We start from the raw sequence: 244586 nt of genomic DNA, 5'->3' as shown, positions 1-244586 counted from the left end.
CTCAGCAGGCATCCATGTGGAAATAGGTGGGCAGTTGGCTATGAGCCTGGGATTCTGGAAAGGAGTAGGCTGGGGACACCGCCACTAATGCTCACTCGGGCAAAAATGCACGTACAAGCCCAGCACTCACATGGGCTCAGCCTTATCCAGCCTCTCAATACGTGTTCACAGATAGGCACCTTCGCACGTGCACCAGTAGCCGTACCCTCACCAGCCAAAGTCACAGCGACCCCTACCGTACAGGTGGATACACAGGCATTCTTCCATGCTACAGGCACAAGCAGGTATCTCAGCAAAGATGACAGCATCCACAAGACCTCTGAACCAGGGGATCCTTGCACAGTTTCAAAAATAATAATAGCTGAGGCAGTTTGAAAACATGGCTCCAGAATTCGTTGTTCCTTCCCTTGAAATGAAAGTGGGCTTGTGACTGGTTTGATCAGTAGCCTGCAGAGTGACACTGTGTAATTTCTGAGGCTGGGTCACTGGAACACTGGTGCCTGGATCCCTGAGCCTTCATGTCAGAAGTCCGATTACGCTGAGACCCTCCTGGTATTCGTGGCCTAGTGGCATCCTCTTCTCTTCTAGATGTTACTAGAAGTATCACTTAGCAACTTACTTCTAATGAATAGAAGACGGCAAATGTGGTGGATGTCATTTTCGGATTAGGTTATAAATGATGGTGATTTCTGTGTTGTTCAGTTTTGAGATCTCTCACTTGTTTTCTCTGATGTAGCCTTTGAGCTGCCATGTTTTGAGCTTCCCAATGGAGAGGCCCACATGGCGAAGCTATTGAATCACATAGCTAATGCCTCCAGGCAATAGCCAGTGAGGGACTAAAGCCCTTAGATCAACAGCCCCTAAGGAGCTAAATCTGGCCAACAAGCTTGTGGTGAGCTTGGACGTGAATCTTCCCTCAGCCTAGCCTGGAGGTGACTCTAGTCCTGGCTGACATCTTGATTTCAACCTTGCAAGATTCTAAGCTCTTGCTCAGAGCTAGAATTTAGCTATGCTAAATTCTTTATCCTAGAAGACATGAGATAATAAATGTTTGTTTCTTTAAGCCACTAAATTTGGGGGATAATTTGTTACACAGTGATAAATAACTAATACACATTTCATTATTGTTAATTATCTTGATTAGAAAAAGGAGATGGATCATCTCCAGGAGAAAGTAGGGATTAGGTTATATCTACATGGACACTGGGAGGCTTATCACCCTTGGCCTTGAATCTCTCCTCTGACCCTTGCACAGTTAACCATCAGAAGCTGAGAAATTGGTGAGGATGGTATCTAACTTTAATTTAATGTGATCTTAAGGGACTGAAAAGGCCTTTGCAAAGATTAGAGAGCAAGAGAAATCTGGCATGGTTTACTCCATCTTGCCTCTAACCTCACCGGCTACCTGTCTTTGCTTATTTCTGGGTATGGCCAAGCCAACCATGAGAGGAGTTTAGTTTATATTTTAACTTTGAAGCAAGGATGATAATAATCACTCCCTAAAACTAACCCCCTCCTTGCTCAAGGACTGAAGCCACCTTTGTAAAATTAATGAAAATCCATGAGGTTAGGATTATGGGATGGGCCTGAATTATGCTAAAATGCAGGTGTAGTTTTGATAATTCCTTACTGCTCAGGAGTCATGTGGCCAGAGGTCACAAGATTTGTAATTTCCCCAATTGCTCCTGTAGATAACATCACTATTGTAGAACCTAAGATTCATCTTCTGAGATGTTTTTCATACTTTCACATCCTGGCAACCAACTGACCTTACCTGGACTAAAGATTCATGGCTCAACTGGTCCTGTGGTCCCCATCTAGAGGCAGACTCAGTGCACGGGGCTGTTTTCCATATCTTGATGATTTCACCCCCCAACCAATCAGCAGCACCCATTCCCTAGACCCCTGCCCACCAAAGTATTTATAAAAACCCTGGCTTCTGAAGTTTTCAGAAAGACTGATTTGAGTAATAACTCCACCTAGCCCACTTGGCTAGCTCTGCATTAATAAAACTCTTTCTCTACTGCAATACTGCAGTCTCGGTGAACCGGTTTTGTCTGTGCAGCGAGCAGGAAGAACCCATTCGGCAATTATAGGACTTTGCTGAAAAGCCCTTCTCACCAATGTCTGTCTCTTAAGTGTTGTGAACCTCTCACTCACTATTTTAAAAGCCTATTCATTAGCTTGGGATCCATCATGGAAAAAGGAGTTTCTCTGATTTAAAAAAAAAATTCCCTTAAAAAGCCACTTTAATAAACTTCCTTTTATAGATAGCCTCAGAACCCAAGTTGATTTCTTGGGGAGTGACACAGAATTTAGATAAAATACAGGATGCCCAGTTAAATGTGAATTTCAGATAAACATGGGACATACTTTTACTACAGAATTATTTGATGTCTATCTGAAATTCACGTTTAACTGGGCATACTATTTGTTGTTGTTTTTGCTAAATCTGGCAACCTTACCAGACATTGTTTTGGACTAAGCTCCTGCGCTAGTCCCCAACAGAACAGACTGAAAATCAAAATGGAGTCACCCATGCTAGAGTTTCAGGTCACTGAACCTAAGCTAAGTTGTTATCTGACCTTTCCAGAAATCAGGAGAGAGACAAGCAGCCAGCTTAAATCTTCAATCAGCATGATGATGAAGTTCCCTCTGCTTTCATCCTTACACAAAACAGGTAGCCTGAAGTAACCTGATGTTAACCAGTTATTTTTCCATTGCTCTAAAGTAACTAATATACTTTTTGTTCTTTGTTTCTGCTTTCTTCAGTCCTTCTCTGTCTTTATAAAGCCAACCTCTGCTTCTCAGCTTACTGGAACATTTATTCTATTTGATGAAACAAGTGTTGCCCAATTTCAGAATTGCAAATAAAGCCAACTGAGATCTTTAAACCTGTGATTTTGTCTTTCGACACAGCTAATGAGGAACAGACCACGAACAACTACACTTCCCTGGGACTGTCGGGATGGATCAGAAGAGACAGGATGAAGACAGCAAGACCCAGAAGGAGGCTTCAGCTGTGAATCATGTAGCAGGGCATGGAGCTTAAACTCAGCTGTCAGCAACCCTGAAGTTTAGCAGGAGTGAGGAGGGGAAGGCACAATGGAGGGTTGGATTAGGGCTGAGAAAGGGAGTATAACTTGCACATTTAGAGTTTGTTTTGTAAGTGGATTCTGCTTTGAGATTTTATTTTGTATTTTTTGCGATGGAGTCTCACTATGTTGCCCAGGCTGGAGTGCAGTGGCTATTCACAGGCATGAGGATAGTGCCCTATAGCCTCTAACTCCTGACTCAAGTGATCCTCCTGCCTCAGTCTTTTGAGTAGCTAAGACTATAGGCATGTGCAACCATGAAATTGTCCTCATAGGGTTAACGAGAATTGCATGCTGGGTTCTGGGCAGAAGTATAGTTATAATTAAGCATTAATTTGGCTGCCCTTTGGCCCACTTCCTTGTAACTGAAAGTCATGTGGCACTAGATACTGCCATTTGCATCCCCATTGTTCCTATAGATAGGATTTCTGACCTTAGCATCATAAGGCTTTTTGTTTAGGAATTGCTTAAGATGTTCTTCAGATCCTGAATTCCAGTGGACTGGCAGACACCAACCAGTTTGAAGATCCCCACAGAGGAACTGAATCAGCCTAAGAACGAAATTTCTTTATCTCCCTGTCCTGTGACTTCACTCTGCATTCTTCAACCAAACAACAATCCCTACACCTCAGCCCACTCCAAAACCCTTAAAATCCCAAGCCTCAAACTCCTCCAGGAGGTGGATTTGAGGTTTCCTTCTGTCTCCTCATTCAGCTGCCCTAAGATTTTTTTTTAACTCTTTCTCTGCCGCAACTGTCTGTATTGGTGTATTGACTTGCCCTGCTTCAAGCAACGGACCTGTTATAGTCACAACCACACCCAGCTTACTTGGAGATCTTTTTTCTTTTTCTTTTCTTTTTTTTTTTTTTGAGACAAAGTCTTGCTCTGTCACCTAGGCTGCAGCGCAGTGGCACGATCTTGGCTCACTGCAGCCTCTGCCTCCCAGGTTCAAGAGATTCTCGTGCCTCAACCTCCCAAGTAGCTGGGATTACAGGTGCCTGCCACCACGCCTGGCTAATTTTTGTATTTTTAGTAGAGACTGGGTTTCACTATGTTGCAGTCTGGTCTTGGATTCCTGGCCTCAAGTGATCTGCCCACCTCAGCCTCCCAAAGTGCTGGGATTACAGGTGTGAGCCACCATACCCGGCCACTGTGAGATCTTAATTACTGTTTTTCTCTGTCTTCTCATTTACCATTTATAACCCCCTTCCAACCCTCTCTATATCTCTTCTTTGCATATTTCTATCTGTTGTACTTATCACCATCTGATACACTGTATATCTTTTGTTAAAGACAAAAACAAAAATGGAGCTCTTTATTAAAATAGCAATATATGGCATATTAAAGAACATCATATGTTAAAAATAATACATATTTGGAACAAAACTCAAAAGTCTAGTTACATTTTGGTATCTTTCTAGATAAGCAGTTGTTTTTTTCTTCATTTCTTCATATATGTGTATATATATATAAGCTTTATTGAACTATTAAAAGAAAAACTTTGGACAAATTAAATTTAACAGAGTTTAATTGAGCAGAGGATAATTTGTGAATTGGGCAGCCCCCTGAACCAGAATAGGTGTTACCACATGGTTGGAGAGGATTTATGGACAGAAAAAGGAAAGTGACATAGAGAAAACGGAAGTGAGGTACAGAAACAATTGGATTGGTTACAGCTTGGCATTTGTCCTATTTGAACACAGTTTGAACAGTTGGCCACCATTGATTGGCCAAAACTTGGTGACTGGTGCAAGGGTAAGTTGTAGTCTGTTTACACATCTAGTTAGGTGATAGTTCATCATGTACAGGGAAACCTTTAGGCTGAACTAGAAATAGGTAAGGAGGCAGCTTTAGGCTAAACTTAATTTAACAGAAGCACAGTTGGCATATGATAAGCTGCTCATACTTAAAGTGTATAGTTTGACAAATTTTCACACATTTACACCTGTGAAACCATCATGTGAAACCATCATCACAATTAAGATTAGGAACGTATCTATTATCCTTAACACATTATATCTCTCATTTATTTGTTTACTCTGTCTTCTCCCTTAAAATGAAGCTCTATGAGTGGGATTTTTTTGTTTGTTTTGTTTTTTGGAGACAAGATCTCTCCCTGTTGCCCAGATTGGAGTACAGTAGAGCAATCACAGCTCACTGCAGCTCTGACCGCCCCAAGCCCAAGTGATCCTCTCACCTCAGCCTCCCAAGTAGCTCGGACTATAGGCGTGTGCTACCACAGTGAGCTAATTTTTTTGTGTTTTCTGTAGAAATGGGGCTTTGCCACATTGCCTGGTCTGGTCTCAAATTCCAGGACTCAAGTGATCCACTTGCCTCAGCCTCCCAAAATGCTGGGATTACAGGCATGAGTCATCACACCTGGCCAGGAATTTTTTTTTTAATCTCCCTTTTTCTCTTCTGTATCCCAGTGTTTTGGTTCAGGATAAACACCTAGAATTACACCTAGCACATACTAGTTGCTAAATCGTAATTGTTGAAGGATTTTACCTTCCTCTTGTTCACCCAAGCAGCCAGCTTACAAGACTGCCTGTTTTTTGTTCCCCAAACTCTAACCTTAAAAAGAACTTAGATTAGAGGCTGCAAATTCATATGCCTACAGGGCCCACTGAGGTGTTATAAGTGAGGGAAGTAAGCCAGGCATAAGGCAGTGAGGAGTTGTGAGGACTGTGGCAAGCTGAAGGCTGTACATTCAGGGCAGAAGTCAGCAGACTACAACCAGCTGACTGTTTTGTCTATAAAGTTTTATTCGAACACAGTCATGCCTGTGCATTTCCATATTGTCCATGGTTGCCTTTGCACTACAACAGCAAAGTTGAGTAGTTGTAACAGACATGATGGTATGGCCCACAATGCTTTAAATATTTACTATCTGGCCTTTACAGAAAAAGTTTGACAACCACAGGTCGAGACTATCAGGGGGCCAGATGCGGTGGATCATACCTGTAATCCTAGCACTTTGGGAGGCCGAGGTGGGCAGATCGCTTTGAGCTCAGGGATTCGAGACCAGCCTGAGCAACATGGCAAAACCCTGTCTCTATAAAAAATATACAAAAATGAGCCGGGCATGGTGGCTTGTGCCTGGGATCCCGGCTACTCAGGGGGCTGAGGCTGAAGGATCACTTGAGCCAAGAAGTGGAGGTTGCAGTGTACTGAGATTGTACCACTGCACTCCAGCCTGGGTGATAGAGAGAAACCCTGCCCCCACCCCCACCCTTGCCAAAAAAATAAAGGACCAACAGGGGCAGCTGGGTGGAGCTCAGCAGGCTGGCTAGGTAGGAATGTGGGCCCGATGCTAACATTTTTCATTATAGGAAATGTGAACTTTCCTGATTTTTTTTTTAATGAAGCAGGAGATATTATGTTTTAAAAACAAGGTGTTAGCAACCTGGACACAACCCAAACGTCACCAGAATCCATATCAAGTTAACTGGCTAGAACACAGACAAACTCAACAAAGCTTCGTTCGTGTCCCATGTCCTACATCCTGCCCAGAGTAGCAGAGCACCTCTAAACCTGACTCAGGCATTGGAAAGGCTGATGTTGGGCCAGACAGATTCCATTTGCCCCACGGTATTCGTCATGGTTAACTGTTGCCACAAAATTGCTACACAACAAAGAAACAGAACAACAACAAAATATTCCCACAAAACCTCAGGGGCATAGAAAAATATGTATTTATTTCCCAGGATCTGTGCTCTTCTCTCCCATGTCTGCTATTTGGCTGATTCTCTCGTTTGTCTGCAAATCGTCTCTGCTCCACATCTCTCATCCTGGCAGTCAGGATGCTTTCAGTTGCAAGTGACAGAGACCTAACTCAAAGCAGCTTAAGAAAAAAATATATTTATTGGTTAACATATATTTTAAAATTCTGCTTCTGGCATGGCCGGATCCAGGGTTAAATGATTTCATCAGATCTCTGTAATTCTCTGCTTCTTCTATTTGGGGTTCCCTCTCAGGCAGGTTTACTGGGTAGCCCCAGACTCACATCCTCACAGTTTATTTTCCTAGGTATAAAGAGAGCTTCTCTTTTCAAAGAGCTCTCTCCAAAGTCTCAGAATTGAGTCTCATTGGCCAGGCTGGGAGCTGGTGGAGTATGCTAATGAGTCAGTTCTGATTCACATGGAAGAGGAGTGGTTTACTTATTCAATTACTTCATGAATAATTAATGAGATTCATGAACAATTAATTTCATGAATGAATAAATTCATTAATTCTTACATTTAATTATTAATTCAACAGGTATATATTGAGTATTTATTATGCTGATAACTTTTCTAAGTGCTGGGAACAGAGAAAGATCAAAACAGAGAAAAACTCTCGTCTCCATGGAGCTTACATTCAATAAAGGGAGACAGATGACAGATTTTACATTTTTTACATATTTTACAATATGTAAAATATAATACAATACAAGATAAATATGTAAAATGTATAAGGTACCAGATAATGATAAACAGTATGGAGAAAAATAAAGCAGGGAAAGAGGATCAAAGTTGCAAGAGGAATGGCAGTGTGCCAATTCCTAATCAGGTGGTTTGGGAAGTCCTCTATGAGAAGGTGACACTTGGGTAACGACCTGAATGAGGTGAGAGAATGGGCAGAAGGATACCTGTGGGACCAGCATTCCAAGCAGAGGAAACAGCACGCGCCAGAGCCCTGAGGCAGGAGTGTGTCTGAGGAAGAGCAGGGAGGCCAGGATGGCTAGAGCAGAACGAGGGGGAGAGAGATAGGAGAGGAGGGCAGAGGTAACGAGCGACGGGCAGGGCTTTTGGGGACTTCTGCAAGACTATGTGACCCAGGCTTTCTGTCTCCTAGTGCATTGCTCCTTGCTCCTCTCCAAACAGCCTTTTCTCTATATGACTTTCTCCTTTGACTCCTTCTTTCACCCCTGGGGCTCAAGGATGGTGACAGCTCCACGGTTACCCTCTCTGGGGTGCTGCACTATCCCTTCCCTTCTGGTTCCCAAATACTAGGCTTGAACCATCGCAAACAGTCCTTTATCCCTGCTCTGCCTGCTCCACTGTCACTGAACGCTACTCAGCTGACTTGAAACAATCACAGATTTGTCCCCTAAGTAGTGCCTTAGTTTGTAAAACGTTCACGTGATTGATCAAATTTGAGTTCCATAAGAACTCATGAGTCCTGTATAATTAATCAGAGGAAGCCTCCCCCGTGTCCCGTGTTTTGATCATTTTCTCTGTTTTGATCATTTCTCTGTTCCCAGCACTTAGATAAGTGAGGAAACTGAGTCTCGGAAAGGATAAACCAGGTTTCTCAACCTCAGCACTATTGACATTTTGGACTGAATGACTGTTGTAGGAAGATGCTCTGTGTGCTGTAGGATGTTTAGCAGCATCGCTGGCTTCTTCGCACTAGATGGCAGCACACTCCCTGCTCCTCGCATTGCCAAATATTCCCTGGGAGGAAAAATCTCTTCTGTTTGAGAACCACTGGGTTAAACGGATGCATGTAGCATAATGGTTATGGATATAAGCATAGGTACTGCATGAAATTTATTGGAAGTGTCTTTAAAGCCAGCCAGAATGCAGTCATGATTGATAGCGCTCCAGCAGCCATTTTGTGCCATGAGACCTTGAGAGTAGAAACTGAACCCAGCAGAGCAACCCCACAGCAGCAATCTGGGTTGCTAACTCCATGATGTACCACTTCAGGCCTGGCCCCACTGTCTCTGTACTGCAAAGATAAACTGCTAGATTTTTTGAGTCACTGCTATTGTGAGTCTTTCTGTTATTCACAAATGAACCAAATCATTTCTAGTATGTTTTAATAGTAATGGGATAAAGATGTAGTTTTTAAAAATCATCATTAAAAATATATTATCCCACTACCCTCATATAAAGGGAAATCTAATGTTCTGGAGCTGGATTCTAGGAGTAGGGTGGATGGAGGAGGCTGAAATTTCTCCTAGTCACTTCTTGTTTTTTTTACCCTGTACTCTTGCCTAATTCCCTATTACTGCTCGTCTTCATTCCTGTAATAGTTGTCCCATTTTTCTTACAACTTTGGAATCGTGCACAAGGCAATGTATGTGGTTATAATTATTGGAGGTTTCCAGTGATGGAGGCTTGTTACCACCCAGAACAGTGCCGAAATCTTCTTTTAATTTAAAATTCAACATTACAACATTACAATTCTAAACATGTATCATCTTCTTCCCACAACAGGAAATTCTGGCCTCCTGACCTGTAGTGAGCATCTCGGACTTTTGCCTGCCTGACATTCATTATCCCTTCTCCTGGTAAGACCACTCAGATTTTCCTTTGGGGAGCCACACCTCCTCCAGTCTCCATGTGAATTCCAATGGGGCTGGCCCCACCTCCCCTTTCCACATGACCAGATCTGGCCAATCAGTCTTTTCCATTGCCTTGTCTACAGTGGTGTGTTCAGAAACAGTTATGTGACCCAAGGCAGATCAATGAAAATTGATCCTGGATTTTTGCTAGAACTGTTGGGGGAAAATAGTGTAGCAGGCAAAATAACAATCCACAAAGACGTTCCTATTCTCATCTCTGGAAACTGTGAATATATTAGGCCACATGGCAAAGGGGAATTCAGGTTGCAGATGGAATTAAAGTTGTTAGGCTGGGTGCGGTGGTGGCTCATGCCTATAATCCCAGCACTTTGGGAGGCCGAGGTGGGTGGATCACTTGAGGTCAGGAGTTCAAGACCACCCTGGCCAACATGGCGAAACCCCGTCTCTACTAAAAATACAAAAATTAGCTAGGCATGGTGGCACACATCTGTAATCTCAGCTACTCGGGAGGCTGGGGCAGGAGAATTTTTTGAATCTGGGAGGCGGAGGTTGCAGTGAACAGAGATCAGGCCACTGCACTCCAGGCTGGGTGGCAGAGTAAGTTAAGACTTCATCTCAAAAAAATAAAGTTGCTAGCCAGCAGATTTTGGAAAGATTATCCTGGATTAGCTGGGTGGGCCTAGTGTAATCACAAGGATCCTTAAAAGTAGAAGAAGGAGGCAGGAGAGACAGCTGGGGAGACAGCAGCCTGAGAAGGTGATATGGTTTGGATGTGTGTTCCCTCCAAATCTCATGTTGAAATATGACCCCTAATGTTGCAGGAGGGGCCTAATGGGAAGTATTTGGGTCATGGGGGCAGATCTCTCATGAATGGCTTGGTGCCTTCTGCATGTTCATGAGTGAGTTCTTGCTCTATTAGTCCATGTGAGATCTGGTTGTTCAAAGAGCCTGGCACCTCCTCCCTTCTCTCTTGCTCCCTTTCTCACCATGTGGCACGTCTGCTCCCCTTTCACCTTCTGCCATGATTGCAAGCTTCCTGAGGCCTCACCAGAAGCAGATGCAGTGTTGTGCCTCTTCTACAGCCTGCAGAACCATGAGCCAAAATAAACCTCTTTTCTTTATAAATCACCCAGCCTCAGGTATTCTTTATAGCAACACAGAGTGTCCTCACACAGAAGGACTTGACCAGATGTTGCTGGCCTTGAAGACAGAGAAAGGAGGCCATCAGACAAGGAATGTGGGCAGCTTTTAGAAACTAGAAAAGCAGGTAAACAGATTCTCTCCCTAAAGCCCCCAGAAAGGAACACAGCCCTGCTGACAGCCCAATTTCACCCCAGTGAGACCCATTTCAGACTTCTAATCTCTAGAACTGTAAGATAATAAATGTCATTTAAGGCCGGGCATGGTGGCTCATGCCTGTAATCCCAACACTTTGGGAGGACAAGGGGGGCAGATTGCTTGAGTCCGGGAGTTTGAGACCTGGCCAACAGGGCGAAACCCAATCTCTACTAAAAATACAAAACATTAGCAGGGCATGGTGGCTCACACCTGTAGTCCTATAGTCCCAGCTACTCGGGAGGTTTCAGCAGAAGGATTGCTTGAGACTGTCGGGGGGAGTTGAAGCTGCAGTGAGCCCTGATCGTGCCACTGCACTCCAGCCTGGGTGACAGAGTGAGATCCTATCTCAAAAAAAAAAAAAAAAAAAAAATGTCATTTAAGCTACTAAGTGTGTGGCAATTTGTTACAGCAGCAATGAGAAACCAATGCAGAAGGGTCTGTTCTTTCTGCTGGGGTTGCTGGGCTGGTTGATGTGGAGCTCAGCATGAGAAAGGGAGCACTCCTGGAGATAAAGCCATTGAAGATGAAAGCAATGTTGAGAGGCAGCCAGATACATCGTGTGAGCCCCTGGGTCCAGCTGCATCTAAAATAAATTTCTTTTTGTGGTTAAGCTTGTTTCTGTCATTTGCAGCCACCATGGCGATGAATAATGCAAAATGCATCCCCACTGGGCAGTCACTGGCAGTGCTATGCTCAGTCCCCTGGATGCCTTGCCCTTCACTGCACATGGCTGACAGTCAAGCTGGCATCTGCATTTGGGCTCTCTGCCCCTGCTCTGCTGCTCTGTGGCAGGCCAGGAGCACAGAGAAAGTAACATCTCTTGGGAGCAACCCTCAGTCAACGACTGCTGTCTAAGTACCCAGCTCCCTTGCCCCTTGGGTCTGAGGCCTGAGTCATCTACACTGGCTTCTGTTCCCCAGTGGGATTCAGCTCTAGTTGCCCAGAGTGGAAATGGGCTCACCTTTCACTGGCTGCCTTCCTGTCCTTACCTCACTTGTCTCCTGGTGTTTCTTGAGATTACAGTTGTCTAGGAGTTGGAGACCAGCCTGGGCAACATAGTGAGACCCCCATCTTTATAAAAAATACAAAAATTAGCTAGGTGTGGTGGCTCATGCCTGAAGTCTTAGCTACTCAGGAGGCTGAGGCCAGAGAATCGCTTGAGACCAGGAGGTTGGAGGCTGCAGTGAGCTGAGATCATGCCACTGCACTCCAGCCTGGGTGACAGAGTGAGACCCGATTTCTTAAAAAAGGAAAAAAAAAAAAAAAAAAAAAGCAGAGACCAAGGAGAAGGGGAAGTTTCACGGGAGATGAGTTTGGAAGAGGATGCAGGGATCTTATGCAGGGCCTCCTGGGCTGAATTAAGGATTGGATCTTTATCCTAAGTGCAGTGGGGAGCCATTGAAAGGCTTTAAATTGAGTTTCCTGCCACAGAAGCCAGAACTAGTCTGACCATAGCAAGCCTGGGTCTCTTAAATATGTTTTCATGAAGATTTCTAAGGCAGGGGCTCAGATGAATTTGGTAACCATAGAGACAACTATGTGGACACGAACAATTATGATAATGAAGCCACAAACTTGGGAAACTGGGAGTTATAAATAGAATTGGTTCTGGGTAGGCTTTGAGTAGTCTGGGCTGATGAAAGGTGCTAGAAACCACATTATGCCAACATAAAGGGTCTTATGTTTGAAAAAGCGACCTGCCTCGTGTATGAATGAAACCTAAGGACTGCAGAGCCCCAGGCATTGGTGTCATAGCAACCCTCAGACCAAAGGGCTTCTCTTTGGTATTTCAAACAGGGCCCCAGTGACTAGGGGGTGGAGGGAAGGAAAATGAACAAATGAAGAGTGTCTGCTATCCACCAGGCACCCTTATGTTGAACATCTTGGTTTAATTTTTATAAGCACTTGCCAAAGTAGAACTAATTATCCCCATTCTGAAGATGATTAAACGGAAATTCAGAAAAACGATGTTGGTGGGCGTCACAGTGTGCCAGCCATTTGCGGCTGCCTTTCCAATAGCTATGCCCAGCTCCCTTGCTCGTTGCTTATAGAACACATCTCCATCTTCAAAGGCTGAAGATGCCAGATCCTCACTTTTCCAGCTTCCTTTGTAGCTAAGCCAAAGGCACATGGGCCAACGGTGACCAATGTGCTTTTCGGGAAGTGTGATGGGGAGAGAAGAGGCTCCAGCAAAGGATTTTCTCCCAAATAAAGAAAACTATACAGGAGGTACTGCCCCTCTTCTTGAACCAAATGTTTTTGTGCCTTCAGATAATGTGTGGAACTTTGATAGCCATCTTGAGATCATAAGGTGACAAGGATAAGGACCAAAACAACATGCTGAGGCTGGTGGAAAAGAATGAAAAGACCCCATGTCCTTGGTATCTAATGACAGCTGGGACCTTCCACCTCTTGAAATTATTTATTTATTTATTTACTTATTTATTTATTTATTGAGATGGAGTTTTGCTCTTGTTGCGCAGGCTGGAGTGCAATGGTGTGATCTTGGCTCACTGCAACTTCTGCCTCCTGGGTTCAAGTGATTCTCCTGCCTCAGCCTCTGGAGTAGCTGGGACTACAGGCGCATGCCACTATGCTCGGCAAATTTTTTTGCATTTTTAGTAGAGACAGGGTTTAGCTATGTTGGCCTGGCTGGTCTCGAACTCCTTACCTCAGGTGATCCACTTGCCTCAGCCTCCCAAAGTGCTGGGATTACAGGCGTGAGCCACTGCACCCAGCCACACCTCTTGAAATTTTGGGAGATAATAAATGAACTTATTGTTTATGCCAATTAAGCTAATTAGTTGACTGATGTTACTTGCAGTTTAAAATATCAAAACCATTGCAGTCTATTAATTGTCCCTCAATATCATTCTTCCCCTACTTCCTTTTAGTAATAATCACCCAGGGTTTTAGCTGAGTTCGTGTCGGCCCTGCTAAAGAATACATTTCCTAGCTTCCTTTGCATCTTCCATGTGACTAAGTTCTAGCCAATAGGATGAGAGTGGAAGTGACATGTGCAACTTCGGGCCAAGTTCTTAGCCGGTTGATCTCTTTTTCCCGGTTGTCATCACCCTTTTTGCTGAGTGGAGAGGGCAACAAGTGGAGTAGACTCAGAGGAGGAAGCAATAAGTTGAGAATAACAGATCTGGATGTATCATAAGCAAGAAATAAATCTCTCTCATATTTAAGCCACTATTTGTAGGTTACTTTGTTATAGCAGTTTATTTTGTTTCGTAGCTAATTAATACAGTAACCACAACACACCTCCACTCTGGTGGTACAAGTCAGGGTTCTTGTTGCAAGCCACACAAGGATGGGGCAAAGGAGAGGCTTCTGTAGTGGGAGGTGGTTTCTGTGTTCCCCAAGACACCACACAATGGGAAGCCCCTTCCCCCACAAGGAGCAGTGGTTGGATACTGGGGGTCCAGTTTTAATTGTCATCATACTAAACACTCCATAATAATAATAGCTTCCATTTCAAAGTGCGTATCATGTGCTCAGCACGGTTCTATGTGTTTTACATCATTACTCATTTAATCATCACAAAAACCCTACAAGATGAATATTATCTACAATCTTCTTTTACAGATGAGGAAACTAAAGCACAGAGAGGTTAAATAACTCACTCTTCCTCAAACATGTCAAGCACACTTCCTCTCTGGGGCCTCTCCTGTCCGGAAAGATCTTTCCCCAGGAATCCATTCACAGGGCTCAAATGTCACCTTTTCGTTGACACCTTCTCAACCACTTTATTTAAAATTAGGCCTGGCATGGTAGCTCACATGTGTAATCCCAGAAGTTTGGGAGGGAGGCCGAGGCAAGAGGATCACTTGAAGCCGGGAGTTCATAACCAGCCTGCACTACATAGGGAGACCCCGTCTCTATAAAAAATGATAACAATTGGCTGGGAGTGGTGGCACATGCCTGTGGTCCCAGCTACTCAGAAGGCTAAGGTAGGAGGATTGATTGCTTGCGCCCCAGCAGGTTGCATCACTGCACTGCAGCCTGGGCAACAGAGCAAGACCCTGTCTCAATAAAAATAAAAATAAAAAATAAAATAAAATAAAATGCATCACTCCCTCCCACCCCCACTCTACTACCCATAGGGTAACCATATATTGTATCATCCAAACTAGAATGCTTTTGAGAGTAAAAAGGGGACACTAGGCTGGGCGCAGTGGCTCACGCCTGTAATCCCAGCACTTTGGGAGGCCGAGGCAGGTGGATCACTTGAGGTCAGGAGTTCGACACCAACCTATCCAACACGGTGAAACCCTACCTCTACTAAAAATACAAAAAAATTAGTTGGGCATGGTGGCATACACCTATAGTGCCAGCTACTCGGGAGGCTGAGGCCTGAGAATCACTTGAACCTGGGAGGTTGAGGTTACAGTGAGCCAAGATCATGCCACTGCACTCCAGCCTGGGCAACAGGGTGAGACTCCATCTCAAAAAAAAGGCGGGGACACTAATAATAGTTATGCCAGGGCAACAGGCAAAAACTGGGGCTGTCCCTGGCAAGCCCAGATGCACGTTATCCTTCCCATCCCCCTTCCTGCTTGATTTATCTCCTGCTAGCCCCTGTCAAAGACACATTTTCCTTATTTGTTTATTGCTGGTTTCCACCCACTAGAATGTAAACTCCATGAGGGCAGTAATAATTATTCTCTATTTTGTTTACAGCTATGTCCCCAGGGCCTAGCACAGTACCTGGCCTATAGTAGTCACTCAATAAATATTTATTAAATTAATTAGTGAATAAATCACTGAATGGGCATCTGGTGCTGATGGGTGGGAAGTGAAGAAGAGGCCATAGGTTCTCTTTCAGGCTCAGAAAGGGCTAAAAAGTAGACGTCTCCCTCCCCTTTACTGCTTGGCTGTTCTACCCAGAGCTCAGCTGCATATTTTGCAGCCAGAGGTCAAGGCCTCAAATGGCCATGCTTGATGTAGTCACCCCAGGCTCACAGCACCTCTCCTCCAGCAAGAAAAATCCTTTGGGACCAGGCCACTGTCCTTGTTCTTTCAGCTCCCAGCCTGTCCCAAGTGCCAACTTGCTCTAGCCATGTGGAGCTGCTGGTCCTTGTCCAACCCAACCCTACCCTGTGTCTGTTCTCGCTGCCTGGAACCTGAGCACCCTCCCTCTCCACCCCTTGACTGAGCGTTCCAGCACCTGAGAATCTCAATGAAGATGAAGATATGGGAAAATGAGACATGAATTTGACTGAAGCATAAATAGGCACAAAACTTTGGGAGGGTAGTTTGGCTGAGGAGTCGAGTTTCAAAGTGCTTGTCACCTACAACCCAGCAATATCACTTGTAGAAAGATGTCCTCAGAAACATTCATGTGTGCAAAGATGGCTGGATAAGCCTGCTCACTGCAGCACTGTTTATAAGAGACAACAAGACAAAAAAAAAAAAAAAAAGAAACAAAACTGGAGAAGTAACATTGTTAAAATGTTCTACAGATTCCATGTAATTCTTATCAATATTCCAATGACATTTTTGTAGAAATAAAAAATTCTAAAATTTATATAGAATCATAATAGACTCCATATAGTCAAAGCAATCTTGAGCAAAAAGAACAAAGCTGGAGGCATCATATTGCCTGACTTCAAAATATACTACAAAGTTATAGTAATCAAAACAGCATGTCACTGGCATAAAAACAGGCACATAGACCAATGAAACAGAATAGAGAGCCCAGAAATAAATCCACACACTATAGTCAATTGAGTTTCATCAAACACGCCAAGAACACATAATGGAGAAAGGACAGTCTTTTCTATAAATGGTGTTGGGACAACTGGATATTCATGTGAAAGAATTTAGACTCTTATCTTACATCATATGCAAAAATCAACTCAAAATGGATTAGACTTAAATGTAAGAGCCAAAACTATAAAACTCTTATAAGAAAACAGGGACAAAATGTCATGGCATTGGTCTGAGCAATGATTTTTTGTGTAGGACTCTCAAAACACAGGCAGCAAAAGTGAAAATAGACAAATGGAATTGCATCAAACTAAAACGTTTCTGCACAGTCAAAAAAAGAGAAAAAGAAAGAGTGAAAAGACAAACTACAGAATGGGAAAAATTTTTGCAAACCATACATCTGATAAGGGGTTAATATCCAAATATATAAGGAATCCAATCCAAGAGTAAGAAAGGACAAAACCTGAATTAAAAGTGGGCAAAAGATTCAAAGAAATCTTTCTCAAAAGAAGACATAAAAATGGACAACGGGTATATTAAAAAAATGCTCAACATCACTAATCATCAGAGAAATGCAAATTAACCCCACAATGAGATATCACCTCTGACCTGTTAGAATCGCTATTATAAAACATAAGAAAGATAATAAGTGTTGGCAAGGATGTGGAGAAAAGGGAACTGTTGCACCCTGTTGATAGGAATGTAAATTAGTACAGACATTATGGAAAACAGTATGGAGGTTCTTCAAAAAATTAAAAATAGAACTACCTTATGATCCAGCAACCCTACTACTGGGTACATATCCAAAGGAAACAAAATCAGTATATTGAAGAGATGTCTGCAGTCCCATGTTAATTGCAGCATCATTCACAATTCTCAATCTGAGTGTTCATCAATAAATGAATGGATAAAAATATGATACATTTATATACACAATGGGATACTATTCAGCCTTTAAAAAGAATGGAATGCTGTCATTTACAGCAACATGGATGGAACAGGAGGATATTGTGTTAAATGAAATAAGCCAGGCACAGAAAGACAAATATCCCATGATCTCACTTATATGAGGAAGGTAAGAAAAGTTGAACTCATACAAGCAGAGTAGAATGGTGGTTACCAGGCGCTGGGGTAGGGGGAGGGAGATTGGGAGGATTTTGAGATGTTGGTCAAAGGATACAAAATTTCAGTTAGATAGGAGGAAACATTCATGAAATCTATTGCACAACATGGTGACTATAGATAATAACAATGTGTTGTATTCTTGAAAAATGCTAAGATAATAGATTTTAATTGTCCTCACCCCCAAAATGATCAGTATGTTAGGTAACGTTAACTAGCTGGATTTGGATTTAGCCATTCCACAATGTATACATATTTCAAAACACGTTACTTACGATAAACACGCACAATTTTTAATTTTCCTTATGTACGTCTTCATCTGGCTGTTCATTTTTATTGTTTATACTTTTTTTTTTTCATTTTAAAATTTATTTTGAGATACAGTCTCTGTCACCCAGGCCAAAGAACAGTGGCACAATCATGGCTCACTGCAGCCTTGAACTTCTGGGCTCAAGTGATCCTCCCACCTCAGTCTCCAAAGTAGCTGGGACTACACCCAGCTTATTTTTTTTTTAAGTTTTTTTTGTAGAGACAGGGTTTTGCTATGTTGCCCAGGCTGGACTTGAACTCTTGGCCTCAGACAATCTTCCTGCCTCGGCCTCCCATAGTGCTAGGATTACAGAAGCAACAGCTCATTTTGTTATTTATTTTTTGAGATGGGGTCTTGCTCTGCCACCCAGGCTGAAGTGCAATGGCACGACTTTAGGTCACTGCAACCTCCAAATCCTGGGCTCAAACGATCCTCCCAACTCAGCCTCCTAAGTAGCTGGGACTACAGTCATGTGCTACCATGCCTGGCTAGTTTGTATTCTTTTTTTTTAATTGTATTTGTTGATCATTCTTAGGTGTTTCTCGGAGAGGGGGATGTGGCAGGGTCATAGGATAATAGTGGAGAGAAGGTCAGCAGATAAACACGTGAACAAAGGTCTCTGGTTTTCCTAGGCAGAGGTCCCTGCGGCCTTCCGCAGTGTTTGTGTCCCTGGGTACTTGAGATTAGGGAGTGGTGATGACTCTTAACGAGCATGCTGCCTTCAAGCATCTGTTTAACAAAGCATATCTTGCACCGCTCTTAATCCATTTAACCCTGAGTTGACACAGCACAGGGGTTGGGGGTAAGGTTATAGATTAACAGCATCCCAAGGCAGAAGAATTTCTTCTTAGTACAGAACAAAATGGAGTCTCCTATGTCTACTTCTTAATACACAGACACAGTAACAATCTGATCTCTCTTTCTTTTCCCATTTCCCCCTTTTCTTTTCGACAAAACTGCCATCGTCATCATGGCCCGTTCTCGATGGTCGCTGTCTCTTCGGAGCTGTTGGGTACACCTCCCAGACGGGGTGGCCGGGCAGAGGCGCTCCTCACTTCCCCGACGGGGCCGCCCGGGCAGAGGCGCTCCTCGCTTCCCAGACGGGGCCGCCCGGGCAGAGGCGCTCCTCAGTTCCTCCCAGACCGGGTGGCAGCCAGGCAGAGGCGCTCCTCACCTCCCAGACGGGGCGGCCGGGCAGAGGCGCTCCTCACCTCCCAGACGGGGCGGCCGGGCAGAGGCGCTCCCCACCTCCCAGACGGGGCGGCCGGGCAGAGGCACTCCTCACTTTCCAGACAGGGCGGCCGGGCAGAGGCGCTCCTCACCTCCCAGACAGGGCGACCGGGCAGAGGCGCTCCCCACTTCCCAGACGGGGCGGCTGCTGGGCAGAGGCGCTCCTCACTTCCCAGACGGGGCGGCCGGGCAGAGACGCTCCCCACTTCCCAGACGGGGCGGCTGCTGGGCAGAGGCGCTCCTCACTTCCCAGACCGGGCGGCCGGGCAGAGACGCTCCTCACCTCCCAGACCGGGTGGCGGCCGGGCAGAGGCGCTCCTCACAGCCCAGACGATGGGCGGCCGGGCAGAGACGCTCCTCACCTCCTAGACCGGGTGGCGGCAGGGCAGAGGCGCTCCTCACTTCGCAGATGGGGTGGCCAGGCAGAGGGGCTCCTCACATCCCAGACGATGGGCGGCCAGGCAGAGACGCTCCTCACCTCCCAGACGGGGTGGCGACCGGGCAGAGGCTGTAATCTTAGCACTTTGGGAGGCCAAGGCAGGCGGCCGGGAGGTGGAGGTTGTAGCGATCCGAGATCACGCCAGTGCACTCCAGCCTGCAATCCCAGGCACTCGGCGGGCTGAGGCAGGAGAATCACGGGAGCCCGAGGCAGAGAGGTTGCAGCGAGCGGAGATCAAGGCAGTACAGTCCAGCCTTGGCAACAGAGGGAGAAGAAAAGAAAAGAAAAGAAAGAAAGAAAGAAGGAAAGAAAGAAAGAAGGAAGGAAAGAAGGGAGGGAGGGAAGGAAGGAAGGAAGCCTTTTATACTATTTTTTATAATAAACTGGCAATAGTAAGTAAAGTGTTTTCCTGAAAAACAAACTGGAAACAACTGTTTAGCAACAAGAAACTGCCTGACCAGGTAGAAGGACATGGTAGTTCTGTATGTATTGATATGGAATATAGTCAGAGATAAATTGTTTAGGAAAGTGAAAAGCAAGTTGCAAAAGAACCCACAGTATGATGTCATTTATGTTGTTAAAAACGCCACAATGATGTGTGTGTGCACACTGAATAAAAGAAAATTCTGGAAAGAAGCTAACGGCCAGCAGTGTCACAAAGGGGATAGGTAGTTTATTTATGTGTGTGTGCAAAGTTTCGTATTGTAAGAATTTGCTACAGCCTGTGTTATTAGCTTTATAATGAAATAGAAACTGAAAAAGTTTAATTATTCTCAATTCAGTTTAGGTTCTGTCTGTGGAAAACTTTCCTGGATTCCCCAGCCCCCACTCCCCGCCCCATCTTACCACCCCCTCTGCCATCTCTGAGTCTCAATTTTCTTTTCTGTAAGGATTTTCATCATTTAACCTTATTTCTTCTGAATGCACTAAATGGTAGTTATCCTAGCACTTACGAGGATGTCGGAAACATGGTTCATTGTCTGACCCTTCCGACTCTGACTAGTTTGAGTACATTTTGGGGGGAATGTAGGAGTCAGGGGAAGAGGAGTTCCAAAAAGAGACTACTAGAGGGTGCAGCTGTCCAGGAAGAGACTCCTGGAGAGAGCAAAGAGCGTCCGACGTTTTTCTCGAGAGGCGCCGAAGTTTTCCGGAAAGAGACGACCAACTGAGAAGTGGGCCCCCCCCAAAGCCGGCTGCGAAAGCCACCGAAGATTTCCGGAGAGCCAACGAGTCGGCAAGAGCCACTTACCGAGAGTTGCCGAACGTGTACGGAGATAGCCGAATAGGTGGAAGGCGGGGCCACAAGAGCGCTTCCCGCAGGGAACCTAAGGCTTCAGAGAGCCGAAAGGTTGGGAGGCGTAACCACTTACAGGCCGGAAGTGTCCGGGGTGGACGCATTCGGGTAGCCGAAGAAGGCCCAGGATTTCCGAAGCGAGCCGAAGCATCGCGACAGTTTTCAGCGATAGCTGATCGGTCGGAGCTGTTGCGCGGAACACAGTCATGGCGGCGGCCAGAGCTAGTACGTTGGACGATGGCGAGGAGCCCTCGCCGGAGGCTGAGGCTCTGGCCGCGGCCCGGGAGCGGAGCAGCCGCTTCTTGAGCGGCCTGGAGCTGGTGAAGCAGGGTGCCGAGGCGCGCGTGTTCCGTGGCCGCTTCCAGGGCCGCGCGGCGGTGATCAAGCACCGCTTCCCCAAGGGCTACCGGCACCCGGCGCTGGAGGCGCGGCTTGGCCGGCGGCGGACGGTGCAGGAGGCCCGGGCGCTTCTCCGCTGCCGCCGCGCTGGTAAGGTGGGCCCGGGTCCCGGCGTGGGCGGCCCCGAGGCTCTGGGGCCTGTGCGGGTGAGGGACTCTCCTGCGCTCCGAGCCTTGATTTGCCTCAGTTTCTCCTTCTGTGCCTTCTGCCGTGGCCGGCCTTTCGGAAATGTTATTCTTTCATCCCTTTCTTCATTCGTTAAGTCTTAAGAAACCACGTGGCCATGCAGCGTAAAGCTTTTGTCCTGGGGCCGTTCTGCCTGGTTCAAATCTGGGCTCTGTCATTATTGCTTAACGTTGTACGTGTTTAACTTCCCTGAGCCTTGGTTTCCCCATTTGACTTGTTTCAATTTTCGATCATTATCTTTCCATTTATTAGTTTTAAGAAACATGTAATTACAAGTACTTGCCCCACTGGAGCCAGGCTCTCTGGGTTGAAATACTAACTGCTGCTTATGTAGCCTTTCAACGAGTTATTTAGCCTCTCAGCCTCGGTTTTCTCACCTGTAAAATGGGAGACATAGTAGCAGTATCCATGTCATAGGGATGTTGTGACCATTAGAGGAGGTATGTGTGCCATGTATTATGTTCGAATGTGTGCCTGGCACATAGTGCTCAATAAATGCTGGATTTCATTAAATTGCCAATTTTTTCATTAACCATCATTGTGCGCTAGCACCATAAACCTTGTCCTCAGATGAGAAAGTGACACTCAGAGAGAAGTAACTTGCCCAAGGTTACACGGCCACTAAGTGGCCGATCCAGGCCCTCAGCTCTGTATGCCTCTGACTCAGAAGCACTGGCTTTTTACTTTTACGCTTCTTGCCTTTCTTTCTTTTATCAGTATTTTTTAGGTACCTGTGGGTACCAGGACATTGTTAAGTGCTGGGAGATCTGGGTGGAGGATATTCAGTAGCCAGCAAGCAGACACATTGCTGCCCTTTCAGAGACTTAAGATTTCATGAAGTTATTTGTGTGTTCATATTTCTGTTTTCAGCCTCTTATGATCTGTTTCGTTAAGCAGAGATTGTATTATAGCTGGCTTGTTTATTGCTGTATCCCCATTGATAACCTCTCTTAGTTTCTGGAAAAGTGTACTGAGCCTGGTTGACTTTCAGTAAAGATTCATTGAGTTTATTGGAGCTATTGTTCCTTGTATAGTAGCAGAAACTGAGGCTTAGGAAGTTCATGTAATTTTTTAAGATTAGATTAGACAACTAATAAGAAAAGGAGTTGGTATTTGAACCCTGTTCACTCTGACTACAAAGATGAACCTCGAAGCCAGCACACTGCTTGGCCTCCTGTTTGTGTCCTCATCAGTAGAAACTGCTCTGACTGGGCTGTGCCTTGCTCTTTGTTTTTATTTTTTGAGACAGTGTCTTACTTTGTCACCCAGGCTGGAGTGGTGCAGTGGCACAATCTTGGCTCACTGCAACCTCCGCTGCCTGAGTTCAAGCTATTCTCCTGCCTCAGCCTCCCAAGTAGCTGGGACTACGGGCGCACACCACCACGGCCGGCTAATTTTTGTATTTTTAGTAGAGATGGGGTTTCACCCTGTTGGCCAGGCTGGTCTGGAACTTCTGACCTCAAGTGATCCGCCCGCCTCCGCCTCCCAAAGTGCTGGGATTACAGGCACGAGCCACCACACCCGGCCTTTGTTTTGTTTGTTTTTTAGAGAGTGAGTGTGACAACTGAAGTTCAGTGAGAAAGGGTGGTTTGGAAGGGAGGAGGAAGCTATGGCCTCAGTTTAGCTGCGGGGTGTTCCCAGGCATAGTCCTGCAGGGGGCGTGAGCAGAGGAATATTCCAGATGAGTTCAGTTGTACCATTTCCTGTAGCATTCCTAAATCGTCCTGAAATAAGTAGATACAGATGGAAAAACTGGCTTAATCTTTGAAAATTAAGTTTATCCATTAAAAAAAAAATCCAACCCAATAACCACTTATGTCTTGATTTCAGGAATATCTGCCCCAGTTGTCTTTTTTGTGGACTATGCTTCCAACTGCTTATATATGGAAGAAATTGAAGGCTCAGTGACTGTTCGAGATTATATTCAGTCCACTATGGAGACTGAAAAAACTCCCCAAGGTCTCTCCAACTTAGCCAAGACAATGGGGCAGGTTTTGGCTCGAATGCACGATGAAGACCTCATTCATGGTGATCTCACCACCTCCAACATGCTCCTGAAACCCCCCCTGGAACAGCTGAACATTGTGCTCATAGACTTTGGGCTGAGTTTCGTTTCAGCACTTCCAGAGGATAAGGGAGTAGACCTCTATGTCCTGGAGAAGGCCTTCCTCAGTACCCATCCCAACACTGAAACTATGTTTGAAGCCTTTCTGAAGAGCTACTCCACCTCCTCCAAAAAGGCCAGGCCAGTGCTAAAAAAATTAGATGAAGTGCGCCTGAGAGGAAGAAAGAGGTCCATGGTTGGGTAGAAGAATGTGTATGACAACCACACACAGTGAAGCTCTTTTTTCAAAGTAAATTTGAAGAAATGCTACAAGTATGAGATGAGATCTAAGTAAAGGTGTTAAGATATTTTTAAGTGGCATGTGATCGTGCCTGTGGTGTCATTATCATCTGCACTTCACTCAAGAGCTTACTATGTGTCTTAAGTTGTGTTCTAGGCAGAATTGGGTATTTAAAGTAAATCGAGCACCGGCTTCTCCCAGATTGTGACATGTATATCTCAGATACATGGGTGTGGCATCGAACCACATAATGAGAACATTATTCTCTTTTTAGTCCTTGTGAGACAAGGATGAAGTCTCAGTTGCTGATACTCACTGAGCTTACTGGCCCTCTAACCCAGTGTTTTTTTGTTGTTGTTGTTGTGTACATGATATATTAATTTTGAAACCAGTTTAATGGGATACAACCAGCATTTTTAAAAATGAAATAGAATTACAGCATAGAAAATATCAGTGTATTGTTTTATGAAACTTTCACATGTATATATAGACCAAGAATATGTACTGAGTTTTGATGTCAAATATATGTCTCTTTCAGGGTCATGATCAAAAAATGAAAAATCTGCTTAACTCCAATTTCTCTTTTAAAAAAGCAGACTTACAGCTTTCAGGCAACTGAAATTCAAGTTAACATTGTTTTTATTTTTATTGCTTTATATTTTTGTGGTTACCTTCTAAGACAAGGGATTGATACAAAGTTCCTTTTAAGTTTATACCGGTAAACAAACTGAGTTGATTTCTATCACAGGCAGTAAGTAGGTAGAGCAAAAATGGTGAAGTGACTTGTGAAGACTGAAATTTGATGAAGTCTGGTTTAAGGCACAGGTAAACTGAGTGTGGATGCAAAAGTACCAGGAGCTAGCTTTTAACCTTGCCCAGCCTCAATTTCTTTTCTTAGAAGAAGCTATGTGTGGGTGGGAAGGGAAGAGAGGGATAATAAAATACCCTTCTTCCTTGTAAACTCCAATCAACAAACATATTTTGAGTGCCTTTTATGTTCCTTGGCACCCTGTTGGGTATTGGGTACAATGGTGAGCCAGACAGACACAGTGCCTGTCCTTTTGTAAGAATATTTATTTTTATAAAAAAGTATAAATTATACAGTGGGATGTTTTGATATACATTATGAAATGATTGCTACAGCCGAGCTAATCAACACCCATCACCTCACATAGTTACTGTCTTGTTTCTTAATATGGACATTTACAGCTATGAATTTCCCTCTGCACACTGCTTTCATCACACACTCTCAGTATTGGTATTTTGTGTTTTTGTTTACATTCATCTCAAAGTATTTTCTAATTTCCCTTGTGATTTCTTCTTTGACCCCTTGATTGTTTAGAAATCTGTTAATTTCCACACGTTTGTAAATGTTCCAATTTTTCTTTTGTTATTCCTAGCTTCATTCCATTGTGTTCAGAGGTGATACAGTCAGTGCCTGTTCTTATGAAGCAAACATTCTATAATAGTAGGACCAGTACCTTGTCTGTTTCATTCACCACAGTCAGCATGCCCCAAGTGCCCAGCATGGGGTGGATGGCCAGGAATGAGTGAAAACTTCTCTTCCTGGGTAGTTGTGACTAGTAGAGAGGAAAAATAATATAATTGTCTGCTTACTGCATGTCAGGCATTGGGCTAGGAATTTTTATATTGGATCTAAAATAACTCTTAAGTTACGCATTATCCCCATTTTATAGATGGAGAAACTGGCCCCAAAAGGTGGGAACTTGTCCAAGACGTCACAGGTAGCAAGAGGTACTTTTACCTGGCTCCAAATCTGTGTTCTTTCCACTGACAAATGAGATATGGGATATGGTGCATCTTTGCAGCACTATAATAAGTATTGGCGTATAACATTATTTTCAAGGAACTCCAAGGGCCACAGGAGCTGACAGGTTTTTCAGTTAATATTCCCAGCATGAATGAGATGCCTCATTCCTCAGTTTCCTCACATGTACTATAAGGCTAGTACCTACTTTGTTGAGGTATGGTTGGCTTGTGTGCATTGTCAACAAATCCCTAGTTGATAGGGTTTGGCTGTGTCCGCACCCAAATCTCATCTTGAATTGTTCCCGTAATCCCCACGTGACATGGGAGGGACCCAGTGGGAGGTAATTTAATCCTGGGGGCGGCTACCTCTGTGCTGTTCTTGTGATAGTGAGTGAGTTCTCACGAGATCTGATGGTTTTATAAGGGGCTTTTCCCTCTTTTGTTCGGCACTTCCTGCTGCCACGTGAAGAAGGATGTGTTTGTTTCCCCATCTGCCATGATTGTAAGTTTTCTGAGGCATCCCCAGCCATGCTGAACTGTGAGTTATTAAACTTTTCCTTTATAAATTACCAGGTCTCGAGTATGTCTTTATTAGCAGTGTGAGAACGGGCTAATACACTAGTACTCACTATGTGCCAGGCACTGGAGATCTAATAGAGGGGAACATGAAGATTACTTTCCTGGGGAACATAAGACAGTTTCAGACAGTGATGAGTGAAGATGTGAAGGAAAACCAGAAACACGGGAGATGAAGAGTATATCCCAGGCAGGCTGTGGCATGCGAAGTTGGTGAAGAAACATCCCTGACAGCAAGGCTGGTGTGGCCGGCATCAGTGAGCAAGGAGGAGGAGCAGAACATGAGATGGGAGAGGCAGGGCCAATCCTACAGGGCCATGTTACAAGGTTGGGTTTTGTTCTTAATGGGACTCAGGGTTTTTAACGGGGTGATACCTGATCGTTTTGAAAGGGTTGCATTGGTTGCTGGCAGAAAACCATAGAGGGCGAGAGTGGAAGCAAGAAACCTGGAAGTGAGAAGGTGACCGAAACCAGCTGGTCCAGTGAAAACAGTAGCCAGGGTGGAAGCTGTGGCGAGCATGCTCCAACTGCTTGGCACAGGACCTGGCAGCCACTGAGGCAGGGAACGCGGTGGAGAAGCAGGCTTGTCTGGGGTAACACCCGAGGTTCGTTGTCTCATGGTCACGGAGATCAAGGACAGGGACCCACAAAGAGTGAGGTGAAGAATAGAAATTTAATAGTTGAAAGAAAGAGAATAGCTCTCTGCTACAAGGGGGGTCCTGGAAAAATGGGTTGCTGGATCTGTGGTGAAATGCAGGGAGTTTTATAGATGAGCTGGTGAGGAGGTGCTGTCTGATCTACATAGGGTGTGAAAACAGGTTGGACCCAGGTGTGCCATTGGCATAGGGTATGAATCTCTGGGCACCCCCACCCCAGTCTTTTATTATGCAGGCGAGTTCTCTGCCTGAGCTGTGCCATGTTGCCCATTTCTTTATTACTGTACACGTGGTAAAAGAAAAGGGAAGATGGAGCCTCTGTGTTGGACATGCCTGCCCCCAGGTAGCCCTTTTCTATTGGCACAGCTATCAGCATTCGCCCGTGCAAGCTTCCAGCTTCCTTATCTATGTTTGCAGCTGGATTTTTCAGGCTGCTCTTTGTTAGAAAAGAAATTATTTCTGGGGCTGCTTTTTTGTTAGAAGGGAAATTCCGCCGAGGACTCTTTTGCCCTCAATATCTGCCTAAATAATTTCTACCTCCGGTATCAGTGGCCAGTAGCAGTGGGGGTAGCTGCAGCTGTCAGGAAGCAGTAATGATCTTTGCAAGTGTCAAGAGGGAGAGTGGCAGATATTGGAGACTGGAGAAACGTCACAAATGCCTCCAGGAGAATTGTCCATCTGCACACTTAGCTCTTGGCCCACAGTGGGAAATAAAGGGTTAACAAATGTTCCTAGGTGAACAGTGGATTCCTTCCCTAGTTGCTCTCACAGAGGGCTAAGGAACCCTCTGCACTTTCAGATCCCTTGACATCCACTGGGGAGCTGCAGGTGCTTTGCAGTGCTGAGCCAACACACTAGCAGTTTTGTGTGAATCTCCAGCTGAAGCAACCAGATGAGGATTATAATCTCCATTTTATGGTGGAGGAAACACTCGGCAATAGGAAATATCATGTCCTAGGGCCACAATAAGTGACAGAGCTGGGATTCAGACCCATGCTTTTAACAACAGCAGCTGACTTTATATTATAGAGTTACGTTCTTTGCATGCATTAACCCATTTTACAGAAGAAGCAAATGAGAAAGAAATTAAGGCCTGCCCCAGGCCACTCAGTGAATGGCAGAACCAGGGAAATGTGATATGATACTGAGATGCGACCAACATTTGACACAGGCCCAGATTCCTGGAACATTTAAAAGTGCTTTTGTGGCCAGTCCATGGGGCCAAGAGAGGTAGTTCCAGAGTAGAGTTGCTTTAAAGCTGGCGTAGTGAGTGTTCCAAACAAGCTGTGTTCTTACTGTTGGATGAGCTGAGCTGACCACGCCCATACCACGTGCTGCCTTAGGGGTTTGGAACACCTACCTTAGTGAAGGCACGCAGGGCATAATCTCTGATTTAACTGCAAGAGTCCACCATGTTCCTGACCCTGGTTCCAATAAAACTTTATTTACACATCAGACAGTCAGCCTGTGGGCGATAGTTTGCCAATTTGATTTTTAAAACCATCCCATTAAGGTATTTGTCGGATTATTGAGTTTTTGGGTGCCGCCTTAAATTTGTGCCTCACTTGCTTCACCCTAGTCCTAACCCAACTGTCACTGACTGCCAGAACCCTGATGGAGGAGCCCATGTTCTTACAAGGGTCTGCACCTGCTATGGTTTGAATGTGTTCCCCAAATTTCATGTGTTGGAAACTGAATGCCCAACTTAGCAGTATTGAAAGATGGGGCCTTTAAGAGGTGATTGGATCCTGAGGCCTCTGCCCTCATGAATTGATTAATCCACGTGTGGACTAATAGATTAATGGGTTATTATGAGAGCGGGACTGGTGGCTTTATAAGAGGAAGAGAGACCTGAACTAGCACGCCCAGCCCCCTTGTCACATGATGCCATGTGCCACTTCAGGTCTCTGTAGAGTCCCCACCTTCAAGAAGGCTGTGCCCCCACCAGATGTGCCCCCTCGACCTTGTATTCCTCCATAACAGTAAGAAATAAACTCCTTTTCTTTATACATTACCCAGTTTCAAGTATTCTGTTAAAAGCAATAGAAAACAAACGAATGCAGCCTGAACCTCTTGGAGAACTAGGAGTCTTCCCTTGCGCCCTTTAATTCTAGGCACCGCAATTTCAATGAACTGTGCACTTTTCTGCCACCAGGGGTCGTAAGTTACTGTCATTCTTGGTGCGAACAGGTAAAGAAACCTCCCTTCACTTTCTCTCTTCTCTTCCTCCTCCCTCCTCCCTCCTCCCTCCTTCCCCTCTTTCTTCCTCCCTTTCTTTTCTCCCCTTCTCCTTCCTCTACTTCCATCTTTTCTTCCCAAGTCCCTGCCTCCTTTCCTTCCCTCTCTCCCTCCCTCCTTTCCTTGAACGTGTTCATTTATTCACTCAACGCCACTTTAGCTGAGCACCTATGTGTGGCAGGCACTGTGCTAATTATGCACCATGTAATGAGCGAGACAGACGTGAGGATGTCTAGTTCCTTCCAGTCTTAACGTTTTCATCCATTCTCTCTTCACTCACTCCTTCACTGGGTACTTACTGAGCACATGGGCTGTGTCTGGCTCTTCTGAAGAAGCTGCAGGGATGAAAAGGTCCAGCCATGGCCTGGGGGGCCCTTGTCCTGGCCCCTTCCGTTCTTCCTTACCCAGCAGCCCAGGGGACCCTTTTAAAGCCAGAACATGCCACTTCTGTATTCACAAATGTGCTGGCTTCCCAGCCCATGTCTCCTTGTTTACCAGGTACATGGCCTAGGATCCCCTGCTTGTACCTCTCTAAGCCTCAGTGTCCTCATCTGTAAAATGGACTCACAATGGTGCTGCATGGTGGAGTTGCTGCGACTATTGTCACTGGTCAGGATCCCCAGGAAGCAGACTCAGATACAGTTGAGCTGCCCTTGGGATCAACATCCACAGCATGGAGGACACAGGAGCGGGCAGAGGGAGAACTGGAGCTGAGACCCAGCAGCAGCTTCAGTCAATCCTGCGGGAGCTCTGCAGCTGAAATGGCTCTTCAGAGATGTCACAAGATGGCCTGAGATGGCCAGGACTTTGCAATCTCACATTATGCAGTCGTTGGGGGGTCACCCCTGGAAGGGACACGAGCTCTGGCAAGGCCACTCTCTGCCTACTGTGAGGCGATCCCTGGAGGAGCTGACCACAGGAGCTGACTGCTGACCACTCTCCCTGCCTCTGGGGCAATCAGTCCTTCCTTAAGGGATCTGGGTCGCACATCCATGTCCACCACAAGCATCCATATAAGGAGGTGCGTGGAGCACTTGGAGCACTACCACAGTGCATGGCACATGGTGACAATAAGCAATATCATTATCGTGATGTCATTTAGGTGGCTACTATTTTTAGAGAAGCAAACAGGTGATTATGATACAGCTCCATTTGTTCCCCTTACAAGCTAAGGGTAGACAAGACGCACTTTCCCACCTTGCCAGGCTGCCATTCCAAAGCTTCTGAATCAAAGGTCTGAGACTGGCCTGAGAATCTGCATTGCTAACAAGTTCCCAGGTGATGCTGAGGCTGCTGTTCTGAAAACTCCTACCTGAAGGAAAATCAAAGTATGTCATCAAAAAAATAGGAAATGGATGCTGAGAGGGCAAGAAACAAAATACCATCTGCCATATCCATTTTACAGATGGGGGAGTAGAGGCTCAGAGGTGCTAAGCAACTTTCCCAGAGTCATCAGCCTGTAAACGGTAGAAATTGTGCCAGGCATTATTGCCTACCAAAAGTCACCCTCTTTTTTTTTTTTTTTTTTTTTTGAGACAGAGTCTCACTCTGTCACTCAGGCTGCAGTGTAGTAGTGTGATCTCGGTTCATCGCAACCTCCACCTCCCAGGTTCAAGCAATTCTCCCACCTCAGCCTCCCCAGTAGCTGGGATTACAGGTGCCCACAACCATGCCCAGCTAATTTTTGAATTTTTAGTAGAGACGGGGATATCACCATATTGGCCAAGCTGGTCTCGAAGTCCTGACCTCAAATGATCCACCTGCCTTGGCCTCCCAAAATGCTGGGATTACAGGCGTAAGCCCATCCCCCACCCCGCCTTTTTTTTTTTTTTTTGAGATGGAGTCTCGCTCTGTCACCCAGGCTAGAGTGCAGTGGCATGATCTCGGCTCGCTGCAAGCTTCACCTCCTGGGTTCATGCCATTCTCTTGCCTTAGCCTTTCAAGTAGCTGGGACTATAGGCGCCCGCCACCACGCCCAGCGAATTTTTGTATTTTTTAGTAGAGACGGGGTTTCACCGTATTAGCCAGGATGGTCTCAATTTTTGTATTTTTTTAGTAGAGACAGGATTTCAACATGTTGGCCAGGCTAGTCTCGAACTCCTGACCTCAAGTGATCTGCCTGCCTCGGCCTCCCAAAGTGCTGGGATTATAGGCATGAGCCACGGCACCCAGCCTACCCTCCTTATTCCTTTTGGACAGAACCCCAATTAGTCTAGATATTTTTAGGCGAAGATAGCTTCATCTCAGGAAAGGTCAGATTGGTTCCTGATTAGGAATGGGCCTGTGTATTAGGCCTTTTGCATTGCTGTAAAGAGACACCTGAGGCTGGGTAACTTATAGGGAAAAGAGGCTTAATTGGCTCACGGTTCTGCAGGCTGTACAAGCATGGCTCCAGCATCTGCTTCTGGTGAGGGCCTCAGGAAGCTTCCGATCATGGTGGAAGGCAAAGGGGGAGCAGGCAGTGTCGCATGGTGAAAGCAGGAACAAGAGAGAGAAGGGGAGGAGCCAGGCTCCTTTAAACAACCGGCTCTCTTGTGAACGAACAGAGCCAGGGATCACTCAGAGATTACCACAGAGAGGGCACCAAGCCATTCACGAGGGATCTGCCCCCATGATCCAGTACCTCCCACCAGCCCCACCTCCTACGCTGGAGGTCACATTTCAACCTGAGATTTGGAGCGGACAAACCTCCAAACCGTATCAGCATGTGACCCTTTTCTGGCCAATAAGATACAAGAGCAAATCTGGGAACATTGCTTCTGTGGAAGATTTTGCTTCTCCTAGAAGGTGAGGAGATGTAAGAATTCTCTCCCTGCTCTGACACCAGCACATCCCCATCAACAATGTCTGCTTTTCAATGCAATGGCAATAACCGGAGGTTCAGCAGCCATCTGGAGACCATGAGGCCACCCCTGATGGTAAAGAGTCAATGAGAGGAAGATGATGAGGTAGAGGGATGGGCAGCGTGTGAGTCTGTTCCTAGTGACCTCAGACCTCACTTTCTGGACTTATTACTGGCACAGGTAAACATCTCCAAAGCTGAAGCTACTGTAAATCAGATTTTCCATCACTTGAAGCCAAAAGCATTCCTAACCAACACAGATACAGACCCCAGGCCCCCAAAGCCGTACTTGTTCATAGCATCTTGCTGCCTTTCACCATCAGGTTGGAGCCTCTCTCTTTAGATCAAAGTGAAGGAGACAGACTAACTCCAGCCCCTTCTTACCAAGGCCTGGGAGGTGAGAACCCGACACTGAGACCCAGCCTACTCAAGGCCTGGCCAAAGTCTGCCACCAACTCCCTCTGTGAGCTTGGGGAAAATTCTAGACTTCCCTGGGCCTCAGTTTCTCCACCTGTAAAGTGGAAGATTTGATCTAGATCCAGTGGGTTGCTGTAACTGTAGGCAGTTTTCTTGGGTTCACATAATGTTTGCTTTTTAGTTGCCAATGTTAAACAATTTCATATGCCAGTGTTAAACAATTTCAAACATACATATGGATGGTTTCATATGTAAAAATCTAGACATCTGGCTTCTCTGGAAACATCTTCAGGAGATCTTGCCACACGGAGACCCTGTTCTAACACCTCTTCTTTTAGAGGGGACTGTGCTTTCCAATTTGCCCCAGTCTCACTGCTTCCTATTGCTCTTTGGCTCTGAGTCACTGTTTATCATCACACTGTTCCCGTTGTTCTTCTTATAGAGGTAAGAGGAGAGTGAGATATGTCTTACTCCTCTTGTTACTTGTCCATGAGAGCATTTGAATTTGCAACCTTTAGATAAGATGGCATGTATCTTCCCCAGGGCCTCACAGGCATCCTAAAACTCAACAGGTCCCAAAACAAACCCTGGTTTCACCCATAGTCTCTGCCCCCATCACAAGCTTCCCATCTTAGTAAATGGCAGCCCCAGGAATCCAGAACTTCACCCCAAACCTGTGGGCTCTCTTTGACTCCCATCTTTCACCAGCTCCCCTCGCCCCCATTAAACCCAGCAAAAGATCCTGCCAGCTTTACTTTCAAAATATAATTAAAAGATTGGGAGAGTGGCTACCCTTGGGGGAGGGGCAGTGATTTGGAGGGGGCTTCCAGGGACTTCTAGGGGGATGGACAAGTTCTATTTCTTGAGCTTGATGCTGGTTATGTGGGTGGATTGGGTTTGTAAAATTTCATGAAACTGCAGGCATGTTTATATGTGTACTTTTCAGTATTTATGTTGTACTTCAATAAAAAGCTGTGAGGCCAGGTGGTGGCTTGTGCCTGTAATGCCAACACTTTGGAAGGCCGAGGTGGGCGGATCACCCGAGGTCAGGAGTTCAAGTCCAGTCTGGCCAACATGGCGAAACCCTGTCTCTACTAAAAACACAAAAATTAGCCGGGCATGATGGCGGGCGCCTGTAATCCCAGCTACTTGGGAGGCTGAGACAGAATCGCTTGAACCCAGGAGGTGGAGGTTGCAGTGAGCCGAGATGGCCACTGCACTCCAGCCTGGACATGGTGAGACTCTGTCTCAAAAAAAAAAAAAAAAAAGCTGATGAACTTGGAACTACTCTCTGTTCCCCCTCCTGGCCACCCTGGCGTAGGCCATGTGATCTTTTGCCTGAACCCCTGCAGTTGCCTCTCATGGTTCTCCCCACTTCTGCCCTCGTCCCCACTGTTTCCACGCAGCCCAGGAATTCTATTAAATCTCATTTCAGATCTGCCAGGCAAGGTGGTGCGTGCCTGTAGTCCCAGCGACTGGGGAGGTGAGGCGGGAAGGATCTCTTGAGCCCAGGAGTTCAAGGCTGCAGTGAGCTGTGATTGCACCACTGCACTCCAGCCTGGATGACACAGTTTAGTTTTAGTTAAAAACAAAATTAAACAAACTAAAAAAAAAAAAAAAAAAGAAAGAAAGAAAAAGAAAAAAAAAAAAAAGGGGCCGGGCGTGGTTGCTCGTGCCTGTAATCTTAACACTTTGGGAGGCCGAGGCGGGCGGATTGCCTGAGCTCAGGAGTTCGAGACCAGCCTGGGCAACACGGTGAAACCTTGTCTCTACTGAAAAAAAAAAAATTAGCTGGGCGTGGCAGCATGCGTCTGTAGTCCCAGCTACTCGGGAGGCTGAGGCAGGAGAATTGCTTGAACCTGGGAGGCAGAGGTTGCAGTGAGACGAGATTGCGCCACTGCACTCTAGCCTGGGTGACAGAGTGAGACTCCATCTCCTAAAAAAAAAAAAAAAAAAGAAAAGAAAAGAAAAGAAAAAAAGGAAAAGCACTCCACTTCCCCCCACCAACCCCAGCACTCCCCATTCTGACTCCTCTGCTGTTCCTCTCCCCGCTATTCCTCTGGGTCAGCCACACTGGGCTCCTTGCTGTTCTTCCAACATGCCAGCCTTGCACACATCTCAGGGCCTTCACAGCAGCTGTTCCCTTTCCCTGAAACACTTTTCCCACTGATCGACACATGGCTGCCTCCCTCATTTCCTTCAGGTCTCCACCAAATGCCACTTTGTCTGGGAAGCCCCATCGACTGCCCAGCTTCATTCCTGTCAAGCGCATCATGGCCCCCCACAGCCTCTGTTCACTTGCTCATTTGTTTGCTGTCTGTGGCCCCCTCTAGAACTGGGGCTCTGGGCAGGGAGCTCTGTTTGGTTCACTGCTCTAGCCCTAGTTTCTACCATGGTGCCTGGGATTTAGTAGGTGCTCTTTAGGTATTTTGAATTGAATTGAATTCTCTCTTCCAAACCTAGGCTGCTTGTTGGAAAGAAAATCAAAGATCCATGTGAGCCTTCCTCTGATTCCTCCCACTCCCCCAAACACACACACACACACACACACACGCACACACGCACACACGCGCGCGCACTCCCCACCTACCCACTGTCTCCCCTGCTGGAGGCAAAACAGAGCATGGTCCTGGTCTGAGGTTTGGAACAAAAAACAGAACACTGGGGGTCTGCTGCCGATCAAAGGCCTCTCCGTGTTTGTAAACCTTGAGTCTCTGCCCGGGATGGAGGTGGCCAGGGGATGGCCCAGAACCCAGGGTTAGTCAACGATCCAGGCCAGGAAGGCCCAGGCCTGCCCCCTTCCCCATAGTGAGGAAAGGCCCCACAAGGCCAAACTGTTTGACTTCCCCCTCCAGGGGAAAGAAGGGGGAACTAATCCCCACTCCAGTCCGAGGGCTCTCTGCTGGGACCTGCATCAAAGCCAATATTGTTCTTGGAGCTGCAGAGACCTCAAACAAAATGTCACACTGAGAGATGTTGACGGGGTATGGGGGTCAGGGTGCGGAGGTGGAGGGGAGGGGAACCGAAAGTCCCTTCTGTGGAGGGAAGAATGGAATTTGGTGCCAAGATTCCCCTCATACTCTCTCCCACTGCCTACCTTATTTTTCTTCATAGCACTAAGTTCCACGTGACATGCTGTGTATTTCACACATGTATCTTATCACAGAGCTACTAAAATGAAAACTGTAAGAACAAAACCGGTGTCTGATTTGATCACTGTTGTATCCCCAGCACCCAGAATGATGCCTGGTATACAATAGGTGCTCAATTAATCCTTGTTGAATGAACAATAGTCATGATTTTGACTGATATTCCTAACAATAAGACCCAATGATGTACAGCGTGTTTCATCCTTCGGTATTTATTGCTCCTCTCCATGTTCCAGGCACTGGGAGTGTGGCAGGGGGCAATTGGGACTCCCTTGTTCCCCTGGAGTTTAACCTAGTGGTAAACACTTTCAGACGACGAATCATGCTATGGAGGAATAACTTGGGGATTTTGTACAGGGTGAGTGACGTGGAGGAAGGCTGTGTTTCGTTAGATCAGGAGGTTGGGGGTGGGGAACCTCTGAGGAGTTGACATTTGAGCTGAGGACTGAGTAGAAGGAACCAGTCATGGTGATGGTGGCGGGAGCTTGGGGAGGGTGCACAGAGAGATCCAGGCAGACTGAGCATTTGTAAAAGCAGAGAACTTGCTATGCTCAAGGAGCAGAAAGAAGGCTGCAAAGAGGACAGTCCCCAGCAATGAAAGGGAATGGGGGGAGGGTTGAAGGACCAGGCAGGACCTGATCGTTCATGTAAATGCCTAGCACTGTGCTTGGCACACAGCAAACCTCCATAACTGGGCTGATGACTATTGTTAATATATTTATTCATACCTCACATAGTGTGTTATTTCCCAATTAGAAATCATACTTCCCTGTAATTAGGGGTTGATAGGTACCTGGTCCTGTGCCAAACGAATAAACGGGAACAGCACTTAGAACAGTGCCTGGCTTTTCATTCTCTGAGACTTATCATGAACCTATGATGTAGTTGTTTTTATTATCTACATTTTCCACAAGGCCATGGAGGCTCAGAGGGGTGATATGAGCCCACCAGGCGCACAGTTTCAGTGTTAAACATCTGCTGCTTGACACACTACCCCCCAAACTTAAACAATAATCATGCAATAATACATCATGATTTTGTGGGGCAAGAATTAGAGTGGGGCTCAGCTAGGTGATTCTTCTGTTCTCCGTGGCATCGAGGAATGCACTCAGGGTCACTCAGCCATCAGATGAGCTCATCTGGAGGGCCTAAGACAGCTTCACTCATGTGTCTTGTGCCTTGATGGGGCTGGCTGGAAGTCTGGGCTCAGCTGTCAACCAGAGCAGATACTCATGGCCTCTCCAGCATGACAGCCTCAGGGCAATAGTCCAGGTCTCCAAGGACAAGTGTTCTAGAAATCAGGCAGAAGCTGCATGGCCTTATTCATGTCCTGGAAGCCATATTGGGTCACTTCCATGGTAAGCTGTTGGTCAAAGCAGTCAGAAGCTCACCTAGGTTCATCAGGAGGGGGAATAGACCCTGCCTCCCTGTAGAAAGGGTGTCACAGGATTTGTGGCTATGTTTTATAACCACATATGGACTGGCATTTGAACTGCCTACCCCACTAGATGGGAAGCCGCATGAAGGTGGGTTGCTGCCTGCCTCATTTCATGTCAGATCCCCAGTGTCCAGCACAGTGCCTGGTACAGGTTTGAATTCAGTAAATGTTTGCTGAATGAATAAATGAATAGATGATTCCAAAATCCATATTTCTGTTGCCATGGGCTCAGCAGAGCTTGGGTATGAATGACTACTGCTTGCTGCAGCACCAGGAACACCAGGAATGCTGATAGCCCAGACTTCTGGTGAGGGGTTACCAAATGTTGGGATTTGCACATCAATTCAATTCAACCCATCTCATATTTATTTCCCACTCATGTGCCAGGCAGTAGAGAGACAGCTGTGTCTGAGCAGGCATGGCCTCTGCCTATGGGAAGCTCAAAGCCACGCTTTCCTTCTCTTCACATGAGTTGGCTTGAAGTCTGGTGGAAGGACCCCTGGACTGGGAACTGGCCATAATTCAGACCCTGACTCTCTGGGTGGTATTGGAACAGACACTGTGACCCTCTGTTTGTTGACCTGTTGAGTAGGACAGGTATATCAGATTGGATGACTACGAAAAAGCACCTCTAGCTAGTGGGAGTCATAGACATGTGTGGCTTGGATTCCCCTTCAAACTGGGACTTACTGCCCAGCCATTATTAGCTCCTTTGGGGACTGCCTCAGTTTTCAAGTAGAAGTAATGCTCTTCTCAGGGAGGCCCTCAGCTCAGAGGCTGTTTGAGTAAGATGCCGGTACAAGTATCTACCTACCTGGTGCAAGACTCCTCCAATGGGTGAGCTTTGCTCTGGGCTCTCCATTGTGCTGGCAGAGACTTTGTCATGCCTGAATGCTGCCTGGTGGCTCCCTCTGCCCAATCCTGCTTCTCCCTGTTCCTTATCCTTTTCACAGGTGTTATTCCCAATAAATCTTATGCACTCCTAACCCCCTGTTTCCTAGAGAACCCACACTGTGATTTGGTTCTACATAGGAACTCTGCTTTACTTATCTTTTTTTTTTTAAATGAGGAGTACAGACATGTACTATAACATTCAAAGGGTTGAAAAACACTGTGTTGTAGGTTGGGTTTTCAAGGATTTGGAGATGAGTGTGCAGGAAATTTATTAGGGCATGCCTTTGGGATCCACACCCATGGAAGGGAAGGGAAGGAAACAAATATAGGGTGAAAGGAGTTGTTGAGCAGAAATGCAACCTTGACAGAGGCCTTGACCAATTGCATGAGTGCTCTGAAGGGGGATGTTCCCTCAAAGTTGTCTCAAATTGGGGTGAGGAGGCTGGGAACTTGTATTCCTGCTTCAGGCAGTAACGGGATGTCAGCCACTCTGGGAAGGAAATATGACCTTGGCTAAAGTGGCACTGTTTGCTGAGGCAATTATCAAATGGGCTCATAGCCAAGGATTGACGACTGGAAGCATTCCCAGCAGATAGAGATTTTTGTTCCTAAAGGGGCACTGGGCAGTGCATTCCAACATTCATAACAGAGTATGATGTGCAAATAAGTCCTCCGCTTGCTCATGTCCCCAACGTAACAACTTCAGTCACACATAACTGAAAACATAGACACATAAGGCTCAACATATTAGGTTTTCTACTGCCTTGTAAACAAAGTACAGAGGTGGTTCCATGAATTCATGAAGGATCCCAACTCCCATCTTTCTGCTTTTCCATCCTTAGTGTGTACTTTTCATTCTCAAGGTCAGTTCATGTTGATTTCTGTATTAAATCACCTCACAACTTGCAACAACATTATTTTGTTATTTCTCATAATTCCATGATTGACTGGGCTCAGTTGGGTGGTTCTTCTGCTCCACATGGTGCAGCTGAGATCACTTAGGGGGCTGCATTTAGTGGGAGCTCTGCTGGGGCTGAGACATCCAAAATAGCTTCCTGTCTTTCAGGGCCCCTCTCTATGGAGTCTTTCATCATTTAGTAGTCTAGTCCATGCTTCTTTGTGGTGTGACATTGGCTGCCAAGAGGGAGTGTTTAAAGAAGACAAGCCCTAATGTGCAAGTGGTTATTAAGTCTTTGTTTGCATCACATTTGCTGATGTCCCATTGGCCAAAGCAAGTTACATGGCCAAGCCCAGAGTCACTGTGGGAGGGGTCTACACAAAGGTGTGAATACCAGGAGGCATGGGTCTATGGAGGCCACCAATACATCCCTTCCACTTCCTGATCAATGATGGCTGCTGGAGCTCAAGCCATGAGTCAGGAAGGAAGAAGGGAGAGGAAAGAAAAAAGGGTATGCTCTTTTAAAGACATGGTCCTAAATGTCCCACATAACAACTTCTACTCACTTCCCCTTGGCCAGATCTTAATCCTATAGATACACCAACTGTAGGGAAGCCTGAGAATTGTTTTTAAAGCTGGTCATGTATTCCAGGGAAGTGGCACTAAGGTCCAAAGGAAGCTGCATATGGGTGGTCCCTGCTACACCAGCCTCCCAAGCCTCCCAGTGCGCCTTCTAGGAGACAAGCAAGGTAACCAATTTTTTATTTATCCTTCTGCCTTGTTAAGTATGTGTGTATTTTTTTTCTTTCTTTACACACTGGCCAGTATGAAGTTTTATATGGATTTCTATACAGATACCTCTTAACTTACAATGGTGTTACCCCTCAATAAACCCATTGTAAGTTGAAAATATCCTAAGTTAAAAGGCACTTAATACTCTCAATAAATCCATTGTAAAGTTGAAAAATTCTAAGTCTCACCATCAAAAATCAGGAAATGTCTGTATAATGGTCTTAGCACAGTGCTTGGAAAACAATTTTATAAATTGTAGGCATTGCCCCTCAAAAATGGTATTTATTATTTATACAAATAGTAGTACAATAAAATTATGAGTACCTTGAGTCACATTCTCTAATTTGCCTTGGGTGTCAGTGGTCAGACCCACCCAGCTCATGTGGTCTCTTGCCAATAGCTCCCATCAACCTGAGGTTTTTCTAACTTTGCCCTAAGGTGGGCATGATGGCAGGCTTGGGAACAGTCTAGTTGAGCGTTAGCAACACAGACTTTGGAGTCAGAAGACACATCTCTGAGTTTTAGTCTCTTCCTCTGTAATGAAGGTAATCACACCCTCTGGAAGGGTGGTTGTAAAAATAAAATGAGAAAAGCTGAGGAAGCACTGAGCATAGTGTCTGGGTCATACTAAGTGCTCAGTCAATGGTATGGGATGCCTTGATGAAAGGACTTGACCTGTCTCTCTGACAGTCTTTAAAAGGAAGTTAAGTAGGGCGGGGGGTCCACGAGGGGGGTGGAACACAAGATTTCTCCTTTAGCTGAAGTGTGTCTCTGGATTTCAGGTCATGTGTTATATTCCTTCACTCAACACATACAATAACTTCTTGATCTTCTGATGACTCCAACAAGAAAAAGAGTTCAGTATTTTTGTGGGGATATGGGAGTAGCAGTGTGTATCATTGGGATTTCAGCTCTATCATGCACCAGCTGTGTGACCTGGGACAAATGTCTTAATCCCTCTGAATCTCAGTTTCCTTATCTGTCCAATGGACATACCTAGTAAGGAATGAAAATTAAAGTTGGTCAAGCCATCCATTGACTGTGGAAGTTCTTTAAGAATTCCCTTCCACAGTCTACTGAACAGTATATCTCAACAATAGGCTTAAAATATGCTGTAAACAGATGTACTGTCATCTAGACTTTGTTGCTCCATTTATAGAGCATAAGCAGCATAGATTTAGCATAATTCTTATGGGCCTTAAGATTTTCAGAATGGCAAATGAGCAAAGCTTCAACTTAGAGTTACCAGCTGCATTAGACCCTAACCAGAGGTCAACCTGATGGCTGGCATCTTCTTCCAAAAGAAGGATATTTCATCTACGTTGAAAATCTGTTGTTCAGTGTAGTCATCTTCATCAGTGACCTTAGTTTGATCTTCTGGTTAACTTGGTGTAGCTTCTACATCATCACTTGCTGTTTCACTTTGCACTTTTATGTTATGCAGATGGCTTCTTTCCTTAAACCTCATGAACTCAGCTAACTTCAAACTTTTCTTCTGCAGCTTCCTCACCTCTCTCAGTCTTCACAGAATTAAAGAGAGTTAGGGTCTTGCTCTGGATTAGGCTTTGGCTTGGGAATGTTGTGGCTGGTTTGATCTTCTATGTTAGACTACTAAAACTTTCTCCATATCAGGAATAAGGCTGTTTTGCTTTCCTGTCATCCATGTATTCATTGGAGTAGCATTTTTAATTTCCTTCCAGAACTTTTCCTTTACACTCACAAGTTGGCTAACTGTTTGGCACAAGAGGCCTAGTTTTTGGCCTGTGTTGGCTTTTGACATGCCTTCCTCACTAAGTGTAACCATTTCTAGCTTTTGATTTTAAAGTGAGAGATGTATGACTCCTTCTTTCACTTGAATACTTTGAGGTCATTGAAGGATTATTAGTTGGACTAATTTCAATAGTTTTGTGTCTCAGGGAATAGGGAGGCCTGAGGAGAGGGAGAGAGATTGGGGAACAGCCAGTCAGTGGAGCAATCAGAATACACACAATATTTATCCACTAAGTTTGCCATCTTATATGGGCACAGTTCATGGCACCTCAAAACAATTACAATAGTAACTTCAAAGATCACTGATCACAGATCACCATAACAGATATAATGATAAAAAAAAGTTTGAAATTGTGCAAGATTACCAAAATGTGACCTAGAAACATGAAGTGAGCCCATGCTGTTGGAAAAATGATGCCAAGAGAATTGCTAACTGTAGGGTTGTCACAAAAATGCAATATCTGTAAAACACAATGAGATGAGATATGCCTGTACACATTATAGTTCTCGTTTCAGATGAGGAAACTCAGTTTGAGTGAAACCTCCTGCCCAGCAACAAGCAAGTGGCCCAGCCAGAATTTGAATGTAGCTTTGTCTAACGCAGGGGTGATAGACTCACATAGGTAATGCAGATGGATTTTATAAGGATGGAATGAGTTAAGACAGGTAAAGTACTGAAAACGGAGCCTGGCAAATAGTAAGTGTGGTATATGTGCTTGCTAATATTAATATTGTTATGATGATGACTACATTTGGGCCACCAGATTGAAACCTCTGCTCTAATGCTAAATATTGTACTCTTAATCTCTTAGCTGGTTCTGGAACAGGGAATCCAACCCAGGCCCACTGGTAAAATATGCCCTGGTCCCAGCTGCCTCCACTCAGACTTTGGGGCATAGACCAGAGTTCCTTTGATGTCAATGAATCCAATTCTCTAGAAATACCTTTTCCGGTTTGGAGTACCCCATCCTCCCGTGCCCAGACCTTGATGGTCCAAAGTGCTCCCTGGAGGGCCTTTGTCCCTCCATACACTGTTGTCTGGAGCCTTTGATGAAGCCGGTTATTGGGCTGGCTCAGGATCAAGTCCCAACCTGAAAGGTCATGGGAGACAGTTTCATCATAGCTTGGAATGGGTCCATTGGGAAATAACTTGCCCTCAGTGTTTATAGGAATGGCATCAGCATGATCTGGATAGGAAGTGAGTGCCACACCCCTTCCTGGGTCTTTCTCTTGCTATCTCGTGGTCTCCTAAATTTCAGATTTTGGCCTCAAATTTTTGGAATTTTGCCAGTGCCACGTATTCCCTGCACTCCAAGTTACTTGGCATTTTTCTTTGAGTTGCTTTACATTGTAAACTTAAATAGATATAAGTTAAACGGAGAGCTTTCTAAAAAAGTTGTAGGCTTTAATAAAAAACAAAAATCACAGCCAGACGTGATGGCTCATGCCTGTGATCCCAACACTTTGAGAGGCCGAGGCAGGAGGATCGCTTGAGCCCAGGAGTTCGAGACCAGCCCGGGCAACATAGCAAGACTCTATCTCTACAAAAAATTTAAAAATTAGCCAGGCATGATGGTGTGTGCCTGTAGTTCCAGCTACTCAGGATGCTGAAGTGGGAGGATTGCTTAAGCCAGGGAAGTCAAGGCTGCAGTGAGCCGTGATCACGCGACTGCACTCCAGCCTGGGTAACAGAGTGAGACCCTGTCTCAAAGCAACAACAACAACAACAACAAAGCAACAAAACCAAAACCAAAACCAAAAATCACTCTCCTTAAGTCAAAAGTAATTATAAAAATAAACAAAATAAAAATAAAACAATATTGCCTGGCTCAGCAAGAGGCCAATGTTTCTGACTTCAAACCCTTTTCTGTCTGTTACAAAGGAAGATTTATAGGTGATGAGGTCTTAAAGGGATACTGACACCCAACTGAGACTCTCTCCACGGTATAATGAGGAGTTAAAGAAAAGTGACACAGGATAACTTTCACTTTCTGTGATTCAATGTTATTTAAATGCCCTACATGAAATTATCTGTGTTTCCTCACTAGCATTCCTTTCACACTTTGAGAAATATTCCACAATCTCATACTTGATCCCAGTACCAGTTCCTCTCTCTCATAGCCTCATCAGAGTTTCAGCAAGACCTGCCAGCTCTGCTGGCAAAGTATATCCAGAATTGAATCCTTTCCTACCACCTCTGCTGTTACTACTCTGGTCCAAGCCACCATCGTCTTAACCTGAGGTATCTTTGAAATAAAAAGCACACGCACTAGGATGGCTATCATAAAAAAGGTAAATAACAACAAGTGCTGGGAAGATGTAGAGAAACTGGAACCCTCATACACTGCTGGTGGGATTGTGAAATAGTGCAGACACCTTGGAAAACAGTTGGGCAGTTCCTCAAAAGGTTAGACATAGAGTTACCATATGACCCAGAAATTCCACTCCTAGGTATGTACCTAAGAGAAATATAAACATGTCCAAAAACTTGTACACTAAAGGTCAAGGCAGCATTATTCATAATAGCCAGAAAGTTCAAACGGTCCAAATGTGTATTAACTGATGAATGAATAATAAAGTAGGATACATCCATACAATGAAATATTATTCAGCAATAAAAAGAAATGTAGTACCAATGCGTGCTGTGACAGAGATGAATCTTGAAAGCATTATGTTAAGTCAGAGAAGCCAGACACAAAAGGACCACATATTATATGATTCCATTTAAAGGAAATGTCCAGAGTAGGCAAATCTATACAGACAGAAAGTGTCTTAGTAGTTGCCTGGGACTGGGGAGGTTGTGGGGAGATAGGGAGTGACTGTTAGTGGGCATGAGATTTCCCTTTGGGGTGATGAAAATGTTTTAAATTGATTGTAGTGATGGTTGCATTGTGAGTGTCCTGAAAAATCATTACATTACACATACTTTTTTTTTTTTTTGAGACAGTGTCTCATTCTATTGCCCAGGCTGGAGTGCAGTGATGCAAACACCACTCACTGAAGCCTTGACATCCTGGGCTCAAGTGATCCTCCTGTCTTAGCCTACCAAGTAGCTGGGACTACAGGCACACACCACCATGCCTGGCTAATTGACATATTCACTTTTAAACAGGTGAATTAAATGCTATATGAACTATATCTCAGTAACACTGACTTTAAAAAAAAAATGAAAGCAGAATATGCCACTCTGCTTAAATCTCTACAATGGCTGCCCTTGTCACTCAGTGTGAAAGTCCCTACTTGGGCTTTCAGGATCCTACTTTGAGTCCTTGCTGGCTGGCTGTGACCTTGTCTCTGCATTCCAGTTCCTTGATGATGCTAAGACCTGTCATGTTGGCTGCTGCCTCAAAGCCATTGCGTTTGGCTTCTCTTTCTTCCTGGGATGCTTCCTTTGTATACCCAGAAGTTCATTTGTTCACTTTCTTTAGGTCTTGGTTTAACTTAGGGTCCTCTTCATGGACAGCTTCCCTGACCACCTTATCTACAACAGCACCTCCAAAGCACCACTGTCAACTTCCCTTTGCTGCTTCCATGTGTTTTCTTCCCAGATTTGTCATATTTTCATCTTTTGATTATAATTCATTTTACTCATTTATTTGTTTATTGTTTGCACCTGCCATCATGTAAGTTCCATGAGGTCAGGGATTTAATTTTTTAGTCTTATTCATTAGTGTATATACAGCCTGGTATATGGTTACCATATAGCAAATATTGAATAAAACACATGATGAAAGGTATGTCTGATTAATCCCAAGTTTGCTAATGAGCAAAACCGAGTCTGGTAGGTATTCAAATATTATTAATAGTTAAGTAAACATTGACAAGGCATCTAACATAGACCATGCCCAGGCCCCAAAGCTGTTGGGTGTCAAGATTCTGTACTAACTCAGGAGGGTCGCTTCAGCCTTTAGACGTGATGTGATAAAAAGCCAGTTCACATTTCCCAGGTTTCACCAGAATCTGGCAAAGGATGAATTAGATTTTTAGGGATGGTGGTTCTCAATCCAAGCTACCCTTTAGGATCTGCTTGGAGCTTAAAAAAAATCCTGATGCCCAAGCCACACCCTAGACAATGAAATCAGACTCTCTGAGGATGGAGCATCAGCACTTTTAATGCTCCTCAGGTGATTCCAATCTGCAGCCGGGGTTGAGAACCACGTGCTAGAAGTTTAAAGAAGTGCAGGTAGCACCCTTGTTATCTGAGGGGAATGAGTATTGGGAAAGAGCCTCTTGAGTGAATACGCTCACATTGTCGACAACTCCTTTAATATTAACACTCTCAGGAATTTGGTGCATGGAGAATACTCACTGCTACTTTACTTTGTTCAATGCTCAGTATTAAAGTCATATTGCCCAAATCTAATAAACACCTATGCTAGAGTTATTACGGTGTAGTGGTTGGTTACGCATGTGGACTCTGCAGTGAAATTGCTTGGGTTTGAATCCCCACTCAATAGCTGTGTGTCCTTGGATAAGTTACTCAATTTCCCTGTAACTCAGTTTCCTCCTCTGCAAAATGGGAATATAATAGAACCTATTTCATAGGGTTAAATGTTCAATGAATTAAATCATGTAAAGCTCTTAGAATAGGACCTGAGCTGGAGTAAACACGTAGTGAATGTGGCCATTATTATTCTTGAATAAATAAGCTGGAAAGCCAACATTCCTTGCATTTGACATAGATCACAAACTTGATTAAATTCCCTTGAACAATATAAACTGCAATTACAAACCTTAGTAAAGCCCCCCAACCTTTTTTTTTTTTTTTTGAGACAGGGTCTTGATCTGTCACCCAGGCTGGAGTGTAGTGGCACAATTATAGCTCACTGTAGCCTTCACCTCCTGGGCTTAATCAATCCTCCTACTTCAGCCTCTCGAGTAGCTGAGACTACAGGCGTGCACCACCATGGCCTGCTAATTTTGTTTTTTTTTTGCACAGACAGGGCCTCACTATGTTGCCCAGGCTTGTCTCAAACTCCTGAGCTCAAACGTTCCTCCTGCTTCAGTCTCCCAAAGTGCTGAAATTACAGGTGTGAGCCACTGCACCCAGCTAAGCTGATTCTTTTTTATTTTATTTTATTTTTTAAAACAGCGATGATATCTCACTATGTTGTCCAGGCTGATATCAAATTCCTGGTCTCAAGCAATCCTACCTCAGCCTCCTAAAGTGCTGGGATTACAGGTGTGACACACCATGCCCAGCCCCCAAGCAGATTTTTTCAAATGGTTCAAGCATATTAAACAGCAGACCAAATATACACAAATTCATTGCTGATAAGACTTATAAATTCATTGCTGATAAGTCTTATAAATTCATATCTTCACACCAAGGTCAGTTACAAAAGTGCTGAACTCATATAATTTACTTTGTTTCTTATTTATATTTTCAGAACTTTGCAAGGTTCTAATTTTTACCCCTTCCTAGATACAACAACAAAGAAAAAATTCTTCATGATCATTTGGTAATCTCATCCAATTCAAAAGCAAAAGAGAGCTGTCTCAAACATGCCATGACTGTAGGAGCTGAGTTACCAACTGGCTGACTTCTGATCAGAACATTTTGGATCTTGTTGTATATTTCAAGATGATTCAGGTTCATCTTGAATGATCCAGAGTGTTTGAGCAGTGTGCTTAGTTCCTTTTTGTAATATAACTTTTCCCTGCTATAGCAGGTGCTTACTTCCTTTTTGTAATATCATTTTTGTCTGCTATATCGGGTACCCATAAGTCTCTATATTCTATTTGGAGTTTAATCTTGAAAGACTTGAGTTTTTCCCCCAAATGAAATATTCTTTGACTTTCGCATGGTAGGCAGGAAGGACCCAATGGTCCTGGTATTTTGATAGACTACAACAATGTCTGATGGCATTATTAGAAACATGTTTTTGTTACTATTTTTTTGGAAAGAGTTCCACTTCTGGTTCTAGTATAGGAAATGATAAGAGACTGTTGCTCCCAGTCTAACACCACCCCATCAAAATAGGCTTTATTAGCTATAAAATCATAGTTTTAAAAACTTCATGGAAAGCTGAGGACACAAAGAAACCTAAAGGAGCTAACCTCCAGGAGGAAATGACAAGATCATAACAGGGGAGAAGAGACTCATAGCTGCTCCAAATCCTAGCACAACTGCTGGAGAAAGAGGAGACTGCCATGGATGGGCAGGAAGAAACCAGCTAAATTTTCAATAACGTGAGAGCTTCTGTGTAGCTTATAATGGAGATAAACTCTACTCACTGAATAGGTCTGAATCTGCCCACCAAGTCTTACCATGGGATTTATCAAGTGTGGGGATATTACACCAAATCAAGTGATAAAAGGAGGGCTAAGAAGGATTCCCCTGAAAGCAAGAGGGCCTCTCTTAAGTATAAGACAGTCTCAAAAGTAGGCACAGGGGAGCAGGTCAGGAGAACAGACAGAAAACCTGAGGTAGAAGAATTGAGAGATTCCCTCCCCTCCCAGTCAAAAGACTATCAGAAGCTGATAGTGAAAAGACACCGCTACCAGTCATTCCAGACCTTCAAAATGTGTAGAACCATAGCCCTCCAAAGGCCAGATGAACAACTAGGCTGAAAAAATCCTCCCAGGTGCAGGAAATGGGGGGCAGGATTTGAGAACAAAGAGAACTCACCAATGATCAAAAAGCCCCATGGCAACTTGGCTCTACACAAGAGAGAGAACTCCTAACATTCCCAAATTGGGCAACTCTTCTGGGAAGCAAAGGCAGATTCCTAAAATCTCACCAGTGCTCAGGTCTCAGATCTGCTGAAGGAAAAGTTCTAAATCTACCCTCAAAACATTTGGAGCCAGTGATGAACTGAAACAATCTAAAACTGCACCAAAGCTGAAATCCAGCTCAACCACAGGTAAGACTGGTTAACTCCATACTACAGGTAAAACCGATTAACTCCATACTGCAGGTAAGACTGGTTAATTCCATACTCTATTAGTTTTACAGGAAAAGGAGAGTACCCCCTTCTGGAGGTAAATATTTACTTCATTCTCTACTGTTCTTTCTTACAAAAATGTCAACAATTCATTCAAAGATTAGCAAACACACAGACAATAATAAAATGTGACAGTCATTAAAGAAAAGTATTAATAGAAGCAGATTCAGATTTGGCCTAGATTCTGGAATTCCCAGAGACTTAAAAAATCTACAACAAAATTCTAAAAATGAAAGAATCTAAAGAACAACATGGATAAACAAATGGAAAACTTCAGCAGAGACCTGGAAACTATTAAAAGAACTAGTGAAAATTCTAGAGATGAAAAATACAACATTAGAAATGAAGACTTAGATCTATAAGAGACTGGGCACAACAAAGACAGGAATCAGTAAAGACGGGTAATAGAAAATGCCTGTTTGAAACACATAGAGAAGAAAAAGTGAAAAAAATAAAGAACAAAGAGTCTGAAATTTGTAAGATGATACCAAATGCTCTAACATAAATGTTACTGGAATTCTAGAAGGAAAGGAGAGACAGAATGGGGCAAAAGAGGTATTTGAAGAGATAATGACTGGAAATATACCAAAATTGATGAAAGACATCAATGCACAGATCCAAGCAGCTCAGCAAACTCCGAGTAAATAAATATAAGGGAAACACTACACCTAAATGTTTCAGTCAAACTGCTGAAAAGTGAAAGATAAAGAGATCTTACAAGTAGCCAGAATAAAAATGGAGCATTACTTACAGGGGAACAATGATATGAATGGTGGCTAATTTCTTACCAGACATTACTTACAGGGGATCAATGATATGAATGGTGGCTAATCTCTTACCAGAAACAATAGAAACTTGAACACAATGGAATGAGATCTTTAACTGCTAAAAGAAAAAAGAAATTGTCAATCTAGACTTCTATATCTGGTGAAAGTAACTTCAAAAACAAAAGCAAAAATAAAGATACTTTCAGATAAACAGAAGCTGAGAGAATTTCCTTCCAACAAGCCAGCACTATAAGAAATGGTAAAAGAAATGCTAGCACCTGACAGAGAAATTATCCTGGATCTGCAGGAAGAAGTGAAGAGATAGGGTAAATATTTGGGAAAATACAAAATACTTTTTAAAGTACATTTTTATTTATATAATTTATACATGTCTTTTAAAGACTATTGATTGTTTATAAAATTAAAACAATATATTGTGCAATTCAAACAGTGGTGTTCTGGTAAATGTTTAACAATTGGATGCTGGAAAAAAAGCCCTTATTTATAGAATTTTATTAATTTAATGGTGTAAATATTCTTGCTATGGGTGATTTCATGCTACCATCAGTTCTACAGCTGGCTCACAAATTTTCTGAAAGAGTAGCAGTCATTTCTCATAAGCTAGCATGAGTTATCTTCAGCACATACTTGGGTTTATAGAATACACAAATTTAAAAAGACAATGAAAGTACAAAGGAAGAGAAGAGGGTGGTAAATGGAATTTTTTACATTATTTCCATTATTGTAAGGCTTTCTTTCTTTCTTTCTTCTTCTTCTTCTTTTTTTTTTTTTTTTTTTTTTTTTTTTTTGAGATAGGGTCTCACTCTGTCACCCAGGCTGGAGTGCAGTACTGTGATCTCAGCTCACTGCACTCTCCACCTCCCTGGGCTCGAGCTATCCTCCCACCTCAGCCTCCCGGGTAGCTGGGACTACAGATGCCTGCTACTACGCTCGGCTAATTTTTGTATTTTTTGTAGAGATGAGGTTTCACCGTGTTGGCCAGGCTGGTCTCAAACTCCTGAACTCGAGCAACACCCTCCTTGGCCTCCCAGATTGCTGGGATTACAGGCATGAGCAACCATACTTGGCCACCATTATTGTAAGGTTCTTATATTGTTCCTAAAATAATATATCATTGTGCAAAGGTAGACTGTGATAAAGATGCATATCATAATCTCTAGAGAAACCACTAAAATAATAAAACAGAAAAAAGCTAAAAAATTAATAGAGGAAATAAAATAAAATACACCAAAATATAATCAGTTGATACAAAAGAAAGCAAGAGAGGAGGAAGAGAGGAACAAAGAACAAATAAGATAAATAGAAAACCAATAGCAAAATGAGACACTTAAATCCAACCAGATAAATAATTACATTAGATGTAAATTGATTAGACATTCCAATTAAAATATCAGAGAATGTTAGACTACATAAAAAAGCAGAGTTCATCAATACACTGTATGCAATAAATACATTGTACATATAGAAACAGGTTGACAATTAAAAAAAGTGGAAAAGATATACAATATAAACTTTGAGCATAAGAAAGCTATTGTGGCTATTTAAATATCAGATAAAGTGGACTTCAACACAAAGGGCATCTATGGTGATAAAGAGAGAGATTTTAGAATGATAGAAAGGTGAATCCACCAATAAAGACATAACAATCTTAAGTGTGTACACATTTAATAACAGAGCTTCAAAATCTATGAAGTGAAAATTGACAGAACTAAAGTAAGAAATAGACAAACCCACAATTAAATTGGAGACTTTAAGAATCTAAATTTGAAAAACACAATCAGCCAACCTGACCCAACGAATATTTTTTATCACTAAATATACTCAATCACTTTTTTAAAAAAACTTTATTTAAAATATTAGAGACAGGATCTCACTGTGTTGCCCAGGCTGGTCTCGAACTCCTGGGCTCAAGCAGTCCTCCTGCCTTGGCCTCCCAAAGTGCTGGGATTACAGGTGTAAGCCACCACACCTGGCCTCAATGCACTTCTGTTCTGGCTTTATTGAGGTATAACTATATGTAATAAAATTCACCCATTTTAAATGATCAGTTTGATGGAATTTAATAATTATATACAACTGTATTACCACCACCACAGTCAGCAGAACACATCTATCACCCTATACATTTCCTCATGCTGTTTCCAATTGATCCTGTCTTTTGACCCCCATTGCTTGGCAATCACTATATGGTTTCTATAATTGAAGTTTGCCTCTTTTAACTCTTCATATAGATATAATTATGCAGAATGTAGTTTTTTTTGTGTTCAGCTTCTTTCATATAGCATAATGGGTTTTTTTGATATTTATTTAGAGTGTTGCATGTATCAGTATTCCAAAGTAACTACCACCCAGCAGTAACAAGGACACCACCCTCCCGCAGTGTCAATGGAAGCCACATGGGGAAAGGCACTCCTACTCCTCCAGCCAGGGAGGTATCAGGAGAGGGCTGATGGGAGCTAGAACTCCCAGCACTCCCCAGCAGTAATGAACCCCCCTGAGATGGTTTTGATGTTTGTCCGGTCCAAATCTCATGTTGAAATATAATCCCCAATGTTGGAGGTGGGGCCTGGTGGGAGGTGTTTGGGTCATGGGGTTGGATCCGTGCTGTCCTTGAGATGCGAGTTCTCAGGAAATCTGGTTGTTTAAAAGTGTGTGGCACCTCCCCCCACCGCCTTGCTCCTGCTTCGCCTTCTGCCACGAGTAAAAGCTCCCCAAGGCCTCCCCAGAAGCCGAGCAGATGACAGCGCCATGTTTCATGTACAGCTTTGCAGAACGATGAGCTAATTAAACCTCTTTTCTTTATAAATTACTCAGCCTCACATATTTCTTTATAGCAATGCAAAAACGGCCTAACAACTCCCCCCACCTCAGATATTAATGGAGGATGAAGTGGGGAACTGGACTTCTACTTTCTTCCGGTAGTAATGAGGTGACATCCCCATTTCCTTTGCAAGAGCACTGAAAGAAGTCAGCAAAAACAGAAGGTTTAAATACGAGCCAAAATCTTGTAATACAGTACCCAAAATGTCCAGGTTCCAAACGAAAGTCACTTGTTGTATAAGACAAGTGGAAGGTCTCACACTGACTTTTTTTTTTTTGAGACATTGTCGAACTCTGTCAACCAGGCTGGAATGCAGTGGTGCGATCTCGGCTCACTGTAACTTCTGCCTCCCGGGTTCAAATGATTTTCGTGCCTCAGCCTCCTGAGTAGCTGGAATTACAAGCATGCCATCACACCCAGCTACTTCCTGGAGGTAGAAGCCTTATCTTACAAGCTCAGTGCCCTCTGATGATGTCCCGGATCATGATGAAAGTTTTTTTTTCAAACTTTTTCTCAAAAGCTTTTTTTGGTGGTTTGTTAGTAGAGATGAGGTTTTGCCATGTTGACCAGGCTGGTCAAACTGACTTTTGATGCTTAATATCAAGATGACACTGATGGTGTCACACTGGAAACAAACAAAAAAAGTAGAAAACCTCAGCAAAGAAACAGAAGACTTAGCAAAGTAATAGAAGATACAAAGAAGAATCAAATGAAAATTGTATAACTGAAAAATATTATACAACAGATGGGTTCAACGGCAAATGGAGATGGCAGAAGGATCAGTGAACCGGAACATGGAACAATGGAAATTACCCATTGTGAACAACAGAGAGAGAATAGACTGAAAAGGTAAATAGAGCTGCAGGGACAGGGGGAACTACAACAAAAGATCTAACATCTGTATCACTGAAATTATGCAAGGAGAGGAAAAAGAGGGTGGGACATAAAATTATTCAAAGAAATAATGGCTGAAAACTTTCCAAATTTGGCTATATATAGATACTGTATAGTGTCATATACAGTATCATATAGATACTGTATAGTGTCATATACAGTATCATATAGATACTGTATAGTGTCATATACAGTATCATATAGATACTGTATAGTGTCATATACAGTATCATATAGATACTGTATAGTGTCTGCATCATATAGATACTGTATAGTGTCTGTCATATACAGTATCATATACTGTATAGTGTCTGTCATATACAGTATCATATAGATACTGTATAGTGTCTGTCATATACAGTATCATATAGATACTGTATAGTGTCTGTCATATACAGTATCATATAGATACTGTATAGTGCCTGCGTCATATACAGTATCATATAGATACTGTATAGTGCCTGCGTCATATACAGTATCATGTAGATACTGTATAGTGCCTGCGTCATATACAGTATCATGTAGATACTGTATAGTGCCTGCGTCATATACAGTATCATGTAGATACTGTATAGTGCCTGCGTCATATACAGTATCATGTAGATACTGTATAGTGCCTGCGTCATATACAGTATCATGTAGATACTGTATAGTGCCTGCGTCATATACAGTATCATGTAGATACTGTATAGTGCCTGCGTCATATACAGTATCATGTAGATACTGTATAGTGCCTGCGTCATATACAGTATCATGTAGATACTGTATAGTGCCTGCGTCATATACAGTATCATGTAGATACTGTATAGTGCCTGCGTCATATACAGTATCATGTAGATACTGTATAGTGCCTGCGTCATATACAGTATCATGTAGATACTGTATAGTGCCTGCGTCATATACAGTATCATGTAGATACTGTATAGTGCCTGCGTCATATACAGTATCATGTAGATACTGTATAGTGCCTGCGTCATATACAGTATCATGTAGATACTGTATAGTGCCTGCGTCATATACAGTATCATGTAGATACTGTATAGTGCCTGCGTCATATACAGTATCATGTAGATACTGTATAGTGCCTGCGTCATATACAGTATCATGTAGATACTGTATAGTGCCTGCGTCATATACAGTATCATGTAGATACTGTATAGTGTCTGTATTTACAGTATAATATAGATACTGTATAGTATCTGTATTTACAGTATAATATAGATACTGTATAGTATATATTATATACCGTATAATATAGATACTGTATAGTATATATTATATACCGTATCATATAGATACTGTATAGTATCTATATTATATACCATATCATATAGATACTGTATAGTATCTATATTATATACAGTATCATATAGATACTGTATAGTATCTATATTATGTACAGTATCATATAGATACTGTATAGTATATATAGTATACATAGTATATATAGATATATATTTTATATATAGATACAAAAGAAAGCAAGACAGAAGGAAGAGAGGAACAAAGAACCAATAAGATAAATAGAAAACAAATAGCAAAATGAGACACTAAAATCCAACCAGGTAAATAATTACATTAAATGTAAATTGATTAGACACTCCAATTAAAATATCAGAGAATGTTAGACTAGATAAAAATACAGATATACTGTATACATATCTCTATATAATATATAGATACAAGAGAAAATAGTGTATATACTATATATAATATATATACAGTATATCTGTATTTTTGTATAGTATATATAATATATACTATATAAAAATATGTATTATATATATACCACACACACACACACACACACACACACACACATATATATATGTTGGCTCCCTGAGGCCTCCCCAGAAGCCGAGCAGATGCCAGCACCATGCTTCCTGTACAGCCTGCATAACCATGAGCTAATTAAACCTCTTTTGGCTTAGGTATACATATATGTATGTTTGGTATTATCTATATATATATGAATAAACATATCTATGTGTATATATGTGTGTAAATATATGTGTGTATATATACACATATATACATATATACATACATATATACACACATATATATATATATAAATCTACAGACCCAAGAAGCTGAGTGAACTCCAAATATTGCTAGGGTAAACCAAGGGAATCCACACCAAGACATATATGGCCAAACTTCTCAAAACATAAGACAAAAAAAAGAAATCTTGGAAAATATTTATTCAAGAGAAAGAGAAGTGAACCTTACCTATGGAGAAGAAATAATTCAAATGATATCAGATTTTTCACCAGAGACCATGGAGGCCAGAAAGTAGGTGCATAACATTTCTCAAGTGCTCAAAGAAAATAACAGAATTCTATATCCACCGAAAATAAGAACCAAGGGGAAATCAAGACCTTCTCAGATGTTGGAAAACTAAGAGAATTTGTTGCCTGCAGACCTGGTCTCAAAGAATAATTAAAGGAAGTTCTTGGCCAGGCATGGTGGCTCATGCCTATAATCCCAACAATTTGGGAGGCCTAGGCTGGTGGATCACCTGAGGTCAAGAGTTCGAGACCAGCCTGGCCAACATGGTGTAAACCTGTCTCTACTAAAAATACAAAAAATTAGCCGGGTGTGATGGTGGGTGCCTGTAATCCCAGCTACTCAGGAGGCTGAGGCAGGAGAATCACTTGAACCTGGAAGGCGGAGGTTGCAGTGAGCTGAGATGGTGCCATTGCACTCTAGTCTGGGCAACAAGAGCAAAACTCTATGTCAAAAAGAAAAAAAAATTATATCTGATAGTTGAAGCAAAAGTTAAAACACTGATGTGGTTCTAAATGTATGTAGAGAAAATCTTGAAAGCAGTGTTTTAAACTGGGTAAGGCAAAGGGGCATGAAGTAAGGTTTCTATGCTTCGCTGGAATTGGTAAAATGGCAATACCAATGGATTATAACTTTTAAGTTATGTACATGCAATGTAATACCTAGAGCAATTACTAAAAAAAGCCATGCAAATGAGAAAAACCAAAATGCTAAAAAAATGGACCAAGGCCCTGGATAGACATTTCTCCAAACAAGATATACAGATGGCCAATAAACACATGGAAAGATGTTCAACATCAATAATCATTAGAGAAATGCACATCAAAATCACAATGAGATACCACTTCACACCTATTAGGATGGCTATTGTTTAAAAAAATCACAGAAAATAAGTGTTGGTGAGGATGTGGTGAAACTGGAACCCTTGCACACTGTGGGAATGTGAAATAGTGCAGCCTCTGTGTAAAACAGTATGGCCATTTCTCAATAATAATTTTTAAAAAGTGCAGAATTACCTTATGATCCAGCAATTCCATTTCTGGGTGTATATCCAGAAGAACTGAAAGCAGGGACTCAGACAGATACTCTTTGTACACCCATGTTTATAGCTGCATTACTCCCAATAGCCAAAAGGTAGAAACAACCCAATGTCTATCAACAAATGAATGGATAAACACGATATGGTATATCCATACAATGGAATATTATTCAGCCTTAAAAAGGAATTATGACACATGCTACAACATGGGTGAGCCTTAAGGACACAAAGCTAATCACAAAAGGATAAATATTCCATGATACTGCTTGTATGAGCTATCCAGATTAATCAAATTTATAGAGACAGAAAGCAGAATGATGGTTTCCAGAGGCTGTGGGAGAAGAGAATGAAGTTATTTTGTAATGAATACAGTGTTTCAAAACTGTAAAACTTCTGACAAGCTTGTCCAACCTGCCTTATTTTGTTGTTGTTCTTTTTTTGTTTGTTTGTTTGTTTTAAGCTTTTAGCAGCCTGAAACCATGGTTTTTAGTTTCTGTCTCTAGTGATGAGTGGAAAAGAGGGATGAGGAAGGGGCTTTACTGGCCCAACCAGAAACAGAAACTAAGAACCCATGACTGTATTCTCTCCCTTGGACACCTCTGTGAGAACACAGCAAACTAAACATAGGAGAAACTCTTTGGGATCTAAGGCTATGCAGAGAGCTTAACCCAATAATCCAAAGGAAAAATTTGATAAATTTAACTACATCGAAATTAGAAATGTTTGCTTGGTGATATATAGTTAAGAAGCTGAAAAGACAAGCCACAGACGGGGAGAAATATTTGCAAACAACATAACTGACAAAGGACTGACATCTAGAATTTGCACAGAACTTTCAAAACTCAACTGTAAAAAACCAAATAATACAAGCAGAAAACAGGCAAATGACAGGAAAAGACAGTTCACCAAAGAGGATATAGAGATGGTAAATTGGCATGTGAAAAGATGTTAAACATCACTAGCCATTAGGGAAATATAAATTAAAACCACAATGAGCTATTAGTACATCCCTGTCAGAATGGTTAAGATAAAATAAAGTGACAACACCAAATGTTGGCAAAGATGTGGAGAAACTGGATGATTCATACATTGTTGATGGAAGTGCAAAGGAGTACAATCACTTTGGAAGACAGGTTGACAGTGTCTTAAAAAGCTAAGCATTGCAAATACTGGGCAACCCAGCAGTTGCACTCCTGTATGGTTACCTGAGAATAAACAGAAGTGAATAGAAGTGACTCACCCACCTTAAAAAAAAATAAGAATAACGGCCGGGCGTGGTGACTCACACCTGTAATCCCAGAACTTTGGGAGACCGAGGAGGGCGGATCATGAGGCCAGGAGTTCGAGACCAGCCTGGCCAAAATGGTGAAACCCCATCTCTACTAAAAATACAAAAAAAAAAAAAAAAAAAAATTAGCCGGACATGGTGGCACACACCTGTAATCCCAGCTACTCAGGAGAATTGCTTGAACCCGGGAGGCAGAGATTGCAGTGATCCGAGATCACTCCACTGCTCCCCAGCCCAGCCTGGGTTACAGAGTAAGACTACATCTCAAAAAAAAAAAAAAAAAAAAAAACCCAAAAGAAGAATAACTCATCAGCAGCAATAACTCTCATTGAGCACCTGCTCTGCCAGACACTGCGCTAATCACATGACGTGTGTTATCTCATTTAAACTTCCTAACAACCTTCTTGTCTGGTGTAGACTATTTTTAAAAATTGAACTTTTAAGTTCAGGGGTACACGTGCAGGTTTGTTGTATAGGTAAACTTGTGTCATGGGGATTTGCTGTACAGATTATTTCGTCATCCAGGTATTAAGCCTAGTGCTCATTAGTTATTTTTCCTGATCCTGTCTCCTCCCACCCTCCAGCTTCCCATAGGCTTCCGTGTCAGTTGTTCCCCTCTATGTGTCCATGTGTTCTCATCATTTAGCTCCCGCTTATAAGTGAAAACATGCAGCATTTGGTTTTCTGTTCCTGTGTTAGTTTGCTAAGGACAATGGCCTCCAGCTCCATCCATGTTCCCGCAAAAAACATGATGTCCTTCTTTTTTGTGACTGCATAGTATTCCATGGTGTAGACTATTATTATCACCACTCCACTTTCAGGCTCAGAGGCTGTTGTTCAAGGCCACGCAGTGAGTAAGTGGCAGTGCCAGGATTTGAACCCGGGTAATAGGAGTACGCGCCTTAATCCTCGCCTCGTCATCCTCAGCCATCTCACAGGCGAGTAAACAGAGGCGAGGAGAGGATAAGCCAGCTGCCCCAGGCCACATTGCTGGGAAGCCAAGATGCTGAGGCCCAAGGCCACACTGCCCTGCGGCTGGGGTCCCGTTTGCTAGTTCTAGTGCCTAACTTTCTCCAATGTTCCCGGGCCTCTTTCACCCGGTTCCAGGGGCGCAGGCACCACCCTTTTCCTCCAGGAGGAGCAGGGAGAGGGCGGGTTCCCCAGCGCAGTCCCCTCCCCGACCCTCCCCCAGGCTTTAAGCCGGCGCCGGGGCCAGGCGGGGCAGTCCCGGGCCGGCCAGTACCGCCGGGCGATCGCGCTGATGGCGGCGCTGGCGGCAGCGGCCAAGAAGGTGTGGAGCGCGCGGCGGCTGCTGGTGCTGCTGTTCACGCCGCTCGCGCTGCTGCCGGTGGTCTTCGCCCTCCCGCCCAAGGTAACGCCTCCTCCGCCTGTGCGCTCGCTCCCGGTCAGCCACAGGCGGGATCCTCTTCTCCCAAGCCTCCAAGTTGGGAGACCGCTGAGGTCCCAGTGTAGACAGGCTCCACCAGACCCCCTCGCCTTCCCTCCCTTGCACCTGCCGCGGACCGCTGTGAACGCTCCTAACGCCTCTTCCCTCTTCCCAGCTGCTCCTTAGAGCTTGAGTCCCACCCTGCCTTCTGGATCTCACTTCCATGGGAATAATTTCGTTTCGTTTCAGTGACAGGTTCTTGCCGGTCACCCAGGCTGGAGTGCGGTGGTGTGATCATAGCTCACTGCAGCCTCCAACTCCTGGACTCAAGCGATCCTCCTTCCGCAGCCTCCCTAGTGGCTAGAACTAGAGGTGCATGCCCAGCTAATTTTTTTTAATAGAGATAGGGTCTCACTATGTTGTCCAGGCTGGTCTCGAACTCCTGGACTCAAGCAATTCTCCCACCTTGGTCTCCCATATACTGGGATTACAGACGTGAACCACTGTGCCTAGCAGAATTCTTTCTTTCCTGAGCTCTAATTCTGTGCTTGGTGCTGTGTTGCACATTTCACTTGACAGTCACAATGAACACTTACTGGGTGCCAAGCTGTGTGACCTGGAGCAAGTCACTTAACCTCTCTGAACTTCAGTTTACTCATGTGTAAAAATGGGAGAAATGATAGTGCCCACCCATAGGGCAGCGATGAACATCAATGAGGCAATATATGTTAATCTCTTATATATAATCTCGTACAGAATAAATGCCCAATAAGCAGTGGCTGGTCTTTTTCTGCACCAGGTCCTTATGTGATGAGGACGGTAAGATTCATGAGTGCTTACTAGGGGTGAGGATTTTCCTTTTGTGTATCACTTTATTTAATCATTTCAACGTGTCTCAGAGGGGAAAGATTATTTGACCCATTTTCCAGGGGAGAAAACCAAGGCTCAGAGAGAGAAAGTGACTTGCTCAGAGTCACACAGCAAGTGACTGTGTGGGTATTCAGTCCCCGGCTTGTCAGAATCCAGAACCCTAGCTGTTTTCAGTCTCCCCAAGGAAGTAACCCCTATAAGATCAAAGGCCGCAGGCGGAGTTCAGGAGTCATAACTGAAATCAACACTAGTGGGGGCTGGAAGGAGATGGTACCACAGGTCCCTTTTGGGTTCTTCACCTGTGCCCAGCCCAGCCAGGGCATCATGAGAGGGCACTGGGTTTGTAAGACAAGGCTTCTACCTCCAGGAAGTTGCTTCACCATCTCTCAGTGAGATATGATATGTTCACAAAAATAAAAGTAAAGAGGAGGTATAATTTAGTCGTGCATTACCCAGCACCGATCAGCTGAGACCAGGGAGGTTCTCCTGGAGGAAGGAGCCCTCCGTGGGCACATGGAGTAAGAAGGTGACACCAGGTGGTTCCAAGGAGACCCAGGGCTAACACACAGCAGTTCATTAGTGTGGAATTATCCAAGCTATTAGACTTTCTCGACGTGGAAGAGAAAAACACAATAAATGATAGAAGAAGGATGAGGTCACCTTTGCAAAACCCAGCCCACCCCAGGCCACTTTCTGACCTGTGGATCTTAAGATCTTGGACCAATCTCCTTTCCTCTTTGGGTTTTGCTTCCCTGTAAACTGGAGCGATTACACCGCTAGCTTCTGGGATTGATGTGAGAGGTTGAGTAAGGCTTTGTGAAACACGTTTGGTGGAAGTGTGGGTGGCTAAGCCTTGACTGATTGCTGTCTGCGAGGCCATAGGCAGAGCTCTCCAGCAAGAAGAGACAAAACACAAGGTCTCTATTCTCAGTAGGGGTCCCAACAGCTTCTCTCTGCTCTGTTCTCTAGCAAGAGCATGAACCCAGGAGCAGATCCAAAGGTTATGGGGCCTGGAGCATATACTATTTGAGGGGGTCTCTTTAAGAAAATGAATACAGATTTACAAATACAAGATTCGGTACAAGGCTTGGGAGAGGCTCTGAAGCTTGAGCTTCACAAAGGATCCTCTTCCTATCTGAACTCCAACATGCACAACTGAATGAAAGGCAGGGAGAGATAACAGGGAGAGCCCCTGGGATGTAACCCCTTATGATGGTGCTAAGCCTAACGAAGAAGGTGTTTTATTGAGTGCTTAGCTCTTACCATGTGCTAGGGGCCATGCTAGGAGCTTGTCAGGCTTGTCCCATGTAACGCCCACAACAACCAGAGAGGTAGCTGTTATTTGCATCCCTATTTGACAGGTGAAGAAACGGAAGCTCAACGGGGTTAAGTGACTTGCCTAAGGTCACACAGCTGCTGCAAAGCCAGAATACAGAGTCTGTACTCCTTTGTGTGCATGTGTGTGTGTGTGTATGTGTGTGTGTGTGTATGTATGTGTCTGTGTGTATGTGTGTGTGTGTGTGTGTGTGAGAGAGAGAGATAGGGTCTTGCTCTGTCACACAGGCTGGAGTGCAGTGGCATGATCTTGGCTCACTGCAACCTCCACCTCCCAGGCTTAAGCCATCCTCCTGCCTCAGCCTCCCAAGTAGCTGGGACGACCAGCTCCTGTCACCACACCTGGCTAATTTTTATATTTTTAGTAGAGACGGGGTTTCACTATGTCACCCAGGCTGGTCTCAAACTCCTAGACTCAAGTGATCCACCAGCCTCAGCCTCCCAAAGCGCTGGGATTACAGGCAAGAGTCTGTACTTCTTTCTAACTGCTGTGCCTTACATGCTCTTCTTAGTTATAATTCAGTACAAACCACTCCTTTGTTCCCTACAGTTCCCTTGTGGGGACCCTTTATATGGCTCTAGATGTCACTGCCTCTTTAAGTGGTTGATGAACCAGGGCCTCCTCCCAGGAGGCAGGTCTGGCCCTTTGGAGGACCTTCGCCTCCCTCAAAATCTCTATTGGCATACCTGAAGCCCCCTCTCCCATATAACAATATTTATATGATTATCATTATTAGATTCTCTGACATTAAGAACAGACGTGTTTCTCAATTTCATATACAATGCGAATAAAAAGTATCCTTAGAAAACATCACCATCTTTATTGATCTAAGACACACATTTAATCCATTTCCCATTTAGAAAAAAAAAAAGTGCAGCTCACTGCCAGTGCAGTATTCTCGGTGCAAAACGGGACATGGGTTAAAGCAAGCACAGCAGGTTTGTTATGCACACGGAGCTTCAAGACAATTCTGGTCATCTTCACCAGTCACTCCCTGTGAGAGCTTCCCCAAACAGAGGCTGGTGGACTAACTTCAAAACATGCTTGCTGGGCAATTCAAGACAGGCATACTCAGTATCCACTCCAACGTCAGATTGCCCCTTCTTAGCCTCTTCCACATGGATATTCTGGCGCCACGAATGCAGGTTGTATTGTACACACGGGTCACTAACAACTTGCGAAACTGCAGATTTCACATCAGGAAAGAAGTTGGAGATGCTCGGTTATTTGTCATTTACCAGACAGTGTGGAGTAGGAGACAACCCTTCTTTGGGGCCTGGGTTTCCAGCTTGATGACATCTCCTATCCACTGCTGCTTTGCTGTTCTAGGAGTCTGTGCAGTCGAGAGGGTTGGTCCTCATGCACCTGTCTCTGGTGACTGATCAGCTTGTCTTTGGGGAGGCTGGAGTCAATCTGCAGAGCAGAGCTGGAAGGAACAATTCTTACATTATGTCCTCTGGCTCAGAAATGCTGTCAGCAGGGATGAAAAGGAGTGGGATGAGCTCTGGAATGCATGGCTGCCACTTCCAGCACCACTGGAGATCCTAGCTCTTGCTATGAAGAGTGCTGGGGGCTCAGGAAGTTGGGATGCTACCCCAGGGACTACATCAATATTGTCCAAGAATGGCCATCCTGCGAGTTAGAGGTTTGGGGAGTGATTTTAGCTAGCGGGCACAGATGGGACTGTTATTAATAAAACAGGCTTGCAAATAAGCTCCAGCCCCACTTGTTTGCAGAGAAGCCTTACCCCGTTTCCTGCCTTATGCCCCCTGAGAGCAAATTAAATGACACTGACCACATATCCAAGAGGAGTTCTTAACACTGGGGACTCACAGGTGCCTCTAAAGATGCTCTGAGAAGGAAGAGTTTGGGGATGCTCTTGGCAAGGCTGCTACAGAGTGTTGTGCAAGCTGTGCACTGCACAAGGTACTTGAGGAGGCAAGTGAGGCTGAACCAGCCTGCATTCCACATGCCAAGCTGTGCACCCTGGTGCAGAGCTGGATCCACCTGAGGAAGGGCCTTTTTTTCTAATTTGCACAAAGGTGTCACATTGTCCAACAGCAGACTTGCTCTGGGGTAGAGATCTTTGGCGGGGGATGGTAGTACACCTGTAAGGTCAGAGGCCCCCTTTCTTGCATTTGCCTAATTGTGGGCAGGTAGATGACCAGGAAGATGGTCCTTTCATTCCCAGTTTTGAGGCTTTGGAATCAGAACTGCATTCGCATTCCACATACTTGCTGGGCAAGTCATTTTGTATTTCTGGCCTTAGTTTCTTCATTTATAACAAAGCCATAATATTATACTCTTCCCCAGTTATTTTCTGGCCTCAGTGAGTTAATACATTGTGTCTGTACTATAAATTCTTAGTTTTTTATTTAATGCTGAAAATATGTTTTAGTTCTCCCATTTTGCAGATGATGAAACTGAGGCTCAGAGAAGTTAAATAATGGAGAGAACATGGGCTTTAGAGTTGAGAAGACCTGGATTTGTGTCTTGGCTCTGAAACCATGAAAGAGAGGAGCTTGGGCTGGAGACCTTGAATTTCTGAGCCTGAGTCTCATTTGTGAAGTGAGGAGGACTCACACCCTCTCGTTCTGTTACGAGAATTAGGGGAAGATACAGGAGGTGTCCAGAGCAGTGCCCAGCATATAGTGGGAGTTTATAATTACAGCAATAGCCACACATTTTCTCACATTTACAAAATGCTGTTTTACATGCATCTCAAATTTCAGCTCATTTACTCTTCACATCAGATGTAGGAAGTTCAAACAATAATTATCCCCATTTTTAGAGATGAGCAAAGTGAGGCACAGAGAGGTTAAATTCCCGAGGTCACACAGCTACTAAACACTACTTCGGTCACTCCTCCTCCTCCTCTCTTGGTCCTGGATTTTGGAAGTGAGAGTGGCCAGGAAGTGAGAGAGGGCCTTGAGTTTTCCCCAACAGAGGTTTTCCAGAAAAAAACTGCAAGTCCAGCTCTGTGGATTGAGCACCTTCTCTGGCCAGACACTGCCTGCTGATTTTACCTTCTATCATTTCATTTGAGCCTCAGGGAGCTCAGACAGGGAGTTTTCCCACATGCAGCCCAGAATGGAGTGAACCTGGTTTGGTTTCCATCATCCAAATACCACTCACATCATTTTTGCCAGAGTCCCTTACCACTCAATATTATTTACTTAATTACATTCCTGTTATTCTTTTTACATTAATGTCTTACTGCCCTCTCCTTTTAAAAAAACTTAAATGCAATGACTTTAAAAGGAGATTTTATGTGGGTATCATGTATGGAAAACCAGGATCATCATTGATGATTAGGAAAAGAAAACTAGCAATAGATAGGTAAATATTTAACGCTGATTAATACTGGGTACATACTGCCTGCTTGAAGCTGTGGGCCTGCGATCTGCCCCCTCTTTGTGGCAAGGGGAGGGATATCATCAAGTGAGGCATTAAAGACAAACTAGTACCAAACTGAGACTTTGTTTTGGAAATAATGAGAAGGAAAGAAGGATTAGAAGGGAGGTAACCTCATTGTTCCACCCAAAGTCTTCTGGAGTTGGCTTTTTATGCTTCAAGAAATATTGGACCCATAGCCTGGAAGCGTGTCTTGTCTGGGGATGCTGAGGTTGACTGACAGCCCCAGATCCTCAATTTCCTCATCTGTACATGGATGGCCTTCTTGCCACCATGAAGCTTTGTGAGCTGTTAAGTAAAGGAAATCTCTGGCATGTGGCTGGCTGAACAGTGACCCACCAAAGATGTTGGTGTCCTAATCCCCTGAACCAGTGAATGTTACTTTCTATGGAAAAAAGGGACTTTGCAGGTGTGATTAGGTAAAGGATCTTGAAACAGGGAGATTATTGTGCAGTATCCAGGTGGACCTGATGTAATCCCCAAGGGGCTTTCTGAGGGACAGGCAGGAGAAGTTGAAGTCGGAAGGTAATAGGATGATGGAAGCAGAGGGAGAAAAAGCAATGTGATGTGGGGCTGTGAGCTGAGGAATGCAGGTGACCTCCAGAAGCTGGAACAGGCAAGGCATGGATTCTCTCTCCTGGAGCTTCCAGGAGGAACCAGCCTGGCCAACACCTTGATTTTAGCCTAGTGAAAATGATTTCAGAATTCTGGCCTCCAAAACTCTAAAAGAATACATTTGTGTTTCTTAAGGCACTCCATTTGGGGTCATTTGTTACAGCAGCAAGAAAAGATGAATACATGGCAAAACCACCCCACCAGACTGGTTCTCCCAGGAGTGGCTGGGAAGTTTAGCCCCATGTCTCTCTCTGAATTTTGATGCATCAATTGCCCATAATTCCCAGATGGGTCCCATCATGTGGGCCCCGTGTTCCTGGGATGCAAACCCTGGTGTTCAGGAGAGAGCCTGGCTTGGTCAAAAAGGTTCCAGGCTTTGGATTCATTTGGATACGAATTCATCTCTGGCCTCTGCCCTGATGAGCGGTGTGATGCAGGAAGAGTGTCTTCACCTCTCTGAACCCAGTTCCCCAGCTGAAAAATGGAAATGTCCACAGTCCTTTCTTCACAGGATTTTACAATGAATAAATAAGTTCATACATGCAAAATGTGTGTCTCAGAGGACATGTAAATTTTATTTTATTTTTTGGCAATTTAACCTTTACACATGCTTTTCTGGGTGGGATCTTTGAAATTGATTTGGAAAAAAAAATGGGAGATGTTGGTAGCATTTGGTGCAAAGGACTATGTTGAAATGGTCAGTCCCGTGCCTCAGTTTTCTCATCTGGAGATTGGGTCTAATCATAGTTCAACCTCATACTGTTGTGGGGAGGAAATGGGTTCATATGTTTGAGGCACTTACTGGAGTGCTGGCTTATAGTTAGCACTCAGTAACTGTCAGCTATTAATATTACAGTTGCCATCATAACATTTCAGAACTGGTGATCATCCTAGTTTAACCCCCACAAAAAGGAAACTGAGGCCCAGAAAAGGAAGTGAATTTTCCAAAGGCTTCAGTGAGGGACAGGGTGGGGATGAGCACTTCCATCCCCCTCTCCAGGGAGAACCCTGTCTCAGGCATCGGTCATCAATGTTTTTATTTTAATTAATTAATTATTTTTGAGACAGGGTCTTTCTCTGTTGCCCAGGCTGGTGTGCAGTGGCATGATCCCGGCTCACTGCAACTTCTGCCTCCTGGGCTGAAGCGATCCTCTCACATCAGTCTCCCAAGTGGCTGGGACTACAAGCACACATCACCGTGCCTGGCTAATTTTTGTATTTTTTGTAGAGATGGAGTCATGCCACTCAACTGGTCTCAAACTCCTGGGCTCAAGCTACCCGCCCCTCTCAGCCTCCTAAAATTCTGGGATTACAGGCACGAGCAACTGTATCTGGCTTCATCAATGTTTTATGCTAAAGACATTTCATTTAATCTCTTGACGGCTAACTTCTAGATGACAGGTGAGGGGGGTCAGAGGTCAAGTTCACTTATTTCTATTCAGATCATAGCTAGCTCTCAACAAAGGTTAAGGACAGCTCATGTTTACTGCGTGTTTATTAGGAGTTCTGGTCCCCGTTTCCTTGCTGATCCCATCCTCCAACCCCACTCCACCTCTCACACCCTCTGCTCCCACCACTCTGGCTTTCTTACTCTTTAAATATCCCAAGCTTGCTCTCACCCCAGGACCTTTGCACTTGCAGCTCCCTCGTTCTGAACCTCTGTTCTCCCAGATGTCCACAAGTCTTGCTCCTTCCCTTCATTGATCTCCGTTCAGATCTTACCTCCGAAAAGGCCGTCCCTGCCTCTATCTTTAGACCCTATCTAAAATAGAAAATGAAAAATCCTTTACACTCCATTCTGCCTTATTTTTCTTCATGGTCTTTATCACTACCCGGCAATGTACTATGTATTTAATTACGTATCTGCTGGTGCATTATCTACATTAACCCCCTTCCCCCCTCCCCACCCATGGGGTATAAGCTCACAAGGGCAGGGATTTTTTATTTTTGTTGTCCTGCTCACCGTTGTATCTTTGGTGCCAGCCCAGTGCCTGGCACATAGTAGGCGCTCATAAGTATTTGTCGAATAAGTGAAAGAAAGAATGCCAGTTGTGTTGCTAAGTTCTTGGGATGCATTTTCTCATTAATCCTCACCATGACCCCAAGAAGGAGCTACTACGATTCTCTCCATTTGCCCAATGAAGAGTCCACGTGCAGACAGGAGGAGCCCCCTGCCCACATTAGGCTGGCGGATGGCGGCAGATGGTTCCCAGGCTGACTTCCAAACTCCTGCTGTCACCTATCTCCCCTGGCGCTTTGCCTTCTGCAGAAAGTTGCTGACCCTGGACACTCCGGGAATAATCAGAGGCTAATTCGAGAGCCAGGTGGGCAATCCAGGGACAGGGACAGCCTGTGACTCACCGTAAAGCTCTGGGGTCAGGCTGACAAGCTGGGAAGGCTTCTTGTCTCTGGCTGGCTTTGCGCTTGGACTGGACGTGGTGAGATGAAGAGAGGAAGGAAGGGTGCTCCTGGGGAATGGGAAGCGCAAGGGGCCAGGAGCAGGAAGAGTCCTGAGCAGGCGGAGAGGGCAAGGAGTCATCTTCCCAACTCTAGATGCGGACTTCCAGTGCACAGCGACCCAGGAGGGCAGAAACTGGCAAAAGCAACCATAGACTGAGCACCTACTGAGCGCCAGGTGTTATGCTGGGTACTTCACATGCATTGCAGCCAATGCTTAGAACATCCAGACAAGGGAGGCCTATGAGGAGGCAACCGAGGGTCAGCACAGTGCAGTGTTGTAGCCCAAGGTCCCCAGCTGGTGAGTAGAATTTAAAATGACACCCACGCTCACAGCTGTGGCCCCAGGGCCCTGTGTCATCCAGCTCCTGCCCACCTGTCCCCTTGTGTCTGTTTTAATGGTAATGGAATTTGTTTTATTCGGGTATGATAAACACACAGACACAGAAATCAGCATCATCAAAGAAGTTTTTATACTCACACGGCCCTAGAAGCAGGAGGCATACCATGCCACACAGGGCCACACAGGGGAGCAGCAGGGTCCATTGGGAGGCAGAGGGAATAAGAGGAAACATGGGCATGAGCCTTTACTGTGGGCAATATGTTCGGGCAAGGCAGGGCGGGCAGGTTTAGGATTGGCTAGTTAGTTTGAATCATTTCAGTGGCTCTGGGGCATAGGGGCTTCCCCTAGTTGTCTTGTACCTGGCTCTGGGATGATTAGGGCAGGTGGATTCATGTGAGATCCCTCAAAAAGAGGTGGTAGGGAGTATGGGGTCTCGATTAGTTGTTTCACATATGAAGGAATGCTTGCAGGCTAGTAGTTTATTCTTTCTAGGAATTTGCTAGCCCTGGGAAGGGGCAGTCCCTCCAGGGTCTCAGAGCCTCAAATACAGAAATTAGAAAATCTGATTTTACAACTTCCCATGCCCTTCTCTTTTCTCACTGTGCCCCAGCCTCATGTGCCTTCTTTTGGTTCTTCAAAGCTGCCAAGCTTGCTCCTGCCTCAGGCCCTTTGCACTTGCTTCCCTGGACCATTCTTGCCCCAGATCTTTCACAGCTGGGTGCTTCTGGTCATTTAGGTCTCGGCTCCAATGGTCCCTCCTCCTAGGAGTCCTCCTTGATTACTGCTTCTCAAGCACACCTGCCCTCTTCATCCCACAAATCATTCTCTAAAACAGCCTTCTGTTTTATTCGTTCATGGCATTCATCCTGATCTGAAATGATCATTTCTTTGTCTAGCATCTGCCTCTCCCCCTTGGCTGTGAGTGACCCAAGAGCAGGTTTATGCTTATGGTGTACTCTACGGCAGCCCTGTACCCAGAGTAGTGCCTGACACATAGTAGGTGCTCAGTAAAAAAAGTATTCATTCCATGAATTTGGATTTGAACACAAGTTCTGGTTTCAGAATCTGTACAGGGTCTAAAACCCCAGACTGCTTCCCGGTTTGCGTAACGTTTGAGTGGGAATCAGGGTTTCCAGCCCTTTCTATTTTAAGCTGGGAAGACTGAGGCCCAGAAGGGGGCTGGAGAGACTTTGCTAACCTCTCCCAGCCTAGTGGACCCAGATCCCTCATCTGTGCCCCTCCATGCTCTCCCTACCCGGTTTGACCCATTGCCCCATCCCTCAAGTGGGCACGTAGACCCGCTGACCCCAGAACAATTCCTCTGAGGTCCAGCCAACTTTCCACTTTCCCGGAGCTCCTGCCAGGTGTGTAAACAGGCTGGCGTGACTTCCAGTGATGCAGCAGGGAGCAAGATCGTGTTTCCTGACCCAACTCAACAGGACAATGCTCTCTGGACTGATGAGCAGAATTCTCTGACACCGCCAGACCTTGAAGACACGAAGTCAGCACCCTAGCTAGGGGCAGACCTGGCCCGGGCCTGGAACAAGTCAGACACGTGTGTCCAAACTGCTCTCTTCAGCTGAGATGCACCGGGGACTTGGGAAGAGCCACATGAGGTCACACCGCTTCCCGGCAAGTCATTTCCCTCCCCTGAGCCTCAATTTATTCATCTGCAAAGTGGGCATAATGATACTCACCTGCTGGGAAGGCTCAGAGGTGCTGACACACAGTAGGTGCTTAATAAAGGATTGCTGCTGTTGCTATTATCTGAAGAGAGTCCAGGCTCTCTGCTCTTTCTGTTTGTCCTTGAAATTCACATGAAGAGGGACAGCCATGGGAAGGTGCCTGTGGTGCTGGTGGGAGCACCCATAGGCAGAACACAACAGTGAGCCCCAGCTAGAAAAAGACCTTGGAGCAGAGCTGGGGAGGCCAGCAAGCCCCTGCCCTGCCGGCCAACCTGGTGAAGTCCCTTCCCCACCATTTTAGCTCTACTCTCTTGCGGGACCTTACCAGCCCTCTGCGCAGAGAGAGGACTTTGATTTCCACTGTACTCAGCTCCCCTACAGGAAAGTGACGATACCTGGGAGGCTGTAGGATGTGACTTCAGCTTTGCTGATGTCCTGGGCCACATCACTTGCCTTATTCTTGCACTCTCCTCTGTCCCCCGAGGAGACTTCAAAAAAGCCACAGCCAGCACCTCTCTAGCATCTACTAAGTGCCAGGCATGGTTCTAAGCACTCATGATATGCTTGTGAGCTTTTTATGTTCATTGTGGCTCTGTGGGCTCATGTGTTATTATCCACGTTTGCAGATGAAGAAACTGAGGCACCGAGTGGTTCTGTCACTTGCCCGAGCTCCCACAGCTGGGAAGTGGCCGCGGTAAGATTCAAACCTCACCATTCTGGCTCCAGGGTCTGTGTTCTCAGCCATGCAGTATGACCCAGAGGTGATGGACCCATTTTACAGATGAGGAAGTTGAGGCTCAGAGAGATTAAGCCATTTACCCAGCAGCATCTCATAGCCATTGACAAAGTAGTGGGGTTGGCACTTGAGCCTAGGTCTGCCTTGTTGAAAACCCACAGTCTTTTGTGGTTCAGTGGAGGCCATCAGGGAAGGGGGCGATTGTGCTGGATGGGGAAGGTGGGACATCAAGACAGGCTTCCCAGAGGACAGTGACATCATCCAGACACGGGAGTGGGAGTTTGGAAATCTCAGGGGGCTTTCTGAAGATTGGAGTTTATGGAGACAAGAACTAACACAAGTGATCAGGCAGTGGGGGGAGGAGCTTGGGTTCGGCTGCTTGGTTCTAACCCTGGCTTCTTTTTTTTTTTTTTTTTTTTTTTTGAGACAGAGTCTCGCTCTGTTGCCCAGGCTGGAGAGCAGCGGCACGATCTCAGCTCACTGCAACCTCCGCCTCCCAGATTTAAGCAATTCTCCTGCCTCAGCCTCCCGAGTAGCTGGGATTACAGGCACCCGCCACCACGCCAGGTTAATTTTTGTATTTTTAGTAGACACGGGTTTCATCATGTTGGCCAGGCTGGTCTCGAACTCTTGACCTCAGGTGATCCGCGCCCCCCTCCCCCGCCCTTAACCTCCCAAAGTGCTAGGATTACAGGCGTGGGCCACCATGCCTGGCCCCAGTCCTGGCTTTTTAACCAACTGTGTGACCTTGGGCCAGTTACTTAACCTCTTCGTGCTTCAGTTTCTTCATCTGTGAAATGGGTATGATAATAATAATAATAGACGATACTTGTAGAGAGCTAAAAAAACGTTGACTACCTTCAGGGACAAAGCACCTACTGCGTCTCAGGCCTTAGACGATATGCTTTAAATCAGTGAGTCTTCCAGCAAATTTGCTCCCAGGAGACATGTGGCAATGTCTGGAGGCAATTTTGATTCTCACAGTGAGAGTAGGGTGCTACTGGCAGCTGATGGGTAGAGGCTAGGGATGCTGCTAAACACCCTCCCATGCACAGGACAGCCCCCCACAGAGAATCCTCAGACCCCGAATGTCCGCAGTGCCAAGGCTGAGAACCCCTGCCCCAAATGCATTAGTTCCTTTGATCCCTCTGACACGCGGAGGCAGGCATGGTCCAGAGTCCCATTTTGCTGATGAGGAAACTGAGGCCTAAAGAGGGGCATGCTAGCCTGTGAGCACACAGCCTGGAGGCAGAGGGCCTGGCAGGAAGGAGAGGATTTGGAAATTCAGGGCATTCCAGGCACAAGAAAGGCACTCCTGCCCTCAGGGCCTCTCAGAGGCCAGCTCCAGGCTTCACTGGACAGAGCTGACAGCCCCTCTGTCCGCAGCAGTCAGGACAGCCGCCTTTTCCTTGCTAGGGAAATAACAAAAGAGGCCCTTGTTCGCCGCCGCCCACAGCCCCGCTTCTGCCCTGGGTTTTACCATGCCTCCTGCACCTTTCTCTCTTGACAAGCTGAAAGTGCTGGCTCTGGGGGCCTAGGGGTGAGGGGCAGAGCAAAGGAACATTCTTCCAGCTCCTCTTATTAACCAATACCTGCCCCAGCCTGTGGCCCTGCTCAGACTTCTCTGGAAAGGGCTGGAACCAGTCAGCAAAACTGCTCATGGTGCCTGAGTTGGGCATTTTATACCGTAGAGTGCCCAACCGCAGGTGTGGGCTGCTCACTGGGCAGCCAGTCCTGCTCTGCCAGTGTCTGAGACCAGAATCATGGGACATCCAGGCCTGGGGAGTCCTGCCGAGGCCCGGCTCTCACCTTTCTTTGGGGTTGATAGGGGAGACTGGGGCCTGTTCCGAGAGGACATTCTCACCCCCACTAAACCAGACATCAACCGCTTCCTGCTCCTGACTTTTTTCTTGCTATGGAACCTGTACTTCTCCAGACCCTGGCTTTCCCTTCCTGGAGAAGGAGCCTGCCTCACCTGGGGTGGTATGTCCCCCTGAATCACCTCCTGGGGGATGGAGGAGGAGAGACAGCACCATGAGAGCATGAACCCTAGCACCAGCCTTCCTGGACTCCAGCTTTGCTCTCCCACTTCCTGGCTGTGTGACCTTGGGCAAGTTACTTAGCCTCTCTGTGCCTCAGTCTCCTCCTCTGTAAAATGAAAATACTGATTGGGCCTACTTCATAGGAATGTTGTGATGATAGGTTCATATGCCCAGAGTACTTAGGGGTGTACCTGGCCCAGAACAGATGCTAGGTCAATGTTTGCTATTGTCAGTGGTAGTCGTAGTGGTATTGTTTGCCTTACAAATGAGCTCTTGGCCCTGGGGTCTGGAAGGGCATTATAGGGGATGAGGTTTGTTCTTGAATCCTCTTGACCTCCTCCCTTTACTCACTGTGTGGGTTCTTGGGTTCTCTGAGCCTCCATTTCCTCCCGTATAAAATGGAATAAAGCTCATCTCCCAGGGGCTGCTGGGAAGATTAACTGAGATAATGCTTATTCAGAGAAAAATCTCAGTGAGAGTTCCCTTGTCATTCTTATTCTTGGCCAAAATCCCGAAGTCCCAGATGCCTGAGAAGTGAGGGACTGTGAGCAGTGGAGGCGCATTGTCAAAAGGGGCTTGGAAACAGGCCGGGCCTTTCCAGCAGGGCCGGCTTCCCCCAGGACCAGCTTCCCCTTCACTTACTGGTTTCCCAACTGTGCCTCCTCCCAGGATGCCTGGGGCAGGACCAGCTGGACCCAGGTGGAGCTGGGAAGATGGTAAACAAGAGAATTGAAAATGTCAGGCCGGGCGCAGTGGCTCATGCCTGTAATCCTAGCACTTTGGGAGGCTGAGGTGGGCAGATCACGAGGTCAGGAGGTCAAGACCATCCTGGTCAACATGGTGAAATCTCGTCTCTACTAAAAATACAAAAATTAGCCGGGTGTGGTGGCGGGCGCCTGTAATCCCAGCTACTCAGGAGGCTGAGGCAGGAGAATCACTGGAACCCAGGAGGCGGAGGCTGCAGTGAGCTGAGATCGCGCCAGTGCACTCCAGCCTAGGTGACAGAGTCTGTCTCAAAAAAAAAAAAAGAAAAAACAAAATGTCAAGGGTGGGGCAGAGCCCAGGGCCCAAGAAGCAGTGGGAGCACAGAATGTGGGCTCGGATGATCCAGGACAGAGCCAAGTTTGGCCAAGAACTTCCCTGCAGGTGAAAGCCAGGCACTTCCATTGCCAGCCTCGGTTTTCTCATCTGTCCCACGGGCCCTCGGTTTTCTCATCTGTCCCACAGGCCCACCAGCCTCATGGGGCTGTGATGAGGAGCCAGGGAAACCAGGTGCTTTGTAAACCAAAAAAGTGCCCTCCAAATACTTAGAGGTTAATAGAGACCTTGTCCATCTTGTCCACCAATGCACAACAGGTGCTTAATCCACGTGTCCTGAATGATTATGGAATCAAAAGGGTTATTTCCTCAGTGTTCCCTGTGTGCCAGGTGCTACCCACAAGTGACTAATACAATCAGTCAAAAAATTTCAATTGAGTACCTGCTAGGTACCAGCTACTGTTCTAGGGGGACATGGCAGACAGTCACAGTGAACCAGACAGTCAAATCCTTTCAGCTATGCAGCTGACATTCTAGCGAGGGATAAATAAGCAAGATCTATAGTATTGTTGGCAGAAAGGGGTCCCAGTGCAGACCCCAAGAGAGGGTCCTCGGATCTTGTGCGAGTAAGGATTCGGGGTGAGTCCACAGAGTAAAGTGAATTTATTAGAGAAGTGAAAAAAGAATGGCTACTCCATAGGCAGAGCAGTGGCATGGGCTGCTCAACTGAGCATACTTGTGGTTATTTCTCAATCATCTACTAAACAAGGGGTGGATTATTCATGAGTTTTCTGGGAAATGGGTGGCAAGTTCCTGGAACTGAGGGTTCCTCCCCTTTTTAGACCATATAGGGTAACTTCTGGATGCTGCCACGGCATTGATAAACGGTCATGGCACTGGTGGGAGTGTCTTTTAGCATGCCATTGCATTAGAATTAGCATATAATGAGCAGTGAGGAAAACTAGAGGTCACTTTCCTTGCCATCTTGGTTTTGGCCAGCTTCTTTGCTGCATCCTGTTTCATGAGTTGGATCTTTGTGACCTGTATCTTGTGAAACCAGTCCTGCTGACCTCCTATCTCATTCTGTGACTTAGGCTGCCTAACCTCCTGGGAATGCAGCCCAGCAGGTCTCAGCCTCATTATCCCCAGCTCGTGTTCAAGATGGAGTCGCTCTGGTTCAAACGCCTCTGACAGTAGGTCCCATGATAACTGTTATGGAGAACAAAAGCAGGGTAGGGAGGGAGTTGGGGATGAGAGTAGTGCGATTGTAGAGTCCGGAAGGTGTCCTGGAAAAGGGAGCATTGAACACATACCGAAAGGAGGTGACATTTGAGCAAAGACCTGAAGAAGGTGAAGGAGCAAGCCCTGAGCATCTATAAAGGAAGAGCGTTCCAGGCATAGGGAACAACAAGTGCAAAAGTCCCTTTGCATGGACCAGGGTGTGCTTCTTGGCCTCGGTAGAGGGTTTCTCTTGGGTTCCCTCTCATCTAACCAGGCTGGGTCCTTTCCCTGGGCCTGCCGTGTGTGCTTCAAATTCCTTTCCCTTTGGGGCCCATATATATGTGGTACCTGGAATCATTACCTTTATCTCCAAATAATAGACCCAAAGTGGTTTACAGATCATTGGGAATAACCTTCTAACATTAAGAAGGGTGGGAGCGTGGCAAGTGTCCAAGAAACAGCAAGTGGTCTTCCTTGGTCCTCATAATAGCCTTTTCCAGGAGACTGATCCTTGGTCCCCTGGTCACAGAGAAACTAAACTGAAGAGCCCAGATGGGATTTAAAGGCTCATCCCACCCCAGTGCCTTCGGGCAGGGTTTCACTTCACCTGGACAAAGGCCTCCCATTAGCACCAGCTGCAAAGGTGTGGGAGAGGATGACAGGGTTTAAAGGGACATAGAGGGGCCCTGAGGGGAGCTTTTGGTGCACCCCACCATGCCGCTCCATGATGGGAGATGAAGGAACCAGCTGAACAGTTGGGAAGACTGAGGCAAAGAGAGAGGACGGAGCTGCCCAAGGTCACACCATGAATCAGCTTATTTTCTCAGAACAACGTGTTCTACCCTCCTCAGGCTGAGTGAGGCCACCAGGAGCTCCTGCGTCCAGGGCACACCCCCACAACCACCCTCCTGTCTGGCTCGTGAATGATTAGTGAGGCCTGGGCAGCCACAGGGTGTGAGCCTCTGCAGGAACGCTTTTAATGAATGGCTCCAAGAACTTGAACTTGTCACAACATCCACTAATGAGTCCAGGGGTCTAACAGAGTCCACTCTAGGGGAGGGGTGGGGGGCGGGGCTCAGGCATCTCCTGGGGCAAGTTGGCTGCCCTTTCTGTTTCCCCCATTGAGTCTTGTGCCCAGATGGACACAGGTGGCCCCTAGCTGCTTTCTCAGAATGTTTTGGGGCATGGGACAAGGTAAGAGGGAGCTTCGGTTGGCAACCAGAAGCAAGACTTCTGGGTGGCCTCAACTACCTCCATCTGCATCACCTCTGGATTAATCCTCCACACCTCAGTCTCTCCCTCTGGAAAGTGGGCACACGAAAATCAGTTCTGCTCACCCTCAAGACTGAATTAGCCCCCAGAGAGGATGTGAAAATGCCTATCAAGTACCTTCTGTTGAGTGCCTGTCCTTTCATTTCCTCTACTAGAACCTACCAGAGCCTGGGAAGAGCTGAAGACACAACTACTGTAAAGGGCTTTAATCAGCACCCACACATAGTAAGTGCTCAGTAAATACTGGCTGCTCCCTTCACTATAATCTTCATCACTGAGCCGTAGGGATAGGGCCCATAAGATCAGGACTAGGGCCCTGGGCTAGACCACCATGCTAGGATCGTGGCTCCATCCCTTGCTAGATGTACACACATGGGCAGAAAAGTTGCCAAACCTCTGTGTGCTTTATCATTTCTAAACAGGGTCATTGGGACACACAGGCGAGCTAATGCACCCCAAAAAGCATGGCTTGGTGCCTAAGCATAGAAAGCCCTCAATCGGTAGTTGCTTTGTTCTTCTTGTCTATGGTTTGCATTGAGGCAGAGGGCCTTGAGCAAGTCACTTGAGCTCTCAGAGCTACAATAAACCAAGCCACCCATAAACAGTAGTTGTTGCTGCCTCTCGGGGCAGTGGGTAGAGTTTAACAAGGGAATTGCAGAACAGTGCCTGGCATGTAGTAAGGGCTCAACACGTAGAGCTATCTCGGATAGCAGTGGTATGGTACTGAGGCCATGAGGGAGAGTAGCCCCAGAGGCTGGGGGAGAAATGCCCGTATTGCAGGGCTGTCAAAGCACAGCCATGTCCACCTGCCTTTTGATCTCCCCTGGGCATTCTCTGAGAATGGCCTAATATGCATCCGAAATTACGGATGGAGACAGGGAGGCTCCAAAAAGCCAATGAGTCAGCCTGAAGCTGGTGGCTTGTAAGTGGTGGAGCTGAGATTGCACCCAAGCTATGTGACTCCTAGTGGCCTTGTTCCCCTGATCCTTCACCTGCCTGATTTAACCTCCTCCTTCCAAGTGGAGGTCTCATGCCAATGTGCTTCTTGGCCTTGGCAGAGAGGGTTTCTCTTGGGTTCTGTCTCTTCTTTCCAGGTTGGGTCCTTTCCCTGGGCCTGCTGTGTGTGCTCCAAATTTCTTTCTCTTTGGGGTCCGTATATATGTGGCAACTGGAGTTGTTACCTTCAGCCCCACATGGTAGACTTGAAGTGGCTTATGGATCATTGGGATGAACCTTCTAACATAAAGATGGCAAGGAATGTAACAAAATAACAGCTGCCAGTAGTAGGTAACATTAAATATGTAAATCTCCAGATAGATACATAGGTAGATAGATAGATGATAGATAGATAGATAGATAGATAGATAGATAGATAGATAGATCTGGGTGGATAGATAAAGAGCTATCTATCTATCTATCTATCTATCAGCTATCTATTGAAAGAGAGAAAGGGAGAGAGGAAGGAAGGGAGAGACAGAGTGAGAGGAAGAAAGAGAGAGAGAGAGACAGAGATTACTCTGGGCTATACGTTGCACCCAGCCTTTTACCTACATGAACTTATTTAATCCTTCCAACAATAACTCTACGAGGTTGAAATTCTTATCATCATTATTATCATCACCCTCATTTTACAGAAAACCAAGGAACAAAGTTAAGTCATCTGCTCTGGAAGCTATAGACGCAGGATTGGAACCCAGGCACTCTGGCACTGGATGCCAAACTCATAACCCATAGGCTTCTCTGCTTCTTGGCAGCAGGTCCGGATTTCAACCCCCAGCTCCCAGCTCCCTGTCCGTGGCTCTTTCCCCTGATCCTGGCAGCTTTTTTTGTTTGTTTGTTTCTTGGGGGCTGGCCTTCTTCCAGGCAATGTCCCACCATGGTGATTCTGTGAGGCCGTCGTTCCCATATTATCCATGAGTGAACTGATGCTCGGAGTGGGGAAGTGACAGCAGTCCTGAGTGCCTGAGCCAAGATGCTTCAAACCCTATGTAGCTCCAGAGGGTCTGGCACTTTGCAGGCTCAGTCTTGGGTGACGGGATACCATGAGGTTTAAGGCTTGGCTTCTGCCTTGTTGGAGTGCAAAGTTCAGCACTTCATAGCCCCAGCCCTGGACACTCCTGAGGAGTGGGACCTTCGTAGGCAGCAGGAGGGCACTGCTGTGGGCAGCTGGCCTCAGTCCTGTCCCCAGAGTGTGGGCCAGCCAGCTCTCTGCCTGGCACGGAGTTACCAGTATCTGCCAAGAGCCTGGTCACTGCCCAGTGCCCTGACAAAAATGCCAGCTGCAGCCCAGCAGGGAGCTGGGGCAGGGGGAAGGGGACAGTGGTGGTGGAGACAGTGTCCTGAAAACTCCTGCCCCAAGGTCCTGGAGAACAGACCATTTCTCTTTCTTTCCTTTCCTACACAAAGAGGGCAAGTTGGGGGGCAGTAGGAAAAAAGTTGCCTTGTGCATGCCTGGAAATCATTCCCCAGCTCAAAAATTAACCACCTGACATGGCATTTTTTTCTCTCTCTCTCCCCACCCCGCTCTCACCCCTGCGCGTTTTGCTTGCAGGCTTTAATCCCTGTGGTCATGTATTGGCTAAGCCTGAGAAGCTGGGATTTCTTTGGTAGGGGGATTATAAGGCTTCCTATAAGAAAGCCAGACCTTGGAGAGTATGTCTGGGTTGGATGGGTGTGAGCAGGGCTGAGTTGAGGACCAAGGCTAGGACTAGGGTGGCCACATGAGGCATTTGGAGAGCAAGATTGAAGGAGGAGCTCACTCAGGGTCACACACGTGAGCCTCGCCCACATGGCAGCCCTGCTCCCAACTCCTGCTGCATGATAAAGCCCAGGGCACAATGGTCTTTCAATGAACTAAGAGAAAGCATGGCCTTAACTTGCACAGTCTACCTCTGACTCACTGTGTGACCTCAGAGAAGCCACTTTCCTTCTCGGGACAACCATTTCATCCATTGTATATACTAGAAGTTAGATTAGACCAGGGTTTCTCCACTTTGTCCAGCACTGTGGACATTGACCCTATTGGAACAAATAATTCTTTATTGTAGGGGGCTGTTCTGGACACTGCAGGATGTTTAGCAGCATCCCTGTCCTGTACTCACTACATGCCAGGAGCACCCTCCACCAGTCATGAGAATAAAACATGTCCCCTGGGGGACAAAATCACCCCCTGTCAAGAACCACTGGATTAAATGATCTCAGCTTCATTCTGACTCTCATATTTTAAGTACAATATTTTTGAAGCCCAGCTTTATGAAATTGATCTAATTGTATTATTAATAATAATGTTATTTAATACAACATAACAATATATCATATGTATTGAGCTACTGTACGTACCAATCACTGGGTCAGTGGTTACCTTGTATTAATAACCATCTCTCCAGGGGAGATGCTATGATCATATGTCTGCAGCACACAAGAAAACTGAAGGTGAAGAGAGTTAACAGGCCCAGGATCAACAGCTAGAATGTGGAAGAATTGGGTCTTGAATTCAGGCTCCTTTGATTCCAAATCCCATATTGTTTCAACTGTGCATATTTGTTGTAGAAAGATTAGAAAATACAGATATGCAAAAGAAAACAGCACTTTCTGATCACAGAATTACTAGGTGGGAGGCACTTATGGTTTAAGTTAGTAGAACAAAGACTTTTTTACTCCATTCACCTTTCTGAAGCAGTCTGAAAACAACCACAAAAGCAACAAAAGGAGAAGAAGAGCAACAAAAGGAAAGACCACAATCCCATCTCGCTAGCATACGAAGAAGAGCTGACAATGGCAGGAAACTTTGACCAAACTGCAGAGGGAAATCAAGAGTGGCGCATGCTTCTGCACATCGTGGGCAGGACGAGGAGTTCTCCTGAAGTGTTTTTGAACTCTGACACTTCCTAATACTGGGAAAGCCTGTTTTGAACTCTGACACTTCCTAATACTGGGAAAGCCTGGAGCATGCATGTGGGAGAAGGGAGAGTTCCTGAGATGTATGTGACAGTACAGCATTCAGATGAACTGATTGAGGAGGCTCCAAGACCCTTGTCAAGAAGCGGGATGTTGGAATGGCACGTGGGAGAGAGATTGTGGATAGTGATCATCTGTATGGCTGTAAAGGTTCTAGTTTTCTCTCTCGGTCAGTCAAACAGACATAAATGCTAAAGAGACACCAAAGAACTGTGACCTTCTTGGGTCTTCACATTGAGTAATGGGCTCCCCCTTGCTTAGAGGAGAGGCATGTTCTGGGTCCATGTTGGTGAGAAAGCATTCTGAGATAGTCAACAGAGCCAATGCTTAGATACCTGTGGGCCAGCCCCTTTCCCCACACTTTCCTCCAGCAAAGAACCGGTCTTAAAAGAATGACCACAATTCTGTAATGAGTAGTCAACATGAGATCTGCCAAAAAGAGAGCATGAGAAATAAAAAAGGGAAGAAACATAAAATAGAAAGGGGAAAAACAGAATAAATACTAGAAGATTTGTGTTACAAAGTGGGAGAAACTATCGGATAGATATTTTTCTGTGAAATATATTTAAAAAATTGCCTGCCTAAAACAAATCTCAAAATAAGAAACAAAAGGGCAAAGAAGAAAGATTAAGAAGCAGAAGGGGGTGAAAAATCAGCACTCAGGAAGTAAGTGGAAGAGAAAAATAAAGCTATTCTCTTATAAATGCTGTATCAGAGCAAAATGGGGCAATATTAAAAACATAATCAAAGACATGATATACAGGCTAAAAAAGATTGAACAAAATGAAGTGGAAAAGAAAAGTAAGAAAGGATGGATGAAAAACAATCAGTATGGAAGACAAAGGAAATCCAACATCAGCATAATTGGTGTTCCTGAAGAAGAAAATAAAATGGAAAACAATATTGGAATCTTTAATAGAAGAACATTTCTCCAAAATTAAAACATATGCAGGTTGAAAGAGCTTATTGTCTTCCAGAAAAAGCTTATGGACACTCATCAACACCAAGACAAATTGTGGTAACATTAGTGGACTTGAAGCTTAATTAAAAAACCTTATGGATATCCAGGCAAAAAATTCAAGTGAGCTATAAGGGGTGGGAGAAATCAGGCTGGACTCAAATTTCTGCAATAATTAAATATCTACTAATTCTCAGAGAAAGAACATGTAACCCAATAATTTTACAGATATATCACTTTTGTATTCAAAGGATGCCTTCTTTTTAAAAATATATGCATATTTGTTGTTGAAGTTTGGAAAATACAGCATATAAGAAAGAAATCCAAATTTATTCATAATTTCATCCCTAAGATAGAAATGTCAATCACACACTTCAAAATGCTTTCACAGACATTTGTCCTAATGGAATCCTCTGTGATGTAGACATCCCAATATTATTATTCCCAATTATAAGATGAACAAATTTAGGCTCAGAGTGTTCAGTGATTTGCTGCAAGAATTCAGCAGCAAAACCACCTATGCCCAGGCTTCCTGGCCCTTGGGCCTGAGTTCTCTAGAACAGCTCTGTCCTATAAAACTTTCTGTGATGATGGAGATGTTCCATATCTGCTCTGTCCAGAATGGTAGACCCTAGTCCCATGTGGTTGTTGAGCACTTGAAATGTGGCTAGTGTTACTAAGAAACTGGAATTTTAAATTTCGTTTGATTTTAATGAACTTGATCTTAAATTCCACATGTGGCCCAGGGCTCCACTGTTTAGACAGGCCAGCACTAGCGAGTTCCTTGGCATTCTTTCCCCTTCAAAGGCAGCTGACCACTTTCCATTTCAGCCATGCTCCCAACCTCATCCATATCAAGTTCACCCAGAATCTGGTCTCTGGGGTCAGCCTTGATCATTAGGACTGGGCTTCTTCCCTGTGGCACCTGTCTTCTCCAGGTGCAGACTCCGTTAGGCGTTGTTGTCAGTTCCTTCAGCCCTAGAGATTTTAGCTGAGTCCCACTGGCTTCTGACGGCAGAGGGAGTAGGCTGGGAGCTGAGCAATGTTTTACCCGAAGCTGCTACTCCTTCTTCCCTGGGCCCGCTCAGCAAGATTCTCCCTCCCAAAATGGAGCCTCTGGATGGAAACAAGTGGCAAGAAAGCAAACTGCTCACCCTGGCTTGACCCAGAAAATGAGTCTGCAAAATCAGACACCTCTCCCAACCTCTTAACTCCAGAAGTTAAAATTGAAAGGAGCAGTGCCTCGGGATCATGTGGCCCCCCACTCCTTCCTACCTGAATCTGCCCTTGAAGACCCAAGGGAAGCCTCTATTTTGCAAACACGCAGAATGAACCTCAGTGTGGCCACATGGCTGGTGTGCGTTCATGAAACAGGAGGCCCAGAGGCAGAGGTTGACCAGAGCTGCTGTTGGGTGGAGTAAAATCATGGATCCACCTGGACTCCCCTCTATGGTTCCACTATTTCGAACGGACCAGGGCTGGGAGTGATGAGATCTACTCTTAGGCTCTGCATGGTCCTGAAGACACCACACCTCCTCTCCAGACCTCAGTTTATATCTGTACAATGGGGATTTTAAAATGGAGCAGGGGTTTTCAGTACAGAGTCCAGTGATCCCTACTAATCTGTCAACATCTTGACATTACATTCAGTATTGCGTATGTGTGGGCACATATACAATATGTGGGTTTTTCATTAATTACTGCAGGGGTCCATCCTTCTACCAAGTCAAATCACTTAGATGAGAGGTCATAAATTGGTGACTATGGGTTGAATACCACCTGCAGATGTAGTTTTGTTTTTTTTTAAATTGGCCCACAGTTTCCTTTTAATGAGCCAATCTTTTAAAACTGAGATTTCACATAGAAGCAAAATTTCAAGCTTCTCTTGAAATCAGGAGGGCTGGCATCACGGGACCCACATTCCTGCATCACAACAATCAGAGGAGCTGAGCAGCAGTTGTCCTCGTGGTAGGGGGGGCCCCTGTGTTCCCCACTTCACCACAGTCCCCGCCCCTCCCTATTGCACTCATGACACTGAAGTCCAGTGCCAGCTGTAAGTTACCGTTAAGCTTGGGCACTTTTGTCTCCTGCTAAAATAATAGTTTTCTGTATCCACAGCACTATTGGAAGTGCAAATCAGACTTGAGAAAACGTGACTTTTCTTACACCAGCCCACATTACTCATTAAATTGTCCCCTGCATATGAGTTTGAAATGCCTGACTTTATAGCATTTATTCATTCTTTTAACAAATACCTGTCGAGGCACTGAGGATAGAGGCGAACAAAGACAAAAAAGGCCCTGTTTGCATGATGCTCATGGTCTGCAGGGAGGAGAGAGATAATAAGTGAATGAACAAAAAATAAACTTCAACTAGTGATAAGTGGCTCCACAAGAATGGAGCCAGATAATGTGCAGCAGACCACAATGAGCAGTGTGATCAGAGATGGACTCCCTGGAGGGGAGACCTTTGAAGTGAGGGCTGGACCACAAGGAGCCAGCCAGCCAGAGATAGAAGAGGGGGGTGGGGTCAAGAGGGCCAGGCAGAGGGAACAGCAGGTGCAAAGACCTGGATGGGCGAAAAGGCCTGGCCTGCTTGTTCTGAGAGCCCACCACTTAGCATTTTACAGGCCTCAGTGCTCTAGTCCCTGCCTCCAAGTCCCCTGGGAGATTTTTGCTCTCTGGAAGTTAGTTTTGTTCTTAAGTCCTGGAAGAGTGGGAAGGTGGGGGGATGAGGGGCAGCAGCACTTCTTACTAATTCTCCACCAGATGTCTGGCATACAGCTGGCAAATCTGAATCCATTTGCCCACAGGAAGCTCAGCTGAGGCAGGGCAGGCATTTGGGGTCACTCTGGCTCTGCTCCAGTCCCTCTCCAGCAAGGTAATAAAACACACTCTTGACCCACTTGCTGCCAAAACCCCAAGTGGGCGGAGGATTGACTTCCCAACTCCCGCCATTTCCCTTGGGTCACCTCTCCAGCTGACATGTGCTGTATCTGGAGTCATTCCTTCACAGAGGGCTGAGTCGACATCCTGACAGGAGCATCCAGAGAGAGAGGAGAAAGAGGGAGGGAGAGAAAGGGAGGGGGAGTGAGAGAGGAAGAAGAGAGAGGGAGGAGGAGAGAGAGAAAGGGATGAGGAGGGAGAGAGAGAAAGGGAGGAGAGAGAGGAAGGAAAGAGAAAAGGAGGGGGAGGGAGAGAGAGGAAGGACAGAGGGAGTGGGAGGAAGGAGGGAGGGAGAGGAGAGAAAAAGAAGGGCGGGGAGAGAGAGAGAGAGAGAATACAGCTTTGAAAGCAACCCTTGCAGCCAGAATTTAAACAACAACTTTCCTCCCATTTATGTCAAGTACAGAATGAATACATCGCACAGAAGGACTCACAGGATGTCACCTCCAAAGCAGATGTATTCTAGTGTTCACAACAACTTTTTCCATAATAGCCCCAAACTGGAAATAATCCAAATGTCCACCAGCAGGAAAATGTACAAATAAATTTCCATCTATTCACAGAATGGAATACTACTCAGCAGCAAAAAAGAATAGGCTACTGATAGACACAACTGCATGGAGGAATCTCACAGACATCATGCTGAGCAAAACAGCCAGACACACTTCAAGCTCATTCTTGTTGGTAAAATTAAAATTAAAAAACAGCCAGAGACAGAAGTACATCCTGCATGATTCCATTATATCCCAGAACAGGCAAAAACCAATCTATAGTGATAGAAATCGCAGCACTGTTTTGGAGAGGATGTGGGAATTGACCTGAAAGGGGCATGTAGGAACTTTCCGGGGAGATGTAAATGCCCTATATCTTGATTGGGATGGTGGCTATATGAATATGACTATTTGTCGGAACTTTTATTTTATGTAAATTATAGCTCAATGAGCTATTTTTTTAAAGCCGTGTTTATTTTTCTCTCCAGCTAGTGCTCTAAAATATTTTCAGTGGGGGAAGTTCTTTTCCTATTACTTGGACAAAAACCCCTGCAGACACATGCCTTTTCCTATCACTCTTGAGATGTAATTAAAATCCTCCAATTACTTTAATACACAAACATGGTCTCAATTCAGAAATTAGAATGGTCAGTTCCAGGTGATCATCAAAACGTGGAACTTGATTTGAAGTGAAATCCTTTCCCCTCCCCTTCCTGGGGGCTCTACAGGCTGGAAGCTGGGAGAGAAAGAGGAAAGAGAGATCATTGTCTCCTGAGTTCCCCTTTACGGTTTCACTTCTTCTTCCTTATCTTCTTAAGCAAGGTTTGTGACAGCCACAGTGAAAGAAGCCAGGGGGCAGGAAGAGGCAAGGAGCCTGGCAGGTGCATGACTCCTGCCCCTCAGCTTCCCTTTACAGCAGATACTTCTCTTTTGATTACAGGGTCGGGAGACTAGAGGATCTCCCCCTTCTCAGAACACTTCACAGCCCTTCCCTTGGGTTTTTTCCCCTGGCTGCTCCCCCTCTAGTTCCTGGTTTCCTATATATGGGAACTCCCTCAGGGGTCCTATATCACTTAGAAGCGGACCTCTTAGGCAGGATTTTAAAGAGGACCTGGGCTGAAATTCTCACTTCATAACAACATCTGGTCTTTAGAAATACTTGGGCTTTCCCTCCTCACATCTTTGGAATGTTGGTCCAGCTAGGATTGAGGGATAAAACACAGGGTGCTAAGTTCACTTTGAATTTCAGATGAACAAGGAGTCATTTTTGAACTATAAGTATATCCCAAATAGTGCATGGGATATACTTATGCTAAACAATTATTTGCTGCTATCCATCCTAATACTGATTGGTTATTTGGGAATAGCTTGTCTAGCTCTCCCCATCTTCCCCTTGTGTAATAGCATAATGCTATGAGCAGCTGGCCTTGTGTCTACCCAGCAGGCTGTCCACTACTTTCATCTCTGTGACTCTGGTCAGGTTACTTATTCGCTCTGTGCTTCAGTTGCATTATCTGCTAAATGGAGATAATCATGGAACCTCCTTCATAGGGCTGTTGTGACAATGACAATTAAACTGAGATAATACACAGGTACAGTTTTTTGGGCAGTGTCTGCCACATAGCAAATTCTCAGTAGGTATTGACTGTTATTAGTATTATTATGGTGATAGTGATTATTGTTGCTATTGCATGAAAAGAGGAAGAACTAGAGCCTCCAGATAGGTTATTTTCTGGAGAAAGGAGCCATAACTAAAAGGATAGGGTTCCTGTGAATGAGGAATTGGGAAGGAACAGGATGGTTATTATTAGCATGCCTTGTGGGAGACAGTGAGGCAGAGATAGGGAGTGATGGAGGGGCAGAGATGGCAAGGACAAGCCAGGAAGCTTGAGAGGGGTTCTCTTGGCCTAGGACTGAGAGAGATTTTCAGGCATGCTAGAGAATAGAGAGGATGTAGGTATTTGACAAGAACACCCATGGATTGTGCAGAAATACGTAGTGATAAAGAGAAAACTCTGGTCAGACCACCTATGTTCAAATCCTGACTGCCTCAGCAGCTATGGGCAAGTTACCTGACTTTTCCTCTCTGCCTCCGTTGTCCCATCAGTAAAACACAGCTAATAATATCTGCCTCAAAGGATTGTTGTGAAATAAAATGAGTTCATAAATGCAATTACTTGGAAATTAATTGCTTGCTAATTAATTGCCAGCAATCGTTATACTTTGAGTCCCTTAAATGTTTAGAAGAGAAGAGTTTAAAAATTAGAATTCCTGTTCAGACTATGCAGTTTGTAAGCTGCAACACTACCCTGGGACTGAATTACCTGGGACACAGCGTTATATGCATGACCCAAATCGACATCTTTTTATAATTTCCCCCAAAACAGAGGGGGAAAGTAATAGTACCTTCCTGAATCCAGGTGTGTCGGTGTATGCCTGTCATCCCAGCTACTTGGGAGGCTGAGATGGGAGGTTCACTTGAGCCCAGGAATTCAAGACCAGCCTGGGCAACATAGTGAGACCTTGGTTCAAAAAAAAAAAAAAAAATAGAAAGAAAGAGAGAAAAGAAAGGAAAAGAAAATATTGTTAGGGGCATTACATGAGTTAATACATAGAAGACGCCTGAAACTTAGAGAATACTCAAAAAATGTTGGTGGTTGTGATTGTCATTATACTGTAGTTATTCTTCTGCATAGAGATGTGGAGCTGCATAGAAAAGGAAACTCTCACCAGAGCTCCTCAGAATTGAAATTTTCCAAGTGACTGCATGTCACTGTTCTCAACCATTATATTCCATTTTTTTTTCTTTTAATGCCCTTGTCAGGATCACCCAGGTAACAGGGTTATCCTGTCCTCATAAAATGAATTGGGAAGTGTTCCCTTTTTCTCTGCTCTCTGAAAGAGTTTGTGCAAGATGGTATTATTTATTCCTTCAATGTTTGGTAGAATTACCATTGAAGCCAGAAGCGCTTGGAGCTTTTTTTGTGGGGAGGTTTTTAATGATTGATTCAGTTTCTTCAATAGACACTGAAATATTCAGCTTTTTAATTTCTTTTTCTGATAGTTGAGAAAGGTATGTTTTTATCAGGAAGTTTCTGTGGTTACTTGAAATCATCAAAGTTATTGGTAAAAAGTTGTTCAAACTATCCCTTTTGTATCCCTTTGATATTGTAAGATCTGAGTCATGTCTTTTTAAAATTCTTGTCATCTATTAAGTTCTGACCTTAGAGTGTCCCTAGCAGGGAAGCTATATTGCCTTCTTAAATTTGTAACTTTGGTGCCATTCATGAGTATCAGACACACACACACACACACACACACACACACACCCCCCACACCAATTCCTGTTGAGTTAGAGGAGCAAATTTGCAAGGATCCCCTCCTGCTCCAGAAATCTGCCCTCATATTTTAAAGTACAATAGGCAAATAAATGCTCAAGTGCCTGCTGGAAAAAGGCGAGGCTCTGACCTTAGGAATCTGCAAAAGCTTTTATTCTCTGAGATTTAGTTTAAATAGCTCTTCCTAAGAGAAGTGTTCCCTATCTTTCTTTGTCCTCTAAGTTAAGTTAATTACTTTCCCCTAGGTGTCCCTAGCTTACTGAGAACCACATGTTGGTCCCATTGTAGTTATTTGAGCCGGCATCCACCTGCCTGATCCCTAGACTCTGAGATCCTCAAGGGCAGATGTTCACTTACTCATCTCTACCTCCTGAACTTCCAGCATGGTGGCCAGCAAAGAGTCAGGGTCACAATCTATTTATTCTTTCACTCATTCCACACTCCCTGAAACCAACTCCGTCAATGTGTTGGGGACTGTGCCAAGTGCTGGGGACACAGAAATGAACAAGACAAAAGCAACGGGGTCCCTCTTTTCAGGGAACTTTCTTAGTAGTCGAGGAGACAGAGTTAGTAAATCATTTTGAATGGATGAACCTTTGCAGGTTACAATTTGGCAGCATTTACCACCCTATTTTCCATGGAGCATAAGTTGTGGAGGATTTTAAGAAATATTTCACTCTGTGGTCAAATGTATTTTGGAAACTTTGGGCTAGATAAGGTCAAATAAATATGTATACTACATGATTTGTCAGCTCTTTCAGTGTACCAATTATGAATTTTTAGCAGAGTGGTAGGGAGAACAGTTCCTGAAAAACTTATTTGGTTTTAGAACCATTTCTTGGGAAGATATCATGTGACCTTGGATGTGATGTGCTGGGAAGTTCCACATACAGATTGCTTAAGACCTCCTGGGTTGCCCCTAGCAGCTGACTCAGCTGCCAGTTATTCTGTCCATGCAGAATGTACTCAATGCATTTTTCTGGATTTGGAGCCACAACTTTTTTTTATTCCAGAACCATCTATAAGATGAGAGGACTTCAAAGAGTTCATGAAAAAATGGAATTAAAAGACAAAAATAAAAATACAAAGTTTGTTTCTCAACATAAGCTCCATCAAGTTATAGGCACTTTTGTAATGATGATACCAGCTATTTAATCCATCCTTAAGGAACTAAGAGTCTGGGGAATTTAATCATGTCAATGTCATCTTTTTTTACATTATTAACTGAAGAAAAATGGGTGCCCTTTAAAGATTTTTTAAAGATTAGGAACAAAAAGAAGTCAGAAGAAGCGAAATCAGGACCATAAGACAGATGCCTAATGATTTCCCATTAAAACTCTCACAAAACTGTCCTTGTTTGATGAGAGGAAGGAGCAGGAGCATTGCTGTGGTGAAGGACTCTCTGGGGAAGCTTTTCCTAGCATTTTTCTGCTAAAGCTTTGGCTAACCCTAATAAAACTCTCATAATGAGCAGATGTTATTGTTCTTTGGCCCTCCAGAAAGTCAACAACGAAAATGCCTTGAGCATCCCCCCAAAAATGTTGCCATGACCTTTGCTCTTGATCAGTTCGCTTTTGCTTTGACCGGACCACTTCCAACTCTTGATGGCCATTGCCTTGATTGTGCTTTGTCTTCAGGATTGTACTGGCAAAGCCATGTTTCATCTCCTGTTACAATTCTTAGAAGAAATACTTCAGGATCTTGATCCTATTTGTTTAAAATTTCCATTGACAGTTCTACTCTTGTCTACAGCTGATCTCGGTGCAGCGGTCTTGGTACCCATCAAGTGGAAAGTTTGCCCAGCTTTAACTTTCCAGTCAGAATTGTGTATGCTGAACCAGTTGAGATGCCTGTGGTGTTGGCTATTGTTTCTGCTGTTAATTGTTGATCCCTTTCAATGAGGGCATGAACAAGATTAATTTTTTTTCCTTGCAGATCCACGTGGATGCTCTGCCACTGCAGGCCTCATCTTCAACATAGTCTCATCCCTTCTAAAACAAATTATCCATTTGTAAACTAGAATTTCTTTGGGGCATTGTCCCCATAAACTGTTCATAAAGTGTCAATTATTTCATTATTCTTCCATCCAAACTTCGCCATCAATTTGATATTTGTTTTTGCTTCAATTTTAGCAGAATTCATGTTGCTCTGATAGGGGGTGTTTTCGAACTATCCTTTTTAGTGCCTCAAACTAGATTCTGTTCAGACATGTGATAATAAGTTAGTATGAGTTTATTTTGGTGCAAAAATTTGAAATCCATGCATAGTTTTTAAATAATACATATTTTTTCACGAGCTTTTTGAAGATCCCTTGTCTTAACTTCTCTGTGCCTCAATTTTCTCATTTGCTAAATGTAAATGAAAATAATACTAATGTTCCTTTCCTAAGGTTGTTTAATGAACAAATAGATATAACATACTTACAACAGTCCCAGGCACATAGTAACATTCAATAAATGTTAGCTCTTATTTTTTCCGTCACTGTGTGACAGAGATATTCTGAATTTTGCAATAGCAAGGATGAAAGCACACACATTAAGTTTTATTAAAATGTCAGATATTATTTATTGTAAGAAGGATGGAGAAGGTGAGTGTTTTAGTCAGGAGTCTGAGTTGCAAATGACAGAAACTTGAATCACAGAGACATTAAGTCACCTATCCAAGGTCACAAAAGTCATGGTGTAGTCAAGCTATAGTTCAAATCCAGGAAGTCTTGCAACAAGCCCATGTTCTTAACCGCTGTGCTGTTCTGCTCTTCTGTGAACTGAGTGCTATGAGAGCATAGATATTGGAACTGACCAGGACTTTAGGGTGGGGGTCACAGGATAAAAATGGCCTTTACAAGATGAGTCAAAATTCACTAGATGAAGAAGCAGAAGAATGTTCCTGGCAAAAGGAAAAGCATGTGCAAAGGCCCAGAGAATGACAAGCAGTGTAGACTGCGAGAGAACTGTGTCCAAGAGAACAGAGAAAGTGGGGAATGTGGGAAGCCTGTACTGGGACACACTGATAAGCTTTGAATGCCATGACTGTGAGTCTGGGGGCCATGGGGAGCCAAAGGAGGTGTTTGAGCAGGGGAGTGACATAATCTGAAGTGCATTTTAGAAGTATTCCTTTGACTGCTTGTGTGGAGGATTCATGAAGACAAGTGCAAAGGTTGAGAAATAGTCTTAGTGAAAGCTGTTGAAGTTTGACCTTAGTCAAGGGCAGTGCAGATGGAGGGGAGAGACCTAAACACTCAGGCTCTAATGACAGAGCTTGGACTGTCTTGTATCAGATCATGCCTGGGACCTCTCTCAACTGGGTTTGGCTCAGATAACCCCAAATCCAGCTGGAGGACATGAACCTTTTTTTGACTTAAATACAAAAGAGGCTTCTAGCATAGGCAAGAAGGCAGTCCCTCTCCTTCTCTGTGCCAAACACCTCTCAAATCCTAGCTCAGAAAGATATCACCCTCTCTGAGAAGCCTTCTGTCTTAGATTGGGTCTTCAGAAGGACCCTGAGACAACAATTTGACTTCAAGGAATTTGGGGGCAGTGGAGAAGGGAAACAGTGAAGAGCATGGAAGAAATACAAGTGTGTCAATGAAGAGGTAACTACCAGCAGCAGGGACTCAGCCTTACTGGGGACTTCTGGGAAATGGTATTCAACATGCCTCAGTTATCCCACTGAAAGGCAACTGAAGTTCGTGGCTAGGAGCTACTCCTGGAGTGTTATTTCTTGGCAGTCTTGGCCAAGTGTGCTTCTAAAGTCAGAGAAATCTGAAGACGTCACTGGTGTGAACAGGAATGGTGGGCACTGAAGGGAGAGACGGAGGACTGTCTTAGTCCATTTGGGCTACTATAACAAAATACCTTAGACTGGGTGATATTTAAACAATAGAAATATGTTGCTTACAGTTCTGGGGGCTGTGAAGTTCAAGATCAAGGCACTGGCAGATTCGGTGCCTGGTGGGGCCTTGCTCTTTGCTTTAAAGACAGTGCCTTATTGCTGTGTCCTCACATGGCAGAAGGAAGGCTCTTACGCCCCTTTTGTGAGGAAACGAATCCTATTAGTGAGGGCAGAGCCCTTATGACCTAATGATCTCCCAAAGTCCCTGCCTCTTATTACCACTACAATGGGGATGAGGATTCCATGTATGAATCTGGGGGGACAGAAACACTGAGACCATAGCAAGGAGGTGCTGAGGTGTCTGCCCTTCTCAGACCCCACTGGCTGACACAGCTCCCTTTCACCTTTGCTCCATAGCTCACTGTCTTAAACTCTGTTTTAGCCCTTGTCTCTCTGGGAGGTGAATGATTTGTCTTCATGTCTGTCTCCTTGAGCAGTGGAAGCAGATGAACCAGGGATGGGCTAGGTGCCAAACCTTGAATGCCAAGTAGAGGGGTGGACTACAGTCTAGGAATCTAGGACCAGGGATGAGCTAGGCACCAAACCTTGAACGCCAAGTAGAGGGATGGACTGCAGTCTAGGAATCTAGGATCAGGGATGGGCTGGGCACCAAACCTTGAACGCCAAGTAGAGTGGTAGACTACAGTCTAGGGGTCTAGGTGTCTCATAATAGACCTAAGATGAAAGTGAAACATCTTATAGTCATATCATTTTCAAAACGCAAAGATGAGGATTGTCTGAAGGGGTCCAAGAGTTCATTTATGGTATGTCTGGACTTCTGTGGGAATTTGAGACTATAATCTCCACCGAGGACTCATATTTACAAATTGGGATACCTGTTGGTCTGGCGAGTGGTACACAGAACAGGATACATGGGGCATTCCTTCTTGGGTCAGCAGGAAGATTTGATAGAAAGTAATTGTATATTTTTAAAAAGCATGAATTCATTGTGGAGCAGGATACCAAGCATGGGTGGCAGAAAGTCAATTTTGCAGCAGACTGTGATGCAGATTTCCTGGCCCGGGGGGTGATACATGGATGTTCTTCTGCCGGAGGCCCACAGTGGTGTGCTGCAGCCAGCTTATGCTGGCTTGGGAAATGTGATTGTCAAATTTTTAGGAATTCTAATAGCCAGTTATTAAATACAGACCTTAATACATACACACACACACACACACACACACACACACACACAAGTTTTTCAGAGAGCCAATTGTTCAACATTTACCAACACACATCCATTGTTTGAGGGATGTTTGGCAGAAAGAGCCTGGGAAGGTGATTTGGGTTTGAGAAGCACTGTAGTTTTTTTTTGTTGTTTGGTTTTTAGAGACCAGGTTTCACTATGCTGCCCAGGCTGGACTTGAACTCCTGGCCTCAAGCAATCATCTTTCCTAAGCCTCCCAAGTACCTGGGACTACAGGCACCTGACTAAGAACTGTTTATTGATTGGTGTGGCCAGATTTGCTTGTTAAAAATTTAGAGACTATGTCTTAGTCATTTTGCTTGTACCAGCTTCCAGCCCAGGACATAGCATGTGGTCAGGAATAAAGTTTGCTAAATGGATGGATGAACGAATGATAGCTTGGATCAAGCTTTTTCTCTAAGTTGTAGAAGCATGTATTCATGATTCAACAGATATTTTGAGTGCCTGCAATGTGCCAGGAACTGTTCTTGGCACTGGGAACACAATCTCTGCCCTCCTAGAGCTTGCATTCTAATAGAGGAGAAAACATATAAAGATATAAAATCTGCTTTCGGGTGGTAACTGGTTACATAAAAGAACATCAAGCTGGATAAGGGGCTGGAGACAGGGTTTCATGCTGCTTTTGTACTGGGAGCCAAGACTCAAGAGGAGAGGTGGCTCCATTTCTCCAAAGTTGTGTGTCTTCAGGAGGGCCCCTTTGGCTCTCTGAGCTGTGGAAACCGATTGTTCCCAGCTGATATTCAGGTTCCCAGCCTAAGAAGGCTGAGGTGGCCTTGGCCAAGTCTGAAGCCTTGGGTACACTGGCTCCCCAGGCGGTTACTAAAGCTCTGTAGGCAGAATGTTGGGATTCCAGGAGCTTCTCTAAACAGGGTGCTGTTTATTGTGCCACTGCTTCCTCACATCCTTGTTTGCTGTGCTGTATACCTGGGACGGGCCTGCCCTCTATCTCTGTGGAATTCTAGGATGATGCCCTTTGGCTCCAAGCACACATTGAGGCTTTTCCAACAAAAGGATCTCAGCTTCTTGTTGGGGGAGCTTTGGGGTTCTGGAAACAGCTCTGACATCCACCTGCTGACTCACTCTTCCCCTCTCTGGTCACAGTCTCCGCATCTGTAGAGCCAGGGAAATGATAGGGACTTGGTGATGATCTGATGATCTGCCATTGAATCCCCAAATCGGGGAGGTTTAGGGGCTGCCAGGATAGGTGGAAGGGAGGGAGAGAACAGAGAAGCCCATTGACAGCTGTTTATCTCACTTCTCCAGAAGAGTGCCTTTTTTTCTGATTTTTACATTCAAAGTTTGTCTGTTTTATATATTGAGATTCAACATACAATTTTGCTTGAACAAAGGGCTGGGGGTTATAAGTATTTATGGACTCTGCTCTTGTGATTCTTAAAGATATCTTACCTCTGAGATGCAGGATCTGCCTGATTTGAGAAACTGAAAAGATGATGACAAATCAAAACTTAGAGAATTTTTCGTTGTGGAGTTTGATTATGTATTATTCTTTTTGCTTTCAACCTTTAGTGTGTGTGTTCAATAACCTGGGTTCTTGGGATATTCATTCCAAGTTGAGTTAATTTGTTTTACAGTTGTTCTTCTCTGGCCCCCAGGAAATAAATTTTAGGTATCCTGAAGGATAACTTTGTATTAACTGTGGCAGCTTATTTAATTTTTTCTCTAAAACAATGTATCTTAAGTCAATAGGAAAATAGGATGTGCTGTACAGAAATTCTCCCAGCGGGAAACTTTTTGCACATCTATAAATTTCATGAGTGAATGTGAGCACTGATAGAAAAGCTAAGGGACTTGGGAATCTAGACATTTTCCAATGTAGGGTGTGTTAAGCAGAGTCTCAGGATGTGTTTTTCAAGGTATGGAAACTGGTGACAGTGTGTTTCCCCCATCTCAGTAAATGACAACCCCACCTTCCCACTGCTGAGACCAACAACTTGGAATTGCCCTTGGTTTCTCTCTTTGCCTCACATATCACAACAGATCTATCAGCCAAGCTGTCAGACGTGATCTCGGAAATAGATCGAGAATTCAACTACTTGTCACTACCTACAACTGCCGGCAATGGGCCCTAGTGGCCGGTGTCTTTTGCCTGGATTGTTGTCACAGCTGTCTGATGGGTCTCCGTGGTCCCTCCCTGGCCTCCCTGTAAGATGGATTAACTAATCATAGCATCCCCCACGTAACCTGATACCTGTCCTGTTTTGCTGAAGATATGTTCCACGAGGGTGGCTCTTAGGATGGTGCTCTGTTTGATGTCCTATGGACATGGAATAAAGTTAACAAAACTTACTATAAGTAGGAAGTAAGAGCCATAAGATGGCTCCAGACAAGACCAAATCCAAGAAAAAGTTCATGTTTCCTAGAATATGCAAGATCGTTGCCTTGAAAGGACATAAGAAAGCAAGGGCAGGGCAGGAATAGTTTCATTCCAACAGTGATCATGTGAATAATAGGACATTAAGTATTATGAATCCTGTGGGACACGGATGTATCAGATGTGAAGTCATTGTCATTATCACTCTCATTATGAGAACAGGTGTGTAGTTTGACAGGTTTTGACAAATGTGCACACCAATGTAGCTACCACTCCAATCTAGGTATAGAACATTGCCATCAGCCCAAAAGTTTCCTCTGTGCTCCTCTGCAACCCCTACCTATGCCCCCACAACATAGACCTTCCACCCTAGCCCTGGCAATCACTGATTAGACTTAAATTACTTTGTCTGCCTTTCATTGGTTCTAATATTTACCTGAGAACAGCAGCAGGGCACTTGTATGAAGGTCTGGCTATGGAGGTAGATTGCCTTGCTCTACCCTGGTCTGCACAGCCATTACCTTGCTAACAACCTCCTTGCACCTCTGTTTCCTAATCCATCAAATGAGGATAATAATCATACCTACGTCACTAGGATTTTGTTAGGAATAAATAGCACCTGGTACTTAATAGCCCAACAGATGTCAGCTATTGTTATTGTTTATGGAGTATGCATTATGTGTTGGGCATTGTGCTAAGTACCGTGTAAGGATGTGGCACTTGCTCCCTGTCCCCCCTCCATACCCCAACTGGTGCTCACCATTTCTGCACACACCAGTAGCTTCTTACTGCCTCTGAGATGGTCTGCGGGAGCGTATCCCCTGGCTGCAGGAGCATGCTCAGTCTGCACATAAGGATGCCGGAAGTGCTGAAAGTTAATGCTCCCAGTATCAGCCCTCAACCAATGATGGCCAGGAGTTGGCAGATAAATGCTCCAACTTCCTTGCCTCCAGTTGAGACAACCCTAAGGTATGATTTGCCCTGTCCCCCAGGGTTCCCCTTCATAATTGAGCTTCAGGTGTCCATAGTGGTAACCTTCTCATGGGACATACACTGAAGCATGGTCTGCCCTGTCCCCATCAGAATTGAGATCCAGGTGTCCAAAGTGGTAACCTTCTCATGGGACACTCTCTGGATTGGCTTCCTTCTGTTTCACTTCCCCACTGTCCTTCCAGATCCTCTATCAAGTAAACTATTTTCATTCTCATCTTTATCTCTAAGACAACAATGTATTTCATTTCATTCTCAAACAGTCCTATGAGGTGAACCAGAATAGCTTCCTCATTTTATAACTGAGCAAAATGAGGTTTAGAAAGGTGACGCCACCTGCTTTAAGTCAACGCCTTAGGCACACACCTGCTCCACTGCTGCCCTGAGAACAAGCCAGGGCAGGCCTGCTGCAGGACTCCTTCCCCCTCTGCCCCCAGCCCGGGCCTCCTTCCCCCTCTGCCCTGAGCCCTGGGCCTCCTTCCCCTTCTGCCCCGAGCCCCGCTGACCCTCTGAGCATGCATCTCCTCCTGCAGGAAGGCCGCTGCTTGTTTGTCATCCTGCTCATGGCGGTGTACTGGTGCACGGAGGCCCTGCCGCTCTCAGTGACGGCGCTGCTGCCCATCGTCCTCTTCCCCTTCATGGGCATCTTGCCCTCCAACAAGGTCTGCCCCCAGTACTTCCTCGACACCAACTTCCTCTTCCTCAGTGGCCTGATCATGGCCAGCGCCATTGAGGAGTGGAACCTGCACCGGCGAATCGCCCTCAAGATTCTGATGCTTGTTGGAGTCCAGCCGGCCAGGTAAGAACAGGTAATGGTTCCAGCCCTACAGCGGAGAGGCAGAGGGACCACACCTCTGGAGCCTATACCTGCTCTTCTTGGTTTACTTGTCCAGGCCAAGAAACTCATCGGTTCCCACCATTTATTTATTTATTTATTTATTTTTTTTTTTATATTTATTTCTCAACTATTTAGCAAGCACCCGCTGCATGTTAGACACAGCACTAGGCCCATCATGGGCAGCTGTTCTCAAAGGTGCAGAAGAATCACCTGGGAACATGAGATGCTGACCCCCAGGCCCCACCCCCAGAGATTCCAGTCCCATAGTTTTGGAGGGGGCCACACTGACAGTTTGACCCCGACTGCTCAGGGCTGAATCCCAGATGACCTGCTCTGTCTGCCTGTGAAATAGTGATGTAGTGGCACCCACCTCATAGAGTTTAGTGAGGATTAGATGCGTGAATGCAGGTAAATCCCCTAGACCTGAGCAGGCAATGCTGGCTGTTAGCATTCTTGTTTGCTATTTACCTGCCTAGGTGATGAAGATCAGGTGGGAGTTGAAGGTGGGAGGATGCAGAGGATGTGGGAAGATGGGCTTGAAGGGAAAGAGAGGCAGGGTCACAATCCTAGAGAGCCTCAGGCCCTCTGGCTAGGATTTGGACTTTTATTCTTAGAGGATTGGGTGGCCTTTAAAATAGGGGTGTTATTTTCATCTTATTTTTTGTCTATAAACCCCTTTGGCAATTTGGTGAATCTTAAGGATCTTCCCAGAATAATGTTTTTAAATGCATAAAGCACAACAGAGTTTGAAACAACAACTACAGCAAAATGCAATTGTCTAATTTTTTTTTTTTGAACACAGACACCTGTGCCCTGGTACAGGTAGGTACGGTTTTATTAACACAGCAAATGGCAAGACCGAGTGATAGGCCTAATCACACCCATAATGTTGAGCAGTTTTGAGTGTCGATGATATTTCAAGATGTCTGCAGTGATTCTAATGTCATATAAAAATATCAGGGATCTTGCCGGGCGCAGTGGCTCATGCCTGTAATCCCGCACTTTGGGAGGCTGAGGCAGGTGGATCGCTTGAGGCCAGGAGTTCAAGACCAGCCTGGCTAACATGGTAAAACCCCTGTCTCTACCAAAAATACAAAAAATTCGCTGGGCGTGGTGGTGCATGCCTGTGATCCCAGCTACTCAGAAAGCTGAGGTGGGCGGATCGCTTGACCCCAGGAGGCGGATGTTGCAGTGAGCCAAGATCACGCCACTCACTGTACTCCAACCTCGTAACAGTGAGACCCTGTCTCAAAAAAAAAAAAAAAAAAAAAAAAGAAAAGAAAAGAGAGAGAGAAAGAAGGAAAAGAAAAGACAGAAAAAAGAGAGAGAAAGAAAGAAAGAGAAAATGTCAGGGATTTTTTTTGGGTGACAGAGCCTCAGGCACTGCTCATACACCTGAACTTTGTTGCCTGTTTATCACTGAAGGAAATGCTTAATTTGATTAGATGTTAGCAAAATGAAGATACACATTTTCTCCCAATCCAGTTCTGAATTATATCCATACACTTATAGTTATAAATCTGTGCTTTAAAGGGTTCTAAGCTGAGGAATGACGTGGCCAGATTTGCATTTTATTTCAAATATATCTCATTTCCTTCAGATTTGCATTTTTTAAAGATTCCTCTTAGCTGCCTTGTAGAGATCAGACAGGAGGGTACGGGCATGAAAAGCTGATACATCCCAGTTAGAAGGCCATTTAGAATGTCCCGACAAGAGACAGTAGCAGCTTGGACTAGGAGGTGGCAGTGGAGATGAACAGATTGGATAGATTTGAGAGTAATTTGGGTGATAAAATTGACACAGGGGAGGGCGTAGGAAAAGAAGGTTCTGGATGACTCCTAGGTTTCTAGCATCATCTCTGTGCCAACCGCTCTGCTAGGCTCTGTAGCTGTGCCTCTTCCTGGAGGAGCTGCCAGTCCTGTGGGACAGACTCCATCTATGGAACTGATTCCAATGCCAAGTGGACTTTGATCTCCAAGGGGCACATCATGGTGTGAGAGCCCACATGAGAGGTAGGGAGATAGGGGGAAACTTCCTGGAGGAGGTCACATTTGAGCTTGACTTTGAATAATGAGTAGGGCTGCTCTTAAACATATTCTAAAGTTACAATAATTAAAACAGTAAGATACAAGTCTAGAAACAGATTTTTGAAACAGAATAAATCTAAAGGAAACCCAAATCCAAAGGAAGGACTATCCAATAAATGGTGAGAGTTGGGATAATTGGTTTCTTCTATTAAAAAATTTACATCTTACTTTGTACTATGCATCTAAGTAAATTCCAGGTGGATTCAGAGTTCAATATAAAGAGAAAAAATCCTGATACTTAGATTCTGTTGGTGGGAATGGACCAAGCAAAGGCAGGTAGGCAGGGGAGCAAAGGCGTTGGGTGCGGGTGAGAAGTTCAGCAGAGTCTCAGCAGGGGGTAGCTGGTAAGAGGAGGGGAAAAGGGGGAGGAAGCTGAGAAGGCCATGAGGGAAAGATAGTGGAGTGTCTTGGTGCCCCAGCAACTTTATTCTGAAATGGGTATCATTGAGGATTTGGGGGCAAGAAAGAGAAAACGTCAGGCTTGGGATGTCTTTATAACCTGGGTACCTGTGGACAGTTCACTTAAACAAATTGAACCACAGTTTTCTTAGATCTAAAATAAACCTGGTGAGTGGATTTGGTTTCTGCTTTGAGTCTCAAGTTTCCATCTGTAAAATGGATGGATTGTATTCCTCAGGGATGGCAAACTGGGACCAGAGGATCTCCTGGGCCCTGGGCTCTCGATTTGCCTCTAATGCCATCTGCTCTGCAGGCTCATCCTGGGGATGATGGTGACCACCTCGTTCTTGTCCATGTGGCTGAGCAACACCGCCTCCACCGCCATGATGCTTCCCATTGCCAACGCCATCCTGAAAAGTCTCTTTGGCCAGAAGGAGGTTCGAAAGGACCCCAGCCAGGAGAGTGAAGAGAACACAGGTGAGGCTGTGCTAAGGGATTGGGGCCAAATCCACCAGGATTTGGAAGTGGGAATGGGATGTCCAAAGGATGTTAGGGAAGACCAAGGGCATGCACACTTATTGAGCACCTACTATGTGTCAGGTGTTTTAATTATGACAATGACTGATAATTAGATAAGAAATCATGGTACCTTGGTTGTTTAAAATTTGCATTTATTAAGCACATACTGTATACTGAGCAGTGAGTTGAACTCTTTACATACATTATCTTCCTTAACTCTCAAAACAGCTCTATGAAGTAAGTACTATAATTAAACCTTGTTTTACAGCATTCAAAGAGATGCTCAGCATCACCGGTACTCAGAGAAATGCAAATTGAAACAATAACATTTTAATCAATGAGACAGGCAGAAATAAAGCTGGGGAATCCCCATGTCGACAGGACTAGAGGCCACAGGAACTTTCGTGCACTGCTAGAAAGAGTGTGGACTGGGTCAGAGTTTCTTAAGGATCTTGTGCAAGGATTTAATCACATTAAATGTGTTTATACTCTGTAACCCAGCAGTTTTGCTCCCAGACACCAAAGGAATTCTCCCATAGGTCCAGGAGGGAACACACATAGTGATATTCACTGTAGTGCTCTCTGTGGTGTGGGGAGTTGGTGGCCACGTGGGCTTTATCGCTAGTACAGGCAAAGGCAAATATGGTGGGTACATGCCATTGAGCATTATGCTCCTTTTAAAAGAGAGAAGAATTAGTGAACCGCATACTTCTATAAATGGATCTCATAGAGCAGTTATGATTGGGGGTAAAAACCAGAATGAGATCTAGAATACAACCTCAATATGTAAGCTGAAAATACACATGAATGACAAAACATTTTGTAAGAAATGTATGATGAAAAGCTACACGTTAAACATATCAGAATGGTTGCTATGGAAAGGGTGAGAGTGGGAAACGCAGAGAGAAAGGACTAAAAAGACCCAATCAATTATAGAAAAGAGAGGCTTTGTGCAGTAAATAGTGATAACGTATTATGAACAGAGGGATTTGATTCCCTCAATCCTCTGAAATTATGTTCTTAATAAAACAAAACATACACAGCCATTGTATTTTTAGGTGACTACATACAGTCTCCAAGAGGGAAATGATTTTCCCAAATCACATAGTGAAGTTAAAGAAGTCCAGGATCAATTCAGAGGCACAATGACGTCATGACTTTTCACTGGCAACTCTGGTTTCCCTGGTCTTATGGTTGCAAAGTGGCTGCCACATCATGTCACTTTAAAATGTCTTACTTTTAATTTACATAACTGTATTTTAAAAGGAAGATTTGAATTGATACATATGTGGGCAGAAATGGCTAGTTTAACCCCGGCATCGATTCTTCCTTTGTTCTTTTAGGAATAGAACCCAATACTTTCCTCTCTGAGGAAAGGCTGAAACTTCAAGCTCCCCTTGTGATAAGACTTGGTCAGATGACTGAGTCTGGTCAATGGAATATGAGTGGAAATGATGTGTGCAACTTCCGGGTTCTGTCCTTCCTGCCGGGTGGAATGTGAATATGATGGCACCTGGGACCCAAAGACAGGAGCCACATCTTGAGAGATAGATGGCAGATCTGCCCCTGTGGCTTTGGATCATTTACCTCAGTGAACACAACAAGCATTATCCATGAAACCATAGGTTTTGTGTGCTAGTTCTAGTTTTTAAAATATGAATTAAGTTAAATATGTATCTGTTAAAACTTAAATGTTAATCCATGTACCATCTAAGTTAATCTCACTGACAGTCACATGAGTATTTCCCTGTCATACACTAAGGGAGTCCTGCTTATTTTATTTTCCCGGCAGCCCTGAACACTAGAAATGATTATATGTACTTTACAGATGAAGTTTGGAGAGGTGAGATGATGTGTTGAGGATCATAGCATTGGCAAAGTGGCAGAGTCAGCTCTACGCAAGGGCAGAGTCTTCCATGAGGAAGGGAAGAGAAGCTTTATAGCATGGATTAACAAACTTTGTCTATAAATGACCAAATAGTAAATACTGCAGGCTTTGTGGGCCACTCTGTTGCAACTACTCAACGCTGCCCTTGCAGTGAGAAAGCAGCCACAGATAAAACAAACGAGCAGGCATGGCAGTGTGCCAAAAAAATTGTATTTATGGGTGCTGAAATTAAAATTTCATATAATTTTCGTATCAGAAAATATTCTTCTATAGATGTTTTTCAACCATTTCAAAATGTAAAAGCCATTCCTAGTTGGCAGGCCACACAAAACCAGGCGGCGGGCTGGATTGGGGCTGCATATTGTAGGTCGCTGACCCCTGCTGTACAATATTGGCTTTCTTGATTTTCAAACTGTTTCCCTTAAGAGAACTGCCTGATGGTCACCCTGGGGTGGCAGCAAGCACCTGGGACTCTGCCCTTTTCCCCATTTCAACCCTAGTTAGACTCACTTTATTCATTTTGTACACTGGGCTTCTAAGCAATAATAACCAATGTTTACTGTGCACTTAGTTTATGCACAGACTCTTAGGTGGACCTCGTATCTGAATGAGACGGAGCAAGCATCGACCTCATTTAGAGAAATGGAAATTAAAAAGAGTCCTCCCACCCCCCGTTACGCAGTTTCCAAACCGTAGCTCTGGTATTTTGAATCTAGGCTGGCTGACTTCAGAGCCTACATTCTCAGGCTCCATTATTCTGCCTCCCACATGAGACTTTTTCCAAAGTGGCCAAGCAAATGATTGAAAGCCAAGTCCCTCATTGTGAGAATGAAAAATCTGAGACTCAGGAAGCGGAAAGGACTTGCCCAAGGCCACACACAGTGGTGGCCATGCATTGAAGTCCAGAGTCTTTTCCTATGCTGCAGGATGTCAAGAGGGAGGGGACCCTGGGGGTTGGGATAGATACCTACCTTTACAGGCTGTGGGATCAGGGAGGAGCAGGAATTGGTTAATGATCAGCTTCTAAGACCTAAAACAAGGCTAATTCCAGTACAAAGAGAGCTATTCCCTTTCATCCAGTTCTGAGCTTCGACCAGGTGGCAGGAGGCGAGGACAGGGGTGGAGGGAGTAGAGATTCTGCCAGTGGGCTAGGAGAGGCACAAGGAAGTTCCTAGGAGCTATAGGTTCATGAGGGACATCTGTAGCACCAGCAGCAACCATAATCATAATGTGAGCTGAGCTCTCATTTTCTGAGTAACCACCACATGCCGGATCCCATGCTAATTTTTTTATACTCATTAGCTCATCTGATCTTCATAATTGTACTAGGAGGTAATGATGCCCATTTTATAGATGAGGAAACTGAGGCTCAGAGAAGCAAAATGATTTGCCCAAAGTAACACGGTGATTTGCTGAGCTCTGTCTGAATCCAGAATCTGTGCTTATGAGCACCTTGCCATGGTGCCTGGTACAGAGGCAGAACCTAGGGCAGGGTGGGGCTATCTGGATAAGACCCCAGAGGTCCTCAGACTTGGAGGGCAGCGCTGTTGTCTTTCTCCAGTTCCTTTACCCAGTTCTGTGCCCTGCACTGGCTGGGGGACCCAGGGGCCATGTGAGCGATGGCTTCGCCAGTGTCCCTCTGCATGCACGTTCTCATTAGGTCCTCCACCACAGCCCTGTGGGGGGCACTATTAGCATGCCTGATTTACAGATGAGGAAACTGAAGCTCGCAGCCATGATGGGCCCAATGTTCCTTGGCCAGTAAGGGGCCCACCTGCATTTTGTTTTTGTTTTTTAGAGACAGAGTCTTCCTCTGTCTCCTAGGCTGGAGTGCAGTGGTGCAATCAGCTTGCTGCAGCCTCAAACTCCCGGGCCCAAGCGATCCTCTAGCCTCGGCCTCCCAAAGCACTGGGCTTACAGGTGTGAGCCACCACGTCTGGCCCTCCACCTGGCTTTTGAATCTAAACTCTTTCCCCTCCTTTTCTCTGTCCATAGAAAGCTAGCTTGCTGTCTACATCTTTATTTTATAGGAAGGCCCAGGATGCCACCCTTCACAACACAAGGGTCTTTAATGTTGAGCGAAGCGTTGTGCTCATCCATATGCTAACCAACCTTCTGCAACTTTCCTCATCTATAAAACAAGGACACTGCCTCTTACGTGAGAAACGAGAGCCAGGTACATAGGAAGTGGTTAATATATGGCAGTTGTATTAAAAACTACCTATGAGACTTCCAGGCATTGGAGGCACAGGTAATAAGACCCTCTATCTCGATCCACCTTGGTGTTTCCCCTCCTACTTGAGTGGGATTGATTTGCTTCCTGGTTTATAATCTGTCTCCTTCATAGACTCCAAGCTCCGTGAAGGGCCTGTCAGTCTTTCTCATTGTTGTGAATCTTCATTGGTGCAGTCTTGTGCACCTAAGACACTGTTGGTACATAGTAGATGTTCAATAAATGTGTGGAATTAATGAATACACAAATAGACCATTGAACTAACTGTTCTATGCCTCAGTTTCCTCAAACCTAAAATGGGGATAATAATCCTTACTACCTAGGCTGACATGAGTGCTAAATGAGTAAATGGACATAAACCTGCTTAACTTAGGGGCTTTTGACCTTCCCTGGAGTGCTGTTTACCTAATTTGACACAAGAACTCTTTCCTGAGGGCCCTCTTCGTGTCAAATTTTAAGAACATCTTAGTCATACCAGGGAGGCTAGACTAGAGTTATCAGTTTCACGTCAGACCTGCTAAAGTGCCAGGTGGGTGCCTTGGAGATGGACCGAGGTTCAGGGGATGGGAGATCCAAAGTTCTGGGTATAATCCTGACTCTGCCACTGACCCATTGGGTCCCCTTGATCCCAACTTTAGCCCACCTCTGTGGGCCTCAGTTTCCCCAGTTGTAAAGAGGAAGGTAATAAACTTTGCATAGCTCTCTAAGGCTGCTTGGAGACAGCTGTAAGATTATAGATGTGAAAGTTCTCAGTCCCCTAGCCTGACACAAACTCAAGGATTGGTATGATGTGAATAAGACCTTACAGAAGCATCAAGCTTCTAATCAACTGGCAATTTCTGGACCCAGAGAAGTCTCTCTGGGGACTTTGCCCCGCTGGTCTGTTTCTATGTGGTCTCTTGGGACACTGAGGTCACAGGAAGCACAGGGGTGGATCCTGTGTAAATGCCTAAGAGCTCCGCTCAGCACCAGGTTTTCCAGTTTCATCTTCATGACTTTATCATCATCATCATCATCAGAAAATAATGTCTGGTATTAACTTTTCTTAATTACCAATCTCCATAAGGAAAAAGCAAAACTCCCTCCTTCCTGATCTTATATGATAAAGCTAATTACTGTTTAGAGTTCTGTGTGTACGAATACCCTTCACTGCCTTATTTATAGCACATACACTCTCTTATCAGAGCTCTTCAACTCAGATGCAGAGCAAACGGGGCCAGCCGAGGGCTGTGGCAAACTGGTGAGCTCAGTTTCCCTATCTGTAACCTCAGACAAGTTGCTGTCCACCTTGGCTGCATAAAGGAATCACCTGCACAGCGCCCGGGTGGGAAGAGGGTAGAGTGAGCTAGCGATGGTGGGGACTGGGGGTCACCAAGTCAGAGTTCTTACTGTCTGGCCATCCCCTGGGGAGCAACTTTGCCCCCAACCTTAGTGTGCTATTAATAGTCCCTCGCTTCCTACTTCAGTGCCCTGGACCCTGGCCTCGTGCATGGCATGTGGACCTGTTCCCAGCACTCGTGCTCAGGGGCCCTCATCCCTATGGCCCAGGGCAGCTGGTTTAACTTTCACCTTCAGGTCCCTGCAGGGAGTCAACAGGGCCAGCTCCAGGCACGGGAAAAATGACACAGCCAGCCACCATGGAATCCTGTTCCCTCATGGTACCAACGGTGTACCACGAGAGCAGCCCGTGGTGGGGAAGGGACTTCCCCAAACCACGGGGCGAGACAAGGAATGTCCATATGGCTGTGTATGTGGCCTGACTTCCATGGGAAGGAAAATCCCATGTAAAAAAGAAAAAAAATCAAACTTTTTTTTGTGTCTTGCTTGGGTTCCTTGAAGAGTGTCAATGGCCTTCACCAAAGACCCCAGGAATACACTAGTAATGAAACAAGCTGAGTTATCATTTACTGCAACAGTGAGGGGGCGGGGCACACATGCCGTGAGCTACCCTGATTATTTCAGGAAGGGGGTGTTAAAAGGAACCCAGGACAGGATCTGGGCTGGAGGTTGGGCACTGAGAGAGACCAGAGGCAATTCTGAGCTGGGTAAGGAAGGAGCAGTCACTCATTTAGCAAGACAGGGGGATGCTGGGATTTTGAGGGTGACACAGCCACCTTGCCCTTAGACAAGGTTATGGAGAATGAAGTGACCTGGCTCTGAGTGTCAGAATCATTCCCTACGCTCTGTTTTCTTCTTTCTCTATGGTAACCCATATTTACTGAACATTTGCTAGTACTCAGCTTCCTGTTAAATTCTTTCTGTCTTTTTTTTTTTTTTTTTTTGAGATGGCGTCTTGCTCTGTCACCCAGGATGGAGTGCAGTGACATGATCACGGCTCACTGCAGCCTTGACCTCCCTAGCTCAAGCAATCCTCCCACCTCAGCCTCTCAAGAGCTGGGACTACCCGGCTCTGTTGAAGTCTTTGTATCAATATTGACAAACCATGGCCCTCCACATCCAGCCTACTGCTTGTTTTTCATACAGCCTGGGAGCTAAGAATAGTTTTCATATTTTTAAGTGGTTGAAATAAATCAAAAGAAGAAAAATATTTTGTGACGTGAAAAATTACATGATATTCAAATTTCAGCCCAGGCGTAGTAGTTCACTTCAGTAATCCCAGCACTTTGGGAGGCCAAGGTGAGAGGATCGCTTGAGCCCCAGAGTTAGAGACCAGTCTGGGCAACATAGCAAGACCTCCTTTTTTACAAAACAAAACAAAACAAAAACAACAATTAGCTGGGCATGGTGGCACATGCTTGTGGTCCCAGCTACTTGAGAGGCTGAGGTGGGAGGATCACTTGAGCCCGGGATGTTGAGGCCGTTGTGAGCTGTGATCGTGCCACTGCCCTCCAGCCTGGGCAACAGAGTGAGACCCTGTTTCAAAAAAAAAATTTTTTTTGATGTCCCCCAAATAAAAGTTTAGCCACACTCAAGCATTGATGTGTTGTCTGTGGCTGATTTTCTGCTCCTATGGCAGAGATGTTGTTATAATAGAGACCTCATGGCCCCCCAAAACCTAAAATGTTTACTATCTGGCTTTTTTTTTTTTAAAGCATGTATCAGTACTTTATTTTTATTACAAATAATCCTCCATTGTGTGAATATATCACATTTTATTCATCTATTCATTTTTTGATGGACATTTGAGTTGTTTCCACTTTTTGGCTTTTACAGAAGTTTGCTGATCCCTTCTTTTAATAGGTTAACTCTTTTTTTTTTTTTTTTTTTTTTTTGTTGAGACGGAGTTTTGCTCTTGTTGCCCAGGCTGGAGTGGTGTGCAATGGTGCTATCTCGGCTCACCGTAACCTCCACCTTGCGAGTTCAAGCAATTCTCCTGCCTCAGCCTCCCGAGTAGCTGGGATTATGGGCATCCTAGTAGAGACAGGGTTTCTCCATGTTGGTCAGGCTGGTCTCAAACTCCCGAACTCAGGTGATCCGCCCACCTCGGCTTCCCAAACTGCTGGGATTACAGGCGTGAGTCACCACACCCAGCAGTAGATTAACTCTTTAATCCTCTTGACAATCCTAGAATGGTTACTTCCATTTTATGAATTAAAGAACTGAGGTATAGGGAGATTAAGGGATATGCCCTAACCAGGGTTTCTCAACTTCATTACCAATGACATTTGGGTGGGATAATTCTTTGCTGGGGTGGGCTGACCTGTGTATTGCAGGATGTTTAGCAGCATTTCTGGTCTCTAACTAATAGACGCCAGTAGTACTTTGCCCTTCCACCCAAGCTGTGATAACCGAAAATGCCCCCAGACATTGCCCAACATCCCTTGAGTACAGAATTGGCCCTTGCTGGGAACCACTGACCTAAAGTCACATAGTAAGTGATGGAGCTAGGATTTGAACCCAAGGCTGATGTGTTTGGCCACCAGCCACACACCCAACTCCCAGAAGTGAGTTATTTTACTCTTGGTGGTGGTTCCAGCTGCAGGAACATTTTATTCATTCTAATTTTCTTTTATCCAAAACACTGTCAAAGGCTGCTGGGGAGTCTGGTCTATCAAGCAGAGGAATAACTTGATTATTTTTGTGTGTTTGTTTTAAGAGACAAGGTCTTTCTCTGTTGCCCAAGGTAGAGTGCAGTGGCATGATCATACCTCACTGCAGCCTCCAACTCCTGGGCACAACTGATCCTCCACCTCAGCCTCTGGAGTAGTTGGGACTACAGGCATGCACCACCACACCCAGCTAATTTTTTGGAGAATGTTTTTTAGAGATGGGGTCTCACTATCTGGCTCAGGATGGTTTCAAACTCTGGGCTCAAGCAATCCTCCTGCCTCAGCCTCCTGTGTAGCTGGGATTATAGGCATGAACCACCACACTCGACCAGAGAAATAACTTTAAAAACAAAGTTAGCTCCTGTCCTGAGCCTCCTCTGCTCAAATGCTACCCTAGTTCCTACCTGACTCAGAGGAGAAGCCATAATCCTTCCTGTGAGCTCTGAGATCCCTGCATGATCCCACCCACTTCCTACCACCTCCACCCCCTGCCACTTCTCTTACTTTGCCTCCTCTTACTCTTCTCCTCCCTCTGGCCCCTGCAGCTCCACTGGCCTCCCCTCTGCTTCCTGGGTGTGCTCCCACCCCAGGGCCTTTGCACCTGCTCTTTCTTGCCCCAGATGTTTGCATGGCTTACCCCTCACCTTCAGGTCTTGGTTCAAAGTCAAATTTTCCTTCCCTATCAGACTTTCTTTGAGCCTTGAAGAAGGTGTCTCACCCTAGGATGCCTGGCTCCTTCCCTGCCTTGTTCTTTTGCATGGCATGCATCTTCATTTGACATACTGCGTATGTTACTTAGTCGTGTGTGGTCTGTCTCCCCCACCAGAAGATCAGCTCCACGAGGACATGGACTTTCATTTTTGTCACTCAGCACCAGGTACATGACAGGTGCTCCATAGTAATTTGCTGATGGATCAATTGGCTAGGGTTCATGTGCCCCAGTTTTGGCTCTGGGTTCCAAGTTGCACCAAGCTCTTATCTCAAAAGAACTGAAACACATCCACCACTTATTACTCTCAGAGTCTGTATGGTTACCAGCCAAATCCAGCCACCATCATCTTAGCTGGAAAATGCAACAGATCCAGAACTGGACTCTCAGTTTCCATTTTCGCCCCTTCCCCTACGTCCATTCTCTCAGACCAGGCCCAGAGTTGTTTGCAAAATGTAAATCATATCGTCTTGGGCATTAAATCCTGCAGGGGGTCCCCATCCCTGATTTAGTTCCCGTTGGCCTTTGCCCACTCCGTCCCCACCCCCCATCTCCCCTAGGCCTTTCCTATACACCTCTTTCCCAGGACATGGGCTTCCCCAGTTCTTCATCTCAGCCAAGCACCTCCTTACTGCCGGGCCTTTGCACTTGCTGTTCTTGTTTCCTTGCACCCTCTTCCCAGGGCTCTTCATAGGATGGATTCCATTTTATCGTTGAGGTCTCAGATCTGAGGCCATCAGCACACAGTGTCTTCTCTGTTGAACAGAGAGCCCACCTACTCCCCTCTCCGCTTTCCAGTCACATTGCCCAGTTCTATTTCCTCCATACATTTGTCCCTACCTAAAATTTTCTTTATTCATTTATTTCCTGTCTCCCCTTCTAGAGTATGACCTCCATGGAAGCCAGGGGCCTTGTTCTATATTGTTCACAGAGTACCCTGAGAACATAGTCAATAGCACATAGTAGGTGCTCAATAAATACTTTTTGGATGAATGAATGAATGGACAATTGGGGTCGTCCAACCCATTGATGACTCATTACCATTCATAGCTGGCCTTTCACAGCTTTGGCAATGGCTGCTCAGGTAAGCCTAGGCTTGAGTTATGGGTTGTCAAGCAGCCCTGCAGCTAAACCCCTGCCAACAGGCCTGGGCATGTCTTCACATATGGATGGTAGGACAGGAGGATAGAATGCTGAATGACTTTTCTTTTTCCTTTCCTTTCCTTTCCTTTCCTTTCGTCCTTCCTTCCTTCCTTTCCTTCCTTTCCTTCCTTTCTCTTTCTCTTTCTTCCTTTCTTTCTTTCTTTCTTTCTTTCTTTTTCTTTCCCTCCTTTCCTTTTCCTTTCCTTTCCTTCCTTCCTCCGTCTCTCTCTCCCTCCCTCCCTCCCCCCTCTCCCTCCCTCCCTCCCACTCTTTCCCTTCCTTTCTCTCCCTCCCTCCCTCTCTTCCTCTCTCTCTCTGTCTTTGTCTTTTGATTCAGTGAATAGTATAGGATCCTTGGCAAAGAAAGCATTCTTGACTGACTTCACGAGATTTGGGACACTCCTGTTCCATTCGCTACATTACACTAAAGACATCATGCTCTTTCCTCCTAGCTGCTGTGCGGAGAAATGGCCTACACACTGTGCCCACGGAGATGCAGTTTCTCGCCAGCACAGAAGCGTAAGTTATTGGTGAAATTCATAGAGGAGCCAGTGCTTGATTCAAGGAGACGATGAACAAGAATTCAATGCTGCAAACCATTTTCCTCCCATCCCTGAATTTTTCTCCAAACGACCTAACGCCTAAGTTTCCACCATTCATCTCTGTGGCTTAAACATTAACCTCAACAGCCTCCTTTTAAAAAAATGCAGACATGGAAAGGGTAGGGCAGTACTTTAAATCCCTAAAGATCTGGTGAGGTTGAGGATCACAGGTACTTTCCTCTTGAAAGAAGAGACCCAGAAGAGCAAGACAGCACAAACTGCATGACAGTCAAGGAGGAGAGGGGTGCAGGCAGGGTTAACAGTCCACACAGACAAAAAAAAATACCTTATAAAACAATAACAGCCCTTCACCCTACATGACTTTCAAAGTGTCTTCACATCAATGTTGAAATCGCATTTAGTCTAGAGTATCCTTTGCATTATGGCAGTGTAGTTAAGATCATGGGATTTGGAGTCACAAACACCTGACTTGGAACTCTGGCTCTGCTCCATACTGGCTGTGTGAGATAATGAGATAATGTAGATAGAGCAGGTTGGCTGGACCTTACACGTCCAGATGTTAGCACTTGTTATTATGGCATTGTGATCTGAATTTAACAGTGATGACACAACAGGGAGCCAAGCAATCTGCTCAAGGCAGTGCTGGGTATTGATCCGGTCTATTTCATTCATTTGCTAATATTTATTGGGAGCTTACGATGAGCCAGGCACTATTCTAGGGATGGAGATACAGCAAGGAACAGACAGAAAGCCCAGCCCTTATGGGCTTACATTCTATTGGCAAGAAGCAGATAAGTGAATGTAATTCATGGTGTGTTGGGTGGTTGGTAAGCTTCAGAGGGAGATCAAAGCAGGAAAGAGGGTGGGGGAGGCAAGCCGGTAAGTGGGAAGGGGCAGTTTGAATATGGGTGATCAAGGAAGTCCTCATAAGAAGATCCTGCTTGCGCAAATCTCTGCAAGAGGTGGGGAGTGGTGGGGGTATCCATGGGAAGAGTGTTCTCAGCATGTGGACCAGCATGTGCAAAGCTCCTGAGAGGTCAAAGAGCAGCCAGGAAGCCAGTGTGGCTGGAGCCGAGTGAATGAGTGGGCACATGGTAGGAGGTGGGGTCTGAGAGCTGGCTTGGGTGGGGAGAGAGTGATGGTGGAGGACAAAGCACATGGGACCTCATGAGCCATGGATATAACCTTGACTTTGAATGAGATGGGAGCTGATGGAAGTTTTAGCAGGAGAGGGGCATTACCTTATGCCTGTGTCATCCCACAGCCTGTGCTCCCTCTTGGCACCATGTTTGGGGGCTTTGAGTCCAACTTTGAGACGTGAGTTCTGTGATTGGTCCAGCCACTCACGACTGTGTGGCCTGGAAATATGCTTTAAACATCTGCCTGTGCAGTGCTTGCACTGGGTCTGTTGCAAAACCCAGTCCTCACCCTCTAGAAGCCTACATCTGTTGGATGCAAACCCCTTCCCTACTCTGGGCCTCAGTTTCCTCACCTGAACAAAAAAGTGGTTGCTCTAGATAAACTCTAGGGCCCTTTCTGCTTTTTCTCTTTTTGATACTCGGGATGGTTGGGGTCCCCAGGTCTGAGGGAGGCCACAGTTCTGGACCAGGCCTGCCACTCCTAAGAAGTCAGACCGTGATGGTAGTTTCCATCTGCTTCTGGTCTTTGCCTTCCTGTCATACTGGAAATCAGCTACTCAGACCCCAGCTCATGTCCACATTGCCCTCTGGGGAAGGAGTCTCTTATGTAGTGATTCAGGCCAGAGGGTATTTGAATTATCTTTCCTTCTTTAAGTAAATATTTTTTCATTTTAATTTCCACTTTAATTTAAAAAAATTGATTTGTTACAAAGAACACTTTTTTAAAAATCTTAATTTATCTTTTTTTCAGATTCATTGAAGTATAATTGACAAATAAAAATTATATATATTTAAGATATACAATGTAATGTTTTGATATATGGGCACATTGTGAAATGACTACCACAATCAAGCTCATTAACATATCTATCAGTGCTACAGCAATTCTCAATTTCATTCACTTAGGAACAATTTACAATTGCATATGTCAAAAAATACTCTTAAAATAAAAGATAAATGCATTTAGCATCTCACTTCCAGAGGCAGATTATAACAGTTAAATGAATACCATTCTAGACTATTTCTTGACAGACAGCTGTATACATAAATGCATTTTTACCGCGATGGCTCATGCCTGTAATCCCAGTACTTTGGGAGGCCAAGGCGGGCAGATTACCTGAGGTCAGGAGTACAAGACCAGCCAGGCCAACATGGTAAAACCCTGTCTCTACTAAAAATACAAAAATTAGATGGGCATGGTGGTGGGCACCTATAATCTCAGTTACTCGGGAGGCTGAGGCAGGAGAATCACTTGAACCCGGGAGGCAGAGGTAGCAGTGAGCTGAGATCATGCCATTGCACTCTAGCCTGGGTGACAAGAGTGAAGCTCTGTCTCAAAAAAAAAATATAAATAAATAAATAATAAACAAAATAAAATAAAAATTGATAATGCTATATACGCTGTTTTGTAACCTGCTATTTTACTTTTTTTTCTTCATTTCAGTCTGTTTCTAAATACCTATTTTATTTAATGGAGAACAGCGGACATCATTTCATCTCAAAAATGCCAACATTATGATCTTTTAATTATGTACTTAATAATTCTTAATTTCATTATTTCCCAAAACTCTTTAACTGTATAAGGAAAACAACCCAGAAAATAAAAAAGAAAAAAAATATGTAATTCCACTCCTGGGAAAGGTGTCAAAACAACTTGCATATATTTCTAGACTTTAAATATTCTTATACTCATGAAACATAGCTATTTATTTTTATTAATTACTTATTAATTTTTTTTAGAGACAGGGTCTCACTCTGTCACCCAGGCTGGAGGGCAGTGGGGCAATCATAGCTCACTACAGCCTCAAACTTTTGGGCTCAATCAACCCTCCTGTCTCAGCCTCCCAAGTAGCTGGGACTATAGGTGCATGCCACCATGCCCAGCTGATTTTTAGATTTTTTCATAGAGATGGGATCTCACTATATTGCCCAGGCTGGTCTCAAACTCCTGTCCTCAAGCAATCCTTTTGCCTTGGTCTCCCAAAGAGTTGGAGTTATAGGAGTGAGCCACCATGCCCAGCTGCAACATGAGTATTTATAAAATAAAAAACTAAATAGTACTGTGACAAGCCTTTTCACTGTAGTTTATGAATGCACAGCTTTCATCTTAGTAAGCATCCATTTAATAGCTGCATTGGTGTTCCATCCAGGAAGAGAGTCATCTTTATTATCAGCCCCTTTTTGATGGGCATTTAGACTGTTCTTCATTTTAATTATATTTAATGGCATGGTGAATTCCCTTGTACCCACACCTGAGACACTTGTCTATTTCTTTAGGGTACATTCTTAGAGTAGAACATCTGAGCTGAAGAGTTGCACCTTGTTACGGGTTTTTGATACCTGTGCCAAATTACCTTCTAGAAAGATCACTTAGCTCCCCAACTCCTGGGCAGTCTGTGGCCTGTTCTCCATGTATTCTGAATGGCTTCTCTTTGGATTTGTTTAAAGCAAAGACCACCCTGGGGAGACGGAGGTTCCACTGGATCTGCCGGCTGACTCCAGGAAGGAGGATGAATATCGTGGGAACATCTGGAAGGGCTTCCTCATCTCCATCCCCTACTCAGCCAGCATTGGGGGCACAGCCACACTCACGGGCACAGCCCCTAACCTCATCCTGCTTGGCCAGCTCAAGAGGTGAAAGCAAGAATCCCCACCGGCAGGGAGGGTTCTGCTCCTCCCCTCCTCTTCCCTCCTTCATTCAACATCCAGGGAATGTGTATTGAGGGCCTTCTCTGGGCCAGGCTCTGGGAACACAGCAATACACAAAACCCAGTGAAATCCCTGCCCTTGGGGAACTTCCATTCTGGCGGGAGAGACAGGCAATAAGTGAAAAAGCAAATGTATATAAAATATATCTGTGTGATAAGTTAGGAAAAAAGTACAGCAGGGAAAGAGGGTAGAAGTGAGGAGAGTGGGGTGCTAGTTTATGTAGGTTGGTCAAGGACACCGGTTCTCTCTGATGAGCTGACATTTGAGCAGAGACCTATAAGGGAATGAGCCATGTGAACACAGGAGGGAAAGGCATACAGTAGCTCCTACAGGGCTTGGAGGTGGAGCTGTTCCTGGGGAGGTTCAGGGACCAGCAAGAATACCAGGGAGACGAAGAGCCTGGGGCGAAGGGAGGGTGAGAAGACAAAAGGTTATAGCGGTAACTGTTGTCTAAGGACTCCAGCTTTTCCTCCAAGTGAGATGGGGGTCATTGGAAAGGTGACAGTAGAGGAGTGACCCAGCGGGAGGCATGGGTCTGTGGCTGTCATGGCCTGAGAGAAGGCTTCCAGCCATAAGCAGGGTCCCCCATTGGAGTGGGCTCTGCTGGGAGCTAAAGTCTCCCCACCCCTGGAAGTGGTCAGCAGTGACTGGGTGGCCGGTCAGGGCATGAGGATAAGAGAAAGATTCTCCAACTGCACAACTTGCCGCTCCCATTATTCTAAACCTCTGGTTTCTAAGATTTTAAAACTTTGGTATTTCAAGATCCTGTCTCTAAGACTTTTAGGTTTCAGGATTCCGAGGCAGGGTTTCTAAGATTCCTTGCAGTGGAGATGTAGCATAGGTTCATTTAATTTACATAAATGCAAATGTAAGCATTTGGCTAACAAAGGACACCAAAAAGTATTTGATATTCAACATGGCTGCAAATACTAGCTGACTTCTTAATCTGTTGCCCAACCAAAGAATTAAAAACCTGTGGGGATAAAGGGAGGCCCTGCTGATCTCCCCGAGAGAGGTTTACTATGTGTGCAACCCTCAGTAACATACGTGTGAGTAATTACAGGTATTTTCACAAGAGATTTTAGTACACCCGTGTTTGGCCACATGTGCTGATTTTAAAATCTTAACCCCTGAGTGAGATGAATTGCCAATACATTCTCAGATTCCAAAATGCTTTGATTTTAAGATTTGATGACGGAAACCAGTGATTGTCAACCATGCACTGGGAGAGGTGAAAAAAAAAAAAGAAGTCGTAGGTGTATTTCACCAATTGATGTAAGCCCACTGAGTTTTACTGCAAACCTTAGATGTCTTTTTATCTCTATCCTTTAAACAAGGCTGGCTGTGCCTTCTGGTTTTAGCTCAGTGTCAGAAAAACCAGAAGCAAAGATGGTCCTGCTTCAGGTGTGGGGAGGATCTAGGCTCAGCCCTTTAGTGTTCTGCCGAGGGGGAAGGTAGGCATTCGGTATTAGGGTTTGCCAGGACCCATCCCCAGGGCTGGACAGGAAGATGTGGGCTCTGGGGGTGGAGAGCAGAGCCTAGGTTGGGGATGGGGAGAATTGGAGGGGAGCAGTTGTTGTCAAAGCGTTTTCAGGCTTTGGAAAGTCCTACTTGGAACAAAGTAGGACTTTGTTCCAACCTGAAATGAAATTGGGGAAATTATATTTTTTATATGTCTATTTCATATTTATATTTTCTAAAATATATCTTATGTATATTTAAGTATGTAATATATATTAACATATAATATATAAAATATATAATATTAACATATATACAGTAAAAATAAATATCAAATGTAGGCTTTCAAGTAAATTACATGCAAATCTTATGCAACACAAGGGCTCAAATGTAGACTCTCTGGTGTAGGAAGAGCGGATTTAAAAGGAATGCCAGGTAATATGTGATTTTGACTCTCCGGCTGAGAACAGGAGAAGCCTGGGGAGACAGGAGAAGTGATTGCCCTGAGTGGTCCTTTGGCCCTTGTTGCCAAAATACATTTTATTGGTTTATTCTGATTATAAAATGATATTGGCACACTAAAGAACATTTGGAAAATGTAGAAAAAGAAGTTTGAAATACCTTCAATCCCACTGTCGATATTTTAACAGACTTTCTTCTAGACTTTTCTATGTCCATATATTAAATGTGTATATATTTAACGTTTTTGCAACTATGCTCTTAATACAGTTTTATAGTCTGATTTTATTATTAAAATTTTTTAGAAAACATAATTTTTAGTGACTATGTATTATCTTATTTTGGGTGTACATACTTTAATCATAAGCATTGATTGTTTTCATTTTATAATAATTATTATTTTGCTATTACAAATTATGTAACTGACCACACACTCGCTGATATTTTAATATTTTTAAAACAATATTTTTACTTTGTCTAATTATAGAGGTATACTTATTCATTATAGAAAATACAGGCAGAGGAAAAGGAGGAAATAAAAACCTCTTAGAATCCCACTATATAGAGTTTATTAATATTTTTGTTTGCTTATTTATTATATAATAACTGTTAATGTTTTCATTTATTTACTTATTTACCTAGAAATGTCCATGAGTGTCCACATACTTTGGTATACATCATTCTATAACTTACTTTTCCTCTTTTCAATCTAGCACTTATATTCCTGATCACATTTCTGGTTGTTTTTTTAAAGTTTATTTCTAGTAGTAGAATTTCTGGGTAAAAGGGTATGCACATTTTTAAGACTCTTACTGCATTTTACCAAATTCCTCTCCAGAAAAGAATATTCTGATGAACAAACATCAAGAATCTGCCTGTTTTTCCACAACTTCACCAGCACTGAGTGTTATTGCCCTTCATCCTTTCAGGCTTGATGATGTCTTAATAAAACTGAGATTGGACACCGTTCAGCAGAGAAAGAACTCATCGACATCACCATTGCCTGGACAAAATGCCCAGGGTCTTTGAGCATATGTAATAAGGAGGGCAAAGGTTTCAGCCTGCAGATGTGTTATGTTTCACTTCCACATTCATTAAAAACATTTTCATGAATTGCCAATATTTAAACATCACATAATTTCAAGTAAAACCCAAACCTGGGCTTACTGGCCCTGCACTCTTGCATGGAACCATGGGGGAGCAAATAGCAGCTGAGCCCTTTAATGAGCAGGGCTCTCTTCAATTCACCACGGCTCGGCCTGGCCTGTTTCACTCACCTGTCTGGCCTCCAGGGGGCAGAGATTTTGACTGTAGGGCACCCATTGGTCCCACTAGGTCAGAAGCCAGCAGCCTCCAAAGAAGAGGAAAAAAGGGTGTTATTAGAGTAGGTGGAAAACACTTTTCCCAAGACTTCCATGGGACCCTCTCATTCCTCCTCCCCGCTATTACTAGTACTGCCTGGTCCCCTCTCCCACTCCCAAAATGGGCATGGCTGCCCTTGGCCTGTTCTCATCTCCCGCTATTCTCCAGTTTCTTTCCGCAGTGTGACGTGGTGAATTTCGGCTCCTGGTTCATTTTCGCCTTCCCTCTTATGCTGTTGTTCCTGTTGGCAGGCTGGCTCTGGATCTCCTTTCTGTACGGGGGACTGAGCTTCAGGTACCTCTCATTTTCTTCTTGGCAGATAGAGTGGGGAAGCGGGGAATGGCCTTTCTAACCTCGGTATCTGCCTATGAAAACTGAAGATGATTGTTATTTCATGTCGTATTCTCATTTCTTTCTTTTATGTATGTATGTATGTAGGTATGTATATATGTATGTATGTATGTATGCATTTAGTTTTACAGACAGGGTCTTGCTCTGTTGCCCAGGCTGGAGTGCAGTGGCGCGATCATAGCACATTGCAGCCTCAATCTCCCAGGTTCAAGTGTTCCTCTGGCCTCAGCCTCCCAAGTAGCTGGGACTACAGGCGAGTGCCACTGTGCCTGGTTAATTTTTTTTTTTAAATTTTTTGTAGAGACAGGGTCTCACTATATTGCCCAGGCTTGTCTCAAACTTCTGGCCTCAAGCAATCCTTCTTGTCTTGGCCTCTCAAAGCTCTGGGATTATAGGTGTGAGCCACCGTGCTAGCCATATTCTCATTTCTTGACCTCCCAGGGATGTGAGGTGTGACCCACCTGCCACACCCAGACCCTCTGTTGATGTCACATATTATTAATAATTATTAATAGTATTGTCTTTAAATAAGGTAAACACTCTTGACCAGAGAAGAGGGGAGTGCACGATTTCCCATTTTATAGGGCCCTGATACAGTAGATAATTTGGGGTGGCATGAGGACAAAATACTAAATAACACCAAATCATATTATGGGAAATATGTCTTTATCAACTCTCATCACTCAGTCTACTTACATTGAGGAGAAAGTCTCAGTTGGGCGCTAAAGAAACCTTAATATCTAACATTTCCAAATCAACCTCTAAATGAAGAAAGAGCAAGCTTCAGACCCAGAGACTTGAGCCAGAAATGATATCTAGCCAAAATATAATACTGGCACTTCGTTTTCCTATATTTATTTTGGTTACTTCGATTACTTTTTAATATGGCTACGTTAATTTGGATAGGCAACACGTACATATGCTTCTCAAAAATCAAAACAACGCTAAGAGATATGCAGTGAGAACCCCTCTTCCCAACCATGGGCCTCTTCTGCCACGATATCCTCCCAAACAAGCATCCACTTTTATTGGTTTCTTGTGTAACCTTCCAGAGTTTTCTTAAGCAAATATGAGCAGACATAGATATCTTTTTCTGGTGACTGGCCTCCCTGACAGATTTTTGTTTTTTGTTTTATTTATTTACTTATTTATTTATTTATTTATTTAGACAAAGTCTCATTCTGTCACCCAGGCTGGAGTGCAGTGGCGCCATCTCGGAGTGCAACCTCCACCTCCGAGGTTCAGGCCATTCTCCTGCCTCAGCCTCCAGAGTAGCTGGGACTACAGGCTCTTGCCACCTTGCCCGACTAATTTTTTGTGCCTTTTTTTTTTTTTTTTTTTTTGGTAGAGAGAGGGGTTTACTCTGTTGGCCAGGCTGGTCTCAAACCTCAAGTGATCCACCCACCTCGGCCCCCCAAACAGCTGGGATTACAGGCATGAGCCACACATGCCCAGCTGTTTTTTTGTTTTTATTTTATTATTTTTTTCTCTTTTACCTTGCAGCTCTAGCTCAAAGGAAGCAAGCATTTTTATAAGATACATTTCCAGAAGTTGGATTTCTGGATCAGAGAATAAACACATTTTTATTTTAACAGATATTGTCAAATCATTCTTCATAAAAATTTTACGTTTCCTCTCCCATGCACAGTGTATGAGAGTGTCTGCTTCCTTGCAGCAAAGTGGATTTTTGCCAATCTGATAAGAGAAAAATAACTTGTGTTTATTTTATGAAGAGTAATTTTGGGCAACTTTTCATAGATTTGGAAGCATATGAAAAGTTTGTTCATAGGTATTTTCTTTCCTGTGAATTGTGAAACTGTGTGTTCATATTTTTATACATTTTTTTTCAAATGGGTTTTTGGTCTTGTTCTTACTAGTTTCTGGTACGCTTTATATTTTAGAAAGATGAGTGCTTATTCTACAATAGAAGCTACATTTTTTTCCTGATTTGTCTTTTGGCTTTGCTTATGGTGCTTTTCTCCCTGCAGAATTTTTTTAATTTTTTTTTCAATCTTTTTTCATATGGTTTCTGAAATTTCAATTACAGCTTAGAAAGGTTTTCCTAATACGGGACTTATAAAAGAATAATCATATGTTTTCTTCTAGTATTTTTTTTTTTTACATTTAAACCTCTGATCTATTTGGAGTTCATCCTTATGGTACAGTGTGAAGTTTGGATTCAACTTCACTTTTTTTTGTCCCAAATGGTCACCCAGTGTCCTAACACCATTTATGGACACATGACATTTTACTATTTTGATGAAGTCAAATTTATCTATCTTTGATGGCTTGTGTTTTTGACATCATATTGAAGAAACTGTTGCCTATTCCAAGGGCATGAAAATTTACCACTGCCCTTTCTTCTGAGAGTTTTATGGTTTTAACTCTAATCATATTATTCCAAGGCACATGAAAATTTACCCCTGCCTTTTCTTCTGAGAGTGTTATGGCTTTAGCTCTAACATTTAGGTCTTCAGTCCATTTTGGGTTTAATTTTGTATTTGGTGTGAGGTAGGGGTCCAGATTCATTCTTTTCCACATGGCTGTCCAGTTTTCCTAGCACCATTTGTTGAAAGGCTATTCCTTCACCCACTATTCAGTCTTGGTACCCCTGTCAAAAACCAACTGGCCATAGATGGATGGGTTTATTTCTGGGCTGTCAATTCTGTTCCATTGATCTATATGTCTGATACCATGTACTGAATAGCCCATCTTTTCCACACCAATCTGTGACAGCAACTTTATCACAGAGTAAATTCCCATTTGTGATTGAGTCTGTGTCTAGACGTTCTGTTTTGTTCCATTGATTCCTGCGTTTATTCATGTGCCTGTTTGACCCACTCATGGATTTTAAGCCTGGGAGTCATATGATCAGATTCACATTTTTAAAGATCAACCAGGCTATACGTGGGGAGAACAACTGTAGCAAAGGAAGACAGTTGCAGGGAGACCAGCCATCAGGCAGTTGCAGCCTCCCAGACAGAGAGGCTGTGGCTTGGTCAAGTGGTGGTGCTGGTTGTAGGTGAGAAGTTAGTTATACCTGCAGTGGCCACTCCTAACCTCCCACTTTCTGTTTCAGGGGCTGGAGGAAGAATAAATCTGAGATAAGAACCAATGCAGAAGATAGGGCTCGAGCTGTAATTCGGGAAGAATACCAGAACCTGGGGCCCATCAAGTATGTGGGGGTCCTTGGGTTGAGGAAAGAGCTAAGTATTAAACGCTCAGGAGAGCTTCCTCCTGGCCTGGCCTTGGGCCCATGGGGGCTGAGCTCCAGGAGAATTCCAGGACCCATGGCCTGGGAGCCTAGAGATAGAGGATGGGAGGTGGTTTACACAGTCAACCTCTTGCCGTGGTGCTGGGGTAGAAACCTGAGGACCAAAAAGCCCCTCAGAGTGTACTTACAGTGGGATCTGCTACCTTCCACCAAAAGCACCGTTTCCCTCCCGGTACACAGAATACCTGACACTATCTCAGGTGACTTCCAGGACCTTGTTTAATGCACATTTCCATGTGGTGAAAATAACAGGTTCAGTAGGCCTGTGTTCAAGGACCAGCTGTGCCACTCACGTCCCGTGTGGCTTTGGTCATGGCACTAACCCTCTCTGGGCCCTGCTCTCCAGTCTGTGAAATGGGTACATTGGGTAACTGTCTCCTCCAACTCTTGGGGATCCTCTCTTTCCACCTCCATCCACCCTCTCTCCAGGTCTGTCCCCTCTCTGTGTCTTATCCTTTCAGTGTAGACAGACTGTGTGTTTTTCTGTCTCTCTCTCTCTCTCTCTCTCTGTATGAATGCTCCTCTTTCTCTTTGCCTACTGCATTTCTGTCTGTTTCTCTTCCTCTCTGCTTTTCGGACTCTGTCTCTCACTTTCTTGATTTTCCATAGGACCCTGGTAAACTCCTGGTGATAATGAAACATGCAATTTCGGGGAGGGGGTGGCTTGAGGCTCAGGAAGGATCCTGAGGGAGCGTGGAAGTCCTAGGACAGGAATCATTTACAGTTCATTGGCACCCCTCCCCTCCCTCTGGGCACTCCCTGGGGAGTGGATGACTTCAGCTTTCGCAGAGGCAGAGCCCGGGCCCAGTCACTCCCAGTGGGCAGCTGCCTGAGCCTGTGCCTGCTGCAGTCTGCCTGAAACCCAGGGTCACCATCATGCCTGCATGTCTGTGCCACAGGTTTGCCGAACAGGCCGTTTTCATCCTTTTCTGCATGTTTGCCATCCTCCTCTTCACCCGGGACCCGAAGTTCATCCCTGGCTGGGCCAGCCTCTTCAATCCTGGGTGAGACTCTGGGGACCCACAGGGAGGAGTCCAACAGGGGGGATTCTGCGCTGGGCCACCTGGAGCTGGAGAGGCGGCAGTGCAGCTGGGGAGACACGCATGCAAGTTTCCATCTTTTGTCCCATGTGATTATTAATAGCTCCCTCTTTCACTCTCAAAAGAGTTTAGGTTTGGGTGATAAAATATGACTTCTCATGTGTTGGGAGCTCTGGATTTGGAGTCAGACTAAACTGGGTTAGAATTCTAGCTCTACCACTTACGAGCTGCGTGACTGAGCAAATCGTTCATTCATTCAATCAACATTGATTGAGAACCTATTATGTGCTAAGCTGGATGCTGGGTGCTGGGACACAGACAAAAACAAGTAGTTAGACAACAAAATAACTGCATTGCAATGAGTGCTATGAAGGAAAGACTGAGAGGGTTATGCTATAAAATAATAGAGCAGGGGCATTGACTTTGGACAGTTCTGGGAAGAGCCAAAGCTTAGGAAGACTGCAGGTGAAAGCAGTGGAGATGCACTGGGAATGTCTACTGAAGCCTGAGTCAGAACAAACATAGCATGTTTGAGAAAATGAGAAAAGCCCAGTGGGAGCGAGGCCTGGTGGGAAGGAAGGAAAGCGGGTGAGGAAGGGTAGGGGAGGGCCAGATCAGAGTGTCTTTTCGGGCATGTTATGCATTTTGATTTTTTTTTTTTTTTTTTCTGTGAGCAGTGGGCAGCCATTGGAGGATTGTAAGGCACTCAGCCTCTCTGTGCCTTAGTTTCCCAATCTGTAAAATGATATTATAATAGCACATTTTTCACTGGCTTGTTGTAAAGATAAATGAGTTAATACATGTCAAGTGATTAAAATGGCTCATAAAAAGAACTCAATAGTTGTTAGCTATATTCATTAGGAAATGGGTAATGGGGGCAAAAATATAGATGAGGAGAATAGTTAGGAGCTATAACATCATCTAGATGGCCCCTGTCTTTTCGGGCCAAATCTCGCCTGCCATTTGATTTTGAATGATTTTTACATTTTTTAAATGGCTGCAGAAAAATCAAAAGACAACGTCTTGTAATGCACGAAAATTATATGAAATTCAAATTTCAGTGTCTGCAAATAAAGTTTTATTGACACACAGCCACACCTATTCAATTACATATTGTCTATGGCTGCTTTCATACTCCAATGTCAAATGTGAGTCCAGACAAACACCATGTGGCCTGCAAAGCCAAAATACTTACTGTGTGGCTTTTTACAGGAGACATTTGCTGACCCCTGGTCTGGGGGATGGCTTGAGTGAGGGTGGTAGCAATGGCGATGCAGCAGTCAAGATATCACTCAAAGTTAAATGTGAGACTTGTGCTGGGTTAGATTGGGGGGTGTTAATGAAAGGAGTGCCTGCATGGATGGTGGTTAATTAGAGAAGAATATTTTTTAGGGGGCTGGGAATGGCTTATTCATAATTCTATTTTGGACTTGGTTTAGACTTGTCAAGCTCAATAGGCAGTTAGATATGCAAGACTGGAGCTTAGAGGAGATGTTTAGGTTGCAGACATAAATCTGGGAGTCATTGTATAAATTTGGGAGTTAAATCCATAGGAATCAATGGGCTCAGCTATGGAAAGTGTTTAAGGAGAGTATAGACCACGAGGAACCCCAGCACTTGGGAGCTGGGGAAAGGAAAATGAATTTACTAGAGAAATAGAGAGATGGTGAGTGAGGTAGAAGGAAAACTTAGAGCTATGGACCAGCAAAAGCCAAGAGAGGGGAGTGTTTTAAGAAGCGTGAGTGGGCACTGTGTCAAATTCTGGTGTGAGTGGGAACATGATTAAATAGAGATGTATCTGCTGGATTTGGTGAAATCTGATTATTTCGATTAGCCCCATCCAAGAGAGATATAATGTGAGCCACATATGTATTTTAAATTTTTTGGTAGCTATATTAAAAAAGTGAAAAATAGATGAAACTAACATGAATAATATATTTTATGTATAAATTATTAGTGAGATACTTTGCATTCTTTTTTTCATGTGAAATCTTCAAAATCTGGTGTGTGCTTTACGTTTAAAGCACATGTCAGTTTGGTCTTGCCACATTTGAAGTGCCCACTAGCCCACATATGGCTTATGGCTACCATACTGGACAGTGCACAATCCAGATATCTCACCCTCTGGGCCTCAACCTCTTCCCCGGTAAAATGGGTGACATAAATTCTGATCTCCTGAAGGTTGTTATAAGCAAGAAACAATATAATTTCATGAAGCCATGAAGCTCTCGTTGCTCTTGCCATTTTTTTATTTTTCCAAAATGTAGATGCTTTATTTTTTTCAGATGCAAAATGGGCATATAAGCATTTCAACAATACAGCAAATGTGAAAATCAGCTAAATCTCAGTCTCTAATTCTGATATGCATCTTTCCTGACTTTTAAAAAATGGCTATCTGAGAACTGATCTACATTGTGATCATGCTGTTATTGGACTGTATACATTTGTCAAGACTTGTTAAACTATACCCTTAAAATGGGTGCATTTTATTGCATGTTAATTACACCTTAACAAAACATATGCCCACTGGCTTTTAGAACCCTATTAAAAGAAGATTTTTTTTTAACAGAAATGTGATCACGTCAACATATTATTTGTAATCTGCTTTCTAATTTTGTATTGAATTTCAAAAGTTATGCATACTCATAAAAATTCAAACAATGCTGAATTGAAAAAGGAAAAGTTAGTGGCTCTTTATCCACTTTATGTCCCACTGTCCAGAGATGATTGCCATGAGCAATTTGGTGTATGACATTCCAGATATGCACACATATCTTCATACATACACACATACAAATATGTATACATATAACAAAAGACTGTAAAATATAATAATATGATCATGGACAACTTGCCATTTTGGACTTACTTCATTCTTTTTTGTAAATTTTATTTTCTTGGACTCAGATCACAAATTCATTCTTTTAAAACACTGCATAGTACTCTACAGAATGGGAGCACTTTGATTTATTTAACCAATTCCTTATTGGATTGTGTTCAATGCTTCAAATCAAAACTTTCAAAATAAAATTTACAGGGTATCTTGGTTGTATTTCTATGTCAACACATAGAGATTGACATTATCTTTTATCTTTTTTTAAACAGATGCAGTGTACTTCATAATATGAATGGAACACAATTTCTTTAAACATGTGTCTATCAAAAATCTTCTAATTTTTTTTTACTCTTATCAGTAATGAACATCATTGCACATAATCTGTGTACAAAAGTACGACTGTTTCTCAAGGTTAAATTCCTAGAAGGAGGATAACTGGATCAAAGGGTATTTACATGTAAAATTGGAAACGTGTTGTCAAATGCCCCAGGAGGTTAAACTGGTTTATTCTTTCACTAAGGGCATATGTTCCCAACACCCTCACCAGTTTTACTGTCCTTTTCAAGTCTTGCCTGTTAGCAAATGAATGGTATACCATTAGTGTTTTGATCTGCATTTCTCTGATGATAGTGATATTGACCATCTCTTCCAACTTCTTGTCTGTTTGAATACTCTCCTTTCCAAATGTGTGAGTGGAAAGAGCTTTGGTTAGCAATGAGCTCTAGACTTTGTTGAACTTGGAGCCAGAATAATCTGAGTTTCAGGCCAGGGTCTACAGAATGGGAGCACTTCAATTTATTTAACCAATTCCTTATTGAATTGTGTCCAAAGCTGCAAATAAAAACCTTAAAAATAAAATTTACAGGATATCTTGGTTGTATTTGTATGTTAATTTAACAAAATGACTTGCTCGGGGTCTGCCCTTGAACAAGTTGTTTCTGCCCTTTGACCCTCTGATTCTCCACCTGAAATGGAAAGTGCCTGCCCCGAGGGCTTAATGTGTACAAAGCTCCCCTAAAGGACACATTGTGGATGCTTGAAACGTGACAGTTAGGTTTTGAGAGGCCATGAGGCTGGGTCAATCTGGGTTCCACTGGTGTGAGTAGGCTGTATCTCAATGCAGTGAGCTGCCCATCCCAGGAGGGATTCAAGCACAAGCTGAACAAAGACAGGGCTCTTACAGGAGTCCCGGTGAGGGTGATTAATAGGGGTTCCAAGGACTCCAATATTCTGCGGCCTTCAGATTCTCCCCTCTTTGGTCGAGTCCCTCTTCATAGGGTCCTTGAGTTGGGAAGATAAGCATTTGCTTGAGCCTAAGCAGCATCTAAATGCCCCCAGGGAGCTGTGAACGAAGAGCTTTGCACCATGCTGAGTGCATTGCGGGACAGAATCCAGTGGCCCAGCCTCCAACAATGGCCCCTTCACAGCAGGCCTAATTCCCTTCCACAAATCCTCCTTTACAAATCTGCCAAACCTCAGCCCGCTGAGATGCCCAGGGTCACATGCTTTGGGGCCTTCTCATTGTAGGTTTCTTTCTGATGCCGTCACCGGCGTGGCTATTGTCACCATCTTGTTCTTCTTCCCGTCCCAAAGACCCTCTCTCAAGTGGTGGTTTGACTTCAAAGGTAAGGTGGTCAAGGCTGGGGTCTCGGTGGGCTCAGTGAGGACTGCAGCATGGAGTGTGGTCATCAAGGGCCTGGAGCCCCCCCACTGCACTAACCACGTGGTCCTTCCTGCTTCTCCTTTCACTGTCTGAGCCGTTGCCTTGTCTGGGGACTGAGGGCTGCCCCAGGTGGTAGTCCAGGACAGGGGTTAGCAACTACAGTCTTCAGACCAAATCTAGCCTGCTGTCTGTTTTTGAACAGCCTGTGAGCTAAGCACAGTTTTCAGATTTTTAAATGGTTGAAAAAAAATCGAAAGAAAAACATTTTACGACATGTGAAAGTTACATGAAATCTAAATTTCAGTGTCCATGTATCAAATTTTGCTTTCCCCTAAGGAATTTGTGGAAATTTATTTTCTTTAGTTATTTAAGTACCTACACAATAGCCTCAATTTTGCCTCTAGGCCCACAAAACAAAAAATGTTTATTTTTCTTGTCCTTTGCAGAAAAATGACCCCTTGGTCCAAAGCAGGAGTTGCACCTTGGTTGCCCAAGGAGCCACACATGGAAAACACAAGCTGGGTTTCAACTGTTTAGGAAGTGTTGGAGACTGAGGAAAAACTGCCTAAAGGCATTCAGATTCCATTTTTTAAAAATCACTGAGTACCTCTAACCAAAATGTCGTAGACTGTGGCCTTCAGATTGCCAGCTTGCGACTCCCTCCAGTGTCCAGCAGATGTCTACCAGAAGGTGACGCCAACACCTGAGGCTGCCAGCTGGGGCAGTTGGATGAGCTCCTCCGGAGTCAGGAAGTAGGGACCATAATCAAACTGTTTTCTATTGTTGAGAAAAATAGTGTCACTCAGGATAGCCCCAGCCATGGAAGAGTCAACTATTTGAGTGTGGGGAGTATAGTGTATGTGTCCTGTAGGAAGATGAGGATTTTATAAGCTCCATAAACGTTCTTTCTTTCTTCTTTTTTTTAATGGGGTCTCACTCTGTCACCCAGGCTGGGGTGCAGTAGCACCATCACAGCTCAGTGCAGTCTCGAACTCTTGGGCTCCAGTGAACCTCCCACCTCAGACTCCCAAGAAGCTGGGATTACAGGTGTGAGCCATCTTGCTTGGCTAATTAAAAAAAAAAAAAAATTGTAGCAGGCTGGGCATGGTAGCTCACACCTGTAATCCCAGCACTTTGGGAGGCTGAGGTGGGTGGATTGCTTGAGTCCAGGAGTTTGAGACCAGCCTGGCAACATGGAGAAACCCCATCTCTACAAAAAATAAAAAAATAAAAAAAATAGCTGGGCGTGGTGAGGTGTTCCTGGTAGTCCCAGCTACTTGGAAGGCTGAGGTGGGTGAATTGATTGAGCCTGGCAGGTCAAAGCTGCAGTGAGCTGTGATGGCACCCACTGCACTCCAGCCTGGGTGACGGTGTGAAACTCTGTCTCAAAAAAAAATTTTTTTTGTAGTGACAGGGGTCTCACTACGTTACCCAGGCTCGTCTTGAACTCCTAGCCTCAAGTGACCCTCCCATCTCTGCCTTCTGAAATGTTGGGACTACAGGCATGAGCTACCATGTGTGACCCATGAACAGTTCCTGTAGCATAGCTGGACCTCAGGGAGGCTGGAACTGGGTCTAAGGAGGCTTAGCTGTGGGCCTGTGTACTCTGCCGTTGAACAGGATTCAGCTTTTCTCCATCTCTGCTTCTCTTCCAGTCAGTCTTCCAACTGGCTGTTCTCATCATTCCCTCTGTACACAATTTCTTAAACTTTTCCTGGTTTCTGCTGCTTATTAGGTTTTGCACCTTTATAGTTTCTGCTTCATTTTAGTCTCTACTTTTGTTCCCTTGTAGTGTCTGAGCCCTGTGGCTTCTGCTAGCTCCACTTCCTCCCTCATGTTTTCTATTCCCTGTGGCATCGGCTCTCATACTTTCTGCTCCTTCCTAGCTTCTTCCCCCGGTGGCAGCCACTTCCTCATGGTGTCCATCTGATGCCTTGAGCCTCTGCTTCCCCGGAGCCTCTGTGTCCTCACAGTATCTGTTTCCTCCTGGCTGCTGCTTCCTCACTCAACTTCAGCCCAGTCATGACCCCTGTGTGTCATACGGCCTCTCTGTTCATTCTTTCACCTTCAGGTGTCATTTCTCTTCACCCAGTGGTCTCTGTTTCCTATTGCTGTATCTCAGAGTAAGAGTCGGGTTGGCCCAGCTTGTTCTTCTTGGGCAGATCTCCTCCCACAAGGCTACTTCACAGCCGCATAGATCCCTGGCCAGCCTATGGATCAGCTGCCCTTGGTCAGGTGCCCATCCGTGGTTCTGGCACCTGGGGGTGAACTCACAACGCCCAGGGCTTTCTCTCAGCTAGGGCCATGGGGAAGGCGCTATTGTTGCAGGGCAGGCGAGCACCCAAATTGGGGCTTAGTCTGGGAGGGTTCTTGGCTTCTTCACCCAGGAAGGAATTCCAGGGCAAGCCAGTGGTGTTAGACAGCAACTTTTATTGAAGCGGCAGTGCACAGCAGCAGCAGAGGTTCTGCTCCTTATGGAGTGGAGCTACCCTGTAGGCAGTGTGCCCACAGTAGTAGCTCAGAGGCAGTGCTGCAGTCATATTTACATGCACTTTTAATTATATGCAAATTAAGGGGTAGTTTATGCAGAAGTTTCTAGGATAAGGGTGTTCACTTTTAGGTTGTTGAGTCATTGCCATGAAAAGGGATGGTAACTTCTGGGTGTTGCCATGGCAATGGTAGACTGACATGGTACACTGGTGGGCGTGTCTTATGGAAAGCTGCTTCCGCCCAGGACTGGTTTTAGCTGGTCCTCAATTTGGTCTGGTTCCCAAGCCCCACCCCTGGAGTAAGTCCCGCCTCCTACCTCACTATGACATAGATGACTGGCATCCCAGCTCTGCTACTAATTTTCTGGGTGACCTCAGGGAAGCTCCTATATTCTCTGAGCCTTGCTTTCTCACTTAGAAAATGAGGGAGTCCCTTAGATGCCTTCCACCTCTGGCTTTTACTGGCTTTATAGATCAGAGGTTACAAACTCAACTGCCTACAAGGAGGTAACACTTATTTTATATATAATATATATATTTATATGTTTTATAAATATATAATCTATTTTTTAATATATATATACATATTTGACCTATATTTTTCTCCAGATGGAAGGTAACATTTTTATACAGCAGATTGGGTACAGGAATATGTGTCTCAAGAAACACATGGCCCTCCTTGTCAATCTTTCCTTTCCCATTTTTGAAACAGAGAGCAGTTTCCTTATTATACAAAGGGAGACAACAGCTGAGATCAGTAAGAAGTGGTGAGAGGCTGGGCACGGTGGCTCACTCCTGTAATCCCAGCACTCTGGGAGGCTGAGGTGGGTGGATCACCTGAGGTCACGAGTCTGAGAGCAGCCTGGCCAACATGGCGAAACCCTGTCTCTACTAAAAATACAAAAATTATCTGGGTGTGGTGGCACAGACCTGTAACCCTAGCTACTTGGGAGGCTGAGGCAGAAGAATTGCTTGAACCCAGGAGGTGGAGGTTGCAGTGAGCCGAGATCACGCCACTGCACTCCAGCCTGGGTGAAAGGGTAAGACTCTGTCTCAAAACAAAAAAAAAGTAGTGATGAGCACCTCAGTCTCGTGGCAAGGCAGGGTCTGTGGAAAAGTGGTGAGCCAATCCCCACTTAAATTAAAGGGGGCAGATATTACTTAGCTTCCACTGATTGTACCCATGCAGGAGAACAGAACTAGTTTAGTCAGATTTGCTGATTTTTCAAAAGAAGCCAAAAATCTAGATTTTTATGTGGAATCTCCCTGGTTTTAAATATTGGCAACACATTCAAGTTGAAAAACAAATACTATGTGGGCCAACAACAGTAGCACTAAAACACGTGTGTTGAGTCTGGTCCATGGAATGCCAATGTGTGCCCTTAGCCCAGGGGTCTTTGAACTGGAGTTTCCAGCATTGCCCAGTGGGTGGGGAGGGAACTCCATGAGCACTGCCTGTCCTTTGGCCACCAGTGACCCTGTGCAGACTTGGCTGCTGTGATACTTTCTGGTATTTAACACTGAAGACTTTTGTGGAGTCTTATATTTTGGTCAGTAAGTTTCCATAGAGAGAAAGTGACTTGTTCAAGGTCACACTGCTCATTAAAAAGAGTCAGGGCCAGGTGTGGTGGCTCACACCTCTAGTCCCAGTACTTTGGAAGGCTGAGGCGGGAGGATTGCTTGAGGTCAGGAGTTCAAGAAGAGCCTGGGCCACATAACAAGAGCCTGTATACAAAAATTTAAGAAATTAGCCTGTGTGGTGGCACACACCTGTAGTTCCAGCTACTCGGGAGGCTGAGGCAGGAAGATTGAGAAGTTCAAGGTTGCAGTGAGCTGTGATGGTGCCACTGCACTCCAGCCTGGGCAACAGAGTGAGACCCTGTCTCAAGAAAAAAAAGAAAAAGAGAGGGGGAGAGAGAGACAAAGAGACAAAGAGAAAGAGAGAGACAGGACATAGAACCCAGGCATTCAAGCCAGCCTTGATTTTCTTCTTATACTCACCCCACTATTCTTTTGTGGGTCTGAGTTGTGCTTGCATTTCTCACCCTTTGTGGTCATTCAAATATTGATTGAGTACCTACTGTGTGCTAGGCACTGTGCTTGTTGTGGAAAAGTAGTTGATGATGATGATGACGAATTCTCTTTCCTCTTTGCCAACTAGCTGTTCCTCTAGGGATCTTCGTGACTTACTCCATCACTTCATTCAGGGCTCTGTCCAAATTCCATCTCCTGAGAAACCTTCCCTCACTACACCATCTAGAAAAGCGTCCTCCTGTGTTACTCGTTATTCCTTTACCTTATTTTATTTTTCTTCATAGCACAAGAAATTTCTTGGCATTATTTGTTTACTTTTTAAGACAGGGTCTTGCTCTGTTGCCCAGGCTGGAGTGCAGCCACACGATCTCGGCTCACTGCAACTTCCGCCTCCTGGGTTCAAGCGATTCTCATGCCTCAACCTCCCAAGTAGCTGGGATTATAGGCACCCGCCACCATGCCCGGCTAATTTTTGTATTTTTAGTAGAGATGGGGTTTCACCATGTTGGCCAGGCTGGTCTTGAACTCCTGACCTCAGGTGACCCGCCCACCTTGTCCTCCCAAAGTGCTGGGATTACAGGCGTGAACCACCATGCCCGGCCAATATATTTATTTGTTTATCACCTGACTTCCCCCTGGAATATAAGTTCTCCAAGGAGACAAATTTTCTCTGTTTTGGCCGTTTCTGTATCCTGAGAGCCCAGAAGAGTGTTTGACACATGGCAGTTACTCAATATATATTTGCTAAATAAATAGCCAAGGACTGGCTGGGCATGGTGGCTCACGCCTGTAATCCCAGCACTTTGGGAGGCCGAGGCGGGCGGATCACGAGGTCAGGAGATCGAGACCATCCTGGAGAACACGGTGAAACCTCGTCTCTACTAAAAAAAAAATACAAAAAATTAGGCGGAGCTTGCAGTGAGCCGAGATCATGCCACTGCGCTCCAGCCTGGGCGACAGAGACGAGACTCCATTTCAAAAAAAATAAATAAATAAAAATAAAAAATAAATAGCCAACGACTTGCTCTGGGCAAGGCCCTGGGATGAGTCCTTTGCACAGAGGGACCGTTTCTTCTTTCCAGTAAGTCTCCGAGGGAAGTGCTGTTACCCCATTTTGCAGAAGAGGAAATCAAGGCTCAGAAAAGTAGTGACACTGGCCCAAATCACACAGTTGGGGCACAGCAGAGCCAGGATTCAAGTCTAGTTCAAAGCTTGTGCCTTTAGCTACTGCTGTAGACAGTCAGCTGGTATCAGATTGAGCTGCAGTGGGAAATCCACATAGTCAGAGATTGTGCTTATGAGAAATAGCAGCAAAGGCATGGTTGGATGGGAAAACAATAAAAACCATGGTAGCTAATGTTAACTGAGCGCTTGACATGTGACAGACAGTCTGATATGCACTCGCCATTTAATCTGCATTACATGGGACCCTGCTCAACGCCTTCTTTCTTCCCCCGTCCCATCCACCCTTACCTGCTGCATGGGGCGAGTCGCTTCATTTTTTCAGACTTCTTGTACTTCTTTAATGAAATGATATTTTATCATCTGAAGGCAGAAGGCTGGGCCACCTGCCATGTTTGGTTGCCTCATCCAGTTCTGGGCTTAAGTGTATGTTGGATTTGGCCCAAGAATCCCCTCAAAGTATATGACACCTGCACTGCATGTAGATACCATGGGCTGCATGCACCTATGGGCTGCATACACCTGTGGGCTGCATACACCTGTGGACTGATACATCTGTGGGCTGCATACACCTGTGGGCTGCATACACCTGCGGGCTTCATACATCTGTGGGCTGCATACACCTGTGGGCTTCATACATCTGTAGACTGCATACACCTGTGGGCTTCATACACCTGTGGGCTGCATACACCTGTGGGCTGCATGCACCTGTGGACTGTATACACCTGTGGGCGGTATGCAACTGTGGACTGCATACACCTGTGGGCGGTATGCACCTGTGGACTGCATATACCTGTGGGCAGTATGCACCTGTGGACTGCATACACCTGCGGGCTGCATACACTTGTGGGCTGCATACACTTGTGGACTGCATGCTTGCTGGTAGAAGGATTGTATTAAGTAGCTTTTATTATCTTTATCTCCTGACTATAAAATCTTGTTTTAGGTAAACCACTGTGTAACGTTTGGAAAAAGCTCAAAAGGAGAAGCAAAATGTCCATAACTGCTTGACCAGGAAGTGTCCTGGGAGATGGTAAACTGCCTTAAAGGAGTCAGACCCATCCTCCCTGCTTCCCTGGTCACAGCCTGCCAAGAAAAGTCCTATTTGAGGAGTGATTATCCCACAACAGGCATGAGTCTAAGTGTGTCATATACATTATTTGACAAATATTTACGGAGTAACCATCAGGTGTCAGGCACTGTTCTAGACCCTGTGGATGCAACTATCAGCTAACTGGAAATGCCTCATCTCCCTGCAGATCCATCATTGTCCTGGTTCGTGTTCACAGGGACCCCCCCCGGTTCTGTAACTGTGCCATGTGCCGGCTGAGGAAATGGGGCTCAGGGAGGCAAAGTCACTTGTCAAGGGCATGCAGTAAGCCAAGACTGAGGAGGGTCTGTCTCCAAGCCTATGCCCCCAACCCAGGGATGTCACACTACCAGCCACGTGCCAGGTCCAACCCACCACCTGCTTTTGTAAATAGAGGTTTATTTACAACCATGCCAACATGTTTAGGTATGGTTTCTGGCTGTTTTCATGCTACAATGACGGAGTAGTGACAACAGAGACTGTGTGGCCTGCAAAGCCTCAGTGATTCACTCGCTAACCCCCTACAGAAAGTTTGTTGACTCCCCCGCCCACTGTCCTCACCACTGCAGCGCTGCCACTTTCGAGGAAATAAAATCATCCCATAATTTCAGGGCTCAAAAATACCCTTTGTTTCTATTTTTCTCAATTTCCTTCCTCTTTTTCTTTCCTCTCTGTACATGTTCCAGTACAAAGAAAGCCTTTTCTTTTATAAATGAGGGTAAAAATAGCACTTGTGCCTAAGGGCTGTTAGGAGAGTTAAGTGATGTCCTGCATGTGGAGTTTCCAAAAACTCCCAAGCTGTGGGAACCATGAAAATTATTTTCACTGGGAATAGAGCAGCTCCACCTATCACGATGCCTGTGCACTCTCTCCCTAAAGCTCCAAGTCAAATGCTGGATCCACACCTTGGCTCCCTGGGGACCCCTGAGTGTCCCCAGTAAGATGGGGCTGCAGGGCTGGTGGCCTCTGCCTCAGGCTGAGGGGCCCTGAGTGTGTGCTGAATCCCTCTCTCTGCCCAGCTCCCAACACAGAGACAGAGCCCTTGCTGACCTGGAAGAAGGCCCAGGAGACAGTGCCCTGGAACATCATCCTTCTCCTGGGAGGGGGCTTCGCCATGGCCAAAGGCTGTGAGGTAAGACCCCCTGGCTCCCCTAACCAGCAGGAACAGCGGGAGGCAGGTGTGGGCGGGTCCCAGTGCTGGCTGCAGCACCAGGATCAGAGCAGGTGAGCTGCACGGGCCCTGGGGGCACAGCCAGTTTCCTCATTTGCCAAACTGAGATGATCATAGTTCATTCCTGGTGCTACAGAGAAAGAGAGGAATGAGTTATGATCTGGATCCTTAAGGAGCTCATGATGGGCGAAATATTAATATAATACTAATACTAATAATACTAGGACTCGAGGGCTCTGTGACTTCAGAGGGATAACAACATATTGTGCTCACCCAATGCCAGACACTGTTCAACATGCTTGTGGAGGCGGAAGGATGACTTAAGGCCAGGAGTCTAAGATCAGCCTGGGCGATATAGTGAGACCCTCTCTCTTTTTCTCTCTCTCTCTTTTTTTGAGACAGAGTTTCACTCTGTCACCCAGGTTGGAGTGCAGTGGTGCCAACACAGCTCACTGCAGCCTCAACCTGCCGGGCTTAATCAATTATCTCACCTCAGCCTCCCAAGTAGCTGGGACTACAGGGATGCCTCACCATGCCCAGCTAATTTTCTTTTGTACTTTTTTTGTAGAGATGGGGTTAAAAAAAATCAGCCAGGTGTGGTGGTCCTAGGCTGGAGTACAGTGGAGTCGTGATCATAATACTCTACTCCAGCCTGGGTGACAGAGCAAGACTGTCTCAAAAAAAACAAAGAAAAAGAAAAAAACATGCTTTACACATTAACTCATTTAAACCTCCCAACAAAGCTATAAGGTAGATACCATTATTATGCCCATTCTCTAGATAAAGATCTTGAGACACAGAGAGATAAAGTACCTTACCTAATGTCACACAGCTGTGGAGTCAGGATTAGAATCCCGGCAGTTTGGCTCTAGAGTCTATGCTCTAAACCAGTCTCATATAAGTCCTAGATAGTAATATTAATTACTTCATGGATGTTATTATTAATGTTATTCCAGAGGGCTTTGTGAGCTCAGAAATCAGGGCTGGGACCAGGGTGGAGCAAATGAGGCACACGGAGTGCAGTATTGCAGGGAGTGCTCACTCTCCGGGCTGTGCAAGTGCGGGTCAGCCAGCCCAGCTCAGAGGCAGTGCAATGTCAGCATCCAGCATCTGTCACCACAGATTATCTCACTGAATCGCCGCACCAGCCCTAAGAGCTGGGTAATGTTTTTATGCCTCTTTTACAGATAGGAAAACTGAGACATGAAAAATTAAGCAACTCCCTTAAATTCTTACAATTGCACTCTGCTTGGGAGCTGGGGTTCAAACTCTCCCTGATTTCAGAGTCCAGGCTGCAAATTGTTCACTCTAGAATTTTGCACATGCCAGCCATTGTTTGAAGTGCTTCGTGAATCGAATATGACTCAGTCGATCTTTATAAACACCACTGAATCAGATACTATCACTGTCTTCATTTTAAAGATGAGAAATCGGAGGCAAAAGGAGGCTAAATAGCTCGCCTACGTTTGCACAGCCAGGAGATGGTAGAGCCAGGATCTGAAGCCAAAGCTCAAGTGACTGAGCTCTGTCCCACCCCTGAACACCTTGTAAACCGAGGCATTAAAAACCACAGCCAATTAAGAGTCAATCTGAAATTAAGGTTAAGGGAAGCTGAAATTACTTCTTTTACTGCTTCTCTTATTAATTCAATTTTAATTTTCAGTTTCAAATGAAGTTACAATGTTGGACACCTGTTAACCGTGCACACTGGGCAGAAGCCCAGGCTTGGGAATCTCAGTACCTGGTCAATCTAGGCTCTACCACTCCTTGCTGGGACACGTCAGGCAGGTTTCTTAACCTCTCTGGGTTCCTATTTTTCTCATCCATAGATTGAGGCTCAAAGTTCTTACTCTACAGGGTTGTTGGAAAAAATTAAAGAATAACTGCCCAATACATATAGCCGATAAGAAGCGCTAAAAACTGCATGCACACCAGCTCATAAATCCTCATGTCATGCTTTCAGGAAGCAGACTCTGGGATGGAGATTCACAAGCAGGGGCTTCATTAGGTTGTGCCCTTGGGGTCACTGTGGAAGGGAGAGGAAGGAAGCAGGAGAGTGCAGAGGGAGAAATGCAGCTGGAGGCAGACCCAACCCCACAGGAGCACTGGAGCTGAGATGGTCTTCAGATGCAGTCTGAGTAATCAGAGATAGCCAGGCCCTTGTATCCCAGCATCCATCTGTCTGGGAACACAAGCTGCCCCGGGTGCAGGTATGACCTCAAGTGAGGCCGCTTTTGGGGTCTGAGACAGCCGACTGCACTCCCTTAGCTGGGGCAACAAGACCTCCACTGATGGGGATCTGGGTGGCACATTCAGGCTCTCTACATAGATGCTCATTTTTAAATAAAATGTTTTACTTTATTTATTAAAAAACACATAAATAACGATACAGACTTCAAAGGGAACAAAGGAATAGATGAGCAAAAGTACTGTTATTTGTCTCCATTTTAGGAATCCTGAGACCCAGAGAGGTTAAGTAACTGGTTCTGGGTAACACAGCTCATTAGTAGCAGAGCTAAAATTTGAACTCATGTCTGTCTGACTCATGCTATTGCCTCCTGCTGGGAGTGTCTTAGGGAAGGCTTCCTGAAGGAAGTGGCATGTTATCCAGATCTTGAAGAAGCTTGCAGTACGATGGAACCAGACCATCTGGATTGGAATCACAGATTTCCCACTTCTTAGGTGTATGATCTTTGTCAAGTTACTAAACCTCTCTGGGCCTCAGTTTCCTCATCTGTAAAATTGGAATCACAATGGCATCCACCTGGTAAAGTTGCCATGATTATTAAGTGAGTCAATATATGCAGAGAAATGAGAACACAGCCCAACACGGTTGGTTGTTATGGTTAGATACTGAGGAAAAGGAAAATCAAAATCAAGAATCATGTGGAGGTTCGTGGCTTGAGCATCTTGGTGGAAATGGTGCCATTTACCTCAGTGATCTGAGCCCAGCCTGGCCTAGAGGAAGGAGGCTGGATGAGATGACCCTGATCCAGAGGTTTCCCTAAGCTCCAGGGAGTGGTGTGGGAGCACTGGCGCTCAGCGGAGGCTGGGCTGCAGGACGCTGGGCATGCTGAGAGGCCACCCTGGCTCTGAGCCCAGCCCTGGGCAGCTGGCCGGAGTTTCTCTTCAACAGGGGCTTTGTGTAGTAGCTGTTCCTTTCCCCAGCCTCTGCCGTACCATCCCCTCCCCAGGCAGCCGCAGCCTGGCCCAGGAGCGACCAGAATGCTTATGGCACATCTTGGTTCCTGGCCCCTGCCCCACGGTCTCATCAGAGCACAGCCTGGCAGCCTCCTGAGGATCGGAGGTCCCTGGATGCAATCCAGGGTGAGCCTGGGTGTGTGGGCTCCCAGCGCTGGTTCTGAAGGGCAGGAAGCCTATCCTAGTGCTTACTCTGAGCCTCGGCAACTCGCTTAAGCCCACTTAGGGTCCTCACTACAGTTTTCTCCTGCCACAAAACTGTATAGTCATGACTCTGCACAGACTTAAATTCAAGTCCAAGGTTTCCCTTGGCCAACACAGAAAGCTGTATGGGACAATGTAGGTCTCAACATTGGCACCTACCTCTCTTCCCTCCTGACAGCCCTCCAGTCTCCTTGGCCCCTTCCTCAGCCACATCAGGCTCACATGCACCCCACAGCCTTTGCATCTTCCCTTTCTCTGTTGAATTTACATCCTGAGAGCTCTGAGTCCTCACTGTTCAGGTCTCAGCCCCTCAGAAATGCCCTCCCAAGCCCCCACATCTGGAATAGCCTCCCATCCCAGTCCCTCTTCCTCTCATGACCCTGCCTATTCCTATATACCACATCTACCCCGCAAATGATCCCGTGGGCATGTTTATTGATTGTGTCTCTTACTAGAATGGAAGCTCCATGAGGGCAGGCAGAGACCATGTCTGTCTTACCCACCACTGTTCTAGGCACCTAGAAGACACCGGGTGCATAATGGTGCTTAACACATCATTGTTGCTATGACCTACAAGATGGGCTGCTTTGAGAATTGCTAACATAAAGTATGGAAAGTACCCAGAAGAGTGATGATATACCCCGGGTGCTCAAACCAGGAGCCACACTCATCTTCACTATTATTATTACTGTTATTATTGCATTAACTCATTGAGGAAAGGTTGACTTACTCTGTTGCCACAACAAACTTACTTACAAATATATTGCGGTGATAGAGGTAAGGAGAAAATGTGTATTCTCCCCATTCCTCATTTTCTGCCGGAAATCTGTCATCTTTATTATTGATATAGTTTGGCTGTGTCCCCACCCAAATCTCATCCTGAATTGTGTAGTTCCCATAATCCCCACATGTCATGGGACCTGGTGGGAAGTAATTTAATCGTGGGGGCGGTTACCCTCATGCTGTTCTTGTGACAATGAGTGAGTTCTCAAGAGATCTGATGATTTTTTGTAAGGGGCTTTTCCCCCTTTTGCTCGGCACTTCTTGCTGCCGCCATGTGAAGAAGGACATGTTTGCTTCTACTTCCACCATGATTGTAAGTTTCCTAAGGCCTCCCCAGCCATGCTGAATTGTGAGTCAATTAAGCCTCTTTCCTTTATAAATTACCCACACTCGGATATGTCTTTATTAGCAGAGTGAGAATGGACTAATACAATTATTATTACCCTTATTTTATCGGACAGACAAGCTTAATGACGTGACTAAGATCCAGAGTCTGAATCTTACTAGGGTATGTCATATTATTTATTTGGGCAAATCACTGAGCTTTTTTGTGCTTCAGTTTCTTCCACCATAAAATGGAGATAATTGTACAGATAGTTCCTGACTTCACAATGATTCGACATATGATTTTTCAACTTTGCAATGGTGAAAGAGTGATATGCATTCAGTAGAAAGGGTACTTAGAATCTTGAATTTTGATCTTTTCCCAGGCTGTGATATGTGGTAGGATACTCTCTTGTAGATGCTGAACAATTATAAGGGTAAATAACAGATATTCTACAGCATATAGCATTGCCAGATGATTTTGCCCCAATGTAGGCTAACGTCAGTGTTCTGAGCACATTTAAGGTAGGCTGGGCTAAGTTATGATGTGAACAGGTAACTTAGGTATATTACATGCATTTTCCACTTCAATATTCTCAATTTGTGATGGGCTTATTGAGACATAACTCCACTGTAAGTCAAGGAGCATCTGTAGTCTGTATTCCATGAGGTTGCTATGAAGATTAAGTAATATTTACAAATTACTTAGAAGAGTGCCCAGCACAGAGTAAGCACTATATCGTGTTTGTTAAATTAAATGATAAATCATATTCAGTGCTTACTATGTAAGAGACTGTTTTGTGTGCACTTATTTAATCCTTACTGCAATCACTTAAAGAAATCAAGGAACAGAGATGTTAATTAATTTGCCCAAGGTCACACAGCTTGTAAATGGTGCAGTGGTTTGAATGTTTATACATGTGCATAAAGCCTTGTCTTTTTTCCTTCCTTTAATCAAATTCGCTGGTCTCTTTACCTAGGAATTATTATACAAAGTTGTATGCACACAGCTGAGCCCGTTATGTTTTATAAAGCCTTTTAAAAGATTTTCAAGGATATTTTGGCCACAGGAGATTTTGACTTCAAATATTGAACTTATGCCATAACAAACCTCCTTATAAGATGCTCCTCTACTGTATATCAAAGACACCAAGAAGAGAGGACCTGGTTGAAATAAGAAAACAGGAGGAAGAGGGAAACATCACTGTACCAACTCCATCTCCCCACCTCCCATCTTTGCAAGGTGGCCTTGGGTACTTCTGGTCATCTTCAAGGCCACTAAGGAACATAATTTGACAACCACTGTGCTGGGTAATTTCTGAGTTCCACCACTTCAGGCATCTTGTGACTTCACGCTACTGGTTATGGCAGGCACTAATCAAGTGCCCAGCCACTTTCCTAGGCCCTTTATAGATTCACTCCTTTTCTCCCAACAACAGGAGTCCCAGAGTGCCTGTCCCTCTGGGACAGGCACTATCATTATCCCTCGTTTACAGATAAGGAAATTTTAGCACAGAGAGGTTAAGTGACTTGCCTAGGAAGTTAAGTGACAGCTAGAAAGGATTAAGCTGGGAAGCAAACTCAGTCTGACTCCAGAGCCCCTTCTCTTCACCTTCTGGCCATGCCACCTCTGACCTTGGCTGTTGTGGGTCCCTGGAGTCCCTGGGAATACTGTGGGGCTGTGTGTTTCCAAGGAAACAAAGCTTCCAATTCCTAAGAATATGGGAAAGAGGCTGGGGCATGGTGGCTCATGCCTGTAATCCCAGCACTTTGGGAGGCCTAGGCAGGAGGATCGCTTAAGCCCAGAGGTTCAAAACCAGCCTGGGTAACGTAGTAAGACCCTGTCTCTATAAAAAAAAATCACTTAAAAAATTTTAGCCAAACATGGTGGTGTGTGCCTATAGCCTCAGCTACTCAGAACACCAAGGTGGGAGGCTTGCTTGAGCCCAGGAGATAGAGGCTGCAGTGAGCTATAATTGTGTCACTGCACTCCAGCCTGGGTGACAATGTGAGGCTCTGTCTCAAAAAAATAAATAAAATAAAATGGGAAAGGGCAGGTGAAGTCCCTTTAGAGTCCCCAGTAGAACCCTACGCAACAGGGGTTTTCCTCTCTTAGGAAGCTGCCAGACCTCCCTCCAGCGCTGGAGCTGTGCCAAGGCCTGTGTGGCTGCGGGGACGCTGGCTGGAAGCCCGGTCACTCAGAGGCCCAGCTACGGGGCAGCTCCTGGCTTCTTACTTGCCCGAGTCATTAATATTCTCTCTCTCTAGCCCCTCTCCGTTTAATTGTGCACAGAGCTGTCAGGTCAGACTCTTTGCTAGAGCTGTGGCCTATGGGAAAAACCAGAGGTCCCATTTTCTCCCTGCAGCACTCCTTGCAGCCAGGGGAGGGGCTGTGGCCTCCACGCTGCCACTTACCGTATTCCCCAGGCTAGCAGACAAACTGCAGATGTACCAGAAACGCCTTAGTTTCACGAGGACTCTTCTGGGGAAAAATATTTTTAAGCATTTATTATTCTTACATTGAAGGTAACTTTTAAGTCAAATTGTAGGGGCAAGTGTACTATTTTGTTTATGTAAAAACTGTATGCTGTATTCTATTTTTTTTTTTTTTTTGAGATGGAGTCTCGCTCACTCTGTCACCCAGGCTGGAGTGCAGTGGTGTGATCTCAGCTCACTGCAACCTCCGCTTCCCTGGTTTAAGTGATTATCCTGCTTCAGCCTCCCGGGTAGCTAGGATTACAGGCGTGCACCACCACGCCTGGCTAATTTTTGTATTTTTTTTTAGTAGAGATGGGGTTTCACCATGTTAGCCAGGCTGATCTCACACTTCTGACCTCAAGCGACCTGCCCGCCTTGGCCTCTAAAAGTGCTGGGTTACAGGCGTGAGCCACCACGCCTGGCCCTGTATGCTGTCTTCTAGAATTGATTATGAAATTTTTAAGTTCTGAGTAAGCAGGGACTTTTCTATTAAAAGTAAAAATATATATATAAAGTGTCTTTGGTATACTGGGTTGATAAAAGGGCTATGGTAGCAATACATTGGATTCTGAATGTTAACGGACTAACCCAGCTCTGCCCTAGATCAGCTCCAAAACCTACAGCTTTGTTCTAGGTCAAAGCAAACGGTAGCTTTATTGTGAGCTTGCTGCATCACAGTTGCACCAGGGGGCAGCACTGAGCATATTTTGACATCCTCAGCTTTGCCGCTTTGTGGTTATAATGATGTGTTGAGTCAGTTATTTAAGGATGCATTTGATGGTGAGAGGACAGAGGTGCGGAAGAGTATTCTAGATGTTATACACTGGTAAATAGGGTAACTATTTACCAGTCAGCAGAGAGAGCACCCAAATAATTCTGCAGCACTGACAGGCGAGTGGAGTCTCGGTGAACTTCTCTACCCGTCTCTGCCCTGGAGGACTGGAGTCAGCACCGGGCATTGCTCTTAATTTAGAGACAAGGTGACAGACTGGTGGGTCCTTTGCAGAATCACATCATCTTATGGAGGTAGATGGGTGTCTCAGGCACTACTTTTAGGGATCCTGGGCAACTCACAAAAACTTTTTCAGGCTGAAGTTCCTCCTCAGTAAAACAGGAACCAATATTTATCTTTTGGGATGGTTGGGAGGAGTCAAGGAGCTAATGCCTGCAGGTGCCTGGTCCCCTGTAAAGCCTCAATAATGGTGATTCTTATGACAATGAATAATAATGCAATGTTAATATTTGTATAATTATCATTGTAATAATTACCCTTATTACTGTATGTGTGTGTATATATATAGCTTTTGAGACAGAGTTTCTGTCGCCCAGGCTGGAGTGCAGTGGCGTGATGTTGGCTCGTTGAAACCTCTCCCTCCCAGGTTCAAGCGATTCTCGTGCCTTAGTCTCCCCAGTAGCTGGGATTACAGGCACACATGTAATTTTTGCATTTTTAGTAGAGGCGGAGTTTCGCCAGGTTGGCTGGCCTGGTCTCAAACTCCTGACCTCAAGTGATCCGCCTACCTCAGCCTCCCAAAGTGCTGGGATTACAGGCGTATAAATACCATTATTATTGATAATTACGTTGATTGTGTTGTAGTTGATGTATATCTGATACATGTTTTATATATGATATATAGTAAGTCTTGTATATATATTTCATACGTATTAATATATTATTAAATAATAATTATAAAATGAATATTTTATATAAGTAACTATTACTATTAGGGTAATTAATAACCTTCACTGGAGGGATGAGAAGTTTTACTACTGAGGGTCTGGTTTGATTTCCCTTTCCCACTTAAATCGGCGCTTAGGGGTGCTAGAACCAAATGGATTATTGGAGACCCAGGGGTTTGGGTCCCTGGCCTGTACGAGATAGAGTGGAGAGCAGTTCAAGAAGTAGAGAGGCTGCTGGCTCAGATGTGTGACCTTGGCTCGAATGTGTGACATTGGACACGTCACCTCCCCTCTGTGCACCTCAGTCTCCCCATCTGGGAAGGGGTATGGTTGTCATTGTTGTGATCTATCCTAACCCTCTCTGGGGGGTGGCAGCTGGGGATGGGCTGGGGTATGAAGGAATGCCTTTCTCTCTGCAGGAATCGGGGCTGTCTGTATGGATTGGTGGGCAGCTGCACCCCCTGGAGAGTGTGCCCCCCGCCCTGGCTGTGCTGCTTATCACTGTGGTCATTGCCTTCTTCACTGAGTTTGCCAGCAACACGGCCACCATCATCATCTTCCTGCCGGTCCTGGCAGAGCTGGTGAGGGTCCTTCTGGGGAAGAGGGGAGCACCCCTCCCCCAACACACATTTGGAAATCTTCCCCCTACCAAGGGAGCTTCACTGGGGGCTACAGTTGCTATTACTGTCTTCCAAAATACATGAAAGTGTCAGAACCACAGTACAATTTTTTTAAATACTGGATGTTTTCCTTCAAAAAATGCATACATAGAGTAAATATTTTCAAAGTGCTCCCAATTCTCTCTTTTGGGAAAATTAACCCATGGTGACATAGAGAGTTTTCTAGAACAGGTAAATTACCAATTTTGGATTAAGAAAAGGTAGAAAATCTGAGTAAACAAATGGCCATAGGAGAAATTCTAATGGTAAGCAAAGCAGTAGCCTCCCTCTAAAGCAGGGGTTTCAACACTGTTGATAGTTGGGGCTGGATCATTCTCTGTACGGGGCTGTCCCATGTACTACAGGGTGTGTAGCGGTGTCCCTGGGCTCTGCTCACTAGAGACAAGTGGCTCCTCCCTAAATCGTGACAATCCAAATGTCTCCTAGCATTCCCAAATATCCCCTGTCAGGGGAACAAATCCTTCCCCCTACCCAGCTGATAACTACTGGGCTAAAAATCACCAGCCCCAGGCCGGGCTCTGCCGCTCATGCCTGTAATCCCAGCACTTTTGGAGGCTGAAGCAGGCAGCTTGCTTGAGCTCAGGAGTTCCAGACTAGGCTGGGCAACATGGTGAGACCCCATCTCTGCAAAAAATACAAAAAGTAGCCAGGCTTAGTGGCAGGTGCCTGGGCAACAGAGCCAGATCCTGTCTTAAAACAAAAACAAAATCACCAGCCCCAGGTGGTTTGGTGGGTGAGAGCTAGCAGATTTGCAAGGAACAGAGAGTTCCCAACTCACCCGAACTGTTCACCAGCATAGAAAAATAGACATGGCCACTCAATTTATAGCTAGCAAAACCCTGGCCCCAAAACCAGATAAGGAGAGCAAGGGAAGAGAAAGCTATAATTCAATCTCCTGTAAAAAGAAATGCAAATAGCAAAATGAAACCATGATTGAATGAAAAGAACAATATATACATGATCAGGTAGCTTTTATACTAGGAGTTTTAAAAAGGAAACTATCAATATAGTTTTATATTTAAACAGATTAAAGACCAGACCATATAATTATATTAATGTAACCCACGATGATAAAATTAAATCAATGATGCAAGTAAATGCTTTGTATGCAAACAGTGATGCCCCAGCACACATACCTGCAGCACCTTGTCTTTGGTTTCCGTTTGCTTATTTTATGCATCAATTTATCTGTGTTAGCACACAGATATACACTGTGTTATTTTTCAATGACTGTAGAATATTCCGTTATAAATGGACATTGTTGGTTTATTTAAGCAATCTCTCTGCCCAGTGGAAATATAGGTATTTCCAGACTTTGCTGTTACTCAACAATGATGCGTCACCTGAGCCTTGTCTATGTATCATTGATTACATCTAGAGAAATGCCTATAACTGAGATTCGTGGGTCAAAGAGCATGTGCGTTTAAAATGTTGTTAGAGATGAGGAAATTGCCCTCCAAAGTGGCTAATCATTTTACAGCAGCATGGGTTGCAAGTCCTCAGGGAGACCTGGTGACTGAGAGAAATGGGAGTATTATAGGGGGTATGGGGAAGGAGAGGGAGTATAGAACCCAGCCAGGTCTGTAAGGGGCAGCTTTTGCTGGAAAAGACACTTGCAAATGACACATTCTTGTAAACTTTGCTTATCATCAAAATCAAAAAACATTTTACATGCAAGGGGGTGATTTTAGAGCTTTTTGAGAAAATAAATATGCTTTGGGTTGCAAAAATTCCCCAGAAGGCCCAAAAACATCCTATTTAAGTAAAATGCCATAAAAGTGATCAGTATGAATTGCAGGCAGGAGAGGTGACAAACTGGTGGCCCACTAGCTGAGGCCAGCTCACAGGGGGGTTTGATACACACAGTCTTGGAAATTTCAAGAGCTGCCAACAGATGCTCTCATGGGCTCTCTTTCTCACTGAAATCCAGGGATGCCCCCAACAAGAGGTATCCAGAGGCCAACTCTGGGTTGAGATTGTTTGGCTGAGGGAAGGAGCAGGCAGAGGAAGTGTTTTAAAGCCCTGGTTCTCAGCGTACAGTCCTTAGACCAGCAGCACCAGGGGAACATGTCAGGAATGCAGATTCTTAGGTCCCACCCCAGACTTGCTGAATCAGCAATTCTGGGTGAGGTGGGGCCAGCCATGTGGGCTTTAACCAGCCCTCCAAGTGCTTTTCTGCACTCTCACATTGGAGAAGGAGTGTTCTAGGTACATCACCCCAGCCCATCCCTGATCAAACCACAATGTGGCCCTTGAATGTCACTAACCCTGGGAATGTTCTCTCCACCTCTCTCTCGATCTGGTTCTCTTCTTACCTGCTTGTGTCTGCTTCTGCCTGTGCATGTGTCTTTCTGACTGCCTTTCTCTCTCTGTCTCTCTAACTCTCTCTTCTCACTTGTCCCTGTTGTTCTCTGCCACTGTCTATGGACGTCTTTGTCTCTCTGTCTCTACGTCTTTGTGTCCCTCTTTCCAACTGCCTCTCTCTCTCTCTCTTGCTGTGGTCGCTCTGCGTTGGTCCCTCTCCGGGTCTGTCCCACCTTTTCCTGGCCCAGGCCATCCGCCTGAGAGTGAACCCGCTGTATCTGATGATTCCGGGCACAGTCGGCTGCTCCTTTGCCTTCATGCTCCCGGTCTCTACGCCCCCCAACTCCATCGCCTTCGCCTCTGGACACTTGCTGGTTAAAGACATGGTGAGTCTGGGCATTTCCCAGCAGAGGCCCCGGGATGTGGGTGGGCAGCAAGGGGGCGGGCAAGGCCTCTGTGCAGGACTCCTGCACCCTGACCCCACTCCCCAGTCTCTGAATAGGTCTTTCTGAGTGGGACCAGGAACATACATTTAGCAGAGACTCTGGGATGATTCTTGCACTTAGACAATCTCAGGAAACACTGCCTTAGTGACTGCTTTCCAAAATTTGCTCTAGAGGCAAGGAACTTCCCCCTCCCTCTGGACCCCTCTTCGTGCCCGGAATCTTTAGGGGAGAGAAGCAGCAGACACATCCTAGGACTCAGGGGTGGGCCTCAGTGCTCAGCCAGCTGGGAAGGAGACAGAAGCTGAGGACTGTAGCAGTGGGAGGACCCCACCAGCTTTCAGCAGGGCCCAGCCATTGGCAATATGTTCCCTCCCCCGGAAGGTCCCTGCTGAACCAGCTCCTCCCTTCCCGCTCCTGACTCCTGCAGCCTTTTCCCTCTCCACTGGCTTTGCAAATAACCCTTCCAAAGCTGTCAAAGCCAAGAAGGGCGATCTGCTTAACCAATCGCGATGCAGGCCCTCCAGGCACAAGACCCCTGCAGTACACACGGGGAGAGAGAGCGAGGCAGAAAGGGAGACACAGCAAACAGAGAAGAGAGGAGACAAAGAGACGCTCGTTAGTTTGCTCATTCATTGCAGCACTATTTACTGAGTGCATTCTATGTTCCAGCCACTGGGGGCACTGCAGAGTGGGAGAGACATCGATCTGCCTCCAAGGAGGGTGCTTTCTATTGGAGACAGACGTCAGCACGTTCAGCAGATTTTCTTAAATTATGTAAATTTCAATATTGCTAGGTGCTCAGAAGGAAATAAAACATAAGGAAGTGTAAGAGGACGGGGGAGAGGGGTGGCAGGGAAGCCCTCTCCAGGAAGGTGACATGGGAGCTGATCATGGGAAGCAGCCAGCCTCGCAAAGAAAAAGGGGAAGAGCAGTCCCAATGGAGGGCGCAGCAGGTGCAAAGGCCTGGAAGTGAGGAATAGCAGCGAGTGCTCCAGAAATTCAGGGCCAGGAGGCTGGGGTGGCTGCAGTGGAGTTGGAGAAGGATGAGGTTGGAGACACGAGGTCAGGGAACAGCAGGGACAAGACAGACTTCTATCTTATTCGAACCACAGTGGGCGCCCTCAGTAAGCAGGGCAATGATGTGATTTCACTTCTCTCTGTAGAAGATCATTTTGGCTGCTGGCTGGAGTGAATCGTTAGGGTGGGAGGGACAAGTGTGGAAGAAGGGAGGCTACTTAGAGAAAAAGACTGAGAGGGCAGCAATGCAAACAGCACAGATTTGGAGAATAAGGACAGCCAGAGAAATGGAGAGTCCCCAAGAGGTAGAGACTTGCAAGAGATGTGGAGGGGTACAAGGGGCACCCCCGGTCAGCCAGTCCCAGGCAGGGATGGGCCACCTGCAGGTTCGCTCCTGAGAGTAATGAGTTAGGTGTTAATGAAGTAGCTAACATGGGACCAGCAGGAATTTTGAGCCCTGGCAAAGGGAGACCCAATCCTCCCCCAGTTTCCCCAATGTGTCGTCCCGGCTCCCTCTAATCCTCCGAAGGTGCCGGGGCTTCCACCTCTGTGCCCTTAGAAGAGAGGCAGGACAGCACACACAGTATATCCCCCACCCGTCCATGGTAATATTTATTTAACACCTTTACTAAATCAGCTTGACATTAAAAAAAAAAAAAAAAAACTTAAATAAGAATATTCCAGAAGAAATATTTCCAGAGCATCCATCAATGGAAAACCGGTATTATTAATATATGCCATGGCCAGTAAACCTAAAAATAAATGCAAAGTGGCAAAAACAAAAGAATTAAGCTCTCCCTGATAGCAGCTGCCTGGAGAAGGTTCTGGGCCTCTCCTTGTTAAAAGGGCAACTGACAGGAGCAGAGAAGTGCTGAAGCCATGGTGGCCCCTGTGAACCCCAAAAATCTGAGACAGGGCTCAGTAAATTTAGGAAGTTTATTTTGCCTAAGTTAAGGACACACGCCCGTGGCACAGCTTCAGGAGGTCCTGACGACATGCACCCCAGGTGGTGGAGCACAGCTTGATTTTATACATTTTAGGGAGGCATGAGACATCAATCAACATATGTAAGATGAACATGGGTTTGGTCCAGAAAGGCGGGACAACTCAAAGAGGGGAGGGGGCTACCAGGTCATAGGTATATAAGAGACAAATGGTTGCATTATTTTGAGTCTCTGATGAGCCTTTCCGAAGAAGACAATCAGATATGCATTCATCTCAGTGAGCAGAGGGATGACTGAATAAAATGGGAGGCAGGTTGGCCCTAAGTAGTTCCCAGTTTGACTTTTCTCTTTAGCTTAGTGGTTTGGGGGCCCCAAGATTTATTTTCCTATCACACCCCTAAGGGAGACTTTCTCTGGGAGGAATAAACAGAAAGAGAATTAGAAAGGAAGTAACTGTCTCACCATGTGATTCAGGCTGGGCTATGTGAAGGCGGGGCAGCCGGGAGACCCAGGTGGGAAAACAGGGATTTTCAGCCCAAGGTGGACTGAATGGTCCAAGAGGCCAGCCAGGGTGGGGAGCAGATGGCACATTCTCCACCGACAGAAGAAAAATGCTTCCCAATGGACAAGGGTAGTCTTGACTAGGACTACCTGACTGGACTGGACCTGAAGTGTGTGTGTGTCTCTATATATGTGTACATATGTGTGTACATGCATGTGTGTGTGTGTGCATGCATGTGTGTATATGGGTGGGAGTTGGGGGTGTTTAGTGATCAGACAAGATTCTTTTCAAATTAGGTGACCTTGGACAAGTCAACTTCTCTAGGTCTCATTTTTCTATAAAATGGGGATTAATAAGAATAACCTTTGTAAGGTTGCTTTCTGGGTTAAACGGCATAGCCCTGTGACAACTGCATAGCACACAATGCCTGGAACCTAGAGGCCATCAATGAATGGGGACACTTGTAGCTCTTTGAGTGACAGCCTAGGGTAGTGTAAAGATTGAAGGATCCCAGGCATTGACCGACCTGGGTCTGTGTCCTGGCTCCATCACTTCCTGGCTGTGCGATCTTGGGTGAGTGACTTCCTGTCTCTGAGTCTGGATGTTTCCATCTGTATGGTGGGTCAGGTGCTGACCCCTCCCTCTGTCTGGGCTCTATTTCAGGTGCGGACAGGCCTCCTGATGAACCTGATGGGTGTCCTGCTGCTCAGTTTGGCTATGAATACCTGGGCACAGACCGTCTTCCAGCTGGGCACCTTCCCCGACTGGGCTGATATGTACTCGGTCAACGACACAGCATTGCCACCCACCTTGGCCAATGACACATTTCGGACCCTCTGAGTCCCCCTGGAGGACTCCCTTGAGGCTGAACCCTCTCAAAGGGCTGTCACCATCACCTGCTGCTAGGACACTACAAAACAATCAAATAATTCTTTTCTGTAATCCTATATGCAGCAAGCAAGGGTGACCTCCAGTGGCCCACTCAAGTCCATGAGCCATTATCTAGGATACTTTCTCTCTCTTTCATGCAGTTCAAAGCCCAGGTATCTCTCAGATCTGCTGCCTGAGAAATAAGCTCCTTTATCAGTGAGCTGTTTTATCGTTAGGATGCAAGGGAGCCCAGTTTCATCAACAGTGAGCAAATCTGGCATGGTGTTTGTCTCGTACAGTTGGGATAGGAGGCCACTCATTCCCACGGGCACAGCTAACATTATCCCCCAGTGATTACTTTCGATTACACTGAAGAGACCACCTTGTCTTTAAAGATCACTTTCCTGGGCTGCAATGTTCCAACACAGTTGTTCCAGCTGTTCACAACCAGTGTGTGATTTTGCTTAGTTGGTGCCCATTCTGCACCAATTGTTTTACCCCTGCCGATAACCAGCAGTCAGAGATTCTTTTTTAATCCTTGGAGACAGGGAAAGGGACAGATAGCTTTCCAAGGACATGAGACTGTACAAAGCCTCTTTGCTGTTTCTCTGGGCTCCTGAGCCTACCAGGGGAAGTTCTAGAAACCGCAGCTGACATCTCGACCCAAGAGATTTAGGATTCTCCTGTTTCATCTGGGTCAGTTTGGCCATAATTCTGGGGTCAGACCAGGCCTGGGTCCTGCCCTCCCATGGGGTGACTCATGACCCCTCCAGCCAGGACCCTCCTACATGTGGCCCCCAGAGGCCTCTGTGGCTGCAAGGCAGTCAGTTGCTGCTTGTCCCAGCAGGTGGCCTTGATCTCTCCACGCCCCACCTTAAGTGGTAAGCATGTTTAATGATCAAAGGCCCCATTTGTCAGGGGTGAGAGAAAAGTCAAAAGATAAATTGGGGCCTTGTAAAAGGCCACGGTAAAATGTCTCAGGCAAGCAAAAGATTGTCCCCTTCTACATATGGGTAAAACTGAGACGTCCCCATGACCCCGAGGCTGGAAGTGGTGTCTGCCCTCAAGGGTTAATCCCTCTTTTTTCCAAGCAGAAGCATTCTGGCATCCCAGTGAAGAGCGCAGGCCCTCAGGAAGTGTCTGCTGAATGGAATGGCCCAGTGTTAGCCCAGTATTGGAAAAGACACCAGCCCAGGGGCCCTGAATCGTCACACTTCCCCTTCCTAAGCCTCTGAGGGTGGAGATTTCCCTAGGAGCTCTTGGCCAGCTGGGAAGGCAGCACCCAGCTGCACTCGTTGTTGATACAGCATAAGTGAATCATGGGCATTTCCCTGAGAGCAGTGGGAGAGGCCCTCTGAGTTGGAGGTTGAGCTCCACCTCCTTTCCAAGCAAGCACTCAGTGTTGAATCACAGTTACAACCCACTGGGGCTGGTGGGAGGTGCGTTGTATGGGACTGGAAGCAAGAGGTTCATTCAAAGAGAAACTCATGGGATTTGTAACCAGATGAATCATGATTTCAAAGACTTCTGATCAAAAATACTGTGAAATAAAGAATGTTAATCAACATTGGACCTGGAGATGATTTGCCTTTCTGAACATAAGAGAGCTTCAAAGCCCCAAATTCCTGGGCTGGGGATTCCACAGAGTTGACCTCTCTGATTTTATACTGCTCTTCCCTCCCGTCTCCAGCTACATACTCAAACTCTCCTGCCTCAGGGCCTTTGCATGTGCTGTTCCCTCTGCCTAGAACACTCTGCTCGCAAATATATGTCTGGTTCGCTGACTCACTTTATTCAAGTCCCTGCTCAGGTGTCACCTTCCCTGAGAGGCTTCCCTGACCTCCTGTCTAAAATATCACCCTCATTACTCTCCACCCCCTTACTCTGCTATATTTTCTCCTTAATAGTTAGGACACTGTATAACTTATTTTCTTATTATCTTCTTCTCCCTCTAGAATATAAATTTATGAAAATACAAATGGTATTTTTTTTTTACTGCTGTAACTCCAGTTCCTAGAGCAATTTCCAGCACATAGCAAGTGTTCAGTAAATATTTGCTGCTTGAATCTGCACCAGAATTAACAAGAAAGCCATCTCTCCCTCTGATCTGGGGTCTGTTTTGTTCATTACTTTGTTCACTCCTTCTTCCATTTATTCATTCAATAAACATTTATTGGGAACCTGTCATGTTCTAGTTCATTGTCCTGCCCACATGGAACTTACACGCTGGCAGGGGAGATAGGCAATAGGAAGATAAACAAATAAATCATGTGTCATGATGCCGGCTAAGAAGAAAATGACCAAGATGTTAAACTGACTCAGAGGCTACTTTAGCCAGGGTGGACGGGGAGGACTTCTCTGAGGAGGTGGCATTAGATTGAGACCTGAAGGAGTCAGTCAGATGCTCATGGCAATGTGGGAGGAAGGGAGAAAGTGGGAGTGATGGGGAGTCTCTGGGGAGAACATTCCAGGCAGGGGGACTGCAAGCGCAGAGGTTCAGATGAGCAGATTGCTTCGCTTAGCTGGGTGCTCTGAGATGGAACTTTGTGGCATTTGGAAATCTAGAGTCTGCCTCTTCTGGCTGGTTACCAGCTCTCTCTGCAGCTTTCCTGAGAAGGCATCCTAGCTTGCTCTGACCGGCTGTTACTCAGTCCTTGAAGCCTGAAGGGCTTTGCCATTCTTAGTGAAAAAGATCTGCAGGCAGAAGGCGGCAGCACCATTACGGTATGCTCATGGCAGCATGGGAACAAGGAGATGGCAGGGCTGGTACAGAGTCATTGGAATACACCAAGGGCTCATGTCCAGAAGATATGAGGAGCACCCCAACTCAGAAAAGACAAGACAAACAAAACAAACAAAACCTTGTTTTTGTTATCTGTGGTTGCATAACAAACCATCCTCAAACTTAGAACTTTGAAACAGCAATTTCTCAGCTCACGTTTCTGCGTTTGGACAGAGCTCTGCAGGGATGGCATTGTCTCTGCCCCATGAGCTGGGAGTTTTGCTAGGGCTGGAAGGTCTGCAATGGCCGCTAACACTTCAGGGTCTCTCTTCACGTGGCTTCTCCAGGAGTCTATCCTGGACCTCTTTACATGATAGTGGCCTTCAAGAGTGACAAAAACCGAAGCTAAAAGACCTCTAAGGGCAGGATGTGGAAGTCTAAGAATGTCAATTCTGCCGAATTCTATTGGTCAAAGCAGCCCACAGGACTGGCCTGGTTCAAGGGGAAGGAAATAGACTCCAGCCCTTGATGGTAGGGGCAGCATCCACCAGGGAGGGGAGGGACAGTGGGCTGCCATGTTTGGAAGCCATTTACCATAGCCCGCAAGAGAAAAGTGGACAAAAGGTGCGAAATGTCATCCTGAAAAGAGGTATCTACATGGCCAACAGGATTATGAAGAGATACCCAAACCTACCTGTTTATAATTTGCAGGGAAATGCAAATTAAAATAAATTCAACAACATGCCAATCAGACTGGGAAAAATAAGAAAAGTGGACAATAAGTCCTGGTAGGATATAAGGAAACAGAAATCCTGTCAGCCCGGCCAGCAACTTGGCAGTAATTAGGGGTATTCATTATCTGTATTTCCTATGACTCAGAAAACTACCTCATGGGTCCTAAGGAGACAGTGTCAAAGGATATTTGTGCCACTGTTGTTTGAGGCCACCTAGGTGACCATCACCGGAGGAGTATTGAAATAAAATATAAGGGAAATACACTAAGGAAAACACAGGAACACATAGAAGTGATGAACTACAGGTACATAGGGTGACAAATTACACACAGACATATTCCAATATGAGTGTCAAACAGATATAGAGTCAAGTAGGTGGAGAAATGGAGGTGGTGATGGTAGTTGTAAAAAGGAGATGAAATAAAAGTCACTAAACAAGGAGTTCAATAAGCCACATTGGAATCCTGGCTCTATCTCTAACATGCTGTGTGACCTTGAGCAGATCTCTTTACTATTTTTTTTTTTCTTGAGACTGGATCTTGCTCTGTAGCCCAGGCTGGAGTGTGGGGTGCAATTATAGCTCACTGTAACCTTGAACTCCTGGGCTCATGTGATCCTCCCACCTTAGCCTACTGAGTAAAAAGGACTACAGGTGTGCACCACCATACCTGGCTTATTTTCTTATTTTTTTTGCGCAGACAGGGTCTTGCTATGTTGCCTAGGCTGGTCTCAAACTCGTGGCCTCAAGCAGTCCTCCTGCTTTGCCTCCCAAAGCACTGGGATTATAGGCACGAGCCACCGCACCTGGCCTACTATTTTGGATTTCGATTTTTTCATCTGAGAAATGAAAGCACATAGGTGGGGTCTCAAGAGGAAATAGAAAGCGTGCAAACTAGCTAATTTGTAGAGAGTTTAGTAAAAGGTCAAGTTACAAGGTGAGCAGAGAGTAGGGGGACCACAGGAAAAGTGTGGGACCCCAGTGCTGAGAAATCAGCGAGCAAGGAGTGGAGGAGCACCTCCCAGCCCAAGGCCTCAAGGGAGCAAGCTTCCTGATGGGATCTGGGTCCAGGGACACAGATGACTCTTGGTGACTGCAGGAAGGGGTGGGCTCTTCCTCTCCTCCATCCCTCAGCTCTCCTGCTGGGGAGTCAGGGCTCCCTAGAGAAACCAACAAACAGGGTGTGCATGTGTGTGTGTGTGTGTGTGTGTGTGTGTCTTATCAAGACAGAAGGAGAAAGATTTCTTTTAGGAATTGGCTCACACCATTGTGGAGGCTTAGCGAGTCCAAAATCTGATGGGGAGACCAGTAGGCTGGAGAGCCAAGAAAGTGCTGCAGTTGGAACCTGAAGGCTGTCTGCTGCAGAGCGTCCTCTTGCTCAGGGAGGGTCAGTCTGTTGCAATATTCAGGCCTCCCACTGACGGATGAGACCCATTCACATTCTGGAGGGTGATCCACCCTACTCAAAACCCACTTATTCAAATGTTAATCTCATCTCAAAACATACTCACAGAAACATCAAGAGTGAGGCATAACTAAATCTCTGGGCACCGTGGCCCAGCCAGGTTGACACGTGAAATTTTATGTGTTGCACCAACAGGAGCCAGAATGCAAGGGGGGCTTTGATGCAGCCCGTCCAGGTCCACCTCCCGGGTGCAGGGCAGGGAGGAGGAGCATGGGGAGGGGTCTGGAGAAACAAGCTTTGAGAAGAGTAAGGCACAAAAGGTTGACACATCAGAGCTTGCAATCTGGTGCCAGCCCTCAGCCAGGTTTTGTTTGTCCTCTCCCCAATGAGTTTGTTTTTTTATGTTTTTTTTTTTTTTTTTTTTTTTTTGAGACAGGGTCTCACTTTGTGGCCCAGGCTGGAGTGCACGGGCCTGGTGTGATCTCAGCTCACTGCAACCTCCATGTCCGAGGCTCAGGTGATCCTCCCACCTCAGCCTCTGGAGTAGCTGGAAGTGCACAACATCACCATCAGGCCCACTTAATTTTTCTATTTTTAGTAGAGTCGGGGTTTCTCCATGTTGCCCAGGCTGATCTTAGACTCCTGAGCCTCAAGTGACCCACCTTCCTCGGCCTCCCAAAGTGCTGAGATTACAAGCGTGAGCCACTGTGCCCGACCCCTGATGAATTTTAAATTATTATTTGCTAGTCATTAAAGTTCAGGAGATTTCACATAAAAATCTGGATTTCTGCTTCTCTTGGAAAGGAAAATACCAGATCTAGCAATATGAGACCCTCACTGGCATCTGGCAACAATTGTTTGGAGCTGAGTAGTTTGTGGAGGAAATCATAAGTTGGAACATGAACATTCATTAGCCTCAGTCCCCACCACTCTTTGATGTCTTACACTGGCTCTCCTCTGTCAACTCTGTCACTTTCCTGGCTTGTGAAAGCATTTGAATCTATGACCCTTGAATTGCAGGATCTGGGAGGTCCATTTCAGCATTAGCGGTCACGGGTTCTAATGGCCTAGAGCAGCACTACCCACTGACCTTTCTGTAATGATGGAAATGGTCTATAGCTGCCCTGTGCAACACAGTAGCCACTTGCTATGTGTGGCTACTGAACATTTGTAATGTGGCTAGTTCAAATTGAGATTTGTCATAAGTAGAAAATTGTAATACGAGAAAATAAATGTAAAACATCCTGTCAATTTTTTATATTATTTACATGTTAAAAGGATATTTGTGATATGTTACACTGACTAAAATATTTTATTAAAATTGATTTCCATTTTTAAAAATTCAATTTTTTAAATTTAAAAAATGTTATATATCAACTTGACTGGGCCATAGTGCCCAGATATTTGGTCAAGCATTATTCTGGATATTTCTGTGAGGGTGTTTTTAGATGAGACTAACATTTGAATCAGTGGACTTTGAGTAAGGCCACCGGAAAACTTTAAATTATGCATACGGTTCGAGTTGGTGGCTCACATACTGTTGCTATTGGATAGCACCAGCAATATAGGAAGATTTTGGCTGCTTCTCTGTATTCTCAAACTATCTGGACAGTGGCAACATTGAAGATGGCTGAAGAATTCAGTGACTCTAATATTCTATGCAGCTGGGTACAGTAGCTCACACCTGTAATCCCAGCACTTTGGGAGGCTGAGGTGGGCAGATTATTTGAGCCCAGGAGTTTGAGACCAGCCTGGGCAATATGGCAAAAGTCCATCTCTACTGAAAATAATACTCTATGGATCTCTGATTCTGATCCAAGACCAGGCTCTCCAGGAAGATCTGAAGGCTTACTTCTTCCTCTTCCTCTTCTGTCTTATGGCTCTGAATCCTCCACCCACAAATTCCCCTCAACAAAGCTGATTCTATTTTTGATGATTCAGAAGCCCCTTCCGGATGTTGTGGGCCTTGAGGTCAGGCCAGCCTTATATAGACAGAGGTAACTGCCTACATGTACCGAGAAAAGCCAAAAATATATTTTGCCTGTTCACTCCCTATGCCCCCATGCTCCCAAATCTTACATATCCCCCCAAGGCCTTCTGGAAACAAACTGCCTGGTCCTTATCCAACCAGCTCCCTAGTGCCTGTACAGAAACTGGGCAAATGCTGGTGGCTGGCTTCTAGGACTCTTTCTGTCTGACCAGCACAATGCCCTGAAGTTTGCTATGTGATGGGTTCCAGGCCAGGGTGGCCTGGAGAGCATCAGAAGTCTCAACAATCAGATGTGAGCAGACAGGTGCTCGCTGGGCAGAACTGTCATCCCAGGTAGGAGGGAACGGGGCATGAGCATTTACCTATTGCTTACTGAACACTCTATATGCATTATCTCATTGAATCCTCAAACAGTCCTTAAAATAGGTACTGTATTACCCTCATTATAGCAGAGGATGCACAACTTCAGAGAGGGACAGTGTCTTGCCCAAGGTCACACAGCACAGTAAGTGGTAAAGCTGGCATTTGAGTTCAGGTCTGCTGCCTCCAGTCCTGCACCCCTGCAGTTTGGGGGGAATAGCTAGACATCTCCTTGCAGCCAGACAGCTAACAGCAGGCCTAACTAAGGCCTCCTGCGGAAGGTGAAAATTGATGGTCCTCATGCTGGCTTTGGCCCACAGACCTGTTAAGATTGGTCTGCATGGTAGTCTTTCATTTAAAAAAAAAAAAAAAAAGCTGACATTTACATTAAAAAGAGAATGACTGGCGTCTTTAGAAAAGCTGGAAAATCTGGTCATGGTGGGCCTCATTTTCAAGGGGCTTTGACCCTCAATTGGAGATGAATAACAGCTGACCAGGCAGGAGGAAGTTGGGGGGGGGCTACACTTTGCAGCTCACTGCTATTTGCATTCATCCTGCTTTGTTCATGACCTGAGCAGAGTGGCCCCTGTGGGTACACAAGTTTGCTGCTGCTAGTCTGCCTCATGTACTTAGTTCTTTGCAGACCTGGTAGCTGGCCTAACATCCTGGAGGGGTGCACGGTCTGGGAAGTGTGTTAGGCCCTCTGAGGGTTCTGGCCACAGGTATTCCATTCAATCGCTGTGTGACTATAAGAATGTCACTTCCCCTATCCAGGCCGCAGGACATTCCCCTTCAGGCCTGGGAGTGACCCAGGCAACATGTCCTTATAAGGGAAAGTGGTTGTGCCCCTACTGGTCTATCCCACAGAGGGGGAGCCTGGGGGGCTCAGGGGATGCCTGCTGGGAGTGATGGGGTACAGAGATGCTGGAGAGGTGTCTGCATTCCAGGTAGGAACTGGCTTTCAGAACAGCCTGAAAACAGACCTGCATGGCACTAACTGCAGAGGGTGTGCATGGGGAATTTACATTATTGAGTACCTACTATTTGCAGTACCAGCTGTACTATGAAGTAATCACGAGGTCTGTGAATTATCCCCTCCACAGCAGCAGAGCCCAGTGGCTAACTGGTATACCCTGAAGCCAGCCTGCAGGTTAGAAATCATGGCAGTACCATTAACAGCTGAGTGGCGTGATTGGCGACGTAGCTCTCTGAGTCTCAGTTTTCTGAGCTGAAGAATGAAAATAACATCCTTACCATAAAGGGATGTTCAAAGTAAGGGTTCAGTGAATTTGAAGAGAAATTGTTTAGAAGAATGCCTGATACATAGTAAGTGCTCAATAAATGTCAACTGTTATTTTCATTAATGATTTTTTTTTTTTTTTGAGAGGGAGTCTTGCTCCGTGCCCAGGCTGGAGTGCAGTGACGTGATCTCAGCTCACTGCAACCTTGCCTCCTAGGTTCAAGTGATTCTCCTGCCTCAGCCTCCCAAGTATCTGGAACTACAGGTATGCACCACCACAAACCAGATAATTTTTGTATTTTTAGTAGAGACAGGGTTTCACCATGTTAGTCAGGCTGATCTCAAACTCCTGACCTCAGGTGATCCACCCCCCTCAGCCTCCCAAAGTGATGGGATTACAGATGTGAGCCACTGTGCCCAGCCTCATTAAACTTTTTTTAAGGGGAGAAAACAAGCACAGAGATATGAGGTCACCTGCCCAAGGTCTCATATTTAGGGAGGGACAGAGCTGAGATTTGAAGCGAGGTCCAAGTCAGGCTAAAGACAGGAAGGGGACTGGGGAAGGAGACCAGAGCCACTGCTCCCAGCACTTGGCAGGGGTCTGATTATCACCTGTGAGTCCCAAGAGCAGGGATCAGGCTCCCCTTGGGGCACACAACCATGGAGTGGGAGGGAAAGGGAAGCTGTATGGTTTCCCTGTGCCTCAGTTTCCTTCTCTGTAAAATGGGGCTAGTTCTATCTTCCTGCAGATTAGAGACATTGCTTGGAAAAGGCAGAGTCTTTTCCTCTTCCCACACCTTCCACCCGCTCTTGCTTGTGGGAAGAGGATGAGGCAGCTTGCCCAACCCTCTGGGAGGTGGGCCCCAAGAAGGGCGGGACAAGGCAGCCAGGAGAGCTTCATTAAAGAGTGGAAAAGCAGAAGTGACAGAGATTCCCAAGTCCCAGCGATTCCCCCACTTCCTCTCCACCTGCCACGGCTGCCAGCGACTGCCCGCCTGAAACCACTGCCATTCGGACAGCATGCCCGGCCACCCAAGAGCAGCTGAGCACCTTGTCAAGACCGGGTAGGTCTGGGGACTTTGGACACTGAGGGCTACAGGTGAGAAAACAGTCAGCCATTGGGGGTGATGGATATGAACCCAAATCTTCAGCTCTGCCATTCCTTGGCTATGTGACCTTAGGCAAATCCTCACTTCTCTGAGCCTCAGTTCCCCATCTGTGAAATGGAAGTAATAATGACATCTACGAGACTGTTGCCAGAATTGAACGAGAAAACACATGCTTAGTACTTGGCACATGCTTGGCTCAGAGTAAGCACTCACTAAACAGCAGCTAGTTTCCTTGCCGTTTTCAATACCCTGTGCAGGAATTGTCATCCAATATGACTTAGGACTGGCTTTCAATCCTTAAAATTGTTTTTATTATTAGCTATTATTCCAAAAGCTACTGTGTTCCAAATATTAATTATATAGTAGAAGGGGGTGTTTAGTTCCAAATTCAAATGACTTCGGGAGCTGGGAAGGGGATGCGCCCCTGGAAGGCCACCTGGATGTGCAGACAGACCCGTTCATTGATCAGCAGGATGCAGTCTGCAGGGCTGCTCCCCTGTCGAAGGCAGGTAGTGGACACTCAGCTCCAGCTACCTGTTGCAAAGGTGGGAGCTCTAACCCAGATCTTCTTATCTCTCAAGAAAAGCTGGAAACTCAGATTTTAATGTGAAACTTTCTTATTTCCAAATGGGGGCAGCTTACATACACACACACACACACACACACACACACGCACACAGTGGGCCACAATAAATCACATCTGCATTTGATTCAGCCTTTAGGGCTTCAAGGCTGTGACCGTCACTCCAGCCCCACAGGCCTCACTGCATCTCAACTTCCCACTGTTCTGGTTCTCCCAACTCCCTATTTCCCAATGGTCAGAGCACAGGACCTTTGCACACGCTGTTCCTTCCATCAGGGATGTCCAACTCCCTTCTTCACCCACAAACTGACACTTGTCCTTCCACCCCCAGCTGGAATGTCACCTCTTCCAGGGAGCCTTCCTGACTCCCAGGTAAAACTGGGTCACTCTCCATCTATCCCACCCCAGTCCAGGCCCAGGCGTACTATGTCCAGAATTCTTTGTTAATGAACTTAAACTCTAATGGTCTATTTAAGTCTCCTCAATTAGACTGTGAACTCCTTTAGTGGGACCAAGACTTAATTCATCTTTGTGTCCACAGGGGTCAGCACAGAGCCTGGCACAGAGGAGAATCCAGTGAAACATTTACATCGTTGACATAAGTATCGTCAGAGTAACAAGTGGTGCAGTTTTATAGGATCCTTCTTCTGTGCCAGACCCTGTGTAAAGTGCTTTATGTGCATTATTTCATTTTATTGTCCCGGAAGCCCTGTGACAAAGGTTTCTGTATTAGTCAGGACTCATTGAGTTGCAAGTGACAGATTGATCTTACACTGCCTATAGAAAAACAGACATTTCCTAGTGTGTGGTCCGGCATAGATTTTTGGCTTCAGGCATGTCTGGATCCAGGTCCTCCAGCAAGGCCACTGGGACTCTGTCTGTTTCCTAACACTGTTTTCCTTGTGTTGCCTTCATCCCAGGCCGACTCACACTACGTGGTGGTCCCCAAGGCTTGAGGCATCCTCCTACCAGCTTAGCTCTCAAGGTGACAAAGAGCAGGGTTTTTTTGTTGTTGCAGCAAAGCCCTAGGAAAAGCTCTCTTGGTCCATCTTCGGTCAGGTGCAATCCCTGAACCAGTCACCGTGGCCAGGGGATCAGAGGTACTTGGATCAACTAGACCCAGTCACGTGCTTATCCTTCAAGCTGATGATGGTGGAGCAAGTCAGCAGCTTTGCCTGTAACCAACACAGTGATAGCCTCCCCACCACCCTCCCTGCCCTTTATAACCATATTCCCATATAACCTTTCTGCCTGCTGTCACTTAAGATAATGTATGATCTCCAACCTCAAGTGGGCCTCAGTGTTGCCCAGCACATATGTTATTGCCCTAGTTTGTTTGTTCTTCCACTTTCCCGGGCAACCATTTTGTACTTTCTTCTTCCTCTTCAAGCATCCATCACCTCCTCCAGTATCTTACCTTCTCTGCTGACCTTGCTTCCTGCCAGCCTGAGCAAACAGAAGCAATCGGTCGTGCTACTCTTAATGAATAGTTTTGGACACTCACAACATGGCAGACACTATTGTAGGCACTTGGGACATACCAGTGATCAAAAGGGACAAAGTCCCTGCTCCAGTGGAGTTGACTCTAGTGGTAGGTAATAGCTGATGTGATGCTTACCATGTGCCAGAAACAAAGTGACCCCAGGAGGTGCGTGCTTTTATTGCACCATTTTACAGATGAGACGGCTGAGACACAGAGAGGTTGTGATATGTACCCAAGGTCACATAGCTGGCAAGTGATGGAGCAGGAATTTGAGCCCAGGCAGTCCAGAGGTCATGCCCTTAACATTACTCTGTTCTGCGTATATCAGAGGATACTTTTCACAGGTGCACGCACGTTGCCTGTTCATTCACCATCATCTATACCTATTTCCTCTGCTTTCCCACCTGCTATTAAGGATGAACGAACCCTGCTCCATTCTAAGACCAGCCCCACCTTGCGTGTTCTCAGTCTCACTCTCTGCCTCCACCCCTACCGGTGTCACTCCAGGGAGTCTCCCCCTTGTAAATGTCTCCCCTTTCGATGACCTCTCCCACCTGCAAACATGCTATGGATTTCCTCCCTTCACATGAATTCTCTTGGTCCAATTTCCCGTAGCTACCAGCCACTGCTTCATTTCTCTGCTGTTTTAGTGCAGAAATTACTGGAAAGAGTTGTCTATACCTGTGTTTCCTATTCTTCTCCTTCTCGTCTCTCCTAGACCCAGTCTGGTTGGGTTTTGGCCCAAAAAGCCACCGAACTGTCCCTGCCAAGGTCAACAGTGGACCTCTAAGCGGCTAATAGGAATTGCTCAGTCCTCATCGTTCTTGACCTGTTGGCCACATTTGACATACTTGATCACTCCCTTCTCCTTGAAACATTTTGTTTATTTGGCTTCCTAAGCAGCACATTGGTTTCTCAGTCTCCTTTGCTGGTTCCTCTTCATCTAAGAGCCCCTAACCTTGGAGCACCTTGAGGCATGTCCTTGGATGTCTTTCCTCCCCAGTGACACACTCTCTTGAGGAATCTCATGGTGCACATGGCTTTAGGTAGGGATATAAATTTGGGAGACATCTAATAATCAAGGACTCCCAATGTTATAACTCCAGCCTGACCTCCCCTCTGAATTCCTGACTTCTATTTCCAATCACATCGTCAAAAGCTCCACGGAATGGCTCAACTGAATCTCAAATTTAAGAGTTCTGAACTGAATTCCTCCTCTCTCCCCCTGTTTTGACCACAGAGTTCTCATCTCAGGAAATGACACCTCAGTGCTTCCAGTTGCTCAGACACAAAAGCTCCTCATCATCCTTGACTCCCCTCTTTCTCTCACACCCCACAACCAATCAACCTCTGCAAATCTTGTTGACTCTGCCAACAAAATGTGTTCAGAATCCAAGCTTTCCTTACTACTCCTCTACCATCGTTCTTAACATAGTACAAGCCCCATGGGGGTAGGGACTTCTGTTTTTTACATTCCTGTTTCTCCAATGGTTAGCACAAAGTCATTGCTTGATAAACGCTTGTTGAATTAATAAATATAAAGATGATATAATATAAAAGTCCCTCACAGGCCAACTAGTTCACCCTCCTCACCCCTAAATTATAGAGGAGACCCTGAAGTTCAGAAAGAATAGAAGGTCCAGAATCATACAGCAAGCCACCAAGACTATTAATTCAAGTGAAATTGTTTCTCTTCTTCTCTCTCGTCTTACTCATTCTCTCTCTTTCACCTGTGCTTCTCGCTCCATGACTCTTTCATTCTCTTGGACTAGTTGCCTTCACAAAACTGTAATGATGGACTCAAACAGGGCAGACTTTCATCCTCACATCCTCACATCCTCAGGTACTACATGGGAGTTGGGCTCTTCCCTGACAGTTCCAGCGAGAGTAATCCTGGGGAAGGCTCTGATTAGTTCAGCTTGTGTCACGTGGGTATACAGTGACTTACTCTGATGGATCCACCTGGGTAACTATAAGGGTGGAGTCTGTTAGCAGAGCCTGGTGATGGGTCTGTGGGGCAGGGGCAGTGGACAGACACCCACCCATCTACCTCCTGATAGAGATTCCCTTCAATTTCCTCATGTGCAGGTGGAGGTCCTGGCACTTGGGGTTCTGGAAGGCCCTTGCCCCACTTCAGGCTGCCTGGGACGCCTTCTCCCAGCCTGTTCCAGCCAGCTGTGGCCAGCTGCTGACCCAGCTCCTCCTGTGTGCCTCCCTGGCCGCTGCTGCTGCAGGTCTGGTTTATCACTGGCTGGCATCCTTGCTGCTTTATCCTCCTGGACCTTCAGCCATGGTGGCCACTGTCTGTGGCCTCCTGGTCTTCCTGAGCCTGGGTCTGGTACCCCCAGTCCGCTGCCTGTTTGCACTCAGCGTGCCCACCCTGGGTACGGAGCAGGGCCGCCGGCTGCTCCTGTCCTACAGCACTGCCACCCTGGCCATTGCTGTGGTGCCCAACGTCCTGGACAATGTGGGTGCGGCCGGGCAGGTGCTGAGGTGTGTCACCGAGGGCTCCCTGGAGAGTCTGCTCAATACCACTCACCAGCTGCATGCAGCATCCAGGGCTCTGGGCCCCACAGGCCAGGCAGGCAGCCGGGGCCTGACATTCGAGGCCCAGGACAATGGCTCTGCCTTCTACCTTCACATGCTCAGGGTCACTCAGCAGGTCCTGGAGGATTTCTCTGGCCTGGAGTCCCTGGCCCGGGCAGCAGTGCTAAGGACCCAGCGAGTGGTCACAGGGCTGTTTATGCTGGGCCTCCTGGTGGAGTCGGCATGGTACCTCCATTGCTACCTGACGGACCTGCGGTTTGACAATATCTACGCCACACAACAGCTGACCCAGCAGTTGGCACAGGCCCAGGCCACACACCTCGTGGTCCCTCCACCCACCTGGCTGCTCCAGGTGGCTCGGCTGAGGCTGTCACAGGAGGAGCTGTTGAGTTGTCTTCTAAGGCTGGGGCTGCTTGCCCTGCTCCTGGTGGCCACGGCTGTGGCGGTGGCTGCAGACCATGTAGCCTTCCTCCTGGCACAGGCAACCGTGGACTGGGCTCAGAAGTTGCCAGCTGTGCCCATCACGCTCACGGTCAAGTATGATGTAAGTGTGATGATGGGAAAAGGGAAGGGAGTCATTGTTTTGAGGGCAGGGGGAGGGTCTGTTAAACCTTTGACTTGAGATTAAATTTGACTTGCCTCCAAGAAACAGCCCTTGAATCATCTATAGGGCCCCATACCATGGGCAGAGGGACTCATCGGATACCCACAACAGCTCTAGGAAGTGGTCTCTAGTCTCACTTCCTATTGCAGTTGAGGATGCTGAAACCCAGACACCTTAAAATAACTTGCATCCAAGGTCACTCTTCACAAGCGGCAGCTTGTCCTAGCCTCATTTTCCACATTTGTACAAATTGAATCAATCCTCCTAATCCTACGAGGCTATTGTGTCTCACAATGTGGTATTGTCTTGAAGTACCTAGTAAGCTCCATGGCACATAAGAGATTATTTAATAAAGAGTGGCTGTTATTAATAGCTCACATCTGTCTATGTCGGACTGGAGGAGGACTTTGGAATGGCCTTTATCAGGAGGCATCCAACTATAGCCTTCAGGACAAATCCAATGGCTTCTTGGTTTTGTAAATAAAGCTTTTTTAGAACACAGCCATACCATTTGTCAATATATTGTCTGTGGCTGCCCTACAAAGGCAAAGTTGAGTAATTGCAACAGACACTGTATGGCCTGCAAAGCCTGAAATATTTGCTATAGTGATAGAAAATATTTACTATCGACTTATAATCGGATATATTACTGTCAGATCAAGAGTTGTGTTTTTCGATCCTTTCTTTTGCCACAGATCTTTTTATTTTTAATTTTTAGTAGTGAGGTCTCACACAAAAGTCCATTGCATAAAACATATCAAAGTGTCAAACTTTGAGCTAATAATATTAACAGCTTACATTTATCAAGTACTTATTACATATTAAGAAAGTGTTTTTCAGACTGCACAAAATCAATTTAATCAATTTAAGGAGTCATAGACAGTTTTTTTAATGAAATAGAATCAACTGGAAAATTATAAGTTTACATCTTAGGCAATAAGGGAGTGTATGGTTTTGTGAATATTTTCTTCAATTACAATACAATCTCTGCTTTGAAGGTGCTGTAAAATGCATTTCTTTTCTTTCCTTTTTTGAGACAGGGTTTCACTCTGTTGCCCAGGCCAGAATGCAGTGGTGCAGTGGTGCAATCACAGCTCACTGTAACCTTGACCTCCTGGCTCAAACGAGCCTCCCACTTCACCTACCTCTGCCTTCCAAGTAGCTGAGACTACAGGCATGCACCACCACCACCCAGTTAATTTTTAATATATTTTTTTTAGAGATGGTGTCTCACTATGTGGCCCAGGCTGGTCTCAGACTCCTGGGCTCAAGCATTCCTCTCACCTCAGCCTCCCAAAGTGTTGGGATTACAGGCATAAGCCACCATGCCTGGCCTATAAAATGCATTTCTTACCATAGGTCACAGTAAATAAAGGTGTCAGGCAATGTTCTAAGCATGTTCCCTGATTTACTCTTTGTCACCAAATCTCAGATAGTCATCAATTGCAAGTCACACCATTACTTTATGTATCCTTAGGGCAGAAAATGCTGCCAATTCAACCTTGACACAATGCTTTCTTATCATTTAGAATTTTAATTGTATTTGTATAAAATAGTTCACTTATTATTTAACATAGGTTTATTTTGCCATATCTTTCTCGTGTATACATAAAAAGAAAAACAGGGGGCTGGGCATGGTGGCTTACGCCTGTAATCCCAGCACTTTGGGAGGCCGAGGTGGGTGGATCACCTGAGGTCAGGAGTTCAAGACCAGCCTAGCCAACAACATGGTGAAACCCCATCTCTACTGAAAATACAAAAATTAGCCAGGCGTGGTGGTGTGTGCCTATAATCCCAGCTACTCAGGAGGCTGAGATGAGAGAATCACTTGAACCTTGGAGGCAAATTTTGCAGTGAATTGAGATTGCTCCACTTCGCTCCAACCTGAGCCAGCAAGACTCCAAAAAAAAAAAAAAAGAAGGAAGAAAGGAGGAAAGGAAGAAAGAAAGAAAGACAGAGAGAGAAAGAAAGAAAGGAAAGAAAGAGAGAGAAAGAAAGAAAAGAAAGAAAGAAAGGAAAGAAAGAGAGAGAAAGAAAGAAAAGAAAGAAAGAAAAAGAAAGAAAGAGAAAGAAAGAAAAGAAGAAGGAAGGAAATAGAGAGGGAGGGATGAAAGAAGGAAGGAAGGAAAGAAAGAAGAAAGAAAGGGAGAAAGAAAGAAGGAAGGAAGGGAAGAAAGGAAGGAAGGAAGAAAAAGGAAGGAAGGAGAGAGAAAGAGGGAGGGACGAAAGAAGGAAGGAAGGAAGGAAGGGAGGGAGGGGAAGTAATCTGATGGTTTTCCTAAAACATTCAGTCCGACTTTTCTGAATGACTCTGGCCGAGGAGTCAGTCTCTGAGGCTTTTCCTCCAGTATCATTCTCTGTGCCTTCCAGAGCCCCGGTGATGCCTCACCATTGTTTCCAGCATTTTCTTGCAAGCTGCGGGCCCTCACTCTGCAAGTTTTGAGGCTGGCACTCTCTGATCCTCTGGGAAAGCATAAATTGTCCAGGCCCACTCATTGCTTTCACATTATTTCATGTTTTCTGAAAGCTTTGGGAGTTTCTCCTACATTCATTTGAACCATTTGGGGTGTGGCAAGCTATCCTTCTGCACCTGGGTTAGTGCAGAATCCAACCCAGGTTGGTTCCAAAGTTCAAATGGTGAACTTCTTTATTCCCTGCCTCTCTAGATACCATTCTTCCTCACCTGGACGTACCTATGGAAACTGCAGGGCCCAATGCTTATAAGCAAGACACAGGGACCCACCTTGGCTGAGACTGACCCCTGGGTTGGCAACATGTAACCCATGTGTGGCTTTGGGCTTCCCATCTTTTTTTTTTTTTTTTTTTTTTTTTTGAGACAGAGTCTTGCTGTGTTGCCCAGTCTGGAGTGCAGCGGTGTGATCTCACTGCACCCTCCCCTCTCGGGCTTAAGCTATTCTCCTGCCTCAGCCTCCTGAGTAGCTGGGATTACAGGCACGTACCAACACACCCAGCTAATTTTTTGTATTTTTAGTAGAGACGGGATTTCACCATGTTAGCCAAGCTGGTCTCGAACTCCTGACTTCAAGTGATCCACCTGCCTCAGCCTCCCAAAATGCTGGGATTACAGGCGTGATCCACCGCGCCTGGCCACTTCCCATCTTTTAAATTAGGCTCCTCCTGGGCTCGACCCATAGAATTGTGTATATTGGTTGGAATGGGACATCTAAAGTATTCACTAACGACTCAGCAAGGAGCAAACATCCATAGACAATTTGTTTTCTCTAAAATATTCTGCTCAAAGATACGTTAGTAACATTTGTATGGTGATTTTTATTTGGCAAAAGAACCTGTTTCAGACTCCTAGTCTCATTGGGTCCTCCTCAAACCCTGGGAAACGGGTTATTTCTATAACCATTTTGCGGATGAAGGCAGGGAAAGCTGGACAAGCCTCTTCTAGAGGTGGGGAGTGGCCAGAGAGGCCCTCAGTTGACGCTGCCTTTTTCTCCTCTCCCAAGGTGGCGTACACTGTCCTAGGCTTCATCCCTTTCCTTTTCAACCAGCTGGCCCCGGAGAGCCCCTTCCTCTCGGTCCACAGCTCCTACCACTGGGAGCTCCGCCTCACCTCCGCGCGCTGCCCACTGCTACCTGCCCGGCGTCCCCGCGCAGCTGCCCCGCTGGCCGCGGGGGCCCTGCAGCTCCTGGCGGGCTCCACGGTGCTCCTGGAGGCCTACGCCCGCCGCCTGCGGCACGCCATCGCCGCTTCCTTCTTCACAGCCCAGGAGGCGAGGAGGGTCCGCCACCTGCACACCCGGCTCCAGCGAAGACACGACAGGCACCAAGGCCAGCAGCTGCCCCTGGGGGCTCCTTCCTGCGCCCCACACCCAGACTTGCCTGCAAGCCTCCGGCATGGATAGACTGCAGGCTGGATACCTTGAAGAACCGAGAGCAGTGAGGGAGAGGGAAAGAGCTTTGGAGTTGCGGAGACCTGAGTTGTAACCTTGGTCCTGTGCCGCCTCCCTGTGTGACCTTGGGTAGGTCACTTCGCCTCTCTTAGCCTCGGTTTCTACATCTGCATAACGACCGCATATTTACCATTGATGTGACCTACTTCCCACGCAGGGATGTGGTCAGCATGGAAGGAAATACTGGGCATGATAGGCCTGGATAACCGGTAAAGAACCATGCAAAGGCCAAGACAAGGAGTGCAGAAACAGCTCATGGTTCCTCCAGGCTTGTTGGCGATCAGGCTCATCTCATCTGCACCAGCTGCTCTACCTGTTAGATGGAGACTTTGCATCATGAATTTCTCGAAATGCTCCTGGAACTTTTTTATATGCCTTGAAATCCTCTAAACTCATTTATAGTAACCCACAGTTTTAATTTTATAAATAAATGTATTTATTAAATCTTAGATTATGTTATTCCTCTGCCTCAAATTCCTTCAGGGTCTTTCCATTGCCAGGATTAGATTGTCAAATTAAAATACAGGACACTCAGTTCAACTTGAATTTCAGATAAACAACAAATACTTGCTTAATTAAAAACTTAAATGAAATTTAACAGAGTTTAACTGAGCAAAGAACGTAGCCCCCAGAGGGCAGAATGGGTTCAGAGCAACTCTGCGGGGTACAACATGGTCAGATAATATTTATGGACAGAAAAAGGAAAGAGATGTACAGAAAACACACGTGAGGTACAGAAACAGCTGGATTGGTTACAGCTTGGCATTTGCCTTATTTGCACACAGTTTGAACAGTTGGCTACCTTTGGTTGAAACGCAGTGATTGGTACAGGAGTAGGTTACACTCTGTTTACACATCCGGGTAGGTTATAGTTCACTATGTATGGAGAAACCTTTAGGAAAAACTTAAAATATGTAAGGAGGTAGCCTTAGGCTAAAATTAATTTAACAATGGTGTTATTATCATCCTTCTTCTAGAGGAGAAGAAACAGATTCAGAGAGGTTAAGTATTTTGCCCAAAGTCACTCAGCCAATAAGCCGCAGAGCCAGGATTTAGACCGAAGTAGTCTAGCTGCCATGGTTTATGAACTTAACTGGTCTCTCAAATAAAAGTAAATTCCCCTTTGACAACCACACTCAAGTCAGTTTGCCTTCTTTGGCTCCACAATCATAACCAGGATTGTCAGTTGGTAAGTACTCTTCAACTATTTTTCTGTACATACGTGTGTGTAAATAGAGTACAGAAATATACAATATTGTTTGTTGAGTTTTAAATAACCTGATCCTATACATTTAGCTCTGCAAATTGTTTTTTTCATTCAACAATATGCCATGGCCCTACTTTTTATTGTTAAAGAGAATTGATATGTCATTAGTTATTTAGCAGTTACCCCATTAGTAGATGGTTAGGTGGTGTCTAGTTTTTGCTATTATAAAAAATGTTGTAATGAACATCTTTGTGCATGGCTTCTTGTTTACATCAGAAGCTTTCCTTAGAACAGATATAGAACTCCTAAATTACATGGGCTACTTTCAAGATTTTAGTTTTCAGATGTCTGTTAGTTGGTATAGTGGACAGACATCTAAAATTGCCGCCAATGATCCCCACCTCCTGGTATTCATGCCCTTGTGTGATCCCTTCTCCTTGAACGGAGCAGGACCTTGACTTTCTTCTAGCTAATCAAATGTGGCAAAGGTGATGGGATGTCATTTCTGTGATTAAGTGACATGCAATCATAATTTCCATCTTGCTAGCAAACTTTCTCTGTTGCTTTCTGCTTGGCTTGCATGCTTTGATAAATCAAAATACTATGTTGGTGAGGCCCATATAGAAGAAACGGCAGGCCCCAGAAATGTTTCCTGCCAGCAGCCTTCTAAGTGAGCTTGGAAGTGGATCCTTCCCCAGTTAGGTCTTCACTTAGGACTCGAGACTTACCTGGCTGACACCTTGATTGTAATCAGTCAGAAACCCTAAAGCAGAAGACTCAGCTAAACCATATCTGGGCTCCTGACCCACAGAAAATGAGATAAGAAATGTATGTTGTTTTAAACCACTACATTTGTGGTCATTTGCTATGCATAGGTAACAATAGAGCTGAGACTCCCCAGAAGTCAACCCTGAGACAAGAATTTATGCGCAGGTAATTTAATTGGGAGGTGATTCCAGGAAGCACCAGTAGGGGAGTAGGGAAATGAGAGAAGACAGGAAGAAAAGCCTATACAGGTTGCATTATCAAACAGGTTGCTGCTGTGGGTGACTGAAGCTCAGTCTCTCTGGGCACCTCTGCAAATTAATGTAGAATCTGTACCAGAGTTGTCCCCCAAGAGTGAGACAGGAAACCCGGGTGTTTATTCCCCAACACTCAGCACAGAACACTTCTGTGACCAAAACATATGGGGTGTTCCCCAACTCCAAACCATTCTCCAGCAGACACCAACTGCATATCCTGTAATTCAATTCAATTCTGACACTATCGACCTGAAGTTAGAGTCCAATCCCATAGGTTAAGGGATCAGTCCCACAAGACTGCCCCCCTTCAAGTGCTAATCGCAAGTAGTAGGTTGTCACCTACACTTCTAACTGACCAACTATAAATTTGGGTTCCTATGACTACCTCCTCGGGTTTGATAGTTTTCTGTAACAGTACAGAGAACTCAGGGGCATGCTTATTTACACTTACCCACTTATTATAAAGGATATTACAAAGACTACCAATGAACTGCCAGATGGATGAGATGCACAAAGCAAGGTATGGGGGAAGGAGAGTGGTGGTTCTATGTGCTCTAGGAGCATGCCATCCTCCAGGAAACCCTGTGTTCAGCAACTCAAGCTCCCCAATCCCCGTAGTTCAGGGATTTTTATGGAGGCTTCATCACACAGGCATGATCAATTATTAACTCAATCCCCAGCCCCTCTATCAGCCCAGGAGGATGAGGGTTGCTGAAAGTTCAAAGGTCTTTCCAGTGATACTTCCATTACCCAGGACATTTCAAGGGATTGAGAAGCTCTGTGTCAGACTCTCCTATCACCCCAGAAATTACAAAGGTCTCAGGAGCTTTGTGTCAGGATCCATGGTCAAAGACCAAATATTAGAACAAAAGGTTCTCCTAGCACCCATATCTACAAGAGTTATAGAAGCTCTATGTTAGGAGCAGGGGGTATAAACCAATATGTATCTTATTATTTCACACACTGGCTGCAGGCTGCTCCTGGAGCTATAACTCCCTTGGCACTTCCAGTCTGCCCTGTGTTTGGGACAGAGAGAAAATGCTTTCAGGTGCAGAGTCACACGGGCTTACAGGAGAGTACCTGCTGCCTGTACGAGAACTGAAATTGCCAAGAGGATGTGAGTGGGGCTCCAACAGCATCTTCTCCCCACTATATGCTGGAAAGAATATAAGACTGGAAGTAGGAAAGATCTGTGTTCCACTAAGTCCAGGTCCTACCACTTAGTAACTGTGTGACATTGAAGAAGTCACCAGGTCTTCCTGAGCCTCAGGTTCCCTTCCCCGTCGGTGAGGATAGCAGAACCTTCCTCATCCATGCTGGGTAATCATGAGAAGCATATCTTGACCAATCCTTACTTGGTTTCCACTAACATTTGATTCATTTCTTCAGCAAATATTCATTGAGCATCTACTTCGTGTCAATCCCCTTGCTAAGCTCTTCCAATACCATCTATGCAAGCTCTGTAGAGAGCTGTGTAGAGAGCTTGCATGCTAGATGAGAGACTGGCAGCAAACAAGCTAAAAAATAAGTAAACAAGATCATTTCGTGTCAAGATAGGTAATAGGAAGAGGATGAGGAGCAATCTTAGATGGGGTGGCCAGGAAAGGCCTCTCTGGGGAGATGTCCTGTGAACTGAGACCTGAAGAACGAGAGGAGCCAACCATGCAACGGAAGAGGCACAAACATTCCAGGCAGAAGAAACTGCACAAATGTGGTGTTTTTAAAGGACAGAAAAGAGCGCATAGAAGTTGCTAGACTGCTTGTCTGAGGCCCCGACTCCTTTCAGGAGCCTCTCACCAAACTACCTGTTGGCTGCCATGCCTAACGAAAGAGAAAAAGTGAAGGTTGATTCCAGTCCTGCTGACAACCCCACACTCAGTCTCAGGATCTTACTCTCTGGACAGGGAGAGAAGAACGTAGGGCTGGGACCCCTGGAGGGTGGCTCTTCCTTCCCCCTTCAATCCTAATAACCCTCTGGGGTGGGCAAAGGAGTATCAACATGCCCATTTCACAGATGAGAATGATTCAGAGAGGATTGCGGTTTTTGCCTAGAGTCATAGTGGTAAATACAACCTTTCTCCTATTCAAGGAAGAGTCCTAGGCTTCCAAACAAGTGAGATGGGGAAGGAGCCCTAATTTTCCTTGTCTGGGGCAGAGGAGTCAGCCCTGGGGTCTCCCAGTTGGAGATCTTGAGTTGTCTAAGAACTTGGAAACTTGGCAATGTTAGGTGCCCGCTGCTGGCTGCCACGGGACCATCCTAGGGAGGAAGGCCAAGGGGGAAAGGAACCAGGTGAATGAAGTCCCCTGTTGCCCCACCTCACTCCTCACCTAGAAATGAGTTCCAAGTCTGGATTCCAATCCCCACGCCAGCACTTGCTGGCTATGGCAACAATGTCAGCACGTTCCTCAGCTGCTCTGCATCTAAGCTTTTCCAAGTGTGAACTGGAGGTCCTGATGCCTATGTCTGAGGGCGGCTGAGTCAAGTCCCAGAAGAGTGGGGGTAGTGGGCATTGGAAAGGATCAGAGAAGAATGACCCTTGTTTATTGGTACACTTTATAAGTATTCTTAAAACAGCTTTATTGAGCTATAATTAACATATAATAAAATCCCCCCATTGTAATTACACAGTTTGATAATTTTTAGTGAATTTTAGTGTGGTGCAACCATCACTATATTCCATTTTAAGGACATTTATATGATCTTAAAAAGTTCTTTTATACCTATTTCCATTTCACCTCTTCTATTACTCCCAACCCAAGGCAACCACTGATCTCTTTCTGTAGCTACAGTTTTGCTTTTTCTGGACATTTCGTATAAATGGAATCCTACAATAGGCAGTCTTTTGTGTCAGGATTCTTTCACTTATCACAATGTTTTTGAGGTTTCTTCATGTTATAGCATGTGCCAGTAGATTGTCCCTTTTTAGTGCTGAGTAGTATTCCATTGTATGGATATCCTACAATTTATCTATTCACCAGTTGTTGGACATTTGGAGCTATTATCAATAATGCTGCTGTGGACATTCACATACAAGTCTTTGTGTGGACGTATGCTTTCATTTCTCTCGGATAGATATCTAGGTGTGAAATCTCTGAGTAGTGAGGAAAGTGTATGTTTAATTTTTTAAGAAATTGTGAGACTGTTTTCCGAAGCGGCTATTCCATTTTTCATGTCCACCAGCAGTGTGTGAGGGTTCCAGTTTTTCCATATCCTTGCTAACATTTGATGTGATCATTCTTTTAAATTATAGCAATTCTAGTGGATGTTTTCATATGCATTTCCCTAATGACTAATAATATGAACAACTTTTATGTGCTTAATATCTATTCTTTGGTGAAATATCTACCCAAATACTTACCCAATTTTCAGTTAGGTTGTTTGCCTTATTTTTGAGTTTTAAGTGTTCTTTATAGATTCTGGATATACATCCTTCAACAAATACATTATTTGCAAATATTTTCTCCTAGTCTGTGGCTTGTCATTTGGTTTTCTTGGTGGTGTCTTTCAAAGAACAGAAGTGTTAATTTTGATAAACTCTAATTTTTTATTTTTTTCTCTTGTAGATTGTTCTGTTGCTGTTCTATCTAAGAAATCTTTGCCTAACCTAAGGTCTTGAAGATTTTTCTTTTATAAGTTTTTTTTTTAAAGACGGTCTCACCATGTTGCACAGGCTGGAGTTCAATGGCTATTCACAGGCATGATCATAGGACACTACAGCCTTGAACTCCCAGCCTCAAGTGATTCTCCTGACTCAGCCTCCCAAGTAGCTGGGACTACAGACATGTGGCACCACACCCAGCTATTTAAGTTTCACAGTTTTAGCTCTTAATTTTCTGTCCATGCTCCATTTTGAGTTAATTGTTGTGTATGATATAAATAAGAATCTAAGTTTTTGTTTGTTTTTTATATATGGATACCTGATTCACCAAGCACAGTTTGTTGAGAAAAACCTCATTAAATTGCCTTTACACATTTGTCACAAATAAAGTAACCATAAATGTAGAGATTTATTTCTGGAATCTCTAGTCTGTTCCATTGATCAAATTCTCTATCCTTAAGTCAATATCACACTGTGATGATTGCTATAGCTTTATTTTAAGCATCTTATTAGCTACGTGAACATAAGTTGCTATGCTTCTCTGAGTCTCACTTCCTTGTTTTAAGAATGGAAATAATAACAGATTCTACCACTTAGATTTATTATGTGGTAGAACATTAATTCGTTTATGTTCAACCTCACAATAAAAACAAAGTCATTATGTTATGGGGTCTTTGGGGTGTTGCTTTTCTGGCCGGAAACCTCTGTGGCCCATGGTGCCTTTGCCCAAGTTCTTGTCTTGCATCCAGGAAGAGTGAGGTATGCAGACAAGTGGAGGGTGACCAAGATGAAGAAGAGCTTTATTGAGTGTTAGAACAGCTCAGAGGAGACCTACAGTGTATAGCTCCTCTCTGTAGGCAGTTCGTTCCCATGTCCGCAGCTCTCAGCAGAGAAGAGGCCCTGGAGAAGGTAGCTCCTCTCTGCAGTGGTCATCCCTTCCTCTCAGTCCTCTCCTTGCTCTGGCTGAGCCCAGGGCTTTTATGAACCTCAGAAGGATGGAAGTGCCTGTGGATTGGTCCATCAGTGTCCATGCCAGGGCCAGAAAAGGCACCACAAGTCCCCACTCTGGTCCACAGGACTGGCAGCCTGGCCCCCAGACTCCAGGCCCTGCCTGGCCTGAAGGTGGAGCATTACCAGGGACCTGACCCCTCCTCCCAGGAATCCATCTGCCTCCTGCTGTCTTCATGGTACCAGGCAGACTTTGCTCTGAGATCTGAGTGGGCGCCAACAGCAGAGAGAAGCCAGGCAGCAGGAGCAGGCACTTCTGAGCCTGTGAGGGCAGGGGGCCTTACCAGGCCCCCAAAAATGCATGGATGCCTGAGTCTTCAGTCATAGTTTGGATGGCCGCAGCTGCCCCCAGGAGGGCAGGGATATCTCTGCCCATGGAGCAGGAGGCCCGGGTCTGCAGTGGCAAGTTGGGTGTCTGCAGCTGTGCCTGGGGAGCTCCTGCCCCAACTTGGAAGGGGCAGGGCTCCTGTTTGTCCCCAGCTCCGGCAGGCTCCTCTGAGCCTATGGCACCGGGAGCATCTGCCTGCTGCAGCCAGCATGATAGCAATGGCAGGCCATCCGGAGCAGCTGCTGCCGTCAATTATTTCTTCCATTTTGCAGATTAAAAAAATTGAGATCCATGGAGAATGAAGCCAACTGGGCCAAGTTCAGTGAAGTGAAGTGGCCTTTGGCCTTTCTTTTTCGCTACCCACAGCAACCCCTCTCTTTATGAGGTTGGGACCACCTCCCACAAGAAAAGCTAAGAATGCCAATTTCTCACTTTCCCAGACCTTCTTGCAGCTAGGCAGAGAGGCCTCACATAGGCTCCAGGGATTGCATCACTCAATCCAACTTCCAAGTTCATGGGAACTAATGTCTAGCATTTCTAACATTCATTCCATAGACATCTGCTGAGCCCCTTCTATAGCCAGGCTCTGTGCTAAGTTCTTTGCAAGCATGACATGCACATAACAACTCTAAATGGTAGAATCTGTTATTATTCCAATTCTTAAGATAAGGAAGTAAGGCTCAGAGAAACAAAGCAACTTGTGTTCACACAGCTAGTAAGTTAAAATTAAGATTTAACCCAGAACTCCAGACCCATGTATTTCTCATTATACCACACCTCAGTGACTCATTACATAGGAGGAAAATATCAAGATCATTCTTACTCTCTCACTTGTTCTTTTGAAAATTTTCAAAAATATACAAAAAAAGAAAGAACTATAATGAATCTGATGTAATCATTGCTGGCTTACATGGCTATTTCAAGATGCTTAAAAGAAATATTTATTTTTAAACTGCCAATACCCAACAACAGCATAGGCTTAAAATCGGTTATTTTCAACTCAATGGAATGAAAATATACAGCAGAAAAACTATTAATGAGCTAGAGCTACATGTAACAACATGGATGAATTTCACAAATATGTTTTTGAAGCAAGTTTTAGAAAAATAGAGTGTGATTCCATTTACAAAAAGTTTAAAATAATTTTTAACAATACCATATATGTATGTATAGTTATATAATCCAGAGGCATGTATACATGTAGTGAAAGTATAAAGAAATGCTTGGAAATAATAAGCACCAAACTTAGTTTAGTGATTATCTTTTGTCGAGAAAGAAAGGGTGAGACCAGGAATGAGGGATGAGTTTCAAGCCTTCATTAGCACCGTGTTATTTAAGAAGTTATGGGGTAGGTATGTGGGTGTCTGTTTTACTATACTTTATATATTTTTGTCTACCATATTTATTGCATGATTTTTAGGTAATGCATGACAAACTAAGTAGCCAATCATAGGAGAATGGATAATCAAATTATCATTTATTTCATTTGTTCTCAGCCTTGACTACACCTTGGAATCACCTGAAGAGTCAAAAACAAAAGCAAAACAACAACAACACTGAAACTCAGTACCACCCATCTGGGACTTTGATGTACATGGTTCGGGGTGCAGCCTGGGCATCAGGATGTTTTAAATCATGTGATTATAACCTGCAGCCAAGATTGAGAACTACCACTGCAGAACAGCTGAAATGATATAATCTGGGTTACATATACCAATATAGATAAAGCTTTAAAAAATACCTGCTGAGGCCAGGCGTGGTGACTCATGCCTGTAATCCCAGCACTATGGGAGGCCAAGAAGGGTGGATCACGAGGTCAGGAGATCGAGCCCATCCTGGCTAACACAGTGAAACCCCGTCTCTACTAAAAACACAAAAAATTTAGCCGGGTGTGGTAGTGGGCACCTGCAGTCCCAGCTACTTGGGAGGCTGAGGCAGGAGAATGGCGTGAACCCAGGAGGTGGAGCTTGCAGTGAGCTGAGATCGTGCCACTGCACTCCAGCCTGGGTGACTGAGTGAGACTTTGTCTCAAAAAAAAAAAAAAAAATACCATGCTGAAAGAAAAGTCAGTTGCCAAAGGATATATACAGTATGATGGCTTTTATAGAAAATGTAAGAGCATGAAATATAATATGATATATATACATATTATGGATACACATAAAATTTTTTGTTAAAAAGCATGAGAATTAAAAACCCCAAGTTCAGAGTGCTGTTTAGCTCTGGGGAGGGAAGATGATGGCTAGGGCTGGGATGAGACTGGGAATTGAGATTGGAGACTCAGCTCCAGGTGATGGCTATCTGAGTTCCTTCTAGGATGTTGATTCCCCCAAACAGTGCAATAACAGATGCTCTGCAGCAAACACAGATCTAATGTAGGACAGCTCTTTTTCTTGACAGCAGCTGAAGTTCCCTCCCCACCCCACCCCACCCCATCCCAGCCATCATGCGCAGTTTCCCTCTGGCCCCAGTCCTGTGTCAGGCTGCAAGCACTGTGCTTCCCCGGGAAGATGGATGTTTCCCCTCCTGAGAGGAAACTGGCTTGGAGCCTAGATCGGGGCCAAGTTTGGGACAAGCCGTTGGGAATCACAACTTCTCAGCAAGGCCAAACGACTTTTCTTGTATAGTGTCCTCTTTCCACAGAGTAGTTGCTCCCCAGGTGGAAGGAGCAACTGTTTGAGATCAAGGAGACCTGATATTACCTGGCTGTGTGATATTAAGTAAACCCCTCTCCTCTCTGAGCCTCAGTTTCCCTATCTATATCATGAGGCGGTTGGTATGTAGGAAATGTAAGTCCCTCTCTAGCTTCAAGAGCTGAATCATGATTGGTTTAAAATAGTGCTTCTCAATCCTAGTACTTACTAGAATAATCTGGGGTATTTTTAAAAAAAATAGTGACACCTGGGCCTATTCCTGGTAATTCTGATTTAGTTAATCCAGAGTAGGGCCCAGGCATCTATATCATTGTAAAGCTCTTCATGGCTGGGTATGGTGGATCACGCTTGTAATCCCAGCACTTTGGGAAGATGAGGTGGGAGGATTGCTTGAGACCAGGAGTTCAAGACGAGCCTGGGCAACATAGTGAGACCTGATATCTATTTTTTAAAAAGGAAAAATTAGCCACATGTAGTGGCGCATGCCTATAGTCCCAGTGACTCAGGAGGCTGAGGCTGAGGCAGAAGGATCGCTTGAGCCCAGGAGTTTGAGGATGCAGTGAGCTATGATTGCACAACTGCATTCTGGCCTGGATGACAGAGAGAGACCCTGTCTCTAAGAGAAAAATTAAAAATAAGATAGAAGCCCCTCCGGTGATTGTAATGTACAGCCAGGGCTGAGGGCCAGTGGTCTAGGACAATCAAGGCGTCCCAATGGCCTTTGCAGAAAACTGTTTTTCCCAGCCTCTTCTGCATCTGGGAGTAATCATGTGATGCAATTCTAACCAATGCGGTGCAAGGATGTCTCCTGGGGGCTGCTGGGACGTCTTCTGCTACCTGACAATGAGGTAGACATGGAAGGTGCTCTTTCTAGCATCGACCTCTTGCCCCTTCATCCTGTCTTGAGCATGGTTGAGCACAGGGACATTACCTTTGGAGCTGTGGCAACTGTCTTGGCATGAGCCTAAGAATGAAAAGCCAACACACTGAGGATGACAGAGCAGAAAGACAGGGAAGTCCTGGGTGCTTGATGAAGATATTCACTGCTGCTTTCCTCTCAGAATCACCTACCTCCTGGCCTCTTTCTATGTGAGAAAATGAAGTAACTTTATGCCAAAGCAACTTTCAGTCACTTAATTTACTTGCTTGCCTTGATGATAAAGTCAGACAATTCTTTGCTCCCATAGAAAGCATATTCCAGAGAGAAGAGCAATGTTTGAATTCAGGAAAATGCTGACACCTCCTACTCTGCCTGAAATTTTCTGCCAAAAAACGCCCATACTAGGGCATCAAAGAGCAATCCTGACCCATGAGGCCTCGTCAGGCTTTCTAAACCCTATTGATGTCTTCCTTTCTCCACATCTGACTTGTCCTAGGCTCCATTAAAAAGAAGGAAAACAAAACCAAAATACCCATAAACTGGGGGCAGGTGTGGGGAGCAAGCTATTTCTAATCTTTTCTCTATTACAGGCTCACCTTGTTGCAGGATGAATGTGCTTGGTTATCTCTTGCTGGGTAGCACACTGCCCCAAAGCACAGAGACTCAAGGCAATGATTTATTATTATCTTTCACAGTTCTGTGGGTTGACTGGGCTTGGCTGGGTGATTCTCACTTGGGGTTTCTCATATGGGAACAAACAGAGAATGTCAGGGACTGGAGCCCTTTAAAGGCATGACTGGGCTGGTCACCCCGATAGCTTCTATACTCACAGTGTCTGGGCCCCAGAACTCTTTCACATGGCCCGAACACAGTAGACTGAACATCTTGCAAGGCAACTTGGGACTCTGAGAGTGGGAAGCAAAAGCTGCCAGGCCAGTTCAGGGCTACACCTTGATCTCCTGGGGGCTGCTGGGAAGTGACAATTCTGTCACTTGCAATCAAAGAATCCTGAATCCATAACAGAGAAGAAGGGGAAGTGGAGAGTACAGCATCCTTATTAGACATGGCTTCCACCAAAGGAGTCCCAGGGCCCACCCAGACTCAAGGGAGTAGAGACATAGACCTACCTCTTGACTAGCAGTGGCAAGGTCAAGATCACATTGCAAAAGAGCATGTGAGGTGCATCTTTGGAGCATCCTTGGAAAAGGTGATCTGCTACAGAGGAGCAGGAGGAGTCAAGTGAAGGCTTTCGCTTTCAAAGATCAGGAGCTTTTCTGAACTTAGCTGTGAAGGGCTGGATGGAGGAGGCTATCCATCTGTTTGCATTCTCCAGAAGCCACTCCAGGAAGAAGGGGAAGGAGGAATGGAATAATATTGTATAACGTGGCAATTTTATTTTGAGTCATCCTGAGCTGGATTCAAATCCTAGCTCATACACTGAGAACTGTGTGAATTTGAGGTATCACATCATCTCTCAGGGACTTTGTCACTTCATTGTTCATCTAAACAAAGCCAAGGGAGTAAGAGCTATCTGTAAAACTGCAATATGTCTAAGCCCATGGTAAATGTCTATGGAAGGAAAGAATACCCTAGTGAGTGAATAAATGACTCTGTGAGTAAACAAATCAATGACGATCTTGTTCATTTCAGCATTCCCAGAGTCCAGCATGTTCAGTGCATGTTTGTTCAATGACTGAGTGAATGGAGACCCTCTGAGGACAGCACAGCTTCTGTTTATCCCCAGCCAGGTGTTGCCTCCATTCCCACCCTAGGAATCACATGCCATGGACTGGGGGCATCTGGGCTGGGCCCTGAGCTGAGGAAACTGTGATTTTAGGAGAAGCTGACCTGACTCTCAAACATCAGGCTACTGACAGCAACTACCCTAGGAAAGGATCCAGTGGCTGACATTGGTGATTTGCCAGCTGCTGTCATCAAGGGGTAACAGATTTCCCAGTGACTCTAACTCCACGCCCACCTGGGAGAATAGTATGTCTGTTCTGCTTGGAGCCAAAATGGGTGGCAACTTCTGGCTCCTTATGTCACTTCTAGGGTTACCTTGGGTGATAACTGTTGATCCCAGGAATGGGGAGGGAGGCAAGGGCAGGGGCAGAAATAAGGAAGAGAGGGCATTTGAGGTGAGTAAAGCCTAGTTAGGTGACTGTTAGCCACATGAAGACTTAGGTGAACAGTTCCCAAACTTGAGTCATTTGTGTATTATTGTCTTTAAGATTTTTCTTTTCTACTGTGTACCATTTTTACTATTACAAATGTATTCTTTTAAAATTGATATTCTTTGCATTCTTAAGTACATTTAACTTTAGCTACATGCTAAAACTGGAGCTGCACCAGCCTGTGCTGAGATGGATTTCCATCTGCCATAAGTACTTCATGGCACACCAGAACTGGTGAGGCTGGGGCTGGGGACAGATACCCTCTACATGGTCACTGGACAAGTGGGCAGAAGCAGCACAAGGATTCTCTTCCCTCCTCAGCCCTGATCACACACAGTTCCCCACCAACTGCAAGCTGGCGAAGAGGAAAGAGATCCTGTCACGCATAGCACAGCCTGTAGGAAAACAGGCACTGTCCATGCTTCATCACACAGACATGTCTGAGGCTACCCCTTTCCTGCATCCCAGCTGGTTTGATCAAAAGCTAACCAAACTCATAATTCCTCTCCTCCAGGACATCCTCCCTGCACATACACTGCACACAGTGTTGTGCAATGAAAAGAGCACGAGCTTTGGAATCGATTGCATTAATATGAAAGTTACAGCTCCCAGTTCGGTCACTTACCAGCTTTGTGACTTTGGACAATCCATGTCACTTTCTGAGTCCCATTTTTTCATTTACAAAATGGGGATCAGAAAGATATTTTTCTAGCGGACCTCTGTTATTTTTGTCTGCCCAGCATACTTTCCCACTTCTTGTAACATCATTCGACGTTTCCACAGAGGAACCACTATTCCACCAATACCTGTTTCATGTAACTCTGATGCCCAATCCCAGGACCTTGTCATTTCCTGTCCATAGGTCTGACCAACCACAGTTCCCCACAGGGCTTGAGCTTCTTGCTCAAGCCAGAAGCCTAGGGCACAGAAGTTAAGGGGGTGCACACTCTTGCATGAACCTGAGGCCCCAGGTGCCTTACTCATAAGGAGCCACTCACTCAGGGGGTCATGAAATGCATTCAAAAATGACTGCCTCATTAAACTTTGCACTGAGGTACCTGAGTCACCCCACCCTAATCCTAGCACTGGTTCCCCATTTCCCTGGATAGCATCACTGGTCTAACCCAAATCAGCCCAGTTAGTGACCTTTATTGGGATAGTATATAGGTGCTGGGAGGGAGAATTTATCTCTTCCTCCATTGACTGCAAAGAAATAAAGTTGTAACCCCAGAACTGCTGGCAGTTGTGTCCCCTTCACACGTAGAAAGCTTGCAACAGGAAAGAATAAAGCCAGACAGAGATGACACTGGGAATTCTGACAACCTTGTTTGAATTCCTGGATCCAGTTTTTCCCAGAGCCTGCTTTACCCTTGTCCTTCCTAGTTATATGAGCTGATTTGCTTTGTTCAATCTGACTTGTGTTTCTGTCACTTGCAATAAAAGAAGCCTGAGTAATTAAACCTAACTCACAGAATTGCATTACTTGAATCTACTTTCCCTCTTATAGATGTTGATTTGGGGCCAGGTGTGGTGGCTCACGCCTGTAATCCCAGCACTTTGGGAGGCCAAAACAGACAGATCACCTGAGGTCAGGAGTTCAAGACCAGCCTGGACCACATGGTGAAATCCTATCTCTACTAAAAATACAAAAATTAGCCGGATGTGGTGGCAGGTGCCTGTAATCCCAGCTATTCAGGAGACTAAGGCAGGAGAATCTCTTGAACCCTGGAGGTGGAGGTTGCAGTGAGCCGAGATCGTGCCACTGCATTCCAGCCTGGGTGACAGAGCAAGAATCCATCTCAAAAAAAAAAAAAAAATTGATTTGGTTTCCTGAAGGTTTCCTTAGTTTAAGACTAAGATTTGGGGCTGGAGTGTGTGAACTTAGGATATAACACAAGGGGCATCCACAACAGACAAGAAGGGGAAGTGGAGAGAGCCTTTTAACGTTGTGAATAAAAAGCACAGGAAACAGAAAGAGTGAGAGAGATTTGGAGGGAGCAAGACTAGTGAAGATGCTGTCTAGATTCTTAAGAAGAGACCAAGGCCAGGCACAGTGGCTCAAGCCTGTAATCCCAGCACTTTGGGAGGCCGAAGTGGGGAGATCACCTGAGGTCAGGAGTTCGAGACCAGCCTGACCAACATGGCGAAACCCCGTCTCTATTAAAAATACAAAAATTAGCCAGGCGTGGTGGTTGGCACCTGTAATCCCAACTACTCGGGAGGCTGAATCAGGAAAATTGCTTGAACCCGGGAGGTGGAGGTTGCAGTGAGCCAAGATTGTGCCATTGCACTCCAGCCTGGGCAACAACAAAAAAAGAAAAGAAAAAGAAAAAAAAAAAAAAAGAGACCAGCAGTTTCAGTTATCTGTAACTCAGCCCAATGGGTAGAAGGTGATGCTAGAAATTCTGATAGAAAACTCAGGTGTACCAGGAAGAACTCATGTGCGGTATACACTGATGGTTGCCTAATCAACACCATTACCTGTCCTACTCCCAAATTATTTCTTGATGGCATCCCATTGTGGAGGTTGGAGATTCCTGATTCTCACTCTTCTGGCTTCTCTTGCAGCTGGGGCTTGGGTATGTGCCCCAATCCTGGCCAATGGAGCCTATAGGAAATCTTCTGGAAGGGCTTCTGGGAAAAGATTTTTCTTCCTGATAAAGAGACATATAAAGAGAAATGGTCCTTGGTGTCTTTAAACATGGTTTCATGTCAATATGATGCTTGGAACTGTAGCAGCCATCTTGTAATCATGAGAAGACAGCTTTGAGGGCAAAAATTAACATGCTAAGGATGGATGAGGGAAAGATGAGAAGAGTCTGAGTGTTTGATAATATAATTTACTGGCTCAGCCAGTTCTGGTGTTGCCTACTTCAGACTCCTTGTTAAGCTGAGATAGTAAGTTTCCCCCCTCCTTTTCAAAATAAATTTTTAAATTTTAGAATACTTTTAGATTTTTGAAAAATTGTGAAGATAGTGGAGAGAGCTCCTATATACCCCACACCCAGCTTCTTGTATTATTAATATCTTACATTTATGTTACATTTGTTATAATTAACAAACCAACATTAATACATTATTGTTTGATAAAGCCCACACTTTATTCGGGTTCCTTTGGTTTTGATCTAACATCCTTTTTCTGTCCCAGGATTCCGTCCAGGGTGCCACATTACATTTAGTTATCACATCCCCTTAGGATCCTCTTGGCAGTGACAGTTTCTCTGACTTGCCTTATTTTTGATCTTCTGAACAATTTTGAGGCATACTGCTCAGGTAGATTCTCCCTCAATGGGGATCTGTCTGATGTTTTTCTTGTGATTAGACTGGGGTTATGGATCTTTTTGAGGAAGATCACAGAGGTAAACTCCTCCACAGACTGCAAAGCAATAAGGTTGTAATCCCATAAAGGGAGAGACTTTATTCTCAATACATCATATCAAGGGTACATATTATCACCATGACTTACCACTGCTGATGTAGCCTTCATCTCCTAGCTGAGGGAGTGTTTGCCAGAAGGTTCCTTCACTGTGAACTTAATCTTTTCCTTCCTTGCCTTCCTCTTTGGGAGGAAGTCACTAGACACCACCTACGTTAAGAGGTGGGGAGTAATGCTTTACCTCCTTGAGGGAGAAGTAGCTACATAAATGATTTGAAATTCTGCAAATAGGATTTGTCCATTCTCCCCTCATTTATTTATTATTGAGTCACTTATTTTTTATCTGTATGGGCTCATGATATTTATTTCATCTTTGGATTATAATCTAATACCACTTTATTTTGTTACCGAATTGCTCTAGCTTTGACCATTGGGTGCTCTTTCAGTTGGCAGGGGGTGGGGGGTAAAGGGATCTTATATCCAAGGCCTATAGTAGGGACTACTGAAATGTAGACCAAATAGGGGTCCCAGCAAGCCCTCAGGGGATCTGAAGCACTTGCAAGAGCTGAAATTGCAGCTTTGTCAGCAAGGAGATATTGTTGAACTTCTCTGAAAACAACTGCTGTGCCTTTCTCCTGCTGAAAGAAAAACCAGAAGTTAAACCAATGATCAATGTCCAGCAGTGGTGAAATTTTTTCTTATTTTTTCCTCTAATGCCTTTGTAAACTGAATCCTATTGTATATTAATAGATTCAAATCTTTTATGAGTTCATTTATAGATATTCTGTGAAGGGGAATTTTCTCTCCCAAACTGAACTGAAGCTGGGACAGGGGACAGGGAAGATGCCCAATGGACTAAATAAGCCAGCTCAGGAATTAAGTGAAGCAATGAAGGAAGAGCTGCCCCAACAAGGTCAGGTAGTGGAAGGGGAATGAGTACCCAGGAGGAATGACTTGAGACCTTGTACACAAAAGCCACGAGGTGGCTTTATCGAGCACCAACCTTAAATTCAGCACCAGGGGTGAAGGACAGCTACCCTGAGTTCTACTGAGATTTCTTCCCACCCTAAATTAAGGCTGATCTTCCAGGTCAGGGCTTCTCCACAAACCAAACCTTATTTTCCAGATGATTGTGTAATAGCTCAACCCCAATAACTGAATTAGAATTAATCTCTTTTCTGTCTCTTCCCTTACTAATAGGACCTCATCCCAAATTGTCTTTATTTCTCCCTTGCATCAAAGTTAGTATAGTGTAATTGCAAAATAGTTATGAGCTTGGGCTCTGGACTCAGACAGGCTGTGTTTAAATAAAAAGTCTGTGGCTTCCTAGTGGTGTGACCCTGTGCAAATTTCCTTTTTTGACCATTGTGAGTCTTTGCTTGATCTGTTCATTTAACAAACGTTTGTTAAGTTCCTCCAATATATAAAGGACATGTCTGGGTCTTGGGTATACAGCTGTGCTTCTTATATAAGCTGCACTCTCTTGGGATGAAACCAACAGCACACACATACTCAAAAAATCCATAAAATAATTTCAAAGTGATAAATCTTATAAAGAAAATTAAACAAGACATTGCAGTACAGAGTAACTTAAGGGAGAGACTTTAGCTGGAATAGTTGGAGGAGCCATCTTTGAAGAGATGAGATCTGAGTGGAGACCTGAAGGGGTGAGATGGAACCAGCCATATATCGAGTCAGAATAAGAGAGTTCCAGGTAGAGGGTAGCAAGTACGCAAGCTCTGAGGCAGGAAGGACCATGTCATGTGTTTTAGTTTCCTAGAGATGATGTAACAAATTAACACAAACTGAACGATTTGAAACAACAGGAGTTAATTCTTTTTCTGTCCTGGAGGATCGAAGTCCAAAGTCAAGCTGCCAGTAGGGCCATGCTTCCTCAAAAGCCTCTATAAGCATTGTTATCATACCCCACTAGGCAAGGGCCCAACTGAAGGGACATCCTTATCATATCCTGCTGGGCAAAGGTCCAAGGAAAACCCTATTCACATCCCACCAGAGAAAGGGCCAAACTACCTGATCATAAGTACATCTTTTCAATATCGTGTTGGGCTGGGCAGCAAGCCATACTGCTCAGACCCCTCCTCCCATACCTATAAGTACCCCAGCCTGTAATCAGCAGAGGGCTCTGGCATTAAGGTGGTCCCCTACTTCTGCAGGTTTTTGCAATATACCTGTGTTGCTGTTGAGCCACCCTCTGTGTGTGTGTGTGTGTGTGTCTTTCTTTAACCCTCACTTTCCCTTCAAAACCTAACAGGAAGCTCTGAGAGCAGGGACCCTGTTGGCATCATCTTTGAAGTGCCTGCGATGCCCAGCAGGCTGCCCTATATGTAGAAGGGCCTCATTAAAGACATGATGATGGCAGCGAATTTGTCTACTGGGAACAAGGCAAAGGAGGACTGCATGGGAAATGTCCACAACCAGTGAGAGTGCAGTCAGGAAGGCATTGGACCAGGAATGTGCTGGGAAATTACCTACAATCCACCTGGCCTTGGTTGTCATGAAAAAAAAAAAATTCTCCTCAATAAGAAGATGAAGCCTGGGGAAGCCTTGTGGCCACACAGAAGATCAGACAGAGGCTAGGAGGGTAGCAGAGAGAGGTGGGACCTGGGGAAGGGAGCTTGGCTACCTAGAGGTTCTCCTCCCGTTCCAGGCACTTGTTGTCCTGGGAAATGCAGGGCCAGTGGGGCCCAGTCTTTTGTTTTCTAAAGAAACCAGAATGGATTTTGATATGCAACTTATGTTCTTTAAAATATTGACTCTATTAAAAAGGAGAGAAAGGACAGACTAAATAAAGCAGGTTTGTGGCTTCCAGTCTGTGAACACTGCTGGACTGGATCATCTAGCTTTGGAGGCAGTGACTGCTCAAGTCTCCTGGGTCTCACTTACAACACAGTCAGCCTGATGTGGCTCAAAGGACGTCAAAGCCATCAGAGAAGATCTGAGTTCAAACTCTGCATGAGCTTCTTTAAGCCCCTACTTCCTGGGGGGTACGGTCTTGTCCTGACCGTTTTAGCAGAGTGTTGTGGATTCAGTAAGTCAGCTTGAAAAGTCCTGTGTTTTATACAACAATGATAGTAGCAATCATTAGTAATGATGGCTGACACTGATGTCCTGTGTGTCCAGCACTGTGCTAACTCCTTTATAACCCTTACCTCAAGTCTTCCTCACAACTCAAAAGGATAGGTGCTATTTGCACCCACGTTTTACAGGTGAGGAAATTGAGGCTTGGGGGCATTAAGTGACTCCCTGAAGGTCACATGACAGATAAACTGATGGAGTCAAGACTGGAACTCCAAGTCTGCATGATCTTGGAACCTGGATTCCAGACGCTATTAGGTACTCTGCTCTTTCCCTAAAGTGGAAGTTGAAGCTATGCAGCCCTTTAAAAATGGAATTATATGTGGATTCAAAGTGGAGGTGTTCTTGTCAAAGAGGGAACGGGAGGCAGAGCCCAAATCCTATGTTTCTTTGCTGCAGTGGACATTGTGGTGACTTCCCCAGAATCTACACTGCCCTTCCCATTGTATCACAGCACGGTTATGCTGATTGGGTAGAACGAATTCATCCCAGCTCCAGGAACTAGGTCTGCTTGGTCTTAGCCAATGTGGGTGTTCTCATCTCTTTGACTCACTGATCAGGGCAATGCCAGGTACCTAAATCAGGCTAAGTTAATAGCACATGGAATTCTCCCAACCATGCAATTGGCTCCAGACTTTTGTTTGTTGTTTGTTGAATCAACATACTGTTTCCTCCCAGATGACAGTCAAGAGGCAGGTATCCCTGGATGCTTCTGGAAACCATCTTGCAACTGTAAGAGACACCACCATGGGCATGAAGCTGATACATAGGGGGTCAGAGTCTAAAGAATCCAAAAGAATCAGAGCCAGACCTGATCGTACTGTGCCTGAAGTCCCCATATTGATTTGATGTTTTGGGCTGCAAGTGACAGAATATCCAGCTAAAAATGAGTTAAATAACAGAACATTATATTATTTCACTTATCAGCCTGGGAGCAGGCAGTTTTAAGGCCTGTTCAGTGGCTCAATGATATCTTCAATAATCTAGGCACTTTCATTTTTTGACTAGTCAGAGTGTCAGCAGTGTTTCTCTTTATGATCACAAGATAGCTGCAGCAGCCCTGTGCATCACATGATAATGGGCAAACAGAAACATAAGGTAAAGCTCTCTCATCCCATAATTCTTTTCTCATCCAAGAGGAATGTCTTTCCCATAAGTCCCTCAGCAGACTTTCCCTTACCTCTCATTGGCCAGAACTGGTCATGTGCCCACCACTAAACCAATCACTAATCACTTCCATGGGAAAGTGAGATTTTCATGATTGACATAGACCAGTCATAGTTCATTTTCTATGCCTGGGGAGAGATTTCACCTTCCCTTGACACAATATAGCCCAAACAAAATCAGGTATCTGTAAATAAGGGAAAGAGGTGAGAATAGCTGTTTTGGTCAGCAACCCACAGTGTCTGTCCCACCTACCCTGTTGCTGAGACTTCTTGGTTCCATGAGCCAATATGTATTGTCTAAACCCAGTTGAACTGGGTTTGTTTTTATAACTGGAAGCCTTCTAATGTATATACTCCCTGAGGCACCTTCACGCAACGCTAGATCTAAACCAGGCACAGTGGATGACCTCTACTATGAAAGATTGACACCAACATGCAGAGCTAGATCTGGGGGTCTGGAAGCCTGGGGAAGCCCACCACTGGCTGGGGCTTCCCCAGACTTATTATTAATTAGCAATCTCTCCCTGTCAGCAGACATAACCCACATATGGCTGCCCGCTGCACAGGTTCCCAAATCTCCATGCCCTGGTTTAGGTCACTTGAGAGGCTTCCACCCCATTCACCTTCTGTTCCTCAGTCCTAAAATTCCATTAGTTCATGACCATTGTGGCTTTCTCTTCTCTGGTGTTCTCATAGGGGCCTGCCATTAAGACACTCACACCTTCAACTAAATGACATTGTAAGACCTTCCCGTGGGCTGGAGGGGAGGGATACGTGTTTGAGGTTTGAGGGAGGGTGGGGAAGATGAAAATAACTGAGAAAGGCTTGGGTCTGGTTCATTCATCCATTCAATTTATTCATTTAGCTAACATGTATTGAGCACCTAATATCTGCCAAGCACTCTTCTAGGTGTAGGAGGGCAATAACCTCTCCTCCTCCTCCTCCTCCTTCTTCTTCTCTCTCTCTCTCTGTCTCTCTCTCTCTCTCTCTCTTTCTTCATATAGGAGATGAGGGAAGCAGCCAGTAGCCTTTAACTCCACCTTGCTATGTCCAGCCAGCTCCCCATCTCAGCCTGTATCTTACTCTCTCCTCTTGATCCATCTGCCTTAATGGCTTCATCCCAGCTAATGTGTCTCAGCTCCCAGAGGAGGCTCCATAAGCAATTCAGAAGGCTCATGTGACCCTGGCTGCAGCTCTAGTCAAGATGATGACAAATGGCATTAGAGCTGCTAACCCTCTCCCAGCCCTTCTCCCCTTTACCTGTCAGTCCTACTAACTCCTACAAAACTAGCCTCAGGTGATGCAGGTGGAGAAAGGCGTTTGCATTCAGCCTCGCACTGGAACTCTGGCTGATGAGCCCAAGGAGGTACTAGGTGGGAGCCTGGAGGCACCTTCCTGGTCTAACCCGGGCTTGAGCTCTGGGTCCAGGCTTCTGAGACCACCCAGCCTGCTAGTATGGGGAGGGAGGATGGTGAAAGGCCACCAGGACTAGACTTACTAACAGGCAGGGTGTCCCTGTTTAAATTCAAGGAACTGGGACACTCTCTCTCCCCAAACAATCTACTTCTACTTATTCTCCACAGGTGGCACCTAGTCCCTCTTGGTGCTTTATTGGAAGTTGTTAAGCATTGTCTTTCCAAGATACACACATGTCCTTGGGAGAAGGAGTTAACTGGGTCCCTGAAACTTCAGTGTGGTTAATGAAGTTCTTGAAAGCTTTTCCCCTAGAAAGAGTGACTTAAGACCAAGCAATCCAGGACAAAGAAAAAGGAGCATTGACAGGACTCCATCCTCATGACCTAATCACCTCCTAGAGGCCCCACCTCCTATATCATCGCACTGGGAGTTAGGATTTCAACATATGAATTCTGAGGGGAACACAAACATTCAGTCCATTGCAATGAGTCAGCAGGCTCAAGGTCCAGGCAATCTCATGAGAACTTGCAGGGGACACTTTTGGACAACTCTGCTCTGTTGTAAATATAGAAGAACCATGAGGAGGCTTACACCACAGGATTTTTCTTTGTGCATCATCCATAAAATGACACGAGTGTATCTGAGAGCTGCAGAAGTTGTAGTAGACCTTTATTTTATTTTATTTTATTTATTTATTTATTTATTTATTTAGAGATGGAGTTTCGCTCTTGTTGCCCAGGCTGGAGTGCAATGGCACGATCTTGGCTCATCGCAACCTCTGCCTCCAAGATTCAAGCAATTCTCCTGCCTCAGCCTCCCTAGTAGCTGAGATTACAGGCATGCACCACCACGCCTGGCTAATTTTGTATTTAGTAGAGACGGGGTTTCTCCATGTTGAGGCTGGTCTCGAACTCCTGATCTCAGGTGATCCGCCCGCCTCGGCCTCCCAAAGTGCTGGGATTACAGGCGTGAGCCACTGCATCTGGCTGACATTTTATTTTTATTCATTTATTCGTTCATTCTGATTACCTGACTTCTGATCATCCCCTTTGTATATGGCAAATCATTCACTGTGTAAATCTTGCTAGAAGGCAGTGCACCTTCTCCCACTAGGATAACCTGAAAAGCCAGACACCTGCTTTCTCTGCCCCCTGGCACTTGGGCGTGGGCCATGTGACCTAAGTTCAGACAAACAGATCCCTCTACCAACTAACTAATACAAATGCACCAGAAGAGCGTATTTGGGAAAATGCATTCTTTTATGTATTCATTTTAGGCCAGCAACAGCAACAGTGGTACCCATTATTCAGTGGCCCCAGAAGCAGCGACAGCAGCATGTCATCCACTTTCCAGGGACAATGGTGGTAGTGGCATCCTCACCAGATGGTCCTGTGGTTGACTCCTGCCACCCTATCTACCTTGGTTCCCACCTGTATTCTAAGTTGGTTTTTTAAGCCTCCTCATGAGTCTCCTATATTTAACAACATCTTTATTAAAAAGTGCTCTTTTCTGTTTGCGTTTGTCTGAGTCAGTATCTGTTGCTTGCAACCAGGACCCCTGGTTGTTATTGATCTCTAACATGGCTCTGGGTGCTGACAAGCTGAGCTACAAGGATTCTCTAACTCTGAGATTCTTCTCCAACTGCCTACTGGCATTTGGACCCAGAGGGCAAACCCAACATGGCCAACCTGAATTCTTCCTCCTCCCAGACCACTTCCATCCCCCTCCTACACCTAACCCCCTGGGTCATCCCAGATCTCCTGCCCCCTCCACCCCTCACATCTAATCAGTTACTTCCTTCTCCATGCCCATTGCATGCTGGGCCATTGCCTTAGTCTCCTCTTTGGTCTCCTTGCCTCCAGCCTCTCCCACTCTCCTCCCTTTCCCCACACACTGCCCACAACATCCAAGGGCACCTGTCAGGTAGTCATTGTGTGCATGAGCTTCAGGGTAAAACTAGACCTGAAGTGAATACTTACCCCACCACTCTTTAACAGTGTGGTCATAGGCAAGTTATTTATTAGAGTGACAACTTGTCCCTGTTTGCCCAGGACCGCCTCACTTTTAGCATTGAAAGACCCAAGTCTTGGGAAAATTCTATTTCTATTTCTATTTCTATTTATAAATTATTGGATGTATATTTATATTTAATGTAAGCTTAGTTTACATATTTGTGAAATAGGATCTATAGTAGTACTTAACCTGTAGCATTGTTCTGAGGATTAAATGTTATAAGGGGTAGAAAGTGCTTGCTTGTAGCAAGCCTAAAATGCATTTCATTCTATTCTTTCACAATACTTCTCCCATTTGGAATTCTATAGCTCTCTATAATCATCTACATACTGTGGTCTTTCTCACCAGATTCTGAGTAGGCAGTGACCATGCATGTCTGGCTTCTTCACCGCTGAGTCCTCTAATCTAAAACCATGCCTGGCACATAGTAGGTACCCCCAAAATATTTGTTGGATGAATAAATGAATGGATAATGAATAAACACTAGCTGTAATCTTAATACCCAAGACCTTTTGCTGAAATCTGGTTCCTTGAGAAAGTTTTGAGGCACAGATTGTGACTTTTTGGAGTTCTCCAGTTGCTAGCAACAGAAAGCATCTCTGGTGAACTAAATCAAAAGGGAATTTGATTTCTATTGGAGTTGGAAAAAAAAAAAAAAGAACAGAACCAGGGAGAACTCTGGAGATCCATGCAGCTGGAGCTAATGGGCAGTTGCTTCACAGCATTCATTTCAGGATGAACAGGATAAACATTCTGCTCAGGATTCAAAATCAAATCCATGATATGCTTGGTTCAGACAATGTGCTTGTATCTAGACCAGGAGTACAATGGGCAACTTGGACCATCTTTCAAGGGCTGTTATTGACAGTTGTACAGGTTGGGCGCTGCTCAATTCCAGTAGGCACCACTCATCACAGTCTGAATGGATGGATTCTCTGGAGTTATGCAGTGCACAGCCTATGAGAGTGTATATGGGAGACCTGAGTGGTGGTGGTATAGTTCCCCAAAGGAAAATTGAAGTGTTTGTTATCAGAAAAAGGAGGACCAGAAGAAAAAAACAACACGTCCACCACAAATGAATTGACTCGGGTTAACAGCTGTGGGAGGTTGACATTATTTGATGTGTCAGCAAGAGCTAGGCCTTCCCAGGCCTTCCTGAACACTCGCTGTCAGCCAGGCCTTCTTTACCTTGCAGCCACAGACACTGAGCCTTCACAGCGAGGTCGCCTGACAAAGCAACAACAGTCAGTCTGACAACCACTGGCCTGTGCCAATGCTGCCACTTAGTGGCCTTCATGGAAACCGCACTATCCGGTGTGGGCTTGCCAGTCTGCCTTCTTCTTACCTTGTCCCTCTCCCTCCATTCCTTCCCTCCCCTCCCTTCCTCTGCCCTACTCTCTCCTCCCCTCCTGCAATGCTGGAACTCCTCCTTCTTTGGTTTGGTAGTAAACCCTACCTATACCTTCCTTTGGCTTGGAATTCCTCTCCTTGATCACTATTTGACCATCTGTATTGTTTATTGGTATAAAGCAACATCATTTATTATTATTATCTTTCATGATTCTGAAGGTTCACTTATAGGCGGTCCACACTCAGGCAGGTGGTGGCTGGGGCTGGAGTCCTCTTGAAGGTTTTCTTATTCACATGTCTGTTGGCTAGGACCTTAGCTGGGAATTTTACCCACAACATCCACACATGGCCTCCTCAGGTAGCCTGGGCTTCCTCATGGCATGGTGTCCAGGTCCCAAGAGTGAGCATCCTCAAACAGAGAGCTGAGCGGAGATTGTATTGCCTTTTATGTCCAAGCCTTGTTAGTCACGTGGCCTCACTTCCACCATATCCTTTTAGTTGAGGCAGTCATGAAGGTCTATCCAGGTTTCAGGGGAGGGGACATAGAGTCCACCTTTTGATGGGGGAGTGATGCAGTAAGAAGAGAAAGTAGGATGGGAGATATTGTAATGGGCATCTTTGGAAAATACAACATGCTTCACCATAACAAACAAGGCACCAACTAGCCAGCCATGTCATTCATAGGCCTGACTGGAGCTCAAACCTGGCAAACTGCACCACACTCTCTGGCCTCTGCACATACTGTTCCTTCTGACCAGAGGAATCCTCTTCACCCTTGGTTGCCAATTCTAATCTATCAGATCCACACTGAATGTTCGCTTCCTCCTGGAGGCTGCTTCTGAACCCACTGTCCAGGGTGAGCAGCCATCTCCTCTCTGCCCACAGTACTTGTCTTTATCTCCCTCATAGCACTCATTGCACCTGTCCTGCAAAGGGCTAAACTCTACTCAGACAGGATCTTGCCTCAGGTGCCATTTCCATTTCACTGGCTCACCTCCCATCATTAGCTTTCAGGAGGTTTGAATTCACAATCCCCACAGTTGGTCCTCTTCTCACCAAAGGTGATGTGGGACAGCTGAGACCCCAAATTAGGGCTTAACCTAGGAGTGTTCTTGCCTTCACCCAGGAAAGAATTCAAGGGTGAGCTGGTGGTATCAGAGAAAAATCTTTCATTCAACAGTACTGCTCCTTGCAGAGCAGGGCTAACTCATAGGCAGTATGCCCTGAGTCAGCAACCTATAGACTCTTGGTAACTATTTATACTCATGTAAACCCACTTTCAATTACATGTAAATTAAGGAGTGGATCAATGCAAATTGAGGGGAAGGTTATTTGTAGCTTTCTAGAAAATGAGTGGTAACTTCTGGGTCATTGCCATGGCATTTTAAAACTGTCATGGCACTATGGGAGTATCTTATGCTAATGAGCAATGAGGGCAGCCAGGGATCACATTTGTCCCCATCTGCTGGTTCCTGCTGGTTTCTTCACTTTATCCTGTCTGGATCAGATCCTGTTTTGATCAGCAGGGTTGTGACCAGAAAACAAGCCCTGTTGGTCTTCTACCTCAAAGAGAGTTGGGATTTGAAGCTCTGTGGAAATAAGAGTCATTCCGGATTCTGACTGACCCTGATAAGAAAAGAAGGAATCAGGGGCCAGGCCCCTGAAAGCTGGGCTGGCAGGACTCACAAGGGGCAGGCTGGTGTGTGTGACAAAATTGTTTCAGGTACCAGGGACCTTGCAACAGGGAGAGGTTGTGATACCTCCAGACTCAGAGAGACCTCCAGTGTGGGAAGCAAGTCTTTCTCCTCCTCATTTACTTTAGCTCTGGACACCTTATAATTCTCTTCACCTCACACTATGCTTCAAGTGTTCTTCCCCTTCCTCCTCTGCACCACCCTTTGGAGCACTGTCCAGGTATCTCTTCCCAGAAGAAGCTCTCTCTAACCCACAGACATGGTCTACTCCTGTATTATGTGAATTTCTCCTTTGTAGCCTTTACTATATTTTAAATTAAATAATCTTTTGCAGTATCAGGTTTTTTTGTATATCTCATCAACTAAAATGTAGATTTGAGTGGGGGTCACTAAAAAAAAGCTTGCAGAGAAATCTAGAACCTTAAATTCTTTTTTTTTTTTTTTTTTAATGAGAGGGAGTCTCACTCTGTCACCCAGGCTGAGTGCAGTGGTGTAACCTCAGCTCACTGTAATCTCTGCCTCCTGGGTTCGAGCGATTGTCCTGTCTCAGCCTCCCAAGTAGCTGGGATTACAGGTGCCCACCACCATGCCTGGCTAATTTTTATATTTTTAGTAGAGACGGGGTTTTACCATGTTGGCCAGGCTGATCTAGAACTCCTGACCTCAGGTGATCCACCCTCCTCAGCCTCCCAAAATGCTGGGATTACAGGTGTGAGCCACTGCGCCTGGCCTTAAATTCTTATATTGACTGTGTCTAACTGAAGATGTTAAAATAAGAACAGGATAATTTTTAAAATCTATTAATTAATTAATTTATTTATTTATTCTGTGACCAGCTTATGAGACTGGATAATTTTTGTATTTTTGGTAGAGACAGGGTTTCACCATGTTGCCAGGGCTGGTCTCGAACTCCTGGGCTCAAGTGATCCACCCACCTCAGCCTCCCAAAGTGCTGGGATTACAGGTGTGAGCCATGCGCCCAGCAAAGAACAGAATAATTTTTTTAATGATGAGGAAGAACATAATGCAGATAAAAGGAAGCAATAAAAAAAATAGCAAAAAGAAACAATAGAAAGGATTAACCAAACCAAAAGCTAAATTTTTAAAAATATTAACAAAGCCTCCTGCTGTGTGGCCGGGTTCCTAACAGGCCACGGACCACTTCACACATCCTTATAAAGCTCAGGTGCAAGCACACTGACACCTGGATTACAGCAAAAGACCCTGAAGCACAGACAGAACCCACTTGAACCATGCCCAGATAGTCAATGTAGCTGGTATGCTAAATAGCACATCTTAAGAAATAATTTTTAAGTAGCAAATTTTAATCTTCCACCACTCTTTAAACATTTTTGAGGGAATCTCCCACTGGATAAAAACTCAGCAGGATCCAAGGTTTTCTGCTTCCTTTGAGGATAGACAGACCTGCAGTCCTTTACCATAAACATAGTATCTATTTAGTAATTAGAATGCCAAGACCTAGATATTGACCCTACAATCTTCATCCAAAGTGAATAAGTGAAGATTACTTCAACTCTCTAATCTTCAAGTCAATCTTCATTTGCTTCCTCTTCCGGTTGAAAGAAATACTAGGAAGAGAGAGGGCAGGGTACAGTGTAAGATGTCATGTACATGTTATGTAAAATGCATACAGTGCCTGGGTTATAGAGTTTATCTGGGAGGTGATTCCAGGAAGCAGGGATGAGAGACTGGAGATAATGAGATAAAGAAGGAGAAACGCCAACGTAAGCAGGTGAAATTAAGGTCCCTGCTGTGGACAACAGGGATTTGATTCTTCTAAGAACTCTGAGAAGCATATGGAATGCTCCCAGAATTGTCTCCTGGAGGACTAAAGGTTAAGACATTTGTTCATCATTATTTCCAGTGGAACTGTCTGCCACCTCCAAGACCCAAGATCTCTATCCCAACAAAGTTAGGAACCAGGCCGCACAGCAAGAGGTGAGCAGCAGGCAAGTGAGCACTACTGCCTGAGCTCCACCTCCTGTAAGATCAGCGGCGGCATTAGACCTCATACAAATGGGAACCCTATTGTGAACTGCACACATGAGGGATCTAGGTTGCACACTCCTTACGATAATCTAATGCCCCCCAACCCCGTCCATGGAAAAATTGTCTTCCATGTAACTGGTCCCTGGTGCCATAAAATCTGGGGACCACTGCTCTATGGGATCAATTAATCCTACCACACAAGGCATCAGCCTAAAGCAGCCATCCTGATAGAAGTATGATATTGCTTAGTAAAGGCTCAGCTAAGGCAGAGGTTTTGGAATGACACCCTAAGAGTTTTGGGTGTTGTCCACCAGGATGTAGCTTATGTATGGAACCAGTGGCTGATATATGCTATTGTATCCTCAAGTGGCTGGAAACGAAGTGATGACAGTAGAATTAACCTGTTTCATCATCACTCCCACTTTCTGAATTTGTGCTTTCCATCCCTGTAACTTTTATTATTTATTTATTTATTGAGAGTCTTACTCTGTCACCCAGGCTTGAAGAATTGGAAATTTTGTTTATTTAATAAAATTTCTGTTAAAATAGTGGCAAATTTTGGTGCTTTCTTTGCTTTTTTTTTGTTTCCCTTCACAGAGTATTTAAAATACATCCAGAAAATCTTAGAAAAAGCAGATTAATGTTAATATGTATGAAATTTCTTTAATTTGTAAAATAGTTAAATTCTGGTACCTTGCAGGAACATGTATAGACAAGAGGTATGTAAGAATTTAGATGACATTGCAAAGCAGTGGGCAAAAAATGATGTTTTTGATAAATCATATCAAGACAAGTAGTTATATCTGAAAAAATATGAAAATTATATTTGTAATTCAAATATTACATCAAATAAATTAAAAATGGCTACTTACATTCTATCTTCACCTTCACATTGCTGGTAGACATTTGGTTGCTTCCCTCCACCTTTTAAAAAGTTATTATGATTGGCCGGGCGTGGTGGCTCACGCTTGTAATCCCAGCACTTTAGGAGGCTGAGGTGGGCAGGTCACTTGAGGTCAGGAGTTCCCAATATGGTGAAATCCCATCTCTACTAAAAATACACAGATTAGCCGGGCATGGTGGTGGGCACCTGTAATCCCAGCTTTTTGGGAGGCTGAGACAGGAGAATCGCTTGAACCCAGGAGGTGGAGGTTACAGTGAGCCGAGATTGCACCATTGCACTCCAGCCTGGGCATTGCAGCGAGACCCCATCTACAAAAAAAAAAAGAAAAAAAAAAGATTATGATTAGAATCATTACGAGGAATATTCTTGATATGTATCTTTTTGTACTGATTTAATTATTTCATTAAGATGTTCCTAGAAGCTGAGTTGCTGGAATAAAGGGCATGCAATCTTCAATTTTGGTACAGAATGTCTACTAGAAATGTCATAGGAATTATACTCCCACCCAACCTGTCTGGGAACAAATATTTTTTCCAAATTCATGCCAATACTTTATTATTCCGTTTAATCTTTGCCAAATTAGTCTGCCAAAAAAGTATGTAATCAAAAACTTTTTGGATTTCTTTGCTCTAGAGTATTATTGGCCATTACCTCATATATATAGTACGGCTCTTTTACAATTCTTCTATATTAATTGCCTTATTCATGTTCTTTTTTCATTTTTTAAACAAATTTGAATCCTCATCTTTACTAAGAGTTGTTAATAAATTGAGTCTATTTCCAGTCCTCATACGTATGAAACCACTTTATTTTCTCCATTTATTTCTTTTTAAATCTATTTTTTTCTGAAGCAAGATTTTTTCAATTTTTCATAGCCAAATTGATCAATAATTTTCTCTACAGTGTCACTTTTACATGGCAATGAAAATAAGATAGAAAACTGTTCCCAATTACAAAAGTAGCAAAACATTTGAGACTATCTAAACCTGAATGAATAGAAATATATTCCATCTTCTTGATGACTAGGAAACTTTGCTTTAATAAAATTTCAGTAAAAGAGCTTCCCTAGCAAGTAATGCAAAAATCACTTACTCTGAGAGTTTGCTTTTAACATTTCAAATTATATGTCAATGTGAAATATATTGATTATAATGTGTGAGATGGGAATTTAATCCTAGTTTTTTACTCCAAATGGTTAGTGAGTTGTACCACATCACTTTTTCAATAATCTATTTAACAATAAGCCTTTCTCAATGATTTGAAATGGCAGCTTTTCATATTATATTCTTGGAAATCATCTTTTGTTGGTGCTTAGTTAGCTATTGCTGTGTAACAAACCACCCAAAACTTAGAGGCTTAAAATAACAAAATTTATTATTTCTTGTAGTCTGTATGTTTACTGGGATCAGCTATATGATTTCGTCTGGAGCTGAAGTCATGCAGGAACTTCACTGGCCTGGAGTGTTCACTCATATGTCTGATGTCTCTAGGCAAGGATGACTGGAAGGCTGGGATAGCTGCATTGCTAGGAAAGATGGGCCTCTCTTTTTCCATGTGGTCTCAGGGCCTCTCACTTCTTACTTCTCTTGGTTTCTCCACTTGGTCTAACAGGTTAGCTGCATGTCTTACATAGTGTCTAAGGACTCTTCAAAGGGCAAAGGTGAAGCTCCCAGGACTTTGTATGGCTTATTTTCTGGAACTGGCACAGTGTCACTTCTGACGCATTCTTTTGGTTAAAGAGAGTCACAGAGTCAGTCAAAGTCAATGTGGGAGGGAAATATACAAGCCTGGAATACTGGGAAGTTTAGTTCATCGGGGGCCATCTTTGAAGACTAGTTACCACCAGTCGCTAATTGTTCTTTTCTGGAATTGAATAATAATACATCATAACTTTGTCAGAAACTTTCATGCCTTCCAATGAGTAAAGTTTTATAAAGTTCTATTTATTCAATATGTATACAATTTATATACAGTCATGCATAAGAATGTTCCAGTCAATGATGTACTGCATATATAACTGTGGTCTCATAAGATTATAATACTGTACGTTTACTGTACCTTCTCTATGTTTAGATATGTTTACATACACAAATACCATTGTGTTACCATTGCATATGGTATTCAGGACAGTGACATGCCACACAGGTCTGTAGCCTAGGAGAAACAGACTATACCATACAGCCTAGGTGTGTAGTAGACTATATCGTCTAGATTTGTGTAAGAACCTTCCATGATGTTCACACAAAGACGAGATTGCCTAAAGACACATTTCTCAGAGTGTATCCCCATCGTTAAACCATGCATGATTGTATGTATTTTCCTTGTGGATGTAAAACTATTTTCTATATTACTCACAATGTATGTGAGATAATTCGTGGTATTAAAGTATATTAACTATATTGCTAATTTTAAAAATAACAAATTATTAGACCCATATGAGTTCCCCTTTGTAAAACTGTCAGAAGAATGTGCACCTAATGTTAAACTCGGGTATCTCTGGGAATTGGGGTTACGGCAAATAGATAATTTTCTTCAGAGATATTCTCATTTATCTTCAACCTTCACGTATTGAAAGCCAGCAATGATTTTGTATCCTGTTTGAGAGAAATTTTCTGCAGGTCGTTAGTATTATTCCTTTAATATTCTGCTGGAATATCTTTAGCAGTCATTTTCATTTCGCAGAATTTTCCTTTCTCATCTATAGACTTCGGTGAAACGGATATGAGACTTTACTTTTCGTATTGATGATTCACAGCAGTCACCCAAGTTCTGTAGTTAAAGCAGAAGCTCCTCAAAGATCCCTCAGGGTAGGGCGGTGGCCGCGACGCCTTCTGGGGACTGTGGTCCCGAAAGCCGGCGCGGGCCCCGGGAAAGCCCCGGGAAAGGCGGCCCGGGGGCCTTTCTGCGCATGTGCTGTTCCTGTTTTTTACCTGGACGCCCTTCCGGTTCGCCAGGCTCTTCCGGGTGAGGGTCCTGCAGCGCGTGAATCTCTGGTCCCGCCGAGACTTGGACCTGGTGCGAAGTGGAAGCGAAGCGGGTGCACCCACAACCTATAAGAAGGGCTGGCGGCGAGCTCCGAGCACTCGGGCGTCGGAGGGAACGGTGGGGCCGGGCGGAGCTGGCCTCGGGTCTGCGGAGGGTGGACGCGCGCTCTCCCTGTCTTTGGAGGGAGGGTTTCCTGTGGTCGGGAGGCGAGGCAGCCAGGGCAGGATTGGGCTCCTGACCTGCAGGCCACGGGGCGGGCTCTCTCTAGGGCCCTGATTTGCCCGAAGAAGGCGCTTGGTGAAGGTGAAAGGTTTACGCATCCAAGTAGCTAGAGCCTCTTTCCAGAACTTCTGCTGATGCACTTAGTCCTGCAGCCATTGATTACTATAGCTCAGCAAAGTTCAGTTCAACTTTCGGAAGAAGGATGTGAGCTGGAATGGGCAGGGTCCAGATTTGACAGGAAAAGACACTTCACTGGAGGTATCTGCGAGAGTCCTGGGTTGGAGGGAAGGCGTACTGGTTATAAATAAGGAAATGATCTCTTCATCACTTCCTAAACACATAACATGTCATTCCCTACCATCTCCACCCTCTGTTTATTCTGAGCTGCACCAACCATGTTCATCACCTCACCTGGGATTTACTGAGTTTACCCCTTACAGAGCTACACAATAGGGGTAAAGGAAACACTAAAAACCAATTTATCTTATATTAAAATTACGACTTAGTAAATATTTTTTTCAGTAATGCAGTTTGCTAGTGACAGAGCCAATAACTGAATTCTGGTCCTTTGAGTACCAGGTCAGGGCTTTTGTCATCTACCACATTTAAGTTACCTACCACAAGAAGTTTCTTAGTAAAAGGTCCTCTTGTGAAACTGCAGCTAAGGGAGACAAAACTGTCAAAAAGACAAACACCTTAAAGCACTTTCATTCATTCTCTCTGGATTCTGTCATCTCAAGTGGCTAAACACATTAGTAGGAAAACAGGTAAGTGACATAATATCATTTTCCTATTCCAAGAAATCTTTTAATCCTAGAGTCCATTTTAATGCCAAAATAGTGTTCCAGGCTTTGTATATACTAACTTTCATTGACCTAGTCTCCTATTAATTGGACTCAGACGTTTTCAGTTTTTTTCAAAGGAGACATAAATTGACAGTAATTCAGTAGAAAACATTTGTTGACACTCAATCAGTAAGAAAAGCTCTATGAGACCATTCTAGAACTATAAATGGACAAGTGAACGTTTCCTCAAGCTGTTGCTTCCTGAACCAGAGTGGTCAAAGGGCCATGTTTTTAAATGGGTGTGTGGCTGTCTTTGTAGGTAATTGTAGAGCTGCTGTGTGAGCCAAATCGCTCATGATTCCATTCCCCATTCTTCCTTACCCAGCTCTGCTTTCAACACTCTTGGCCCTTTCTCAAGAGAACCTGAAAATGAAAAAATTTCAGGTAAGTTGCACAGGGATTTACTTCTCACATTATACAGTGAATTTCAAGAAGTTTAGTTTGCAGATGAAACTGAAATGTATAAAATTCAGCATCAGAGAAGAGTATTTGATCAGTACTGGAAGAGTGGACATAGATATACAGAAATCATATATTCCTATAGAGTTACTCAAGTGGTTCCAGAAAGGCCCAGACAATATGAGATAGCCCTTACGCTGGATTTTTGTGTGGTTTTCCCATCATTTATATCTAAAAATTTTCTTGGATGATCTTTGAGTAAGTGAAGTAGAGGCAGCTCTGCCAAAAACAGCTGAGAAAGAAATGCTATGGGTTTCCTGTGACTTCTGTACCCAGGCAGAGCACAGTAATTACAGGGAACCACTCCAGTGTCATCCGAACAGGCAGCATTCTGATGGTTCTCTGTGATGTCTATGATCCAGTGATAAGACCTAGAATAAATGGATAAAACCTATAACAAATAGAATAATGTTCCTCAAATAATGCCCCGTAACTTTATTTCAGCTATACTTGTTACAAGTTCTAGAGGGAAAAATTCAATATTATATTCTGTAGGTAAAACTTCTTCACGTGCCTGTTTCATTTCAACCCACTTGATACAGTCTGGTGTCTGCCCCCCCCACTCTGATGGATCTGTTCTGGAAAAATTTAGCGGTAACCTAAATATTTTCAAACCCAATGAGTATTTTTCAGTTCATACTTTACCAAACTCTTTGTTGCATTTGACAGTATGACTGCCCCCTCCCTAATAGGCACCTCTGATAATGTCTGTGGTATCACTCACATGATTCTCTTTGTAGCTCTGTAATCATGTCTTTTTTTTTTTTTTTTAATTGAGATGAGGTCTCACTGTGTTGCCCAGGCTGGTCTCGAACTCCTGGATTCAAGTGATCCTCCCACCTTGGCCTCCCAAAGTGCTGTGATTACAGGTGTGAGCTGCCACACCCAGCCTGTAATCATGTCTTCTTTATATCTTTTATACAATCTTCTGTTTTGTTTCATGAACATTGCTATTCCATTGTTAGCCCATTATTCTTTCTGATTTTTTTTCATACCGTTTGTGGTTTTAACTTGTGAGTCTTTATGCTCTGAGATATTTCTGCCTCTGAGAACTTCAGCTTGAAATTCTTGCTGAACAAAAGGATGTCCAGAAGGCATATGGAGTCCTCATATCCAACATGGAAATAATATTTACAACTTGCTCAATGTGCTGCTGCTGCTGCTTTTTTCCCTATCCCTATCAGTGCTGCTTCCATCTGACCAGTGAGGCAAGCCAGAAAATGAAGTCCATCTTTTTTTTCTTTTTGAAATGGGCTCTCGCTCTATCACCCAGGCTGGAGTGCAGTGGCACGATCTCGGCTCACTGCAAACTCTGCCTCCCGAGTTCACACCATTCTCCTGCCTCAGCCTCCCAAGTAGCTGGGACTACAAGCACCCGCCACCACGCCTGGCTAATTTTTTGTATTTTTTAGTAGAGATGGGGTTTCGCTGTGTTAGCCAGGATGGTCTCAATCTCCTGACCTCGTGATCCTCCTGCCTCGGCCTCACAAAGGGCTGGGATTACAGACGTGAGCCACCGCGCCCGGCCTGAAGTCCATCTTAATTCTCCTTTTCCTCACGTCTTGCTATACCTGTTTGTCGAGCTTGCTAATGTTGTCGCATAAACATTTCTTGAATTTGTCCTTTCACTTCCATCTCCTCTTCTCCTGCCTCAGTTTCTCGTGGGTTGTCATAATATTAATAGCTTTCTTAGCAGTCTGCTTGGCCCCTTCCTCTTCCCACCTTAAGGCTGTTCTTCACACTGACCAATTCCTCCAAAATGCCAACATGATCATGTCTTAATACAGAAATGACTTAAGAGGTTCTATGCCACTTACAGAATACAAGTTCAGCATCCTTGGTATGACCTGTAAGGCTATTTATGTCATGACTATTTCCTGCCTGTTCTTAGTTCCTACCACTCTGGACCTTTCATTCAACAACTGTATATTGATCAAACAATTGTGTGTCATATGCTATGCTAGATGGTCTACATTCAGCTTGAATGAAGGAGATACTGTCTCTGTCCTCATGGAGCTCACGTGCTAGTGAAAGAGAAAGATATTACACAAGCAGTTCAAACTGTGCTGAGGTGGTTCTCAACTCTGCCAGACCCACATCTATTTACAGAACATACTTTCTTATGAGCTATATTGGGATGCAAACCTTCCATATTCAGCCATCTCCTTTATCTCTCTTAGTTAATGCCACCCACCCACACTAGGCTGCCTCCTCTTTTAGACTTGGATGAAACCACACACCATAAGGTGTGATACCAGCTTCCTGAGGGGCCAGATGGTGGAGACAGATGATGCAACCTGGAAGTGTGGGCAAGTTAACTCACCGTGGGTGAACCTTGAATGAAGGGAAATTGAAAATGAGAAGGAGGTGGGCAGATGAATTCCCCATCCTTTCTCTATTCTGTGCACTATTTCAAGGTTAGTTTCTCCTGGTGGTGCTCCCAGAGATGTCCCATGTGCTGACCCACGTGCTCACCCCATGCTCCTGCTGAGGAAACTTGCCCCGCTTTGGGGCTTGTAGTGAGGTGGTGGGCAGCATGCTAATGCCTCTCATATCTCATTGTTTACATCCTTTCTTTCCTCCTTTCCTTACTTCCCTTACCATCACTACCCCGGCTTGGAGTTCCCAGATGAAATGATGCAGACTGAGTCCTTGCCTTAGGATCTGTTTTCTAGAAATCCCAACTAAAAGCCATCCTCCCTTTATCCTCTTTTGGAGATCATAGATAGTATAACCTACTTGTGTAATTTTTTTAAAAATCAATAGAACTGAATATAGAGGAAAAATAAAAACAAAGTAATTAAAAATGATACGTATCTTAATATAGACTTGCCCAGATAAAACTATAGTAAAAGTCAGAAGAGGAGTCTGATGTTTATACAGATTACTTTTAGGTTAAATTTCTGTGAATATGATAATTACAAGTTCTCACTGATTTGGGACTGATGTGTTGTGGTTTGAATACTGTACATAACATTGCCATTTGTGATATTTTTCAAGAGTGAAAATCCCTGAAGTTCAAGTTCAAATAAAATACAAATTGTGCTTCACGTATCCACTATTACATTGAAGAAAATTTAATATACATAAAAAATATAAAAATACTATGTGTTCAAGTGCCAAATGGAATAAGGTTCTAGGCTCAGATCATTATAAACAGGATTTTTCGTTTATATGAATATTTAAGATTAGAAAGTTATACAGGACTTGGGGCATTTCTTTCCTGTAGGAGAAGGTCCTACATGTTGCAGTGTCTCTACCATCCTTCCTTCCCTCTCCCTCCACCAAATGCCAACAGCGTCCCACAGAACCCTGACAGCCAAAAATGTCTCTGCAGATGTACCACATGCCCCTGGTGGAAGGGACCACCCACACTGAGCCCCTCTGAAGAACGATGGTGGTCTGCATTTAGTCTCCTGAACATGCCCCAAATTTTACACTCTTGCTTTTAACCGTGTTTCTACTGTTTGCTCCTTGACCTTCTACCCGTTTTCTGTCTACACTGTGACCATAGCCGGGAGCCAGCTCATCATAGGACCCATTCCTGTCCCCATATTCTTTGTCCACAGACTATGTGTTTACAGAGCAATGCTGGCCCTCTTCATCTCTGCATTACATGTAGGGTCTGGTCATTATCTGTCTACCTCACAAGTAAGACTATTAGCCTTTAAAGGGGTAGGCACATGTCCTCAGTAGCCATATCCCTGCTCATAGTAGTGCTCATCATTTCTTTTTTTGGGTAATCTTGTTTTGTGTGAAATGGTGAACTCTCCTCTGCTCTGAATGGATCATCATTCTACTTACAGCATTGCTTGCAGAGTGGACCTGAGTCACTGGGAGAATCAAGTTTCTTTTTCTTTTGTCATAAGCACCTTTCAGTTTCTCACAAAGTGAACGCATTCACTGTTCTTATTTTGGACTTTCTGCTGTGAAGTGCACTGGGTCTGCCTGAGCAAGTACAGAACTTTCTAATGAGGGCTCTTCCCTGGCACTCTTTCTCCCTGGCGTTTTGTTTCTAATATTTTTGCCAGTCATTCTTTCTAGTCATTAAGACCTTATATGTCTATTGTTGTGCCTATAATTATGAGATACTCTTTATCTTCAGGAAGCTTATAGGTCCTTTAGAGGAAGTAATTCATGGAGGGAATAAAATGGATAATGTAACTACTTCTAGTTTAAGAGACAGTTAAGTGGTGATATCGGGAAGGGCCTCATTAAATTACCTAATAAAATTTGTCAGTAGAAAGATGTATAGCAGATCAAAGAAAAGAAAGACGGGTGACCTAGGATGGTCATGTGGGTGAGGTGAGACATACAGCAGGCCAAAGCCCAGGTGTCTGCAGATGTGGAGGCAGCACACCTATTTTTTACTGCTTTATTTTTAAATACGAAGAATGAGAAAAATCATACACAAAATACCTGTGTTTCCTTCACCTCGCTTTCCCTGATCTTTCAAAACTATATTATAGTGATCAGAACCGGGAAATTCACATGAATACAGTACTATTATCTATCTTATTCAAATTCTGCTCATTATTTTCCATAATATCCTTTTTCAGTTCAAGGATCCAACCTAGGAACCCAGGTTGTGTTAAATGTCCTGTCTCCTTAGCCTCTTGCAACCCATGATGGTTCTTCTTTGTCACTTACAACCTTGACACTTTGCTGGCTAGTTATTTTGCAGGGTTCATCCTAGCCTTTTCTTTCTTTCCTTTCCCCTTCCCCTTCCCTTTCTCTTGTTTTTCCTTTGTTTTCTTTTCCTTTTCTTTCCTCCCTACCTTCATTTCTCCTTTCTTTTCCTTTCCTCTCTCTTTTCTTTCTTTCCTTTTTACTTACTTAAACTTATTTAACTTAATTTTTGAAACTGGGTTTTGCTCTGTCACCCAGGCTGGAGTGCGGTGGTGCAATCATAGCTTACTAAAGCCTTGACCTCCTCAGTTCAAGCAATCCTCCTGCCTTAGCCTCCCAAGTAGCTGGGACTACAGGCATGTGCCACCACTCCTGGCAAAAAAAAATTTTTTTTTGAGAGATGGGGTGTCACTGTGTTGCCTAGGCTGGTCTTGAACTCCTGAGTTCAAGCGATCCTCCCGCCTCAGCCTCCCAAAGTGCTATGATTACAGGCATGAGGCACTACACCTGGCCTACCATAGTTCTAAGAATCAAAACCGTATAGAAAGATATTTTAGAGAAGTGTCACTCCTTCTCATCTCTTCTACTCTGTTCCCATCCGTCCATTCTTTCTGTCTCCACCTCTCCCCTGAATGTAACCAGTTTCATGAGTTTCTGGTGTATCCTTTCCATTTTTTTTTTTGCACATGTAGTGGTTACATGTGGTGGGTTTTTTTGTTTTTTCGAGATGAGGTCTTGCTCTGTCACCCAGGCTGCTGGAGTACAGTGGCACAATCTGAGCTCACTGCAACCTCTGACTCCCAGACTCAAGTGATCCTCTTGCCTCAGCCACCCGAGTAGCACATGCCACCATGCCTGGCTAATTTTTTTTTATTTTTTGTAGAGATGGGGTTTCGCCGTGTTGCCCAGACTGATCTTGAACTTCTGAGCTCCAGCGATCCGCCTACCTCAACCTCAAAGAGTGCTGGGATTATAGGTGTGAGCCACCACACCTGGCCATGTGTGTTTTCTTACATCTCCTTTCTTATATAAAAGGTAATACATTATAGATATTTTTTAATACTTTGCTTTTTTCACTTCATATCAGTTCATGGAGACCTTCCTCATTATTTATGCTTCCAAATATTGCTTCTGATCACTGTGGTATCTCTCCTGTGAGCTCCAGAACCATATATCAAACTACCAGCTAGATATCTGTACTTCTTTACTCAACAGACACTTCAAGCACAGCATGGTAAAGATCAGTGCCTTCGTTTCCTATGCTCGATTCTCTTTTTTGTTTTGTTTTCCTAATCTCCACATATACTACTAGTGTCAGCCCAGCTGATCATGTGAAATCATCTGCACATCTACTGCGCATCAAGTAGTGGTCAACTCTCCTTGCCTCCCATTATGCAGGACTGATTTTCTCCTTCCCATTTCCCAGGAACTACCTGTGCTCATGTCCTGTAGTAGTGTCTTAGTTTTCTTCCCCTCTGATTTGACCTTTAAGCCAGTTTCCATTTTTCTAGAGTAGGGGACAGCAAATGTTTTCTTTAGAGGACAAAGTCAAAATTTTTGGCTTTGCCAGCCCTGTGGTCTCTGTTGGATTTCCTTGGCATAGCTGTTGTGACATGAAAGCAGTCATAGACTCTGTGTAACAAATGAGCATGACCACATTTGGCTCCCAGTGGCCTAGATTTTGCCCATGGACTGTAGTTTGCCAATCCCTATGCTCTAGAGCGTTGTTTCAAAATACACATTTGGTCACAAATCTCCAGTCCTTGCTTACAAATAACTCTTTATGGATTTCCATTATTTACAACAGTGGTCTCCAAAGTGGAGGATAGGGAGCACCCCAGCAATTCACTGGACTTCTATTCTTGTTAGTATTTCATCCAAAAAAATGAAAAAATAATTAAGCTTTATTGATATTAATGTATAGCTGGAACTAACTTGGAAATATACAATTCCTAAGTAAATGTACGTTAGCATATATGCAAGAATGTTTTGCTGATGTGCTGTACTATGTAAATGTCAAGACTACTAATTAGAGAAAAGAGTTCCTCTATTCTCTGATCTCTGTCCCGCTCCCCACTAACCTTTCCTGTGGAGAGATTGTAGTTCTCGAACTCCCCATGTGTGTTTTGTGTCTGTGTATATTCTTAATGGCTACAGTCCTATAAAATGTACTGTTTATATTTCAGGACTAAAACTATTATGCCCTCAAAGAAGGGGTAACAAAAATGGAGCAAGCTTTCCTCTTTTGTGATCACCCTCCATCTTGTGTGTATGTCCAGCATTGCTCTTTAAAGATGTACATTTCTATTTTTGTCACCCTGTCAGAATGTATGCTCCTAGAGAGCAAGATTAGTATTGTATGTGATTAGTAATCCAGGCAATTGGAATAGCTCCAGGACATGGTATAAGCTCAGCATATTTTTAAAATTCATTTTAAAAATGAACACAGTGACAGATTTTTAATTTTCTGCCCTCCCACAATTATATCTCTTTATAGCTTTCCATTAGCTATGACAGTGGTCTGCTTATAGTTTATGTTACCATACATTTGATGTCACTCAATTCTGGTCACCCAAGATTAAACATTTTCTTTCAGAGACCAGTTTCATTCCAGGACCTGACTGTGAACTTCACCCAAGAGGAATGGCAGCAACTGGACCCTGCTCAGAGGCTCCTGTACAGGGATGTGATGCTGGAGAACTACAGTAACTTGGTCTCCGTGGGTAAGGATGATTTCCCTGTACAACTCCCAAGAGCATACATTTCTTCTGTGTTACAAAAACATGTTGATTTCTAGAATTTAATTATTTAGCCTTGAGCATCAGGGGAGCAAGATGATTAAACCCTTTTAGACAGTAGAAGTTTGTGTATGTATTCACTGCCCTTCCCCTACCCTTCACCAAAATGTTCTAGCTTTACTGAGCTATTGCTGGGCATCTTCATTGCACAGCTTCTGAAGCTGTACTTTCTTCATTCTTCAGAGTCCCTGATGTCCAAAGATCTTGGTCCAAGTTCTGTAATTTCCCATTAACAGGGTATCATGTTAGCAAACCAGATGTGATTTTCAAATTGGAGCAAGGAGAAGCGCCGTGGATAGTGGAGGAATTCTCAAATCAGAACTACCCAGGTAAGTAAATGATAACTGAGCAGGTGGAACCAATGGAAATGAGAGTTCCATGGTGGTCGGTGGTAATAGTTGGCATCATAATGTTTTTCATGAATTTCTTTTTGTTGGCCTCAGACCTTTAGAAGTGATTGAGGTTGATTAACTGTCATGCTATGGACATCTGAAACATTCTTCCCAAATAAATAATTGAAATTTATAAAGATTTTTGCCATTAAGTTACCTATCCCCAAAATTCAAGTTCTTCTTTTATCACACCTTAAACTTTATTTCTGTAGCATTCTCTGTTGCCTCCCTTGCCCCACCCACCATTGTCATAGGCTTGGTTTATATTTCAGACATTCAGAGATCTGTCATGATCTTTTTAATTGTCTTCCATTTTTCTCTATATCACTTAACAGAAATAACATGGTTTCCCTTTCCATTCTAAGCTTCACCAGGATCCAGAGTAGGGTGAGGCAAACAAGGTGCCTGGCATGCAAAATTTAGGAAGACACTCAACTCTCAGGATTGTGCAGGTACCCTGGGTATCCTGGGTGCCTTCCTCTAGTCCCAGCTCTGCTCAGCCCACAATCTTACTTCCCTTTGCATTGTACAAATTTGGGAGTTCCATGTCACTGCGAAAATTTCAGAGTTACCCCTTTCTTCTCATGTGTTTTGATAATAACTGACCATCTTTCTGATATCTGTTTTACCTGGTCTCACTGTATGACTATCTTTCTCTAAGTGCTTACTTGACTCTTGTCTGTTTTATTCAACACTCCATCAGCCACACTTCCAGCATACTTTGTGTACTATTCCTTGTGACTATTTACTTTTTCCACTCAATGTTTAGCAGTATTTGTAAAGTGTCAAAGGTACTTGTATTCTTTGCTAGTTTCCTCTTCCTTTCCCCCTGTTAAATAGTGGCTGGTATGAATGGATTTGCTTTTTTGTATTTTTTGTTTCTGTTTTTCTTCAAATCAGCCAAGTAAGAGATATTTGCAGTTGAAATTTGTTTAATCTTGGAAGGCTGGGCCTGAAGTCTAACCCCTAAAACAATGCATTTCTAAGGAATTCTCATTTCATAGCAAATATATAAAGACTCACCAATTACTGTTAATTGTGTTCCTTTTTCTAGAAGTTGATGATGCCTTAGAGAAGAACAAGGAAATCCAAGATAAACATTTGACACAAACTGTATTCTTCAGCAACAAAACACTGATTACAGAAAGAGAGAATGTATTTGGGAAAACACTTAATCTGGACATGAATAGTGTTCCCTCGAGAAAAATGCCCTATAAATGTAATCCAGGAGGAAACAGTTTGAAAACTAATTCAGAAGTAATTGTTGCAAAGAAAAGCAAAGAAAACAGAAAGATTCCTGATGAATACAGTGGATTTGGGACGCATGAAAAAAGTCATTCGGGAATGAAAAAATACAGATGCAATCCAATGAGGAAAGCCAGCAATCAAAACGAAAATCTTATTCTGCACCAGAACATTCAGATTTTGAAACAACCTTTTGACTATAATAAATGTAGGAAAACCTTCTTCAAGAGGGCAATTCTCGTTACACAAAAGGGGAGACAGACTGAAAGGAAACCAAATGAATGTAATGAATGTAGGAAAACCTTTTCTAAGAGATCTACCCTCGTTGTACATCAGAGAATTCATACAGGGGAGAAACCATATGTTTGTAATGATTGTAGGAAAACTTTTCGTGTGAAGACAAGCCTCACTCGACACCAAAGAATTCATACTGGAGAGAGACCCTATGAATGCAGTGAATGCGGGAAAACCTTCATTGACAAATCTGCCCTCATTGTACACCAGAAAATTCATGGAGGAGAGAAATCCTATGAGTGTAATGAATGTGGAAAGACCTTTTTTCGGAAGTCAGCCCTGGCTGAACACTTCAGGTCACACACAGGGGAGAAGCCTTATGAATGCAAGGAATGTGGAAATGCCTTCAGCAAGAAATCGTATCTTGTTGTACATCAAAGAACTCACAGAGGAGAGAAGCCAAATGAATGTAAGGAATGTGGGAAAACCTTCTTCTGTCAGTCGGCCCTTACTGCGCATCAGAGAATTCACACAGGGGAAAAACCCTATGAATGTAGTGAATGTGAGAAAACCTTCTTTTGTCAATCTGCCCTCAATGTGCATCGAAGAAGTCATACAGGAGAGAAGCCCTATGAATGCAGTCAATGTGGAAAATTTTTATGTACAAAATCAGCCCTCATTGCACATCAGATAACTCATAGAGGAAAGAAGTCTTATGAATGTAATGAATGTGGGAAATTTTTCTGCCATAAGTCAACACTCACTATACATCAGAGAACACACACGGGAGAGAAACATGATGTGTTTAATAAATGTGGTAGAATATCCGTCATGAAGTCAAACTGCAGTCAGTGTAAGAGAATGAACACAAAGGAGAATCTTTATGAGTGTAGTGAACATGGGCATGCCATCAGCAAAAACTCACACCTCGTTGTACATCAGAGAACTATATGGGAGAGACCATATGAATGCAATGAATGTGGGAGAACCTACTGTAGGAAGTCAGCCCTGACTCACCATCAGAGAACACACACAGGAGAGAGACCCTATGAGTGTAATGAATGTGGGAAAACCTTCTGTCAGAAGTTCTCCTTTGTTGAACATCAGCGAACTCACACTGGGGAGAAACCATATGAATGTAATGAATGTGGGAAATCCTTCTGCCATAAGTCAGCCTTCAGAGTCCATAGAAGAATTCACACAGGAGAGAAACCATATGAATGTAACCAATGTGGGAAAACCTACCGTCGCCTGTGGACTCTCACTGAACATCAGAAAATACACACAGGAGAGAAACCTTATGAATGTAACAAATGTGAGAAAACATTTCGCCACAAATCAAACTTTCTTTTACATCAGAAATCCCACAAGGAATAAGTTCCAACAAAGTAATAAATTCCAACAAAGCAACAAATCAAATAACTTACACAATGCTAAACTGTGAGTATGTATAGAGGAGTAAAATCTTATAAATGTAATGAATATGGAAAATTTTTCTGCCATAAGTCAACCCTCAATGTAACATCAGAGAAGTCATGTAGGAAAGAAATAATTTGTTTAATAAATGTATTGTTCATTGTGAACTATGAAAATATTCAACAGCAATTCAAAGGTTCTGCCAAATATGCCTCCCTTTTAAAATAATGAAACAAACATTAAGTTAAATTGTTACTTGGTTCCTCCCCACAGTGTTACTTCATAGTGTATGTTATGAGGTTTGAGGATCTGACCTTCATTTCAAATCAGTACCATTGTTTGATAGTTGAGTAATTTACAGTTTCTCAATTTATGGTGTATTTTCAGATTTGGCAGATTTTTTGTTGTCTGCTAACTCCATAGTCTTCTAGTAGCAGACTATATACCTTTATCTGCAAAGGTGACAACTCAGGAGAACTAACCATTGTACTCTATGCACCCATGGTAACTATACCCCAGGTGGGCATTTTGTAAAGCTGAGCCAATGAAAGCCCTTCCTAAGACCTTTCTAATGGAAGATAGGCACAGGGATAAGTAGTTCATGATCCTGAAGCTTTCATCTAAGTCAAGAAGACGGCAATTGCAGTAGGAAAAACATGGGAAAATAAGCATTCTTGAACAACAAAGAGAATTCGGATGATGGTTGAATCCAAAAAGTGTTTATTTCTCTGGTATTAGTATTTCTAATATCCACTCAACCCCATCTACCAGTGGTTTGATTATGTCAATTAGTATGTTTTCAAAAATCTCTTGGATTTCCTAATCAACATGTTCATTAGAGGTATTCTTTAGAAGTCACTGATCAAATTCTGAGAACAAAAGGCCTCTGGAATGCTGATTAGGATTACACTATATGGATATATGTGATGAGGTAGGATTGCCACTTTTATGGGGTTATTGGGAAATGTTTACCTTTCAAGTCCTGATTTCCATGAGTGGGATTTTCCCTATACCCATTCCTAGCCTCTCTGCCACATTATGCATTCTGCCCCAGGGATGAGGAAGTGGGCTTATCTAGTTGGTAAGATAGTGATGGGTAACTGGGTTTGCTCAGCTGAACTCCTTCTTCATTGTGGGCTGACCTGCAAGTACAATTTCTTGTCACAGGTATTGCCTGTGATTGGTAAATTGGTCTAATTCTGTCATTCAGCTAATTGGCCCATTAGCTGAATGGTCACGTTAAGTTGCATCCTCCAACTCAATTTGATCAGTAATAAAAGTTTCATCCTGCCCCCTGTCTGCTACTTAATTTTTTATTGTTTAGATGTGGGGGAAAGCGTGCTATTTATTTGGGGCCCTTCAGAGAACCCAGTATGAACATGATTTATCTATTTATTCAGTTTGTATGTCCTTCAGGACAGATAAATGTATGTATACACATATATACATGTATTAATATATGTAAGTATATACATATGTTTAAATGTATGTGTATGTGTATACTGATCTTGCTCTTTTCCTGTGAAATGTATTAATAGTCACTTCAAAGATTTGGTTGCTATCGTGAAAGGAATTAAGTTACCTTTCACTTTGAAAGTAATAGAGTAAAGAAAAACAAAAATACCTATTTTTTGTGCCAAATTTGTCTAAATTTATCTTAATATTGGAACAATTTTTTCAAATCTTATGGAAAATGTAAATTCACAAGTCCAAGAAGTTTAATGAACCCCAAGCAGGATAAAAATGAAGAGCACAATGAGACACCAAATTTCAAGACATAAAGAAATCAAAACTAGTTTAATAAAGAATATCTTAAAAGTAGCCAGAGAACAAAGACATGATATAGAGGGTATATTCATCTCCTAGGGCTGTCCTAACACAGTACCTCAAACTGGATGTTCTAGAACAATAGATCTATCTCATAGTTCTGGAGGCCAGAAGTCAGGTTGGGGTGTTGGCAGGGCTATACTCTGTTCTGAAGGATCTGTTCCAGGCCTCTTCCCTAGCTTCTGATAATTCTGTAGCTTGTGGCAGCATAACTTCACATGGCATTTTAAGTCTGCATGTTTGTGTCCAAATTTCCCCTTTTTATAAGGATACCAGTCACTGGATTAAGGGCCTGCCCTACTCCAGTATGACTGCATCTTAAATAATTACATCTGCAACAATCCTGTTTCCAAATAAGGTCACATTCTGAGGTACTTGGGTATAGGACTTCAACACACATTTTGGGGAGACAATTCAACCCATAACAGGTTAATGTATTATTTATTGTTGTGTAACAAATTATCCCCAAAATTAGCAACTTAAAACAATAAACATTTACTATCTCATTGTTTTTGTGGTTTAGGAATTGTAGAGTAACTTGGCTAGGTGGTTCAGGCTCAAGGTCTTTGAGGTTGCTGTCAAGATGTTGACCAGGGATGCAGTCTTGTAAAGACTTGACGGGGCTGAAGGATCCACTTCTACCATGGCTCTCTCCCACAGCTATTAGCAGGAGACCTCAGTTCTTCATCACATGGACCTCTCCATAGGGTTTCTTGAGTTCCTCACAACGTGGCAGCTGGCATTCATTCCTCAGAATGAGTGATCCAAAGCCACAGTTTCCCTTATAACCTAGCTTTGGAAAACTATCACTTTCACTGTACTTAATTGGTCACACAGACCAACCTTGATATGGTGCGGAAGGGTATCACACAGGAGCCTGAGTACCAGGAGGTAGAGACCTCTGGAGCCATCTCACAGGCTAGCTACCAGAGGCAACCATCATAAGAATGGAGTGGTTTCAAGAAAGGTGAGAGGAGATGCGCTGAAAACAGTTAATACAAACAACCCTTTCAAGAAGTCGTACTAAAGGCAAGAGAAATGGCATTGTAGCTCGAGAGTAAAGTGTAGTCAAAGGAGGCTTCTTTCTAGAGATAGAGATAAATGCATGTTTATACACTTACGGGAAATGTTCCATAGAGGGGGAAATGTTGGAGTAAAGTTTTGCATAGGTGAGATGGGTCAGAATCTATGTGTAAGGGGGAAAGGTAGCCTTTTCAAGAGAATAGGTAATGGTCATGCCATGCCAGCTCACACATATGGGTTGATGTGACAGAAGTTTGTGAATTTATTTTGGAATTGTTTCTATTTTTCAATGAAATGGGGAATAAGATTATATGAGAGAATGAGAGAGTTTTATAAATTGGTATTATTGATATGACACATGTAGTTTCAGTTTTGCCAGATGATTTTATCTTCCCATTTGTCTTTCACTGCAGTGTTGCGGAGCATTTGTATTTTTGTTCTGTCAGTTACTAATATACTGATATCTTTATATAATGCCTTAATATCCCTGTTATTTGCAAGGAGTAAGGGGAAGATAGTATATTAGTTTCTTACTGTCAGTCAGTAATGAAATTAGTTGGTAATCTCTTCTTCCCTCTTCTCTTCCTGTTCACCTGGAATATAATTTAAAAGATAGCTTATTCTTTAAGATGGACATAACAGTGTCTGAATTATTATATGTTCACAGTTTGCCTATGGACTTTATGTATATTTGAAGATAAGTCTGACTGGTTAGAAAATCCCCAGCTAACTTTCTTTGCATATCCTAAAACACATTGTTCCATCATATCTAGACCAAGTGTTATTCTTCAGAAGCCTGATGCTCCTGGATACTCTGTCCTTCCAGAACCACTGTCTACCCCACTCCTCATGCTTGGGGCAGACCTCTGTGAACTGCATCAGCTGAGGTCTCTTGCCATCAGGTGTCTGGTTGAGACCTTATTTGTGGCCCTCTTCCGCTAGAGCTATTCCCAGATCCCAAAAGTCATTTCCTTCCTGCATCACTTAGAGTTCAGTCAGAGCAGCAGAGCCATATGTATGTTCTGTAGATGACAAATTTGTTATCAAGATTTGACTCCAGGCTATTACGGGAAGGCTGTTACGTGACTGTCCTCATGGCTGATGCTGGTACTTTAATTCTGCAGGCCAAGCAAGTAGTGAAAGTGAACACTAAGAGAATAAAGACAAGCTGGAACCCACAGACAAAGCTGTGGCAGTTTTTACTGTCTTCTACCTAAACAATGTGGGTGTCCTACAGAGGCTGGTGCCATTTGTGATGTTGCTAAGCACATACATAGCCCAGGAGCTGGAAGAGCTGGAGGAGATCCTGGGGAAAGGAGAGCAGCCACAGGCTTATCTACTGAGCCATGCCAACAAGAACCAGCAGGTAAGAAATGTGTCGGGGGCAGAAGCCTTGCTAAGCATAAAAGCAAGATGATTGCTCCTCTGCGACCACCCTCCAGATCTCACGCCAGAATGTCCTCTGTGACCCACCCTCACTGGAAACATACAGGGAAGGGAGTTCTAGGGAACATAGAATCAGCTAAGCCAAAGTGACACATTTCAAAGGCACCACACTCCTGCTTTCCCTTCAAGGCTAGGGATGGTAAATCCCTTGTTGGTTTCCTGCAACCCTTCCCACACTTTTGTAAAGAGTCTCTTCATTCAATTTTCTTTCACTCCTTTCAAATGAACTATTTCTTAATGGGACTGATTCTGTAACTGGTACCAGAAATGGCCCCAGGAAACAGATCATCAAAATGAAAATGAGATTCTGGGGAGTGGAAGAGGCCATGCAGCAGCACCTCACCTTTGGAAACAAAGCAGACACTGTTACAGCATGCCTTAGGAAAGACTGGTAATCAGGTTTGGGCCTGGCAGTACAGCTAGTGCATCATGGAGACCCTATAATGAAAATGGGCTTCCTTCAAAGGAGCAGCTTGACATATAGGTGAACAATTTCTGGGTCTCCTAGGTAGAAGTATGACTTAAGGGATTATACTGGGAATTTGTAGCACCTTACTCAACTTTGAGACTTAAGCCAATTCCTAGACCTGAAGTGGCTTCAGGAAGACCTTTTAAGGTTCCTGCAATGTAGCCATAGAAGCATCATGCAGCTCTTCCTCCAGACCTTCCCAGGGGTATCTGTGGTCATTTACCACCATGGCCATGCATGAGGGAGAAGGACATACCCAGACCTCCATGGGGATTTGGATATTGGCTTTGATTATATGAATTCTTTCTGTTCCCAAACACTACAGTGGCCTATAATCAGAGTGGAGACTTATGAAGGTCGGGAGATAGATGAGTCTGGGCCTGAATCCAACTCCCAGAGGGTTTGCTTCTGCCAGTGGAAACACACACGCATCCTATGGTTATTTCCTCAGTCCCAGAATGCGTAGTGGAGACAGACTTAGTGGCAGAATCCTCATATTGGTTCCCTGACAATGGAGAAAATACTCTTATACCCCACGATAATTTAAAAGTTATCCAGGCCAGATATGTTTTAGGTCAAAAGGTGGGGGATAAGAGATAGGTCTGTGCATCAAATCACTGGCTAACATTGTTTATATGAGGTACATGGATCATATTCTGTGCTGACTCCAATTTTGCATTCTATGGAAGTTATCTTCAGAGATAATTTAATCTTTAAAAGGGTTAAAGCATTTATTCAACAGCCAGTTGTCTTGTGTCACCTCTTATGAAGACAGTGATTGAACTTAGGACCCACCCTAATCTAGTATGATTTGATCTTGATTACATCTTCAAAATGATCCTAGTTTTAAATAGGTTCGCATTAATGAGCACCGGCAGTTAAAACCTCAACATATCTTTAGGGAGGGATTCCATTCAGTCCACAAACGCTCTGTTAGATTTATATCTCCTCAAATATGTGAGGATGAAAATATAAGGAATTATTAAATTCAAAAGATGCATCATTTACATTGGTGTGCAGATGACATTTTAAGCCTAAATTGAAGTATTTAACTTCTCTCTCCATCTGTTATTTTTGCTTAAACAATAGAACTGTTATGTGATTTTAATATTAAAACCCCAATGAAAATATAAAACTTTCTGCTGAAACTTTCCAATGAGAATGTTATGAATAGCCTAACATTTACATGATGGCTATTCTTTTATCTTTTTTACAAAACTGGAGACATTGGGGTTAGGAATTAGTGACAGTGCCTAAGAAATTTGAAGAAATATGGCAGAGATACAAAGAAGAAAGTGTTAGATGTCAATGAAAAATTTTTGAGTTTGGTGATGGTGAATTTGGGATATGAGGCTTTTCAGAACAAGTTGTTCTGGTGTGTCCTAGAAAACTTTTCTCACTCTGGACTTTACAGTTAGCAGTTTGACCCTGATAGGAGCTATGTTGGAAAGTCTTCGTATATTTGAAACATATAAAATGGTTCCTGTTTAACTTTAACCCAGGATTTTAAGGACCAAAATTAGGGATGACAGGTCCTGTGTATAATTTTTGTCTTTATCCCAATAGCCACTCCCATTTTTATAATATTCATAACAATATTTTCTTTGTACTGAGCTAAATTATTTCAGTTGCATTTTTGGCTTATATATAACTTGAGATCTATAAAACTAATGTGTCTGTTATTTGTAAAAAGTGAGCTAGATATATACATACACCTTTCCTTAGAGATATAAATGTACTGATGCCTCAACACACAAGTAATGAGGCAGATGAAAAGGAAGCACACCTGGGGATTATACAACACTTGAGCCCTGTGGCAGCTCCTGTCATATCTGAGAAAGTAAAGAAAGATGAGAGCATGAAGAAACTGAATAGTGTCTATGGATTGAGGCCAATCCTAACTATGCGCATCCCACTTGGCTAAACACAGGCAAGTTGCCACCAACGTTTATGAGAACAAATTTGGGAAAGTAATTCGACTTCTATACAAGGCTTAAATGTATTCAATATTACATGCTAGTGTTAGCATATACTAGAAAGCTTAGCATTTAAGACATACAACAAAAATCAATTTCAAATAACATAATATTCCCAGTAATAGGTTCTCCATATTCTGAATCTAAAGCCTAGAATTGTTGCAATTTTTCCATTTCTTCTTGATTCTCTAGAAACATATAAGAATGTTGTAAACTATTCAGGGGGGCTGGGTGTCTTAGTTATATCCACTTATTTTTTGGCTTTGAGACAGAGTCTCGCTCTGTCACCCAGGCTGGAGTGCAGTGGCATGATCTCTGCTCACTGCAACCTCTGCCTCCTGGGTTCATGTGATTCTCATGCCTCAGCCTCCCTAGCAGCTGGGATTACAGGCGCACACCACCACGCCGTGCTAATTTTTGTATTTTTAGTACAAAGGCACCACACTCCTGCTTTCCCTTCAGGGCTAGGGATGGTAAATCCCTTGTTGGTTTCCCACAACCCTTCCCACACTTTTGTAAAGAGTCTCTTCATTCAATTTTTTCACTTATTTCAAATGAGCTATTTCTTAATGGGACAGACAGGGTTTCACCATGTTGGCCAGGCTGGTCTCAAACTCCTGACCTCAAGTGATCCACCCACCTCGGTCTCCCAAAGTATTGGGATTACAGGCATGAGCCACCACGCCCGACCGTTTAGACAAGACAGCAGAAACCATCTTATCCACAGACCCAAGACCTTTGGATTTCTCATGTTACCCCTCCTAACTCTTTCCCCTTTAGTTCAGATTCATGATCAGCTTTTTGCTTTTCACTGTCTACTAGCAAAGTTCTCCAGAACTTCTAATTCATCCAGAAGAGATGGCTTTTGTTTTCCTTATGCTTAAATTAGGGTTGCATCATCTTGCCTATAAAAGTTTGCATCTTTAGATAGCTACCTCTATTTGTTAATCCAGTGAAAGTAGATTATGGACAAACAGCAAAATGAATGTTCACTGAAACCTTCTAGCTGCCTCTTAGCTTATCACTGCTTACCACAGGAACTGCCTTATCCAATTTCAAATTTAGTTGAATACATTTAACAGTTTTTTTTTTTTTTTTTCTAAAGACAGAGTCTCACCCTGTCACCCAGGCTGGAGTGCAATGGCATGATCTCAGCTCACTGCAACTTCCGCCTCCTGGATTCAAGTGATTCTCCTGTCTCAGCCTCCCAAGTAGCTGGGATTACAGGTGCGCACCACCACACCCTGCTAATTTTTTTTTTTTTGGTATGTTTAGGAGAGATGGGGTTTCACTATGTTGACCAGGCTGGTCTCGAACTCTTGACCTCATGATCCACCTGCCTTGGCCAAAGATTCAAGTCAGTGCAATAAAAAAAAGTACACTTCTGATCACATCTCCACTTCTTCAACATTTACGTATTTGTATTTCCAAGATATTCCATACAGCATGAATCCACGAAGAATTAGGCTTCGACTAAGATTCTTTCTACATTGATCTCTTGAGTTTAGCAGAGGGTAAGTCATCTCTAAATATCCTTCTTCACCTTCCTCTTTTTTTAGGGTTTCTTTTTATTGTGAGTTATCTGATGTCGAGAAAGCTTTGAGTTTAAGCTAAAAGCTTTTCCACATTGATTACATACAAAGTGTTTCTCTCCTGTATGGATTTTCTTGTGTTTACTAAGATTTGAATTATTGTTAAAACATTTTCCACATTCACCACATTCATAGGGTTTCTCTCCAGTATGAATTTTTTTATGTTGATTAAGTTTCCAGTTCAGGTGAAAGGTCTTTCCACATTCATTACATGTAAAGGGCGTCCCTATAGAATGGGTTTTCTGATGTTTAGTAAAGTTTGACCGATATTTAAAGGCTTTTTCACAAGTTGTACATTGGTAAGGTCTCTCTCCTGTATGAGTTCCTTTATGTTGTGTTAGATCTGACAGACGGACAAAGGTTTTTTTACAATTACTACAAATAAAAGGTTTCCTTCCAGTATGGATTTGTTGGTGGCGAGCAAGATCCATGCGCAGGGCAAAGGCTTTCTTACATTCATTACATGAAAAGGGCTTCGCTCTAGCATGAGTTTTCTGATGTTTATTAAGATTTGAGACGCTTTTAAAGGAGTTTTCCTTTTTATTGTGAGTTCTCTGATGTCGAGAAAGCTTTGAGTTTAAGCTAAAAGCTTTTCCACATTGATTACATACAAAGTGTTTCTCTCCTGTATGGATTTTCTTGTGTTTATTAAGATTTGAATTATTGTTAAAACGCTTTCCACATTCACCACATTCATAGGGTTTCTCTCCAGTATGAATTTTTTTATGTTGGTTAAGTTCCCAGTTAAGGCGATAGGTCTTTCCACATTCATTACATGCAAAGGGCCTCCCTATAGAATGAGTTTTCTGATGTTTAGTAAAGTTTGACCGATATTTAAAGGCTTTTTCACAAGTCGTACATTGGTAAGGTCTCTCTCCTGTATGAGTTCTTTGATGTTGTGTTAGATCTGACAGACGGACAAAGGTCTTTTTACAACTACTGCAAATAAAATACTTCTTTCCGGTATGGATTTGTTGGTGGCGAGCAAGATCTGTGCGCTGGGCAAAGGTTTTTTTACATTCATTACATGAAAAGGGCTTCTCTCCAGTATGAGTTTTCTGATGTTTATTAAGATTTGAGATGCTTTTAAAGGATTTCTCACAAACATCACACTTGTGGGGTTTCTCTCCTGTATGAGTTCTTTGATGTAGAATAAATTTGGAGTACGGATTGAATTCCTTTTTGCAATAATTACATGTATAATATTTCTTTCTAGTATGAATTAATAGATGTTGAGTTTTTTCTGAGAAACGGTGAAAGGTTTTTCCACAAAAGTCACAGGAAAAGGGCTTCCTTTGAGTATGAGTTTTTTGATGCCGAGTCAGGTTTACTCTGTTGCCAACATGAAATCTCTGATGTATAGAGAGGGATGAGAGAAACCTAAAAGCCTTTTGACATACATCACATTTGTATGGCTTCAGTCCACTGTGCATGCTCTGATGTTGAATAACCTTTGAAGGTCTGTTAAAAGTTTCACCACATTGGTTACATTCAAAGTGTTTATATAGTGTACAAATTCTCTGGAGCATTGTAAATGATGAGCGATGCCTAAAGCCCTTTGTATTTTCACCGTATTTGTGGGTTTCCCCTACCTTATGGATTTTCTGATGTCCAGTAAGTTGTGACATATGCCCAAAAGCCATGCCACAGTCATCACATTCATAATGCTGGATAAAAGTACGACGTGTTCGGTATTCTCCATGGTGAAAGCTTTGTCTGAAGGCATTCCCAGATTCATTGAGGGCACGAAACGTTGCCAATGCTGGTTGACATGCTAGTAGGAAAACAATATGAGAAAAAAAGAAAATCAGAACTGGACACTGCAACACACATCAAGTTAATTAGGAAAGGGAGGGAAAGAAGAGTGCAGTGACTGGAGACTTTAGACGGGTAGGATGAGAAGTAGGAGTTTGTGGAGGTGGAGAGGCAGAGAATTGCTTCTCCACGTACAAGAATGATTTAAGTGATCAACAGTGGCCATTGAATTTTTTTCTATTTCTTTATACTTGAAATAATTATACTTGTGATTGTAAAAATGGCTCAGTGAAATTTTAATAACCAAAACAGAAAAGCTTAAAGAACCTAAAAAGAATCACGTGAAATCCTAAGCATGGATTAAAGTTTTGTTTCCATTAAGGCCCTTTAAAATATTTCTGTGTGGTATAGCAATTTGTGAAAGTGATTACACTTTAAATATTTTCGTTTGAACATCAAAATTGGGGATACTTATGAGTAAATACACATCTGTCTTATCAATTTGATATTTAATGTTTTACTGTGCGACAGGGTCATTATTGATTGGGCCAATGCTCTATTTGGATATTTGAGTTGTACTTATTTTTGTTGTTGCTAAGAACATTAAGAACAATCTTAAATCTACATCTTTGTTAATTTGAAATATATTCTAGTATATTCTAGTATCGATTCTTAGAAATGAGAGTTCCCAATTATATTTTTGGTATATGCATGCACTGCACTCAAGTTCTTATATTGCATGAACACACCATTATTTTCCAGTATCTTGATAACCCTAGACTATCAAACTTACCTTTATATAAAACTGTGGTGTCATGAGTTCTAGCACTTTTTTGTAATAAAAACATCTAGAAACTGGTTAACTGCAGAAAAATGTGAGCATTCCTTACACACATACGAATTATAGATTGAGCATTTCTGTATACATACAAAATATAGTAGATATGTTAATACAGACAAAAAAATCTCCCATTGATAAGATGGAGAACCAGCACAGGTTTCTGTTATCTTCCTCATTCTAGTCTGAGATGCTACTGAAGTGCTTAGAAAAATGTATAGATATAGTGGAATATTTATAAATATACATGAGTAATATTTTCAAAAACATAAATATTTCAACATGGGACAGAATCAGTGGTAATAAAAGGGACAAAGTGGGAATAGTTGGTTTGAAGATATGGTTTTTAATTTTTTTTTTTTTTTTTTGAGACAGTCTCTGTCACCCAGGCTGGAGTGCAATAGCATGATCTTGGCTCATTTCAAACCCCGCTTCCCAGGCTCAAGTGATTCTCATGCCTCAGCCTCTCGAGTAGCTGGCCATGCCATCACATCCGGCTAATTTTTGTATTTTTAGTAGAGATGGGTTTCACTATGTTGGCCAGGCTGGTCTCAAACTTCTGACCTCAAGTGGTCTGACCGCCTCAGCCTCCCAAAGTCGTGGGGTTACAGGTATGAGTCACCATGCCCACCCTGAAGATATGTTTAAATGAACTTAATGGTTGGCATTTATAGCAAAATTATATAGCCAAAGATGAAATAGCAGCATGGAAAACCTGGTTGGAGAATTCTTTTAGAGGGAAGGAACTGGAGAAATAGAATATATAAAAGGAAAGTCAGGATTAAAAGAAAGTACTACCATCCATTAAATGTGAGTCCTATTAAAAACGTGTAGAAGATTTACCAACTTCATCATGTGGCCTAATATCTGGGCAACTAGAGTCTCTGAAATAGAGGGGGAAAGGGGGTCGGGGGCAGGGATGAGAGAAATATTTGAAGAAATAATGGGCAAAAAATTCTCAAACACAGTAAAAACTATAAACTCACAGATCCAAGAAACCCAAATCACACAATAAGAAACATGAAGAGAATTACACTAAGGTACATTATAAAGAAATTGTTCAAAGCCAGTGATAAAGAGAAAACTGTAAAAGCAACCAGAGGGGGGAAAAAGACATTATGTACATGGCACAGAGACAAAGATGACATCAGATTTCTCACTGGAAACACTGCAAGCAAAAAAGATAATGGAACAAAATATTTAAGGTACTAAAAGAAAAAAAAAAACCTATTAACTAGAATTCTATGCCCAGCATATGGCTTTCAAAAATGAAGACAAACAAAAGACCTTTTCAGAAATACAGAGATTGAAAGAATTCATTACTAGCAGAGCTGCGCTACAAGTAATTTTAAAGGAAGTCCTGCAGGGCAGAAGAAAAGGGATGCCAGATGGGAATTTGGCCCTACACCAAGGAATGAAAAGCAACTGAAATGTAACTGGTAAATATGTGTGGGTTTATTACTATTACTTAAATCTCTTTAAAAGATTGACTGATTAAACACAAATAATGTATTATGGGGCTTATAACGTGAAAGTAAAATGTATGACAGCAACACCATAAAGGCAGGTGGAGATAAATTATAGTATTTTATATACTTATATATATATATTATAAAAACTACAGTATAATTCTTATATTCTACATGAAGGAGTATACTATCGCTTGCAGGTAGATTGTGATAAGTTAAAGACAGATACCATAAACTCAAATCCCAACACAACCATTAAAATAGAGTTACAGCTAATAAGCCAATAAAGGTGATAAAATAGAATCCTAAAAAAAAAAAAAGAAAAATGAATCCAAAATAGGGTAAGGATAATAAAGCAGAATAAAGGAGAAAAGGGGGAAGAACAGATATGACAAATAGAAATCTATTTGATTTAGGTTCAAGCCTAACCATATCAATTATCACAGTAAATGTAAAAATAAAAACACAAGATTTCACAACCTGAGCACTTATTTACCTTTGTATCAGAGAATTCTTTGTTATGGGGGCTGTCGTGTGCATGTAGGATCTTGGCATCCCTGGCTGTTACACCCTAGATGCCAGCAGCATGCCTACATACCCAGTTATTACTACCAAAAAGATCACCCAGACATTGCCAGGTGCCCTTAGAGGGCAAGATCTTCCCTTCTCCCCATTGAGACCCAGTGGTATAAGCACCTCAATGAAAAGGTGGAGATTATCAAGCTTGTATGAGAAAGTAAAACCAAATTATTTGCTAACTACAAGAAACTTCCTTTAGAGACACAATTGGTTAAAAAGTAGATGGATGGAAAATATATACCATGCTAACAGTTAAAAGAAAGCTAGAGTAGCTATATTAATATCAGACAAAATACATTTTAGAGTAATAAGTATTTCCAGGGATAAAGAAGTTTATTTCATAAGGATAAGGAATTAACAGAGCATAATTCTAGGTGTTTATGCACCCACAGAGCTTCAAAATACTTGAAGCAAGATTGTCAGTGAAAGAATACACTCTAAGAATAGGAAACTAATTTTAAATAAAAGAACCCACTATGATGGATAACTAGAAAACCACACTGCTATAATAAAAAAGAATATTATACTCATCCAGAAGAGACAAACACACAAATGGAATAAAAGAAATTTCAGAAGATGATTTCTATAGATGTCTAGTACTGATGGCTTGTGTGTAAGGATGGCATCATAAGTCAGTGAGGACAGAAAGGATGCTTTGGTGGGTGGTATTGTAAAAACTGGCTCATTGTTCAGAGAAAATGGGGCTGGTTGTCCATTATGCCATATACAAATATAGACAGATTAAGACGTGAATTTTAAACCCATAATGCTGATAGGAGAATGTCTTTGTGGTCTAGGATGCAGTGGGCTTCTTAAACAACAACAAAAAGACAATAAGCAAATGTTGTAAGTCAAAAATGTTATGGATGTGATCAAAAATGAAGGATTTCTGATCAAGAGAAGCACCAGAGTCAACAGGCAAATGACAGATTGACAGGAGTAATCGTAAATTTTAAACCAAAAAATACCTTATATATAATATAAAATTATTCAATTCCACAAAGAAAAGAAAAAAAATTAGAAAATGAGCAAAGAACATGAAGAAGCAATTCAAAAAAGCTGAATAGTGAGTGGATGACAAGAATATCACGTGAGCTTCATCTTACTATTAGGGAAATGAGAATTAAAACAAGGAGACAAAGCTACCAAAATGGAGCCAACTAAAATGCAAATGTTAGCAAGCAGTGGTGAGATGCAGTAAAGAGAAGTAATGTGGGTGGAGTGTAAAATTCACAGATGTCCAGAAAGTAATCTGGGTACGTTTTGTCAAACTATTTATAATATGCCCTGTGACCCAGAAAATTGTTGTAGATTCCAAAGGGAGCATGTGAGATTTGGGTCAGAAGGAATTGTAGAGACTTAGGAATTTTTTTCCCTAAAACTGGCTGTGTGATGGATGCATATTAAAGAATACTATATTGCACTAAAAAGTAAGACACGTAGATATAACATGTAAAGATTTCAGAAACAGCCAAGTAGAAAGGTAAGAAGTGAGATTTTTGCAGCATGCTGTTTAAATAAGAGTGCAGCCATATATAAAATCGTGTATATTTTACAATTAGTATATGCATTTTTATTTTTTTAGACAGAGTTTCACTCTGTTGCCCAGGCTGGAGTGCAGTGACACGATCTTGGCTTACTGTAACCTCTGCCTCCCGGGTTCAAGTGATTCTCCTGCCTCAGCCTCCCAAGTAGCTGGGACTACAGGCATGTGCCACCACACCCAGCTATTTAACAACATAGAAAAGATATTAGACTAGCTGTCTAGCACATAATGACATAATGAATTGTAAATGAAGGTTATACAAAATGACGATGGAGTCTTGACTAGAGCAACAGTGACGATTGATTGACTCAATTTTTGTATCCAATTTCCAGCCCTCCGACTACCACATTGCCAGCCCTAAACAGGATATGTGGTTTTATTCAAATATGTCACAAAACAAAGTAAACAGATTTGTGTTCTAAAGCCACAAGGCGGCAGTGGAGAGATCTGAAAAACATCTTGCAGTAAATGTGAAAGTGACTATAACTTGATAGAAAAATGTTCAGGGGTGCATAAAAAATGAAAGTTTAAGGGAGAGAAAAGAAGTATTTTGGGGGTAGGAGAGGAGTTTGGACCAAGTTATTAAGTATTTAAAGAATAAACAGGGTTATTTGGAATTCTTGTGAACAATTCTTATAAAATCTTTAATAAGTGGATTGCAGTCCACTTTCCAAAATGCCCATAGCTTAAATGCATTTGGTATTTTACTCTTTAGATCAAATGATACTCCAGACCGAAATTCATCATCATCTAACCCAGCTTTTTATCCCCTGACTTTCAGGAGCCTATGAATGAGCTGCCTTCCCTGATGTCAGCACTGAAACTCGAGAAACAAGTTTCTCTGAAATCTCTGGATCATCTTACATTCTGGCAATTTCTACCTTCTGTTAATGAAGGTAGTCGTCTCTTTCCAACTAGATGGTAAATTTGTTGTTCTAATTTGTCATTCTCTAAACTAATAATCTAAAGAGAAAATCAGTCTCTCTCCAGAATTTTCTTCTAAAAAAAAAAAAAAAACCTTCTGTGACACTTTTCTGAGCTAACCCATTCATTCATTGTAATCACTGACAAGTTTTTTGACCAATTCAGCTATTCATCCTTTTATCCATTCGGGTAGTAACTTAAATTCCAAACTTTTACCAGCAAACCATTTACTGTCCTAAGACTAGAATTATAACAAAAAGGGTACAGGGAGAGTGATAAATGTGGGGTAAAGATTCCTTTGGCAACTCATGGACAGAAGCCCAGGGGAAAGCTCTTCTCCTATCACCTCCTGGTGGGGGCTGGAGTGGGAGTGTCCAGGTTACTCTGAGTTGAGGTGTGAGCTGTGATGACTTCCATCTGCTTCTTACCTGGGCAGGGAACACCTGTCACCTCTCTCTCTATCATCCAGGGCTCCTTCCCTTGCTTCAAAGAGGACATCACGTGTGCCTTATAAGTCCAGTTTCCTAAGAAAAATAAATGATCTTGACCATGCTGTGGTTATTACAGAATTTAGACCCACATTTTTAGTGACGAGGAATCTCATTGACATCTCAATCTTCCCAGAACCTCTAAAGCACTGTTTTTGTATAAAAGACCATCTTCATTTTAAACCATTCCCCAGCTGTTTCTTAGGCATATGACAGCCTCAGACTATAGTTTTGGAGAATGGTGTGATGATTTTGAGGACAGTGGGGAATAGGAAGCTTGTATCATCCCAAGATGAAAATGTCTTCTCTTAACACAGAGCTACAATGTTTACTGAAGAATATGAAGTTAGAAAATTCAACTAAGCATTTTCAGGGAGTTTTGCAGATATTTGCACAGAAGGAAAAAATCCTCCCATGGGCAGTTATGAACCAGCAAGACCTTCCTTACCCAAAGACGCAAGGTATTTGCAGTTATCCAGCATCACATCTTTATACAGGTTTCTCTGTTCAGGGGTCAGATGATCCCACTCATCTGGTGAGAAGACTACAGCCACATCTCTAAATTTCACCAACTCCTGAAATAACAATTTATACTTTATATGTATACATGCCTCCACGTGGCCCCTGGTAGATATCTTTCATATTGGGCATTCTAAGGAATCACACAGGATATAAGGATACATTAGAATAAGTGACCAAAAGCTATAATAGAAAGTGCAAACAATAAAAGTATGATTTACTCTTGTAGAGTTTAGGAAGACAAAATTACTTATCCTCATGATAAAGTAACAGCTAAGGAAACATACATTTGGTGTTCATGCTTGGCTGAGTCAATGGGGTAGAGCTACCGTCTGTGGGATTATGACCAAATACCTCTAAGTCAGAATCCCACCCAAGCAGAATGATAAGGGAATTCATCCTGCCTGACTGCATGAGCTGGGACATCGGTCTCTTTGTGCTTCAGACTGAAACTGGAGCATCAGCTCTTCTTGAGTCTTGAACCTACTGGGTTTTGGACCAGTATTATAGATCAGTCAAAACTAAAGATTTGACAGAGTCTCTCAATATGAGCAGTCAAAAGTTCTTTGCAAGTAATACTAGAACCGTGTCAGGCCTCCCAAGTATATACATAAATTCAATAGTATCTCCATTAAAAAAAATCCATTAAGATTCTTTTTATAAACTGTGATAAACAGATACATGATTTTCACACAAGGGAAAAATATGACAGACTAGTTTTTTACATGAAAAGTTAATGGAGGTCTTGTTCTTGCCAGGGTGCAGAGTCAAGCTGTAGTAATTCGAGTGGGTTAGGAATGCTATCAGCACAGATGAAGAGATCAAAGAAAGAGAGCCCAGAAACAGATGCAAATAGGAAATGTTTACTACCTAAAAAAGATGACCTGCAAGTCTGTTGGGAAACAATTCAATGAATACTGAGGCAATAACTGAATATCCCATAGTAGGGGGAGAGCAAGATCCCTCCCTGACTATGAGAATATGTTCCAGATGAAATAAAAGATATTAAAATGTTAGAAAATGAGGATTTTCAGACTTACAATAGAAAAATGTCTTAAAGACTCAAGTGCCAGATAAAAGGAAATAATAAATTCGACTTTATAAAGGAGAAAGAAATCTCTCTGAAAAAATAAAAGGGACACAGAAAAAACTTAAATTAGTATGTTGTATAACCAACAAGGAACTAATTCGGAATTTGTACAGATCAATAAGAAAAAAAAAATAGAAGCTGCAGACTAGAAAAATGCCTAAAGTATATGAATGAAAAGTTCACTGAAGAAAGCATACAAATGATCAATAAGTGGACAAACTGTTCTCAATTAAATGCACATTATATTAGCAGCGAGTCTTGCTTGTTTTGGCAAGACAGTCACAACATTTAAAACCTGGATACTATCCAGTGTTTTTAAGGGATGGAACCAAGCCATCAATCACACTGATTTGTGGACTTCAAAGTCAGCATAGCACTTTTGGAGCATGACTTGACAGTATCTCACATGGTTAAAGGTGCATGCCCTTGACTCAGAAATTCTAAGTCTAGATAGCTTTCTTAAAGTTCAAGAATATGCAGAGACTTCATGGCAACATTATGTCTACCACTGAAATACTGCAAACATAGAGATCTATAAACAGGAGAAAGGTCCAAAAACAGGACAGTTCACACTGCAGAACACATTGCAGATGTTGAGAATAAGGGCCATCTATGCGTACTGCTATGGAAACATCTCCAAAATAAATTACAAAACTTAAAAAGTTACAGAATATAGACTTTTATTCCCCCATGTCACTGATGGGCCATGGGGAAGTGGAGATGCTACTTTACATATCTATACACAATAGATCTTTTTTATTGATATTTTATTGATATAAAAAAAGATCTATTGTGTATAAAACTAAAGACAGTGGTTGAGTAGGGTTAATCATTAAAAAGGCCTTTAAAAAATTATTCATCTGCATTGTTAAAAAGATCATACATTGATAGATTTCTTATATAATTTGAAAAATATAAAATTACAGAAGTAAAATTTAACTCAGGTCTGCCTGACTGAGGGATGAAAATGTCTTCACAGACTTCATTTTAAAAGATGTTTTGGTAAATTTGTTTATGATTCAATGGAATTCTAGCTATTATATTTGGACATTGTTATTTGATACCACAATTAAATCAGCCTGTCCTCTAATGTAAACGTGATCTCCGTCATTTACCCAGTTCTTCTAAATATTGGGCCCTAAATATGTGGATTAGTGGGAAGCTAATGTTTCTTACCGCTGCCATAACAAATTACCACCAACTTCATGGCTTAAAACAACACAAATTTATAATCTTACAGTTGTGGAGTTCAGAAGTACAATATGGGTTAGCAGTGCTGTGTCCCTGCTGCAGGCTCTAGTAAGAATCTGATTCCTCAACTTTTCTAGCTTTCTAGAAACCACCTGCATCCCTTGGCTTGTGGCCAGCCCTATCCTGTCTTCAAAGCCAGCAACATAGCATCCCCCTGCCTGTTTCTTACAAAGACCCAGTGATTACATTTCAGGCCCACCCAGACAACCCAGGAGAAACCCCCCATCTGAAGATCCTCAACTTAATAACACCTGCAAAGTCCCTTTTACCATGTAAGGTAACACATTCACAGCTTCCAGGAACTAGGATGGGGACATCTTGCAATGGGTGGGGGAGAGTGTTCATTCTACCACAATGTGTATCTGGCCTTCTATTTTCTTCTGTTTACCCATCAATGTATTATCATTTCTGTGTTATTTTAATTAGCATAGTTTTATGTGTTGGATTTTAAGTCTGTCAGGACCAGTGCCCTTTTGTTACCCAGAAATATGGCAGCATCCGTCCACCTTCATCCCATCCACCTGACTGCCTGTGCACTGCTCCAGCTCTCCCATAGATTTGAGAGCAAGTCAAGCCGTTGCTCCCTGCGCTGCCAACACATGCAAGCTGTCCAACTTCAAACTGAACTCACTATCCCCAGGGACTCCTATTCTTCAGCTTAAAAGTTTTCAAAAAATTCATGCCTAGAAGACCTGCGCTGATGACTCCTCTTGGTCAGTCAGTCCTTGAGTAGTTTGTTGAATGAATCCTAAATATTGGGTCACTTGTTGAGCAGTTTGTTGAATGAATACTAAATCTTGGGTCAGACCTTGAGCAGTTTGTTGAATGAATACTAAATCTTGGGTCACTAAAGAAAGCTTCTGGGCTATTTAGGTCCCCTCTGTTGCCTCTCTGACTGTCACTTCATCACCAGAATGGGGAACTGCACCCATTGGAACAAATGCAAAATGTCTTTAGCCCTGTAAATTGGTATTTTAGGAAGGAAATCAGAAGTAAGCAGTTCACCTGTGATATCACCTCTAGAAATGACCGAGCCATTTTCCTTTTCATTCTTCACCTTCTGTTCTCAGGGAACACAGACTCCTGAGAAGCCACACCTTAAAATTGAGGGCAGAAGCATGTGAGACCAGGTACTCCAACCCCTACCCCCAACCACACACACAGAGGAAACCAGGAATCCATAACAGCATACCTACCTTGGCCTTCAGGTTCTCTTTCCTCCTGGGCCCTCAGGAGAGCCCACGGGTATGCTGCAGCAGCTGGGATTTTGGATACTGGGGTCTCTCCCTATGTGTCAAAGTGTGAGACTCTACCTTCCAGATTTGCCTTGAACAAAACTTTCCCTGCCACCCAGTGAAACAGAGCTTGAACTCACCTTCTCAGAAAGATCAACTCCGATACAGCTAGCAGGCCCAGCGTGCATCTGAGCCTACCTATATAGAACCTAGATCATCACACCCAGAACCTTCTCATTTCCTAATCAAGCCCAGCTCACTACCTGCAGGATTCAGCTCTTTTGGTCCTGATTATAGTGGGAACAGGAAGGATTGGGGAATGCAGGATTGTCACATCAAGGCTTAGGCTGAAAATTCCCCAGTGCTCTTTATTCATGCCTCCTATGTACCCCAGGCATGATGTCATATAACACACACCCAGATAGGCTTGTGCCACTCTTTCCACTTCAATCTCTGAGACAAGGGGCCTCACCTGGTGCCTCCCACCCCCATGAGGCAGCTGCATGGAGGAGGAGAGGCAGTTTGGTGCTTTCCGCAGTGGGACGGTGTAAAGTAGCATCTCCACTTTGCCATGGCCCATCAGTGACATGGGGGAATCCAGTGTGTGCTGCTTGTCCCAGAAAGGGGTTGGGAATGATAGGAGGGTATGGAAAGCGGAACAATTGCCCCCCCAAAGATGTCCACATCCTAACCCCCAGAACCTGTGAATATGTGACCTTACTTGGCAAACGTGTGATTAATAATTGTGAACAAAAAACCCAAACTCTGTAAAATATTTGAAGGAGTTTATTCTAAGCCAATATGAGTGACCATGGCTCCAGAAAGAGTCTCAGGGGGTCCTGAGAAAGGGTGCCCAAGGAGGTCAGATTACAGTTTGGTTTTATATAGTTTAGGGAGACAAGTTACAGGCGAAGACATAGATCAATACATGTAAGGAATATATTGATTTGGACTGGAAAGGTGAGACATCTCAAAGAGTCAGGGAGCTTACAGGTCATAGGTGGATTCAAAAATTATCTGATTGGCAATTGTTTGAAAGAGTTAAACTAATTTGAAGTCAGTAGAAAGAAATGCTTTAGTTAAGGTAAGTGGATTGGGGGCGTTGTGGAAGCCAAGGTTCTTATTATGTAGATGAAGCCTCCAGGTAGCAGGCTTCGGCGGGAATAGATGGTAAATGTCTCTTTTCATACCCTAAAGGTGTCAGACTCTTAGTTAATCTCTCCTAGATCCCAGAAAGACTGGGCTGCATTAATGGAGGTTCTCTACAGATGTAGAATTTTCCCCCACACAAGACAGATTTGCAGGGCCATTTCAAAGTGTCAGAGAAATGTATTTTGGGGTAAAATACTTTGATTTCCTTCAGGGTCTGATATCTGTCATGTGATGCTACACCAGAGTCAGGATGGAATTTGATCTCTTATTGCCACAGAGTCTGTTTTGTCAGTCTTGTGATCTCTATTTTAGTGTTAATGCTGGTCAGTTGTGCTGAACTCCAAAAGGGAGAGGGTATAAGGAGGTGTGTCCAACCTCCCTTCCCATCATGATTGTGAATTTCATTTTTCAGGTTTCTCTTGGCTCTGTTCAGTCTGTTGGGGGGCCTGGGATTTTTGTTTTGGCTTACAGAATCTGGAGTTGGGACAATTATCCTGGATTATCCGGGTGGGTCTGATATAATCAAAAGGGTCCTTAAAAGAGGGAGGCAAGAAAATCAGATAATAAAAGACAGGTAGGAGCCTCCAGAAGCAAGAAAAGGCAAGGAGACAGATTCCCCCCTAGAGCCTTCAGAAAGAGCACAGTCTCTCCAGCACCTTGATTTTAGCCCCATGAGACCTGCTTTGGACTTCTAACCTCCAGACCTCTAAGAAAAGTTTTTATTTTGAGCCACTAAGTTTGCAGGCATTTGTTCCAGCAGCAATAGATAACTGATACAGAGGGCCAGAGACTGAGGGTGGCCAGGAATGGGGTGAGGTGAGCACAGGGTGAGGACTTCTGGACCAGGGGCCTTGTAGGAGGACAGTGGGCCCAGATGCTCACTAGAATCCAAAGGCCAGGGGGACCAAATGACCCCAGCAGGGGATGCAGCAGGACTGAAGCCTAAACCAAAGACCCAACGGGGTGAAATGACCCTACAGAAGCCAGCAGGGCCCAGCCACCAGCACCCAGACCTGACACATATTCCGTTGCGCCTTCATTTTTTGTTAAGTGTTCCCCTGCACAAAGACTACGTAAACCAAAAATAAAATTCTAAGCCCTCCAACCACCGGAATGGACCCCTCCTCTCGGCAAAGTAAATTCCGAAGTTAACCTGAAAAACTAGTTCAGGCCATGATGGAAAGTGGGGTCGGACATGCCTCATTATACCTGCCACCCTTTTGAAATTACTGAGAGAACAGACTCTCTAAGTTTGATAAGAAGCATTTATAATGTATTCTCTCTGAAGCCAGCTACCTGGAGACTTTGCCTGCATGATAAAAACTTGGTCTCCACAACCCCTTATCTTAGCCCAGACGTTCCTTCCCATTGATTCTAAGTCTTTAGATAATAACTTAATCCTTTCAACCAATTGCCAATCAGAAAGTATTTGAATCTGCTTATGACCTGGAAGCCCCTGCCTTCCAGTTGTCCCACCTTTCCAGACTGAACCAGTGTACATCTTTTTTGTACTGATTAATGTCTTTTGTGTCCCTAAAATGTATAAAACCAAGTTGTAGCCTGACCATCTTAGGCACATGTGTTTGGGATCTCCTGAAGGCTGTGTTGTGGGCCATTGGTCACTCATATTTGGCTCAGAATAAATCTCTTCAAATATTTTACAGAGTTTGACTCTTTTCATTGACAACTATAATTCTGAGGTGAAATCAGAGGAAAGGGAAAGGGAGTGCTTGAGAGGAGAGAATGTACCAGAGAGCACATGTGAATGTTGAAATCAGATAATTTCTCAATCAAATGACTATTTCAGAATAGTCTGTTTTAAACATGAAGTTGTGAAATGACCTTGGAGTGGTATGATTATGTTTTCTACCATTGTTTGTAGCCCACTTATACAGAAAGATATTTACATTTTTGCACACACTGTGGCTATTTTAGCAAGCTGCAGGAAAATACTGAGTGCTAAGCATGTCCATATTCATGATCTCATTAACTGACACAGGCAACCTAGAGGGAATTATTCTATTGCAACCTTCTTATTTTGGAGTTGAGAAAAGGGAGGATTAGAAAAATAAGCAGTTTTGCCCACAGTAACACAGCTGGTGAGGGATAGCACTGAGCTCCATCCTCAAATCCATCTGACTCTAAAAGACCAGGCTCTAGGCCAGCCGTGGTGGCTCATACCTATAATCCTAGCACTTTACAGGGCTGAGGCAGGAGGATTTCCTGAGGCCAGAAGTCTGAGACCATCCTGGGCAACATAGCAAGACCTTGTCTCTACAAACAATTTTAAAATTCCAGGTATGGTGGCATGTGCCTATAGTCCAAGCTACTTGGGAGGCTGAGGTGAGAAGACCACTTGAGCCCCAGCATTCGAGGCAGCAGTGAGCTATGATCACATCACTGCACTCCAGCCTGGGCAATAGAGCGAGATCCTGTCGCGTGAAAAAAAAAAAAAAACGGCTGTTAGGCTCTTTGATGACATAAACCTAGCCAAAGTGTGGATTCCTAAAATGCCTTCTCCACCTGCCGCATTTACCTATCCAGCCTCATCAACCACCAATTCCCTGTACTCTCCTATTTTTCACATTTTATTCTGTGCAGTTATCTTTATATTATTTTATTCTCCCTCCTAGACTCTGTTTATGGAAGCAGAAACTATACCTTTGATCTCTTTGTATTCAAAGCCTTTAGCTCTAGTGTCCAGCACTTAATATGCCAGAAAACAGGCATTATTTTGAGAGTCTCCTATCACCCATCCACTGTACCAGCATGAATTATTTCATTTCAGTATCTTGAAATCCCATCAGTGTATGGGATTATTTTATTATCTCATTTCAATGAGTAGAAAATGCAAACATTATTTTTCTAAGATCACATGGTGAGACCGTTTGAGTCCTGATAGGATATATCCCAAAGTTGTCTGAACCCAGGACTGGACATCTTAACATTGCCATAAAATTCTCCATCATTATAACTATAGAAAGGCAGAAACCATGATAAATGCTTAATATAAACAAGCTTTATCAGCTTGGATAGTCACCTAACCTTTATGTGACTCATCTTTAAAATGAAGGCATTGGGTTCTTTCACACTTTTTTGTCAGCAACATAATACAAGTATATCTGAGGTTCTGCAGGTATAACCTGAGACTGCACATATAAAAAAGAAAGACATTAAGTCTAACTTCTATTTTGTATAATTGACATTTGTATTGAGGTAATTGTAGATTGACATGCAGTTGCAAGAAAAAATAGAGACTTCATGTACCCTTCACCCAGTTTTTCCTAATGGTAACATCTTGCAAAATTATAGTACAATATCAAAACCAGGATATTGAGGTTGATAAAATTCTCCAATCTTATTCATATTTCCTTAGCTTTACTTCATTTGTATGTGTGTATTAATTCTATACAGTTTTATCACGTGTAGGTTCTAGTATTCACCACCATTGTCATGTTACAGAACACTGTCATCACCTCCAGGATCTCTGGTGTTACCCACATTTACTTCTTCAATAACCACACCCACTGCCCCCCCACCCTCTCTCCTGTCCCAGGTAACTACTAATCTCTTCTCCATTTCTAAAATATTATCGTTTCAAGAATGTTATATAAATATTATCATGCAGTATATAACTTCTGGGATTGGTTTTTATCATCAACATAATTCCCTGGAGATTCATCCAAGTCACTATATGTATTGATAATTTGCTTCTTGTTATTGCTGAGAAGTATTCCGTGGTATGGATGTATGCCATTTGTTTAATGATTTACCCTTGAAAGACATCTGAGCTGCTTCCTGTTTGGGGCTATTACAAATGAAGCTACTATGAAAATTAGTGTATAGGTTCTTGTGCTAACATATGTTTTTATTTTCTGGGATAAATGCCCAATAGTAAAATTGCCAGGTTGTAGAGTAATTGCACATAAGAAACTGCCAAACTATTTTCCAGAGTGGTTGTACCATTTTACATTCCCACCAGCAATGTATGAGTGATCCAGTCTCACCACATCCTTGCCAGCATTTAGTGGTGTTACTGTTTTTTATTTTAGCCATTTTGATAGGCGTGTAGTGATATCACACTGTGGTTTTAATTTGCATTTCCTTACTGGCTAATGATGTTGAACACTTTTCATGTGCTTATTTTCCATCTGTATATCCTTGTCATTGAAATGTCCTTTCATGTCTTTTTCCCACTTTCTAATTGGATTTTTTTTTCTTTTTTTGCTGTTGAGTTTCGAGAGGTCTTTGTATATATTAGATACCAACCCTTTGTCAAATGTGTAGTTTGCAAATATGTTCTCCCACTTTGTAGTTTGTCATTTCATTCTCTTCACTTGTCTTTCACAGAGCAAAAGTTTTTAATTTTGATGAGGTCTAATTTATAAATATCTTCTTTTATGGATCATGTTTTTGTTTCCAGTCTAAATATTTTTATTTTTTCCTAAAAGTTTTATAGTTTTACATTTATGTCCATGATTCATTTTGAGTTCGTTTTTGTATAAAATTTGAGGTTTAAGTCAAGGTTTGGTTTTTTATGTCTATGGATGTCCAATTGCTCCAGCACCATTTGTTGAAAAGGTTAGTTTTTATTTTTAAAATGAATGATTTTGTGATTTACTCCATATTTATATTTTTCATAGAATAGTAATGGCTTCTATTATGTGACATTAAGTACAATTTATCCTCCAAGGAGATATGCCAAGTAAATCCTGTGGTTTCCTTTACTTGTTGGAATAGACCCACAGTTTCCTTAGGGCATGTAAATCACAGGGTGAGAATAAGTACTGGATGATACTGGAAGCTCCTGTCAACTTTGATAATCTATCTGTGCCTCTGTTTCTGTTCCTTTCTGTCCCTTCACCCCCTCTTCTCTTCTCTGTGTCTCTCTCACTAAACCACCATTTAATGATGGGGGTTACCATAGCTCCTAATTTAACCAAGGTAATAGAAGCTTATGCCAATTGGTGAAATTATTTGCACCCTGATTTGCCCCCAAAGGTGCCCTGGTTAGAGCAATACATTATGCAGTCATTGTATCTATTGAAGACTTTGTCTGTTTAGCATTTTACTCTTTATACTTCACATACTTTACACTTAGTCTTAACAATAATTCTTTGTTCTAGATTTGCTTTAGCGCCAACATGCAAAGGGAGAATTTGAGCAAAAAGACTTCAAGGCATCTTGCAGAGGTGGTAGGCCTCTATATAAGACTTTAAACTCCTACAGATATGGATTTGGATCAGCATGATCTAATTATTCCGGCTATTGACTCCTCATCAATCTACATGGTGGCCATACATTCTGGATATAGGTGAGTATATACATATATATAATTGTTTACTGATGTTACAATATATTCAAATTCTTCTCCCTAGTTAGCAATGTGTGGTTCAGTGTGCTTTGACTCTGATTTCCATTTTTTTTTTTTTTTTGAGATAGGGTCTCACTCTGTTGCCCCGGCTGGAGTGCAGTGGCATGGTCTTGGCTCACTGCAGCCTCCACCTCCCACCTCCCGGGTTCAAGTGATTCTCCTGCCTCAGCCTCCCGAGTAGCTGGGATTACAGACACATGCCACCACACTCAGCTAATTTTTGTATTTTTAGTAGAGACGGGATTTCGCCATGTCGGCCAGGCTGGTCTCGAATTCCTGACCTCGTGATCCACCCACCTCAGCCTCCCAAAGTGCTGGGATTACAGGCGTGAGCCACAGTGCCTGGCCTTGACTCTGATTTTCACAAGACTCACCAGTGCATTTAGCATCCCTCAGAAGAAGTAATTGATGAGCTTAAGATCTGGAGAATGCACAGCCAATTCCACGTGGCCATATCACCCATTCCATCTTTGAAAATTAATCATCAAACCAGTCCCTCTGCATTCTGGCATAATGGGGTCACATACAATCCCAATATACAATCACATACAATCTCACTTGGGGTGACTTTCTCCTACCCTGTCAAGTGCAGGTATTAATTGATTATAAAACATGCTCACATAAAGTAAATATTTACTCATGTTTCCCAACTTTATAGCCACTCTATACATTTGTAACTGGTTTGTCTTCCTCACTAGAATGTACACTCCATGAGGGAGCAGGATTTGTCTATCTTGTTCATTGACGAATGAATCCTTAGCAGCTAGGAGCCTGTATTTAGATAATATGTTCTCCATTTTTAAATGCATGATTAAAATCTGGGAAAGTGAGGAAAGGCGGGGATGAAGAATAAATTATCTTGAATGGGATTGTTATCAAACTGAAGGAAATAAAAGGATAGTTTGAACTGAATCATAAGAAAGAACTGTCTATCAAGGTATAGTTAGAGCAGTTCTTAGGGAGAAGTTTATCATCTTACATGCATACAACTGAAAAGAATACAAGAAAAAATTAATAATGAGCACTTATCTCAAGATGTTGGAACAGCAAAACAAAGTATAAACAAAGAAATACCAAATAGCAATCTGAAATAGAAACCATACAATGCAAGGAAGCAACAAAGTCAAAATTCAGTTATTAAAAAGACTAATAAAATTAACACTAGTGAAACTTACTTAGAACAGAAAAGGTACAAATAATGAATATTGGAATGCGAGGGTAGCCTAATAAACAGAAGAAATGAATCTTTTCAAATAAAAATAAGATTTACAAATGATGCATACATTTAAAATATCATAAAAGAGAGGGATGAACAATTTATGCCAATAAAAGTGGACCAAATAGATAAACTTTTAGAAAATAAAAGTTACTAAAATTGACTAACTGATCCAGAAAGAAATAGAAAATATGAATAGGTCTACAACTACCAAAAGAATTAAGTCAGTTGCTTAGACTGAGGTGTCAACCCCGACTTCTCTGTTTCTAATATATCCACATCTAGCAATCAACAAATCCTGTCAGATTACCTGCCAAATATATTAAGAATTTGACCTCTTCCCATGATTTCACTGACACAACTCTGGTCCAAGCTACCATCATCTCTCATCTGGATTACTACTTCTACCCTTGCCCCCATGCAGTCAGGGCAATCCCTTTAAAACAGAGTTCAGACAGAGTCACTCACTGCTCTAAGCATTCTGGTGGCCCCCACGTGACCCAGATTAAAAGCCTAAATCTAAACTCTTCCTTATGAGATCCTACCTACTTGACCTATTCTCCTGTTAACCCTTTAGCCCTCTTCTTTTTCAGCTTCAGTAGCTTTCTTACCAATCCTTGAACACAAGGAGCTATTTAGGCTGTTCTAGAGTTTTCACACTTTGTGATTTCTCTGCCTGGGAGACCCTTCCTCCTGGAATCCACATGGCTATTTTTCTCGCTTTCTGAAAATATCGACTTAAAAGCCATCTTCTCAGGCCTTCCTTGGCCACTCAGTCTAAAATGTTAACCTCCTGCCATTTCATATTTCTTCTCCCTACTGTATATGTTTTTCTCTACTACACATCACCATTTAACTTACTATGTATTTTATTTGTTGATATGGTTTATTATCTGTTTCCTCATTAGAATGGGGAACTTCATAAGGGGAGAGCTTTTTGCATATGTTCACTGCTGTCTCCTCAGGGTCTAGAACAGCAAGGAGGTCACCATAGCTGGACTATATTCAGCAAGGGGTGGAGTAGCAGGGGAGAAGGTCAAAAGAGTTAACAGGAAACAGATAATTTAGGGCCTCATAAGTCAAAGTGAGGACTTTGGCTATTATGCCAGAAAGACATGAGTGAACACTTGGAGGGCTTAGGAAAACTGAAGACCTAAATAAATGTAGTGATTACTGTTTCCGTGAATTGGAAAACTAAATATTGTAAAGATGTCAAGATTTGACAACTTAATTGATAAATTCAATGAAATCCCTGTCAAAATCATAGCAAGGTTTTTTGTGGAAATTGATGTTAACATTACAATGTACCTAGAAATGCAAATGGCCAAGAATAGCCCGGCCAATCTTGAAGACAAAGTTAAGAGACTTATACTACCAGATATTAAGACTTATTTTAAAATTACAGTAATTAAGTATGGTGTTGGCATAAGAACAGATAATTAAAGGAAAGAAACAAAATATAGAACCCAGAAATAAACCTATATAGCTTATGAAAAAAGCCATACTGCAGAGCAGTGGGGAAGGAATGGTCTTTTCAATAGATGGTATTGAGTCATGTGGGAAATTATATGAGAAAGAAAGAAATCTACCTTTCACCATATACTTAAATAAATCCCATGTGAATTTATGTCTAATTGTGAAAAGTAAAACAAAGCATTAAGTGATATAATAGGACAATATTTTCATGAATTTGAAGTAGGAAAAGGTGTCTTAAATAGGACAAAACCACACTAACCAAAAAGGAAAAGATCGATAAATTTGACTACATTAAAATTAAGAACTCCTGTTCCTCAAAAGACACCATTAAAAGAGTGAATGAAAGAGGCAAGCCAAAGAATGGAAGAAGGTATTGGCAATATATATACCTGACACAGTATTCTTATACTGTATATACACAAAACCTTTTTGAATTGATAGCAGACAACCCAATTTTTAAAATGGGCAAAATACTTGAACAGGCACGTCACACACACCCAATATCAAAATGGACAATAGATACAGAAAAGGTGCTCAACCTCATCAGTAATTGTGAGAAATCTAATCCCAAAATGACATAGTACCACACAACCACCTAAAATTAAAACGATTGGCTAAAACTAAAATGATTGACAATACCAAGTTTTGGCAAGAATGTGGAACAACTGGAATCACACACATTGTTGGTGAAGAGTGTATTTTTACAATTTCCAAAAAGAAAACATTTTAGCATTATCTACTAAAATTGAAGATATCTGTACCCTATAACTTAGCAATTACAGTCTTAGGTAATATCTTATGGAAATTCATGCTTTTGTTCACCAGAATTTGTGTACAAGAATGTTCATAGCAGCACTATAACGTCTATAAACTGGAAAAATTCAAACATCCATTAGAAGTAGAATGGATAATTATATGGCAGTATACTCATATACTGAAATGTTGTACAGTAATAAAAATAACATGCTAAACATGATAGCATGAACAAATGTCACAAACATAGACACGAGGGAACATATAAAGTGTTTTTCCATTTATCTGGACTTCAAGTAACAGGCAAAGCTAAAATAGAGTGTTTACAGATGCGTAAAATAGAGTGTTTATGAATGCATGCTTGGGTGGTTAAAGTGTAAAGAAGAGGTAGAATATAATTAGCATAAAAAGATAGTGTTTATCCTTGGACCTGTCTCAACCCACTCTGTCCTTCGCGTTCCTCTCTGATAAAATGGCTACAGTGATTCCCACCTGCAGTATACCTTGAGATTGTGTTCTAGACTCCATTGGCCATAAGGCATCCCTCCTGCCTCTCCCACAGAAAGCCTCACATCTCAGGGTAGTTTCCTTCAGCTGAAATCACTAATGCAATTTGGTCACCTCAATGGAGCACACAAAGGAAGGAGACAACCAAGACCTGGAATCAGTGCTTACTTCACTTGAAGGGCCATTTGGGTGGAAGGCGAGGTAGGAGGAGGAAAGATGGAGCCAATAAGGGGGTGGTGGGAGATCTCTTAGTGGGAGGGAATTGGCAGCCAGCCAGGGGACCTAGGCTTCAGCCTCAGCTCATAAAAATTATTGTAGGGCCTTGAAAAACTCACTGTCCCTCTTTGGCCCTAGTTTCTTTCTCTGTAAAATGAGAGAAG

The 244586-nt window shown here is 43.9% G+C and overlaps 4 protein-coding genes across 13 annotated transcripts; all 4 read left to right on the top strand.

Moving 5' to 3' along the window:
- The first annotated feature begins 18096 nt into the window (after nucleotides 1-18096).
- TP53RK (TP53 regulating kinase) lies at nucleotides 18097-26107 on the top strand. Its single transcript, XM_054467551.2, has 2 exons — nucleotides 18097-21327; nucleotides 23254-26107. The coding sequence occupies exons 1-2, from the start codon at nucleotides 21045-21047 to the stop codon at nucleotides 23730-23732; spliced, it is 762 nt and encodes a 253-aa protein (XP_054323526.1). The 5' UTR covers nucleotides 18097-21044; the 3' UTR covers nucleotides 23733-26107.
- Nucleotides 26108-58497: 32390 nt separating this feature from the next.
- On the top strand, nucleotides 58498-152065 carry SLC13A3 (solute carrier family 13 member 3). The gene is made up of 13 exons (XM_054467549.1): nucleotides 58498-58646; nucleotides 96333-96598; nucleotides 99437-99600; nucleotides 110078-110144; nucleotides 113776-113961; nucleotides 117487-117612; nucleotides 120749-120844; nucleotides 121843-121947; nucleotides 126347-126444; nucleotides 134297-134409; nucleotides 143538-143699; nucleotides 146351-146488; nucleotides 149675-152065. The coding sequence occupies exons 1-13, from the start codon at nucleotides 58536-58538 to the stop codon at nucleotides 149849-149851; spliced, it is 1809 nt and encodes a 602-aa protein (XP_054323524.1). The 5' UTR covers nucleotides 58498-58535; the 3' UTR covers nucleotides 149852-152065.
- Nucleotides 152066-159196: 7131 nt separating this feature from the next.
- On the top strand, nucleotides 159197-168785 carry OCSTAMP (osteoclast stimulatory transmembrane protein). Its single transcript, XM_054466542.2, is given in 4 exon segments — nucleotides 159197-159394; nucleotides 163594-164596; nucleotides 168133-168487; nucleotides 168490-168785. Coding segments are annotated over 4 exon segments (1698 nt in total). The 5' UTR covers nucleotides 159197-159350.
- A 32591-nt stretch (nucleotides 168786-201376) lies between these two features.
- On the top strand, nucleotides 201377-217866 carry ZNF334 (zinc finger protein 334). 10 transcript variants are annotated; one of them, XR_010125151.1, is made up of 7 exons: nucleotides 201434-201578; nucleotides 202854-202912; nucleotides 208500-208651; nucleotides 210213-210339; nucleotides 210651-210743; nucleotides 211861-213725; nucleotides 217676-217866. XR_010125151.1 is itself a non-coding variant. In XM_054467782.2 (5 exons), the coding sequence occupies exons 2-5, from the start codon at nucleotides 202898-202900 to the stop codon at nucleotides 213660-213662; spliced, it is 2037 nt and encodes a 678-aa protein (XP_054323757.1). In that variant the 5' UTR covers nucleotides 201377-201491; nucleotides 202854-202897; the 3' UTR covers nucleotides 213663-214992. The 10 variants fall into 10 exon arrangements, 3 of the variants coding, with proteins under 3 accessions (XP_054323757.1, XP_054323754.1, XP_063515171.1); XR_010125147.1 differs by lacking the exon at nucleotides 208500-208651; XR_010125146.1 differs by lacking the exon at nucleotides 208500-208651 and having other exon boundaries at nucleotides 201434-201941.
- The last annotated feature ends 26720 nt before the right edge of the window (nucleotides 217867-244586 follow it).

This window comes from Pongo pygmaeus, chromosome 21, assembly GCF_028885625.2.
Source record: "Pongo pygmaeus isolate AG05252 chromosome 21, NHGRI_mPonPyg2-v2.0_pri, whole genome shotgun sequence".
Classification (NCBI taxonomy): domain Eukaryota; kingdom Metazoa; phylum Chordata; class Mammalia; order Primates; family Hominidae; genus Pongo; species Pongo pygmaeus.
Note: the sequence above shows the minus strand (reverse complement) of the source record. Positions and strands in the feature narration are given on the sequence as shown.

Excerpts from the sequence above, each read along its gene's own strand:
- SLC13A3 (XM_054467549.1), top strand. The coding sequence starts at position 58,536 with ATGGCGGCGCTGGCGGCAGCGGCCAAGAAGGTGTGGAGCGCGCGGCGG. Across the intron at positions 126,445-134,296 it reads GTGGTGGTTTGACTTCAAAG|CTCCCAACACAGAGACAGAG; the intron begins GTAAGGTGGTCA and ends CTCTCTGCCCAG. Across the intron at positions 143,700-146,350 it reads TGCCGGTCCTGGCAGAGCTG|GCCATCCGCCTGAGAGTGAA; the intron begins GTGAGGGTCCTT and ends TTCCTGGCCCAG.
- ZNF334 (XM_054467779.2), top strand. The coding sequence starts at position 201,818 with ATGCACTTAGTCCTGCAGCCATTGATTACTATAGCTCAGCAAAGTTCA. Across the intron at positions 201,942-202,853 it reads GAAAAGACACTTCACTGGAG|CTCTGCTTTCAACACTCTTG; the intron begins GTATCTGCGAGA and ends TTCCTTACCCAG. Across the intron at positions 210,744-211,860 it reads CTCAAATCAGAACTACCCAG|AAGTTGATGATGCCTTAGAG; the intron begins GTAAGTAAATGA and ends TCCTTTTTCTAG.
- TP53RK (XM_054467551.2), top strand. The coding sequence starts at position 21,045 with ATGGCGGCGGCCAGAGCTAGTACGTTGGACGATGGCGAGGAGCCCTCG. Across the intron at positions 21,328-23,253 it reads TCTCCGCTGCCGCCGCGCTG|GAATATCTGCCCCAGTTGTC; the intron begins GTAAGGTGGGCC and ends TCTTGATTTCAG.